The 243,793-nt window shown below is 47.5% G+C and overlaps 7 protein-coding genes across 15 annotated transcripts; 4 read left to right on the forward strand and 3 right to left on the reverse strand.

Moving 5' to 3' along the window:
- Positions 1-36,319: 36,319 nt before the first annotated feature.
- On the forward strand, positions 36,320-107,982 carry DHPS (deoxyhypusine synthase). Of its 3 annotated transcripts, none has more exons than XM_040415054.1 (10): positions 36,320-36,365; positions 101,641-101,850; positions 102,471-102,584; positions 103,200-103,321; positions 103,399-103,495; positions 103,579-103,665; positions 104,016-104,121; positions 104,858-104,961; positions 105,885-106,010; positions 107,213-107,982. In XM_040415054.1, the coding sequence occupies exons 1-10, from the start codon at positions 36,345-36,347 to the stop codon at positions 107,309-107,311; spliced, it is 1,086 nt and encodes a 361-aa protein (XP_040270988.1). In that variant the 5' UTR covers positions 36,320-36,344; the 3' UTR covers positions 107,312-107,982. The 3 variants fall into 3 exon arrangements, with proteins under 3 accessions (XP_040270988.1, XP_040270990.1, XP_040270989.1); XM_040415056.1 differs by lacking the exon at positions 36,320-36,365 and adding an exon at positions 97,815-97,972; XM_040415055.1 differs by lacking the exon at positions 36,320-36,365 and adding an exon at positions 97,898-98,044.
- On the reverse strand, positions 107,942-130,128 carry WDR83 (WD repeat domain 83). 2 transcript variants are annotated; one of them, XM_040415057.1, is made up of 9 exons: positions 129,925-130,128; positions 129,158-129,278; positions 128,970-129,075; positions 127,648-127,696; positions 127,429-127,555; positions 126,831-126,898; positions 126,631-126,739; positions 126,063-126,177; positions 107,942-108,157 (listed from the first exon to the last, which is right to left on the reverse strand). In XM_040415057.1, exons 1-9 carry the CDS (start codon positions 130,025-130,027, stop codon positions 108,002-108,004), a joined length of 954 nt encoding a protein of 317 aa, XP_040270991.1. In that variant the 5' UTR covers positions 130,028-130,128; the 3' UTR covers positions 107,942-108,001. The 2 variants fall into 2 exon arrangements, with proteins under 2 accessions (XP_040270991.1, XP_040270992.1); XM_040415058.1 differs by lacking the exon at positions 107,942-108,157 and adding an exon at positions 109,038-109,319.
- Positions 130,129-130,339: 211 nt separating this feature from the next.
- WDR83OS (WD repeat domain 83 opposite strand) lies at positions 130,340-138,626 on the forward strand. The gene is made up of 4 exons (XM_040415059.1): positions 130,340-130,502; positions 137,466-137,571; positions 138,197-138,294; positions 138,436-138,626. The coding sequence occupies exons 1-4, from the start codon at positions 130,453-130,455 to the stop codon at positions 138,500-138,502; spliced, it is 321 nt and encodes a 106-aa protein (XP_040270993.1). The 5' UTR covers positions 130,340-130,452; the 3' UTR covers positions 138,503-138,626.
- Positions 138,627-141,340: 2,714 nt separating this feature from the next.
- MAN2B1 (mannosidase alpha class 2B member 1) lies at positions 141,341-165,783 on the forward strand. Its single transcript, XM_040415060.1, has 24 exons — positions 141,341-141,491; positions 144,254-144,356; positions 144,753-144,926; positions 144,999-145,192; positions 146,345-146,477; positions 146,842-146,987; positions 150,699-150,815; positions 150,892-150,974; positions 151,220-151,340; positions 151,701-151,779; positions 154,341-154,450; positions 154,762-154,869; positions 156,209-156,325; positions 156,598-156,786; positions 156,864-156,961; positions 157,198-157,315; positions 159,941-160,059; positions 160,140-160,241; positions 160,936-161,023; positions 161,161-161,241; positions 161,558-161,794; positions 162,493-162,642; positions 162,716-162,818; positions 165,636-165,783. The coding sequence occupies exons 1-24, from the start codon at positions 141,408-141,410 to the stop codon at positions 165,749-165,751; spliced, it is 2,970 nt and encodes a 989-aa protein (XP_040270994.1). The 5' UTR covers positions 141,341-141,407; the 3' UTR covers positions 165,752-165,783.
- A 162-nt stretch (positions 165,784-165,945) lies between these two features.
- On the reverse strand, positions 165,946-197,476 carry TRMT1 (tRNA methyltransferase 1). Of its 4 annotated transcripts, none has more exons than XM_040415063.1 (17): positions 197,416-197,476; positions 192,707-192,901; positions 192,506-192,561; positions 179,816-179,958; positions 178,243-178,430; positions 173,076-173,191; positions 172,890-173,002; positions 172,519-172,667; positions 172,344-172,427; positions 169,913-169,982; positions 169,698-169,832; positions 169,445-169,527; positions 169,267-169,375; positions 167,930-168,006; positions 167,725-167,844; positions 166,408-166,519; positions 165,946-166,083 (listed from the first exon to the last, which is right to left on the reverse strand). In XM_040415063.1, the coding sequence occupies exons 1-17, from the start codon at positions 197,418-197,420 to the stop codon at positions 165,979-165,981; spliced, it is 1,860 nt and encodes a 619-aa protein (XP_040270997.1). In that variant the 5' UTR covers positions 197,421-197,476; the 3' UTR covers positions 165,946-165,978. The 4 variants fall into 4 exon arrangements, with proteins under 4 accessions (XP_040270997.1, XP_040270995.1, XP_040270996.1 ...); XM_040415061.1 differs by having other exon boundaries at positions 192,707-192,930; positions 197,398-197,468; XM_040415062.1 differs by having other exon boundaries at positions 192,707-192,930; positions 197,416-197,445.
- Positions 195,453-233,959, reverse strand: STX10 (syntaxin 10). Of its 2 annotated transcripts, XR_005775688.1 has the most exons (9): positions 233,613-233,959; positions 232,108-232,277; positions 231,907-232,001; positions 229,443-229,505; positions 229,245-229,352; positions 226,944-227,050; positions 226,758-226,852; positions 225,952-226,107; positions 195,453-195,483 (listed from the first exon to the last, which is right to left on the reverse strand). XR_005775688.1 is itself a non-coding variant. In XM_040415067.1 (8 exons), the coding sequence occupies exons 1-8, from the start codon at positions 233,645-233,647 to the stop codon at positions 226,028-226,030; spliced, it is 753 nt and encodes a 250-aa protein (XP_040271001.1). In that variant the 5' UTR covers positions 233,648-233,959; the 3' UTR covers positions 225,538-226,027. The 2 variants fall into 2 exon arrangements, 1 of the variants encoding a protein (XP_040271001.1); XM_040415067.1 differs by lacking the exon at positions 195,453-195,483 and having other exon boundaries at positions 225,538-226,107.
- On the forward strand, positions 210,443-218,885 carry NACC1 (nucleus accumbens associated 1). 2 transcript variants are annotated; one of them, XM_040415065.1, is made up of 7 exons: positions 210,443-211,021; positions 211,353-211,539; positions 214,337-215,240; positions 216,595-216,789; positions 217,357-217,462; positions 217,561-217,658; positions 218,596-218,885. In XM_040415065.1, the coding sequence occupies exons 3-7, from the start codon at positions 214,382-214,384 to the stop codon at positions 218,847-218,849; spliced, it is 1,512 nt and encodes a 503-aa protein (XP_040270999.1). In that variant the 5' UTR covers positions 210,443-211,021; positions 211,353-211,539; positions 214,337-214,381; the 3' UTR covers positions 218,850-218,885. The 2 variants fall into 2 exon arrangements, with proteins under 2 accessions (XP_040270999.1, XP_040271000.1); XM_040415066.1 differs by having other exon boundaries at positions 210,445-211,021; positions 216,616-216,789.
- Positions 233,960-243,793: the final 9,834 nt, after the last annotated feature.

A 243,793-nucleotide genomic window follows, 5' to 3' on the forward strand; every position in this document is an offset into this window, starting at 1 on the left:
CTCCAGTGCCGCCGCTATCTTTCCTTTATATATATATATATATATATATATATATATATATAAAAATGGAAAAAGGGCAGCACTCCACTGGATTAAAATAAAATAAACTTTATTTACCCATAGGCAACAGCGACGTTTCGGCTCATACACAGGAGCCTTCCTCAAGCAGTGTGCATACATCAAAACTCAACAGAGTTTTGATGTATGCACACTGCTTGAGGAAGGCTCCTGTGTATGAGCCGAAACGTCGCTGTTGCCTATGGGTAAATAATGTTTATTTTATTTTAATCCAGTGGAGTGCTGCCCTTTTTCCATTTTTTACATTTGTTGGATTGGCTTATATCCACATCTGGGCCTGTGCACCCTTTTCTTCCAGGTTCTTTGTGACGGTGCTGCCATTCCCTTTTTTTCTTTTTATATATATATATATATATATATATTAAAAATATAAAAAAATATATATATATATATAAAAAATAAGAAAGATTGCATATTTAACAAATATACTAAATTATCTGAGGTACCGTTTTGTTATATGGAATGATTATTGGAAATAATGATGAACTATTTGAGATCAACACTATATATGCACAGGATATTTTACATATAGATTAGTTATGTACATGCTTTTTTAAGACTGACACAAGCACATGACACTTTATTTAATAATATTAATAATATTAGATAGATGTATTTAAGATACACTACACTGGCACATGTCACTTTAACACTGTTATAACATTATTGCACTGAATGATATATCTTTAAACAAAACTTGATTATATATACACTATATCATATAGGGTACATATGCACATGACACTTTATGAAACTATATTGGATTGTTGTATCTACTAAATATGTATTTAATATTTTATCTATGCAATTGTAAATATGTACCTTTGAATTTTTTGTATACAAAAAGCAAGTAATAACCATATAAACTGTATGTTGATGTAGCGATATTATATGTGGCTGCTTATGGATGTTATCGGGGCGGTCAAAGTCTCTAATATGAAATATTTGTGAATTATATATGTTATCTCCACTATTGATATGTTATTATATGGTGGAGATGAATAATATATATATATCCAATCAAGAAGAGATAAAGTCTATATCTCCCCCTCCTCCCTTATATAGATAAGAAAACTTAGACCTAGACTTCTGTGCGCGTCATGGATTGCAGATGGGAGGACTTTCGCCGTCCCGTCAGGCGAGATCCTGGTGACGTCAGACGCCTTCTGCCCTCACCTCGATCGCGCAGACGGAAGGGCGGAAGCCCCATTACACTTCCCAATCTAGCCATCACATGCCGCGCCGGAGAGGAAGTCTACGTCAGTGGAGTCACATGACACAAAAGTGACTGCGCCATTGGTCAAGTACCATATTAAAAGACCTCAGGATTCATTAGAAAATTAGCCCCTCATGATGAAGCATTAAAAGCGAAACGTGCGTCGAGGAGCATGCCAAACGAAGCCAGTCCATACTTATACTGCACTGGATATAGGGTAAGAGAATGAGACTTTGATCGGCCTGACTACATACATAGTAGCATCGTTGATGCACTTTATAGGATGCCGGCTTCAATATAAGCATACTAATTATACCCTGCCTATGCCCCAACTGCATGTATCCTTGGAGTTAGGTAGCTACTAGCACAGCCAGAGCCAGCTTGGATATTCTATGCTGACCTGGCAGCTGATATATAGCTACTCCAAAGTAAGATAACTGGATGTATAGCGATTATCCACTGCTGCTACAGTGATTTACATGTGGACCGTCTTTGATGGCACTCTGAATGGTCTCTATATCTATGTATTAGTCCATGTCTTTTATGTCATTTAATAATAATAAAGAAACTATTTTAATGGATACTATATAGTACCGATCCTCATTTTGTTGATATATATTTAGGTGGTACATCCCTGTTGTGTAACAGGCTGTGTCGATCCAGTTGAATTATATGATAATAGTATGTAGCTACTCATAAATAGGAATGTTTCTGTCCAGTATTTCATGACTGCTTCACTCTAGCCACAGACTCATGTTGCTGAGGAAGGTCGTCTAAGACAGGAACGTCCCTATTCATGAGTGGCTACATACGATTATTATATGTAATATATATATAATTATCAGGTATCCTCTATTTTGATTGTTTGGCCTCAGAGGCCATAGACCTTACAGAGAAATTTCTTGGTGGGCCGATGCCCAGGGGGCCATCCGAGACCTCCTTGACCCTACCAGCTGAGTAAATAAGAATCTGATGCTCTCAGCCGCCATGGTCCGGTGACCACGGAGTTCAACTATATTGCTGTCCTCCAGATGGTAATAAAGTTGAATACTGCAGCAGGGGCGGCAGTATTTTGTGCTGTATTGCTGCCCCTTCCCCCACTTCTGAAGTCTAAGCCTACATGTGTTGCCCACCTTCTGTCAGTTTGGACCTGTCTGCAACATGGAGCCCCTTTAAGGTTTTTTTCCAGTCCACCCCTGTTTGGCCCTACAAGCCCTCCACCTGGCACCACCTAATACACAGAGTACAAGTGACATTGTGTACAATAATACCCCAAAAGAAGGACATCATACCCGGGACATTGGGTGATGATACAACACACAGAATGGAAACCATAATCTATATAACAGCATGAGCCAAATGACACTCGAAATCTACAACATAAATCATTGCTTCACTCACCAGACGTGACGTCTACTTGCAATATTTAACTCCTTTCCTCGTTGCCCCCATTGGACATTACAGAGAAGAGTTATAAGACGAGAGAACTACAACTCCCAGCATGTCCAGACTTCTATTATGTAATATCAGAGGACAATACAGGGAGGCGGTATAAGAGAAAATAACTACAACTTCCAAGATGTTCAGGATGTTATTATGTGATATCAGAGGACATTATAGGGAGGAGGTATGAGAGGAGAGAACTACAACTCCCAGCATGTCCAGGCTGCTATTATGTGATATCAGAGGGCATCGACATTACAGGGAGGAGGAATAAGAGGAGAGAACTACAACTCTCAGCATCTCTCTGGTTCTCACACTGAATCCATCTCTTTTCCACAATACAAAGCTCCTCCCCCTCATGTCACATGATGTCATCACAAGTCCTACCCCACCCCTTTCGCCCTTCAAGACTGAGCTCCCTTTCCTTTCTGCACCGATCACATGCTGGTGACATCATCACAGGTCCTTCACCACTACTTCTACATTGCTGAGCTCCATATCCTTCTACATTGATTACATGCTGGTGACATCATCACAGGTCCTTCACCACTACTTCTACACTGCTGAGCTCCATATCCTTCTGCATTGATCACATGCTGGTGACATCATCACAGGTCCTTCACTACTACTTCTACTTTCCACTACTGAGCTCTATCCCCTTTTGCACTGATTACATGAAGACATCACAGGTCCTTCACCAGCACTTCTACTCTCCACTGCTGAACGCTGCCGCCTCCTGACATCATCACAGGTCTTTAAGTTCCTGCTTCAGTTCTCTCTGTTATCATTAATTAGCATTAGCCACAGCCACCACTTTGGCCAGGTCATCCGCCCAAAATCCCAGAACAATGCCGCACTTGCTGGCATTAATTTATATAGAGATGTATTAATTGCCGCATCGACGGATCCGTTTTTCTGATCGGCGTATGCGCCAGGATATAGGAGGAGCTAGTTTCACTTTTGATCTTTGAAAAAAAAAAATTAAATACCAGATCAGTTATTCCAGATGATACCGGATGAGACGGATTCGGTATATCTAACGGATCCGGAAAACAAGGATATCCGTTTGCATACAGTTTGCCGGATCCGGCAGGCAGTTCCGGCAACAGAACTGCCTGCCGGATTTCAACAACGCTAGTGTAAAAGTACCCTTAGGTAACGTAAAACTAGGAAGGTAATAAACTAGCAGAGTAAGCAGCACTGAATACATCTCACAGTTTAGGGAGGCAGTCATCTCCAAAAAGCGTGTAGACCTCAACTAGTAACCCTTCACGTCCCAGAGCTTTTTCATTAAACATGGATTTAACCGCACACTGTAATTCCTGCAAAGTAAGAGGAGACTCTAGCAGACCCCTCTCCTCAGGGGACAGGGATTCAAGAAGAACATTGGCAAGATGGGTCTGTATGTCCAAATCTGCTTTAGATTTACACAAATAGGAATGGTATTGTGAAAGGAAACGTACAATGTCAGGGGCTGTGCAATGAGCTGGACCGGGGTATGCACTCTGACGCCAAATTATGCAATGGCTGGGTCAGGTGTAGGTGATAGTCTATAGTTTTGTTCGTGACGCCGATTGCAGCATGCGCAGGGTACAATCACAGGGCCCTTTAAGGTTGTTATAACTCACATACCAGGTTAGGAGTGCCAGAGTGGTGTAATGTCTCTGTATGGTAATAGTAATGGTGTCAACGGTGGGTACGGCTGGACTCCTGGATCCTGGCTCACTTGCAATAAATTGAGTGTGGTGCTAGTAGGAGTAATAGAGGAATTTGCAGCAGAAATTGAGATCCAGACCTTTGGTGAAGTTCAAACTTGTCTTTACTGATTGTAACTTTCATCCAAGCAAGATACAGCTCTAGTCTTAGGTTCCAGCAGGTATTGGCAATGGCTGGCAGGAATTTATCTTCTGCTCTATCAACCTGGAGCTTGCAGGAAAGGACGTCTGCTTTGTAGCTCTATACTGTGGCATGAATTTGTCTTCTGCACTTTCTATCTTCTGCTGTATGGGGACTGACTAGCTGAGGAGGAATGGCTTCTCCTAGGGTCTCTGGATTTTACTCACAGTTATCTTCACAGGGTATGCTTTCTTCCTGGAATTCTGGAGTTTGTCTGCATGCTTCATCCAGCCGAGGCTGCAGGGCTCAGGCTGGGGATTTGATCAATGTCTCAGCCGAGACAAGATCCTGGTTTGGTTCCCTATATCTGGGAGCTCCTAACATGCACACCCTACCCCTAGCCGGGGGTGGGCTACACTAACTCTAACTTCATCTCCACCATTGAGGCAGGATGTGGGCACAGCCCACTCTGCTCACAGAGGGGGGAGCTAAACTGGAATGAACTATTCCAGCCTAGATATGCTAAACTGAACCTAGCTCCTTGCCAGAACATTGAAATTACAACAATATACAGAGTGGGCCATTATATGGATACACCTTAATAAAATGGGAATGGTTGGTGATATTAACTTCCTGTTTGTGGCACATTAGTATATGTGAGGGGGGAAACTTTTCAAGATGGGTGGTGACCATGGCGGCCATTTTGAAGTCGGCCATTTTGAATCCAACTTTTGTTTTTTCAATAGGAAGAGGGTCATGTGACACATCAAACTTATTGGGAATTTCACAAGAAAAACAATGGTGTGCTTGGTTTTAACGTAACTTTATTCTTTCATGAGTTATTTACAAGTTTCTGACCACTTATAAAATGTGTTCAATGTGCTGCCCATTGTGTTGGATTGTCAATGCAACCCTCTTCTCCCACTCTTCACACACTGATAGCAACACCGCAGGAGAAATGCTAGCACAGGCTTTCAGTATCCGTAGTTTCAGGTGCTGCACATCTCGTATCTTCACAGCATAGACAATTGCCTTCAGATGACCCCAAAGATAAAAGTCTAAGGGGGTCAGATCGGGAGACCTTGGGGGCCATTCAACTGGCCCACGACGACCAATCCACTTTCCAGGAAACTGTTCATCTAGGAATGCTCGGACCTGACACCCATAATGTGGTGGTGCACCATCTTGCTGGAAAAACTCAGGGAACGTGCCAGCTTCAGTGCATAAAGAGGGAAACACATCATCATGTAGCAATTTCACATATCCAGTGGCCTTGAGGTTTCCATTGATGAAGAATGGCCCCACTATCTTTGCACCCCATATACCACACCATAACATCAATTTTTTTGTTCCGACAGTCTTGGAGGGATCTATCCAATGTGGGTCAGTGTCAGACCAATAGCGGTGGTTTTGTTTGTTAACTTCACTATTCACATAAAAGTTTGCCTCATCACTAAACAAAATCTTCTGCGTAAACTGAGGGTCCTGTTCCAATTTTTGTTTTGCCCATTCTGCAAATTCAGTGCGCCGATCTGGGTCATCCTCGTTGAGATGCTGCAGTAGCTGGAGTTTGTAAGGGTGCCATTTGTGAGTAGCTAATATCCGCCGAAGGGATGTTCGACTAATGCCACTCTCCAGTGACATGCGGAGAGTGCTACGCTGTGGGCTCTTGCTGAATGAAGCTAGGACAGCCACTGATGTGTCTTCATTAGAGACAGATTTCATGCGTCCACATTTTGGCAAATCCAACACTGAAACAGTTTCACGAAACTCAGCAAGCAGTTTGCTAACTGTAGCATGGGAGATGGGTGGTCTCGTAGGGTGTCTTGCATTGAAATCTGCTGCAATGACCCGGTTACTGCGTTCACTAGACATCAACACAATTTCTATCCGCTCCTCACTTGTTAACCTCGGCGACATGTCAATGGCTGTAAACAAAGAGAAACTTGTAAATAACTCATGAAAGAATAAAGTTACGTTAAAACCAAGCACACCATTGTTTTTCTTATGAAATTCCCAATAAGTTTAATGTGTCAAATGACCCTCTTCCTATTGAAAAAACAAAAGTTGGATTCAAAATGGCCAACTTCAAAATGGCCGCCATGGTCACCACCCATCTTGAAAAGTTTCCCCCCTCACATATACTAATGTACCACAAACAGGAAGTTAATATCACCAACCATTCCCATTTTATTAAGGTGTATCCATATAAATGGCCCACCCTGTACATTTAACAAGGTTTATAATGCACAGTTGTGAGGATATAATGTAAAATTACATTAGATGACAATGTAAAGGCTCTTAACAGATTGTAGCGGGGTAAAAAAGTTTAGTAACACAACTCTGGGGTGTTACAGCTGCAGTAACCAATTGGACCCTTGTTGCGTTTTAAAGGGGTTTTCCCAGATTTTTTTACCGATGATTTATCCTCAGGATAGGTCATCAGTATCTGATCGGTCGGTGTCCGACACCCAGAACCCCTACTTATCAGCTGTTTGAGAAGGCACCAGCGCTCCTGTGAGCTCACCAAGCACAGCGCCGTACTTTGTATAGTGGCTGTGCTTGGTATAACAGCTCAGCCACATTCACTTCTATGAGGCTGAGCTGCCATACCAAGCACAGCCGCTATACAACGTACAGCGATGTGCTTAGTATCAGAATCTCGGAAAACTCCTTTAAGGCTCAATTCAGCAGATGATTGTCAGAAAGGAAACATTCCTTCCTGGTAAACGCCTGTTCTTCAGTGAATTAGACTGCTGCATTTACATGTAGTGATCCCCTCCACAGTATGGAGAGGAGCGATTGCTAAATCACAAGCAGCAGAGCGTGATTAGACGGCACTAGACGACAATGCGACAAATCACACTCCTCAAAATGTCCCACATTGGTTGGAAGAGCATGACCAAGACTTCCAAGTACTACCCTAATTCCACAGACTTGAACCCAACTGACCACCTGTGGGACTACCTCGATTGTCCTGTTCTCTCTATGGATCCTCCCCCACGCTGGGGATGCACTGCAGCCAGCATGGCTTCAGATACCTGTGACCACCTACCAGGACCTTATGGAGTCACCCCCAGCCTGTCTAGCTGCTGTCCGCCCTGCACACAGCGGTTACTCTGGGTATTAGAATAACGTGCTTCGACTGTATATATTACCGCAGTATACATTCCACTGAGGTGCCCAGATTTTATCTTGAGCTCCAATTTTACAGTCAAAGTAATACTTGTAAGCAAGACGCACTCGCTTTGTTAGATTCTTGCGCTGATCATAAGTAGTGTATAAGCCACATATGTAGCAGAAATTGTCTGGATCGTTAACACATTTGCATTTATCCATCTTAAGTTTCAGAACTGATAGCACAGTAACAGATCACTTTATCAAAATCTGTCCAGCTTGCCCTATATACTTACTGCTGACATCAGCCTGAGTGCGTCCGAACAGGTCTGGACATGTCCATTGGAATATCTCCAATATAATGCATTAATATTACAACTGAATAGGCTTTGCATGTACAACTTAAAATCTAGACGTGTCAGGAAAATTCTGAGTTCAAATTTGGAATCGGCGCGCTCATTTTAGTAGAAATCACATGTTTTTCTCTCAGTAGCAAAATCACTGTTGCGCAGTGTAATAGAAAATTTAATGAATTACATTTAAAGAGAAGAAATGAGATAGAAATCTGCAGCTTCGGAGAAACCAGAGTCCGATGACTGCAGGGAATATAACCCCCCCCCCCCCCAGCCCTTCAAGAGAGTACAAAGCACCTCTTCGAAAAGGGGGGGGGGGCAGTAATAGACCCCCAGCAAAACAGTATGCAATATACAAAGATACAGCTTGTGCGGCCATAGCAATAAAACACAGCCTCATGCGAAGTAAGTACAATATGAGAGCCGTCCTCGACAGTGCTGGGAGCTGCGCCGTTATATCACAGGCAAAATATAATGGCTCAACCAGAACCGAGATCGCTAAACGGAAATATTGGGGGAGATTTATCAAACTGGTGTAAAGTAGAACTGGCTTAGTTGCCCATAGCAACCAAGCGGATTCCACCTTTGTGTGGACTGCACCGTTAAATGATTTCACCACTGTGCACCCCCAGCCGTCCATACACATGGGATAGCCGTCAGCCATTTGCCTCCTTCCCCTTCTTTGTTCTGAATGGGCTGTGAGTGGAGCTCGCCGCTGCCTCTGGTGGCAGCTTATCTTCCCTGACAAAATCTAGATCAGTCATGTTGAAATCCGACTCTTCTCTCCGCATGCGCATGCTCCGTCAGTACATACTGTGATAGTGAAGCCCACAGTATGGAATGTCCAGCGCAGGCGCAGGAATGGCGACAGAGTGAACCTGCAGAACACGATGGTGACGTCAAGGAAGATAGGAAGAATGGTTTGGCGGAAAGGTGGAGGAGCTAGAAGCGGCGGGCTTGGCCACTTTCACAGTTCCAACCAGCCTGGCTGAGCACTTTTGGGGATCATTTATCAAACTGGTGTAAAGTAGAACTGGCTTAGTTGCCCATAGGAACCAATCAGATTCCTCCTTTCATTTTCATTAGGGGCTGTGAAACAATGAAAGGTGGAATCTGATTGGTTGCTATGGGCAACTAAGCCAGTTCTACTTTACACCAGTTTGATAAATGTAGATTCAGATTTGTTTTCTGGGGCATAGCGTCAAGGTGCGGCATATAAAGGTATGTTATATATGTGTACTACAGTTGGGGCATAAGGGAAAGACTCCCTTTAAGCTCAAACGGTACCATCAGGAGGCCAAACCAGAGGAATCAATCCATAGCATCCACACCTCCTCAAACTTAAGCATTGCTCCCCTCTCCCTTTCCAAATTAACTTGTCAATTGACCTTCCATATAAATTACTTTCTGCCATTGCTGGGCCATGAGGTTCAAGGCCACTGCCAATTTATAGACCCTCAACATATGCCAGCACACATATAAAAGGAGTCAAATCAAGGGGGACAGAAAACACAGAACTGATAACATTCACTACAGAACCCCGAAAGCTTAATGAGGTTGTCCCACGAAAAATATTCTACATTTTTCACACCAGCCCCTGGATCTGATTACTTTTGTAATCGCATGTAATTAAAAATGTAGCATAGCCACTGAGCTATTTACTGAAACCTATCTGTAAAGCGCCACCTGCTGTTTGCCTTTTTTGCTAATTTCTCTGTCCTGATCACTGAGACGGACGCACATGCTCAGTTCCATCCTTCAACTGCCACCGGCTGCAGCAGAAAGGGCACACCCCTGAGAAAGTGCACACCCCCTGAGCTACCAGCTTGAAATAAGTCTAGCAGAGAAATTGGAGCAAGGGACCCACCTCCACTTCCCCTCTGCTCCTTGCTGCAGAGAGGATAATCCCCCAATACTGAGTCTGATATGGATTGTATGGCCATCTTCACATCGGCGCTCCTTCAGGGAGGCAGGGCTCACGGATTTCATTAGTGGCTGCAGAGAAAACCTCTCATGCCATGAAGGTGGAGACACTACAGGCTTCTACAATGTGACACGATAATGAAATCCACAGCTCGTGATAACCCCCCCCCCCCCCCCCCATATAATCACCACTACGACAGACTGCACACAGTGTGCTGTGGTAATAGCAGGGCTGATGCTAGGATCTAGATCAGAGGATGGGCCCCAAGGCATGTGCCTTGCCCTGACCCCAGGAAAAATATTAAAGACAGCTCAGCTGTGAAAAAATGTTTTGAACATGATGGACTGTAAGGACGGTCCCTTTATATTCGCTTATTTTGAAACCTGTACCCGTAGATATATTTGCCCTGCTCCCAAAAATGTGCCCCATTGTGAACACTAATGTAAATATAATACTGTCATAAAGTCATATAATAATATTTCCTCTCTACAAGGACCACATTGTACCTCCCTACCATCACAAAATGAATTAGAGACATTCCGTTTTTCTTTTCTATGTAGTCCAGACCCCCATGACAACTTCATCAAAAAGTCTCTGCAGAGTTCACTGGCCACTTAGTGCATCACACAATAATAGTGACTACTTAGTGCCCCCTTAGTAGTAGTGCATCCTTTGTGTTCCTTGCTACAGTATTAGTCCCCTCTTTTGTGCCCCACACAGTAATAATGACCCCTACACCATTGTGGTCCCCTTTGCAGGTCCCGTACACAGTAATGGTGCCCACTATGCACCCTTCACACAGTAACAGTGCCACCTGCGTGCGCCCTACATAATAAGGGTGCCTCCTGTGTTCCCCCTACATAGTATTGGTGCCCACTGTGTGCCCTCCCAAATAGTAATGGTGCCCCTGTATGCCCTTCAAATAGTAAAGGTGCCTCCTATCACAAATAAATGATGCTCCCTTAGTTCCCCCTGCAGTAATAGTGCCCTCATATACGCTTCTTTATTCTGGTGGTGGACAGGCATAGGGGAAGGAGGAGGTGCTGGATGCTAGAGCACTCTAAATTGGGAAGTGGCCGAAGTATGGTTATCCCCTTGCTATCCAAGTGGCATGGACAGGATTTTTAAGTAAGTTGAGACATCATCACACTGCCTGTGCAAAAGTCCCAGACCAACGTCTCATAGGCCTCTGCCATAAAGTGAATAGCTCTTGGCACTGCAATAGTATTCAATTGGATCTGTGTCCTAAAGATGAAGATACTGGTAAAATTGGCAGTCACCTGGGGCACTGGGCTAAATATCTGGGACTTGTGCCCTGGATGGCCAGTGCTAGCGATGTCCCAGTATTATAGTCACATCTTACCAATGCCATATGATGCCACCATGATTGTGATTGCAAGATCATAGTAGTAATAGGGGGTCACAACGACGATGATGAGGATCTGTGATTCTGGGCCCACTAGGTTTGGTCATGTTGAAGTCTACCTGTGCTTTCTGCAGTTCATGCACAGTCCATGCTGTGAGAATGAGTCTCACAGTATAGAATGTAATGTGCAGGGGCTGGTTTAGGAGCCTGTGGCTATGTGGGCAAACATGTTTGGTGGCATACCTTTCCTAAGAGGCGGAATTCGCCCCCAGCTACGTGTATGCCTATGGCCAACAATTTTTCTGTTGGGCAACATTTTTCATGTATCCTAAGTTGCAAGAATTAGAGTAGAGTTATAATCTATTGGCGGGGTTATATTGACGACCTTCTGTTCATTTGGCGAGGTTCTCTGAAAGAGTTCATGTCATATGAACAATAATGATTGGAATATAGTTTTGACTCAGTCAGGAGTGGACTGGGAACTTAAAGAGGCCCTGGAACACTTAAGTGGCCCCATGTAGTAGGTAAGTACAAATTGACAGAAGGTGGGGCAACTCAAGTAGATGGCGCCAATGCAAGTTGGCAGGGTCAGTAATACCACAGCTCAAAATACCATTCCAGCAGAACCATATGCCATAGTGCAGCACAATATACTGCCCTAAAAGATGTCCTTCTGTGGTGGCCATCAATAGCTGCCATTTTCTGTCTTCCTCCTCCAGTTCTCTCCGATTAAGATATGGAGCAGGGGGTTTAGGAGGGGAGATGCGGGTCACAGCAGTTGAATTTAGGAGGACATGTGTGGTCGCTGAGAGCTCATTATGTACATGGATGATGGCAGAGACAAGGGCTTGGGTGGCCCCCTGGACATTGTCCCATCAGAAAATTTACCTGCAAGGTCTATGGTTTCCAATTCTTTGCCTAGACTCATAGCTTTGTATATTCAGGCTTGTTCTTGGTTTCAAAAAGGTCTATGGCCATTCTGCTCCTGGACTCAGTGTATTAGTAAAACCTTGATGAATTTTCTTGACCTTACAAGTTTTGTAAATGAGGGTTCTAGTTGTTCTAAAACATATCTTAAGCCCACACATACCAATTCTTATATTGATACTACCAGCTGTCATTATTATAGCTAGATTGAAAAAAATGTCCTGAGAGGACAGGTCCAGCATTTGATAAGGGACGGTTCCCTTCAACAAGATCATTATTCACAAAGGGAAGTTTTAAAAGATAGGTTTGAGGAGAGAAAATTGTGACAGGGAGAAAGTTCAAACGATCATTGAGGAATAGGGCCATACAATCCATATCAGACCCAATACTGAGTCTGATATGGATTGTATGGCCATCTTCACATCGGCGCTCCTTCAGGGAGGCAGGGCTCACGGATTTCATTAGTGGCTGCAGAGAGAACCTCTCATGCCATGAAGGTGGAGACACTACAGGCTTCTACAATGTGACACGATAATGAAATCCACAGCTCGTGATAACCCCCCCCCCCCCCCCATATAATCACCACTACGACAGACTGCACACAGTGTGCTGTGGTAATAGCAGGGCTGATGCTAGGATCTAGATCAGAGGATGGGCCCCAAGGCATGTGCCTTGCCCTGACCCCAGGAAAAATATTAAAGACAGCTCAGCTGTGAAAAAATGTTTTGAACATGATGGACTGTAAGGACGGTCCCTTTATATTCGCTTATTTTGAAACCTGTACCCGTAGATATATTTGCCCTGCTCCCAAAAATGTGCCCCATTGTGAACACTAATGTAAATATAATACTGTCATAAAGTCATATAATAATATTTCCTCTCTACAAGGACCACATTGTACCTCCCTACCATCACAAAATGAATTAGAGACATTCCGTTTTTCTTTTCTATGTAGTCCAGACCCCCATGACAACTTCATCAAAAAGTCTCTGCAGAGTTCACTGGCCACTTAGTGCATCACACAATAATAGTGACTACTTAGTGCCCCCTTAGTAGTAGTGCATCCTTTGTGTTCCTTGCTACAGTATTAGTCCCCTCTTTTGTGCCCCACACAGTAATAATGACCCCTACACCATTGTGGTCCCCTTTGCAGGTCCCGTACACAGTAATGGTGCCCACTATGCACCCTTCACACAGTAACAGTGCCACCTGCGTGCGCCCTACATAATAAGGGTGCCTCCTGTGTTCCCCCTACATAGTATTGGTGCCCACTGTGTGCCCTCCCAAATAGTAATGGTGCCCCTGTATGCCCTTCAAATAGTAAAGGTGCCTCCTATCACAAATAAATGATGCTCCCTTAGTTCCCCCTGCAGTAATAGTGCCCTCATATACGCTTCTTTATTCTGGTGGTGGACAGGCATAGGGGAAGGAGGAGGTGCTGGATGCTAGAGCACTCTAAATTGGGAAGTGGCCGAAGTATGGTTATCCCCTTGCTATCCAAGTGGCATGGACAGGATTTTTAAGTAAGTTGAGACATCATCACACTGCCTGTGCAAAAGTCCCAGACCAACGTCTCATAGGCCTCTGCCATAAAGTGAATAGCTCTTGGCACTGCAATAGTATTCAATTGGATCTGTGTCCTAAAGATGAAGATACTGGTAAAATTGGCAGTCACCTGGGGCACTGGGCTAAATATCTGGGACTTGTGCCCTGGATGGCCAGTGCTAGCGATGTCCCAGTATTATAGTCACATCTTACCAATGCCATATGATGCCACCATGATTGTGATTGCAAGATCATAGTAGTAATAGGGGGTCACAACGACGATGATGAGGATCTGTGATTCTGGGCCCACTAGGTTTGGTCATGTTGAAGTCTACCTGTGCTTTCTGCAGTTCATGCACAGTCCATGCTGTGAGAATGAGTCTCACAGTATAGAATGTAATGTGCAGGGGCTGGTTTAGGAGCCTGTGGCTATGTGGGCAAACATGTTTGGTGGCATACCTTTCCTAAGAGGCGGAATTCGCCCCCAGCTACGTGTATGCCTATGGCCAACAATTTTTCTGTTGGGCAACATTTTTCATGTATCCTAAGTTGCAAGAATTAGAGTAGAGTTATAATCTATTGGCGGGGTTATATTGACGACCTTCTGTTCATTTGGCGAGGTTCTCTGAAAGAGTTCATGTCATATGAACAATAATGATTGGAATATAGTTTTGACTCAGTCAGGAGTGGACTGGGAACTTAAAGAGGCCCTGGAACACTTAAGTGGCCCCATGTAGTAGGTAAGTACAAATTGACAGAAGGTGGGGCAACTCAAGTAGATGGCGCCAATGCAAGTTGGCAGGGTCAGTAATACCACAGCTCAAAATACCATTCCAGCAGAACCATATGCCATAGTGCAGCACAATATACTGCCCTAAAAGATGTCCTTCTGTGGTGGCCATCAATAGCTGCCATTTTCTGTCTTCCTCCTCCAGTTCTCTCCGATTAAGATATGGAGCAGGGGGTTTAGGAGGGGAGATGCGGGTCACAGCAGTTGAATTTAGGAGGACATGTGTGGTCGCTGAGAGCTCATTATGTACATGGATGATGGCAGAGACAAGGGCTTGGGTGGCCCCCTGGACATTGTCCCATCAGAAAATTTACCTGCAAGGTCTATGGTTTCCAATTCTTTGCCTAGACTCATAGCTTTGTATATTCAGGCTTGTTCTTGGTTTCAAAAAGGTCTATGGCCATTCTGCTCCTGGACTCAGTGTATTAGTAAAACCTTGATGAATTTTCTTGACCTTACAAGTTTTGTAAATGAGGGTTCTAGTTGTTCTAAAACATATCTTAAGCCCACACATACCAATTCTTATATTGATACTACCAGCTGTCATTATTATAGCTAGATTGAAAAAAATGTCCTGAGAGGACAGGTCCAGCATTTGATAAGGGACGGTTCCCTTCAACAAGATCATTATTCACAAAGGGAAGTTTTAAAAGATAGGTTTGAGGAGAGAAAATTGTGACAGGGAGAAAGTTCAAACGATCATTGAGGAATAGGGCCATACAATCCATATCAGACCCAATACTGAGTCTGATATGGATTGTATGGCCATCTTCACATCGGCGCTCCTTCAGGGAGGCAGGGCTCACTGATTTTATTAGTGGCTGCAGAGAAAACCTCTCATGCCATGAAGGTGGAGACACTACAGGCTTCTACAATGTGACACGATAATGGAATGCTAGGATCTAGATCAAAGGATGGGCTCCAAGGCATGTGCCTTGCCCTGACCCCAGGAAAAATATTAAAGACAGCTCAGCTGTGAAAAAATGTTTTGAACATGATGGACTGTAAGGACTGTCCCTTTATAGTTAGTAAACATAGGGTACTAACAGGTCCACAGCCAATGATGGACCACATTACCACCCCTCAAAAAAAGCCAACTCAACATAAACATATACACGTAAAAGGAAAAAGCTGAGTCTAAAGGGCCTCAAATAAATATAGGTCTTTATTGATTATAATATGTTAAAACATCATCAGAAATAGATCAATATAGTGCGGCATACACCTGAGGGAAACTCATAGAAATACAATTATCACAAAGAGGGGGATAACACATCAGGCATGAATATACATCCCGGACCCTCATAAAGGGAAGTATAGGTAAGTATACAAGTGCTAGTGCATTGCCTCATAAAAGTATAGCATATATCACTCACATTCCCATTGATGGAAGAGTCACCTCTGGAGAAGCGCACACCCCGACGCGCGTTTCAGAAACACCTTCATCTGGGGGCACGATTCACCTTGAAAGTGCACTCATTTAAATTCCCAGCCCACCAATCAGACAACAGTAATTGTTTGCATATAAAATATCCTCACGTGTAAGATGTAAGTAACCATAGGCACCTGTGTGCAGCCGCTAAACAAATGAGACCGGGAGCGCCTGCCGAACACCCGATGGCCAGTCAGGTGATCGGCCGCGCAAGATGGCCTCTATGACGCACGGAGGGCACGTGATGGCCAGTCACGTGGCCCCCCACGTCATCATCAGATAGATGATCAACATGACGCGCGGCCCGGGACATGTGATGGCCAGCCATGTGACACCGCCGCGTCGTCGTCAGATGACCATCCGCACATTGCCACACCCTGTTGAGAAGCAGCGGGTACGTGGCAGACATCACGTGACCGCGTCACTCAAACATGATAGAATAACAACGATACATGAAGATAAGAGTAAAGTATAACCAACCATTAATATAAATTAAATCAAAAGACGAAAAACAATCAACCCGCAGTGGGTATATAGAGAATAAAGTTCAAATGCGTTTCAGAGAAACATATGACATGAAAAAAATTAAATAAAAAATAAATAAAAAATTAGAAATAAAAGTGCAAGTGCAGGTCAATAATGCTTAAAAACCAATATATTCATACAGGGAGTGCAGAATTATTAGGCAAGTTGTATTTTTGAGGATTAATTTTATTATTGAACAACAACCATGTTCTCAATGAACCCAAAAAACTCATTAATATCAAAGCTGAATATTTTTGGAAGTAGTTTTTAGTTTGTTTTTAGTTTTAGCTATTTTAGGGGGATATCTGTGTGTGCAGGTGACTATTACTGTGCATAATTATTAGGCAACTTAACAAAAAACAAATATATACCCATTTCAATTATTTATTTTTACCAGTGAAACCAATATAACATCTCAACATTCACAAATATACATTTCTGACATTCAAAAACAAAACAAAAACTAATCAGTGACCAATATAGCCACCTTTCTTTGCAAGGACACTCAAAAGCCTGCCATCCATGGATTCTGTCAGTGTTTTGATCTGTTCACCATCAACATTGCGTGCAGCAGCAACCACAGCCTCCCAGACACTGTTCAGAGAGGTGTACTGTTTTCCCTCCTTGTAAATCTCACATTTGATGATGGACCACAGGTTCTCAATGGGGTTCAGATCAGGTGAACAAGGAGGCCATGTCATTAGATTTTCTTCTTTTATACCCTTTCTTGCCAGCCACGCTGTGGAGTACTTGGACGCGTGTGATGGAGCATTGTCCTGCATGAAAATCATGTTTTTCTTGAAGGATGCAGACTTCTTCCTGTACCACTGCTTGAAGAAGGTGTCTTCCAGAAACTGGCAGTAGGACTGGGAGTTGAGCTTGACTCCATCCTCAACCCGAAAAGGCCCCACAAGCTCATCTTTGATGATACCAGCCCAAACCAGTACTCCACCTCCACCTTGCTGGCGTATGAGTCGGACTGGAGCTCTCTGCCCTTTACCAATCCAGCCACGGGCCCATCCATCTGGCCCATCAAGACTCACTCTCATTTCATCAGTCCATAAAACCTTAGAAAAATCAGTCTTGACGTTTCAGCTTGTGTGTCTTGTTCAGTAGTGGTCGTCTTTCAGCCTTTCTTACCTTGGCCATGTCTCTGAGTATTGCACACCTTGTGCTTTTGGGCACTCCAGTGATGTTGCAGCTCTGAAATATGGCCAAACTGGTGGCAAGCGGCATCTTGGCAGCTGCACGCTTGACTTTTCTCAGTTCATGGGCAGTTATTTTGCGCCATGGTTTTTCCACACGCTTCTTGCGACCCTGTTGACTATTTTGAATGAAACGCTTGATTGTTCGATGATCACGCTTCAGAAGCTTTGCAATTTTAAGAGTGCTGCATCCCTCTGCAAGATATCTCACTATTTCTGACTTTTCTGAGCCTGTCAAGTCCTTTTGACCCATTTTGCCAAAGGAAAGGAAGTTGCCTAATAATTATGCACACCTAATATAGGGTGTTGATGTCATTAGACCACACCCCTTCTCATTACAGAGATGCACATCACCTAATATGCTTAATTGGTAGTAGGCTTTCGAGCCTATACAGCTTGGAGTAAGACCACATGCATAAAGAGGATGATGTGGTCAAAATACTCATTTGCCTAATAATTCTGCACGCAGTGTAATTGACATAAAGTGATGTACAATAAGTGCAAAAATTTAAAAGACATGATTGAAAACAAAATATGAATTAATAGCAACTAAAATGTGCCATATAGGAAACAAAATCATCATTACATGATTATGTGAAAAAATTAAAATTAATTAAATAATTAGTGAAAAGGTGAATAAAACCACAATTCATAATGTGAACAAAAACATATAAAAAAGAGTGTACATAATTTATTTTATCTGTCAAAGTAGTCCATTTCATATATCGTCTCCTGGAGATCCATCAATCTCGATGCTGTAAATGGCGAACCACAGCATGCTGTCACGGCGGGCATGCACTCAGTATAACAGATAACGTGCCAACCAGGCTCTGGGCGAGAGACGGGGGAAGGGTCACCTCCTAGCAAATCCCTGACCTCTTTCCCTCTTCACTGCTCAGCCCACCTACAGACCTTAAAGGTAGGTATGAGGTGTCCCCGTGCCTGGGCTGACAAAACCCTGAATTCCCTGAGATGGTGAAGTGGGAAATAGGAGCAGCCTGCTCGCACAGAACCTGGATGGGAAGATGACACAAAACAACCAACTTGAAATAACACTTATCTTCCTGAGCTGGAGCAGACAGCCAACCTTCCTTCCTAGCTTCCAAGACCACAATGATGAGTATAATCCGCTCAGGACACTGGGCTGATGAGCTATTTAAACTAATGACTCCACCCAGTGCACCTGATGAGGGGCGGATCCAGCACGGCTCCAAAACAAACACTAAACTCGTGCTGCAATCCTGGCCGACCTCCGCACATCGTCAGAGTGGGGCATGACACATGCATAAATAGAGATAGTGAGCTGCAAAACATAGGCAAACATATGAGTGCACTTATAAAGCAATACGAAAAATAAAAAGATAAATTAAATACATATAAAATTATATTAAATTAAAGACTAAAAACATTTAGAGGAATGGGGCAAAGCTCAGAACATCATTTAATCCTTTTGGTTGCATTGTATCCAAGGTCCAAATCTATTTTGTTTCGCGTTGCGCCGATACTTTCATGATGCTACCCCTTCGCATGCCCAAATCTACCCAATCAATTCCACAAACTTTCAGAAGGGAAGAATTATCTGCATGACAAGTCTTGAAATGTTTGGGAATTGGTTTGAGGTCAACTAGATTGTCATTTTCCCTAGCCTTCACAATATCTCGAACGTGTTCTTTGACACGTACCTTCAATTCCCTCGTGGTTAAGCCAATATAGATTTTAGGGCACAGACAAGTCGCATAATATACTACAGCCTTTGTCATACATGAGATATTGTAAGTGATATGATATGTTATAGTTTGGGTAGAGTTAGTGAAATCAACAGCTTTTTCAATAGTTGGTCATGCAATGCATTTACCACATGGAGAGCAACCCCACTTAAGTCCTTTGTCCTTTTGTCATCTGAGGGGAATAGTAAGACTTGACCAGACTGTCCCTTAAGTTTTTTGACCTCCTAGCCACAACGGCTGGATAAGGAGTCAGAATTTTTTCTAATGTGGGATCTGTTTTCAGAATCGGCCAGACGGCCAATAGCGCTCCATCAATTTGCGCATAGTTTCCCATTTCAAATGATAATTGGTGATATAACTCGAAAATAGAACAAAGTTGTATGGACGAGCACTCTAACAGTTGGCACACATTTATTGAAAATATATAATAAGCTAGCAATATAAAATAGATAAAACAATAAAATACAAGTGTATGAATACAACCACTATGGGGTAATGGGTATTGGTGGATATTCGAAACAGTCCTTGAGATAAGAATGATAAAATTGGTATAGAGGCCTAGTGATGGCCTGAGTGTCTATAGGAGTCCAATATGCCCTAATCAAATAGCGATGATGCTTATATAGCTCCAACGGTTCTGGCAAGCTACCGCTATTCAGTGCATTCAGTGGTAGTCCTGTATCATACAAAAATACTCTAATGGAGATACACTTGCCGGCTTTTCAGCCGCTTACCTCCCCTTCGTATGCGGCTTCAGTCCTGCGGTTTGCTCAGACTGCGTACATGGGGCCCATAGGATGCGGCGTCTCCCGTTGTTAGATACAATAGCCGGGCTTGCCGACTATAATAGCGCTTACCTTTTCTTGTGAGTGGTGTACTTAGCTTTCACAGTGCGGGTAAAGCGCATAGATCACCCCTGTTGGTATACAGGGCCGGCGTCTCGCAGTGTTCTGTTTGTTGCCCGCGTTGAACGCTTGCGGGGTGACGGGATAGTGTTTGCTTGCGTCACTTCCTGTAGATACCGGTGGTAACGTATTCCTTGTATAGCGTCCGATAATTCCAGGCTGCGATATTCAGATGTTAAATATTGTCGATGTCAAAAGTCCTGTTTGCATGGCCATGCAATTGAAGAAGTGTCGACAGGTATATGGCGTGAAACCCAGACGCGTTTCGGGAGTTGTCACTCTCCCTTCCTCAGTGGTTGCGCCATACCTGTCTAAATACGCCTTATATACTTCTCTAGGTTATCCTCAAAGCCTGGATCGGACCTCCGGATTTGGTGATATAACTCGCCATAACTCCTGAATGCCTTTTGGGCTTAGGTTGGATGAAATTCTCACGCGTTGTATTTTTAGCTCTATTTTACGCCTTTTTTTTATAGATCTTTTACTATATCCCCTTTCAAGAAAACGTTTTCTGAGGATATCAGCTTGATATTCAAAATCATCATCCTTAGAGCAAATCCGCCTAATTCTAATGAACTGACTAGTCGGAACTCATGCAATTGTCTGTCTGGGATGAGATGATGTTGCATGTAACAGTGAATTTACAGATGTCTATTTAGGATAAACATCTGTATATAGGAGACCAGATTCATCACATTTGATCGTAACATCCAAGAAATCAATTTTCTTTGGATTGAAATTGCAAGTTAGATGGATGTTATATTCATTATCATTAAGATCCTTGATGAATTGCTGTAGTGTGTCAGACGTCCTATGCCAGATCAAAAAAATGTCGTCGATGTACCGAGCCCAAAAAAATTACGCGGCCCATCGACACATTCCAATCTGACATGAAAAGCTCCCTCTCCCACAGCCCCAGGAACAAATTAGCATACGAGGGCGCAAAAGCCGCCCCCATAGCTGTCCTCTGGAGCTGCAGGTAGAAGGAGCCATTGAAGGTGAAAAAATTGTGCGTCAACACAATTAAACAAGACATTTGGACATTCTACCATCATTGTCACTCATAGACAGAAAGTAAATGACTGCCTTAACACCATCTTGATGTCTGATATTGGTGGAAAGTGACTCAACGTCATATGTCACCAATATAATTTCTGAATCAAGATGGAGGCCATCTATCTTTTGTAGAAAGTCTGCAGTATCACGAATGTAAGAAGGCAAACATTCAACTAATGGTTTCAACTCTTATCATCCAAAAATTTGCAAACATTCTCAAAAGGCCCTCCACAACCTGATATTATAGGCCTACCTGGGGGTCTCGTTACATTCTTATGTATTTTAGGTAGTAGATACAGGGTTGGTATCGTTGGATTAGTTACAATTAATGTCTCCTGAAGTTGTTGAGAAAGAACTCCTTCTTCCATGAATCCCCTTAAAAGATCCAACGCAAATTACTATAGGAGGAGAGAGGGTTAAAAGTAAGTTTTTTGTAACAGGGCACATTTCTCAGCTGACGATAGGCCTCCATCTCATACATTTTCCGGGGCCAAATCACTACATTCCCCTTTTTGTCAGCTGGCTTGAAGACAACGTCTTTCAGAGACCGTAATTTCTTCAAGCTCCGACGTTGGTCAGGTGTTAAATGATCATATGTCTTGTTTTTTGACATCCTCAAAAATTCATTGGTGACCGATTTAACAAACAGATCTACTGCTGGACAGATTGATAGGGGTGGGAATTTTTTTAGATCGTTTCCTAAATATTGTTGGTACTTTACCTGTATCATCCTCACACTGTTCTTGTAACGAACTCTCCAAAACATCAAGTGCTTCCCTTTCTACCGGTGTGTTTAAAGTGTTGTCCCCATCAGGTTTATAAAACCATTTCTTAAAAATTAAGGATTGTCCAAAAAGATTAAGATCCTTCACAGCTGTAAAGACATCAAAAGGGGCACACGGTGAGAAAGTGAATCCCTTTTGTAATAAAGATATATATATATATATCTCAGACAATTGATGTTCGGATAAGTTAATTACCTTTAGATTGTTCGTGTCCTGGGATCCAGTTTTTCTCCCATCCTGTCTTTTTTTGTTGGGTTGACTCTTATGATCCCATCTCTTCTTATTTTTGTCTCTCCATCTCGTGACCACACCTGAATTCATCTGGTTCCCAGCATGACTACTAGTATCGCTTACTGCTGATAATGAAGAGATCGAGGACGTACGAGTTAATGTGTTCGTCTGCTGTGCATGTCTCCATCGAGATACTCTCTTCCAACTCTACATCATTCAAATCCCTATCAAACTTCTTAGTCTTCAATGTCTGTATCTCTTTTTCCCATATATCAAATTGAGATTCCAATTAGCAATTGAAGGAGTTCCATTCATCACTGGTCAATGCATTTTTCAACTGAACCTGTGTAGATTCAATATCCTTATCCAATGTTGTTAACATATTGGAATTCAGACCTACCAGTAATTCCATCAATTTCAAGGAACTATTAGTACAAATCTCCTCCCACTTCTCGATGAATATCTCATCTGAGATTGGAAAAGATGGGAAAACACCTGGATACGCAATAATTTTCTAAAAAGGCTCTATTCCACCATGTTTTCATTCTACGGTGGAACTGCAATTTTAATGTGTTCTGAAGTTCGCTCACATTCCTTTCGAATATCAAAATCATCTGATGAATTTGCATCTCTAAATACTTCTGCAAGGCGAGATTGCCAAGTACGTTCTCTTGCTTTTAAATCAATGGGGTCCGTAACCAAAGAATCAGTGGGATCCACAGTAATAGCAATAATTAGTAAACATAGGTTAATAACAGCAACATTAAATAAAGGCCCACAGCCAATGATGGACCACATTACCACCCCTCAAAAAAAGCCAACTCAACATAAACACTTAAACAAGAGTCTTTATTTATTATAATATGTTAAAACATCATCAGTCATAGAGACAGAAATACATCAATATAGTGCGGTATACATCTGAGGGAAACTCATAAATACAATTATCACAAGCTCATATAAATATCACAAAGATCTGTCTCTATTTCTGATGATGTTTTAACATATTATAATAACTAAAGAATATTTATTTGAGGCCCTTTAGACTGTCTTATTTTATTAGCTTATTTTGAAACCTGTACCGTAGATATATTCCCTGCTCCCAAAATGTGCCCCATTGTGAACAAATGTTATAATATGTTAAAGTCATATAATATATTTAATATAATTCCTCTCACAAGACCACCAATTGTAATAATCGCAAAATGAGATTCCGTTTTTTATTTGCTAATGTTTCTCCGAAATAAACAGGGTCTTATATTATTTTTTTCTCCGAAAAAAAGGGTTAGGGCTTACTATTGGGGTAGGGCTTATTTTGGCTCCATGAACATATTTTATATAGACACATGCCAATTACAGAACAGTCCCTGGAAAGTGTTTATATTAAATGACTATAACCCCCCCCTCATCCATAGGAATGCACCCATATACTGCAGTACATGGGTGCATTCCTATGGATGAGGGGGGTTATAGTTATATTTGCCACACATTTTTAATTATGGTACCGTATATTGCCCTGAGCTGTCCTTACCCAAGGGACCTAGGCAGAAATCTGTGGTACCAGGGAGAGATCCTCCTGCTGCCTCCTTCATGTAAGTAAGAACGTGCAGACTGGCGGCAGTACAGGGCATACAGAGAAGCCGCCAGCCCGCCCAACGTGAAAGTGAAGGGAAGCGCGGGTGTCACACCAGCTCTCTGAGAAGCTCTGAGACGTTCTTCTGTACCTTTTGCATGATGTTCTTTGTTTTTGGTTACTTTGTCATCTCTTTTCCTTCTCCCAGCTGTCATCTATTTACACTGATTGCCTCCCTTTATATTCCCTACTACTTTGCGGTTTTTACTTCCTGGATTGTGTTCACTGCTAGATGCTGCAACTGCTGGTTCCTCAGATAAGTCTTTTGCTTTATTTGTGTTTACGTGCTGGCTTGATTCTAGGTGACCCTGACTCCCTCCGTATTAAGTGCATTGAGCCGGTGGTCGTGTCCCCTCACTATTATAGGGTTTTCAGGTGTCACACAGTCTAGGTACGAGGGCATGCAATTATCTATCATAAAGCTCTTTGCATGGGCAGAGCAGTCAGGGAGAGCTCTAGGGGTTTTATAGGGCTCACCCATATGTTCCTTAGTTTGGGATCAAGTCAGTTGGATGTTTATTTAAAACTTCCAGTTTTCTGCAACACCATCCGTGACAGCGGGCTGCCGGCATAATTTAGCATTTAGTGAAGCCGCCAGCCCGCCCGTTAGGTGCTGCTTAGTGCCGCGATGTATGCGCGGGCTGGCGCTTCACTGAAGGTTAATTCACTGAAGCCTGCGCTGCCCGCCCGCCCACAATTTCATGGCAGCTCAGTAGCCATTAGTTAGCGCTCCTGAGCTGCTGCAGCCCGCACATTTCCCCCACCTTCCCTTTAAATAAAATAAAATACGGCTGTATCTAGGGCTTATTTTTGGAGTAGGGCTTATATTTTAAGCCTACTCCAAAAACCCTGCAAAATAGCGCTGAGGGTAATTACCCCTGCGTCTATGATTATGGGTTCCAAACTCAAATAGTGTAATGTGCACAGAGAAGGCTGATACACGCAATGGTTGTAATCATTAATCTGCTTTATTGTAACATTAGCACATAATCTTATACCATAATTAGGGGTCGGATCTCAAGTCTTATGAAAAATAGATTTTTTTCTGATTTTCCTCCTCTAAAACCTAGGAACATCTTATAATCTGGTGCGTCTTATAAAGCAAAAAATACGGAATCAGTATTGGACTTGAGGCACATAGTGTGACCACATATTTTATATTGGTCCATAAGTGATCTCCCAAGGGCCTGAAATTTTAGGCTATGTAGCTTGTCCAGTGGAACTGGGCGATTGGTAATTTGATCTCCCAAATTAATCTTAGTGAGGTATTAGGAAAATTTACTTTTTGTTTCCTGTAGTCCGTAGGTAGCGCAATTACACATCAGAAGAAGTCCCCTAAGAACAATTAGAAGTGACATGTTAATTAGAAATAATAATTAGCAGACCAGTTAAGGCTGATTTACACTGACCAATTGTTGGGCAGATTATCCGGGAAGAACATTCCTACGAATGCTTGTACCCGATAATTTCAGGTGAGTATTTGAGGTACATTTTCATTTTCACCACTTTCACTCATTTTCAAAACTGTTGGATTTAGACTCCGCTCTGCCAGGTAAAGATAATATGCTTTGTTGTTTAAAGCCCCTTTATAAATAGGCGAGATGACTGCAAGATTTTCTCATGTTGATGTAGTAAACCAGTCAGTAAATTGTCCGACTGAATCAGAACTTCATGCTGATGAAGATGAGGTCTGGAAGTGAATTAATACAAATCTAACTGCTTTTAGTTCTCTCATGTTGGAGATACAGGAGACTTCTGCCTGTTTCCGCCATGTTTTTGTACCCACATACGTCTACATGAGCACCCCAACCCCAGGAGGTGGGCATGCATGGTGAGGAGCGTCTGGGGGTTGGGGAATGAGGCTTGTGCCTCTCATCAGGTGTGTAGGGACTAGCCAACGACTGAAGATCTTGAATTGATGATGATGGAATCAGGAGGTCTTTCGGTTTTTTCTTCTAGGACCAATGTAAATTTGTTCAGGATGAAAGAATGTTGATTTGAATGGACCTCAAGATACTTGCATTGATGGAGGATATCACCGCCCCAGTACTCTCATAGCTGCTTGAACAGTTACTCTCTTATGAAACTATAGTTTTAACCTCTTGGTGATTTTAGTCAAATTTTCTACACTTGGGACGCGATATAGAGAGGGCCCTGGGGGGAGGCGCACGTTGCAAGGTGTGTCTTATAAAGCAAATACTAGTGAGCCACTCACTAGTATGCTGGAAAATTTATGTTGTTTTGAATTAACCTAATGTTTGGCCCATGATACTGCATTGATGGAGGATATCACCGCCTCAGTACTCTCATAGCTGCTTGAACAGTTACTCTCTTATGAAACTATAGTTTTACCTCTTTGGTGATTTTTTAGTCTCTTTTCTGATGAAAGTTTGATGGATAAGTGTTTTTAGATTTCGCCATGAAACTCCTGTACTGGAGTCTGTTGATATTTGTGGTTGATGATGAATCCATGGTCCTGTAGAAGATGGATAGTCATCTGAAGATCTGCTTTTAGCTGCTGCTGGGACAAGGATTTCACCAGCCAGCCATCTAGGTGTGGAACCACCAAGACTCCCTTCATCTTGAGAGCTGCTAGAAGTATGGTGACTCTTGTAAAGACTCTTGGGTCTAACGGAGGGCACTGTCCTGGTGGTTTTCATCTTTAACCCCTGTACAGGGAACTTGACTTTGCCACAGGAAAATAACTAGGCTCCTTCCTCCTGGAGGAAGCCTGGTGTAGTTGGCTGCTGACCCACAGTGGTCAGAGACACTGGTGCGAAGCACCAAGGAAACAGGCAAAAGACAGTCTGAATATAGTCCAAGATCTGGTCAAGCTGAGTATGTGCTAATCAGCATCGACAAGGAGCAGATCGATAGTCAGACAAGGTACGGTACACAGGCAGTCAGACAAGTGATCACACCTCTCTGGTTACTAGAGACTAGAAAACCTCAAAGCTCCAAGCTAAGGCAAGGGGTTGGGACAAGCAGCCCAGCTAAATTGGGAGGCCTGATCATCAATTTAATTAGCAGAAGGATTAACTCTTACAGTGCTGAAGAGAAGTTCACTGAGCACCAATCCAGAGTGGAGCGGCGGACCACATTCACCTGGGAAAGTGGGACCAAACGTTAGGGAAGTGAATTGAAGCTGTCAGATCTGGGAAAAATTGGGACACGCAGGTAAGGTGTGTGAGGTCTATAGTGGTCATATATATGGTCATATAATTTGCACAAAAGAGTCATAACAAAGCAGATGGTTTCCATAATTGAATATGTACTTGACTAAGAATTTGTTGAGAAAGGTAACATCTATTACTAGTTTTCATTTGCCCCGTGCTTGGGAACTGGGAAGATTCTGGAGTAAATGTCTGTGCCCAACTGGGATAGAGGAACCACTTCTAGGGTTGGTTTGTGGATGAATTCCTGTAGCGACTGAGGTATAATTAGATCTCTTGTAATATTGAGCAAAAAACGATCTGGAGGATACCTTATGAACTCTGGTGTCATAGGTCACTCGACTTTTGACTGCTATTCTTCCTTTTGAAATAGGTTCCCTCAGACTTTGGCCCGAATTTTGTCTATCTGAAAATCTGTTATTCCACCAGGATCATAGGAACCTTCTTCTTTGGCCTTGAAAGGATCTATATTGAGGTGTCTTCTTATATTCCAGAAACTTAACACCTTTACCTTCACTGAGGGATTCAAGAATTTTATCCAGTTGCGGGCCAAAAAATGAATCGGGCTGGAAACATTGCCTGGCCATGTTAACTTTTAAGCCTATAAAATTTATGTGGATACTTACCTATCGTGTGTTTGCCTAAATATTGAGTGACCCCCTATCCAAACTTTATAATTGCCTGGCCATTGTTTGATCCAGAGTGCCCTCTGGGCTGAGTAAGCTATAGCCATAGATCTTGAAGAAAACTTAAAGGCCCTTTACACGGGCCAAGAATCTGCCAGATAATGGTTAACAAGCATTTACAGGAGCGCTCATTAGTGATTATCTGACCGTATAAAGGTACCACTGATTATCCGATGAATGAGCGAAACACTCGTTCTTCGGGTAATTGGATGCTTTGTGTAGTCACCTAAATCGTTGTTTGCCAGAAGAACATCGTGCTGTCTAAACATGCTTTGCTGCCGGCGATTGCTGGGAAGAAACCCTCCTGACAATTGTCTGCTGAATTGTTTCGTCTAAAAGGATCTTTAGTCGTTTCTATAGGAGCATCAGAGGAAATCAGAGGCAGTTTTTAACAAAGGTATATTGGAAAGAATGGCTTCACTTGAAATCCCTTCTTACAAACAATGACCTAATTGACTAATCCAGATAAGAAGAGAGAGAGAGAGCAGATTATCAGGCTGAAGCAGAGGCCGAATATGATTTTTCAAGAAGGGACTCTACTTTCCTATCCATCATGTCTTTTAGGATAAATTGCCCTCTTTGAAAGCTTCACCGCTGCGTAATAAACTTTAAGCTCTCCATGGCTCAGAAAATGTTTTTTGGAGGCTGTCGCAGTCATGCTTGAGCCATTTATCATCGACCGGGTAACCAGGGAAGACTTAGTCCTTAGCACAAGAAAAGTAGAATAACTTTTCTTTTTTAACTTTACTCTGCATGTCTCTGCCTGACGGTTTCTTTAACCACTTTAAGCAAATTATGATGCTTATCTTTACAGAATAAAAATAATCTCAGTCATCAGAGTTTATAATAGTGTCTCCCTTTGATGGTGATGAAACATCCAACGAGGAAACTATCAATGGAGAAGAAGACCCATGAGCTTTCTTAGATATTTTAGGTCTAAAAGTAGACTTAGTCTTTTCATAAAAACCTCTATAGATAGAAACCCTTCAGGCTGACAGTGAGAACAGACATCCAATATGCAATCATTTGGTAAAGGATGCTGGCATTTCTGACAAAGTCTATGATTAGACTTGCTTTTTTTCTTTCAGGGGTTCACGTGGAAAAGCCATCTGCATGAGAGTAAACAGAATAACATGAGCTAGCAGCACTAACCAAATATACAGGCAGAAGAAGGGATAAAGGCTGTCCACAACCTCCCTACTTTCCCGATACATCCCCACACGCACTCTCCGATTCTCACAAGACCTCTGACCATCTGGCAGAGCGCACCAGTGGTTTGAACATGCGTTTATAACGTTTGTAGCCTGGTGTCTTCCTGTGATGCACCAGGAGTACAGTGCATGTGCCAAAACTGTCCACTGGCCAGCGCACCCATGCCCTACACACCGCTGAAGCTAGAACATATAAGTGAGACCCACATTAGAGCTTCAGGCAGCGGTCAGGCTAGAGTATCGCTTTATGTCAGACCCAGGGGCAGGCGTGTCTAAATTTTCAATCTACTCTGTATCACGCTCTGTGGTTTATCTTGAAGAATAAACATGTAAATTCCTTTCCATGAAGAATCGGCTCAAGAATATTCTTTAGTTGCATACAGAGTCTAACAGCCAGAGGGCCATGGATACCTTACACAGGTAGTCTGCAACGGCATGTTGCCATTCTGGAGGAGTCATACATTGTGCAGGATGTGACGGACATTGCAGATTGGTCACAGTGGTGCAATGAGACAGCTTTATATATTTGCCTGTTGCAATTTAAGAAGACTAATATCTAATTAACTTTTTGCCTCTAACGAACTCTGTGGACCCCATTGAAAAACTAACCACTAAGCCTGTTGTCTCCATAAGCTTGTTACCCCATGTGAGTCAAGTCAATTCTTTCTGCCATTATAGAGTCTGAAGCCATTTATATACCACTCAGGGTCAAAAAGATTCTGTCTCTAAGGTCTGACCCTCTTTCAAGCACTACCCCAATTCTACATCTTAAGTATTCAATTACACATAAGCTTTCACTTAAGGGAGGGTCCCTGGAGGCCACCATGATTGGTACTGCATCCAACACCTTTGTAGCCATAGCAATTTCCACCTGACCCAAGGGCACCCGAATTCACAACCATGCACTGCCTTAAAAAAACCTGGGGTCCTGACCCACCACCACGAGGCCCAATTCCAGAAGTACCTTGAACAGGTGGTATTCAATACCATTCCCTCCAACACATGCTTGCATTGTATTACCTCCAAATCTGTTGCCTCCAAGGACCCTTATCCAGCCATAATTGACCACAACTGTAACCTCACTCATGGTCATCCCTCCACATCTGAATGGCTGTGACAATGGCATTCAAATGTACTCCGTCACTCCTCAAAAAATTCTGCAGAACCCTTCTTTAACTCTGTATGGAAGACTACCACCTCGCCATTCAGTTGCACAAATCTCTTGACCTCTTTGTTAATCGTTATTCTAGTTCTATTTCTCTTCTCCACAAACTGTGGAGACTAGGAAAGAAGCCCACAAACTCAAAAATCCAATTTGATATCCCAAATCAGCTCCTCTCAAAATTCTCATTCCCAGATCATTGCCTCTGTGGTGGTATAGATAGCAAAATTATTTGTAGATATCAGAGTAGGAGAAAACCTCCCTGACATTCTTGTGGCTGGCCAAGAAATACATCATAAACCCTATCCTAGCAGCTGGGATGTCCTCAGATTCCCTAGCCCTGGTGCAGCCAATGGAAAGGTCAGGTAGAGGATACCATGACCTGCAGAATGGGTCAGGTATCAAAAACAATACAGATGAAAATTCATCAAGGAAATACTGGACCTAATCCATAACTTGGCCGTGTGCTGCTTATAATTGGAATTAGGCCATCCACCGTCACCACCTGTGTTAACGTCACCTCAATCAGGGTTCTGCAAGATGTGGTAATTAAAGAACACACTCCATACTGTCTCTAACTCCTCCATGTTTGATATGCACATGTGCGGAACATTATGACAGGTTGGATAAAAGTGGTATGAAATCCCTATGATGCACACAAGAAAATTTATCTTAGTTGACAGATTCTGAGCCAAGAACTGACCTCATAAAACTTGGTTGTAAAAGGCCATTAGCATACACTCTAGCCTGTCCCTGACATCAGAGGCAGGGGGACTAGTGGGGGCAATCTGCAGACCTTCTTAAGGTGTATATATTGCTGTAGCAGGTTGTCATTTCTTTGGGGGGCAACTCGTTTGATGAACTTTCCTGCTACCCCCAGACAACCGGACTTCTACCGTCTCGTAACATATTAAGTTCAGTTTCTTTGTTATTTTTTGCATTGCATTGATATGTACTTGTATTTTTACCTTTTGATAACTGTATTTTTTTGTACGCACTTTCCATTAAATATTAAAAATTAACTTTAATAAGAGCCTTCTAAATTATTTCTCGACCTCAGAAGAAGCATTACGTATATCTGAGTATTAACCCTGTGAATGCTAGAAACAGTATTGGGTTTGAGGGGGTAACTGTGAGTTACCTAGTATAAGGCGTCTTGTCTGATTAATATGACAAATGGTGGTGGCAGCTAAAATCCCTTAGATGTGGATGTCAGACAGCTAAAGGGGGAACATTTAGAGTAACCCTGTGGCTTAGAGTAGCAGGGTGGTAGATTGACATTAAAATCGGAGTGACCATTTAAAGGGGTTTTGCCATTACAGACAATAGGGGCATATTGCTAGGATATGCCCCCATTGTCTGATAGGTGCGAGTCCGTACACGGAGAACGGAGCGGGGAAAGTTGTGGAGGGCACACTGTGCATGAGCAGCCGCCCTCCATTCATTTCAATAGGGCCGCCGAAAATAGCAGAGCTTTGTCTCTGCTATTTCTGTCGGCCCAATAGAAATGAATGGGGGTGGGGGTCGCGCATGCGCGGTGCATTCCCATTCACGTGTATGGGAGCAGCGGGGAGCAACACTTGATGGTGGCTGGACCCCGGGAAACCTCCAGCCACAACTCTCCCTGCTCAGTTCTTGTTGTAGGTGCCCGAACCTATCAGACAATGCGGGCATATCATAGCGATATGCCCCCATTATCTGTGATCGGAATACCCCTTTAAGCTTCCATCCTGAGGTTGAGTCGTGATCCTGACAGTCCCCTGTATAAATTACTAAGAAATGCCGCACTACTGCTTTCATAGTATTTAACAAATATGAAAACCACGCAGGCCAACAAAAATAAAATCACCTAGACAGTGAAGCACCAAAGACCAGCTGACCTCCTGTTTCACTACCCACTCAAGAAATGTACTAAGCTCCTCGAACCCCCCCCCCCCCCCTCAGTAAACAACTATCCATATAGTACTGCTTCTGCCAATAGATACCTAACAGTCGGAAACTATCTGCATGTACTAGGAGCAAATTAAAAGCCGATTCAATGTCTGTCTTGGCCAGCAAGGTATCATTTCCAAACTTCCGAACCCAGGCAGCTGCCGCATCGAAAGACAGGCTTTTGGGTCAATCACGTCATTAACGCATAACCCTGCTGGGTTAGACAAGTGATTAATCATGAAGATATTTAAAAGGCTTCCTCTTGGGCACTAAGCCCAAAGGGGACACCTTCATGTGCAGCACGCCATCCCCCAGGGCTTCTGTTGCGTCCCAGGTGTAGTAGGAATGCCGAGTGGTGTAGTGCGGCCTAAATGTCTCTTTATGTGTCACGGTGCTCCTACCTGGATACTGCTACCCCAGGCTTTGGCTCTGAAGCAAAATAAAGGGGGAATAATTGAGGGACAAAGGAAAAAGAACTTGAGTCCAGACCTTGTGGTGAAATTCAATGGCAGCTTTACTTGAATAAATGTTCATCCAAACGATTGGCAGGCTTTGTCTTGGTTCCAGCAGGCTTTAGCATAAACTGGCAGGCAAACTCAACTTTGCTTTCTCTCTTTCTCTGCTGTACTGACAGGCTTGCTTAATAACTTTGTTTTCTTTATGCTGCACTAAACTCTGCTTAAGTCTGGTTTTTGTACTTTAGGTCTGTTCTGGTATCCTTGGATGGGGCGTCGTCAACTGTTATTCTACTCCTGACACTCAGCAAATAACTTATTTTCAGCCGAAGAACAATTTTTTTTGACTGCTACTTCTTTCAGGTCTTCTCGGTTCCAACATGGAGTCTAAACCAGAACAATCTAGAACTGCCACCCCTCCTTCTGGTAGCAAGCAGGACTGGCCCCTTCTGCCCAAAGGGATGGGGGAATGGAATGGTGAGTTCCATTCTATCTAAGTATAGCTCTGCCATTTGCACTTCCCCCTACTGGTGAACCAGGCATATTACATGTAAAAAACAGTTACATAGAAAGATTATCATTGCACAATGTAGAGTACCTGGACAGAAATACACAGATGACATTTAAGTTAGACCATTAAAGATAGTAGCTGGGTGTAGGAGTGGTAACACCACTGTGGGGTGTTACACATGACCTCCAAATAAAGGCTGTCAAAGGGGCCTGTCATCCTGCCCAATTCAGCCTCCCTGCGCAGTATGTCGGATACAAGATCCGGGCGTGCATAAGCAGACACCAATTTTTTTTCCTTCTCCCCTGCCACCACCAAGATGAAATATGAAACCCGTACCAGAAGCCCTCGCACAATAATACTGACTGGCTATTCGGGTATTTCTTGAGAAAGGGGGCCATCTCGTCTGCTCTCACTGGAGTCACCCCTTTTATGCAAAGATTTGTCTCCTTTTCCCCTACCTTTTTTAAAACACATCTAAAGGCTGTGGAAAACCCTTCAACCCAAGCACTCATGCCGGTATTTACATTCTGCACCAAACTTGCATAACCCCTCGTTATACTGCCACCTTGTGGTCCCATCGAAGTGAAGGTCTAATTGCCTTTCGCTGTCGATATTGTTTGTCATGTCACAACCCCGAAACGCCCCTGTATACCGGCTATGCCTCCCCAATTGAGTCTAGATAACTAAACTAGGCTGAACAGTTCTCTGGCGACTTCTCCCCAATAACTCTAGTCAAGATGGGGAAGGCCTGTAGCCAATTAGAGAAGGTCCGCTGAATAAAACTATACCTTCTTTTTTCCTCCTCTTCCTTTTTAGGCCTCTTGCACACAAACTTATTTTATTTCCGTTCAGTTTTTGCGGTCCGTATGCGGAACCAATCATTTCAATGGTTCCACAAAAAAATACGGAATGTACATCCGCGTGCATTCCATTTACGTATTTCCATTCCGCTAAGAGATAGAACATGTCCTATTATTGTCAGCATTATGGACAAGGATAGTACTGTTTTATTAGGGGCCAGATGTTCTGTTCCGCAAAAAACGGAATGCACACGCATGTCATCCATATTTTTTGCGGACCGCAAAATACAGAAAATTAAATATGGTCGTGTGCAAGAGGCCTTACTCTCATCTAGTTTTCGCCTATCTAAGTTAAACATCTCTGAAGGTAATAAAGAAAACAGTTTGACATATTTGTCTTTCCAGATTTTGCCTTTAAAGGAGTTGTCCGGGTTCAGAGCTGAACCTGGACTATCCCCATTTTCCCCCCGGCAGCCCCCCTGGCTTGAGCATAGGAGCAGTTCATGCTCCGATGCTCTCCTTTGCCCTGCGATGAATTGCGCAGGGCAAGGGCATTTTCTGTAGTTCCGGTGCCGAACCGGGCTCTCCATAGGGCTGCCAGGCAGAGGCTTCCACCCAGCAGTTAGCCCGGTGACGTCACCGGCACTGATGGGCGGGCTTTCGCGCTGCCCTAGCCTGTAAAACGGCTAGGGCATCGCTTAAGCCCGTCCATCAGAGCCAGTGACGTCACCGAACACACCGCTGGGCGGAAGCCTCTGCCCGGCAGTGTGTTATTGTAAATAAAAGACCCCTTGACCTGCACGATCCAGCGCAGGGCAAAGGAGAGCATCGGAGCATGAAATGCTCCAATGCTAACATCAGGGGGGCTGCCTGGGTGAAATTATGGTCATGTCCGGGTTCAGCTCTGAACCTGGACAACCCCTTTAACCTTTGGTTTAAGATGGACCCCTGACAGCCCTTTGAAACAAACCTAGACTTCCCCTGTTGTATCTGCCAGCCAAACATCCTTCAATGCCTTTCCCTCTATCTTCTGCTCCTCAGATGTACCCCTGGAACCAACATGTTCAACCCATGACGCCACAGGGCATGGCACCTCCCAACTCGCTAAACCTCCCACTAGCCTCATGTCAGCCCCGCCAACTACTCACGACAGGTTTACTGCACCCAGGTACCTGATCCACGTTACCTGCCTGCCACACTGCATTTGGGGATACTGGACCAGCTACCACCCCAACACATACATATTACTTTCCTGAAACACAACATCCAGTAACCATACCAACAATTCCCGAACTGACACCACTCCAACCCCACCCTGTACTAGGTTAGACCCTCCATAGCCCCCAGTTTCTTGAGAATGTTGTGCCAAAGCTCACCCATCTGGCTGGTTCCAGTGCAACAAACCCAGCAGCAGCTGGATAGTTAGACGTCCGTTCCCTGGAACCGTTGATTGTCCTCTTCCAAACTGAGGATGACGAATCCCTGCTGGAATTTGTTGTGCATAAAATGTCCAACTCCCATCCCAACTGGTCAGTCAAATCCTCCATGTTGGAAATTCTCCTTGCCCCAAATCTGCACTGCTGCCATCACTCAATGTCGATTGGGTAGGGCCTAAAACCTGTCTGTTGGGAAGGCCACCCGATACCAAAGAGATGGTTTGAGGCCCACTCCTGGTGCAGGACTCCAACCCACTGCGAACAGGTTGCCCCATAGAAGAATTTTCTATGCGCCTGGCCAACCTCACCCCAAGAAAAGAGTCAGCCGCCCTGGTCCCTTGGATGCTCCATTGACTCGCAGGTGAAGCCAGGTGTATGGTGCACCTCCTCCCCGCTCTTTCCAACCCTGGAAGCCACCAACGCCCCAGCCAGTGCAGATTCCCCGTCAGGTCTAAAATCAAGTGATAGGTTTCCTTTAAGACTACAGAAGTTGGTAGAAGCATTGAGGTACACATGTGATGACATGTATGACGGAATCTTTTTTACGAGAACATATCTGTGCTTTTTTTTTTTCAGAGTATGAGAATTTGGCTTTAGGTTACGTGAAGTGAGGTTGCCTGGGGACAATTGGCATGCTCTATATGTCTTATATGTGGTGTGTCTCGTGTTATTATCTGAGGTTTAGGGAAATGAGCTTAGCATGTGCGCTCCTTATGTTACTGAGAAAAGCATTGCTCTGCAGCTCTACTCACCGCCTGAGGAGGAGGTGGGGAGGTCTATGACTGGAGGGTGGAGGGATGACATGGGAGGGGGTTCATCTCAGAACTAAATGACCCACATCACTAGCCACAAACCAGACTCCACTGCCTGGAGAGGGACACCAGATGGCGGCTACACTGGAGAAGGTCTGTACCCACGAGAGGGGGGCAATAGATAACGGCTGTGCATGTATGTAATGTATAGATGAGGATCTCAGACAGTGTCACACATCATAGGCTTAGATACATGGTATCAGCACACAGTGTCACACATTGTAGGCTTAGATACATGCTATCAGCACACAGTGTCACACATTATAGGCTTAGATACATGCTATCAGCACACAGTGTCACACAATATAGGCTTAGATACATGGTATCAGCACACAGTATCACACATTATAGGCTTAGATACATGCTATCAGCACACAGTGTCACACTTTATAGGCTTAGATACATGCTATCAGCACACAGTGTCACACAATATAGGCTTAGATACATGCTATCAGCACACAGTGTCACATCATAGGCTTAGATACATGCTATCAGCACACAGTGTCACACATTATAGGCTTAGATACATGCTATCAGCACACAGTGTCACACAATATAGGCTTAGATACATGCTATCAGCACACAGTGTCACATCATAGGCTTAGATACATGCTATCAGCACACAGTGTCACACTTTATAGGCTTAGATACATGCTATCAGCACACAGTGTCACACAATATAGGCTTAGATACATGGTATCAGCACACAGTGTCACTCTTTATAGGCTTAGATATATGGTATCAGCACACAGTGTCACATCATAGGCTTAGATACATGCTATCAGCACACAGTGTCACACAATATAGGCTTAGATACATGCTATCAGCACAGTGTCACACTTTATAGGCTTAGATACATGCTATCAGCACACAGTGTCACACAATATAGGCTTAGATACATGCTATCAGCACACAGTGTCACACAATATAGGCTTAGATACATGCTATCAGCACACAGTGTCACTCTTTATAGGCTTAGATACATGCTATCAGCACACAGTGTCACATCATAGGCTTAGATACATGCTATCAGCACACAGTGTCACACATTATAGGCTTAGATACATGCTATCAGCACACAGTGTCACACAATATAGGCTTAGATACATGCTATCAGCACACAGTGTCACACTTTATAGGCTTAGATACATGCTATCAGCACACAGTGTCACACAATATAGGCTTAGATATATGCTATCAGCACACAGTGTCACACTTTATAGGCTTAGATACATGCTATCAGCACACAGTGTCACACAATATAGGCTTAGATACATGCTATCAGCACACAGTGTCACACTTTATAGGCTTAGATACATGCTATCAGCACACAGTGTCACACAATATAGGCTTAGATATATGCTATCAGCACAGTGTTACACATAGGCTTAGATACATGCTATTGCAACGCCCGCGCCCTAGGGGTGTTATGTGAGTGTAACAGTGGTGGTGTGCCGAGTGAGGGTAGTAGTACTCACAGTTCAGTTGTCCCCTGGGCTGGCCTGCAGTGGAGGGGAAGACAGCACTAAATCCTCTAGGACACTCTAGTAGGTCTCTTTCACACGGGCGTGTGCGCCCCGTGGTCGTGCTGCGGCCCGCACAATGTGTCCGCAATGCACGAGCACAGTCCGTGGGGCAGCCACAGCGGATCGCGGACCCATTCACTTTAATGGGTCCGCGATCCGGCCATTCCGCAAAAAGATAGGACATGTTCTATCTTTTTGCGGAACAGAAGTACGGGACGAAACCCCACGGAAGCACTCCGTAGTGCTTCCGTATGGTTCTGTTCCGTGCTTCCGTTCCGCATCTCAGGATTTGCGGACCCATTGAGGTGAATGGGTCCGCATCCGTGATGTGGAATGCCCACGGAATGGCACCCGTGTATTGCGGATCCGCAAATGCGGTCCGCAATACGGCAACGGGGCGCACACGCCCGTGTGAAAGAGGCCTTACAGGGAACACCAGCTAGATGTGGTTGAGGTGCCCTTGATGGTAATTGGTGTTTAAGGTGCTTTGGCGGCTGGGCCCCTGCGTTGTTTGTGACGCCAGCACCGTTGGGTGCAATTAGGAGATGGAGAAGAATGATGAGAGAGGCAGTAGTTGAACCAAACAGGAACTTTATTTGTAAATGTAGTCTTGCAATAAGTGTCGTCCAATAGCAGCACTTTGTCATACATCAAGAGGGTAAAGCTGCAAATTCCAATAACAGGCTCAGTGAGGTGGTGTATGCAGGTTCCAGCTCAACGGTGTATTAGTGATGATCTGACTTGTACTTGGTTCCTGATCTTGCTCTGGTTACTCAGCCTTTCAATAATAGTTTGGATCCTCTGTAAGTAAATATTCTGCAATATTCAGTACTTCAGTAATTGGGCACTCCCAAGGGTGTTCTCCCTTATGGCAGGCAAACTCTCTGCTGCATTCTTTGAAAAGGTTGCACAAGATACAGCAATTATTCCTTTAGTCCCTGGAAGGGTCCCTAGAAGGGGTATTACAGTAAAGGATCAATAAGTCCTAGTCCTGGACTACAAAGGTTGAAGTAGCTTCACTCCCCGGGCAAGGCCCAGGAGGACAGAGCCAAGTCTGGCTCCTCTCCTCCTAACTCCTAATCTCTCTCCTCTCCTTCTCTCACATCTCCCTCTAACTTCCTGTGTGCTGAGCTATATAAATGGTGTGAAAGGGACACCTAGAGGCGGATATGTGTAGTGCATTGAACCAGCCTGAAATGGGAATTTAGCAGCTGTGACAAAGGAAAGTACAATAAATAGTGCAAAATCACATAGGATGATGAATTTTGGAGTGTTCCCATCCACCTGCAGTGGGACACTACACTATCAGCACACAGTGTCACATCATAGGCTTAGATACATGCTATCAGCACACAGTGTCACACATCATAGGCTTAGATACATGCTATCAGCACACAGTGTCACACATTATAGGCTTAGATACATGCTATCAGCACACAGTGTCACACATAGGCTTAGATACATGCTATCAGCACACAGTGTCAGACATCATAGGCTTAGATACATGCTATCAGCACACAGTGTCACACATCATAGGCTTAGATACATGCTATCAGCACACAGTGTCACACATCATAGGCTTAGATACATGCTATCAGCACACAGTGTCACACATAGGCTTAGATACATGCTATCAGCACACAGTGTCACACATAGGCTTAGATACATGGTATCAGCACACAGTGTCACACATTATAGGCTTAGATACATGCTATCAGCACACAGTGTCACACATTATAGGCTTAGATACATGCTATCAGCACACAGTGTCACACATAGGCTTAGATACATGCTAGCAGCACACAGTGTCACACATAGGCTTAGATACATGCTATCAGCACACAGTGTCACACATAGGCTTAGATACATGCTATCAGCACACAGTGTCACACATAGGCTTAGGTACATGCTATCAGCACACAGTGTCACACATTATAGGCTTAGATACATGCTAGCAGCACACAGTGTCACACATAGGCTTAGGTACATGCTATCAGCACACAGTGTCACACATAGGCTTAGGTACATGCTATCAGCACACAGTGTCACACATTATAGGCTTAGATACATGCTATCAGCACACAGTGTCACACATTATAGGCTTAGATACATGCTATCAGCACACAGTGTCACACATAGGCTTAGATACATGCTAGCAGCACACAGTGTCACACATAGGCTTAGATACATGCTATCAGCACACAGTGTCACACATAGGCTTAGATACATGCTATCAGCACACAGTGTCACACATAGGCTTAGATACATGCTATCAGCACACAGTGTCACACATAGGCTTAGGTACATGCTATCAGCACACAGTGTCACACATTATAGGCTTAGATACATGCTAGCAGCACACAGTGTCACACATAGGCTTAGATACATGCTATCAGCACACAGTGTCACACATAGGCTTAGATACATGGTATCAGCACACAGTGTCACACATTATAGGCTTAGATACATGCTAGCAGCACACAGTGTCACACATAGGCTTAGATACATGCTATCAGCACACAGTGTCACAAATAGGCTTAGATACATGCTATCAGCACACAGTGTCACACATAGGCTTAGATACATGGTATCAGCACACAGTGTCACACATTATAGGCTTAGATACATGCTAGCAGCACACAGTGTCACACATAGGCTTAGATACATGCTATCAGCACACAGTGTCACACATAGGCTTAGGTACATGCTATCAGCACACAGTGTCACACATTATAGGCTTAGATACATGCTATCAGCACACAGTGTCAGACATCATAGGCTTAGATACATGCTATCAGCACACAGTGTCACACATAGGCTTAGATACATGCTATCAGCACACAGTGTCAGACATCATAGGCTTAGATACATGCTATCAGCACACAGTGTCACACATAGGCTTAGATACATGCTATCCTCACACAGTGTCACACATAGGCTTAGGGCTCATTCACACGACTGTGCAGTTTTTTGCGGTCCGCAAATTGCGGTTTCGCAAAAAAAGGATGCCGTCCGTGTGCTTTCCAGAATTTGCGGAACGGAACAGGAGGCCCATTATAAAAATGCCTATTCTTGTCCGCAAAACGGACAAGAATATCACATGCCTCATAATTTTTGCGGGGCCACGGAATGGAGCAACAGATGCGGACAGCACACGGAGTACAGTCTGCACCTTTTGCCGATCCAATGAACGGTTCCGTATACGGACCGCATGAGGAACGCTAAATACGGCCCGTATACGGAACGCAAAAAAAACGTTTGTGTGAACGAGCCCTTAGATACATGCTATCAGCACACAGTGTCACACATAGGCTTAACGTGCATTTACACACGAAAATAAGCAGCAGATTGTTGGGAAGGAAATGTTCCTTCCCCACAGTCGGCTGCTCGATCAGTGGAGGTGAAGCTCTGCATTTACATGCCGCGATCACCTCCACAGTATGAGGACGAGGGATCACTCGTCCTCATGCGGCTGCCTTGTTTCTGGGCCGAAGATCGATATTTAGACCGCACGACCTGCTGCCAAAGAACGATGATTGATGTGCCTGTACGAACGACTGGATCACCCGATGAACGAGCGTTTCGTTTGTTTACCGGGTGATTGGCTGCAGATTGTCGCAGGCACGGTAATTCCCAATAATCTGCCCAATGACTGCACAGTGTAAATCCACCTTTAGATACATTGTCGCACATTATAGGCTTAGATACATTGTATCAGTGCACAGTATCACACATAATAGACTTTTCTTGAAGGGATTGGGTTCCTGTTGATACGAAGGGTCGTTGCCGCTCAGTGTCCATCCTGCGGAGATGTTCTGCTGACACACAAGCATTTTTATGCCCATATAAAAGACTTGATCCCCCAACCGACAAGGGTTTTTTGGGTGCTCCGCGGGGACAGTTACACGAACGTCTGCACAATCCTTGCCCCGTTTAGCATTTCATGGTAATAGATTGTTTATCTGATCTAAAGGACGACCACATTCTGTCTGATCAGAATCTTATCTGTATGGCCGGCTTAAACGGATTGTCCTACAACTGATTGGTGGGGGTCCAACCGCTGTTGCCCCCACTGATCATGAGAACAGGGGCCCGAGTTCCGCCATTTCAATGCAGCATTGGTCACATACTGTATACTGTATCTGATGCCACCCATTCAACTCTGTAGGACTGCGGGAGATAGAGTTGAATGGGGTAACATGGGGCCCCGTTCTAAAGATCAGCAAGGGTTCAATAGCTGGGGCCCACACTGATCACGAGAATCAAGTATGAGATCAGATACTTTTACCCCGTCCTATAAGGGGATATGTGATTTTTGTGGGGCTACTACTTTAAAGGGTTTCATGGCAGAAATAAATTATACCCCCCCACCCCAGTTGTTGAGTCCTCTGCCCTCTGTACCAGTCTTTCAGTCAGTTCATGTTTATTGCACTTGTCTTTGCACCATGTACATAAACCCTTGGTTAAGTGCCAGTTCCAGGGTGCTGTACAGTATATGTGAAAAGTTTAGCTTAAAATTGCCCTGGATCCAGCAGGACAGTCCTGATTTTCAACCAGTGCTTTGCTGCACCGCTATGCCACTTTATCCCCATCGCCGCGCCATTCTGTGCCCAGTGTGAGCATGCGCTGCTTGGCACAGCTGCGCATGTGTGCTCTTCTGCTTGTCTGATAGAGGTGGTAGGGCAGAAGTCACTCCAGAAGGAAGCTAGCGGGCCTCAGGACTGGTGCAAGGAGTTTTTCCACCCTAGGCAAAAGCTAATTTTGCTGCCCCCCTTGACTCCGCCTATTGAACACTCCCTTTGACCCGCCCCTTTTTTGTCGCCCACCTATTTATACAGACTGTACCCTTCATTGTGGTAAGGCCACGTTTTCTCCCTCCAGCTACATACCATGTCATCCACAGTTCCCCACAAGTGTCACATCCACAGATCCCCACAAGTGTCACATCCACAGATCCCCACAAGTGTCACATCCACAGATCCCCACAAGTGTCACATCCACAGATCCCCACAAGTGTCACATCCACAGATCCCCACAAGTGTCACATCCACAGATCCCCACAAGTGTCACATCCACAGATCCCCACAAGTGTCACATCCACAGATCCCCACAAGTGTCACATCCACAGATCCCCACAAGTGTCACATCCACAGATCCCCTCCCCGCCCAGCGCCGCCTCCTAGCTAATTTATTCACTTCACTTGCCGCTTAGGCTAATGCAGAGAAGCGCCGTAATCTCGCACAGGCGCACTGGATACAGTAGTCTGCGCCTGTGCTGACTACTGGCAGAGGCATTGTCGAGCGAGGTGTGCTGGAAGACGGCGCATCATCCAACGTGAAGACGCGTCTTTCCATGCCTGATGTCAGATCAGATGAAAGTCCATAGGCGGCAAAATATGCTGCATTTACGAAAGAATTCTGCAGTAAAAATATCTGCTTAAAAAATTGACATGCTGTGGATTTTAAAATGCTGTGATCGGCTGTGGGGGATATGATATTTGGAGAGGTTGGGCTGGGGTGTCGACTGGACGTGTTTAGGAGTGTGGCCTAACTGGGAAAACTCGCCCTGCGGCCTCTTGCACACGACCGTGTGTATTTTGCTGTCTGCAAAAAATACGGATGATGTCCGTGTATATTCCGTATTTTGCGTAACGGAACAGCTGACCCCTAATAGAACAGTACTATCCTTGTCTGTAATGTGGACAAGAATAGGACATGTTCTATTTTTTTGCAGAACAGAGATACGGAAACGGAATACACACGGAGTAACTTTCGTTTTGTTTTTTTTGAGAACCCATTGAAATGAATAGTTCTGTATATGGTCCGCAAAAAAAAAAACGGAACGGACACAGAAAGAAAATACGTTCATGTGCAAGAGGCCTGCCAGTGAGTGCAGTACATGGCTGAGCCTGGGACTGTGGAGGTCCGATCCCCTGAACACTGCATGGTATGCACTTAGCCTTAGGTGAGGTAACCTAATGTGCAAACCTGTTGCCCTGATGGCAGGTATTTTTAAAGTTACTATTAATTCGGATGTATTATATTGATGCTGGACCTAAATATAACCAATACGTAATAAAATACAAAAACAAGTATAATAAACATGAACTAATTGAGGAACAGACTGGCACAGAGGCGAGAGGTGGATTAGGGCTCTTTCACACCTGCGTTATTGTCTTCCGGCATAGAGTTCCGTCGTCGGGGCTCTATGCCGGAAGAATCCTGATCAGGATTATCCTAATGCATTCTGAATGGAGAGAAATCTGTTCAGGATGCATCAGGATGTCTTCAGTTCCGGTACGGAACGTTTGTTGGCCGGAGAAAATACCGCAGCATGCTGCGCTTTTTGCTCCGGCCAAAAATCCGGAACACTTGCCGCAAGGCCGGATCCGGAATTATTGCCCATTGAAAGGCATTGATCCGGATCCGGCCTTAAGCTAAACGTCGTTTCGGCGCATTGCCGGAGCCGACATTTAGCTTTTTCAGAGTGGTTACCATGGCTGCCGGGACGCTAAAGTCCTGACAGCCATGGTAAGTGTAGCGGGGAGCAGTGTACTTACCGTCCGTGCGGCTCCCGGGGCGCTCCAGAGTGACGTCAGGGCGCCCCAAGCGCATGGATCACGTGATCGCATGGATCACGTCATCCATGCGCATGGGGCGCTCTGACGTCACTCTGGAGCGCCCCGGGAGCCGCACGGACTGTAAGTATACCGCTCCCCCGCTCCCCGCTCCTACTATGGCAACCAGGACTTTAATAGCGTCCTGGGTGCCATAGTAACACTGAAAGCATTTGGAAGACGGTTCCGTCTTCAAATGCTTTCAGTACACTTGCGTTTTTCCGGATCCGGCAGGCACCTCCGGCAACGGAAGTGCATGCCGGATCCCAACAACGCAAGTGTGAAAGAGGCCTTAACCAGGTAGCAGAGTAGAGGATGAATTGGAGGGGTACAAGAGAGCTAGATGGCCGCCCACAGAGCAGGATGTTACAGTAGTCTAGGTGGGAGAGGATGAGGGCAGGTACAAGAATTTTTTTTTAACTTGAGGATGAGGAAGGAGCAGATAAAAGAAATGTTTTTGAGTTGGTGGTGTGGTATGAAGGATAGGGTAGAATATTATCCCAAGGCAGTGGACTTGTGAGACTGGAGAAAACGTGGAGCCGTTATTCGTTAACATTAATTGATAGGTCTGGTAGGAGGTCTGACTGAGGTGGGGGAAAGATGAAGAAGTCAGTTGTATCCATGTTGAGTTTTAGAACATGGGAAGAGAAGGTTTTAGCTGATAGATACTTTGGAAGAGAAAAAGGAAGCAGCTGATAGACACTCTAGGAAAGAAGAAGGAAGATACAGTTGACAAACAGTCTGGAGGAGAAGAAGGAGGATACAGATGACAGACACTTTAGCGGAGAAGAAGGAGGATACGGTTGATCGATACTCTGGGGGAAAAGGAGAATAAAGCTTATAGACACTCTGGAGGAGAAGGAGAATACAGCAGATAGACACTCTGGAGAAGCAGAAGGAGAAGTAGCTCATAGACTCTCTGGAGGAAAAAAAAAAGAGGATACACCTGATAGACACTCTGGAGGAGAAGGAGGACATACAGGTGAAACTCGAAAAATTAGAATATCGTGCAAAAGTCCATTTATTTCAGTAATGCAAATTAAAAGGAATTGCAGCTTAAAATTAGAATTTTGTGAAAAGGTTCAATATTCTAGGCTCAAAGTGTCGCACTCTAGTCAGCTAATTAATCCATACCCCCTGAGCAAAGGGGACCTGAGATTGTGACTTTGGGGTTTCATAAGCTGTAAGCCATAATCATCCAAATTATAACAAATAAAGGCTTGAACTATCTCGCTTTGCATGTAATGAGTCTCATATGTTAGTTTCACCTTTTAAGTGGCATTACTGAAATAAATGAACTTTGCACGATATTCTAATTTTTCGAGTTTCATCTGTAGCTGATAGACACTCTGGAGGAGAAGGAGGAAGATACATCTGGTAGACACTGGAGAAGAAGGAGGATACAGCTGAAAAATACCAACACAGTGCACAAAGTAATCATAGGCGTGGGTTCAAATGATAGCAGAGGTATTCCTAGCAAACAAGATGCCCCTGAGCCCCAGTGCTTATTTCGCACAGATGTTTCCTCTGGAAGGTTCTCGTTTGAATCTATGCTATGCCTATGTATATCTGCTGTTATTTTGTGCATCGTGTTGGTATTCTCCCTTGGTGATATCTGTTTATTACACAGGCCCACTATGCCAAATTTGTATCAGTGGATTAAAAGAAAGAATAGATTGTTGGCTATTGGTTGATAGAATTGTATTATCTCTATATGATAAACTGGTAAAGACACCGATATTATATATGGCACATGGAAGGTGGTGGCTTTGTTCCGGATTCTGAATTAGGGCCGAGGAGCTTTATGTTAGGCCTTTGCACAGTGGCGGAACTACTGTTGTAGCAGCCATAGTGGCTACAGCGGGGCCCTCTAACGGCCCAGGCCTTGCTTGCCAGTGTACACGCACAGAGTAATGTTTACTGTGTGTGTCCTGGCAGGTGAGGCTCAGGCTTTATACCCTGGTCATACTCTCCCCAGTGATGCAGGGAGATTATTGCACCAGCTGGACTTAGTAGGAGAGAGCTGAGCAGAGGATCATTACCCTGGCCTGTGAGTGCTCCTACTCAGTCCCAACAGGCCTGATGATGTTGTTGCATGGCTCCTGCTGGGGAGAGCATGATGTGCTTCATTCATCGGGGGAAAGGGGCTAGGTGAGTATTATTATTTTTTTTATTAATGCTACAGGGAGAGCACTAATATAAGGGGGGAACCGAGTGGGCAGCACTACTGTAAAGGGGGGCACTAAGTGGGAGCACTACTGTAAGGAAGGCACTAAGGGGCATTCTACTGTGTTTGGTCACTAAGGGGGCATTATACTGTGTGGGGACACAAAGGGGCAAAACTACTGGGTGGAAGCACTTCAGGGGCATGATCACTGTGTGGGGCCACTAAGGGGGCATGACTGCTGTAAATGCCCACTTAGGGAGCATAACTATAGTGTGGAAGCACGAAGGGGGCATGCAGGTCACGACCCAGGTGGCATACTATGAAGTAAAGTCTTGACATCTCCTCCTGGGACTAGCCTTGAGAAGGGGGGGGGGGGTTTGCAGGGAAGTTGCTCTGGGGCTCACTCTTTTCTAGTTATGCCCCCGTCTCTCCATCAGATCCCCTCAGCATCTGACATTAAAACGTTGAGGGCTCCATGTGACTGATGTCATAGCATCAACACTGGAAACTAAATGGACTTGTGGCAGGACTGGTAAGTCTCTGCCACTTTGGCTTCCCTGGAAAATCTTGTATAGAAGATATACAAATGAGTAAATTCTGTCATATGCGCGAGACCTGAAATCTACACCAGCAGTTTCTTGGCATAAATTATAATACAAATCACAATAAAAATAGGAAGTACCTCAAAGTGGACTGAATGGACTCGGCCTTGTGGAATCGGTTAATACTAAACCCTGAAGAAAAAAACCCCCACAGAAAATCAAATACCATGAAAATAAACTGGCTCAACACAAATGGTTAGGTATGGCAATGTGATAAAATATATGGACCCATGCATCAAAATAGCAAATAGGAAGCCATATATAATCCATAGAGCAATAAACTGATGAGCAGCACAACACTATATATTAGAGTATACTGGTTTGGTGGCCCACCCCCCTTCTTTACTGTGGATAAGGGGCTCTGACCTTGTGGCTCACCCTGTCAACTGAATAGAATCCGGTTATTTGTAACTATTGTGAGGATTCGCTCTGGTAGGCAGGGTAAGCGGACGCAGAACAAAGGCAAAAAACCAGTTTGTAAAACAAAACTTCAGTGTTCATTCACACACAAGGCAAAAACAAAGCGACATTTTTCAGTCTTGGTGTTAATTCACACAAAGGAAAGTCCAAAGAACAAAACAATCACCTTGTTGGCCGTTTTATCCCCAGCGGTCCACAACAGGCTTTAGGGGGCCTGTTTCCCAGCGTGCGGCTCTCAGCCCTCCAGCACGGCACCTTGCCTCAGATCCCAAAACAGGGACACCTTGCTGCTGAGCCCAGCTGTCTTTTAAGGACAGCTAGGTGTTGTCAAAACCCGGACCGGCACTTAAAATCCAGTCCGGTGTTTGACCCCACCTGGCTGCAAATCAGCCCAGCAACACATACTGGGAGGAAAATACCTGTCCTCCCAGACCATACCCTTCACTGTCACATACCCCCCCCCCCCCTCCCCCTTGTTCAACCCTGAGGGGGTGAACACTCGCCAGACAATGTACTCGCAACAGGGCATCCGCGTTTCCCTGTAACTGGCCTGCCCTGTGTTCCACTGTAAATTGGGACAGGAACCATCTGGTGACTCGGGCATTTCTGTCCTTGGCCTGGCTCAACCACTTGAGAGGGGAGTGGTCGGTCACCAAGCGGAATTTTCTCCCCAACAAATAATAGCGGAGAGACTCGAGTGCCCACTTGATAGCCAGGCACTCTCTCTCCACTATACTGTACCTGGTCTCGGCCGGGATGAGCTTACGGCTGAGGAAAACAACTGGATGCTCCTCCCCGTTAACTTCCTGGGACAGTACAGCACCGAGGCCCACCTCGGAGGCATCTGTCTGTACTATAAATTCCCGCTTGAAGGCGGGCATCACAAAAATCGGGGACCCACACAGGGCCGACTCTAATGCGGAAAACACCTCTTCCACCTGATCATCCCAGCGAACCATCATGGACTTATGTCCCTTCAAAAGTCCTGTCAATGGCGCGGCTATTGTAGCAAAGTGGGGAACAAACCTCATGTAATAGCCCACCATGCCCAGGAACGACTTTACTTGCCTAGAGGTGACAGGTCGGGGCCAATTCCGTATCGCCTCTATTTTGTTTACTTAGGGTTTGATGACTCCGTGCCCAATGACATACCCAAGGTACTTAGTCTCTTCTAACCCTATCGCACATTTTTTGGGGTTATCGGTTAAGCCAGCCTTCCTAAGGGAGTCTACTACAGCCTGTACCTTAGGTAGGTGACTTTCCCAGTCGGTACTGTGAATAACGATATTGTCCAGGTCGAACTTGGAAACCTCATTAAGTTTGCGGAAGTCGTTACAGAATCGTAACGTCCCGTCCGGCATGGGTATTAAGACGAACGGACTGGCACATTAAATTTTTGACTCCTCGATGACGTCTAGCCGCACCTCCTCCGATATGGCTTGTCGCCGAGCCTCGGGTACCTGGTATGGCTTTAACCGGACTTTTGCCTGAGACTCAGTGACAATGTCATGTTGGATTACGGAAGTGCGTCCAGGGAGGTCTGAGAACACATCCGTGTTCCGACTAATGAACTCCCTGGCCTCCTGAGCCTGTTTAGAGGAGAGGCTGTCAGCAATTTTTACTGTGGCAACCGCTTCCCTTGCATCAGACACAGGGGCTGGAACCTCTTCCGCTAGAAAACCCAGCCGCGGGCTGTCTTCAGTAGAAGTTTCCCTATCTTTCCAAGGTTTTAGTAAATTAACACGGTAAAACTGCTCTGGCTTTCGCCGCCCTGACTGGTGTACCTTGTAATTTACCTCTCCAACTTTCTCGAGTACCTCGTATGACCCCTGCCACCTGGCCAGGAACTTACTGTCCAGGGTCGGTACCAGAACCAAACCTGATCACCCGGGGTAAAATTCCAAACCTGAGCCTGCCGATTATAGATCCTTAACCAGGGGTAACACGGTCTCCATCCGCTCTTGTATCTGAGTGACATACTCAATCACACTTTTATGCGGTGTGGGTTGTTGTTCCCACGCCTCTTTGGCTATGTCCAACAGACCACGCGGATGTCGGCCATACAGCAGTTCGAAGGGCGAGAACCCAGTAGAGGCCTGGGGCAGCTCTCGCACTGCGAAAACATGATAGGGCAGTAGAAGATCCCAATCCCTCCCATCTTTAGACACCACACGCTTTAACATGTTTTTCAAGGTTTGATGAAACCTCTCTACCAGGCCGTCCGTTTGCGGGTGATAGACGGACGTCCGTAACTGTTTGATCTGTAGTAGTTTACTGAGTTCCCTCATGACTTTTGACATAAAAGGGGTCCCCTGGTCGGTCAGAACCTCTTTAGGTAGGTCCATTCGGGAAAACATCTCCATTAATTCTTTGGCTATGAGTTTGGCGGAGGTATGTCGCAGCGGCACCGCCTCCGGGTACCGAGTGGCATAGTCCAGGACTACCAAGATGTGTTGGTGCCCTCTAGCAGACTTCGATACTGGGCCTATGAGATCCATAGCAATCCGCTCGAATGGAACCTCAATAATCGGGAGAGGGACCAGGGGACTACGGAAATGTGGCTGGGGGCTGGTTATCTGGCAGGTTGGGCAAGACTTGCAATACTCTTCTACCTCTCTGAACACACTGGGCCAGTAAAACCACTGTAGAATCCGGTCCTGCGTTTTCTGCTGGCCTAGGTGTCCCCCAAGAACATGTTGGTGGGCTAACTCCAACACGAGCTTGCGATACGCCTTGGGCGCCACCAACTGTTCAATATGCTCACCCTATAGTTGATTTACCTGGTACAGCATCTCCTGTTAAACCACAAAACGGGGGAACATAGACTTGGCCCCCGGTTGTTGCGGCTCACCCTTAACTACTACCAGATTTTCTCAGGCTTGAGAGAGTGGGGTCCTGGTGCTGTGCTGTACCAAAATTGTCTCCAGAGACGTTGTGGTCTGCCAAATCCGGACCCGGCGGAAAATCCTCCACGTCTCCCACCATTACATTCAGTGGGGTTGGCTCCCCCCCTTCCACCACAGTGGTGGCCACCCCTACTGCTGGCCCTTTGGCCTCAGGTTCCTAGGGTTCCGGTTTCCCCCCTGAGCAAGGCCATTCTATTGGTCTACTCCTGCCCCATGGGTATCGGTGACTCTCGCCTCAGGCCACAGTGACGGGAAACCGGGGTAGTCTCTCCCAATTATTAGTTCATAATGTAACTTTGTGGCGACGGCCACCTCATGAGTCCACCTGCCGGCCACCGTGGATAGAGACACCAAGGCAGTGGGATAGTCCTTTAAGTCTCCATGGATGCACACAACGCCAACTTTTCGGCTAGTATACTCGGTGGGCCGCACCAGGGCAGCTCTTACCAGGGACACCAGGCTCCCTGAGTCCAGCAGCACCACCGCCAAGGTATCTCCCACTTGCACCTGGCACAGGTGACTATTGTCTATTGTCTCGGGGGTACCGGTTGCACACAGCCTCCTGGCATACATTGAGGGGCGGTAGCCATAGTTAGTGTCCATGGGTTCCCCCTGATGGGGACAGTCGGCCCTTATGTGACCAGGCTCTTGACATCGCAGCTGGGTCTGTAGGGAGTATATCCCGAGCAGGTTTTGCTGGCCTTAGCCGCCTGGTCGAGGGTGGAGATTTCGGGGTTTAACCGCCCCCCCCCCCCCCAAAAAGAACCCCCCTGTAGATTTCTGGTGGCCTCATAGCGCTCCACCAGGTCGACCATCTCTAGGGCATTACCAGGGGACACCTGGCCGATCCAGTGCTGGAGAGGGTACGGCAAAGCCCTCCATAACACATCTGTCAACAGATGGTCCAGCATAGCAGTGGGAGTCAATACGTGAGGCTGCAGCTATTTTTGCAACGGGTGTAGCAGATCATAATACTGCGGTCTGGCGGGTTCAGCCGGGTTAAATTCCCATTGATGCACCCGCTGGGCCCAAACAAATACATTCACCCCCAGTCTTGCTAGAATCTCACCTTTTACGGTCAGGTAGTCGGCCGCTTGGTCAGGAACGGAGCGATGACCTCAGTCCATTGGTCTCGGGGTAACTTCTCCCGCACGGCCACCTTTTCAAACACCGCCAGATACATCTCGACGTCGTCCGATTGGGTCATCTTAGGGATCGCCGCACGGAAAGCTTTCCGGGCATCGTGGACGTTCTGGGATGCTCCTGACGCTTGTAATGCCATCACATGCTGTAATAGCAGGTGGTTGGTTTCCTGCTGCTTATTAGCTTCCCGCTGCTGCAAGTTAGCCTCCACAAGGGCTTTCACGACCGCCTCCATTTTGTCAGGGGACACGTGTCGTAACCTTGCCGGCTTGATATAAGACATGCACCCGTGCCTGGAAAAAAACTAAAACTTTTCGGCCTTCAGGCCAGCCTCACTGCGTGTGCCCACTCCAAGCCACCAATTGTGGGGATTCGCTCTGGTAGGCAGGGTAAGCGGACACAGAACAGAGGCAAAAAAACTGTTTGGAAAACAAAACTTCAGTGTTCATTCACACACAAGGCAAAAACAAAGCGACATTTTTCAGTCTTGGTGTTAGTTCACACAAAGGAAAGTCCAAAGAACCAAACAATCACCTTGTTAGCAGTTTTTCACCAGCGGTCCACAGCATGCTTTAGGGGGCCTGTTTCCCAGCGTGCGGCTCTCAGCCCTCCAGCACGGCACCATGCATCAGATCCCAAAACAGGGACACCATGCTGCTGAGCCCAGCTGTCTTTTAAGGACATCTAGGTGTTGTCAAACCGGACCGGCACTTAAAATCCAGTCCGGTGTTTGACCCCACCTGGCTGCAAATCAGCCCAGCAGCACACGCTGGGAGGAAAATACCTGTCCTCCCAGACCATACCCTTCACTGTGTCACACTATGGACAGGCACACTTCATTTGGAGAAATCCAGACAAATCTTGTTATGTCATTCAAACTCTCGTTTCCTAATAAATAAATTGTTCTAAAAATTATACTGAGTTGTAAATAATTAATTAAAATGAATTGCAATTCATTTTAATACTATGCTGAAACCTCAATATCTATTGTGCGGCGAGCTACTTATTTCCTCTCTCGTCATACACAATGATTATGGGGGTGATAAGAAAATAAAAATGAAGAATGAAAAAATAAAAATACTAATATATAATCATTATACAATATAAAATATATATAAAAAAAATAAACATAATATTTGTTATAAATTGATACTCATATGACTGTATGGTTCGCCTGTAGCACAATTAGGCTACTTTCACACTGGTGTTTTGGCTTTCCGTTTGTGAGATCCGTTCAGGGCTCTCACATTTGGTCCAAAACGGATCAGTTTTGCCCTAATGCATTCTGAATGGAAAAGGATCCGCTCAGAATGCATCAGTTTGCCTCCGATCAGTCTCCATTCCTCTCTGGAGGCTGCGTGGGAGCGTTTTGCTGTCCGCCTGACGAAGTGGAGCCAAACTGTTTTCTCTGACAGAATCTGACACAATAGAAATCGGATCTGTCTCCCATTGACTTTCAATGGAGTTCATGACGAATCCGTCTTGGCTATGTTACAGATAATACAAACGGATCCGTTCATGACAGATGCATGCGGTTGTATTATTGTAACGGATCTATTTTTGCAGATCCATGACGGATCTGCCCAAAACGCGAGTATGAAAGTAGCCTTATTTTGCGTTAGTTTACTGACTGACCTAGCCTGCAAACAGTTCCATGAGCATTTTGTATCACTGATTATAGCACCAGATGGCAGTTCCAATAGATACTTTATAGCAATTTGTAGTTTGCAATTAAACAGCTCATTCATCATCCGTTTGATGGTATTGAAGGATCTTTCTTCACTGTTCCAAGATCCTAAATATGTTATTTTCAATATTAATTTGTTGACTTTGTATATAGTTCGCTGACTCTGTATATAGTTCTCATGAATCCTTTGTATCATGGCCACTGAGGAAGTTGTCGGTAGGGCTCTGAAACACGTCTGGTACAAGAGTTACGGTATATTGAGTCCAGGACTCGCCAAAAACAACCCACTGCATCTGATGATTGGAAATATACTTTCTTGAAAGGCGAGATGTGGAGCGCTCTTAATATCCCTCGGAAAGTCTAATTCATCCTACCCCGCGGTACGCTGAGATCGTGTGAACTTGCGGGACGCCGAGATTCAACAATACAGTCGTGGCCAAAAGTTTTGAGAATGACACAAATATTAGTTTTCACAAAGTTTGCTGCTAAACTGCTTTTAGATCTTTGTTTCAGTTGTTTCTGTGATGTAGTGAAATATAATTACACGCACTTCATACGCTTCAAAGGCTTTTATCGACAATTACATGACATTTATGCAAAGAGTCAGTATTTGCAGTGTTGGCCCTTCTTTTTCAGGACCTCTGCAATCCGACTGGGCATGCTCTCAATCAACTTCTGGGCCAATTCCTGACTGATAGGAACCCATTCTTTCATAATCACTTCTTGGAGTTTGTCAGAATTAGTGGGTTTTTGTTTGCCCACCCGCCTCTTGAGGATTGACCACAAGTTCTCAATGGGATTAAGATCTGGGGAGTTTCCAGGCCATGGACCCAAAATGTCAATGTTTTGGTCCCCGAGCCACTTCGTTATCACTTTTGCCTTATGGCACGATGCTCCAACGTGCTGGAAAATGCATTGTTCTTCACCAAACTGTTGTTGGATTGTTGGAAGAAGTTGCTGTTGGAGGGTGTTTTGGTACCATTCTTTATTCATGGCTGTGTTTTTGGGCAAAATTGTGAGTGAGCCCACTCCCTTGGATGAGAAGCAACCCCACACATGAATGGTCTCAGGATGCTTTACTGTTGGCATGACACAGGACTGATGGTAGCGCTCACCTTTTCTTCTCCGGACAAGCCTTTTTCCAGATGCCCCAAACAATCGGAAAGAGGCTTCATCGGAGAATATGACTTTGCCCCAGTCCTCAGCAGTCCATTCACCATACTTTCTGCAGAAGATCAATCTGTCCCTGATGTCTTTTATGGAGAGAAGTGGCTTCTTTGCTGCCCTTCTTGACACCAGGCCATCTTCCAAAAGTCTTCGCCTCACTGTGCGTGCAGATGCACTCACACCTGCCTGCTGCCATTCCTGAGCAAGCTCTGCACTGGTGGCACTCCGATCCCGCAGCTGAATCCTCTTTAGGAGACGATCCTGGCGCTTGCTGGACTTTCTTGGACGCCCTGAAGCCTTCTTAACAAGAATTGAACCTCTTTCCTTGAAGTTCTTGATGATCCTATAAATTGTTGATTGAGGTGCAATCTTAGTAGCCACAATATCCTTGCCTGTGAAGCCATTTTTATGCAACGCAATGATGGCTGCACGCATTTCTTTGCAGGTCACCATGGTTAACAATGGAAGAACAATGATTTCAAGCATCACCCTCCTTTTAACATGTCAAGTCTGCCATTTTAACCCAATCAGCCTGACATCTCCAGCCTTGTGCTCGTCAACATTCTCACCTGAGTTAACAAGACGATTACTGAAATGATCTCAGTAGGTCCTTTAATGACAGCAATGAAATTCAGGGGAAAGGTTTTTTGGGGATTAAGTTAATTTTCATGGCAAAGAAGGACTATGCAATTCATCTGATCACTCTTCATAACATACTGGAGTATATGCAAATTGCTATTATAAAAACTTAAGCAGCAACTTTTCCAATTTCCAATATTTATGTAATTCTCAAAACTTTTGGCCACGACTGTACAAGCTGACTGCCCGTATTGGAAATAGCGGGAGCCGCTGCATCTGAGTGGAACGCTGCTTACTACCACACGGGAGGACACAGAGACTGACACAACACAATCTTTAAACAGTGAGTAAAGATCGCTCAGCACTATCAATCAGCTGTATATATAGACTGATACAAATTAATACAAAGGATTCGTGAGAACTATATACAGAGTCAGCGAACTATATACAAAGGCAGAAAATTAATATAGAAAATAACATATTTAGGATCTTGGAACAGTGAAGAAAGATCCGTCAATACCATCAAACGGATAGCGTCCTGATATACGAGTTCTATTTATGAATGAGCTGTTTAATTGCAAACTACAAATTGCTATAAAGTGCTATAAAGTATCTATTCGAACTGCCAGCTGGTGCTATAATCAGTGATACAAAATACTCATGGAACTGTTTGCAGGCTAGGTCAGTCAGTAAACTAACACAAAATAATTGTGCTACAAGGGAACTATACAGTCATATGTATAACAATTATATATTTGTATTTTTATTTTTTTATTCTTCATTTTTATTTTCTTATCACCCCCATAATCATTGTGTATGAAGAGAGAGGAAATAAGTAGGTCGCCGCACAATAGATAGTGAGGTTTCTGCATAGTATTATAATGAATTGCAATTCATTTTAATTAATTATTTATAAGTCAGTATAATTTTTAGAACTATTTGTTTATTCATAAACGAGAGTTTGAATGACATAACAAGATTTGTCTGGATTTCCCCAAATGAAGTGTGCCTGTCCATAGTTACAAAATAACTTCATATATTACTACAGTGCTTCCAACTATTCTTGTGTACACATAGAGTAGAGAATAAATAGGCTTACACAGGCTAAGTGCTAAAAATATTTACTAGGTGTGACTAAATATATTTATGATAAAACAAACAGCTTGTGTACAGTGTAAAAAAACAACCGCTAATGCTGCCTCCTGCTAACACGCTCCATATCAGCAGTTGGGGCCGAGGTGACAAAGCTTTTCCACATGTCGGCCATGCTACCTGTGATCACTGGGTAGGCTCCTGTCGGCTGTTTGGCGGGTGCAGTCTCATAGCCGACACTCTTGTCGACAGTTCTAGCGGTGCACATACACATAATCAACACCCAGTCCTGGTGGAATACAAGAGGGAGTCTTCTCACAGCCTTCATACTGATGTTCCAAAGGAGCTTGAAGATCTTTATTAATGCACAGAAATAGCCCCCCCTGAGATGCATTCCAGTGTGCAGTATGCATGTCTTGTGAGTTAACCACACTGGAAAGTGGCCTGGTGGTCATCTGACCTAGAACAATGACTTTGTATATGTTAACTAACTATCCCTAACTCACTACAAGGAATATAAAAGTTAATATAAGAATTAAAGGGGAAAGAACCAATCAGTACTTAATGAAAAATACCCTAATCCACTAATATTGTACGGAGGAGAACTAGTGTTTGCCACTCGTTTGGCTGAGCAGTGCTGTCTCTCTCTTCATTTGAAAACATTAATATTACGAAGAACTGTGGGGTAGTGTCAGCAAGTGCAACATATATTATACATCAAGGGGGTCATTTATTAAAACCGGCATTTTAGAAGCCAGTCATAATAACCCCATGCACTGGTGGTGGATTCGCCAAGGTTATGAAGAGGTGCCGGCCTCTACATAACTTTGCTGTATCCCGCGCCAGTCTAAATGTAACCCAGCTGTCGGCATCCGTTGCTCCATTCCGTGCCCCACAAAAAAAAAAAATAGAACATGTCCTATTCTTATCGATTTTGCATAGGCTTTTCTATTATGGGCAGCGCGTTCTGTTCCGCAAAGTGCAGAACGCACACGGATGGCATCCGCGTTTTGCAGACCTCAAAACCCGGCACAGTCGTGTGCATTTGACCTTAGGGTGTGTATTAGTTTAGGGGGTCTGGTCTATGGTCTTTATTCATTTTGGCCATACTTGCCAACCAAATTATAAACCCCAGCCCAGTCCTTATACAGACACTATCGCAGAATCACCCTGTGAACAGAGCCCAGGGCACAACCCTCTTGTATACAGATCCCAGACCTCAAACTAACCCTTTACAGACCAGGTATTTAGCTACTCAGGTGAGGAGCTAAATGTCCCCTCTCAACCATTTCCACATTTCCCTCCATCTCTGGTTCCCCGATGCTGCTCACCATTAGGAGGTTGTCTTCATCAACGCTCAGGAGCGATGTGATCAAGGTGAGCATGTAGGACACACATGAGATTAGAAGTTTGGTACATCCCCCTTTATTCTCCCAATAAATTACTCACTGGTAATTTACTGTAGTTTATGGCCGTTCTGTGCTTGCTGTCGTGAAAAGTACCTCTCCATACACCAACTGTATGCTGACCTTCATCTAACGTGAACAAGCCGATCTGCAGTGTAAGGGAGAGCAACACAGATGCTTGCCTGTGGTTGTTAGATAAAAGTACCTTCACCAGAACTGGTGAATGTTCTCTATATCCAGATACATTAGCAGGTGAAATGTGCTGGATAAAGAGAACACATAGTTGTTTGCTTACTCCACTGACGTAAATTATGTGGAAATCACATTTGGATATGATTACATACGTGGGAAGTTCCCAGCTTCTCCCTCGAAGACCACCCAGAGCTACATGGATGGATCGTTCAAGTTCAGTTCTTCACTCATGAGACATGTTTTAGATTTAGGTTACTCCATAGGAGTACTTGCCAACTAGTCTTGGAAGATTGAAAATACTTAAGGAGATCTTACAAATCTTCCTGGAGTCCTACATACTCATACGCGTGCCACCACAGAAGGCAGCACGAGGAGGACATTGTCAGTTGGCAGTCTTTGGAAGCGGAGGAGAATGGGATTGTCTGAACCCACAACACACACACACAAACAGATTGAATACCGTCTATAGCTGTCAAGCCTATGGGAGAAATTAGATCTGGCGTGTATAGTTTAATTTTGGCAGTGAGTGGGTTGAAAATGTTCTTTACAGGAAAGGTATGGCAGTATACAGTCGTGGCCAAAAGTTTTGAGAATTACATAAATATTGGAAATTGGAAAAGTTGCTGCTTAAGTTTTTATAATAGCAATTTGCATATACTCCAGAATGTTATGAAGAGTGATCAGATATATTGCATAGTCCTTCTTTGCCATGAAAATTAACTTAATTCAAAAAAAAACTTTCCACTGCATTTCATTGCTGTCATTAAAGGACCTGCTGAGATAATTTCAGTAATCGTCTTGTTAACTCAGGTGAGAATGTTGACGAGCACAAGGCTGGAGATCATTATGTCAGGCTGATTGGGTTAAAATGGCAGACTTGACATGTTCAAAGGAGGGTGATGCTTGAAATCATTGTTCTTCCATTGTTAACCATGGTGACCTGCAAAGAAACGCGTGCAGCCATCATTGCGTTGCATAAAAATGGCTTCACAGGCAAGGATATTGTGGCTACTAAGATTGCACCTCAATCAACAATTTATAGGATCATCAAGAACTTCAAGGAAAGAGGTTCAACTCTTGTTAAAAAGGCTTCAGGGCGTCCAAGAAAGTCCAGCAAGAGCCAGGATCGTCTCCTAAAGAGGATTCAGCTGCGGGATCGGAGTGCCACCAGTGCAGAGCTTGCTCAGGAATGGCAGCAGGCAGTTGTGAGCGCATCTGCACGCACAGTGAGGTGAAGACTTTTGGAAGATGGCCTGGTGTCAAGAAGGGCAGCAAAGAAGCCACTTCTCTAAAAAAAACACATCAGGGATAGATTGATCTTCTGCAGAAAGTATGGTGAATGGACTGCTGAGGACTGGGGCTAAGTCATATTCTCCGATGAAGCCTCTTTCCGATTGTTTGGGGCATCTGGAAAAAGGCTTGTCCGCAGAAGAAAAGGTGAGCGCTACCATCAGTCCTGTGTCATGCCAACAGTAAAGCATCCTGAGACCATTCATGTGTGGGGTTGCTTCTCATCCAAGGGAGTGGGCTCACTCACAATTTTGCCCCAAAACACAGCCATGAATAAAGAATGGCACCAAAACACCCTCCAACAGCAACTACTTCCAACAATCCAACAACAGTTTGGTGAAGAACAATGCATTTTCCAGCACGATGGAGCACCGTGCCATAAGGCAAAAGTGATAACTAAGTGGCTCGGGGACCAAAACGTTGACATTTTGGGTCCATGGCCTGGAAACTCCCCAGATCTTAATCCCATTGAGAACTTGTGGTCAATCCTCAAGAGGCGGGTGGACAAACAAAAACCCACTAATTCTGACAAACTCCAAGAAGTGATTATGAAAGAATGGGTTGCTATCAGTCAGGAATTGGCCCAGAAGTTAATTGAGAGCATGCCCAGTCGAATTGCAGAGGTCCTGAAAAAGAAGGGCCAACACTGCAAATACTGACTCTTTGCATAAATGTCATGTAATTGTCGATAAAAGCCTTTGAAACGTATGAAGTGCGTGTAATTATATTTCACTACATCACAGAAACAACTGAAACAAAGATCTAAAAGCAGTTTAGCAGCAAACTTTGTGAAAACTAATATTTGTGTCATTCTCAAAACTTTTGGCCACGACTGTACATTTAGTGGGGATTTCCTGGGCATAGAAATGTGACCACTCAGCCAATCACTAGTTGTAGAATGGATTCACACATAACCTTGGGCCATAAAGAAAACTGCCAAAAATTATTTTTGATGCAGAATTGCCGCTGACTTGCTGCAGATTTTACAATTTGTGTTGCATTATGCCACATGTGAATCCACCCTTCGGAGCCAATCTGCATCCCATTGTTGTCAGGGGGAGGCCGCGCTGCCATCCGCGCTGCTGTAGTTTATTGTGCAATGGCACCAAAAAAGGACGTAATCTTTCCTGACACGGTCATAATCCTAAATCAACACCTCCCACTGAAAATACCTACCTAGTGACTTATTGGTGTGGAATCCGCATTCACTACTACCACAGCAGGAGTAAATTAATACTACCATAGGTTGTATGAAGATTGAGGACCGACCACTAGTCTGAAGTTTTGAAATTACCTGATGCTTACAGCTAAGATATTGTACCAGAACCAAGCTTACTACATAGAGTACCAGAACCAAGCTTACTGCATAAATACAGTAATAGAACAAAGCTTAAAGCATAGATATGGTGACAGAACCGAACTTACTACATGGATATGGTGTCAGAACCAAGCTTACTGCATACAGTTGAAACCAGAAGTTTACATACACTATATAAAAAGACACATATGCATGTTTTTCTCAATATATGTGTCACACACACAGGGGGTGGGGTAGTGACCACTGAACTCCACCTTCACCCCTGTCCCTGCCTACTTGCCTTGCAAGTCCTAGCGACAAGGGACAACTGGTTGACAAACCCTTAGCTAGGATAGTGCAGGGAAGACAAACAACACATAAACAGAAAGGTCAAACAAGCCGCGTCAAAACCAAGAGAGCAGAACAGGTACCGGAGGAGCAAGCAGAGAATCGTCAGGACAAGCCGAAGTCTAAACCAGGAGAGCACGCCAAGAGCAGAGGATGAGACGGACGGGAAATCGGAAGACAAGCAGGAACAAACAAACCAGGTGAGTATCATGCAGGAAGGACCTTAATAACAGGCAATCTGTGGCCAGCAGTTTGCCTGTTTAAATAGGGTGCTAGTGGAGTCATGTGACGTGGCCAGCGTCACATGACTCCTGAGTTCCAATACAGCCCATACAGCCGAGCGCCGAGTGATCAGCTCGGCACTCAGCCCCAGTGTGGTTCCCACGGGAACGGATGACGCCAGGTGCGCAGATGACACGAGAGCACCTCGGCCGTCCCCGCCTCCTGGAACCACGCACAGAGCGCATCGTGACAGTACCCCCCCCTCCACGCGGGGCCACTGGACTCAAGGCCCCAGACGACAGCTTCTCAGGATGTTCCAAATGAAATATTTTGACAAGCCTAGTGGCGTGAACATCCTTAGCTGGTACCCAGGCCCATAGCCTTTCCAGTGTACCAAATACTGTAAAGAGTTGCGGACTCTCCTAACATCCAAAAATTTTGAAACCACAAATTCCTCTGAATTATTAACCAGTACTGGCGGCAGAGCAGGTTGTGAAGGAACAACAGGAGTAACATGTTTTTTCAGCAGAGATTTATGGAAGACATGTATGTGGAACGAATCAGGTAACCTTAATCTAAACGACACTGGATTGATTACCCCCGTAATCTCGTATGGACCGATAAAACAAGGTGTGAACTTTTTGGAGGCCACCTTAAGAGGCACATTCTTAGAGGACAGCCACACCTGAAAATCCATCCCCCTAGAACGTCTCTTATTAGCTTTGATTTTTTGATTATTTTGAGCCTTTTCTAGGTTCGACTGAACCCGGGCCCAAACTGTGCACAGTTCAGATGAGACCTTATCCGCCTCAAGGTTAGACGAGGAGACAGATGACCCAGAATGAAAACGAGGATGGAAACCGTAGTTACAAAATAATGGGGAGACACCAGCGGAGGAATTAACATGGTTGTTAATCGCAAATTCTGCCAAAGGAAAGTATTTAACCCACAACTGTTGATCACCAGAGACATATGACCTGAGAAATTGTTCCACAGACTGATTAAGTCGCTCCGTCTGCCCGTTACTCTCAGGATGATAGGCAGACGAGAAGGACAATGAGATTTGGCACCTCTGACAGAAGGCTCTCCAAAATCTCGACACAAACTGGACACCCCTATCAGACACAATGTTCTTGGGAATACCATGCAAATGTACAATTTGTTCTACAAATACAGAGGTCAGAGTCTTAGCATTAGGAAGTTTAGCAAGGGGAACAAAATGTACCATCTTACTGAATCTGTCGACCACTACCCAAACCACAGTCTTACCCTCAGCAGGTGGCAGATCTGTGATGAAGTCCATAGAAATATGGGACCAGGGTCTACTGGGAATGGGTAGAGGTCGCAGTTCACCAGCAGGACGAGTTCTAGGGGTTTTGGACTTGGCACACACCTCGCAGGCCAACACATAGTACTTGATATCCTTAAACAGGGTGGGCCACCAATAAGACCTGGATACCAACTCTTTAGTACACTAGGATGTCCACGGAGTCATGACACTCACCCAACAGCCGGAGACGGAATTGTTCAGGAACAAACAACTTATCTGTTGGTGTGAGTGCCGGGGCCAGATGTTGTTCTGCCTTAATAAGAGCCGTAAGGTCTTGGAATACGGCTGCTAAAAAGACACTAGCTGGCAATATGGTTTCAGGCGGTGCAACCGTAGGCAGAAACGCACAGAAACTCCGGGATAGGGCATCTGCCTTCACGTTCTTACTTCCTGGCCTGAAAGTGATGGAGAAATTAAAGCGTGTGAAAAACAATGCCCATCTGGCTTGACAGGGATTTTTGTGATCAGTAACAACGGTGACACAATGCTTAGCCCCCTCAAGAGAATGTCTCCACTCCTCAAATGCCCATTTCATGGCCAGCAATTCATAATTAGTAAATCCTAAAAAACTTTGTAAGGCCTTTAAGGATGATGGCCTTACCCAGTCCAAAATTGCCAATACCTTGCTGGGATCCATTTTAAAAGCATGAGGAGTGAGGACATACTCAAGATACAGAATCTCTTGTACCCCAAAAACATATTTCTCCTGTTTGGCCGCCAATAGGTTCTTCCTCAAAACATCTAACACTTGTTTCACATGACACACATGACTCTCAAAATCAGGGGAAAAAATCAAAGCATCATCAAGGTAAACAATTACAAATTTACCCAGGAATTCTCTAAAAATATAATTCATAAAGTTTTGAAACACAGCTGGTGCATTACAAGGTATTCGAAGTGTCCAGCTGGCGTATTGAAAGCTGTCTTCCACTCGTCTCCCTCCTTAATTCGAATCAAGTTATATGCCTCCTTCAGATCAATTTTAGAGAACCAGGAAGCCCCCATTATCTGATTAAACAAATCAAGAATTAATGGAAGGGAGTATTGATTCTTGATCTTAATCTTATTCAACTCCAGGTAGTCGATGAAAGGTCTGAGGCCTCCATGTTTCTTTTTGACAAAGAAAAATCCCGCAGAATGCTTGGATGTATAGGGAGAGGTATAAGCAGTAGAAAGAGTGAAGTGCTTATGCCGCTGTACAGAACACTGGTGAGACCTCACTTGGAGTATTGTGCGCAGTACTGGAGGCCATATCTCCAGAAGGATATAGATACTCTAGAGAGAGTTCAGAGAAGAGCTACTAAACTAGTACATGGATTGCAGGATAAAACTTACCAGGAAAGGTTAAAGGACCTTAATATGTATAGCTTGGAAGAAAGAAGAGACAGAGGGGATATGATAGAAACTTTTAAATACATAAAGGGAATCAACTCGGTAAAGGAAGAGAGCATATTTAAAAGAAGAAAAACTACCACAAGAGGACACAGTTTTAAATTAGAGGGGCAAAGGTTTAAAGGTAATATAAGGAAGTTTTACTTTACTGAGAGAGTAGTGGATGCATGGAATAGCCTTCCTGCAGAAGTGGTAGCTGCAAATACAGTGAAGGGGTTTAAGCATGCATGGGATAGGCATAAGGCCATCCTTCATATAAGATAGGGCCGGGGGCTATCCATAGTATTCAGTATATTGGGCAGACTAGATGGGCCAAATGGTTCTTATCTGCCGACACATTCTATGTTTCTATGTTTCTATGTTTCATAGGAGATACAGAAGGCCTAATGTGTCCCTTACTGAGACTCTCTTCAATATAATTTTCCATGGCCTTGCGTTCAGGTCTGGAAAGATTATAGATACGTCCCTTGGGATATCTGGCCCCCTCTACCAATTCAATGGTGCAATCATAAGGTCTATGGGGCGGTAGCAACTCGGGGTTCGAGGAAGAGAACACATCCATATATTTTTTTAAGAGTAAAGGCAATGTATTGGATTCTGCTGAGACCCCCGCTTGCACTACAGATAAGCACGAGTCGCATTCAACCCCCCATCTCACCAATTCCCCCTTGGTCCAGTCAATAATGGGGTTATGTAACTGGAGCCAAGGCATTCCCAGTACCACCTCTACTGGTAAGTTTTCTAGAACCAACAGAGAACACATTTCAGAGTGACACACCCCCACAGTCAAGGATATCTCAGGGGTAGAATACTTCACAGTACCACCCACCAGGGAGGTGGAATCGATAGCCATGATGTAGATGGGAGTGGGTAGTGTCAAAATCGGAATACCCAACTTTAATGCAAACCTCATATCAATAAAGTTGGCAGCAGAACCTGAGTCAATGAACACATTACCAGAACATTTGTTAATACCCATGGAGACAGTAATAGGTACTAATAACTTGTTCCTGACCACATTAGGAAATACCTGGTTCTTAAGCTCCCTTGTCTTGGTAGACTTACCGGAAGAAGGTTTCTTGGAGCATTGGTTTATCCAATGATCTGACTCGCCACAATAGAAACAAGCAAGCCCCTTGTCGGCGATGCTGATCTCTACGAGTCATCCCAACCTGCATGGGTTCCTCAGAAGAGAAATCGGCTCTACTCACAGGACAGACCTCTGGTTGGACCACCTCCTGGGAAAAAAGCAAACATTCCTGCCGTCTCTCCCTAACACGTCTGTCAAGTCGAACAGCGAGTGTCATAGTCTCCTCTAATGTCTCCGGAAGCTGGTAGTTCACTAACAGGTCTTTGAGCTTTTCAGGCTTTTTAGGGCTCGTTCATTCCAGCCAGAAGGAACACACCATCTCCTGAACTAGGTACAATACTCTTCGGCAGGTTGGTCTCCCTGTACCAAAGCCTTAAGAGCGGTCTCAGCTACCATGGCCCTGTCAGGTTCATCATACAAGGTACCTAGGGCCTGGAAGAACCCCTCGACAGAGCTGAGATAACCAGCGTCAGCAGGCAAGGAAAAAGCCTAATGCTGGGGATCTCCCTGGAGACTGGAGATTACAATGCCCACGCGCTGGCTCTCAGAACCGGATGACAAGGGGCGTAATCTGAAATAAAGTTTACAATTCTCTTTGAAAAAAAGAAACCTTTTACGGTCACCTGAAAATGGTTCTGGAAGCTTAATCTGAGGCTCCATGTGATGACTAGATACATGCGGAGTGGAGGCAATCTGTCCTGACTCATGTAACTGGAGCTTCTCCCTTAATTCCTGAACTATCTGAGTCAGATTAGAAACATGCTCCGTCAGGGTAACCAAAGGATTCATGATAACAGTGGTAATGTCGGCCTGTAATTCTGTCACACACACAGGGGGTGAGGTAGTGACCACTGAACTCCACCTTCACCCCTGTCCCTGCCTACTTGCCTCGCAAGTCCTAGCGACAAGGGACAACTGGTCGACAAACCCTTAGCTAGGATAGTGCAGGGAAGACAAACACATAAACAGAAAGGTCAAACAAGCCGTGTCAAAACCAAGAGAGCAGAACAGGTACCGGAGGAGCAAGCAGAGAATCGTCAGGACAAGCCGAAGTCTAAACCAGGAGAGCACGCCAAGACCAGATGATGAGACGGACGGGAAATCGGAAGACAAGCAGGAACAAACAAACCAGGTGAGTATCATGCAGGAAGGACCTTAATAACAGGCAATCTGTGGCAGGCAGTTTGCCTGTTTAATAGGGTGCTAGTGGAGTCATGTGACGTGGCCAGCGTCACATGACTCCTGAGTTCCAATACAGCCCATACAGCCGAGCGCCGAGTGATCAGCTTTGCACTCAGCCCCAGTGTGGTTCCCATGGGAATAGGCGATGCCGGGTGCGCAGATGACGCGAGAGCGCCTCTGCCGTCCCCGCCTCCTGGAACCACGCACAGAGCGCATCGTGACAATATGACATGAAATCAGAATAAACCTTTCCTATTTTTGGTCAATTAGGATTACCAGAATTATTATTATTTGCCAAATGACAGAATAATGAAAGAGGGGCTGTTTTAAGGCATTTTATTACATACACTAAGACTACTATGCCTTTAAACAATTCTGGACTGCCCATGATGATGTCATGTGTTTGGATATCTGGGTTAATTAGAGACACATCTGTGGATGTATTTAAATGCACCCCTGAAACACACTGCTTCTTTGTGTAGCATCATGGGAAAGTCTAAAGAAATCAGCCAAGATATCAGGAAGAGAACTGTGGACTTGCACAAGTCTGGCTCAACCTTGGGTGCAATTTCAAGATACCTGAAGGTGCCTCGTTCATCTATACAAACAATTATACACAAGTACAAACAAGATGGGAAAGTCCAGCCACCATACCGCTCAGGAAGGAGATGGGTTCTGTGTCCCAGAGATAAACATGCTGTGGTACGACATGTGCATATCAACCCAAGAACAAAAGCATCATTGGATGGTACTCCTACCCACCATATCCAGTGGATCTAGACAACCTGTGACCTAATCGGGGTGACTTGAAAATCTCCTGGAGCACCCATTCCATCTGCATCTACTGATTGGTGAGACCATTCCTTTTTTTTTTTTGTGTCGCAAATTAGGTACCATCCTATTGTTGTTTTGGCCCCAGTCGGGTCGCTGTCTATCAGTCTTTGTTGCATGTATTATTTCTTGTTTGTAACGTAGCTTTTAAATTGTTACTCATTAAATGTTAAGTTTTAGCTCCCTCTGTTCCCTTCTGGGAATAGTTTAGACTGGCTTTATACTTGGGAGTATCTTGTGAAGTATAACACATTATATGGTACATACTTTGCCATTTTGTTTGTTTCACATTTGGCAAATAATGATAATTATGGTAATCCTAATTGACCAAAAACAGGAAAGGTTTATTCTGATTTCATGTCAGATATTGAAAAAAACTTGCATATGTTTCTTTTATATAGTGTATGTAAACTTCTGGTTTCAACTGTAGATATGGTAACAGAACCAAGCTTACTACATAGATATGGTAACAGAACCAAGCTTACTACATAGATATGGTAACAGAACCAAGCTTACTACATAGATATGGTAACAGAACCAAGATTACTACATAGATATGGTAACAGAACCAAGATTACTAGATAGATATGGTAACAGAACCAAGCTTACTACATAGATATGGTAACAGAACCAAGCTTACTACATAGATACGGTGACAGAACCAAGATTACTACATAGATATGGTGACAGAACCAAGCTTACTACATAGATATGGTGACAGAACCGAGCTTACTACATAGATATGGTGACAGAACCAAGATTACTACATAGATATGGTGACAGAACCAAGCTTACTACATAGATATGGTGACAGAACCAAGCTTACTACACAGATATGGTAACAGAACCGAGCTTACTACATAGATATGGTGACAGAACCAAGCTTACTACATAGATATGGTGACAGAACCGAGCTTACTACATAGATATGGTAACAGAACCAAGCTTACTACATAGATACGGTGACAGAACCAAGCTTACTACATAGATATGGTAACAGAACCAAGCTTACTACATAGATATGGTAACAGAACCAAGCTTACTACATAGATACGGTGACAGAACCAAGCTTACTACATAGATATGGTAACAGAACCAAGCTTACTACATAGATATGGTAACAGAACCAAGATTACTACATAGATACGGTGACAGAACCAAGCTTACTACATAGATACGGTGACAGAACCAAGCTTACTACATAGATATGGTAACAGAACCAAGCTTACTACATAGCTATGGTGACAGAACCAAGTTTACTATTACTACACTGTCGGGGGGTAATAATTCAATTAAGAATTATTAATTATGGTCATAAAAATAATTAACCATAAAAAAATAAAATTTATAAAATTTGTCATAAATTCTTAAAATCATGACCTGGTGAATTGTAGACAACCTAATTGATACAATTCACATCTGAGTCCGACTATTTCCTCAGATAAATAAGTTATTTTTGACGTGAGATGACGTTAATGATAAAATGTAGTTCTGCATTATACAATAATACACAGGTATTATAAAAATATGCAGATTTATTGGTTACAAGGTTATAAACATACATAAGTACATAAAAACAATGATACATGCAAATGAATATATATAGCGTTAATATAAAGCATTACAAGCTTAACAATACATGTGAGTGGAAATAACTTGTCACATTATAACCAAGCTATTATTAGGTTAGGATATCAAAGTATGAACATAAGTTATATACATTACTTCTGTTCAGAGAAAACCTCATGATATCAAGATGGGCATGTCTAATCCTAGACATCGATATAGAATGCTAAATACATTCTGCCCCCCCCCCCCCTTAACCAACTACACATCACATAACTTCAGGCATGGGCAAATCCATTCAAGGATATAACTTAGAAGAGATAACTGTATCCTTCCGCCCCATCCTGGACTATTTTCACATATATAACTTTGGTAAGACTATTAAGACAAATAACAGGGATCTAGGATCTTAACTGGAAGGGACTTGAAATAAGTCTTTCCTGTGGGAATCCATCACTTAGCTTGGCAAAGAATGTTCTATCAATATCAATATATATATAAGCAATTATTTAATGCTTTGCTAGATTATGAGTCTAGATTCTTCTGCAGGTAGAATGAAGCCTCACAATATCCTAAGACTACATCTCAATATGGAGATGATCAATTAATTTAATTATTTATTTATTCGCCAATCTAGATGGTATAATTTCACCCACACTATCAAATTAGTCTTAATAAAATGAAATATCATTTTCTGTGTCTCTTACCAAGTCCTAGCAGGAATGTCACTCCTGCTCCTAGGAAAGCTGGGTGGTCCATCATAGCGCATCTCACCATGGCTTTCATCTTGATAGACCCCTCTAGAGAGCTCCACTTCTCTCTTTTCCTTTTTTAATCTCCAGCTCTCGCCTTTCCTCTTGCTCGCTCCTCCTGCTACTCCGCACATGAGTAATTATTCCCCCCCTTATCTAAGAATCATCCCCATTAGGTTAGGGATTCCCAATCAGGTAAGGTGGGTGTATTCGCATGCTAATAACATCATGACGTCATATCAAACTCCTAATATGGTATAAAACAAATAATGAAATAATATAATATTGTCCATCTGCCTCCAGATGGCACTGCGGTACTGTAGATGAACATCACAACTTTTAAGCATTAAAATTAAATATCTAATAATATGTTCACATGGACCTCGTTGACCTTTCCATATAAATCATTGAGGAAGGTCTTTTCCTGACACTTTTAATTACCTATATCCTGGACTTGTTGGAGTTGACTGTCTTCTCCTATCTTTTTTAAATATAGGTTGAGCGGCTTTGATGCTTGGCATCGGAACTTGTACATTTCACTTATCTACGTCCATGAATAACTATTATTTTGAAATCCAATTAACTTAAACGTATTTGTTTCTGTACCTTCAAAATGGTAAATACATGGTATAACATATATATAAATCGATACATTGTTACACATAGATAACACATTATATGAATTATTGATTAACATATGTTGTAAACTAAATATATCATGCAAAGATATATATAATATAATTATGAATATATAAATTGAATCTCATGCAGCAGGTGTGTGATACGGACATGGGTCCTTATCAAGTAACCTTGTTCCCTCCAGACAGACATGTTTTAGGGAGTTGACTTACTCCTTAACAGATGGTCTCATATCTTTAGTAATAATTTTTAAATACAATGTCAGTTTATGTTCACAGTTTTTTTTATATAGACTGAACTTGCCATGAACTCATCCTGGCTTTTTCAGCCACATAACAAAACTTTGGTTCAGGCTGATCTTATTCTTACAGGCAATGAGATGAGCATTCATTTTGATTATAATGTCATTAGATAATATTGTATACGTATGAAAATGCCCAACAACACAGATATGGTAACAGAATCAAGCTTACTACATATATATGGTAACAGAACCAAGCTTACTACATAGATACGGTGACAGAACCAAGCTTATTACATATATATGGTAACAGAACCAAGCTTACTACATAGATATGGTGACAGAACCAAGATTACTACATAGATATGGTAACAGAACCAAGCTTATTACATATATATGGTAACAGAACCAAGCTTACTACATATATATGGTAACAGAACCAAGCTTACTACATAGATACGGTGACAGAACCAAGATTACTACATAGATATGGTGACAGAACCGAGCTTACTACATAGATACGGTGACAGAACCAAGATTACTACATAGATATGGTGACAGAACCAAGATTACTACATAGATATGGTAACAGAACCAAGCTTACTACATATATATGGTAACAGAACCAAGCTTACTACATAGATATGGTGACAGAACCAAGATTACTACATAGATATGGTGACAGAACCAAGATTACTACATAGATATGGTAACAGAACCAAGATTACTACATAGATATGGTAACAGAACCAAGCTTACTACATATATATGGTGAACCAAGCTTACTAGATAGATATGGTAACAGAACCAAGCTTACTACATAGATATGGTAACAGAACCAAGCTTACTAGATAGATATGGTGACAGAACCAAGCTTACTACACAGATATGGTGACAGAACCAAGCTTACTACATAGATATGGTGACAGAACCGAGCTTACTACATAGATATGGTGACAGAACCAAGCTTAATACATAGATACGGTGACAGAACCAAGCTTACTACATAGATACGGTGACAGAACCAAGCTTACTACATAGATATGGTAACAGAACCAAGCTTACTACATAGATATGGTGACAGAACCGAGCTTACTACATAGATATGGTGACAGAACCGAGCTTACTACATAGATATGGTGACAGAACCAAGCTTACTACATAGATATGGTGACAGAACCAAGCTTACTACATAGATACGGTGACAGAACCAAGCTTACTACATAGATATGGTGACAGAACCAAGCTTACTACATAGATATGGTGACAGAACCGAGCTTACTACATAGATATAGTGACAGAACCGAGCTTACTACATAGATATGGTGACAGAACCGAGATTACTACATAGATATGGTGACAGAACCAAGCTTACTACATAGATATGGTAACAGAACCAAGATTACTACATAGATATGGTGACAGAACCAAGCTTACTACATAGATATGGTAACAGAACCAAGATTACTACACAGATATGGTGACAGAACCAAGCTTACTACATAGATATGGCGACAGAACCAAGCTTACTACATAGATATGGTGACAGAACCAAGCTTACTACATAGATATGGTAACAGAACCAAGATTACTACACAGATATGGTGACAGAACCAAGCTTAATACATAGATACGGTGACAGCACCAAGCTTACTACATAGATACGGTGACAGAACCAAGCTTATTACATAGATACGGTGACAGAACCAAGCTTACTACATAGATATGGTAACAGAACCAAGCTTACTACATAGATATGGTAACAGAACCGAGCTTACTACATAGATATGGTGACAGAACCAAGCTTACTACATAGATATGGTGACAGAACCAAGCTTACTACATAGATATGGTGACAGAACCAAGCTTACTACATAGATATGGTGACAGAACCAAGATTACTACATAGATATGGTGACAGAACCGAGATTACTACATAGATATGGTGACAGAACCAAGCTTACTACATAGATATGGTGACAGAACCAAGCTTACTATATGGGTATAGTGACTAAACTATAGAAAAAAATAAAAAGTTTTTACAATTGTGCTCTGTGCCGAATATAATTTTGATGCTTAACACCAAATCAATGTATTCTTTATGCTGTGTGTTGAAATACTTTTCCTGCTCCTACAAAAATATAGACTTGCTATGTCATCCTTGAAAGCTGCTGCAGACAGCCACGCCTTGCCAGTTCCATATGGTGGCAAGATAAGAAGGCTACATGCTCATTTTCTAACTAGACCAAAGACACCAAGATGGACAACAATCATTATAGCTACATTCACCCGACAGTGAAAAATAACAACCATTAAAAAATAATACTTCACACAGTGCCCTCAGTATTTATTATGTCCTCCTGCAGTACCCTCAGTATACATTATGTCCCGCCACAGTGCCCTCAGTGTATATTATGTTATCCCACAGTGCCCTCAGTATTTATTATGTCCTCCTGCAGTACCCTCAGTATACATTATGTCCCGCCACGGTGCCCTCAGTGTATATTATGTTATCCCACAGTGCCCTCAGTATTTATTATGTCCTCCTGCAGTACCCTCAGTATATATTATGTCCCGCCACGGTGCCCTCAGTGTATATTATGTTATCCCACAGTGCCCTCAGTATTTATTATGTCCTCCTGCAGTACCCTCAGTATACATTATGTCCCGCCACGGTGCCCTCAGTGTATATTATGCCCCCCCACGGTGCCCTCAGTATTTATTATGCCCCCCACGGTGCCCTCAGTATTTATTATGGCCTCCCTCAGTACCCTGTATAGTATGTCATCCCAAAGTGCCCTAAGTATATATTATGTCCTCTCACAGTGCCCTCAGTATATGCAGTTTTATGTCCCCTCACAGTGCCCAGTATATTATGTCCCTCCATAGTGTCCTCGTAGTTGCGCCAGTATCTATAATAGCCCCCATAAAGTATAATGGCCCCCTTAGTGCTATATATACACTCACCTAAAGAATTATTAGGAACACCATACTAATACGGTGTTGGACCCCCTTTTGCCTTCAGAACTGCCTTAATTTTACGTGGCATTGATTCAACAAGGTGCTGATAGCATTCTTTAGAAATGTTGCCCCATATTGATAGGATAGCATCTTGCAGTTGATGGAGATTTGAGGGATGCACATCCAGGGCACGAAGCTCCCGTTCCACCACATCCCAAAGATGCTCTATTGGGTTGAGATCTGGTGACTGTGGGGGCCATTTTAGTACAGTGAACTCATTGTCATGTTCAAGAAACCAATTTGAAATGATTCGAGCTTTGTGACATGGTGCATTATCCTGCTGGAAGTAGCCATCAGAGGATGGATACATGTTCTCATTCTGTTTACGCCAAATTCGGACTCTACCATTTGAATGGCTCAACAGAAATCGAGACTCATCAGACCAGGCAACATTTTTCCAGTCTTCCACAGTCCAATTTTGGTGAGCTCGTGCAAATTGTAGCCTCTTTTTCCTATTTGTAGTGGAGATGAGTGGTACCCGGTGGGGTCTTCTGCTGTTGTAGCCCATACACCTCAAGGTTGTGCGTGTTGTGGCTTCACAAATGCTTTGCTGCGTACCTCGGTTGTAACGAGTGGTTATTTCAGTCAACGTTGCTCTTCTATCAGCTTGAATCAGTCGGCCCATTCTCCTCTGACCTCTAGCATCCACAAGGCATTTTCGCCCACAGGACTGCCGCATACTGGATGTTTTTCCCTTTTCACACCATTCTTTGTAAACCCTAGAAATGGTTGTGCGTGAAAATCCCAGTAACTGAGCAGATTGTGAAATACTCAGACCGGCCCGTCTGGCACCAACAACCATGCCACGCTCAAAATTGCTTAAATCCCCTTTCTTTCCCATTCTGACATTCAGTTTGGAGTTCAGGAGATTGTCTTGACCAGGAGCACCCCCCTAAATGCATTGAAGCAACTGCCATGTGATTGGTTGACTAGATAATTGCATTAATGAGAAATAAAACAGGTGTTCCTAATAATTCTTTAGGTGAGTGTATATATATATATATATATATATATATATATATATATATATATATCCTGCTGCCTCTAGTAAGGAGAGAGTGCCCCTGCCTGTGCAAGTGGATAAGTTATGTTTTTTTATGTTAACCTCTGAATGGCCCTTTTTTTTTTTTTACAGCGTACCCATTTTTAAAGGGACACTGACAGGGCCAATAAGCATATTGAGGTATATATATGGCAGTACAGATCTTATAATGGGTATTACAATCATCTAAGTATCCCCCCTGTCCACATTATACATACAGTAAACTTAAGTTTTATAACCTGCTCCAACGGTCTTCAATCTGCCCAAGGGGCGGCGTTTCACCTCTCTTGCGCCCAGCCAGCCTCCCCCAACTGCCGCTTTGAAGCGCCGCCCAGCTCATGAATATTCAGTTTGCTGGGCGGCTTCTGCGGTCAATGCGCCTGCGCCGATGACGTCACATCTACACCCGGCGCAGGCGCATTGAGGATGAAGCGGCCGAGTGAGTGGCCGCCTCTCAGTGCGCCTGCGCCGATTGAAGATAGGTACGGCCGCGGCGCAGGCGCCAGATATTGAATGAAAACAGGCAGGGCCAGCGGAGTAAGATCCCGTTCCCTGGCCCTGTCAATCAACAAGCAGAGGGGGCGTCATTACCATCGGAGGATGCGGCTGCTACCAGCAAGTAGCCGCCCTACTTGCTGGTAGCAAGGTAATTTACATATTATAAAAATAGGGTTTTAGCTAATTCTACTGAACCAAAATTATTATTTTACTTATGTATGGATAAATCGCAGTGTAGGGGTTATTATTAAGCAAAAAAAAAAAAAAAAACGGTTTAGTGGGCTGACAGAAGCCCTTTAATTCCCTTAGGATACGGGGGTGTATGCCATCCGGTCCTGGCGATTTGTCTATTTTAATCTTTTTAAGTCGCTGTTGTACTTCTTCCTGGGTCAGACAGGACACTTTTAATGGGGATTTTACTTTTACATTCTGCATGTCATCTTAATACATCCGCCGCCGTTCGTGCCCAGCGCCGCCTTTCCGGACTTCTGCGCCGCCTCCTAATCCTCTGTGCCGCTTCTCGCTCTCCCTCCCTCCCCCCTCCTCCTGCTGTAAGATCTCGCGCGTGCGCACAGGCCTCTGCCTGATGCGCGCGCGGACTTCTCCATTTGGCTTCTTACAGCGAAGTGCGCATGCGCCGCCACTTCGCTCAACCCCTGTATGCGCGAGATCTTACAGCAGGAGGAGGGGGGAGGGAGGGAGAGCGAGAGGCGGCACAGAGGATTAGGAGGCGGCGCAGAAGTCCGGAAAGGCGGCGCTGGGCACGAACAGCGGCGGGTGCGGCCGGCACCTGGCATCGCTTCACATCCCCTTGGGCACCTTATTTGTTTGACTGACAGGTTAGTAATAGCTGTTTTTTAGCTAAATAAGCCCACAGATGACATTTATAAGCCCACATTAGGAATCGTGATGAGGCCCTGAACATCAGCATATGTTTAGCTGACAGGGTTGAAAACTGGTGACAGAATCCCTTTAAAGATATCCCATTTTGTGGCTGTATTTTTATTTTTGAGGACTTTGTCCCAGTTAGTTAGGACTATGGCCTCTCTTAGGCTACTTTCACACCTGCGTTTAGGTGCGGATCCGTCTGGTATCTGCACAGACGGATCCGCACCTATATGCAAACGCTTAGATCCGTTCAGAACGGATCCGTTTGCATTACCATGAACAAAAAAAAAATAATATTATATATTTTATTTTTTTTGTTCATGATAATGCAAACGGATCCGTTTTGACTTTACATTGAAAGTCAATGGGGGACGGATCCGTTTGAAAATTGAGCCATATTGTGTCAACTTCAAACGGATCCGTCCCCATTGACTTACATTGTAAGTCTGGACGGATCCGTTTGCCTCCGCACGGCCAGGCGGACACCCGAACGCTGCAAGCTGCGTTCAGGGGTCCGCCTGCTGAGCGGAGCGGAGGACAAACGGTGCCAGACTGATGCATTCTGAGCGGATCCGCATCCACTCAAAATGCATTAGGGCTGGACGGATCCGTTCGGGGCCGCTTGTGAGCCCCTTCAAACGGAACTCACAAGCGGAGCCCCGAACGCTAGTGTGAAAGTAGCCTTAGTTGGCTAAATTTTGCTTTTTTGAAGTTTGGTATTTTTGTTCCTCCCTGTAGAAATGCTCTTTTGAATGATAATTGTATAATTGGTTATTACTTTATGGTCACTATTTCCCAGGTGTCCCCCAACCTGCCCGTCTGTTGTTCTGTCAGGCCTATTGGTTAATACTAAGTCCAGTATGGCCGTCCCTCTAGTCGGGTCCTGAACCAGTTGGGAGAGGTAATTGTCTTTAGTTATAGCCAAGAACCTGTTTCCCTTATGAGATATACAAGTTTCAGTTTCCCGGTCTATATCTGGGTAGTTGAAGTCCCCCATAATAACCACCTCATTATGATTTGCCGCCTCGTCTATCTGTTTAGTAGTAGATTTTCTGTGGACTCTGGTATATTAGGTGGTTTATAGTAAACTCCTATTAGTAATTTATTGTTGTTTTTAGCTCCATGTATCTCTACCCACAGTGACCACATGTTCATGTCCCTCACTTATATCTTCTCGGACTGTGGGCTTTAGACAGGACTTTACATAAAGGCAGACCCCTCTCCGGTTTTGAAGATCCTTTCTAAACAGACTGTAACCTTGTACATTAACCGCCCAGTCATAGCTATCATCCAGCCATGTCTCAGTTATTCCCACTGTCATAGCTATCCTCCAGCCATGTCTCAGTTATTCCCACTGTCATAGCCATCATCCAGCCATGTCTCAGTTATTCCCACTGTCATAGCTATCATCCAGCCATGTCTCAGTTATTCCCACTGTCATAGCTATCATCCAGCCATGTCTCAGTTATTCCCACTGTCATAGCTATCATCCAGCCATGTCTCAGTTATTCCCACTGTCATAGCTATCATCCAGCCATGTCTCAGTTATTCCCACTGTCATAGCTATCATCCAGCCATGTCTCAGTTATTCCCACTGTCATAGCTATCATCCAGCCATGTCTCAGTTATTCCCACTACACCTGCGTTATTGTCTTCCGGCATAGAGTTCCGTCGTCGGGGCTCTATGCCGGAAGAATCCTGATCAGGATTATCCTAATGCATTCTGAATGGAGAGTAATCCGTTCAGGATGCATCAGGATGTCTTCAGTTCCGGTACGGAACGTTTGTTGGCCGGAGAAAATACCGCAGCATGCTGCGCTTTTTGCTCCGGCCAAAAATCCGGAACACTTGCCGCAAGGCCGGATCCGGAATTAATGCCCATTGGAAGGCATTGATCCGGATCCGGCCTTAAGCTAAACGTCGTTTCGGCGCATTGCCGGAGCCGACATTTAGCTTTTTCAGAGTGGTTACCATGGCTGCCGGGACGCTAAAGTCCTGACAGCCATGGTAAGTGTAGTGGGGAGCGGGGGAGCAGTGTACTTACCGTCCGTGCGGCTCCCCGGGCGCTCCAGAGTGACGTCAGGGCGCCCCAAGCGCATGGATCACGTGATCCATGTGATCACGTCATCCATGCGCATGGGGCGCTCTGACGTCATTCTGGAGCGCCCCGGGAGCCGCACGGACTGTAAGTATACCGCTCCCCAGCTCCCCGCTCCTACTATGGCAACCAGGACTTTAATAGCGTCCTGGGTGCCATAGTAACACTGAAAGCATTTGGAAGACGGTTCCGTCTTCAAATGCTTTCAGTACACTTGCGTTTTTCCGGATCCGGCAGGCACCTCCGGCAACGGAAGTGCATGCCGGATCCCAACAACGCAAGTGTGAAAGAGGCCTTAGCTATCATCCAGCCATGTCTCAGTTATTCCCACTGTCATAGCTATCATCCAGCCATGTCTCAGTTATTCCCACTGTCATAGCTATCATCCAGCCATGTCTCAGTTATTCCCACTGTCATAGCTATCATCCAGCCATGTCTCAGTTATTCCCACTGTCATAGCTATCATCCAGCCATGTCTCAGTTATTCCCACTGTCATAGCTATCATCCAGCCATGTCTCAGTTATTCCCACTGTCATAGCTATCCTCCAGCCATGTCTCAGTTATTCCCACTGTCATAGCTATCATCCAGCCATGTCTCAGTTATTCCCACTGTCATAGCTATCATCCAGACATGTCTCAGTTATTCCCACTATGTCATAGTCCTCCTCACACATCACTAATTCCAGTTCCCCAGTTTTATTAGTCAGGCTTCTGGCATTAGTATACATACATTTGAGAGTATACATACATTTGAACTGTTCTAGTCCCTCCTTCCATTCCTCCCCCAGTCCCACTACCTTGCCCCCGGTCTCTATCTGCACTATCTTCCCCTCCTATAATGTAATTACCCTCCCCCCCCAGTCCCTAGTTTAAACATTCCTCCGACCTTCTAGCCATCTTTCTCCCCAGCACAGCTGCCCCTTCCCCATTGAGGTGCAGCCCGTCCCTACGATAGAGCCTGTAGGTGATAGAGAAGTCGGCCCAGTTCTCCAGGAACCCAAACCCCTCCATCCTACACCAGTTCTGGAGCCACTTGTTAACCTCCCTAATCTTCCGCTGCCTTTCTTGTGTGGCCCGTGGTACAGGTAGTATTTCGGAAAATACTACCTTTGAGGTCCTTTCCCTAAGCTTTTGACCTAAATCCCTGAAATCATTTTTAAGGACTCTCCACCTTCCTCTAACTTTGTCATTGGTTCCGATATGGACCATGACCGCTGGATCGTCTTCAGCCCCTCCCAGTGATCTGTCAACCCGATCCGCGATGTGTCGAGCTCTAACGCCAGGAAGACAGCACACTGTTCGGCGATCACGGTCTTTGTGACAGATTTCCCTATCTGTTCCCCTAATAATGGAGTCTCCCACTACCAGCACCTGTCTGCCCTGCCCTGCTCTCCTGGCCCCCTGCTTACTGGAGCTGACATTCCCCTGACTGGCAGAGGAAGTGTCCGGCTGCGGCAGTGCCGTCCCTGGACTGACATCCCCCTCATCTGCCAAACGTGCAAACTTGTTGGGGTGTGTCAGATCAGGGCTAGCCTCCCTGGCACTCTTCCCTCTACCCCGCTTTCTGTTACCCAGCTACCTACCTCACTTTCCTTCTCGCTACCACCCTCCCCCCCATCTACCCCAAAGAGTACTTGCTCGGTGAGAAGCAAACTCTTTTGCAAATTGTCAACGCCTCTCAGTGTTGCAACTTGCCCGTTTAGAGACTCGATTTTCGATTCCAAATGGGTAATTTGCTCTCATCTTGAACAAACATATACACCCTCGAACGGCTGTTCCAGGACTGCATACATCATGCAAGATGTGCACGGGACTGCGCTGTCAATTGTGCAACACATACTAAATGGGGATTACACCACAAAAGCGAAAAATACAATATAATGTAGTAATAAGAAACTGGCTAATTGCAGTCCCCCACTGAATGAAGCTCACTACACCAGCCTGGTTTGTTTTTCCTCTGTATTGTGATTGTCCATATTGCCTCCTTTGCTTGCTTGATCCTATTTTTTGACAGCCGCTATTCAATGGCCGTTAAAAAAAAAACAGCCATGTGATTAGCCCCATAGACTTCAATTAGCTCTGAAAATGGACATGGACAGCATTACAAAAACAGCCGTCACACAGCTATTTTTCACTTTCCTGTGAATGCAGCCCATAAGAAGCCTGCAGTGTTATCTGATTTCAGCACTCACAAAGTGAAGCTAATCTATATTCTCTATGATGTAATCGTGCTTAACTGCTTCCTGACACGGTCATTTTTCACCTTCCTGATCAAGCCTATTTTTGATAACTTTGGATCGCTTTTACTTATTCATATGACTCTGACTTTGTTTTCTCATGACACATTGTACTTCACGTTAGTGGTAAATTTGGGTCGATATGTTTTACCATTATTTATTTTAAAAAATCCAAAATTTAGATAACATTTGGAAGAGTTTGCCATTTTTTAAACTTGAATCTCTGTGCTTTTAAGACAGATGATACTCCGTAAAATAGTTATTAACATTCATTATATGTCTACTTTCTGTTGGCATCATTTTGGAAATGTCAGTCTATGTTTTTAGGACATTACGCCTCTTAGAATTTTAGAAGCAATTTTTTAAATTTTGAAGACATTTTCCAAACTGAATTTTTTAAGGACCAATTCAGTTATGTAGCCACTTTGTGGGGCTTACATAATACAAACCACCCATAAATAGCCAATTTTAGAAACGATACCTATAATAAACTTACCTGTCCGGGCTCCAGCGGTGCGATCCTCAGCCTCGGCACTACTGCGTCTGTAGAGATGAGCTGCTGAGTAGTGTTGAGCGAACTTCTGTTTTAAGTTCGGCGTCTAAAGTTCGGCTTCCGGTTAGCGGAGAATCCCTATATGGATTCCGAATTCTGTTGTGGTCCGTGGTAGCGGAATCAATAATTGGTCATTATTGATTCCGCTACCACGGACCACAACGGAATCCATATCGGGATTCTCCGCTAACCGGAAGTCGAACTTTAGACGCCGAACTTAAAACAGAAGTTCGCTCAACACTACTGCTGAGCCACGCACCTGGTGAATATAAAACCCTTCAACTGGTTATGAAGATCTGGTCTATCATTCTGAAAAGTATTTGTTATTTCTCATGAAAAACATGTCTGCTGATGTCATCTTGGGATTACTCTGGTTAAGGGCGCATACTCCTGCCTTTCATTGGAGTAAAAAGAGGGCCTCAGTGCTCTAACCATTGCTTATCTATCAAACTCTCTGGTCTTGAACTAGAGGAAGGACCACTACCTGAGTTTATTAAAGGGCGTCTGTCACCTACTTGACACGTTTTAAACTGTCTGTAAAGCTGTGTGGGACACAAGTACATGACGCTAATGTTACCTTTGTTCCATTTCTGAGAGTCTCCAAAGTGCCAAAAATCTAATTTTAAAGATTTTAAACTCCTCCCCTGTGTATCCTCCGGCCAGCCCTGTATGTTTGTGACATCATTCATTTTCTGCAGCCGAAATCAGGCGCCTGCACAGTATACTGCACCAGTTAAGTAACCTCCAGGCCCGAAGGTGATGCGCACAGGCGCCAGGTTTCAGCTGCAGAAAATGAATGATGTCACAAGCATACAGGGCTGGCTGGAGGATACACAGGGGAGGAATTAGGCCCGAGTAAGGACGGGGGAACCTGGTCACTTGCAGCAAATGAGCCGCCCCTGGGCACTTGCGATGGCTCATTTGCATATCTTTTAAACTTGATTTTTGGCGATTTGGAGACTCTCACAAATGAAACAAAGGTAACATTAGCATCATGTACTTGTGTCCCACACAGCTTTATAATCAGTTTAAAACATGTCAAGTAGGTGACAGACGCCCTTTAAGCGCTTTCAGGATGTGTTTTTCAAAGAGGCCTCTGAAATCTTGTCCTCTCATGGCGAGTATGATTCCGCTTGTCTCTGGTGCTAAACTTCTTAAAGGCCAAATTTTTTATCTTTCTGGGCATGAAAGGCAGGGTATGAAAGATTATGTTCAGGATAGTCTGAAGAAAGGGCATATTCGACCATCCGTATCTCCTGTAGGTGCTGTATTCTTTTTTGTGAGTAAATAAAATGGTGGATTGATTATAGAGAACTTAATAAAATCACGGTCAGAAACCAGTACCCCCTTCCTCTCATTCCTGATCTGTTCAAATTGTTGGGGCTCAGTGATTCACTAAAATTGACCTTAGTGAAGCCTACAATTTAATTAGAATACAGGGGGGGGGGGGGTGAATGGAAAACGGCATTCAATATACTTGAAGGGCATTTTGAATACCTTGTGATGCCCTTTGGGCTGTGTAACGCCCCAGCTATGTTTCAAAATCTCGTAAAGAATATTTTCGAAGAGTTCCTGGGTCAGTTTGTCGTTGTGTTTTTTTCTCCTGACTGGTCTTCTCATGTTACACATATGAGGGACCATAAACTGTTTGCTAAGCTATATAAATGGGAATTTGGGAGCTTGCTAATGGCTGAGTAGGCAGCACGAGTTCTGGGCTCCCGAACACCTTCAACTTTACTTCGCCATACAGGGCATTGCCGCAAGTCTAATTAACATGAAAGGACGAAGCAGGAGACCCTCTTCCACACCTGCTCCTACAGAGCGGGATTCGAGAGCTATCTCTCGATTTTTCAAATCAACAAGCCAGCCGGCAGTGCCTGATGAAGCAGACGAGCGCACGAAGATGGCGGCGGTTGCATCTGGAGCGACGCTCCCTGCTCACACCCAGAATCAAGCGCTACGGCCACAGAAAAAGCAGCGCTCTCCTGGATCGCCGACCTCATATGCTGCTGTGTCGAGTCCTGGTTTGCCGTCCCCAGCATTATACAGCCATATGGAATGTTCCCCAAGCGCCTCTTCCCAGCATGGCAGCTCCATGGTAGAGACCCCCAGGTCTGCAAGGTCCTCCACGCCAGATGACCAAAACCTTGAATGGGATTGGAAGTTGCACCTCAAAGCTCTCCCCACTAAGTCTGAAATTGACACCCTATTCGTGAGGTCGGAAAACTCTCGCAAACAAGATATGGCGGCTTTACACCAAGAAATTAAACACGTGGGGCAGAGGGTGGAGGAGATAGAGAGCCTACAGGAGCAGATCCTCACAACTCTGGACTCACATCAAGTCCTCAATGATCATTCGGATCAAATACAGGACATATTGTCTCACCTAGAAGATATGGAAAATCGAAACCGGAGAAACAAAACCTCCGCATAAGGGGACTCCATGAAAATGTATTACCACATGACTTAGAGGCCTGGGCACAAGACTTTTTCAAAAAACTACTGAGCAGGCCGCATGAACAACCTATTGAGATTGATCGTATGCAAAGGGCCCTGGGTTCGAAGACGGGCGACCCATCACATCCAAGCGACGTTATATGCAGAATACATTTTTATAAAGACAAGGAAGCCATTCTTAAAGCTGCAAGAAATTCAGAGGCAATCCTTTTTGAAAGAAAGGAACTCCTCATTTTACCAGATCTTGCGAGACGCACCTTGATGCTACGCAAAGCGTTAAAACCCCTCCTCGTCATTCTTAAAGATAACGACATAACCTACAGATGGGGATTCCCTTTCCAATTGTTTGCTAAGAAGGGGGGAAAATCGGCCATTTTCAAATCTCTAGCAGACTTGCCAAGACTACTAAACACTTTCGATCTACCACCCCTGGAGCTTCCGGACTGTCCCAGAGCGAGACCAGTCTATGCCATACCGCTACCAGCTAGGTGGCAGACATCATCTTCCAAGCAGCGGAGATCTCCCAGATGACTGCAGACTATGATTGGCGGAGTATACAAATGACTGCATTTGTCATCTTCCTGGCTTTCTATCTTCCTTTTTTATTTCAATATATACACAGAAAGCTTTGTCCTGTTTTGTAGTTAAGGCTATAAGAGTATAGAATATGTGTTATTTTTGTTTAGAGTTAGCTGATTATCAGAGTTGGAGGCTAGTAGGGTTGCCTCTTGGCCCTTAGCTTCTCAAGTCCTCAATTAGGGAACACAGCACGTAGTGCTAACGGTGATTGAGGTCACTACTTAGAATTGCACTGAGCTGCTTGGTTCGGCTCTCTTTTCCCCTTCCTTTTCTTTTTCTACTTCCTTTTCCTTCATCTCGTCCCTCTCTCCTCTTTCCCTTTTCCCCCCACCTCATACAGGGCATTGCCGCAAGTCTAATCAGCATGAAAGGACGAAGCAGGAGACCCTCTTCCACACCTGCCCCTACAGAGCGGGATTCGAGAGCTATCTTATGGGAACAATGTCTTTGCCCTCTCTGTTCGGTATCTGTGTGTCACGGAACCATGAACCAGACGTACAACAAGGGATAAGTGAAAATAAGAAGGCTTTATTGAAAATAAAGCTGTAAAGCAAAAGTCCAAACGGATGGCGAAACCGAAGCAGAGTCTTTGCGAAGCCAGAGGTCAGGAACCAGAAGGGTAGTCAGACGAAGCCAGGATCAGGAACCAGCAGGGTAGTCAGACGAAGCCAGGATCAGGAACCAGCAGGGTAGTCGGACGAAACCAGGATCAGGAACCAGCAGGGTAGTCGGACGAAACCAGGATCAGGAACCAGAAGCAGCAGCAGTCTAGAAGCATGTGAACACAGGAGGACCAAGCAAGGAACTGAAGCCACAGACCTCCTATATATATGAGCTAGGCATCCAGCTCCTCCCAGTGGGAAGGAGGAGCCGCAGGGTGGGAGGCTACAAGAAACCCAGAAACCAAGATGGCCGCCAGCACATGTCAAACGAAGGAGAACAGCAAGAAGGTAAGACCATGACAGTACCTCCCCCTCAAGGGCCCCTCCTCCGCGGAGTAAAGAACGGTTTCTGAGGGAAGCGTGCGTGGAAGGCTCGGAGCAAGGCAGGAGCATGGACATCTGCGGAGGGAACCCAGGAACGCTCCTCTGGACCATAACCACGCCAATGGACCAAAAACTGCACCCGACCGCGGACCAGGCGTGAGTCCAGGATATTGCTCACCTCATACTCCTCACGATTACCCACTTGGACCGGACGAGGCCGAGGAACCGAGGAAGTGAAACGATTACACACCAGTGGCTTCAACAGGGAGACATGAAACACGTTGGAGATCCGCATGCCAGGAGGAAGCGCAAGGGCATAGGCTACCGGGTTTACCCTGCGAAACACTCGGAAGGGACCAACAAAGCGAGGCGCCAGCTTGGGAGTGGGCACTCGAAGGTTGAGGTTGCGGGTGGACAACCATACACGGTCTCCGACCTGGTAGGAAGGAGCAGGCGCTCGTCTGCGATCAGCCTGGAGTCTCTGGCGCTGCGCAGAGACCTCAAGGGACTTCTGGATCAGTACCCAAGAAGCACGTAGGACGGAAAGGTGATCCTCCACAGCCGGAATATCCTGGGGAGAGAATACCTCCGGTAACACGGCAGGTTGGAACCCATAATTGGCCATGAAGGGAGACGTCCCAGAGGAAGAGTTCACCGCCGTGTTCCTGGCAAACTCAGCCCAAGGCAGGAGGTCAACCCAATTGTCTTGGTGATCGGAGACATAGCAACGAAGGAATTGCTCCAAGGCCTGATTGGATCGTTCTGCGGCCCCATTGGACTGAGGGTGGTAGGCCGAGGAGAAGGAGAGATGAATCCCAAACTGGGAGCAAAAGGCGCGCCAGAACCTGGACACAAACTGACTCCCCCGATCCGACACAATCTCCTTGGGCAAACCGTGCAACCGGAAGACCTCCCTGGCAAAAATCGTGGCCAACTCTTGTGCAGAGGGTAACTTCTTGAGAGGAACACAGTGGCACATTTTGGAAAACCGATCCACAATCATGAGAATGACCGTATGGCCTCGGGATGCAGGGAGGTCCACAATGAAATCCATCCCCAGGTGTGACCATGGGCGCTCCCCGGTGGCTATGGGTTGTAGAAGGCCCAACGGAAGGTGCCGAGGGGACTTACTCTGGGCACAAACGGAGCATGCCGCTACATATGCGGCGATGTCGGAACGTAGGGAAGGCCACCAGAACAGACGTGAAACAGCCCAGGACAGCTGATTCTTTCCAGGATGCCCCGCGGTCTTGGAGTTATGGTAGGTTCGCAACAACCGAGTGCGCAACTCCTCAGGCACAAAACATCTGCCGTTGGGTCTCCCAGAGGGAGCACCAGATTGAGCCGCCAAAATCTGCTCACCCAGGGGAGAGGTCAGGCTGGTGCGAATGGCGGCCAAGATCTGATTCGGAGGTATGACCGAAGTCGGAATCGACTCCTCCCTGGACAGCTCGGAGTACTGCCGTGATAAGGCATCCGCCCTGATGTTCTTGGAACCGGGTAGGTAGGAGACCACGTAATTAAAACGTGACAAGAACAGAGCCCATCTGGCCTGACGTGGTGTCAATCTCTTGGCCTCAGAAAGGTAGGTCAGATTCTTGTGGTCCGTCAGGATGAGGACCGGAACCACCGAACCCTCGAGCAAGTGCCACCATTCTTTAAGGGCCTGCACGATGGCCAATAACTCCCTGTCACCAATCTGATAGTTGCACTCCGCGGAAGACAGTTTCCGGGAGTAAAACCCACAAGGAAGCAGAGGACCCTCTGGTGTTCTACGCTGAGACAGAAGGGCGCCTACTCCCGTCTCAGACGCGTCCACCTCGAGGACAAAGGGCAACCCAGGGTTGGGATGCGACAGAAACGGAGCCGACACAAAGGCGGACTTTAGAGCCTCAAAAGCTCGGATGGCCTCGAGCGGCCAGACCTGGGAATTACTGCCCTTCCTGGTCAGATCCGTGAGAGGCTTGGCTAGCATGGAAAAGTCCCTGATGAACTTCCGATAATAATTGGCGAAGCCCAAAAAGCGCTGCAGGGAACGAAGACCACTGGGCTGGGGCCACTGTAAGACAGCCGAAACCTTCTCAGGATCCATGGAGAACCCCTCAGCGGAAATGATGTAACCTAAGAAGGTTACCTGGGATCGGTGAAATTCGCATTTCTCAAGCTTACCGAACAGCTTGTTCTCTCGTAACCGTTGCAACACTCGTCTGACATCCAGAATGTGGGCCTCCATGGATTCAGAATATACCAAGATGTCATCCAAATAGACCACCACACACTGCTGCAACAGGTCACGGAAAACATCGTTGATGAATTCCTGAAAGACTGCGGGCGCATTGCACAACCCAAAGGGCATAACCAAGGATTCATAATGACCGGTCCTGGTGTTAAACGCGGTCTTCCACTCATCGCCCGCCTTGATCCTTACCAGGTTATATGCCGCCCTCAGGTCGAGTTTGGTAAAGACCGTGGCCCCTTTAAGGCGATCGAACAGCTCGGAAATCAAGGGTATCGGGTAAGCGTTCTTGATCGTGATGCGATTGAGACCCCTGTAATCGATGCAAGGCCTCAACTCACCGCCCTTCTTTTTCACAAAGAAAAATCCAGCCCCTGCCGGGGACGAGGATTTGCGAATGTGTCCGCGTGAAAGCGCCTCCCTCACGTACTCCTCCATGGCCTCATTCTCCGCTACCGACAGTGGATAGACTTTGCCACGAGGAGGAAAGGCACCAGATTGTAACTCTATGGCACAATCGTATGGGCGGTGCGGAGGTAGGGCAACCGCGCGCACCTTATCGAATACATCCCGGTACTCCTCGTATTCAGGAGGCAACAGAGAGTCCGAGGAAGTACACAGCAACTTGACAGACCCATGGATGCAACTAGCCCCACACTGCGGTGACCACGAGAGGATCTCGGCCGATCTCCAATCGAAAGTCGGATTATGCTTCCGGAGCCAGGGGTACCCCAAGACCACCGAGTAGTGTGGAGACGAAATAACCTGGAGGCAGACCGACTCTCTGTGAACGGCACCAATGGCTATCCCCACTGGAAGGGTCTCATGAGTCACGTGTGGCGGCAGAAGGGGTCTGCCGTCTATCGCCTTAAGAGCCAGTGGGGAACCTCGAGCCTGCAGAGGAATGGAATTGGCGGCAGCGAACACATTATCAATGAACAAACCACCAGCACCAGAGTCCACCAACGCCTGGGTCGTCACCGAGCCCCCGACCCAGGAGGGGACAACAGTGATCAGTGGTTTGTCAACACGGGAAACCGGGGACGAGGAGACTCCACCCAAGATCTGCCCCCGACAGGATCTCAGGTGCGAGCGTTTCCCGGACGGTTCGGACATGCCAACCGAAAATGCCCACCGAGACCACAGTACATGCATCGGCCCTCGCGTCTCCGGAGTACCCTCTCCCCCTCGGACAGGCGAGCAAACCCCAGCTGCATGGGTTCACCCCCAGACAAGTCATCCCCAGGAGGCGTGGGAGGAGAGGGAGGCACGGGTGGGACAACAAACGTAGGCGCCAATCTGTTAGAAAACCTCCGCAGGCTCTCCTTAAAGGAAGGTCTCTCCCTGAGTCTGGTGTCAATCAAAATCAGGAAAGAAATAAGAGACTCGAGCTCCACTGGTAGGTCCTTAGCTGCAACCTCATCCTTCAAGGCATCCGAGAGACCATGAGAGAAAGCAGCGACCAGAGCCTCATTATTCCAGCCCACCTCTGCTGCCAGGGTACGAAACTCAATGGCGTATTCAGCTACGGATCGTGAACCCTGTCTGATGGACATAAGGAGCTTCGCAGCAGAGGCAGCACGAGCCGGCACATCGAATACCTTCCGAAGAGAAGCAACAAAACCGGAAAACTCGGCAACCACCGGATTGTTGTTCTCCCATAAAGGGCTGGCCCAGGCCAAGGCCTTGTCCGAGAGCAGCGAGATCAAGAAGCCCACCTTTGATCTCTCAGTGGGAAAGGCATGTGGCAGCAACTCGAAATAAATGCCCACCTGGTTAAGGAAACCTCGGCACTGAGTTGGCTCTCCCCCAAAGCGCTGTGGAAGAGGGGCAGAACCGGTCATACCCCGAAACACCGCAGGTGCAACAACAGGTGTCGGGGTAGACTCTGGCGCAACAACCGGAGCGGCAGTAGGAGCGGGCCCAGGAGCGACAACCGACCCATCGGCAACGGGAGCGAAATGAGCCGTGCGTTCAAGCAGGGTTTGCAACGCCACAGCGAACCGACCCAACAGGTGATCCTGCTGATCAAGTCTGGCAACCAGCGTGGGTAGCGAGGATGGCCCTGTACCGTCAGAATTCATGGCTTGGTCCTAATGTCACGGAACCATGAACCAGACGTACAACAAGGGATAAGTGAAAATAAGAAGGCTTTATTGAAAATAAAGCTGTAAAGCAAAAGTCCAAACGGATGGCGAAACCGAAGCAGAGTCTTTGCGAAGCCAGAGGTCAGGAACCAGAAGGGTAGTCAGACGAAGCCAGGATCAGGAACCAGCAGGGTAGTCAGACGAAGCCAGGATCAGGAACCAGCAGGGTAGTCGGACGAAACCAGGATCAGGAACCAACAGGGTAGTCGGACGAAACCAGGATCAGGAACCAGAAGCAGCAGCAGTCTAGAAGCATGTGAACACAGGAGGACCAAGCAAGGAACTGAAGCCACAGACCTCCTATATATATGAGCTAGGCATCCAGCTCCTCCCAGTGGGAAGGAGGAGACGCAGGGTGGGAGGCTACAAGAAACCCAGAAACCAAGATGGCCGCCAGCACATGTCAAACGAAGGAGAACAGCAAGAAGGTAAGACCATGACACTGTGTCCTCCCTTATGTGTCCCCGCTTCCCAAGATATCCACGATTTGGATGGGAGCCATATATACTAAACATTATGGTCCGTCCATCTACCCGCCATGATAGCTCCCCTCTCATTCTGCACTTATAATGCCAAGGGTCTTAATAAACCAGAGAAGCGTAGCCAAATCTTGTATCGTTTCCACAAGAAAAGGGTCATGCTGACCATGTTTCAAGAAACTCATTTTAAAATGGCCTCTGTTCCCAAATGTGATAGTAGATATTATCCGGTGTGGTTCCACAGCCCCAATCCAACTAAAAAGGAGGTGGGGTATTAATTGCTTTTCACAAGGACTTCTACCCCATGGTCTTATCCTCAGACATCAGTCCTAGCGGCAGGTTTGTTTTTCTTAAGCTCTCAGTCGATAACTCTGTTGTAACATTTGCCAATGTTTATTTTCCTAACCAGGGACAAAAGACCTTTGGCTCCAAAGTCTTGAAAAGATTAGCCAACTTTGCAGACGGTTCCTCCATTGTCATGGGAGGCGACTTCAACATGGTAATGGATCCCTCCATAGACTCATGATCAGGTAGGTCCTCAGTCTCCCCAGGATCCTCACGCATGCTCAGGGCCGATCTCGCTACACTCAGACTGGTTGATCTGTGGCGGGTTCTACATCCAGGTGTCAGAGACTATAGCTACCATTCCTTGGCACACAATAGCTATGGGAGACTTGACTACCTATTTGTTTCCCATAAACACCTAGATTCGGACCCTAGATGCTCTTTGGACAACTTTCTATGGTCAGACCATGCACCGTTATACGGTCTATTATCCAGCTGCCCTTCAAGCCCGCGATCATACACCTGGAGACTGAATAACAATCTCTTAAATGATCTTGTGTGTGTAGAGGACAAACGAAAGACCATCTCAAACTTCATTAAAGACCACCAAGCTGATACTACTGCCCCACCTGTGAAATGGAAAGCTCTGAAATGCGTACTCAGAGGTTTATGCCTTTCTACCGAGATTTTCAGGAGGCTCGCCACGCGATTGATATGGGGGGGCTTGAGAGCTAGACTTAGCTATAGCCTACTAACGTGACCGAAAGCCGCTGGGGTGGCCGGTCTACCCAACTTTCCCTTATACTACAAGGCAGCAATCGCGAATTGTGTCCTTGACCTTCAGCATAATCGACATACAAAACTGTGGGTTGAGATAGAACATGAATTAGCGCCACATTTGGCTCTGGGTATTTTTTGGCTCCCACTGAAAACTCAGACTGACCTACCTGATTCCCCGTCTCCATTCCTTCTCTCTTTGGCGAAAATCTGGAGAGGATTCGCGTCAAAACATGGCCTAGTGGCAACACCAGGACCCCTCACTATTTTAGCAGGGCATCCTGACCTACCTCCAGGCCTCAAAGCCCTCCAAGGTTTTGGATCACAGACAACGTCCCCGATTAGGCTTAGAGATTTATTTAACACCAGTGGTTTCCACACACTCAATGAACTGTCCCATCTTATACCACACACTTCTGGCCGTTGGTTTCTTTATTTTCAATTGCATAACTTCGTCAAGTCTCTGATGCCTGGAATGCGGTTATGTACCTCCTTAACGGACTTTGAAAGATTATGTGTGGTGGGTTCGGCCCCAGATCATGCCATCTCTCTTATATATAACATGGTGGGTGACGGGAGATTTGAGGACAGGGATTCTGAGATACCATCAGCAGAATGAAAAAGAATTAGGGATCACTCTCTCACCAGCGCAGTGGAAGAAATCCCTTCTGCTTACACACAAATTATCAACCTCATGTAGATTACAAGAACATAATTACAAAATATTAACGAGGTGGTATAGGACTCCGGTAAAGCTCCATCAATTTTATCACCTTGTATCAGACACTTGTTGGCGATGCTCGACAGGAGCTGGCACAATGCTTCATATTTGGTGGGAATGCCCAGGAGTCGCTCCCTTGTGGAGAGAAGTTATCACCTTATACAATTCTCTTTACCGGTCTACTATACACCTCACACCCTCAATGGCACTGATATCGGTCTTTCAAGGAAAGACCCAGCAAATTAAAAAAGATACTCTAAGATTCTTTATTATGGCAATGAGGCAAATAATTCCCTGCAGCTGGAGATCGACTGAGAGTCTTCGGAAGGTGACTTGGGCAACTGCTCTTGATGTCTTAACTTGCATGGAGTAGGGGCTGAAGAAGGAGGCAACTCTCCCCAATTCTCGGTTTGGCTGACCAATGGCATTGCATTTTAACTTATTGGCTAAAGATCATTGCTTGAGACTAGCAGCTTGTGACTGCACGATCCAATCTCGGGCTCCCACAGTCAGCCGGGCATGCTGATTATTGCTGGCGCGGAATCGAGACGGCTGGTGCATGCGCAGCTACAACATTATGCCCGCCTGACTGCGGAAGCCCGAGATGGGATCGTGCAGTCACAAGCGGCGCACCGCGCAGGCGTCAGACTGGCACGATCCAAAGGAATGGTTAATATGTATATCATCGTCAGGAGGGGGCGGGGGAAAAGGCGTGCATTGCTTCACTTGAAGCAAGGAGGCCGCTGCCCCCTTGACTTCAAGACTGACTGCAAACAGAGCGCTCAGGGAGATTAAAAAAGCGTTTTTCTGAAGTATGGATTAACGAATTTCTGGCTCACACACATGATCAGTTACAGACTGGGGGCTGCTATAAGGTAATGCTGGCAGTTTTATATCACTTTTGGAGGTGACAGGTTCCCTTTAAGGCCCTTCAACGATTCCTCGGTTTTGCAAACTATTATAGAAAATGTATTACATTTTTTTCAGTTATTGCCAAGCCTTTGACTGACTTAACTAAGAAGAGGAGGATCTGCTCCATTGGTCCCTTGATGCTCTGTCAGCCTTTGAAACACCAAAAGAAAGGTTCATTCACGCACCTGTACTTATTCGGCTTGATGTCACCAAACCATTCATTGTCGAGGTGGATGCTTCTGAGATAGAGGTGGGTGCAGTACTATCTCAGGGGTCATCTTCCTTAAATAATCTTCAGCCATGTGCATTTTTCACGAGAAAATTTTTCTTTGCCGAGAGGAATTATGACATTGGCAATCGGGAACTGCTGGCTATCAAATGGGCCTTTGAGGAAAGGCGACATTTCTTAGAAGGGGCTTACCTTCAGATCATTGTAGTTACAGATCACAAGAACCTGATATATCTGGACACTGCTAAGCACTTGAATCCTAGACAAGCACGCTGTGCCTTGTTCTTCACCATCTTTCATTTTATTGATACTTATCGTCCTGGGTCGGGTAATCTGAAAGCAGATGCTTTATCACGTAGTTTTGGTACTTGTGATTTTATCAATATCGAACCTGGTAACATTCTTCCTCTAGGTATTGTCATTGCTGCCATGAATCCTGATCGTGCCTCTGAAATATGATGTTGTCAGGATTTGGCTCCCAGTAATCTCTCCTCTGGTAAATATTTCCTCAAAATCTTTGCCTTAACGTTTTGGAGGAATCTCATTGATCTGTAATTGTAGGTCATCCAGGAATTGCTGGGACTAAACATCTGGTCTCCAAAGCCTACTGGTGGTCTACTTGGTCATAAGATATGGTTGCCTTTGTCTCGGCATGTGATGTTTGTGTAAGGGCAAAGCTACCCAGGAGACGTCCTACGGGTCTACTTTTCCCCTTGCCCATTCCACAGAGACCTTGGACCCACAGCTCAATGGATTTCATTACTGTCCGTCCTTCCACCTGGGTGAAGATGGTCATTGATAGGTTCTCTAAAATATGTCACCTAATTCCTTTAAAGAAACTTTCTGATGCTAGAAAATTAGCTACCTTGTTTGTCGACTATATTCTCAAATTACATGGGATACCTGAGTCCATTGTCTCAGACAGAGGAATCCAGTTCTTCTCGAGATTCTGGAAAGAATGTAGTAAGAGACTGGGGATCAAATTTGTCTTCTCATGGGCGTTTCATCCTGGGACAAATGGACAAACTGAAAAGGTCAACCAAGTACTGGAGCAGTTTTTAAGATGCTTTGTCTGACTGTCAGAACAAGTGTAACAGGTTTTTGTCCCTAGCGGAGTTTGCCATCAACAACCATGTCAGATCCTCTAGTGCAGGGGTGTCAAACTCAAATTCATCGGGGGCCGCATCAGCAGTTTGGTCACCCTCAAAGGGCCGGTTGTATCTGTAGGACTATGTGTCCACTCTTTATTATCATAAATTATTGTCACTGCATTCAATTATTACTGTTTTTTGTAATAAAAAAAATATATATATTGTGTGGCACAGTGTGGGCTATATGTGTATAACAAACATATTTCACATGAAAACTTACAGTTACTTGGCTTGGCCCTTGGGGATCTCGGACGCCACTTCCACACTTTGGCCGGGGGCTCGGTGGAGCTGATGAGGTGTTTTATCCTAATGAGAAAGATTTCATAATAAGTATTTGGAGAAGGGGCAGAGGGATAGAGGAGCAGGGAGAGGCTGGTGCTGCTACTAGGGGGTCATACCATGGGGGAGTAATAAAGCCCACCATAATGCCCCCCAGTAGAAATAATTCTCCTTATAATGTGACAGTGCAAAAAATACCCCCTTGTAATGCCCCCATTTGAGCTAATGTCCTCATAGTGCCCCCATAATGTGCCAGTATAAAATACCCCTATATAGTGCCCCTAGTAAATGACCCCATAGTGCTCCACACCCTCCTTCCTCCTAGTGCCCCCCATAATGTACCAGTATAAAATGCTCCAGTAGATGCCCTCAGTGTCCCCCATAATTTGCAAGTATAAAATACCCCTTCTTAGTGTCCCCCGTAGATGACCCCATAGTACTCCTCTCCCCCCTTCCCCATAGTACCCACCATAATGTGTCCCAGTATAAAATTGTACTGTACAGAGAGCCCATATAAAATACCCCTTCTTTGTGGCCTCAGTAGATGCCCCTATAGTGCCCCCAATCATGTGCCAGTATTAACAGCCCCCCCCGTGCCAGTAATAATAGCCCCCTATGCCAGTAATAGCAGCCCCCAGTAATGTAATAACAGCCCCTCTGTGCAAGTAATAACAGTCCCCAGTAATAAGAGCCCCTCTGTGCCAGTAATAACAGCCCCCAGTAATAAGAGCCCCTCTGTGCCAGTAATAACAGCCCCCAGTAATAACAGTCCCCAGTAATAAGAGCCCCTCTGTGCCAGTAATAAAAGCCCCCTGTAATAAGAGCCCTTCTGTGTCAGTAATAACAGCTCCCAGTAATAACAGCCCCTCTGTGCCAGTAATAACAGCCCCCAGTAATAAGAGCCCATCTGTGTCAGTAATAACAGCCCCCAGTTATAACAGCCCCCAGTAATAAGAGCCCCTCTGTGCCAGTAATAAGAGCCCCCAGTAATAAGAGCCCATCTGTGTCAGTAATAACAGCCCCCAGTTATAACAGTCCCTAGTAATAAGAGCCCCTCTGTGCCAGTAATAACAGCCCCCAGTAATAAGAGCCCCTCTGTGTCAGTAATAACAGCCCCCAGTAATAACAGTCCCTAGTAATAAGAGCCCCTCTGTGCCAGTAATAACAGCCCCCAGTAATAAGAGCCAATCTGTGTCAGTAATAACAGCCCCCAGTTATAACAGCCCCCAGTAATAAGAGCCCCTCTGTGCCAGTAATAACAGCCCCCAGTAATAAGAGCCCATCTGTGTCAGTAATAACAGCCCCCAGTAATAAGAGCCAATCTGTGTCAGTAATAACAGCCCCCAGTTATAACAGCCCCCAGTAATAAGAGCCCCTCTGTGCCAGTAATAACAGCCCCCAGTAATAAGAGCCCATCTGTGTCAGTAATAACAGCCCCCAGTAATAAGAGCCCCTCTGTGCCAGTAATAACAGCCCCCAGTAATAAGAGCCCCTCTGTGTCAGTAATAAGAGCCCCCAGTAATAAGAGCCCCTCTGTGTCAGTAATAACAGCCCCCAGTAATAAGAGCCCCTCTGTGCCAGTAATAACAGCCCCCAGTAATAAGAGCCCCTCTGTGTCAGTAATAAGAGCCCCCTGTAATAACAGCCCCCAGTAATAAGAGCCCCTCTGTGCCAGTAATAACAGCCCCCAGTAATAAGAGCCCCTCTGTGTCAGTAATAAGAGCCCCTCTGTGCCAGTAATAACAGCCCCCAGTAATAAGAGCCCCTCTGTGCCAGTAATAACAGCCCCCAGTAATAACAGCCCCCAGTAATAAGAGCCCCTCTGTGCCAGTAATAACAGCCCCCAGTAATAAGAGCCCCTCTGTGCCAGTAATAACAGCCCCCAGTAATAAGAGCCCCTCTGTGTCAGTAATAACAGCCCCTCTGTGCCAGTAATAACAGCCCCCGCCAGTAATAACAGCCCCCCCTTTTCCAGTAATAACAGCCCCCGCCAGTAAAAGTATTGTACATAATAAAAAATAAAAAAAACACATACTTACCTCCATGTCAGTGATGCGATGCAGGCCTCTTCTGGCCTGTGTCCCACGCTGTATGGCTCAGGTAGCGCGATGACGTCATCGCGTCGCCTCCGCCGGCCTCTGATAGGCTGCAGGCACTAGGCCGGCAGCATATCAGAGGAAGGTAAAGGGACACGCCTCTCCCTCCCCTACCGCAGCATAGGCAGGCATCTGTATCGCTGTCCTGAGGACGGCGATACAGATGACTGGAGATGAGCGCTTCCACAATGGAAGCGCTCATCTCCCTGTACTCAGCCGCCGCCGCCAGCTCGCTCGTTGCGCGGGCCTTGTGTTTGACACCCGTGCTCTAGTGGCATCTCACCTTTTTACTGTAATTATGGTTTTAATCCATGTTTTTCATAAGTTTCTGAGTTAAGCTCTGTGAGATCTACGGTGGATGCTATAGTTGATGATATGTGCAAAGTTTGGGCCCAGGCTCGCAAGAGACTAGAAAAAGCTCAAAGCATCCGGTATAAACAAGCCAATAAAAAGCATTCTTTGGGTCCGAACTTTGTTTTGGGAGAACTTGTCTGGCTTTCTACAAAAAATTTACGTTTAAGGGTACCGTTCGGTAAACTTGCTCCTAAGTTTATTGGCCCATATAAGATCACACCTTTGATAAACCCGGTATCTTTCCGTCTTCAATTACCTTCTTCGTTCAGGGAATATATTGTGTTCCACAAATCTTTGCTCAAGAAGTACATTCCTCCTGTGATTCCTCCAACTAAACCTCCTGTAATTCAAGGTGATTTAGATAGAGTATGAGGTAGAGAAAATTCTTGACTCTCGGAGTCTCCAGGGTTCTCTTCAGAACCTTATTCATTAGAAGTGATACGGTGCTGAAGAAAGGACATGGATCGCTACTCTGGATCTTGACGCTCCTCGTTTAAAGAGGAAGTTTCATCTTGAGTTTCCATCGAAACCTGCTTCTTATGTTGAGGGTCCGGTGGCCCATCCTAAGGAAGGGGGGGGGGGGGGTAATGTAATAAACGTACCTATCCGGGCTCCAGCGGAGTGACCCTCAGCTTTGGCAGCTCCTCTGGGGGGTCTCCTCTTTTTCCGGGGGCCTCCAAGATGTTCCCGGGTAGTTGGCAAGTATGTTGGAAAGCTGCTGCCAGAATGATACTTAAAGGGGTTGTCCGGGCTTTTACTATTGATGGCCTATCCTCAGGATAGGTCATGAATCTGAAATCGGTGGGGGTCCGACACGCAGCGCCGATGACGTCTTCTCTTACGGTGACGTCATCGGCGCACTGAGGGAGTGCTGAGGAGCCGAGCCTCCTTATCTCAGAGCGCCTGCGCCGAATCAACACAGGCACGCGATTTTTGAAATGATGACAGGGCCAGCCGGAGGAGGAGAGCGCTCGCTGGCCCTGTCAATCAACAGAAGGAGGGGGCGGTTTTCTGCGGCTGCTACCAGCAAGTAGACGCCCTACTTACTGGTAGAAAGGTAATTAGCATATTATAAAAGTACGTTTTTTGCAAAATCTACTGAACGAAAATTATTAATAACATAATGTATGGGAATATGGCAGGATAGGGATTATAAGTACACAAAAAAAAAAAATCAGTTTAGTGGGGTGACAGAAGCCCTTTAAAAAACCTAAACTCATTAGTTAACACATTTTTGGAAAAGTGAAACTTGTAAAATACTAACCAATCAAGAAGCATGTTTTACTTTGAGGGGTTACACCCTTTGAACTGTGTATAAATAAAGGGTCCAGGACACTTTCATGTTGGGTTCCTGACAAGGTTTTGAACTATACTCAGACTTCTGTCATTTTCCTCCGTCAACGTCATTCACCTGAACACGAGGCAACGATCATCACGTGGCTGACCCTTCGCCTGCCACAACAGCTAGCACGCGTGGGTGAGTGACGCTCACTAATTGGTGCACCACCCTAGCAACCTACATAGAGGTTGGATAGTTGTAGCTGATAATCACACCTACCATATATCATTCTTCCGCCATGTTTGAAATGACAGACCAGTAACAGGGTAAGACATTGACAGAAATTGTCTATCGCCCCATGTGGTGTGCTGCTGGCATTGCACAGATACCAATAGGAGGGCAGCGTCAGGGTGGTGTGTGAATGTGATAAATCCACCCTTTGGTGGCAGAGTCATGTGCCAGTGTGTACCAGGCAGTGTGCCCCAGCAGCGGTGCAGTGTGTACCAGGCAGTAGCGGTGCAGTGTGGGCTCCTGAAAGGCACTGACAGACCGCGCCCGATTACCAGGCAACAGGCCGACTCTCCCGAGCCGGAAACTAGCATAAACCACGCCCTCCTTGTGGGCGCTGGCTGCCTGGCTTGTAGTGGGCGTGGTCAGCCGATCTCCTTGACGCAAAACGCCGAGACTGCGCTGTAGCGCCGCCGCCTACTGGTGACTAGATTGATCCAGGCGGCTTCCGTAGAGAAGAATGTGCGAGATGTGAGCCGGCTGTGTTTGATGGAGGTAGGTGTGATATGTGTGTAGCGGTGTGCAGTACATGTAATATGTATGTAGCTGTGTGCAATGCATGTAATATGTGTGCAATTCATGTAATATGTGTGTAATTGTGTGCAATACATGTAATATGTATGTAGCTGTGTGCAATACATGTAATTTGTGTGCAATACATGTAATATGTGTGTAATTGTGTGCAATACATGTAATATGTGTGTAATTGTGTGCAATACATGTAATATGTGTGTAATTGTGTACATGTAATATGTATGTAGCTGTGTGCAGTACGTGTAATGTGTGTGCAGTACGTGTAATGTGTGTGTGTGTAGCTGTGTGCAGTACGTGTAATGTGTGTGTAATTGTGTACATGTAATATGTATGTAGCTGTGTGCAATACATGTAATATGTGTGTAATTGTGTACATGTAATATGTATGTAGCTGTGTGCAGTACGTGTAATGTGTGTGCAGTACGTGTAATGTGTGTATGTAGCTGTGTGCAGTACGTGTAATGTGTGTGTAGCTGTGTGCAGTACGTGTAATGTGTGTGTGTAGCTGTGTGCAGTACATGTAATTTGTGTGCAATACATGTAATATGTGTGTAATTGTGTGCAATACATGTAATATGTGTGTAATTGTGTACATGTAATATGTATGTAGCTGTGTGCAGTACGTGTAATGTGTATGTAGCTGTGTGCAGTACGTGTAATGTGTGTGTAGCTGTGTGCAGTACGTGTAATGTGTGTGTAGCTGTGTGCAGTACGTGTAATGTGTGTGCAGTACGTGTAATGTGTGTAGATGTAGAGTTGTTGCGATACCAAATTTTTGATTCGGTTTCGATACCATGAAAAAGTATTGCGATACTCGATACCATTCGATACCACGCGAAAAAAATAAACAAAAAAAGCCACGTGCATTCCTCATTTTTAAAAATGGCGAATCGCGCAGTTTTTATTTTATTTTTTCTGTTCCGGCATTCACCACCTAGATTTTTTTTTTATATTTTAATAGTTTGGACTTTTCTGACGTGGCGATGTAATATGTTTATTTATATATTTTATATGTGAAATTGGGAAAAGGGGGGTGATTTATACTTCATATTTTAGTGTTTTTTTTTTTTTCACTTTTTATTTAATAACTATTTCCCCCCTTAGGGGCTAGAACCTGGGATCTTTCATCCCTTTTCCTATTCACCCTGATAGATCTCTATCAGGGTGAATAGGACTCCACACTGTCCCTGCTGCTCTGTGCTTTGTGCACACAGCATCAGGGATGTTACCATGGCAACCAGGGCTTCTGTAGCGTCCTGGCTGCCATGGTAACCGATCGGAGCCCCAGGCTTACACAGCTGGGGCTCCGATCAGAAGCTGCCACTGCACCACCAATGAGGGGGAGTGGAGAGGTCCCTGTGGCCACTGCCACCAATGATTTTAATACTGGAGGGTTGAGAGGGGCCGGCGCACTGTGCCACCAATGATTTTAATGGGATGGGGGGATTGAGGGGGGGGGGGGGGCACACTGCACCACCAATGATTTTACCCCTTTATACAGGAGGCGGGTACTAGCAGATCAGCGGCAGTTAACTGCCGCTGATCGCAGCTCCCTGTCAGGGGCAGGGTGCCGGCAATGCGATTCTGCTGCCGGCACCCGCCTCCTGTATGTGTTAAAGACTGACTACTGTATATGAGTCCAGACTTTCACTATCAGGCCACACAGAGCGGCGCCCAGCGATGTCTCAGCACTCACCATTTAGTCCTGGGCGCCGCTCCGTTCGCCCGCAGTGCCCCATTACTGTCTCCTCTCCTGCTCCACATGCTGCTGATTACTATCGGAGCGATGGGAGGAGACATCAGCGTCACTAGTGGGCGTTCCTTCTCCCTGGCTGTAGCGCTGTCCAATCGCAGCGCAGGGAAAAGGAACGCCCACTAGTGAAGCTGATGTCTCCTCCCATCGCTCCGATAGTAATCCTATCATTGGTGGCGCAGTGCGCCCGCCCCTCCTCCGCCCCTCTCTTCTCATTGCCGCCCCTCTCTTCTCATTGCCGCCCCTCCTCCGCCCCTCTCTTCTCATTGCCGCCCCTCTCTTCTCATTGCCGCCCCTCCTCCGCCCCTCTCTTCTCATTGGTGGCAGCGGCAGCAGCACAGGGGGAGGGAGGACAGCTTCCTTCTCCCCGTGCTGCTGAGAGAGAACATGAGCGCGCCGATAGCAGCGCGCTCATGTTCAGAGATACTAGACTGCGCAGAAGCGCAGCCCAGTATCGAAAAAACGGAAATCCCGGTATCGTATCGATACCGGGACAAAAGTATCGATTGGGTATCGAAATTTCGATACCCGCAACAACCCTATGTAGATGTGTGCAGTACGTGTAATGTGTGTGTAGCTGTGTGCAGTACGTGTAATGTGTGTGTAGCTGTGTGCAGTACGTGTAATGTGTGTGTAGCTGTGTGCAGTACGTGTAATGTGTGTGTAGCTGTGTGCAGTACGTGTAATGTGTGTGTAGCTGTGTGCAGTACGTGTAATGTGTGTGTAGCTGTGTGCAGTACGTGTAATGTGTGTGCAGTACGTGTAATGTGTGTGTGTAGCTGTGTGCAGTACGTGTAATGTGTGTGTGTGTAGCTGTGTGCAGTACGTGTAATGTGTGTGTGTGTAGCTGTGTGCAGTACGTGTAATGTGTGTGTAGCTGTGTGCAGTACGTGTAATGTGTGTGCAGTACGTGTAATGTGTGTGCAGTACGTGTAATGTGTGTGTGTAGCTGTGTGCAGTACGTGTAATGTGTGTGTAGCTGTGTGCAGTACGTGTAATGTGTATGTAGCTGTGTGCAGTACGTGTAATGTGTGTGTAGCTGTGTGCAGTACGTGTAATGTGTATGTAGCTGTGTGCAGTACGTGTAATGTGTGTGTGTGTAGCTGTGTGCAGTACGTGTAATGTGTGTGTAGCTGTGTGCAGTACGTGTAATGTGTGTGTAGCTGTGTGCAGTACGTGTAATGTGTGTGTAGCTGTGTGCAGTACGTGTAATGTGTGTGCAGTACGTGTAATGTGTGTGTGTGTAGCTGTGTGCAGTACGTGTAATGTGTGTGTGTGTAGCTGTGTGCAGTACGTGTAATGTGTGTGTAGCTGTGTGCAGTACGTGTAATGTGTGTGCAGTACGTGTAATGTGTGTGCAGTACGTGTAATGTGTGTGCAGTACGTGTAATGTGTGTGTGTAGCTGTGTGCAGTACGTGTAATGTGTGTGTAGCTGTGTGCAGTACGTGTAATGTGTATGTAGCTGTGTGCAGTACGTGTAATGTGTGTGTAGCTGTGTGCAGTACGTGTAATGTGTGTGTAGCTGTGTGCAGTACGTGTAATGTGTATGTAGCTGTGTGCAGTACGTGTAATGTGTGTGTGTGTAGCTGTGTGCAGTACGTGTAATGTGTATGTAATTGTGTGCAGTACGTGTAATGTGTGTGTATGTAGCCGGGGGGGCGGTACGTGCCTCTTTGCGGACACGTTACTTTACACGTGACGTTCAGCCATGTTTTTCACCATGTTGGCGGAGTCCATGGCGGGTACACCACCCCCGGATCGCCCCGTTATGTCATGACTTATGCGTCTTTCCCTGTATTTCAGGATCAGATTAAAAACATGGCAGATGGGCTGCCCAAAGATGCCAAGGAGGCAGTGCTGATGGCGAGCGATTCTCTACCGGAAGGAACGCCGCAGATCCGAGGATACGATTTCAACTGTGGGGTGAACTATGAGGCCTTGCTGCAGACTTACATCACAACAGGCTTTCAGGCCACGAGCTATGGGCAGGCGGTGCGGGAGGTCAACAACATGGTGAGAACGTGGACCGGACCGTGGGCGTCTGCCGGGATCACATGGGAAAAGCGTGAAAATGACGGCCTTTACATATACAGCATGGTTATTGCACAATCAGCCGCAACTCCTTCTTTTCCTTCTTGGTCCTCAGCCTCCCTGTAAACCAGTAGATATGACATCACATGACCACACACAATAGCATGTGATGTTACCGCCATTACATTGCTGGAGCACAGAGTTGAATATTTTCTCACTGTTTTGCTTGCTGTCATTGAATGGGGACATTGTCCTTTATATCCAGAGGCTGAAAACCTGTACAAACATTATACATATCCAGTCTAGACAATCCTCAGCCTGGTCATTTTACCTGCACTGATACACTGTAACAAACTGCCAGGACAGTTACAGTTCTTACACACAAAACAATTGCCACAAAACCTCAGCTGTGGCAGGTATCCGGTCGGTTCAGGTTTTTAGCCTCTAAATGTAAACCAGAATGTTTCCCTTCACCGACAGTAAGCAGAGATGTTAAAAATGCAGAGAAATTAAAACAGACATATGTTAGAAAGTTGGAGACTGGACGAGCCCTTTAAGAGAGGTTTTTAGATTTACACTTTGTATTATCTCTCTTTACACAGATTGACACCAAGCTGTCGTCCCCTGGCGGATGTACCGTCTTACTGGGGTACACGTCCAACCTGATCAGCTCGGGAGTACGGGAAACGATCCGATACCTGGCAGAGCACAAGATGGTGAGATCACAGAGGAGGTCTTTAGTCATGACCATGCCCACTATGCCACGTTACATGGGCCACAACCTCTAACAATTCTAATCTGTCTTATTAAAGGGGTTTTATGACTTTTTTTTTTTTTTTTTCATTTTTTTTTTTATACTGATGACTTTCGTGGGGGTCCGACACCCAGGACCCCCACCGATCAGCTGTTTGAGAAGGCACCGGCGCTCGCACTAACGCTGCAGCCTAGGCCATGTGATGTCACATTCATCGGTCACGTGGCCTAGGCGCAGCTCAGCCCCATAGAAGTGAATGAGGCTGAGTGCGATACCAAGCACAGCCACTATACAATGTACGGCGCTGTACTTGGTGAGCTGAGAGAATGCACCGGGGGGCTACTGCGAGCACCAGTACCTTCTCAAACAGCTGATTGGCGGGGGGGTTTCAGGTGTCGGACTCCCAGTGTTCAGATACTGATGATCTATGCAGAGGATAGGTCATCAGTTAAAAAATCTCGGGGAACCCCTTTAAGGAGAACCTTACATCTGACTGATGGAGGAGACCACTGGAACTCTACATGATGGACGCTATATAGATGCCGCCTTTATCCACTACTGACTCTTACCTCTTCAGGTGGATATCATTGTCACCACGGCTGGAGGTATAGAGGAGGACTTGATCAAGTGCCTCGCTCCTACTTACATTGGAGACTTCAGCCTCAAGGGGTCAGATCTGAGGCCACGGGGCATTAATAGGTGAGCAGAGATCACACGGGGGTCAGTGCCTGGGTGCCTCCTCCTGTTACTGATCTGGTGTCTCCTCTCGTGTGCAGGATCGGGAATCTCCTGGTTCCTAATAATAATTACTGTCTGTTTGAGGACTGGATAACGCCGATATTGGATCAAATGGTGCTGGAGCAAGACACTGAGGTGAGGACAAGATGGAGACCAGGGCGGGGTGTGATACTGGATGAGTGAGGTCACTCAACCACAGTTCTTCTTCTTCACTGCAGGGGACTAAGTGGACACCGTCTAAGATGATCGCTCGCCTAGGAAAGGAAATTAATCACCCCGATTCTGTATATTATTGGGCCCAGAAGGTAACGTGACAGAACAGCATGGTGCACAGAGGGCTATGTGACATGGAGTCTGCTCCTCCCACCCCAGGGTGACAGGAGGGAGGAGCTATGTGACATGGAGTCTGCTCCTCCCACCCCAGGGTGACAGGAGGGAGGAGCTATGTGACATGGAGTCTGCTCCTCCCACCACAATGTGACACAGGAGGGAGGAGCTATGTGACATGGACTCTGCCCCTCCCACCACAGGGTGACAGGAGGGAGGAGCTATGTGACATGGACTCTGCCCCTCCCACCGCAGGGTGACAGGAGGGAGGAGCTATGTTACGCGGCCGGGTCCTTTTATCTTACAGTCTGCTGGTTTCCTCTGACAGAACAATATTCCGGTATACAGCCCGGCGCTCACAGACGGATCCATCGGGGATATGCTGTACTTTCACTCCTACAAGAACCCGGGGCTGAGGCTGGACATCGTTGAAGGTGATGTTCCTGATACACTCTCATAGGAAACTCACTCCTAAGCAGTCTATGCATTCCCTTGTACCACCCTGCAGGGAGCCTGTGTTCCATCTATGGAGTAGTCTTGCCTCTCTCCCACTTGCAGCACCCTGGGGGTAGCCATACACCTTTCATTGTAATGGGATTTCTCTTATCTGTTGAACGTCTTGAAGGAATACAATACACCTTCAAGAGCTGCTGGCCGAAGGCTTGTTCAGCTGTCTCCCGACTCCCGCGTACCCATACATGCTCAGTTTGGCAGAGTATGTGATTTCAATGGCAGTCGGTATCTCCTGGGACATCGTGTTGGGGGAGCTCCTCACACACGTAAGGGTCCATTCACACGTCCGTAAGTGTTCTGCGGATCCGCAAAACACTGACACTGGCAATGTGCATTCCACAATTTGCGGACCGCACATCGCCGGCACTATAATAGAAAATGTCTAATCTTGTCCGCAATTGCGGACAAGAATAGGACATGTTCTATTTTTTTTGTGGAAACGGAAGCACGGATGCGGACAGCACATTCCGGCCCCATTGAAAATGAATTGGTGTGCACCCGTTCCGGAAAATTGCAGAACTGATGCGGACCCATTTTGCGGACGTGTGAATGGACCCTTAGCTTGTTGGCTGAGCCCATCAAAAACCGCGAGGACAACCTAATGTGTAGGAGGCACCGGGGCTAACTGCTGTCATTGTTCCTGTGTCTCCCCATCAGATATTCGGCGGCTGAATTCTTCTGTGGTGTTTGCTAAGAAGACGGGAATGATTATTCTGGGAGGAGGACTGGTGAAGCATCACATCTGCAATGCCAACCTCATGGTACGTGTAGACTGGGGCTGTAGCTATGAGGGAGACTGTGAGGCACTGGAGATGATCCTGTAATACCTGTGAGCTTGTCGGGGCGCTCAGGTGGCTTGTAATGTGGAATGCAGCTCCAGAAATCTTGTTCACTTATATAAAGGGAGTCTGTCACCTCCACATGGCCATATACAGCGCTTACATTGCCCTATAGCACACCTATACATGAATGTTATGGTACCTTTTGTCTTTGTCGTTAGACTTGCAGAAGCTGGAAAAACGAACTTTGATTGATATGCAAATGAGCACTGGCAAGTGCCCAGGGCGGCGTTCACTGTGTTGGTGCCCAGGCTGCCCTGCCTTTTTTCATTGTTCCCCCGCCCCTGCATATGCCCACCCTCCTATTCCCTCGCGTCATCCTAAGGTCCGGCCGAGATCCCGCAACTGTGCACTGCCTCGCTGGGCTGGAGCATGCGCAGTAGTTAAAGCGATGCCATGCCAACAATGGGCATCGCAGTGCGCATGCTCCGGCCCGGTGAGGCAGTGCACGGGATCTCAGCCGGACCTTAGGATGACGCAAGGGAATAGGAGGGCGGGCATAGGCAGAGGCTGGGGCGGGGGAACAATGAAAAAAAGGCAGGGCAGCCTGGGCACCAACACGGTGAACGCCACCCTGGGCACTTGCCAGTGCTCGTTTGCATATCAATCAAAGTTCGTTTTTCCAGCTTCTGCAAGTCTAAAGACAAAGGTACCATAACATTCATGTATAGGTGTTCTATAGGGCAATGTAACCGCTGTATATGGCCATGTGGAGGTGACAGACTCCCTTTATATCTACCGGTGGGTGTTTTTGCCAGTGTACTAGTCTGATCTGTAGTAGAGGACTCTACTGCCCCTTTGAGATCAACTCGCCATCATCCCTGACAAGTTTTCTCCTTTTGCAGAGGAATGGTGCAGATTATGCTGTTTACGTGAACACGGCGCAGGAATTTGATGGGTCGGATGCTGGAGCCAGACCAGATGAAGCCGTATCCTGGGGAAAGATCCGCATGGATGCTAATCCAGTTAAGGTGAGTGAAGGAGTGAACACAACTACTATAATACCGCCTCCTATGTACAAGAATATAACTACAATAAGGCCCCTTTCACACGAGCGAGTTTTCCGCGCGGATGCGTTGCGGGAGGTGAACGCATTGCACCCGCACTAAATCCGGACCCATTCATTTCTATGGGGCTGTTCACATGAGCGGTGATTTTGACGCATCACTTGTGCGTTGCGTGAAAATCGCAGCATGCTTCTCTTTGTGTGTTTTTTACGTAACGCAAGCCCCATAGAAATGAATGGGGTTGCGTGAAAATAGCAAGCATCCGCAAGCAAGAGCGGATGCGGTGCGATTTTCACGCACGGTTGCTAGGAGACGATCGGGATGGAGACCTGATGATGATTATTTTCCCTTATAACATGGTTATAAGGGAAAATAATAGCATTCTGAATACAGAATGCATAGTAAAACAGCGCTGGAGGGGTTAAAAAAATAAATAAAAAGTAATTTAACTCACCTTAGTCCATTTGATTGCGTAGCCCGGCATCTCCTTCTGTCCCCTTTACTGAACAGGACCTGTGGTGAGCATTAATTATAGGTCAAGGACCTTTGATGACATCACTCCGGTCATCACATGATCTTTTACCATGGTGAATCACCATGGTAAAAGATCATGTGACGTACCATGTGATGACCGGAATGACATCACCACAGGTCCTGTTGCTGCACAGAGATCAGATGAAGCCAGAAGGAGATGCCGGGCTGTGAACAAGTGGACTAAGGTGAGTTAAAAAAAATTTAACCCCTCCAGCGCTATTGTACTATGCATTCTGTATTCAGAATGCTATTATTTTCCCTTATAACCATATTATAAGGGAAAATAATACTATTTACAGAACACCGATCCCAAGCCCGAACTTCTGTGAAGAAGTTCGGGTACCAAACACGCGTGATTTTTCTCACGCGAGTGCAAAACGCATTACAATGTTTTGCACTCGCGCGGAAAAATCGCGGATGTTCCCGTAATGCACCCGCACATTTTCCCGCAACGCATGTGTGAAAGAGGCCTAATACCGCCTCCTATGTACAAGAATATAACTACTATAATGCCGCCCCCCCCCCCCCCCCCCCCCTCTGGCTGAGTTTATAGACATAACCCTGTATACAGATGTCACATGTGACGGTCCCTCCTCCTCACCAGTATACTGTATCTCCCGTTTCCTCCACAGGTATACGCAGACGCCAGCCTGGTTTTCCCGTTGCTTGTTGCTCAGACCTTTGCACAGAGAAAAGCTGAGTTCTCCAGCAGGGAGAAAGGGCAGGACTGAGGAGGACGTTTCCACTATGGTTGCACTCTGAATGCTGCGCTGTTGGCTTCCATCCTCTGCTTCTCCTCCACAGGAGTGTAATGGACATGATCCAGGCGTGTTACCTTGTGCAGACATACAGCGCTGTGTGCACATAGCTCAACACACCGTGCAGCTCTCCCGCTCTGGGTGACCAGAGTATCTTGGAGTTGGGCTCCTCTTAGAACGTGAAGAGCAGTCACCTCCGTCATACAGTAACTCTTCACCTTTAGCAGCCACTGTAAATTAAAGGGGTTTTGCCATTCAGCCAACTTTTCTCCTGGCAGGAGTACAGGAGGTAAGTGACTGATCACCGGGAGTCTGACTGCTGGGACCCCCGCTAATGCCAGAATAGGGGGTTCATACTCCTGCTCTGACTGGAGCTGAGTACAAGCTCTCGGCTATGTCTGGTACCCCCATAGAGCCGATTGTAGGGGGAGCATGGGTCCTGGTTCTCATGATTGGCTGTCGGACCACCCCACCGATCAGACACTTATCCCCTATACAAAGGTTGTCTTAATGGGACAACCCCTTTAAGTAATGTTATCTATTGAAGTTGTAGCTGTCTGCATGTATGTGGGGGAGGGGTATGGAAATAAGAGATTGTTATCAAACTGTAACTGTTTTTATTTTTTCTAAAATACAAAAAAAAAAATAGAAAAATATACAGTGTCATTGAGATCCACTGCCGGCGTCGTCCTCAGGGGGCTCCCCCCGCCAAACCTGGACTTCTCCCTCACTGGCGGTTAGGAGACATGGCTCAGTGGGATGATAGGACAGCGACTGTACGACACCTTTACTGACCGGGAGCTGGAGTGTAAGGGAACCCTGCAGGAGAGAGACCACAAGAAGTCACAAAATAGCAAGACCTGGTGCAAACACTGCTACTCTACGGTGAAGAACCTGGGGGCATAAAGCGGATGCCAGGGGTGAATCGTCCACCCTCCATTTACATACCTAGAGTGACCTAAGGTCTAAATCGGTGCCTCTCTCTCTCTCCACCATTCACCTATGTTATGGTTTCTGGTGGTAAAGTGCTACGGGTTAGTTTGCTTTCTGAGGAAGCTAGACCCAACCAGGCTTCCGTAGTCAGATGAGGGGAGAGATCGGCATCACGTATGAGCAGATCGATTAGTCTCATTAGCAGGACTTCTTCACCTGCCCCCCAATGGGTGCATTCGGCTTTGGGAGCATAGAATGCGCTTGCACCGATACCTGGAAGTCTAGTGGCACATGTGCAGTTGCTGCTCCTGAAGCACAATTTGAGCTATGGTGGAGCAGCTATGAGCATGTGAAGAGCTCCTGGTAATGAGACAAATCGATTTGCTCATCCCTGATCAGATCCTCTGGACAGGTCATCAGTATCTGATCGCTGGAGGTTGCACTGCAGACTTCTCTCTGCTCATCCAGCACAGCGCCGTACATTGTATAGTGGCTGTACTTGGTATTGCACTCAGACCCATTCAGTTCTATAGGACTGAGCTGTGCCTATGCAAAGTGACCAATGAATGTGACATCACTGGCCGAGACAAGGACGTGGCGCTATGGCGAGCTCCGCTGCCTTCTTGGACAGTTGATCGGCAGGGGTCCAGTATGTCAGAGCCCCACCTATCAGATACTGATGACCTATCCAGAGGAGATGAGTACAGCGCCAGGCCCCCACCGACTTAGTTATCGCCATCCTGTTTTAGATATGTTTTTGTGCCTCACTAGATGAGGAATGTGCTTTAGGGAAAATGGGGCACAGCAGGCAACAACGCGCTCCCACAACCGTGCCAGCATCCTGTGGCATCGTGAGCCAAGCAGTCCCATTGTGTCCACACCCTGTGGATGTACAGCAACTAGGTGCCCAGGGCGACATCTAGTGGCCATGTTGTTACACACCGCTCATGCTGTCATTACATATGGACACTACATACTTCGGGTGTGAGATCGCTGTCTTGTACCCATAGTGTTCGAGAAGGGTCCACAGGATTCAGGACTGGCGCATCTACGTAAAACACTGAAGCGTACCCCAGTTGTAAGTGGTTCTGTATATCCCATTTCTAAGTGATAATGTTTTAGGGTCTGCGTACCCTGATGTTGTTATGTAGTAATCAATAATAAAATTTAAAAAAAAACAACAACACTGAAGTGTAATACAGGTTACACATAGCTGCGAGGGCTGAGCGATGAATTGCATTACGATAAGTTTTTAAAAAATCATATTGAATTATTTTTTTCCCCCAGTCCCTGCTACTCTTGCGCAGGGACTGAAGAGACCCCACAGACTCTCGGTGGGCCGCCCTAATACAAAGATCCTCCTCCGTTGAGCAGGCAGAGGTAACATGGCAGACTCTTGCCAGTTAGCCCCATCTCTTGCGACTTTCACGCTGCTCCGTCCCGCCTCTAAGACCCCGCCTCCAACCAAGTCCCGTCATCCCTTTCAAGCACCCAGTGACGATCGGGTGGATAAGCAGACTTATAGGTCAGCAGCGGAGTCCATTATGCACTCCAGCCACGAGGAGGGTTTTCTTTGCACTTCCTCTCAGTACTGACTGATGCTATTAACTTCTCACAACCATCAGTCATCACTGAGGTGGAAAGTACTTCCCTTTCATGCATCTAAGGGCTCAGTCAGACGGTCGTATGCGGATCCGTTTTTTTATGTGTGTATTAGATGCAGACCTATTCACTTCTATGGGGCCCTTTTCTTCCATTCTACGGCTCCGCAAATAAAACGTCCTATACTTGTCAGTGAAAATCAGGACGTGGCCCCATTAAGTCTACGGGTCCGCAAAAATGCAATCTTTTTAAAAAAAAAAATTCCAGACATGCTGAACTGTGGCATTTTTGTGGACAGCATACAGCCGTCTTTATGATCTCTAAAGCTGAAGGATTTTATATCCAGATTATGCCTTTACCGCTGATAACCTGTGTTAATGGGCTCGAAATGTGAAAGTGACAAATTCTAACATCTGTGCTGCAGGCTGCGTTCACTGATCCCATTTACTGCAATGGAGCCCGAACTTTTGACCTCTTCCGTTCCATTTTTTTGTTCCGTATACAGAACCATTCATTTCAATGGATCCACAAAAAAAAAACAAGGTACTCCGTATGCCTTCCGTTTTTCCGTTCCGTTCAAAGATAGAACATGTCCTATTATTGTCCGCATAACGGACAAGGATAGTACTGTTCTATCAGGGGCCGGCTGTTCCATCCCACAAAAACGGAATGCACACGGACGTCATCCGTAAGTTTTGCCAATCCGTTTTTTGCGGACCACAAAATACTGAAAAAGCCATACGGTCGTGTGCAAGAAGCCTTACAGTCTCGTTCCCCTACCAATGGTCTCATGGGTCCTGCATCTAACTGAGGAGACGTCCATATGGGTGACACCTCAGATGGCTGGAACGGTTCCACTCGTAGTGACAATCGCTGGACACGTGAGGCCAGTGATAGGCAGCGGAGGAGACGAGAAGGGATTTTCAATTACCTTTCACATTGCAGCTCATGTGCACAGATCTTTACATGGCCCTGCTCTCTGTCAGATTTAAGCAAATAGCTTTGTCTAGTGTCACAAAAAAAAATGCAATTCATTCCGCAAAAAAATCTATAGAAAGAACACTAGATTAAAAAAAAAAAAATTGACAAAGGGGCGGAGCCTGACCGAGCTCGATGGCAGACGCTTGAAGAAAGCTCTCCCACCAGCAGACCCTCATCAAGCAGATATCTCCCCTCCCCCCCCCCCCCATCATGGTGAAAGCCAACAGCAGAGACAGGCACCGGGACACGAGCTGCACCCCGAGGGCACAGCGCTCACAGTCAGACATGGAGAAATACCTCCAGACCCTTGGCGCAGATGTCTGAGATGGCGCCACCACAGCAGGAAGAGGAGCAGCTCAGTGAGGCCTCGGATGCAGACAGTGCTCCAGAAACGGGCGAGTCCCTCGCCATCACCCGGGGCTTCTTACAAAAAGCTCTCACCCCGATCACATCGGATCTAGCTGACATTAAGGCGGATGTCCGCCATATTGGGGATAGGGTTGAAACCCTGGAAAACCCTCGTCACGCCCTAGTGGCCTCTGATATAGCAGTGAAAGATAACCTAGCGGCACACTCGGCCCGCTTCAATGAATCCGTGCTCCTATTAGAGCAGGGGTCTCCAAACTTTTCAACAGGAGGGCCACATTGAAGATTTTACAAGTATTCGGGGGCCGGAAAAAAAAATCAGTTATGTATTAAATTAAATGTATATATTTTACATGGATCGTTTTTGTAATCAGCATGATATGACTGAGAACAAAAGAGAAAAAACTTTAGCAAAACAACACAAAGACACCCGTGTCCCTATCAGCGGTGTCCCCATCAGCACAAAAATGTCCCCATCAGCACAGCAATGTCCCCATCAGCACAGCAATGTCCCCATCAGCACAGCAATGTCCCCATCAGCACAGCAATGTCCCCATCAGCACAGCAATGTCCCCATCAGCACAGCAATGTCAGCATCAGCACAACAATGTCCCCATCAGCACAGCAATGTCCCCATCAGCACAACAATGTCCCCATCAGCACAGCAATGTCCCCATCAGCACAACAATGTCCCCATCAGCACAGCAATGTCCCCATCAGCACAGCAATGTCAGCCTCAGCACAGCAATGTCAGCCTCAGCACAGCAATGTCAGCCTCAGCACAGCAATGTCAGCCTCAGCACAACAATGTCCCCATCAGCACAGCAATGTCCCCATCAGCACAGCAATGTCCCCATCAGCACAGCAATGTCCCCATCAGCACAGCAATGTCCCCATCAGCACAGCAATGTCAGCATCAGCACAGCAATGTCCCCATCAGCACAACAATGTCCCCATCAGCACAGCAATGTCCCCATCAACGATGTCCCCATCAGCACAGCAATGTCCCCATCAGCACAGCAATGTCCCCATCAGCACAGCAATGTCCCCATCAGCACAGCAATGTCCCCATCAGCACAACAATGTCCCCATCAGCACAGCAATGTCCCCATCAGCACAGCAATGTCAGCCTCAGCACAGCAATGTCAGCATCAGCACAACAATGTCCCCATCAGCACAGCAATGTCCCCATCAGCACAGCAATGTCAGCATCAGCACAGCAATGTCCCCATCAGCACAGCAATGTCCCCATCAGCACAACAATGTCCCCATCAGCACAGCAATGTCCCCATCAGCACAGCAATGTCCCCATCAGCACAGCAATGTCAGCATCAGCACAGCAATGTCCCCATCAGCACAGCAATGTCCCCATCAGCACAGCAATGTCCCCATCAGCACAGCAATGTCAGCATCAGCACAGCAATGTCAGCATCAGCACAGCAATGTCAGCATCAGCACAGCAATGTCAGCATCAGCACAGCAATGTCAGCATCAGCACAGCAATGTCAGCATCAGCACAGCAATGTCAGCATCAGCACAGCAATGTCCCCATCAGCCGTGTCACCCTTAAGCACAGCAATGTCCCCATCAACGATGTCCCCATCAGAACAGCAATGTCCCCATCAGAACAGCAATGTCCCCATCAGCGGAGTCCCCATTAGCAGCTGATAGGGGCCACCACTGATGGGGACACTGCTGTTGGGGACGCGGCTGATGGGGACACCATTGATGGGGACACCCGTGTCCCTATCAGCGGTGTCCCCATCAGAACAGCAATGGCCAAATCAGAACAGCAATGTCCCCATCAGAAAAGCAATATTCCCATAAAAAAAAAAATATTCCCATAAAAAAAACAATATTCCCATCAGAAAAACAATATTCCCATCATGGGGACACCCACTGATGGGGACGCTGCTGTTGGGGACATTGCTGTGCTGATGGGGACACCACTGATGGGGACGCTGCTGTTGGGGACATTGCTGTGCTGATGGGGACACCATTGATGGGGACACCCGTGTCCCTATCAGCGTTGTCCCCATCAGCACAGCAATGTCCCCATCAGCGGTGTCCCCATCAGCACAGCAATGTCCCCATCAGCGGTGTCACCATCAGCACAGCAATGTCCCCATCAGAACAGCAATGTCAGCATCAGCACAGCAATGTCCCCATTAATGATGTCCCCATCAGAACAGCAATGTCCCCATCAGCGGAGTCCCCATTAGCAGCTGATGGGGACACCACTGATGGGGACACTGCCTTTGGGGACGCGGTTGATGGGGACACCCGTGTCCCTATCAGTGGTGTCCCCATCAGAACAGCAATGTCCCCATCAGAATGGGGACGCTGATGGGGACATTGCTGTACTGATGGGGACACCATTGATGGGGACACCTTTGTCCCCATCAGCAGTGTGCCAATCAGCGGTGTCCTCAGCAATGTCCCCATCAGCACAGCAATGTTCACATCAGCAGTTTCCACATTAGCAGCGTCCCCATCATTGCTGATGGGGACGCCGCTGTGCTGATGTGGAAACCGATGATGGGTCACCGCTGATGGGGATACCCATGTCCCCATCAGCGGTGTCCCCAGCAATGTCCCATCAGAACAGCAATGTCCCCATCAGCAGTGTCCACCGCAACATCCCCATCAGCACAGCAATGTCCCTGTCAGCGGTGTCCCCAGCAGCATGTGTCCCCATCACCGCTGATGGGGACACCTCTGATGGGGACATTGCTGTGCTGATGGGGACATCGATTATGGGGTTACCGCTGATGGGGACATTGCTATCCTGATGGGGACACCATTGATGTGGACACCCATGTCCCCATCAGCAGTGTGCCAAACAGCGGTGTCCCCAGCAATGTCCCCATCAGAACAGAATTGTCCCCATCAGCAGTGTGCCCATCATCGCTGATGGGGACACCTCTGATGGGGACATTGCTGTGCTGATGGGGACACCATTGATGGGGACACCCGTGTCCTCATCAACGGTGTCCCCATCAGAACAGCAATGTCCCCATCAGCACAGCAAAGTCCCCATCAGCAGTGTCCCCAGCAGCACAGCAATATCCCCATCAGTATGTGTCCTCAGCAGCTTGTGTCCCCATCAGCGCAGCACAGCAATGTCAGCGTTCCCCATTGTGTCCCCATCAGCGTTGTGCAACACTTGCCTCCGCTGTAGCCGGCTTCTGCTCCTCTTCTTTTTTTTTTCTTCTTGGACTCCTGAGTCCCGACTCCCGCCCGCTGCTACACACGTGGATTTGTTATTTCAAACAGCGGGCGGGAAGAGGGGAGGTGCCGCACCTGTGACGTCACTGGTTGCCGGGACATCGGCGGTCCCAGCAGCCAATCAAAAAGCACAGCGTGACAGCATGGGCGGTTGTGCGGCTTTCGTTCCTGCAACCTGTCAGCTGCGGGCGGGCGCGGAATCGAACACACAACACAAGCGTGACAGCATGGGCGGTTGTGCGGATTTGGTTCCTGCAACCTGCCAGCTGCGGGCGGGCCGGATCGAACGCACAAGCGGGCCGGTTGTGGCCCGCGGGCCGGGGTTTGGAGACCCCTGTATTAGAGGACCAGGAAAAACGTCAGAATCCGTGGTATACCCGAGGCCTCTGATAAAGAAGACTATTAGGGGGAGAAGGAGCAGACGCCATTAATATTGAACGAGCTCATAGAGCTCTGCGCTCTAAACCACCACCCACGACCTAGGGACATCGTTTGTGGCCTCTTCTCATTCTGCGACACGGCAGACATATTAACCAAAGCAGGAGAGCTTGGGGAAACCCAAATTGATGGCTCAAATGTGCAAGATTTTCCAGATTTAGCACCATCCACGACTAAAGCCTCTTCCAGATGAGCTCGGAGCGGAGGGGATCCCATGTAGGTGGCTGTTCTCTTCTGGACGCCTCATCGTCCGTGGCAACAAAAGACTGACTGTTAGGGCACCGGAAGATCGCCCATCTGTTTGGGACTCTTCGTATATCACCAATGGAAATCCCTTCATGGATGCCACTGTCCGAAGGCCATTCTCTCCCTCAGCCCCTCATGGGAAGGAGCCAAGAAGCTGAAATCGCTGAAAGTCCGGAGGAATCCACCAAGGGACGTTGTATCCCGATTTCTTATTGTAACCCAATTGGGTTCTACCTGAGGTGCCGTTAGTTTTCTGCTGTTCACCTTATTTTTTCAGATATAATTTTTCAACTCTATATCCGTTATTACTCATGGATACATCCACATAGGGAGACTCCTTAAATGCTTCAGTTGCTGGGCTTTTAGGATAGGGGCCTGATCGATCAGGCTATTCATGAAATATCACCCCCCCCCCTTATCTGCTCCGTTCGCAGCCCATACTTCCTAAGCCGCACACTTTGTTCACATTACTATACAACACCACATTTATTTGGTTTTATACGGTTACCTGTATTATTCATTGTTATTGGTTAGTTCATGGGAATGAGGCCTACTGTATCTGATAACACCCATGTAACCTACTATGGCTAAGAGTTAACTCACCAGTTAAAGGGGTTGTCCAAGTTATATTTATTGATGACCTATCTGGGAGTCCGACACCCGGCACCGCCGCCGATCAGCTGTTTGAAGAGGAGGTGCGCGCCGTGCCAGCGCTCCCTCCGCTTCACTGTTTACCTTGCCTCTGCAGCGGTGAGCAGGTGTAATTACATCCAAGCCGTCCCATTCATTTCAATGGGACGGATAGCTATAGAGGCGGCTTGGATGTAATTACACCTGCTCACCACTGCAGAGGCGACGGCGAGAAGGTAAACAGTGAAGGGGAGGCAGCGCTGGCACGGCGCGCACCTCCTCTTCAAACAGCTGATCGGCGGGGGTGCCGAGTATCGGACCCCCGCCGATCTGATATTGATGACCTATCCTGAGTATAGGTCATCAATAAATATAACTTGGACAACCCCTTTAAGAGAAGTTGTGTTTTCCAAGTGTTGAGAAAGACCAAAGCTGACATTGTTCTGAAAATGGTACCACACGTGCCAAGATACCTCGGCCTCTAGGGGTGTCAGTATTGGCCTTCATAACAATGTTCTCTTTTCATTGTCAGACAGACTTAGGTTACTTTCACACTGGCGTTTTGGTTTCCGTTTGCGAGATCCGTTCAGGGCTCTCACATTTGGTCCAAAACGGATCAGTTTTGTCCTAATGCATTCTGAATGGAAAAGGATCCGCTCAGAATGCATCAGTTTACCTCCGTTCAGCCTCCGTTCCGCTCTGGAGGCTGCCTGCAGCGTTTTGGTGTCCGTCTGATGAAACTGAGCCAAACGGATCCGTTCTGACACACAATGTAAGTCAATGGGGATGGATCCGTTTTCCATGACACAATCTGGCACAATAGAAAACGGATCCGTCCTCCATTGACTTTCAATGGTGTTCAAGACGGATCCGTCTTGGCTGTGTTACAGATAATACAACCGTCTGCATCCGTTTGTATTATCTGAACGGATCCGTCATGCACCAAAGGCGAGTGTGAAAGTAGCCTTATCGATCCAGAAGGGAGATATCTCTTGCTTAAAGGCCAAATTGGCAGCAAGGAACTTCCCATATGTAACCTCTACGCCCCTAATAATAACACTGTGACATGGCTGAGAGGGACACTATGTATAATATCTCAATTTGCCTCAGGTCTTGTTATTTTTGGCGGAGACCTTAATCTTGCATTGAATCCTGTTGTGGATTCATCTGCTATCTCCTACAAAGCCTTGAGGGGGATCCACCGTCAATGACCAGATCGTCACCTGTGTGATGTCCGGCGCACCCTCAATGCAAACGTCAGAGATTACACCTTCTGTTCCAATGCCCACAAATCTTACCAAAGATTAGACTACTGTTTAATTAGCGGTGGATGTCTCCCTCTGGTGGTGAAAACTGACATACACTGTATCACAATATCGGACTATGCTCCCATTACATTTATTCTAGAATTCCCTGAAAGGACGCGGAAACTCAATCCCACTCTCTTAGACTCCTCTGATAGGGTACAAGCATTTTCTGAGAAACTACATAGGTATTTTGCAGAAAATGCGTCCCCTCAGACACAAAAGTCATCTATATGGGAAGCCCATAAAGCTGAGATCAGGGGCGAGTTCATAGCATTAGGTTGAAGAAACAACGCTCATCTCAAATTACTTCACTCCTCCAAAATATAGCCAAATTTGAGAAAACACACAAAGGATCTTTGGCGCTGCGAGACCACGGAGAACTCCCTTAAGGATTTACTGAATATTAGAGCAGCTAAAGATTATATGCGGGTGAAACAAACACTACGAACATGGCGAGAAAGGGAATAAGATTATGTCTCATTGTCGAACTTCAAGATTAACGTATAAACACATACTATAAAGACATTCCCTTTCAATGGCCCCTCACGCACATGTCCTACCTAGGAATTAACATGGCTCCCAAGACAGAGACCTTGTTCCAGCTAAACTATGCCCCTCTATTAACCCTTTCACTACCAGCACCGTACATGTACGGCGCTGCTCGCGCGTGCAGCAGGCGTCATGGCCGGCAAGTCTCTGCTGTTTCAAACAGCAGAGACCTGCGGCTAATTACAGCAACCGGCAATAATGCAGATCGCGGTAATTAAATGCTTTAAATGCTGTGATCAAGTGAGATCACGGCACCTGAATGCGTAAAAAAAAAAAAAAAAAAAGCCCCGTGCGGCCAATTGGGACTTCAGTACATGCGCAGAGTCTCTATGAAGAAATTCAGAGCATTAATGCTGCAATTCTTATTCTGGCCACCAGATGGCAGGCCAACGTAAGAAATGAGCAAAGAAATTGTGATTTTTTAAATCCCTTATAGGTGAAAAATAAAAATTTTAAAAACATAATTTATAAGGTCATTTATGAGCCTTAAAATGATAATTTTTTTTTTAAAGTTAAAATATATATATAAAAAAAAAAAAAAAAAAAATAGAAAAAAAAAGTTAAAATCCGTATAATAAAAATAAACTAAATAACAATAAATATAAACATCCTGGGTATCACCGCAACCAAAAACACCCATATTAAAATATAAAAAAAATTAAAAATCCAATACTGCGAATGGCGTAAAGGAAAAAAGGGTCAAAATGGTCGATTTGCCATTTTTCCATTGCTTCTCTTACCCCAAAAAATAAAATAAAATGTGATCCAAAAGTCATGCACACTCCAAAATGGTATCAATAAAAACTACAAATTGTCCCGCAAAAAATGAGCCCCTAAACAGCTCAGTAGACATAAGTATAAAAAAGTTATGGGGGTCAGAATATGGTGATGTAAAAAAAAAAAAAAAAAATCTCAAAGTTAAAAATTTATTTTTACACTATTTACACATAAAAAACCTATACACCTGGGGTATCGTTGTAATCGTACTGACCCAGAGAATGAAGGGCATGGGTCAGTTTTGCAGTAAACCAAATGCCGTGGGAACAAAACCCGTAAAACAGTGGAGGGATTGCGTTTTTTCCCCAATTCCACCCTATTTGGGCAAAGGGTTAAAAGAGATCACACAACTAAACAAAGGGTTAAAAGAGATCACACAACTAAACAATTTAGATATCCCGTTCATGCCTTGGATAGGGCGCAAAAACGTATAGAAAACCTTCATCATCCCCAAACTGCCCCGATACATGTCCCATCGAGCTTTTTGGCCTCAATCAGGAAACTCTTTTCCCGCCCACGATTATCTTATAAACGCCTGACTTTGCCTAGGAGTATGGGTGGCCTTGGTCTTCCAGAGCGATCCAACCACGCCTGCACATAGAATAGCTCGACCCTCACACTCACAAACTAGGTGTGAACATAGCTTCTCTCTAATCACTGGAAAACCCCAACCGGCCTTGGCAATTCACCCCCTATTTATACACATGGCAAAACCTGGCTAGCCCTTTACAACTACCCGATTCCCCTTCCTCTCTCACTCCTGCCAAATTACTTCACCTACTGCGGTTTGACTATAGAGATGACTTAGGCCCCTTTCACACGGGCGAGAATTCCGCGCGGGTGCAATGCGTGAGGTGAACACATTGCACCCGCACTGAATCCGGATCCATTCATTTCTATGGGGCTGTGCACACGAGCGGTGATTTTCACGCATCACTTGTGCATTGCGTGAGAATCGCAGCATGCTCTATATTCTGCGTTTTTCACGCAACGCAGGCCCCATAGAAGTGAATGGGGCTGCGTGAAAATCTTTTTCACGCATGGCTGCTAGGAAACGATCGGGATGGGGACCCAATCTTTATTATTTTCCCTTATAACATGGTGATGGATCATGTGATGAGCGCAGTGACGTCACCAAAGGTCCTTTTCCTCCCAGGTCATCAAAGAAGAAGAAGACGAGCCAAGCAGCGCGAACAAGTGGATGAGGGGAGTTTAATTATTTTTTATTTATTTTTTTAACCCCTCCAGCCCTATTGTACTATGCATTCTGTATTAAGAATGCTATTATGTAACCATGTTATAAGGGAAAATAATAAAATCTACAGAACACCTAACCCAAACCCGAACTTCTGTGAAGAAGTCTGGGTTCGGATCTGGGTACCAAACATGCCGATTTTTCTCACGCGCGTGCAAAACGCATTAAAACGCGCTTTGCACTCGCATGGAAAAATCGCACATTTTCCCGCGGCGCACCCGCATCCTATCCGGCCCTCACACGCGACGCCCATGTGAAAGAGGCCTTAGTGATTTTGTCCACATTAGGCAACGTCCTAATTAAAGATTTGCTAGCCCCCCCCTGAAAAAGATTAGGGATACTTGTTGCACTAAACCATGGTCCAAAAGCCACTATAGACACAGGTATGCACTCGCTTCCTAAAGGCCCAGAGGCCACGTAGGTCTCAATCCTGGTATGAGGCATTGTTAGATTCTTTAACCCAACACAAAGGACTCATTTCCTTAGGCTACTTTCACACTAGCGTTATTTTGTTCCAGCACTGCGTTCCGTCCTAGGGGCTCAATACCGGAAAAGAACTGATCAGTTTTATCCCCATGCATTCTGAATGGAGAGAAATCCGTTCAGGATGCATCAGGACGTCTTCAGTTCAGTCTTTTTGACTTTTCAGGACGGAGATATTACTGCAGCATGCTACGGTTTTATCTCCTTTCAAAATTCCGGAACATTAAATGAGTGTTCTGGCAAAACGGATCCGGCATTGCGGTCCGCGCATGCTCAGACCGCAAAAAATGTGAAAAAAATAAATGCTGCATCCGTTTTTACGGATGAGACCGGAGAGACGGATCCGGCACTTCAATGCATTTGTCATACGGATCAGGATCCTCATCCGTCTGACAAATGCCATCAGTTGGCATATGTTTTGACGGATCCGGCAGGCAGTTCTGGCGACGGAACTGCCTGCCGGAATCCTCTGCCGCAAGTGTGAAAGTAGCCTTACTCTACAAAAAGATTTTAGAAAACTATGCCACAATGAAGCCCACCTTCCTCAAACAGTGGGAGAAGGACTTGGGTATTTCCTTTTCAGAATCTAAGCGGATCCTTCAAAACTCTCATGGCATCTCAAAATGAAGAGAATTCATACAAAATAGTGACCAGATGGTGTCGCACCCCTGATATAATCCATAAGACTGCTGGAGATGTCACGGAGCCCAAAGTTCCATGCTCCACATATGGTGGGAATGTCCACGTATCTCTAACAGCGATTAATCAGATATGCTCCTCGTCCCATCTCTGGTCTTACTTAACCCCTTAGGGACGCATGACGTACCGGTACGTCATGTGTTGTTTTTCCGATCACTGCCGCCCGGCCGGCTGTGATCGGAACAAGGTGCCGGCTCAAATCATTGAGCAGGCACCTCGGCTAAATGCGCGGGGGGGGGTCCCGTGACCCCCCCATGTCCGCGATCGCAACAAACCGCAGGTCAATTCAGACCTGCGGTTTGTTGCGATTTCTGCAGTTTCTGATCCCCGCAGTCCCTGACCGCGGCAATCAGAAACTTTAGTGTGGCAAAAATATATATTTATCACCCCCCTGCACCTCTAAATGTATTTAGCCCGGTGGGAGGTGCAGGGGGGGGTTGCGGGAGGCGGGCGGTGCGGGAGGCGGGATCGAGATACCCCGCCCGCCTCCCATTGAATAATCGTTGGTGTACAGTGGGTATACCAGGGTGCCAGCACATTGCTGACACCCTGGTATAAACGGCTGACATCGGTGATGCGATGTCAGCCGTTTAACCCTTTCCATACAGCGGTCCGTACGGACCGCTGTATGGAAAAGGTTAACAGCTCAGGGAGCTCCCTCCCTCTCCGATCGGGGGGCTGCTGTGCCTTTGCCCCCCGCCAGCCCCGTCCTCACCCTTCCCCGTCTGCGAAGTTTTGGCAGACGGGGAAGGTTCCCATGGCAACAGGACGCCTTCTCAGGCGTCCTGCTGTCCATGGTGCTGAACAGATCTGTGCTGAAGTAAAATACAGTGCAGTACAATATATAGAGTACAGTACTGTATTATACAGACATCAGACCCACTGGTTCTTCAAGAAGAGTAAAAAAAAAGTGAAAAAAAGTAAAAATCAAAAAACACATTTATCACTGATTAAAAATGAAAAAAATAAAATTCCCTACACATGTTTGGTATCGCCGCGTCCGTAACGACCTGATCTATAAAACGGTCATGTTACTTTACCCGAATGGTGAACGCCATAAAAATAAAAAATAAAAAACTATGATGAAATAGAAATTTTGCCCACCTTACTTCCCAAAAAAAGGTAATAAAAGTGATCAAAAAAATGCATGTACGCCAAAATTGTAACAATCAAACCGTCATCTCATCCCCCAAAAAATGAGACCCTACTTAAGATAATCGCCCAAAAACTGAAAAAACTATGGCTCTTAGACTATGAGACACTAAAACATCATTTTTTTTGTTTCAAAAATGAAATCATTGTGTAGAACTTACATAAATTAAAGAAAAGTATACATATTAGGTATCGCCGCGTCCGTATCGACCGACTCTATAAAAATATCACATGACCTAACCCCTCAGATGACCACCGTAAAAAAAGCAATTTTTTGTCATCTTACGTCACAAAAAGTGTAATAGCAAGCGATCAAAAAGTCATATGCACCCCAAAATAGTGCAAATCAAACCGTCATCTCATCCTGCAAAAAATGAGACCCTACTTAAGATAATCGCCCAAAAACTGAAAAAACGATGGCTCTTAGACTATGGAGACACTAAAACTTTTTTTTTGTTTTAAAAATGAAATCATTGGGTAAAACTTACATAAATTAAAAGAATTGTATACATTTTAGGTATCGCCGCGTCCGTGACAACCTGCTCTATAAAATTACCACATGATCTAACCTGTCAGATGAATGTTGTAAATAACAGGAAAAAAAACTGTGCCAAAAAAGCTATCTCTTGTTACCTTGCCGCACAAAAAGTGTAATATAGAGCAACCAAAAATCATATGTACCCTAAACTAGTACCAACAAAACTGCCACCCTATCCCGTAGTTTCTAAAATGGGGCCATTTTTCTGGAGTTTCTACTCTAGGGGTGCATCAGGGAGGCTGCAAATGAGACATGGTGTCAAAAAAACCAGTCCAGCAAAATCTGCCTTCCAAAAACCGTATGGCATTCCTTTCCTTCTGCGCCCTGCCGTGCGCCCGTACAGCAGTTTACGACCACATATGGGGTGTTTCTGTAAACTACAGAATCAGGGCCATAAATAATGAGTTTTGTTTGGCTGTTAACACTTGCTTTGTAACTGGGAAAAAAATATTAAAATGGAAAATCTGCCAAAAAAGTGAAATTTTGAAATTGTATCTCTATTTTCCATCAAATCTTGTGCAACACCTAAAGGGTTAACAAAGTTTGTAAAATCAGTTTTGAATACCTTGAGGGGTGTAGTTTATAGAATGGGGTCATTTTTAGGCGGTTTCTATTATGTAAGCCTCGCAAAGTGACTTCAGACCTGAACTGGTCCCTAAAAATTGGGTTTTTGTAAATTTCTGAAAAATTTCAAGATTTGCTTCTAAACTTCTAAGCCTTGTCAGATTTGCAAAAAATGGCCAAGTCCTTAAGGTGAAATAGGGCTGAGTCCCTAAGGGGTTAAAGGGGTATTCCCATCTTAATGATCACTGTTAAATCTGTTAATGATTTAACAGTGATCATTTTTCTAAATATATTTAATTAACAAATTCCCACAAATTCCCACCCCTTAATAAACATATACTTTCCTGACTGTTGTCTTCCGTCTCTCCTGGTTACGGCCACTGCTCTTCTCAGGAATCGCGCCGGCCGCGCACAGTCCCGAAAGCGCATGCCGAGGCTGCGCATGCGCTATGGTGATTTCTTCCTGGCCAGTATAGCATACTTGCCAGGAAGAAGTCACCAGGGCGCATGCGCGGCCTCGCGTGCACGTTTAGTCCAGCGCGCGGCCCGGCCGGGAGAAGACTTCAATTAAGATGGAGCCCGCCCCCTGCCAAAACCAGGAAGTGGACAGCGCGCCGGGAGCAGATAAGTATGAAATAGCGTGTTGAGAATACCCCTTTAACAAGCCTGAGCACGACTGCCCACCTAAAAAATTACACCTCCCACCTCATAATGGCAGCAAAGTTATTAATACCCAAATTCTGGCTCGGTGAACAAACTCCCTCGATAAAGGACTGGTTTGGGAAAAGGCAGGAAATGTATAGAATGGAAGAACTTTGTCGTTGGGTAACCTTATCGCATGATAAACCCCTATCTGTGTGGTCACCTTGGTGGTACTCGTCTTACTCACACCGACTTCGTACTTGTCTGGCAGACAAGACTCAACATCAAACTCACTCTTAGGCCTCATGCACACGGCCGTCGTTTTGGTCCGCAGTTTTTTTGCGGCTCGGATGCGGACCCATTCAACTTCAATGGGGCCGCAAAAGATGCAGACATCACTCCCATGTGCTGTCCGCATCCGTTGCTCCGTTCCGTGGTCCGCAAAAAAAATATATAACCTGTCCTATTCTTGTCCGTTTTACGGACAAGGATAGGCAGTTACAGTCATGTGAAAAAATTAGGACACCCTTTGAAAGCATGTGGTTTTTTGTAACATTTTTAATAAATGGTTATTTCATCTCCGTTTCAACAATACAGAGAGATTAAAGTAATCCGACTAAACAAAGAAAACTGAAGAAAAGTCTTTTCAAGATCTTCTGTAAATGTCATTCTACAAAAATGCCTATTCTAACTGAGGAAAAAGATAGGACACCCTTGCCCCTAATAGCGAGTGTTACCTCCTTTGGCTGAAATAACTGCAGTGAGACGGTTCTTGTAGCCATCTACCAGTCTTCGACATCGGTCTGAGGAAATTTTACCCCACTCCTCAATGCAGAACTTTTTCAGCTGTGAGATGTTTGAGGGGTTTCTTGCACGTACAGCCCTTTTCAAGTCACCCCACAGCATCTCAATGGGATTCAAATCTGGACTTTGACTTGGCCATTCCAGGACTCTCCATTTCTTCTTTTTCAGCCAATCTTTGGTTGATTTACTAGTATGTTTTGGGTCATTGTCATGTTGCATGGTCCAGTTCCGCTTCAGCTTTAATTTTCTAACTGATGGTCTCACATGTTCTTCAAGCACCTTCTGATACACAGTAGAATTCATCGTGGATTCTATGATGGTGAGCTGACCAGGTCCTGCTGCAGCAAAGCAGCCCCAAACCATGACACTTCCACCTCCATGCTTCACAGTTGGTATGAGGTTCTTTTCTTGGAATGCTGTGTTTGGTTTACGCCAAACATGTCCTCTGCTGTTGTGTCCAAATAATTCAATTTTGGACTCATCTGTCCAAAGAACATTATTCCAGAAGTCCTGGTCTTTGTCAACTTTATCGCTGGCAAATGTCAGTCTGGCCTCGATGTTTCTCTTGGAAAGCAAAGGTTTCCTCCTTGCACACCTCCCATGCAAGTTAAACTTGTACAGTCTCTTTCTGATTGTAGAGGCATGTACTTCTACATCAACAGTAGCCAGAGCCTGCTGTAGTTCTCGAGATGACACTTTAGGGTTTTTGGATACCTCTTTTAGCATCTTGCGGTCTGCTCTTGGGGTGAACTTGCTGGGGCGACCAGTCCTGGGCATGTTGGCAGTTGTTTTGAAAGCCCTCCACTTGTAGACTATCTTCCGGACAGTGGAATGGCTGATTTCAAAATCTTTTGAGATCTTTTTAAATCCCTTCCCAGACTCATAGGCTGCTACAATCTTTTTTCTGAAGTCCTCTGACAGCTCTTTTGCTCTCACCATGGTGCTCACTCTCACTTCAACAGTCAGGAGCACACCAAACTAAATGTCTGAGGTTTAAATAGGGCAAGCCTCATTCAACATGCAGAGTAACGATCTACTAATTATGTGCACCTGGTGTGATATACCTGTGTGAGATCTGAGCCAATTTAAGAGGGAATACATGTGAGGGTGTCCTATCTTTTTCCTCAGTTAGAATAGGCATTTTTGTAGAATGACATTTACAGAAGATCTTGAAAAGACTTTTCTTCAGTTTTCTTTGTTTAGTCGGATTACTTTAATCTCTCTGTATTGTTGAAACGGAGATGAAATAACCATTTATTAAAAATGTTACAAAAAACCACATGCTTTCAAAGGGTGTCCTAATTTTTTCACATGACTGTATATCAATGGCTGTCTGTGCCGTTCCACAAATTGCGGAACGCACACGGATCCGCAATTTGCAGACCGCAAAACACACAACGTTCGTGTGCATGAGGCCTTACATTATTTTGCATACAGGATCACTCCTTAAACTAAAAATAATTTTTTTTTTTTTTTTTTAGCCCAGCCTTAGCTGCTCTATAAATGGAGCGGCCATAGGTAAGTCATCACCTCCACCAGGTCCCAGAAGCAGACGGTGCCGTCCTCGGAGCAGCTCACTACGTGGGTGTCCTTCTCGCTGAGACAGCTGTCCAGTTTATAGCTGGTGTTCTTGTGTCCGGAGTACCTGGTACAGAACAGAGGAAACTGTAATACCTGCTGCAGACCACCAGGTGGCGCAGAGACAGAAGTCATGAAGAGTACACAAGGCGATAGGATGCGGGAGCTGCATGATACACCAGGGTCTGACAGACAGATCATTGATGGTTTGGGCTCCATATTGGGGAGCAGAACTATGGTGGATCTACAGGAGTAGCCCAACTTGGGTACAGGCCTGCCTCTAATGACGTGTTAAAGGGGTATTCCGGTTACATAAAGTTAGGCGACAACCTTCCGCTCTGTCCATTAGAGTGGGCCTCCAAAAAGTGCGGGGCCCCCAGTGGTAGAACCCCCACCGATATAATCAGCCACAGGATAAGGGATAACTTTCTGTAAGCAGAATACCCCTTTAATGTGTGATAGGGAACAAAGTGTTAACAAGGCAGATGGACGTATCTTATAGGACGCCGGCGCGGCTTACTCTCCGAGCAGTTCTCCGGTGTCCTTGTCCAGGAGGCGAAGGCAGGAATCCAGCGATGAGGCCAAGAGACACTGACAGTCCCGACTGAAACTAACACACGTGATGGGACCTATGGGCACAGGAAGTCAATGCAGAATCGCCAACCCCCCCTCCCCCCCACCCCCACCCCCACCCAGGAAGGATAATGAAGGACCACTCACTGCCAACATAGTCTGCACACAGCTCCCCCACCCGCAGGTCATAGCGGCGCAGGCTCCCATCCACTGACCTAGAGCAAAGACAGGTCACTGTGAGCAGTGTGTGCCAAAGACTGCCACCAGGGGGCACAGGGAGTCAGCTCCTCCCATCACAGGATGACAGACAAGGGGGAGGAGCTAAGTGACATGGTGTATGCTCCTCCCACCGCAGGGGATGACATACAAGGGGGGAGGAGCTATGTGACATGGTGTATGCTCCTCCCACCACAGGGCGACAGACAAGGGGGAGAAGCTATGTGACATGGTGTATGCTCCTCCCACCACAGGGTGACAGACAAGGGGGAGGAGCTATGTGACATGGTGTATGCTCCTCCCACCACAGGGCGACAGACAAGGGGGGAGGAGCTATGTGACATGGTGTATGCTCCTCCCACCACAGGGCGACAGACAAGGGGGAGAAGCTATGTGACATGCAGTCTGCTCCTCCCACCACAGGGTGACACAGACAGGAGGGAGGGGCTATGTGACATGGTGTATGCTCCTCCCACCACAGGGCGACAGACAAGGGGGAGGAGCTATGTGAGGAGAATAGAAAACAGACCCGGCCAGGATCTCGTGGTCAGACACTTTGATGCTGGAGATGCCGTCCTTCGCTTCGTCCAGTATCTGTATGGCCTCTGGTCTGCGGGAGCGACCGTCCCAACACCTGATAGAGGAGTCTATAGAACCTGGCAGGACACAGAATAGTCCGGTCACGTCGGCTGTCACCCAGCTTTCCCAGAGACAGGTTCTGTAAATGTGACAGATGCGGAGACATTACCTGACACGACCACCGTGGACTCCTCATTGAACTCCACGCAATTCACCTTCTGCAGGGAGAGAACACAGGTCAGAGGGTCACCGCCCCACCGCACGTCTGGGCGCAGGCAGAAAACCAAAGCCGTTTTGGGAACTTATTTTATTTTTTAAATCTGCCTCATAAAATGTTAGTTTGTTGGCACAGGGTGATATTCTGAGAAGCAGGGCGACACTTTATGGCACAGGATCAGTGTTTGGTGGCACGGAATCACATTGTGAGAGTAACATTCTGTGGCGTCACTTTTTGTGGCCCAGGATGACTGTGTGAGACGGGCTGGCATCGTCGGGGCAGGGGATCATTTTTGTCAGACAGCGCTCTGGCACGGGTTCACTTTCTGTGAAAGAATGATATTCCGTGGCACTCAATCACTGATTATGAGAAGGGGGTGCCACGGGATAGCTTTGTGACACGGGATGCCATTTTGTGGCACAGGCTAAGTTTTGTCAGACGGGGCGACGCAGGGTGCCGCAGACAAACGTTCCGCCACTAAGGATGGCGTTTTATGATATGGATAATTTTTGTGAGACATCCTGTCTGGCAAAAAGTTGTCATTTTGTGGCACAAGAAAACTATTTGTGAGACAGGATGGCATTCTCTGGTGAGACAGGGTGGCAATAGTACCACTGAATAACCTTGTGAGACAGGATGACTTCTTGAGAGACAGGGTGGCATTTTGTGGCACAGGTAACTTTTTTTGAGACAATTTTAAGACACGAGAACTTTTTCTGAAACGGCAGGGCATTTATTTTGTGGCACGGGAAGACATTTTTGTGTCACACGGTTACATTTTGTCATTGTGGCAGAAATGCCATGAATCTGATTACAAGAGCTCACACTTATCTGGTGTCCTGTGACGATGCAGATCCAGGTAATGACAGGCTCTGTTCACATTCTGGTAAAGGGGTACTCCGACCTCAGACACTGATGGCATAGCGTGAGGAGGTTTCCTCAATGTCAGATAGGTGCGGGTTCCACCTCTGGGACCTGCTCCTATCTCCAGAAGTGAAGGAGAGGACACCGCCCAAGTGGGGGACACGTCCCAGCTGTAGCCAGTCATTGGCCGCAGTGGTGCCTGTCCCCCCCCCCCCCCTTTCCCGAGCGTGGTGAAGAGAACGGTGGACCGAAGGAGCCAGATCCGAGTGGTGGAAAGCAGGTAAGTGTGCTTCACTCCACAGGTCCGGCGGGGAGAATTTAAAAGCGTTAAAAAAGCTGGAATACCCCTCAAAGCAGCCGTCAGTCATTCGCAGAGCGCTAGTACATCAGTAATAGACAGGACCACTCACCCCTGCGTGTCCACGAAACTTCCTGACCACCTGACCCTGCGCCACGTCCCAGAGGATGACGGTTTTGTCTGAGCTGCAGGAGCAGATCTGGCTGTTGTCACACGACCTGTCACAGGCGGAAAGTGAGAAGCGGGTCATCATGGGCCACCAGCCTCTGTGTGTGCACCGAGGGCAGAGCCGCCATTTACCCTGCTGCATCCAGCACCTCGTAGCCGTGCCCGCTGTACGTCTTCAGCATGGTGCCCTTGTGTGGGTTCCAGAGCTTCAGAGACTTGTCACTGCCACATGTCATACAGTAGTGCCCGTCCGCTGACAACACAGAGCAAGGAGCATTACATCACAGGGAGTCAGCTCCTCCCACTATAGGGTGACACAGACAGGAGGGAGGGGCTATGTGACATGGAGTCTGCCCCTCCCACCACAGGGTGACACAGACAGGAGGGAGGAGCTATGTAACATGGTATGCTCCTCCCACCACAGGGTGACAAACTGGAGGGAGGAGCTATATGACATGGAGTCTGCTCCTCCCACCACAGGGTGACACAGACAGGAGGGAGGAGCTATGTGACATGGAGTCTGCCCCTCCCACCACAGGGTGACACAGAGAAGAGGGAGGAGCTATGTGACATGGTATGCTCCTCCCACCACAGGGTGACACAGACAGGAGGGAGGAGCTATGTAACATGGTATGCTCCTCCCACCACAGGGTGACAAACTGGAGGGAGGAGCTATATGACATGGAGTCTGCTCCTACCACCACAGGGTGACACAGACAGGAGGGAGGAGCCATGTGACATGGAGTCTGCTCCTCCCACCACAGGGTGACACAGACAGGAGGGAGGAGCCATGTGACATCGAGTCTGCTCCTCCCACCGCAGGGTGACACAGACAGGAGGGAGGAGCAATGTGACATGGAGTCTGCCCCTCCCACCGCAGGGTGACAGTGGGTACTCACCGTTGAAGCGCACGGCCCGCACAGCCCCCTGGTTACACGCCAGTCTGCGGTGCAGGTGTTGGGGGAGCTCCGGGGCCTTGGGTTTGGGGACTGGGAAGGACATGGCGGCCGGAGACTCTCTCCCTGCAATATAACAAGGGGTCACACGTGTATCACCGCCCGGCGCCGCAGTCACCCAGCTTCATTCAGGAGCACGGGGGGTCACGTGACCGTCATGACGGCCGCTCCGCCTCCTCACTGGGATGAACAGCTCTGCCGCCCCTGCTGGGACTTGTGGTCCGTCACCGCCCGGCCGCCCCTGCTGGGACTTGTGGTCCGTCACCGCCCGGCCGGTCTCACCTTCGCCCGGGGAAGCTCCGGCAGCTCCAGTCCGCGTAACACGTGAGGCCGGTGTAAACAACACCACGTGGTTACGTCCGCACTTCCGGGCTCACGTGGGCTCTGCACATCCGGTCTCTGCCGGAAGTTCTCTGATCAGCCGGGGGTTAGGGTTTAGTACACGGAGCCGACGGAGGACGGGGGGCAGACATGACGGGCAACAGCGCGAGCGACCCCCGGAGACCGGCCAAGGTGCAGAGGTGAGGGCCGTACATGCAGAGGGACGCGGGGGTCTCCCCTCACACATTTAACCCCTTGATCAGAGGGGATTGATAGTGAGTCACCCCGAGGACCTGGAGAAGACCCTGGGTGACGTCAGTGCAGAGGGTGACGTCAGTGCAGAGGGTGACGTCAGCTGAGACATATCGGGTAAGTGCGGCCCCCCTTGTGAGGGAGAGCCGCCCCCGCCATTCCAATGACCGTCTACTCGTCCTCATACAGACTCATTGGTCGCTGTTCACATGGCGCTATCTGCTGCCCAGAAACGGCGTCAGCATTGCCTTCACCCAATGATCAGTGGCGCCTTTAGGGCTCATACACACGAACGTATCTTTGTCCGTTTTTTTTTTTTTTAGGCCCATAGGTGGAATCATTTATTTCAAAAGGGCCGCAAAAAAAAAAACGGAAATGACTCCTTGTGCATTCCGTATCCGTATGTCCGCAAAACATGTCCTATTCTTGTCCGTTTTGTGGACAGGGACAGGCATTGTTACAATGGAGCCGCAAAAAATGGATGTAACGTGGAAATCACACGGATGTCATCCGTTTTTTTTTGCGGATCCGTCTTTTGCGGACCACAAAATACATACGGTCGTGTGCCTGAGCCCTTACACAGGGCAGATATCGGGAACAAAAACGTTGCGCTCATTGACCCACGTAAAGGCGTCTTTAGGTATCCGCGTGATCGTAATAACCTGGAAAACGAATACAACGGGTTATTCAGTGTGAACGGTAAAAATAAATGACGAGAATCACTTTTTTCGGTAGTCGCAGCACAACCGAAATGATACAGACCTCATACAGTCTTGTCAGTGAAAAGGTTAAAAAAAGAAAAGCAAAAAATTATAGCTGCTAAAATGTGGCGGTGCAAAAACAAAGTAGCTACTAGTCCTGGTTACAGGGGTTACTACGCGGGACTGCGCTGCTCGGTGGCGCGGCTCCCACGTGTCATGTATACCGGGCGGTGTGCGCTCTTCTGAGGCCGTGACTGTCGCCCTGGTGCCCGTATTCACAAGGGGTGTCCTAACAGCCGACACCCGCTCCGTCTCCGTGTCCTGAAGCCGTTCCTGCACAGCGCACGGCACAGGCTCCAGGTGAAGCCGCTGTTCATGTTGTCACCCCCTCCTCTTTAGGCCTCATGCACACGACCGTTGTTTTATTCTGTGTCCGTTGCGCCGTTTTTTGTGATTTTCTGCGGACCCATTGATTTTCAATGGGTCCGTTGAAAACTCGGCTAATGCACAGTTTTCCATCCGTGATCCGGGGTTCCAGTCCGTCAAAAAAATATAACCTGTCCTATTATTTTCGCGGAAAACGGTTCGCGGACCCATTCAAGTCAATGGGACTGCTAAAAAACACAGAGGCACACAAGATTGTCGTCCACTCGTCTGCGTCCGTTTTTTTTCTATCATTTGCATGGCAAACCTGTCTTAGACTTTTTTTTACTTTCCTTTATGTCTGGTGGTCCTCCAAAAATAAAGGAAGACACACGGAAACGGAACCCCGTTTTGCGGACCGCTAAAAAATACTGTGTCGTGTGCATGAGGCCTTAAATGGGCGATCCAGCTTTGAAACAGTTTTCGTCAGTCTCCTCACTGGGCTGATTCTGGCTCGCCACTGGAGCCAATGAGTGACTGCGGCAGAGAGGCGTCTCCCCCCCCCCCCAGTGGGCAGAGAGGCGTTCCCCCCCCCCCCCCAGTGGGCAGAGAGGCGTCCCCCCCCCCCCAGTGGGCAGAGAGGCGTCCCCCCCCCCCCCCAGTGGGCAGAGAGGCGTCCCCCCCCCCCCCCCAGTGGGCAGAGAGGCGTCCCCCCCCCCCCCCCAGTGGGCAGAGAGGCGTCCCCCCCCCCCCCCAGTGGGCAGAGAGGCGTCCCCCCCCCCCAGTGGGCAGAGAGGCGTCCCCCCCCCCAGTGGGCAGAGAGGCGTCCCCCCCCCCAGTGGGCAGAGAGGCGTCCCCCCCCCCCCAGTGGGCAGAGAGGCGTCCCCCCCCCCAGTGGGCAGAGAGGCGTCCCCCCCCCCAGTGGGCAGAGAGGCGTCCCCCCCCCCCCAGTGGGCAGAGAGGCGTCCCCCCCCCCCCCCCAGTGGGCAGAGAGGCGTCCCCCCCCCCCCCCAGTGGGCAGAGAGGCGTCCCCCCCCCCCCCCCCCAGTGGGCAGAGAGGCGTCGTCCCGTCCCGTCCCCAGTGGGCAGAGAGGAGTGACTGCGGCAGAGAGGCCAATGAGAGGCCCCAGTGGGCAGAGAGGAGTCGTCCCGTCCCCAGTGGGCAGAGAGGAGTCGTCCCGTCCCCCCCCCCCAGTGGGCAGAGAGGAGTCGTCCCCCCCCCCCCCCAGTGGGCAGAGAGGAGTCGTCCCGTCCCCCCCCCCAGTGGGCAGAGAGGAGTCGTCCCGTCCCCCCCCCCAGTGGGCAGAGAGGAGTCGTCCCGTCCCCCCCCCCCAGTGGGCAGAGAGGAGTCGTCCCGTCCCCCCCCCCAGTGGGCAGAGAGGAGTCGTCCCGTCCCGTCCCCAGTGGGCAGAGAGGAGTCGTCCCGTCCCGTCCCCAGTGGGCAGAGAGGAGTGACTGCGGCAGAGAGGCCAATGAGAGGCCCCAGTGGGCAGAGAGGAGTCGTCCCGTCCCCAGTGGGCAGAGAGGAGTCGTCCCGTCCCGTCCCCAGTGGGCAGAGAGGAGTGACTGCGGCAGAGAGGCCAATGAGAGGCCCCAGTGGGCAGAGAGGAGTCGTCCCGTCCCCAGTGGGCAGAGAGGAGTCGTCCCGTCCCCCCCCCAGTGGGCAGAGAGGAGTCGTCCCGTCCCCCCCCCAGTGGGCAGAGAGGAGTCGTCCCCCCCCCCCCCCCAGTGGGCAGAGAGGAGTCGTCCCGTCCCCCCCCCAGTGGGCAGAGAGGAGTCGTCCCGTCCCCCCCCCAGTGGGCAGAGAGGAGTCGTCCCGTCCCCCCCCCAGTGGGCAGAGAGGAGTCGTCCCCCCCCCCCCAGGGGGCAGAGAGGAGTCGTCCCGTCCCCCCCCCAGTGGGCAGAGAGGAGTCGTCCCGTCCCCCCCCCAGTGGGCAGAGAGGAGTCGTCCCGTCCCCCCCCCCGGGGGCAGAGAGGAGTCGTCCCGTCCCCCCCCCCAGTGGGCAGAGAGGAGTCGTCCCGTCCCCCCCCCAGTGGGCAGAGAGGAGTCGTCCCGTCCCCCCCCCAGTGGGCAGAGAGGAGTCGTCCCGTCCCCCCCCCCGTGGGCAGAGAGGAGTCGTCCCGCCCCCCCCCCAGTGGGCAGAGAGGAGTCGTCCCGTCCCCCCCCCAGTGGGCAGAGAGGAGTCGTCCCGTCCCCCCCCCCAGTGGGCAGAGAGGAGTCGTCCCGTCCCCCCCCCCAGTGGGCAGAGAGGAGTCGTCCCGTCCCCCCCCCAGTGGGCAGAGAGGAGTCGTCCCGTCCCCCCCCCAGTGGGCAGAGAGGAGTCGTCCCGTCCCGTCCCCCAGTGGGCAGAGAGGAGTCGTCCCGTCCCGTCCCCAGTGGGCAGAGAGGAGTCGTCCCGTCCCGTCCCCAGTGGGCAGAGAGGAGTCGTCCCGTCCCGTCCCCAGTGGGCAGAGAGGAGTCGTCCCGTCCCGTCCCCAGTGGGCAGAGAGGAGTCGTCCCGTCCCGTCCCCAGTGGGCAGAGAGGAGTCGTCCCGTCCCGTCCCCAGTGGGCAGAGAGGAGTCGTCCCGTCCCGTCCCCAGTGGGCAGAGAGGAGTCGTCCCGTCCCGTCCCCAGTGGGCAGAGAGGAGTCGTCCCGTCCCGTCCCCAGTGGGCAGAGAGGAGTCGTCCCGTCCCGTCCCCAGTGGGCAGAGAGGAGTCGTCCCGTCCCGTCCCCAGTGGGCAGAGAGGAGTCGTCCCGTCCCGTCCCCAGTGGGCAGAGAGGAGTCGTCCCGTCCCCAGTGGGCAGAGAGGAGTCGTCCCGTCCCGTCCCCAGTGGGCAGAGAGGAGTCGTCCCGTCCCGTCCCCAGTGGGCAGAGAGGAGTCGTCCCGTCCCGTCCCCAGTGGGCAGAGAGGAGTCGTCCCGTCCCGTCCCCAGTGGGCAGAGAGGAGTCGTCCCGTCCCGTCCCCAGTGGGCAGAGAGGAGTCGTCCCGTCCCGTCCCCAGTGGGCAGAGAGGAGTCGTCCCGTCCCGTCCCCAGTGGGCAGAGAGGAGTCGTCCCGTCCCGTCCCCAGTGGGCAGAGAGGAGTCGTCCCGTCCCGTCCCCAGTGGGCAGAGAGGAGTCGTCCCGTCCCGTCCCCAGTGGGCAGAGAGGAGTCGTCCCGTCCCCAGTGGGCAGAGAGGAGTCGTCCCGTCCCCAGTGGGCAGAGAGGAGTCGTCCCGTCCCGTCCCCAGTGGGCAGAGAGGAGTCGCCCCGTCCCGTCCCCAGTGGGCAGAGAGGAGTCGTCCCGTCCCCAGTGGGCAGAGAGGAGTCGTCCCGTCCCGTCCCCAGTGGGCAGAGAGGAGTCGTCCCGTCCCGTCCCCAGTGGGCAGAGAGGAGTCGTCCCGTCCCCAGTGGGCAGAGAGGAGTCGTCCCGTCCCCAGTGGGCAGAGAGGAGTCGTCCCGTCCCCAGTGGGCAGAGAGGAGTCGTCCCGTCCCCAGTGGGCAGAGAGGAGTCGTCCCGTCCCCAGTGGGCAGAGAGGAGTCGTCCCGTCCCCAGTGGGCAGAGAGGAGTCGTCCCGTCCCCAGTGGGCAGAGAGGAGTGACTGCGGCAGAGAGGCCAATGAGAGGCCCCAGTGGGCAGAGAGGAGTCGTCCCCCCCCCCTCCCCCCCAGTGGGCAGAGAGGAGTCGTCGTCCCCCCCCAGTGGGCAGAGAGGAGTCGTCCCGTCCCCCCCCCCCCCCAGTGGGCAGAGAGGAGTCGTCCCGTCCCGTCCCCCCCCAGTGGGCAGAGAGGAGTCGTCCCGTCCCCCCCCCCCCCAGTGGGCAGAGAGGAGTCGTCCCGTCCCCCCCCCCCCCCAGTGGGCAGAGAGGAGTCGTCCCCCCCCCCCCCCCCCCCCAGTGGGCAGAGAGGAGTCGTCCCGTCCCCCCCCCCCCCAGTGGGCAGAGAGGAGTCGTCGTCCCCCCCCCCCCCCAGTGGGCAGAGAGGAGTCGTCCCGTCCCCCCCCCCCAGTGGGCAGAGAGGAGTCGTCCCGTCCCCCCCCCCAGTGGGCAGAGAGGAGTCGTCCCGTCCCCCCCCCAGTGGGCAGAGAGGAGTCGTCGCCCCCCCCCCCCCCCAGTGGGCAGAGAGGAGTCGTCCCGTCCCCCGTCCCCAGTGGGCAGAGAGGAGTCGTCGTCCCCTCCCCCCCCCCCCCCCCAGTGGGCAGAGAGGAGTCGTCCCGTCCCGTCCCCAGTGGGCAGAGAGGAGTCGTCCCGTCCCCAGTGGGCAGAGAGGAGTCGTCCCGTCCCGTCCCCAGTGGGCAGAGAGGAGTCGTCCCGTCCCCAGTGGGCAGAGAGGAGTCGTCCCGTCCCGTCCCCAGTGGGCAGAGAGGAGTGACTGCGGCAGAGAGGCCAATGAGAGGCCCCAGTGGGCAGAGAGGAGTCGTCCCCCCCCCCCCCCCCCCAGTGGGCAGAGAGGAGTCGTCCCGTCCCCCCCCCCCAGTGGGCAGAGAGGAGTCGTCCCCCCCCAGTGGGCAGAGAGGAGTCGTCCCCCCCCAGTGGGCAGAGAGGAGTCGTCGTCCCCCCCCCCCCAGTGGGCAGAGAGGAGTCGTCCCGTCCCCAGTGGGCAGAGAGGAGTCGTCCCGTCCCCAGTGGGCAGAGAGGAGTCGTCCCGTCCCCAGTGGGCAGAGAGGAGTGACTGCGGCAGAGAGGCCAATGAGAGGCCCCAGTGGGCAGAGAGGAGTCGTCCCGTCCCCAGTGGGCAGAGAGGAGTCGTCCCGTCCCCAGTGGGCAGAGAGGAGTGACTGCGGCAGAGAGGCCAATGAGAGGCCCCAGTGGGCAGAGAGGAGTCGTCCCGTCCCCAGTGGGCAGAGAGGAGTCGTCCCGTCCCCCCCCCAGTGGGCAGAGAGGAGTCGTCCCCCCCCCCCCCCCCAGTGGGCAGTGGCGCGTCGTCGTCGTCGTCCCCCCCCCCAGTGGGCAGTGGCGCGTCGTCCCGCCCCCCCCCCCCCCAGTGGGCAGTGGCGCGTCGTCCCGCCCCCCCCCCCCCCCCAGTGGGCAGTGGTGCGTCCCCCGTCCCCCCAGTGGGCAGTGGTGCGTCCCCCGTCCCCCCAGTGGGCAGTGGTGCGTCCCCCGTCCCCCCAGTGGGCAGTGGCGCGTCCCCCGTCCCCCCAGTGGGCAGTGGCGTGTCCCCCAGGCGGCAGTGACCTGGTGAAAATGGATAAATCTGTGCCTCCAATCTCCTGTGTAACGGAGACACTTAATCCAGCAGTGAGCGGTGACTCTGCTATTCCAGGAATAGTGCGGATCTGTGAGGTTCAAGGCCTCGTGTAGCAGAGCTCATGGCGTTTCATATCCTGTGTGACTCATCGGCCGGATTACCTGTGCTTCTGCCATTTGCAGCTTTTCAAGGACATTTTTAGACTGAAAATCAGAGCTGCGATATAATCTGACGTCCTCCTTAAAGGGACGGTAAAGCCCATCACCCGTCTGCCGTGCAGTCAAACAGTCTGTGCTCCCTGTTATTGGCCGCCTCATGCTGGGGAGAGGATCACTGTGGTTTTACTGAATGCCATGGCAGAAGTCGTGATCACGGGGTTAGGTCACATATATACGGGGGGGAGAACCTCTTGAGATGTTTTGATACCATTGGCTCCCCATGTAGGGTTAGTGTCCCTTTAAGTGTCCGCCATGTGATCCTGCATCTTCTATTATGAATACCCTATTGGAAGGCTAAGAAGACCCCCATGCAGTGATTTAGGCTACTTCCTCATGGCTCTTGTAGTTCCCTTCTTTTCCACTAGGTGGCAGAGATATCACAATGGGCTGCTCCAATCTAACCATTGGCTCTTGACACCAGAAAGGCAATGGGGGGCATTACATGACTAACGACCTCCGTGTCCGTCTTCTTTATCCAGGTATAAGCCTCCTACCTCGGAGAATTCGCCCACCCTGGATGACCCCACCCCGGATTACATGAACCTCCTGGGAATGATCTTCAGCATGTGCGGTCTGATGCTCAAGGTGAGAACCCGTCCGATGACGTCTATACAGAAGGGAGAGCCGATCTGCATTTGTATGGAAACTACAACTCTCACCGGGTGCTGGCACTGGGGCCTGCTTGGAGTTGTAGTTTTGCAGCAGCCGGAGTCCATTGATGTACTGTATGTCACTGCTATGGCCGGCGATACATAGATTGTGTCTCCTCTGCACCACTGAGCGCAAATGCTAATTAAAACAGAAAATTAAGAATAATCACTCCCATCCTCCTCTTGGTATCGCAGTTACAGGCTGATAATTGCACGTTGGCGTTGCTATAACGTTTCCTGGCATGAACCAGTAGGTAGAACTGGTTAACCCAGTCTTTTCTGGAGTGAGTGGTAATGATTAAAGGGGAAGCGTCATGCAGAGACGTCCCTCCCGTTCGATGGGTGCTCATTGGAGCAACCCTTGCATCTGATTGGACAGAAGGGATCACATGGCCCACTCCGTGACTACTTCCTTTGATCGTGTTTTTGGGGGTGGCACCTGTTTGCCTCAGGGTACGCGGCTGTGTGGATGATGAGAGTTGTTGTTCCACGAGGGCAGGGCGGGTTCACTATACGGGGGTCGTGCGAAGTCTATAACCGCCATGTCCTGTGTCTTGCAGCTGAAGTGGTGCGCCTGGATCGCCGTCTACTGCTCGTTTATCAGCTTCGCCAACTCTCGCAGCTCTGAAGACACCAAGCAGATGATGAGCAGCTTCATGTGAGTCCACACTGCGCCGGGGTGGTCGCCAGCGCGCCCCCCCCCCCCCCCGTGAAGGCAGCCACGCTGTCCACCACGGTAACACACCGCTTTCCCAGACTCCACCTGTCCCCCCTAGTAATCCGCTCTCTGTTCTTGCAGGTTATCGATCTCGGCCGTCGTCATGTCCTACCTACAGAACCCGCAGCCCATGTCTCCTCCATGGTGACCCCGCAGCCCATGTCTCCTCCGTGGTGACCCCGCAGCCCATGTCTCCTCCGTGGTGACCCCGCTCTGCACATAGGAAGGTGTTTGCCGTGTCTCATTACAAGAAATAAAGGATTTTACTTTGTGATCTGACTCTTACTTTACATCCAGTCCTGCCCCTAGACCTGGCGGCTGTCTTCCTCCCCCTGGTGGTGGGGACTGGAAGTGCTGCACTTGTAGGCATTGGTAGTGACAGGAGTGTGACTAACGGGGTCAGGTCCCTGGAGGATGTTTCCCCCCTCAATTAGTCATTTAAAAGCCCAGCATGTAGGGAGAGTGTGTGTGCACAGTGAGGTCAGGACCCCCCGCATCCCGTCCTGTCGGACATTTATGGCACGTCCTGCCTCTAATGGGACATATTCAGTGCAGCAGCCACTTCTGACCACCATTACAGATACTATAGGGGGTCATTCCAGCGGTGAAAGGTATGTAAATCTGCACTACCTGCCTCACTTGCTGTCAGTGTGCACTGCAGTTCTAGAATTCTATCCAGAAAAATGATTTCAGAACGTGTTTGATGTAACGCTGGGGGTTCTGTGCTTGACTGAGATCTGACTGGACCTCGGGAGATCAGCTATAGGATCCACGTTATGGCTCCCGAAGTCTTTGACGGCTCCGAGTGGCAGATCTGCCCGGTTCTGTCGAGTTCTCCCATTCTGCTGCCTAAGCTGAGTGAGCGCCCCACGAGCGAGGATGGTGACCCTTTTAGCAGGTTTTGTTATGGAGGGAACTGTACTATTCATCCATATGCAAATGAGCAGTTAAGTGCACCAAGGGCGGGCCCAAGCCACTCTGTGCACCCCTGCTCCTCCTGCTCCCTCTCCATGATTGATAGGGCCTGCCATCACTGGTATAATGCTCTTCTTTATCCTGCCGTGGGTGCCCCGCCATCCTATCATGGTAGGGTGAGCAGCTGCCAGAGGAAGCCAGCGCCCACCGTATAGATGCCACGGTAGCTCTTGACTCCATGCACACAGGTCGTTTTTTTATTTATTTTTTTCATGTAGATTTCTTTGTGTTTCCGTTAAATTTTCTGCAGATCTCGCCTCGGCATTGAAAACTGTAAAATCCGCAGAAAAGAAAATCGCCAGGCAGGTCAATGTAGATGAGACTTGTGTCATCCCATTCACCGCCAGTTGCAGGCAGGTGTTCGGGGGGGGGGGGGCGCTCCATACACTCTCCTTCTGTCCATCTAACCCAGGCATCCTCAAACTGCAAAACTACAACTCCCAGCATGCCCGAACAGCCTACAGCAGGGCATTTAAGGGACTTGTAGTTTTACAACAGCTGGAGGGCCGCAGTTTGTGGATGCCTGATCTAAGGCCCCATTCGCATTTCCGTGTTTATGCGGACAGCACCTGTACCCATGTCCACACATCAGGAGACATACACCACTTTCGCCCATGATGCGGACAAAACATGCCCCCTTAAAGTGTATAGGTCCATGGGAAAACACGGATGGCGTCTGTGTCGCTTCCGTTTTTCACTGATGGAAGAAGCTCTGGAAATACATTTTCAGCCTAGCAGTGTCCGTGTAACATGGGTGATACATGGAGGGCAAAACACGTACACACGGATCCTCAACGAATGAAACTGGTTTTTTTTTACGGACGTCAAATGAACACTGAAATGTGAATGAGGCCTAAAGGTGCAGCCGATCCCCTGATGAGCAGTCAACTAAATTAGGCCTGGTTCACACCCGCATGGAGACCCGGCAGGCTGCTGGATCCTCTACTTCACCGCCGGCGATAATGTGATCGCTGGGTATCGGACGGACACATTTTTTTTTTTACCGGATCTCCTTTCGTAGCCTTATCGTATCTGGACAGCAGCTCGTACTGCGGCCTAAAAACCGTGCAGCTGTATGAGGACGAGGGACAGCAGCAGCAGCCATTGCTTGTACTGTGGAGGAGATCAATGTGTTTCTACTGCCGGGAAGGAACACTTCCAGATAATCTCCTCCAGCCGTGTACACTTTTCAGTTTGCCATTTGCTGCAGCGATATCTGTTGATGTATACAGTATAGTTCTGTTCCTCCTGGTGCATGAATATAAATCCAGGACTAAACAGAGTTGAAGGTGTAATTAGGGTCTGTGGAAAGTGGGGTGATGTACTGACAGTGCTCCAGGCACAGGAGTGATGGCGGCCATTAGTATCTACCCGGGCAGATATACAGGATGAGGCCTCATGCACACAACCGTATGTATTTTGCGGTCTTCCAAAAACGGATCCGTAAAAAATACGGATGACGTCCGTGTGCATTCCGTATTTTGCGGAACGGAACAGATGGCCCTTAAGGGCCCATTCACACGTCCGTATGTGTTTTGCCGATCCGCAAAACACGGACACCGGCAATGTGCATTTTGCGGACCGCACATCGCCGGCACTCTCATAGAAAATGCCTTTTCTTGTCCACAATTGCGGACAGGAATAGGACATGTTCTGTTTTTTTTTGTTAAACGGAAGTGCGGATCCGGACAGCACATTCCGGCCCCATTGAAAATAAATGTGTCCGCACCTGTTCCACAGACATACGGAAACGGAACTTCCGTTTTTTTTTGCGGACCCGTTGAAATGAATGGTTCCATATATGGTCCGCAGAAGAACCGGAACGGACACTGAAAGAAAATACGTTTGTGTGAATGAGGCAACGCTAACAACTACTGTCTTTCACAAAGGGCCGCTCGTGTCTGCCCTCTGGTGGTAGATCAAGTGTACTGCTGCAGTTGGACACAAACCAAATCACGTGACCGTGGACTTGCACTCTATTCGGTTTCAGACGGCATCGGGGCGTGGCCGTAGTGACAGGTCACATGACAGTGTGTAAATTCCCGCAGCGGTGATAGTGGGGCAGTATCACTTTCGGGATGGAGAGCCGCGGGTGTCGGGGACTGCTGCTCGTGGTGCTGCTGCTGGGATGTGTGCGCCGCGGTGCCGGCTGTGGACCGGAGGCGAGTGCGGCTTCTCCTCACCACTTTCTGAGTTACCTTACCGGTTCATAACTAGAGCGGGGAGCAAACTCACCGAAGAAGCCCGGTATCCGGATAATGTAGGAGGGGGGTAGTGTACTGGAGGGGGGAGGAGAAGGGTGCAGTGTACTGGGGAGAGGGGTGCAGTGTACTGGAGGAGAGGGGTGCAGTGTACTGGAGGAGAGGGGTGCAGTGTACTGGAGGAGAGGGGTGCAGTGTACTGGAGGAGAGGGGTGCAGTGTACTGGAGGAGAGGGGTGCAGTGTACTGGAGGAGAGGGGTGCAGTGTACTGGAGGAGAGGGGTGCAGTGTACTGGAGGAGAGGGGTGCAGTGTACTGGAGGAGAGGGGTGCAGTGTACTGGAGGAGAGGGGTGCAGTGTACTGGAGGAGAGGGGTGCAGTGTACTGGAGGAGAGGGGTGCAGTGTACTGGAGGGAGGGGGGTAGTGTACTGGAGGGGGGAGGAGAAGGGTGCAGTGTACTGGAGGAGGGGGGGAGAGGGGGGCAGTGTACTGGAGGGGGGGGGGGGGGTAGTGTACTGGAGAGGGGGGTAGTGTACTGGAGAGGGGGGTAGTGTACTGGAGAGGGGGGTAGTGTACTGGAGAGGGGAGGAGAAGGGTGCAGTGTACTGGAGGAGGGGGGGAGAGGGGGGCAGTGTACTGGAGGGGGGGGAAGTGTACTGGAGAGGGGAGGAGAAGGGTGCAGTGTACTGGGGGGGGGGAAGTGTACTGGAGAGGGGAGGAGAAGGGTGCAGTGTACTGGAGGAGGGGGGGAGAGGGGGGTAGTGTACTGGAGGGGGGGGGGGTAGTGTACTGGAGGGGGGGGGGGGTAGTGTACTGGAGGAGGGGGGGGTAGTGTACTGGAGGAGGGGGGGGGTAGTGTACTGGAGGGGGGGGGGTAGTGTACTGGAGGAGGGGGGGGGTAGTGTACTGGAGGAGGGGGGCAGAGGGGTGCAGTGTACTGGAGGGGGGGGGGGAAGTGTACTGGAGAGGGGAGGAGAAGGGTGCAGTGTACTGGAGGGGGGAGAGAGGGGGGTAGTGTACTGGAGAGGGGGGTAGTGTACTGGAGGAGGGGGGCAGAGGGGTGCAGTGTACTGGAGGAGGGGGGGAGAGGGGTGCAGTGTACTGGAGGAGGGGGGGAGAGGGGGGCAGTGTACTGGAGGAGGGGGGAGAGGGGGGCAGTGTACTGGAGGGGGGGGGGGAGAAGGGTGCAGTGTACTGGAGGAGGGGGGTAGTGTACTGGAGGGGGGAGGAGGGGGGTAGTGTACTGGAGGGGGGAGGAGGGGGGTAGTGTACTGGAGGGGGGAGGAGGGGGGTAGTGTACTGGAGGGGGGAGGAGGGGGGTAGTGTACTGGAGGGGGGAGGAGGGGGGTAGTGTACTGGAGGGGGGAGGAGGGGGGTAGTGTACTGGAGGGGGGAGGAGGGGGGTAGTGTACTGGAGGGGGGAGGAGGGGGGTAGTGTACTGGAGGGGGGAGGAGGGGGGTAGTGTACTGGAGGGGGGAGGAGGGGGGTAGTGTACTGGAGGGGGGAGGAGGGGGGTAGTGTACTGGAGGGGGGAGGAGGGGGGTAGTGTACTGGAGGGGGGAGGAGGGGGGTAGTGTACTGGAGGGGGGAGGAGGGGGGTAGTGTACTGGAGGGGGGAGGAGGGGGGTAGTGTACTGGAGGGGGGAGGAGGGGGGTAGTGTACTGGAGGGGGGGGGAGGGGGGTAGTGTACTGGAGGGGGGAGGAGGGGGGTAGTGTACTGGAGGGGGGAGGAGGGGGGTAGTGTACTGGAGGGGGGAGGAGGGGGGTAGTGTACTGGAGGGGGGAGGAGGGGGGTAGTGTACTGGAGGGGGGAGGAGGGGGGTAGTGTACTGGAGGGGGGGGGGGAGAGAAGGGTGCAGTGTACTGGAGGGGGGGGGGGAGAGAAGGGTGCAGTGTACTGGAGGGGGGGGGGAGAGAAGGGTGCAGTGTACTGGAGGGGGGGGGGGAGAGAAGGGTGCAGTGTACTGGAGGGGGGGGGGAGAGAAGGGTGCAGTGTACTGGAGGGGGGGGAGAGAAGGGTGCAGTGTACTGGAGGGGGGGGGAGAGAAGGGTGCAGTGTACTGGAGGGGGGGGGGAGAGAAGGGTGCAGTGTACTGGAGGGGGGGGGGAGAGAAGGGTGCAGTGTACTGGAGGGGGGGAAGGGTGCAGTGTACTGGAGGGGGGGGGAAGGGTGCAGTGTACTGGAGGAGGGGGGGAGAAGGGCAGTGTACTGGAGGAGGGGGGGAGAAGGGCAGTGTACTGGAGAGGGGTGCAGTGTACTGGAGGGGACAGGAGAGGGGTGCAGTGTACTGGAGGGGGGGGGGAGAAGGGCAGTGTACTGGAGAGGGGTGCAGTGTACTGGAGGGGGGAGGAGAGGGGTGCAGTGTACTGGAGGGGGGAGGAGAGGGGTGCAGTGTACTGGAGAGGGGTGCAGTGTACTGGAGGGGGGAGGAGAGAGGTGCAGTGTACTGGAGGGGGGCAGTGTACTACAGTAGGATTAGAGGGGGTTGCAGTGTACTTGAAGAGAGCTCACTTGCAGTGTGCTGGTGGTTCATACAGCGGTTGCAGTGTCCTTAGCAGGAGAGATGCTGGAGCAGTGCAGTGTACACAGTGGAGGTGCAGTAATGTGGATGTAGGGATCCAGTGGTCGATCTAGATCCTGGTTCGGGGGATGTGGACCATACAGCTGGTCAGAGATGGTTCCGGTTTTGGCTGCACTCTGATCTCTGACTCTTCCTGCAGACCTGCCCTGTGGCCCCCGAGGGCTTCCTCAATGTGCACCTCATCCCTCACACACACAATGATGTCGGCTGGCTGAAGACGGTGGATCAGTATTACTATGGAGGTGAGAAGCTTCCTCTGACAACCCCCGCCCAGTGGCCTCAACGGCAGCTCTTGTCCGGTGTCGCACTTGGCCTTAAAGTATATCGCAAGATCAGACATTACAAGACGCAGGAAGTGTGCGAACCAGAATTATCTGCTGGAGGGAAGTCTCGCTTCTTATCATCACTTCCCCTAAAACTATACAGAAATGCTTAGAGGGGTTCAAGCCATAGACCAAACCCTTCCCAAGACCAGGAGCCGAGTGTCAGCCAATAAACTCACAGGAGTTGTCAGACAGTTTTCCCGAGGTGGGGGGTGCATATGGCAGATTTACCACTTATCACCTATGTGTCAGCTATTAGACTGCCATGTTGTCTGTATGACAGCTGTCACCTCTGCCACGTGTTCTATATTGCAGGACGTAACAACATTCAGCATGCTGGGGTGCAGTACATTCTGGATTCGGTTGTCCAGCAGCTACTTGCAGACCCCAGGAGGCGTTTTATCTACGTGGAGAGCTCGTTTTTCTGGCGCTGGTGGCAGATGCAGAAGGAATCTGTACAGAGAGACGTGATTCAGCTCCTACAGGAAGGTGAGCACCAGAGGGCGCTGTACGTTGCCCAGTGCCCACTGAAGATATTGACCATCTAATTCTACATCTCAGGTCGCTTAGAGTTTATTAACGGAGGTTGGACAATGAACGATGAAGCAGCCGCACATTACAGTCCGATTATTGACCAGATGACACTTGGCTTGCAGTTCTTACAGTCTACATTTGGTGAATGCGGTAGACCCCGAGTGGCTTGGCACATTGATCCCTTTGGGCATTCCAGAGAACAAGCATTACTCTTTGCTCAGGTGCATGTACAAGTTTTTATAATACTGCTCCTATGTACAAGAATATAACTACTATAATACTGCCTCCTATGTACAAGAATATAACTACTATAATACTGCTCCTATGTACAGGAATATAACTACTATAATACTGCTCCTATGTACAAGAATATAACTACTATAATACTGCTCCTATGTACAAGAATATAACTACTATAATACTGCCTCCTATGTACAAGAATATAACTACTATAATACTGCTCCTATGTACAAGAATATAACTACTATAATACTGCTCCTATGTACAAGAATATAACTACTATAATACTGCTCCTATGTACAGGAATATAACTACTATAATACTGCTCCTATGTACAGGAATATAACTACTATAATACTGCTCCTATGTACAGGAATATAACTACTATAATACTGCTCCTATATACAAGAATATAACTACTATAATACTGCTCCTATATACAAGAATATAACTACTATAATACTGCTCCTATGTACAAGAATATAACTACTATAATACTACCTCCTATGTACCAGAATATAACTACTATAATACTGCCTCCTATGTACAAGAATATAACTACTATAATACTGCCTCCTATGTACAGGAATATAACTACTATAATACTGCTCCTATGTACAAGAATATAACTACTATAATACTGCCTCCTATGTACAAGAATATAACTACTATAATACTGCTCCTATGTACAAGAATATAACTACTATAATACTGCTCCTATGTACAAGAATATAACTACTATAATACTGCTCCTATGTACAAGAATATAACTACTATAATACTGCCCCTATGTACAAGAATATAACTACTATAATACTGCCTCCTATGTACAAGAATATAACTACTATAATACTGCCTCCTATGTACAAGAATATAACTACTATAATACTGCTCCTATGTACAAGAATATAACTACTATAATACTGTTCCTATGTACAAGAATATAACTACTATAATACTGCCTCCTATGTACAAGAATATAACTACTATAATACTGCTCCTATGTACAAGGATATAACTACTATAATACTGCCTCCCATGTACAGTTATATAAGTACTATAACACAGCCCCTTGCTATGCTGCGGGTGTAGTGTTAGCGCTGCGTTGATCACCTCCCCTCGCTGTCTGGCAGATGGGGTACGATGGATTGTTCTTTGGACGGTTGGATTATCAGGACAAATCGAATCGAATGACAACCAAACAGATGGAGATGATTTGGAGGGGCAGCGATGACCTGGCGGCCCCCACTGCCGACCTCTTCACTGGTCAGTCAGACTATGGACTTTTCCTAAGGTCACACAGAGATACTTATCATTACGCAGATAAGCAGAGTGACGGTTTTATGTTGTAGATTACATAGAGCTGCAGTTCACTGGTTGTCATGAAGCCACAATGTGTGCACTTACAAGCGGTCCTCTACAGGCACATATTCCTGCAGGTTCACATGTACACACGTATGAGACTTCCATACAAAGTGACAAATCACTGAAGCAGCCCCAGAGAGTTCAGTGACCGTTCTAGCACTGCTACATCTCAGTGTTATCATAGCTGTATGACTGGCAGGACATGCCGGCTGTATGTGTGTCAGGTAATGGTCACGTCACCAGATAATATTGGTATTCTTACTAGGTGTCCTGCCCAATGGATACAACCCTCCTGATGGCTTCTGCTGGGATCAGCTCTGTACGGATGCCCCGATTATGGATGATGCACGGCTGGAGGACAACAATGTCGACTTTATCTTACAATTGTTTCTGAAGACTGTCGAAAAACAGGTATTAAATTATACACAGTGCGCTGTGCTGGAGGAGATGTGTGTACTGTACCTGTACTGTGTATACCTGTCATGGTGTAGTAGTAGTATCAGGAGGAGATGTGTGTACTGTACCTGTGCTGTGTATACCTGTCATGGTGTAGTAGTGTGAGGAGGAGATGTGTGTACTGTACCTGTACTGTGTATACCTGTCATGGTGTAGTAGTAGTGTGAGGAGGAGATGTGTGTACTGTACCTGTACTGTGTATACCTGTCATGGTGTAGTAGTAGTGTGAGGAGGAGATGTGTGTACTGTACCTGTACTGTGTATACCTGTCATGGTGTAGTAGTATCAGGAGGAGATGTGTGTACTGTACCTGTACTGTGTATACCTGTCATGGTGTAGTAGTAGTAGTGTGAGGAGGAGATGTGTGTACTGTACCTGTACTGTGTATACCTGTCATGGTGTAGTAGTATCAGGAGGAGATGTGTGTACTGTACCTGTACTGTGTATACCTGTCCTGGTGTAGTAGTAGTGTGAGGAGGAGATGTGTGTACTGTACCTGTGCTATGTATACCTGTCATGGTGTAGTAGTAGTAGTAGTAGTAGTAGTAGTAGTAGTAGTAGTAGTAGTAGATGTGTGTACTGTACCTGTACTGTGTATACCTGTCATGGTGTAGTAGTAGTAGTATCAGGAGGAGATGTGTGTACTGTACCTGTACTGTGTATACCTGTCATGGTGTAGTAGTATCAGGAGGAGATGTGTGTACTGTACCTGTACTGTGTATACCTGTCATGGTGTAGTAGTAGTAGTATCAGGAGGAGATGTGTGTACTGTACCTGTACTGTGTATACCTGTCATGGTGTAGTAGTAGTAGTATCAGGAGGAGATGTGTGTACTGTACCTGTACTGTGTATACCTGTCATGGTGTAGTAGTAGTAGTATCAGGAGGAGATGTGTGTACTGTACCTGTACTGTGTATACCTGTCATGGTGTAGTAGTATCAGGAGGAGATGTGTGTACTGTACCTGTACTGTGTATACCTGTCATGGTGTAGTAGTAGTAGTATCAGGAGGAGATGTGTGTACTGTACCTGTACTGTGTATACCTGTCATGGTGTAGTAGTAGTAGTATCAGGAGGAGATGTGTGTACTGTACCTGTACTGTGTATACCTGTCATGGTGTAGTAGTAGTATCAGGAGGAGATGTGTGTACTGTACCTGTACTGTGTATACCTGTCATGGTGTAGTAGTAGTGTGAGGAGGAGATGTGTGTACTGTACCTGTACTGTGTATACCTGTCATGGTGTAGTAGTAGTAGTATCAGGAGGAGATGTGTGTACTGTACCTGTACTGTGTATACCTGTCATGGTGTAGTAGTAGTAGTATCAGGAGGAGATGTGTGTACTGTACCTGTGCTGTGTATACCTGTCATGGTGTAGTAGTAGTGTGAGGAGGAGATGTGTGTACTGTACCTGTGCTGTGTATACCTGTCATGGTGTAGTAGTAGTAGTATCAGGAGGAGATGTGTGTACTGTACCTGTACTGTGTATACCTGTCATGGTGTAGTAGTAGTATCAGGAGGAGATGTGTGTACTGTACCTGTACTGTGTATACCTGTCATGGTGTAGTAGTAGTGTGAGGAGGAGATGTGTGTACTGTACCTGTACTGTGTATACCTGTCATGGTGTAGTAGTAGTGTGAGGAGGAGATGTGTGTACTGTACCTGTACTGTGTATACCTGTCATGGTGTAGTAGTAGTAGTATCAGGAGGAGATGTGTGTACTGTACCTGTACTGTGTATACCTGTCATGGTGTAGTAGTAGTAGTATCAGGAGGAGATGTGTGTACTGTACCTGTGCTGTGTATACCTGTCATGGTGTAGTAGTAGTGTGAGGAGGAGATGTGTGTACTGTACCTGTGCTGTGTATACCTGTCATGGTGTAGTAGTAGTAGTATCAGGAGGAGATGTGTGTACTGTACCTGTACTGTGTATACCTGTCATGGTGTAGTAGTAGTATCAGGAGGAGATGTGTGTACTGTACCTGTACTGTGTATACCTGTCATGGTGTAGTAGTAGTGTGAGGAGGAGATGTGTGTACTGTACCTGTACTGTGTATACCTGTCATGGTGTAGTAGTAGTGTGAGGAGGAGATGTGTGTACTGTACCTGTACTGTGTATACCTGTCATGGTGTAGTAGTAGTAGTATCAGGAGGAGATGTGTGTACTGTACTGTGTATACCTGTCATGGTGTAGTAGTAGTAGTAGTATCAGGAGGAGATGTGTGTACTGTACCTGTACTGTGTATACCTGTCATGGTGTAGTAGTAGTATCAGGAGGAGATGTGTGTACTGTACCTGTACTGTGTATACCTGTCATGGTGTAGTAGTAGTATCAGGAGGAGATGTGTGTACTGTACCTGTACTGTATATACCTGTCATGGTGTAGTAGTAGTATCAGGAGGAGATGTCTGCACTGTACCTGTACTGTGTATACCTGTCATGGTGTAGTAGTATCAGGAGGAGATGTGTGTACTGTACCTGTACTGTGTATACCTGTCATGGTGTAGTAGTATCAGGAGGAGATGTGTGTACTGTACTGTGTATACCTGTCATGGTGTAGTAGTAGTGTGAGGAGGTGATGTGTGTGCTGTACCTGTACTGTGTATACCTGTCATGGTGTAGTAGTATCAGGAGGAGATGTGTGTGCTGTACCTGTACTGTGTATACCTGTCATGGTGTAGTAGTATCAGGAGGAGATGTGTGTACTGTACCTGTGCTGTGTATACCTGTCATGGTGTAGTAGTAGTGTGAGGAGGAGATGTGTGTGCTGTACCTGTGCTGTGTATACCTGTCATGGTGTAGTAGTAATGTGAGGAGGAGATGTGTGTGCTGTACCTGTACTGTGTATACCTGTCATGGTGTAGTAGTAGTATCAGGAGGAGATGTGTGTACTGTACTGTGTATACCTGTCATGGTGTAGTAGTATCAGGAGGAGATGTCTGCACTGTACCTGTACTGTGTATACCTGTCATGGTGTAGTAGTATCAGGAGGAGATGTGTGTACTGTACCTGTACTGTGTATACCTGTCATGGTGTAGTAGTATCAGGAGGAGATGTGTGTACTGTACTGTGTATACCTGTCATGGTGTAGTAGTAGTGTGAGGAGGTGATGTGTGTGCTGTACCTGTACTGTGTATACCTGTCATGGTGTAGTAGTATCAGGAGGAGATGTGTGTACTGTACCTGTGCTGTGTATACCTGTCATGGTGTAGTAGTAGTGTGAGGAGGAGATGTGTGTGCTGTACCTGTGCTGTGTATACCTGTCATGGTGTAGTAGTAATGTGAGGAGGAGATGTGTGTGCTGTACCTGTACTGTGTATACCTGTCATGGTGTAGTAGTAGTATCAGGAGGAGATGTGTGTACTGTACTGTGTATACCTGTCATGGTGTAGTAGTATCAGGAGGAGATGTGTGTACTGTACCTGTACTGTGTATACCTGTCATGGTGTAGTAGTGGTGTGAGGAGAAGATGTGTGTACTGTACCTGTGCTGTGTATACCTGTCATGGTGTAGTAGTATCAGGAGGAGATGTGTGTACTGTACCTGTACTGTGTATACCTGTCATGGTGTAGTAATGTGAGGAGGTGATGTGTGTACTGTACCTGTACTGTGTATACCTGTCCTGGTGTAGTGTGTGTTTTAGGAATAACCTTTCATATCCCCCTGCAGGCTAGCGAGTATCGCTCCAATCACATTGTTATGACTATGGGGTCTGATTTCCAGTATGAGAACGCCATCCCATGGTTTAAGAACATGGACAAGCTTATTGACTTGGTCAATGCTCAGGTGATGATGTGACCCCTGGTGTCTCGCAGGGTGGTCTGGGCGTCTTCACTCATTTGTCTGATTTCTTCTTCTCTAGCAAATGAATGGAAGCAAAGTGAACGTGGTCTACTCTACTCCAAGCTGCTACCTGACGGCATTAAACCGAGCCAACCTGAGCTGGTGAGCACAGGACCGGCGTAGAGACCCTCTATGTAGTGTATGGGGGCGCCCAATATCAGCAAGAACTGCCCCATGAAGATGGTGCATCCAGGGGCAGCAATCCTTATCCAAAATCGCCTTCGAGGAAAAAGATATTAGGGCTTTTTTATACAGAGCTTTCCTTGGAGAAATGCCTCGATTTCCTGCTAAGACACTTCCTAATGGTCTCCTTATTGTCGTACTCCTTCTCCATCTCTGTATCTCAGGCCAGTAAAGATGGACGATTTCTTTCCGTATGCGGATGGTGCTCACATGTTCTGGACGGGATACTTCACCAGCCGAGCAGCTTTCAAGCGCTACGAGAGGCTCAGCAACAACTTCCTGCAGGTGACATAGGACTTATGTACCCTACATAGAGTAACGGAGACGGTCAGCTAGAGACGAGTGAATTTCAGGTTATGAAATCCGTTCACGCTTCGTTTACTGGTAAAAGCAGAATTGCGTTATGGACTTCCCTGCAAAATGGAAACGGAACGGATCCGTTTTGCAGCCCATGGACTTCTATTAGGACAGCATGAATAACAGAATGCCTCTAAAGACATTCCGTCATAGAATTACGTTATGCTCCGTGGTAACGGAATCCATATTGCAATTCACCTTTTACCAGTAAAAGAAGCGTGAACGAATTTCAAAATATGAAATTCGCTCATCTCTACTGTCAACCATGATAATGTCTGTCATTATTAGGTCTGCAACCAGCTTGAGGCCTTAACTGGACCAGCAGCAACACACGGACCATATGGGACCAGCAGCAGCTTAACCCTACGTGAGTGTCCTGTCACCTCATCTGCCTCCTGATCCTCTTATTACAGTAAGGCTACTTTCACACTAGAGTTCGGGTGTCCGCTCGTGCGCACCGTTTGAAGGGTCTCACAAGCGGTCCCGAACGCAGCCGTCCAGCCCTAATGCATTCTCAGTGGAGGCGGATCCACTCAGAATGCATCCGCCTGCCAGCGTTCAGCCTCCGCTCCGCTCAGTGAGTGGACACCTGAACGCTGCAAGCAGCGTTCGGGTGTCCGCCTGGCCGTGCGGAGGCGAGCGGATCCGTCCAGACTTACAATGGAAGTCAATGGGGACGGATCCGCTTGAAGATGACACCATATGGCTCAATCTTCAAGCGGATCCGTCCCCCATTGACTTTCAATGTAAAGTCTGAACGGATCCGCTCAGGCTACTTCCTGACTTAGAAAATTTTCTAAGTTATAATGCAGACGGATCCGTTCTGAACGCTAGTGTGAAAGTAGCCTAACCCGGCTCCTGATCCTCTTATTACCCCTGGAGCATCATATTACAGTAACCCGGCTCCTGATCCTCCTATTACCCTGTAACATCTTATTACAGTAACCCGGCTCCTGATCCTCCTATTACCCTGTAACATCTTATTACAGTAACCCGGCTCCTGATCCTCTTATTACCCTGTAACATATTATTACAGTAACCTGGCTCCTGATCCTCTTATTACCCTGTAACATCCTATTACAGTAACCCGGCTCCTGATCCTCTTATTACCCTGTAACATCTTATTACAGTAACCGGCTCCTGATCCTCTTATTACCCTGTAACATCTTATTACAATAACCCGGCTCCTGATCCTCTTATTACCCCTGTAACATCTTATTACAGTAACCCGGCTCCTGATCTTCTTATTACCCCTGTAATATCTTATTACAGTAACCCGTCTCCTGATCCTCTTATTACCCCTGTAACATCTTATTACAGTAACCCGGCTCCTGATCCTCTTATTACCCCTGTAATATCTTATTACAGTAACCCGGCTCCTGATCCTCTTATTACCCCTGTAACATCTTATTACAGTATCCCGGCTCCTGATCCTCTTATTACCCTGTAACATCTTATTACAGTAACACGGCTCCTGATCCTCTTATTACCCCTGTAACATCTTATTACAGTAACCCGGCTCCTGATCCTCTTATTACCCTGTAACATCTTATTACAGTAACACGGCTCCTGATCCTCTTATTACCCCTGTAACATCTTATTACAGTAACCCGGCTCCTGATCCTCTTATTACCCTGTAACATCTTATTACAGTAACCCGGCTCCTGATCCTCTTATTACCCCTGTAACATCTTATTACCCTGTAACATCTTATTACAGTAACCCGGCTCCTGATCCTCCTATTACCCTGTAACATCTTATTACAGTAACCCGGCTCCTGATCCTCTTATTACCCCTGTAACATCTTATTACAGTAACCCGGCTCCTGATCCTCTTATTACCCCTGTAACATCTTATTACAGTAACCTGGCTCCTGATCCTCTTATTACCCTGTAACATCTTATTACAGTAACCCGGCTCCTGATCCTCTTATTACCCATGTAATATCTTATTACAGTAACCTGGCTCCTGATCCTCTTATTACCCTGTAACATCTTATTACAGTAACCCGGCTCCTGATCCTCTTATTACCCTGTAACATCCTATTACAGTAACCCGGCTCCTGATCCTCTTATTACCCTGTAACATCTTATTACAGTAACCCGGCTCCTGATCCTCTTATTACCCTGTAACATCTTATTACAGTAAGGCCCAGTTCACACATCAGTTATTTCCATCAGTTTTTGTGAGCCAAATCCAGGAGTGGAGGCGACACAGACATAAGGTATAATGAAAGATCTGCTCCTGTTCTGAGATAACGTTTTGCGAATACAAAAGGGGGGACATGGTGTCAGTGAACACCCACCCCCTTTTGGTATGTGCAAAGTTATATGGAAATGAATGGGTTAAGTTAATTACTTACCTGTATAGTGCTGGACTGAACTTGACCTCGAGGACACTGTAGGATCGTGATTGGTCTGTGGGTAACGGTCAGCACGAGTCACCTGTAATAAAAGAAAAATTCAGTTACTTACAGCGCATTCTGGAGCTGACAGCAAAGAATCCCCCATCCCTCCCCCCCTTTTTTCTTTATCGTCACGGTGTTTACACGGGGTAATAGTCGCTCTTTGAGCGGACTAGTTTGGGTCTTAGACAAGGTATTGGATTTAATTGGTTATTATAATTCAAACAATTTGGATTGTCTAAGAATATGAAACGTAAAAACACCGTGGCCTTTATATACCAAAACAATTTATTGTATTAAAATAAAATATATTATTATTTTAAATTACAATTGACTAAGTCTTTTTTTGTGTGTTTCAATTTGGTTAGTGGTGGAATATGACACCATGTGTTTTTGACCAGCACCCGTTTTGGCTCACAATAACTGATGGAAATAACTGACGTGTGAACAAGGCCTTACCCGGCTCCTGATCCTTTTATAACCCTGTAACATCTGGTGTTTATTACTTGTGAACTGTATTTCAGGGCGCGCTATGGGGGTAGCACAGCACCATGATGCCGTCACTGGAACAGCAAAGCAGCATGTGAATGACGACTACACCTTGCGGCTGTATAAAGGCTGGGAGACATGCCAGGTATCCTCACCCAGTTCTTAAACTCTGGAAGAATGTGAAATTTCAAGTGGATCTAAGTGAAGATTTGTAACTTTACATGGAGTGGACTTTCTCACGTAATTCTGATTGTTTTAAAGGTGTTTTTGAGCTGAAATGCTCACCTATTCAGCGGCCATGTTGTATTAAAATACTTCTTAATGGTCCAGCTTGTATGATGTCCGTTATGGAGGTTGGCACCACAATACACACAAAGGGACATACATTATGGGTAGATTTATTTTGTAATAGTATCCTGCCCTGTGCCCTCTCACTATGTCTGTTGTATCCTGCAGGTTGTGATCAGTAACGCTCTCTCCAGTCTGACTGGGACCAAGGAAAGTTTCACATTTTGCAATCTGCTGAACATCAGTGTTTGCCCGACCACTGAAGCCGCTAAAAGTGTGAGTCCATCACCCCCTTCACTGCTGCCATACAGGTCTCCTTCCTACTGCGTCATTCACTTTCTATGTAGACAGTGACTCCACCAGCAGAATAGCGAGTGCAGCTCTGGAGTATAATACAGGATGTAACTCAGGATCAGTAATGTATGTACACAGTGACTGCACCAGCAGAATAGTGAGTGCAGCTCTGGAGTATAATACAGGATGTAACTCAGGATCAGTACAGGATAAGTAATGTATGTACACAGTGACACCACCAGCAGAATAGTGAGTGCAGCTCTGGAGTATAATACAGGATGTAACTCAGGATCAGTACAGGATAAGTAATGTATGTACACAGTGACTCCACCAGCAGAATAGTGAGTGCAGCTCTGGAGTATAATACAGGATGTAACTCAGGATCAGTACAGGATAAATAATGTAATGTATGTACACAGTGACTGCACCAGCAGAATAGTGAGTGCAGCTCTGGAGTATAATACAGGATGTAACTCAGGATCAGTACAGGATAAGTAATGTATGTACACAGTGACTCCACCAGCAGAATAGTGAGTGCAGCTCTGGAGTATAATACAGGATGTAACTCAGGATCAGTACAGGATAAGTAATGTATGTACACAGTGACTCCACCAGCAGAATAGTGAGTGCAGCTCTGGAGTATAATACAGGATGTAACTCAGGATCAGTACAGGATAAGTAATGTATGTATACAGTGACTTCACCAGGAGAATAGTGAGTGCAGCTCTGGAGTATAAGACAGGATGTAACTCAGGATCAGTACAGGATAAGTAATGTATGTGCACAGTGACTGCACCAGCAGAATAGTGAGTGCAGCTCTGGAGTATAATACAAGATGGAACTCAGGATCAGTGCAGGATTAGGGCCCATTCACACGTCCGTAATTTGGGTCCGCATTCGTTCCGCAATTTGCGGACCCATTCACTTTCAATGGGGCTGGAACGGATGCAGATCCACTTTTCCTGCATCCGCATTTTCGGGATCCGCAATTTCGTTCCTGGAAAAAATAGAACATGTCCTATTCTTGTCCGCAATTGTGGACCAGAAAAGGCATTTTCTATTATAGTGTCTGTGATGTGCGGATCCGCAAATTGCAGATCGCACATCGCAGGTGTCCGTTTTTTGCGGATCCGCAAAACACTTACGGACGTGTGAATGGACCCGAAGTAATCTCAAGTATTTACAAAGTGGTTCAACCTTTTATGTAAATCCATCTATTTCTTTTATATCTTTATTATAGTCCTCTATTCTGCAGGTGTCACTGTTCTAATACTTTCCTTTAATGATTCTTGACTATTTCTGATGTATCATTTGACTACAGTTTAATGTGTTCCTGTATAACCCCCTGGGACGTGCGGCCACGTGGTACATTCGGCTTCCAGTCAATGGCGTGGCCTACTCAGTAAGAGGCCCCTCCGGGGACACGGTGACCAGTGAGGTGAGATGTGAGCTTCTCCTCTGTGCTGCTTGGGTTTTCTAAATAAGGGGGGGGGGGGGATTTCTTTTTTTGTGGGGTGCAGCAAACCAGTGGGGGGTTTGATTAGTGCACTGTAAGTAGACCTTAGTGAATTGCAAAATTGAAAGCATTTCCATTGAGAATTTTATTTTTTTTTACTTGCAGAGGTGCATTTTATATGGTGCTTTCATTACCTCGTCCCATTATTTTAATTGCCACCATTTCAGCCAAGCTGGTTCCTGTGCTTCTTCTAGGTGACTCCAGTGTCTAAATTCACTAAGGACATCCGCAGAGAGCGGGGAAATGCCGAGCGGGAGCTCATGTTCCAGGCCCAGGTTCCTCCGTTGGGTTTCAGTAAGTTCACTGTTCAGAAAACGTCCACCCAGGAGAGATTCTTCATCAGGACGAAGAAGAGAACAAGTCCAACAAAGATGGAGAATAAGGTGCGATATAACGTTATTACAGCTCCGTCTCCTGATGTTTGAGTCCCAGATCCGCTGACTCTTTCCTCTGTCTCCAGTATTACAGAGTGGAATTTGACCCAGAGACTGGATTGATCTCAGGCATTTATAATCTGCAGAAGGGGATCTCTTTACCTTTAACACAGAGCTTTTACTGGTGAGAATACTTCCCTTGCTGTCAGTGAATGGAATGCAGTCTTTATCGAGTGATCTACAATCTATTGCACGGCCTGCGATCATAAGAGTACAGGGTCTCCAACCTGTGGAACAACTACAACTTCCAGAGAGCCACAGGTTGGAGACCACTACTGCACATTTATAATTCCAGTTGCTATGGGCCAGTAAGACCGTTTTATATGTAATTAGAGGATTACTAAACTTATTCTCCTGCAGGTATAACGCCAGTATTGGTAATGCTGACAGCGCGCAGGCCTCCGGAGCATATATCTTCAGACCCAACCAATCAAACCCTGTGCCTGTGACGCAGAATGTCCGCAGTTACCTGGTACAGGTAGGAAATTTAGTTTCGGTGGGGGAGGGGTGATTTGACCAGGATTATTATAATTTTATTTTTTTACCACCACAAACACTGGACATCTCAGACTAAGGCCTCATGCACACGACCGTTTTTTTTTTTTACGGTCCGCAAAAACTGGGTCCGTAGGTCCGTGATCGTTTTTTCGTCCGTGGGTCTTCCTTGATTTTTGGAGGATCCACTGACATGAAAAAAAAGTCGTTTTGGTGTCCGCCAGGCCGTGCGGAGCCAAACGGATCCGTCCTGAATTACAATGCAAGTCAATGGGGACGGATCCGTTTGACGTTGACACAATATGGTGCAATTGCAAACGGATCCGCCCCCATTGACTTTCAATGTAAAGTCAGGAGTCCCTTTTATACCATCGGATCGGAGTTTTCTCCAATCCGATGGTATATTTTAACTTGAAGCGTCCCCATCACCATGGGAACGCCTCTATGTTAGAATATACTGTCGGATGAGTTAGATCGTGAAACTCAAATCCGACAGTATATTCTAACACAGAGGCGTTCCCATGGTGATGGGGACGCTTCAGGTTAGAATATACTAAAACAACTGTGTACATGACTGCCCCCTGCTGCCTGGCAGGTGCTGCCAGGCAGCAGGGGGCAGACCCCTCTGTTTTTAACTCATTGGTGGCCAGTTGCCCCCCCCCCCCCCTCTCCCTCCCCTGTAGTTAACTCTTTGTTGTCCAGTGCGGCCGGCCCCCCCTCCCTCCCCTGTAGTTAACTCGTTGGTGGCAAGTGGGCCCTCCCTCCCCCTCCTAATTAAAATCTCCCCCCCTATCATTGGTGGCAGCGGAGAGTACCGATCGGAGTCCCAGTTTAATCGCTGGGGCTCCGATCGGTAACCATGGCAACCAGGACGCTACTGCAGTCCCGGTTGCCATGGTTACTTAGCAATTTGTAGAAGCATTATACTTACCTGCGAGCTGCGATGTCTGTGTCCGGCCGGGAGCTCCTCCTACTGGTAAGTGACAGGTCTGTGCGGTGCATTGCTTAATGATCTGTCACTTACCAGTAGGAGGAGCGCCCGGTTGCCATGGTTACCAATCTGAGTCCCAGTGATTAAACTGGGACTCCGATCGGTACTCTCCGCTGCCACCAATAATAGGGGGGTAGATTTTAATTAGGAGGGGGAGGGAGGGCCCACTGGCCACCAACGAGTTAACTACAGGGGAGGGAGGGGGGGGCCGGCCGCACTGGACAACAAAGAGTTAACTACAGGGGAGGGAGGGGGGGGGCCCACTGGCCACCAATGTGTTAACTACAGGGGGGGGGGGCCTGCCCCCTGCTGCCTGGCAGCACCTGCCAGGCAGCAGGGGGCAGTCATGTACACAGTTCTTTTAGTATATTCTAACCTGAAGCTGAAAAAGCTTTTATGCAGACGGATCCGTCTGCATGAAAGTAACCTACGGCCACAGATGCCAATCTTGTGTGCATCCGTGTTCTTTCACGGACCCATTGACTTGAATGGGTCCGTGAACCGTTGTCCGTCAAAAAAATAGGACAGGTCATATTTTTTTGACGGACAGGATACACGGATCACGGTCTCGGCTGCAAAACGGTGCATTTTCCGATTTTTCCACGGACCCATTTAAAGTCAAAGGGTCCGCGAAAAAAAAACGGCACAACGGCCACGGATGCACATAACGGTCGTGTGCATGAGGCTTAAGGGATCATGCACATGAACATATTTTATTGTCCACAAAAAAACAGAAATGACTCGGATGTGCATTGAGTATCAGTATGACCGCAAGTCTGTTCCGCAAAAAAAATAAAAAATAAATAGAACATGTCCTATTGTCCGTTTTGTGGACAAGGACAGGCATTGTTACAGTGGATCTGCCCAAAAAAAAACTGATGTAACATGGACGTCCTCCTTTTTTTATTTTTTTTTGCGGACCGTGTGCGTGAGCCCTAAAGAGGTTGTCCAGCGTTGAAGCGGACAACCCCTGGCGTCCTCCTCTGTCCCCCCTTAACATAAAAATACCCATTCACCTACCTGCAGGCCTCAGTATATGGTGGCAGTGTACCATTCAAGCCGCTGTGAACATTGAGGCCTGTGATTGGCTGCAGCGGTCATAGAGCCAGGCCGCTTCCTGGTCCTCTGGGGAACGGAAGCGGCCAGGAAAGGTAAAGCGCTGGGACTGCAGACAGGTGAGTGGGATATGGTCATGAAACACAGAGTGAGACAGATTTACCAATCCTATAGATGGCGTGTCCTTAGCCCGGCGGTCTAGACTTGCAGCAGATTTATCACAGGGGCTCGGGCCGGATGGACATTTTTGTATTTGTCGGCTTACTTTCAGATGGACTTTTACACCAAATCTGTGGCAAAATGTTGAAGCTAAATGTCTTGTGAAGCCACGCCCCTTCAGGTGAAGCCACACCCCCTTCTCAGGCTAGGCGCAAATAATTTCTCTAAACCTGGCGGAGCTAAATTATACCACATTTTGCTGCAATTTACCCCAGTAAATGTGGATCATAGTATAGTAGGTGGCAGAATCTTTCATTCTGCAATGAACAGGATACACAGTGTATACAGAAAACTGTATTGCATGGTGTGAATGGTGTCAGTAAGTTGTCCTTGTGTGCGCAGAACTCCCTGGTGCAGGAGGTGTACCAGAACTTCTCCTCCTGGTGCTCCCAAGTGGTCCGACTGTACTCTGACCAGCCGTACGTGGAGCTGGAGTGGACATTGGGACCTATTCCTGTGGGGTGAGTGTACGTCACCCGGGAGGGGGTGTCTCCGGGGCAAACCCCGATATCGGTCTACCGATGGTGTCTTGTTGTTTCAGGGATCACCTTGGAAAGGAAGTGATCAGTCGCTTTGACTCCAAGCTGCAGACAAATGGGCTGTTTTATACGGATGCAAATGGAAGACAAGTCTTACAGAGGAGGTGAGTACTGCACATGGTGTTTTGTGCTTCATAGCTCCTCCCTCTAGTGGGTGGAGCAAACTGTCACATAGCTCCTCCTTCCTGTCACCCTGTAGTGGGCGGAGCAAACTCATGTCACACAGCTCCTCCTTCCGGTGTCCTGTAATGGGTGGAGCAAACTCCATGTTACATAGCTCCTCCTTGTGTTACCCTGTAGTAGGAGGAGCAGATCCCATGTCACATAGCTCCTCCCTCCTGTCTGTCACCCTGTGGTGGGAGGGGCAGACTCCATGTCACATAGCTCCTCCTCCTGTCTGTGTCACCCTGTGGTGGGAGGGGCAGACTCCATGTCACATAGCTCCTCCCTCCTGTCTGTCACCCTGTGGTGGGAGGGGCAGACTCCATGTCACATAGCTCCTCCTCCTGTCTGTGTCACCCTGTGGTGGGAGGGGCAGACTCCATGTCACATAGCTCCTCCCTCCTGTCTGTGTCACCCTGTGGTGGGAGGGGCAGACTCCATGTCACATAGCTCCTCCTCCTGTCTGTGTCACCCTGTGGTGGGAGGGGCAGACTCCATGTCACATAGCTCCTCCCTCCTGTCTGTGTCACCCTGTGGTGGGAGGGGCAGACTCCATGTCACATAGCTCCTCCTCCTGTCTGTGTCACCCTGTGGTGGGAGGGGCAGACTCCGTGTCACATAGCTTTTTCCTTACAGGAGAGACTTTCGGGAGACCTGGTCGCTGGTGCAGACAGAACCAGTAGCTGGAAACTATTACCCAGTGAACAGCCGGATCTATATTAAGGTAAGTGATGTTTAGATCTGCAGTAGGATAACCCTCAGCATCCTATTGTGAGGATGGAGCTACTGTGGCGGTGTCGTGCACACGGATACCATTGACGTCGCTCCCATCTACTGCAGAGGTGTCTGTCTGTCTTGCAGGACAAGAATATGCAGCTGACTGTATTAACAGACCGATCACAAGGCGGATCCAGCCTGACCGATGGATCGCTGGAGCTGATGGTGAGTGACCATAAAAACAAATCCCCAGAGGTCTCCATTCAAGGCCAAACCTAAACTCTGACACCTATTACCAAAGAGCATTGCATCATGGGAGCTCAGACGACCAGTTCGTAGTCCCAGCACAGCTGTACAGTCACCTGTCTGACGACAGGGCGGAGCCAGTCTGCTGTCTGTTTCCAAGGGCGACCGGCAGGAGGCTGACAGTACCTCTGTACATGACTGGAGGAGCCCACATCAAATCAAAGCTCAAATTTGGTCCAGAAACCATAAAGTAAAGCAGTTTCTGAGTCCCTTCTCTGTATGTAATCCTTTCTAGGTCCAGAGGCGGCTCCTGTATGATGACGCCCGAGGGGTGGCGGAGCCGCTGCTCGAGTGTGGACAATACAGCGAGGGGATTGTAGTTAGGGGGAGACACCTGGTGCTGTTGGACACCCCACAAGATGCTGCAGATCTTCATCGGACTCTGGCCCTACAGGAGTACATGTCCCCCCAGATTATCCTTTCTTCTGGAGATGGGGTGCCCTATAGCTCAAAGCAGGACCCAATCAACCAGGTAGGTGAAGCCAGTATAGACTGTGGGTGTACGACGCTGATGGGAGCCCATGTCCAGCTCATAGGGGAAGTTACTCAGCTTTTCCGGTGTCAGAGGGGGTGATTTGGGATCAGTAACTAACATTACAATGTGTGTCTATGCTAAAAACGTTCCAGCTATGCGTGCTAAATGTAATGCATGAGGGCTCGGACCAGCGCTATTTCCATAAGTGAGACAGACGTTAGTCACACAGGGGCCCTGGTGCCAAAAGACCCTCCACGACACAGGTCAGCAACTTCCTAACTACAACCTCTATCATGCTCCATTCAGTTCTCTGGGCGTCCTGAGAGCAGGTGTTGTGCATGTTGGGAGTTGTAGTTTCAGAACAACTGTGGCTCATGTGTTGTAGCAAATGCAATGGTCTTTTATGTTAAGGGGTATTCCGGGTTGATACAATTATCTACTGACTATTAGATTGTGGGGGTCCTACTGCTGGGACTGCATGTCGCTCAGAGCACAGGTTGAGCATAAGCATTGCTTTTCCATTCAACTCTATGGGAGTCCGAGGGACAGCGCCCCACTATTTCCAGTACTCCCATAGAGATGAATGGAATGGAGGTTCACATGGCCAGCCTGCTACTCCATTCCTTTGAGTGGTAGAACCCCCCCCCCCCCCCACATCTAGAATATACCTTTTTAATATTTTACTTTTCCTAAAGTTCTCAGCCCTTCGGGCCCCGCTGCCCGGCAACGTCCACCTCCTCACGCTCGCTCTGCATGAACCAACGAAGCTTCTCCTCCGCTTGGAGCATCCGTTCCAGGGCCGTGAGAGCAGTAACTACTCCCAACCAGTCACAGTCAATCTCCAGGTGAGGCCTCGGTCCCACACATTAGGGTAGTATGGGACCTGCTCCTGATCCACACTCGCTTCCTATTATACAGGAGCTGTTCTCCACCCTCTCCTTGTCCGAGGTGGAAGAAATGACGCTGTCGGCAAATCTGCCAAAGAGTAAGATGAATCGCATGCCCTGGAGAGCGGAGGGAGGTGAGTGACTGGATAATACAAGATGACCTACTCCTATTACCCCTTCCCCACACTCTGGAAAGGACAGTACCTGTCTGCGGCCTCCTGCATTGTGGGAGACACCACATATTGTATGTAAATGTACACTGCTCATGATGCAAGAGATACCAGCTAGGCTTAGGGACAATTTTTTGGAATTATTACTACATTTCTGGGGTACATCATGTGTATAAAACATCTACTCCAATGTAAGTTAAGGGGGTTTTATCACTTCAAGTGGCATTTACCACGCAGAGAAAGTTAAAACAAGGCACTTTGGTAATGTATTATTACCCATATTGCTTCCTTGGTTGGCTGGATTCATGTTTCCATGGTTACAACCACCCTGCAATCCCAAACACTATGGGAAAATTCAGGATTACACTTACCGGTAATTGTTTTTTCCATGCACCCTGGAGAGACCACCTCCATCCAGAACATTCTCCTCCCCCCCCCCCCCAAATGTTTTAATCTACGAGTGGGGTAAGTATATTCACTGTGAGGGGGCCCCACCCATGGGGCACATTTTTATAGTATTGGATGACCCCTTTAGTTCAGTTTAGGGATTGTATCACCTGAGGAGTGCGAAGAAGAGGGGCATCGAGAGTAAACAATGAACCCTGTCACCCTTTCAGAATCTGCCATTGAAGCATCCTGGAATGAAATGGGGACCAATTCACCGTTGGGACTGTGGAGATCCGTTTTTTTGCGTTCCGTATACGGAACCATTCATTTCAATGGTTCTGAAAAAAAACAAAAACGAAAAGTACTCTGTATGCGTTCCGTTGAAAGATAGAACATGTCCTATTATTGCCTGCAAATCACGTTCCGTTGCTCCATTCAAGTCAATGGGACGCAAAAAAAAACGGAACACATACATCTATTGAATATATCCATCCATCTATCGTATATGCCATATGGAAAAACGTAATAGATCCGTGAAAAACGGACTGAAAAAGTCTAACAGTCGTGTGAAAGAAGCCTAAGATGGACATTCCTTGTCTGATAGTCTTGTTGCTTTAAGGAAACGGACTGAGTATTTCCTCCCTCAGGTGAAGTGCTTGGTCCTGAGGAAGGACACACTGCTGCTGTACTGAGGCCAGGATTAATCCCAGGAACACACCTTTGGGTAGGGTCACAATGCTGACATAACATTTTGAACCAGGAAGGAGTTAGTTTTTTCTTGCACATAGATTTAGCTGTGACATTCCTAGGGCCCTCTTTGGTATTCTAAAAAAAATGAATAAGCCCCATTAGACTCAAATAGAAGAAATAAAGGTGGGGATTGAACCCCCCTCACCCCACCAGGACTACCGGTCTGCCATCATGACCTGGACCTCAGGGCGCTGACTACCCTCCTCCATACAAGGAGAGGGAAGTTTCCATTAGGGGCACACACACACTCACACTCACACTGGGATCCTTCTGGCAGCACCCTGAATGGACATTTAGGGCTTTAAATACCCTGCCGGCAATCCCATGCGGCTGAAAAAAAACCAAAGGCACAATCGCCCCTCCACTCCTGGAACACATTCCAAATACTGGAAGTTACGAGCCAAGTAACTTCCGGTTTCGCTCACAGCCACCCAAGGAAGCACTCTCCCTGCCCCCCACCTGAGAAAAGCATGGGCAGAGAGAAAAGGCCCCAGACCTCAACACCGCAAGGAGGATCCGGCGTGTCAGCACAACCTCAGTCATGCTGGGACTGCCCAGGACCCAGTGGAGTGTCCCAGACTTTACATATGGTGGTTACCTGGTGCAGCATATGTAGACATCACAACGGGCTCCTGCAGCCTAACATACAGCTCTCCACAGTATGTCCTATCCATAGGACAGGAACTGGTGCTACAGGGGCAGAGCCCCTCCTTAAAGCTGTCCACGGAGGTTCCTGTTTCCTGTCCTGGAATCAGGCACATAGGCTGGTGCTTTTTTTTTTATAGTATGCAAGCACGGCCACGCTGATGGACTGCAGGGTGGTCATAACCCCTGGATATGAGCAATAGGTGATGGAAAAATTAATCCAGCCAGCAGAGGAAGCAACATGGACAATCACAATACATTAACTTTCTGTACATAATAAATGCCATTTGCTGAAGTGACAAAACCCCTTTAAGTGAAGTTATTCCCTATCCACAAGATAAGGGATAATAAGTAGATCGTGGGGGTCCCACCAATCGTGACAACAGGTACCTCATGGAGTCCCACCAAATGAACAGAGCTAGTGGTCAGGCATGCGTGCAGCCACTCCATTCATTTCTATGGCAGCTCCGGAGATAGCAAGGTACATCTGTCATCTATATCTGGAACTCCCATAGAAATAAATGGAGGGCACCACGGGGTACAAGGTCCCTGTTCTCATGATGGGTTGGCATTGCCCCCACTGATCTAGTTATTCTGTGAATAAATTCACATAACTAGAATACCCCCTTTAATAATTGAAAGATACATTTCCCATAGGGCTTGATGTTCCACAGCAATGCAAATTATAGTTCTCCAGCCCTTGTAAAACTACGTGCCCCAACATGCCCTGACAGCCACATGCCTGCAGTTGGAAGCTTCAGACCGCCCTACCTGTCCACGTTCCCTTAGTGTGCGAGGTATGACATTGGCCCAGCGGGGATGGAGTATGTACGGACCAGTCTTTACAGGGGTTTTATATCTACACCCCCTATGAGTCTCCATGATTATAGACTACAGCCAGTCATGTGTTACTTTCTTCTGTCGCAATGGAGCATTAGTTGCAGAAGCATCCCTAAGCCTATTCTATTATATTACAATCTGTTTGATTCTTCTTTGCAGCTTCAGCTCCTTCAGGAGACCATTCTTTCTTCCTGGACCCCACAGCGATCACACTGAACCCCATGGAGATCCGCACTTTCCTTGCTACAGTCCAGTACAGAAAGTACACAAACTAGGATAGCTGATCACACCTCAAGGGGGCAGGAAGCCTCCTCCACCCTATGCCTTCATGACCGTGTACTGTACTCTGTGTGACAGGGCTCAAATAAACAATTCTTCACCGAAAAAAAAAAAAATCTGGTTTAATTTACCCTCCGGGGAAACGTTAAAAAAAAACAGAAATGTCCGTCCACCGTCCTAGAATTAGAGCCGTGCAGCAGCTGAATATAAAAGCACAGCGCCCTCAAGAGGCCGTAGTATTGTCTGACTGAGGGGTGTCCTCCGACTCCATTTCAGAGGCCTCAAGGGAATGAGAGTAACGGCAGCTGTCGCCCATGTCACATGAACCCTGGAGAAGATAAAGGATGGGTGGGGTAAGCAGAAGGAGAAACCAAACACAAGCAAGTTTATTTTAGACAGGGTGTAAATAGTTAAAACCTTCAATCAATTTAAAAAAACATATGGAGAAAAGGGGAACAATTAGGAAAACAAAGGGACCCACTAATATCAATGTAACGTCTCCGGTAAGTTGAGTCATCAGAACAGCGCCATCCAGAGGCCACAGATTACTGCGGGTTCCTCTACCTGGTGGGGTGGTTGCTGGTTCAGACATGGGGGCGGTCTGAAGCAGTAACCTACCTATAACCAGTACTCCCAGCACAAGGCCACTCACCTGCTTGTATTTCTTGCATGCGAACTGTTTGAAGCTTGCATCTTCGCTGGTGTTTTTTCTCTTGTTCTGATGTTGTTTCCTCCTTTCTTCCAGAGACGTTGATATTCCTCCCCTGAAGGAGACACAGTATCAAACTGTAGAGACGCAGCCCGCAAACTCTACCATGACAAACTACAACTCTCATTATCCTTAGGGCTCATACACGTGAACGTATTTTCTTTCAGTGTCCGTTCCGCTGTATGCGGAACCATTCACTTCAACGGGTCCGCAAAAAAAAAACAACTGAAGTTACTCCATGTGCATAACGTATGTCCGTATTTACGTTCCGCAAAAAAATAGAACATGTCCTATTATTGTCCACATTACGGACAAGGATAGGACTGTTCTATTAGGGGCCGGCTGTTCCGTTCCGCAAAATACGGAATACACACGGACGTCATCCGTATTTTTTGCAGACTGCAAAATACATACAGTCGTGTGCATGAGGCCTGAGAGTAACAGCCACAGGGTTTTCACCACTGTATGACAGATTCACCTGTCCAATCAGCCCCTCAGATTACACCCCTTCTTCTAATAACACCTACGTTTCAAATACAGCTCCAGAAATTAAATGCCTATAAGCTATAGAGACTGGCGGAGGGTACCAAGCTAAAACTACTAGTAAGACTACCATCTGTCGTCTTCTCGGCTCACGTCCAGAGATGCCTTTTAGTATACTACTGGCTGCCACACTGAGCTGGTAGGATGCACTGGTTTTCTCTACATCAAGAGGAATGCATGTAACAAACACTTCGAGGAATTCTGAACGCAGCTCTGGCTGTGACTGGAGACGGCAAGGTTGCTGGATAGGTCACCTAATTAGGTGCCATGGGGCAGGAAGTGGTTAATTCACCATTATTTGGGCTACTTTCACACTCGCGTTTTGTGCGGATCCATTCAGATAATACAACCGTTCAGAACGGATCCATCTTGAACACCATTGAAAGTCAATGGAGGACGGATCCGTTTTCTATTGTGCCAAATTGTGTCAGTGAAAACGGATCCGTCCCCATTGACTTCCATTGTGTGTCAGGACGGATCCGTTTGGCTCAGTTTCATCAGATGGACAAGCAGCGTTTTGGTTTTGGTGTCCGTCTCCAGAGCGGAATGGAGACTGAACTGATGCAATCTGAGCGGATCCTTATCCATTCAGAATGCATTAGGGCAAAACTGATCCGTTTTGGACCAAATGTGAGAGCCCTGAATGGATCTCAAAAACGGAAAGCCAAAACACCAGTGTGAAAATAGCCTAAGACAGGTAACGGACTATATAATTACCCAGCTTTGGCTCGGGCTTTAGGTCCCCAGTAGGCCTCTGGATTTTCCTGAAATCTTTTCAAGCCCAACTTCCGTGAGTTTGGATTTGCATCTTGTCTGATTTCAAAATTAGCCTGAATCCTGCAAAGAAAAGAGCAAAATTACCACGGAGAGACTTGACGGCCGTCTGGTTACAATAGACGGACACATTACATCACACACCGACCTGGGCTCTGCACCGAGGATGTGATAGGCCGGGCAGGTCTCCGACAGTTTCTCTCTTTTCACCGGGTTCAGTTTCTCCTGTTGGGGGACAGAAGCTATGTCTAATACACAGAAATCCTTTACTCCAGCACTTCATGGTTCAGAAATCCTGCCGGATTCATATCAAGTTACCTGATCATATGGCAGTTATATCGTTTCTATAGCAGGAAGGGGGGAGCACTGGTGACACTGGCAATACCATGGACGCTATGCAAAACAAGAGCGGCACTCCAGTGCATAGCATCCATGGGAGATTGATCCGGGACACGAGCACCGCGCCACTGAATCAACGGAGTGCCGACTGCACCATTGGTGGATATAATTGGCAATACCAGTCATGGCTATCACTCAGCTTTCCCAGAAACAAGATAAAACTATAGAATTTACAACACAAGACCAGCAATAAATCGGGACCCACCCGAGTGAAGATCTAACAAGTTTTCTAACTTTTTTTTTTATCATGTTTTATCACGCACATATGGACAGGGTCCTTAAAGGGGTTCTCCACTCTTGCTATATTGATAATCTATCTGCAGAATAGGTCATCAATATCAGATTGACGGGGGTCCGACCGACTTATTTAATAAATAAATAAAAAAACACAGATGGCATACGGATGTCATCCATGTTTTTTTTTTTTGCGGACCGCAAAACACATACGGTTGTGTGCATGTAGCCTAATGGTGGTGCCGGAAACCGGGCCCCCGTCGATCTGAGAATTATGTCCTATCCTGCAGACAGGTCATCAATATATGACCAGGGGTTTTCCAGGCTGCTTATATAGTTGACCTATCCTCAGGGTAGGTCATCAGTATCTGACCTCTGAGCTGTTCCCTGCTGCCTCTATAACAGGAAGCTCTGTTCGCGGTGTCGTGGCCGTGCCAAGTGACTGCAGCTCAGCTCCTATACACTTCAGTGCGGCACGGCCACGACACTGAACGGAGCTGTGCTAGTTCCAGAGATTGCAGGGAACAGCTGATTGGTGGGGGCGCAGAATGTCAGACCCTCAGCAATCGCATATTCATGACCTATCCTAAGGCAATGCCATCAACCCTTTAATCTTCACTTCATAACGGAGCTCTGTTAACACTAGGTGCAATGCGCCACTGCCTCTCCCCCGTGCAGCATGTCACAGATGCATCAGGCCCTGCTGGGGGATATGGCTTAGGCAAGGTGCCTCCGTTAGGGCGAAACTCCGTTCAAATGAATGTATTCAGTTACCATTGAACTCAATTGGAAGCTGTAAAATCTCTATGCCTTGAGCTCCCCCTAGTGGTGACTTCAGAAAACATCACTCACCCAGCATCTCATTATGTCCCAGATGATGGAGGGGGGAGCGTCCGTTTTTATGGCGTTCTGGCAGGCATGTGACAGGGAGACCTTGTACCCAGCATGCAGCAGGGCAGACCTAGGAAGAAGAGGGTTATGTCCCGGGTGTAAATGTAAAGGAAGGGGTGCCTGAAGTACAAGGACTCACCGGAACTGGAGCAGAGAGGGTGTGTTACAGCGGACGGTGCTGCTCAGGTTGTCCATGGTGTAATATAAGGGGATATTCAACTCCTGCAAACAAGAATAAAATTCTAATTCATACAGACATGGTTATGAGAGAGGGGGGGGACCTGTCACTCAGCTTTCCCAGGTTCCTGAAAGGCAAAAATTCAACTATATCTATCTAACAACATGACATGCGTAAGGCTGGCAGATGAAGCCACAAGGGGGCGCTCCGTCACCTCAGTCACCACGCTCAGCATTCCCTCTATCCTGTCGGAGGTGTTGAAGCGTTTTGGACATCTCTCCGAGGCGACCAGAACTTTCTGTACGAAGGTCACATCGTGCAGGGGCTCAGCCCAGATGGGTCCTCCAACCTACAACACGAGCACACCGTTACATGGTGCGTACACCGGACCAACGGCCAAAATGTGAAGGGGGGGGGCAGTGGCTCTACCTGATGCTTCTGCTGACAGAACTCACAGCTGGTTCCTATGGGGGGTCCTGTCCCGGCAGAGTACTTCATACTGTTCAAAGAAAGATTGCATCCATTAACCACTTCCTGACATGGCAACTTTCCATTTCTGCATTTTCATTTTTCACTCCCTGCCTTCCTGGAGCCATTTTTTTTATTTTTCTATGTTTTTTTGAAGGACAAAGTTGTGCTTTCTAATGGCACCATTTACTACTGCAGAGTCCAGCAACCTTCGGCACTCCAGCGGTGGTGAATCTACGACTCCTAGCATGCACACTTACTGGATTACAGCCAGGGTTAACAACTGGCCAGAAATTCCTGGACAGCACCTAAAAATAGGCAACTTTTTTCCAGTGTCCATGATTTTTTAGATATTTTTTTTTTTTTTTTTGAGGCTTGTGGTACTTGACTAGATTACTTTGGTGGTAATTATTTTACAGCTCACAGTAAGTGCTGGTGTTATCAGTATGTTGAGCTATACACATGGGTTACCATATTTTTCACCCCATAAGACGCACTTTTTCTCCCCCCAAAATGGGGGGAAAATGTCTTAAGGGGGCGAATGCTGTCAGTTTTACATCGCAAACTGCGATGTACGAGCGATCGGGGAGGGGCTGGGGGCCGGCAATAGCGGCGGGGCGGTGCAGTCAGTGTACTATAGCCCCGCTGGTATACTAATATAAAAGGCCTTATTCAATAATAGTTATTAAACATGCCAGGCAGGCCGGGCGGGCGGCATCGTAACTCCCTGATGTCACGTGCCTGCGCCGCCTACTTTATGAATGAAGCAGGTGGCGCAGGCAAGTGACGTCAGTGAGTGACGCGCCGGCCGCCCGGCCTGCCTGCATTCTACTGAAGCAGTTAGGATGTACGGTACTATTAGGAGTGAGGGGGCATGTTTAATAACTATTAATTGAATAAGACATTTTATATTAGTATACTGGAGCGGCGGGGGGGGGGGGGGGGGGGGGGGTCTGTGGATGACATTTTTATGGGGGACATCTGTGGATGGCACAGTTATGGGCTTGGGGGGGGGGTCTGTGGATGGCACTGTTGTGGGGGGGGGGGTCTGTGGATGGCACATATATAACAGTGCCATCCACAGATCCCCCCCCCTGTAGCAGTCCCATCCACAGATTCCCCCCCCCCCCTGTAACAGTGCCAGCCACAGATCCCCCCCATAACAGTGTCCGTCATCCACAGATCCCCCCCCATAACAGTGTCCTTCACAGATCCCCAGTAATAGTGCCATCCACAGACCACCATTAGTTTCAAACCCACCAGAAGCACACCTTTTGGTTAAAAATATCTTTTTTCTTATTTTCTTCCCCAAAAACCTAGGTGCGTCTTATGGGCCGGTGCGTCTTATAGGGCGAAAAATACGGTACTTATCTTTTACATTCATTATGGTTTTCTAATTTGTAAAAAAAAAAAAAAGTCACTATCCGTGATTTTAAGAAAAGTTGACAAACAAAATAACTTTAATAAAAAAAATTTTTTTGTCTTTTCATTGCCATATTCTGACCCCCTTATATAGTTAGAGCTGTGCGAGGACTCTCCACCACTTTTGTGGTACAATCTGTAGTTTTTATTGACACTATTTTGGAGCGTGTGACTTTTTAATCACTTTTTATAAAAAATTTATTTTGGGAAGGCAAGAGATGAAAAATATTGAAATCAGCTATTTTGTTGAACTTTTCCATTACGGCGTTCACCGTACAGAATAAATACATTTATATTTTAATAGCACGGGCGATTTGGAACACTGCAGCGCACATTAATATTTATTTATTTTATTTTTTAATATGGGGGGAAAAAAAAAAAAAGGTGATTCGAATATATATCTATTTTACTTATTTTATTTTATTTTTTTAAATCCCCCTAGGGGACAGTAACATGCAATCCTTAGATGGCTTCTTAAATAAATGCAGTCCATGGGAGATTCAATACATTCCTATGGAACACTGCTAACTGCAGATCTCCATAGGAATAGACTGTGGTAGGCCTAATAGCCTCCAGGTCACCACCACCAACAAATGGCTTCACCGATCTCCACATAGGGACGCCTTTCAGGCCCCGGGAGCGCAATGCTCCTGGGGAAAGCTGCCTCAGAACTGACCACAGCATCTGAGAGGTTAGATGTCTGCAATTGGTGGCATTGCCGATCGCAGACATTAGGCTCAGGGTGTCTTCCTAAGACAGCAGAACCATAGAGCCTGCTCCACCCGTGAGCAGGTGCATTCTTTAAAGACTCAACCAGCACCATACATGTATGGCGCTGGTCGCAAATGGGTTAACTAGAGCGTCAATGTCTTCACAAGCTTCTACGCTTTAAGTATTTAGTGGCACCCTAACCACTGTCTTCCTTCAAGAGGTTTTCTGTAAAACAGTAACTAGCATGGATGCAACTTACTTGTTTCCATGAGCAACAGCTCTCCCCATACGCTGCAGATGGTACGTTCCACAGCCCACACAATTGTACACCATGGCTCGCTTACTACGAAGATAAATAGGGGGGGGGGGGGGGGATTTGTGGTTATCCATATTAATACTAGATGCATTTGTAGGGTCTCTGTACCAGCACTTACCTGGCGGACATTTTCACCTTGGCTTGTCCGGTGAAGACTCTCACAAATACGCGGATGTAGAAGTCGGCGGAAATGCTGAGCAGCGGAACTATATAACGCTGGTAACAATTGGCGCGCAGATCTATGCTGTGTAAGAGAATACGCAGAGCCTGTGGAAGGCAGAATCACAGGAAGATCGCGATGGGACTGCACAGTGTGGCCAGCAATTATAAGAGGTGCAAAATTTGGTTTATTACACTCGACCCCATATGGTGCGCCACCTAGTGGCAATAAACCTTTAGTCATGAAAAAAAAAAACTTATGCAACCCTCTTCCCTTTGCAAAGAACCAAAATGTTAGGGATGAAACTTCTGCCCTACAACAGCGCTCACCATTTCATGGCAGAATCTGGACTTCAGGGACATGGAGCCATATTTCCCGTAACACGTCTCTCCGCTGTTTCCTGCCAGCACGGCCATGTCAGTGCAAGTAACACAGAGCAGCCCTGCAGAGGAGACAGGTTCAGCCGTTGTATTCACAAGGCCGCGCGCCACAGCTCAGCCAACACCGCCACCTACCTCCGTCACCGACGCTCTGCACCGCAGCATCCAGGAACATGGCAGGGCTCCCATAGGGATCCAGATCTATAACATCAAAGCGATCATGTTTTCCCATCCTGTTATACATCAGCATCCTGTAGGCACAAACAGGGAGATTACACCTTTTGGTCACACACTTCCAGGATCTAAAACCTCAATCATTTCTCCTTTACATCCAGAGTTCTTGAAGAAAATGGCAAGGAATTCTTGGGTGAAATCCTACATTTCTGACTGCTGGCAGCCGCCACTAGAGGGAGCAGTCGAGCCTCAAGGGGTTTTCCGAGACTTTATACTGCTGACCTATCCTCACCAGGTCATCGTTATTTGATCGGTGGTGGCCAACACCCAGGACTCCTGTTGATCAGCCATTTAGGAAGGCACCAGTGCTCGCAGTAGTGCCGCAGCCTTCTCGCAGCTCCGTACACAATATAGCAGCTGTGCTTAGGCCATGTGACTGATGAACGTGATGTCACGTGGCCTTGGCAAAGCTGCAGGAAGGCCAAGGTGCTACTTGGGAGCGCCAGTCGCCGGGGGTGTCCGGTGTTGGACCCTCACCGATCAAATACTGATGACCTGTTTAAAGGATAGGTCATCAGTAGTTAAAGCATTTAGCTTTGAGCTCCCCCTAGTGGTGGCTGCAGGCAGACAATTTTATGTAGTTTTCATGCAGCACACCTTAAAGCTGTTTACAAAGCCAACCTTATGACATCTCCATTGTTTCCAATAAACAGTCATTATATATAATTGCAGAGGTGATGAGTCAGTGACATAGCGTGTTAGCGACAGGCTGCATTCATGTGAATATTAATCATGACATTATTTACGTATGAGGCAAGAAGAGCTCGGATGTGCCTGGCTCCACCCGTGAGATGAAGTGAAGGTCTCCACAGCTTCCTCTATACACTGGTGTATGCAGTGCAGGTACGTAACCTCTGGCTGTCACTGCACCCATCATGGGTCATGCACGAGGGTGTAAGGGTCCATTCACACGACCATAAATGTTTTGCAGCCCTCAAATTGCTGTCCTCAAACCGGCCAAATGTGGAACGCACACGGCCAGCCCTATGATAGAAATGCCTATTTTTGCGGGGCCAGGGAACGGAACTACGGATGCGGACAGCAAAACTCGTGAGAAGATATTTAGTGAGCTAACTAAGGAGTTAAAAACACTGTGCCCCATGAGAGATGCTATAAATGATGGGTCAGTAAGGTGTATAGGTAGGCGGGAGCGCACGGACACCGCTCTACCACACGCCGCCGTCCCCACTGTATTAGACACCATACTTTGCTGTGCCTGATGTCTACTAGACCCCATACCTGGGGTGTAAGCACCAATGTGAAACCAGCCTTATGGCAGTGAGTGTTTTACATCAAGCACACAGATTGCAGCATAACTCAATGGAGTACAGCAAATGAAAAACTAAATTCCGCCCCCCAACATGTTTCGCCAGCTACTCTGGCTTCATCCGGGGTATCGGGCAGACTTGCGTAACTAACGCTGGTAAGAGAATTTATCTGCTGCTCTCTCACTTCCTGCGAGAGAAAGCGCCAATCCAAAGGGGGTATGTATCTAACTAGTTACTTGTAGGTGTTGTTATTATGACAGGTTGGTAGCGTCGCTCTTGAGGAGGAGGAGGTCCTGTGTGACCAGGTGCGCAGTAGTGATCACCGCAAGCACTTACCCTCCGTACGTACCCATTACCTTCTAGTGCGCATGCACTGGGACTTAGAAAAGAGAGCCAGCTGCGCAGTGGTGATCGCCGCAAACACTTACCCTCTATTCGCGCCCACTGGTTCCCACTGCGCATGCGCTGGGACTTAGACAAAAAAACGGGCTAGGAATGACATTGCGGCTGCTCCTATACTTAGTTCATATTTGCCGCCAGCTCGTATGCGCATGCGCGTGCTGTTAGATGGCCATTGCGCATGTGGGAGAACTTAACAGCAAAACAGCCCATTATCTTCCACTGCTCATGCGCTGAAACTTAGCCAGAAAAAGCCCGGCTGTGGATGACACTGCGGCTGCGCCTATACTTAGTATTCATGAGAGTTTGTATGCGCACGCGCGTGCCGTTTAGTGGCCATTGCGCATGTGGGAGAACTTAGCAACATAAATGCCCATTACCTTCTACTGCGCATGCGTTGGAACTTCAAAGTGAGACTCTACCAGAGAGTCATACTGTGGCTAAATTATTCTAGTATACAGACCTCCTATGAAAGACCCTTAGGACTACATCATTTCTCTCTCTCATCATATTGTGATGGTCGTTATACAGATCTAATGTTTTACCGTATTAGTTTTGCATTTATAATGCTATACTTGCGATAGCTTGTGGCTTAAAGCCAGCATTAATATATCACATGCTTGACGTCTTTATAGCTTATGACTGTGATCAGCATTAATATGAAAGGGTGTTAACCTCTTTTGCTTCTGTACGTATGGACAGCAGCTACATCTACCCCACGGGTAGGTGCCTACTGTATAGGACCTCAACCAAGTGGTTTTTGGTGGATCCGTACTATGAAAGCTGTGCACTAGAAAGTCTCTTAGATCTTTACCCCTGTATTGGCACATTTGATGCACAACACCGTAGGGTGTTTCAAATCCTACAAAAGCACTGGCATGTTTTAAGCACGGACAATGACCTTAGGGAGGTTGTATCATCCGAGCCTATGATTACGTATCGGAGGGGTAAAAATCTAAGAGACTTTCTAGTGCACAGCTTTCTACGGATCCACCAAAAACCACTTGGTTGAAGTCCAATACAGTAGGCACCTACCCGTGGGGTAGATGTAGCTTCTGTCCATACGTACAGAAGCAAAAGAGGTTTACAAATCCCCTGGATGACAGAAAATATGAGATCAGAGAATTTATTAACACTCAAACAATGGGCATTGTCTATATTGCACTTTGTCCGTGTTCCAAATTGTATGTGGGAAAAACATCAAGAATTTCAACGACGAATTTGCCAACATATAAGCAGTATTAATACCAAGTCGGATACAACAATATCAAGGCATGTTAGAGCTTTCCATAATGGCGATCCGAAATCCCTAAAATTCTAGGGTGTGTGCAAAAAAACCTGAGGGGATCTAGATAGAATTCTCCTACAAGAAGAGACGAGGTGGATTTACCGCCTTAATAGCCTCAGCCCCAATGGCCTTAATGAAGGCTTTACCTATTCATCATGTCTCTAAGATGAAGAGCGCACAATATACGTTGAAGAAATAAATAGAATATATTGTGAGCACATCCAAACGCTGGTTCATTGATCTACTATCAGTAATGTTATGGTGGGCATTAAACCCGATAGAGGTGTTCCCAGATGGGGTTAACACCCTTTCATATTAATGCTGATCAGTCATAAGCTATAAAGACGTCAAGCATGTGATATATTAATGCTGGCTTTAAGCCACAAGCTATCGCAAGTATAACATTATAAATGCAAAACTAATAGGGTAAAACATTAGATCTGTATAACTACAATCACAATATGATGAGAGAGAGAAATGATGTAGTCCTAAGGGTCTTTCATAGGAGGTCTGTAAACTAGAATAATTTAGCCGCAGTATTACTCTCTGGTGGAGTCTCACTTTGAAGTTCCAACGCATGCGCAGTAGAAGGTAATGGGCATTTATGTTGCTAAGTTCTCCCACATGCGCAATGGCCACTAAACGGCACGCGCGTGCGCATACAAACTCTCATGAATACTAAGTATAGGCGCAGCCGCAGTGTCATCCACAGCCGGGCTTTTTCTGGCTAAGTTTCAGCGCATGAGCAGTGGAAGATAATGGGCTGTTTTGCTGTTAAGTTCTCCCACATGCGCAATGGCCATCTAACGGCACGCGCATACGAGCTGGCGGCAAATATGAACTAAGTATAGGAGCAGCCGCAATGTCATTCCTAGACCGTTTTTTTGTCTAAGTCCCAGCGCATGCGCAGTGGGAACCAGTGAGCGCGAATAGAGGGTAAGTGTTTGTGGCGATCACCACTGTGCAGCTGGCTCTCTTTTCTAAGTCCCAGTGCATGCGCACTAGAAGGTAATGGGTACGTACGGAGGGTAAGTGCTTGCGGTGATTACTACTGCGCACCTGGCCACACAGGACCTCCTCCTCCTCAAGAGCGACGCTACCAACCTGTCATAACAACACCTACAATTAACTAGTTAGATACATACCCCCTTCGGATTGGTGCTTTCTCTTGCAGGAAGTGAGAGAGCAGCCGATAAATTCTCTTACCAGCGTTAGTTACGCAAGTCTGCCCGATACCCCGGATGGAGCCAGAGTAGCTGGTGAAACATGTTGGGGGGCGGAATTTAGGTTTTCATTTGCTGTACTCCATTGAGTTATGCTGCAATCTGTGTGCTTGATGTAAAACACTCACTGCCATAAGGCTGGTTTCACATTGGTGCTTACACCCCAGGTATGGGGTCTAGTAGACATCAGGCACAGCAAAGTATGGTGTCTAATACAGCGGGGACGGCGGCGTGTGGTAGAGCGGTGTCCGTGCACTCCCGCCTACCTATACACCTTACTGACCCATCATTCATAGCATCTCTCATGGGGCACAGTGTTTGTAACTCCTTAGTTAGCTCACTAAATATCTTCTCACGAGTTTTAAAGATTAATAAGTAAAAGTTATGTTTTATTAGTCTGGGACACGTGAGGGGTTAATAGCCGGTTAGATATTAGTGGTTGTCTGCATCTTTTGAGGCCCCATTGAAATGAATGGGTCCGCAAAATTGTGGACCCAGAAATACGGTCGTGTGAATGGACCCTAAATGTAGGAGCACCCTGGCGTCTGCACCCTACAAGATAAAAGCTTAGTGCATACTGTATCAGAAAGCTGCAAATGCAATCTAGAGAGCGTCTGTAAAGTAAAATATTAACCCCTTAGGGAATCTTCACACAAAAAAGGTATTTTCAAAAACTTATTTTGCCACAAATGTGTGCCCCGTGATTTTTTATTTATTTTTTTCCACCGCATGAAAAAGTGGCATGTCATGATGCGGTTTTTAGTGCGGAAACTGTGGCGAGACGCAAATGAGCTCTGCTGTGTGTGGTGTTATTGCAGCTCGGCCTCATTCATTTCAATGGTGTTTGTGGGATTCAGATTGCGGGCTTGGTATACCCTACTGTCACCCACCTGGCATCACTGTAGCTGGCAGTCACTAGGTGCTCCACGCCGTTGAACTGTATGTTTCTTTTGATCAGCTCCACAGCACTGGCAGAAAAGTCGTTGGCCACGATGGTCTGCAGCCCTGGAACCTCACGGGCAAAACGGATGGAACGAAGGCCAGAAGCTGCCAGACCCTCCAGAACACGCAGACCCTCCTGACGTAAAGAGAGAGATGGCCGGAGAAATAGTCCACAGATTAGGTTCAGGGGGCGAAGAGGAAAAAGAAAAATAAACAATACTGAATTAAAAGGAGATTATTCATCAGCAATGGCACCTGGGGGGGGCAGCTCCAATGGGCATTAGGGGCTCCGGCCTAGTCGTGCATCCCCCCACCCTGACTTGCTTATTCAAAAAGCTTGGAAAGCTGGCTGACAACCCCTGGGAAAGCTGTAAGGGTAGCCATATTCATTTGGTTGTCACCCTTCCCTGATGCTGTACACATCTACACTTTTTGTGGTAGTGCTTTTTATTTTCTCAGTCCAATGAGGGGACTTGAACATGCAATCTTCTGATCGCTGATATAATATACTGCCATACCCAGACAGACACCCTCTTTGGACCTAAAAAGGTGTACAAACAGGGCAGACCCAGGGGCCTTAGTCAGTCCAGGCTGCTCTGAATGTCCATCGGCACCCCACAGTGGCATTGCTGATGAGGGTGTCACACACAGTTACAAACCCCTTAGATGCCAGTGACTACTGACTGTGGCATCTAAGGGGGTTAAACAGCCAGCTTCAGAGTTCTGTCTGATCACGGCTGACACCATTGTGGGTGAAGTGCACTGCCAGCCTGCTGCACCATACATTTACAGCGCAGTGAGTGAACCGTCAGCGCTCCTGTTATGTCTCTCTTAGTTAAAGGGGGTTTTCCCGAGATTTTGATACTGATGACCTATCCTCAGGAAAGGTCATCAGTATCCGATTGGTGGGGTCCGACACCCAAGAGCCCCACTGATCAGCTAAGGCTAGTTTCACACTAGCGGCAAGAAACTCAGGCAGGTGAACAGCCTGTCGGATCTGTCCTGCCGCTAGTGCACGCGTGCCCCCGGACTACCGCTCTGGCCCCATTGACTATAATGGGGGCGGGATTGATTACCGGCGGCAGCGCATGCCGAGAGGTGGCCGGACTTAAAGTACGACATGTTATGGGGAGTGCAATACCAAGCACAGCTGCTATACAACGTACGGCGCTCACCGCTTGGTGAGCTGCAAGAAGGCCACGGCGCTCACAGGAGCGATGATCGATGAGGCTCCTGGGTGTCAGACCTCTGATCAGAAAAGATTGTCAGACCTCCGTAATTCCTACCGGAAATCTATGAATAAATGGACTATAGGTAGTTATCAGTTGGGGTGTGTCCCTACACAGCTTGACACTGCCCATTCAGCGCCGTGTAGGGACACGTCCCCATGAAAAGAGGAAGGATTGTACTCTTTGGTCAATTTATTCATACACATCCTGTTGGAATGGTACAAAAGTATTCTAAGAAAAGATGCTCCTGAATTATTTCACTAGCAATGCTGTACAAGCAGCGGTCACTGACCGGACAGGCCTCTCCGACAGTCACCGTGCGTCTCTCTGCCGCAGCGGGCGTATCCACAGGGGCAGATATTCCGCAGTCCTCGCCGTTGTCTGACAGATCCACCACCACCTTCTGCTGCTGTTCCCTTTCTCCTGGCACCACAACTGCAGAGGACAAGAAGATACAGGTAAGTAAGGGACACTCACCTAACCAGTCCACAAGGAGCCATGTCTGACCAAACGTGCACATTGGGATGCGACACCTCCTGTATGTGGAGGGTATCATAGTCTTCTTCAGGGTCCTTCTTCCCCTGGATCACATGTAAAGGGGTTCTCCGATTTCTACAATCCCTACTTTTTAGAATAAGCAGATAATAGAGTGTCCCCCTGCTTGGGACCCCCAGCGATCGATCAGCTGTAACCTGTGAGAAAACCCGTGCGGTCGTCACTGGGGAAATGAAGGATAACATTGATGGTCCGTCTGTATGTAACTGCCCTCCACTCTGATGAGGAGATAACGATCCTGAACAGAGGACCCCCCTATAATAACTTAGAATATGCTAACAGTGTATATAAAAATGGACGATCCCTTAAAATTATTTACTGTAACAGAGACGGCCTTGCTACCACTAGGAGGCGACACTAGATATGAAAAGGGCTGTCTCCGCCCAGGTGGGCTATACCCTCTCCACAGACCCTACTAGGCTAATCAGTTTTAGTCTAGTGTCCGTAGGAGGCAGACACGACCTGCTCTTCCCCTGCAGGTCTTGCTGCTACTTTTTTTTTGCTTTTTTCTTAATTTTTTCTCTTCACTTTACAGATGCAGGTTTTATCCTGCAGCAGGGGGTCTTCACTTTAGTAGCATCCCCTACTCGCCGGTCACCCAGTCCCCCATTACTGCATCCGCAGTGGAGTACCGGTAATCCCACTCTTATGCGAATTTACCAAAGCGGTGACCCTGCTGCGCCCAAAGACACCAGATGGTGAGTAGTTAGGGACTCCTTTCCTCCCATCTATCCGTACTCCATCAGGGTCCTCTCTCCCCTGGCCGTCCTTCCCTTCCTCAGCCTCCTAATTACTCTAGTCCCCGGCTTGTGTCTGGACTTGGTCACGCTAGTTCCCGCCTTTTTCCTGGCATCCAGGATCTCTGTGTGGCTCATTTTCTCTCTATATGGGGGTCGCTATGACCCCCCCCTCAGGGCATTGCTTCCTCCCCAGGTCCCACAGTGTCCACCTGCTTAGGGTGCTTCATTTTCGGCTGCGGCATCTACTTTAGTCCCCAGCTCCGGCTGGGACAAGGCCGCATCTGTCGCTTTGATCCCCTTTCCGTGCCTACCCTTTTTTGTAGCCTTTTGAAGCTTTTTTCCACTTCCCAGGACCCTGCAGCATCAGTCCGTCAGGGGTGCCTCATTTTCGGCTACACCATCTACTCTAGCCCCCAGCTTCTGCCGGGACTAGGCCAAACTCTTTCCCGCCATTTTTTTCTGGCTTCCTGTTTTTATTCTAGGGTTGTTGCCTCCCTCATTGCCTTCTAGAGGTCTCTGTACGGATGTCCTTCTTCCCAGAGGGTGCTTTCCCCATCTTCACAGTGCCCCCCGCCCGCATGTAGCGTTGTTGGGGGGAGGGGGGGTATTATCTTGGGCCCCTGTTCGGTGGTTCATGTTGTGGCAGGTCCCCCTTCCCTCCATCCCTCCTCCTGGGTTGCATCTACTCCTGCGGTGGCTGGGGGTAGCTGTGCTATTGGCATGCATGCGGTGACTGGATCCTGGGCTCAGTTGGGTTTCCCTAAACTCTGTTCAGGGGTCACCTTCTCCCCATGTGGGTCCCTCACCTCCACCGTAGCCTGCGCCCATTCTCAGCTATGATGATATTATGGCGCTCTTCCCTGCCCTCCCCCAGGAGTCCTTTGCCCCCCGATATGGATCGAGGCAGGAAGCAGAGTCCAATAGCGGCCTAGGGTCTCCCCTCATAGGTCCCGTTCATCCCCTGCATCCTGGTGTTTAGCACACCGGACCACCTATGTGGTGTCCTAGGTACATATGCCTTCCTCTTCACAGGGGGGTACTTGTACCACTGCCAAATGCTGTATCAGGCAGACTTTCCTGGTTTCAATGTATTTCCTTTTCAGCTGGAGTAATTTCACTATTACCAGGGACTATATTCAACACTCCCTCCTAGTCGGAGAGTGTTCCAGGGCACCGTATTACTTCTCCAGTCGCTGTAGCCAATACACCATCCTGGGGCTAGTGTGCACCACGCAACATATTACTCCCTTATTAAGCGGAGTACCTGTACCATCTTCAGATGCTATAGCCATTTCACCTGTCTGGTTCTAATGCACCCCATGCACCATATTACTCCATTATTGGGTGGAGTACCTGTACCATCTCCAGAGGCTGTAGCCATCACACCTGTCTGGTTCTAGTGTGCACCATGCAGTCATATCACTCCTTTATCAAGCGGAGTACCTATACCATTTCCAGATGCTGTAGCCATGTCTCCACTCTCATTATAGTGTGCACCATGCAGCCAGATTAGTCCTATTCTCAGGAGGAGTATTTGTAGTATCTCCAAGTGCTGTGCCCCATACGGCTCCTGCATTGCCCTTTCCTGGCTCTAATGTGTGCTAGGCAATCATGTGGCCCCTCTTCATGCAGAGTGATGGTGCCATCCCTAGACGCTGTATTCATTACTCTTTTCTGGTTCTAGGATGCATCTGGCACCCCATTACAGTCGTCCTCGGCGGTGTACTTGTACTATCTCAAGGCGCTGTATCCGACAAACCATCCTGGTTGTAGTATGTACCTGTTAACCATATGTTCTCCCCCCTTCTTAGGCGGAGTAGAGTTGCAATTGTTAGATCCAGTATATGGCTGGCCTGTTCAGATCTGACACCCGGTGCAGTACCTCCTGAACCAGGCCCTCTGAGTGCACCAAGTCTTCTCATTGCCCCTGTACTAGGCATGGTTTTTACTTTATTGCTTGACGCACTACTTAACAGGACTTCTCAGTCCTGTTATGCACCACACAACCACACTCCCTCCGCCATGGGCAGGTTGTTGGCCATCATGCTAGGTTTGTTCTTTGTCAACCCTATAAAGTACTACTGTATTCTGCACAGCCGCGTTACCCCATTTCAAAGATGGAGTACTCGCGTTGTTGTTATTGCATCTCTGTTTTGTTTTCACAGAGTTACATGGCCCAGTCCTGGCAGAGTACCTGGATCACCACTGGATGCTCTATCCTACAGGGATATGCAGCATTGTGAGCACCTACTTGGTGGGTGGAATTTTCCGCTGCTCGCTCTGGTATCGGACATCTGGTCCCGTAGTTCTTCCATGGTCCGGGCGTTCTTGGTACTCCCTTATGTTCTCTGATTAGTTGTGCTACATGACAGAAGTGCCGTTCGGTTGGGCCTTGCTGTTGTCTGCACCTGTCAGTTTCTTCCCCCTTCCTTGGGGGTTTCATTGTGCTCTGCTGGTAGCTGGTTTCTACATGTCAGTGTAGTCTCTCCCGGCTTCCCCTGGCGAATTCCACATCCTTTTCTGACATATGGATGTCTGGCGATTCTTTTACAAAATCCAGGGTGCTGTACTTGCCCCTTCCAGGGCAGTGTAAGGGCAGTCCGCAAAACACGGATCCGCAAAAACTACGGACGACACCCATGTGCATTCCTTCATAGAACAGTGCTATCCTTGTCCGTAATGCGAACAATATTAGGACATGTTCTATTATTTTGCGGAACGGAAATATTGAAACGGAATGCACACGGAGTAACTTCCGTTTTTTTTGCCGACCTGTTGAAGTGAATGCTTCCGCATACGGTCCTAAAAAACAAAAACAAAAAACACGGAACGGACACGGAAAAAATAAATACGTTTGTGTGCAAAAGGCCTTATACAGTATTCTAGTCACTACACTTAGGATGGTTGATGTTCTTTTTCCCTACGGTGGCTATTATTGTCCTCATGTGGTCCAGTTCTGTGGACCCTACTAGAACCTCTGACTGGGTAATCCTGCTGGGAGTCCCTGCCCCAATGGTTCTTAGACCATCTAGATGGCCGGTTCCCGCTGGGGAAGCTACTCACGGCATCTCTGACCGCACATGCTCTGTATGACAGCGGTTTCTTTAGGCCCGGTTTGGTTCTTTTCCCTCCTGGGTCCCCCATAGGCTTGTTTCCCTCTTGAGATTCTAACCTCTCTTCCAGTCTCCCAGGTTCAGGTCCTGGTACCTGGGAGTTTGCTGCTCCGGTTTGCAAGTTACATTCATATTGCCCACTTCTGGGATGGAGCTTTCCCTCGATTGAGAATTGTTCCTCCTTAGGCTGTTTGGAGTCCTCTCTCTTCTACTCCAATATCTTTCAGACGAGTGTGTCTCCACTTGTATCACCAAGGCCTGCGACTGGTTCCTTTTTTTCCCCTGAGACTTCACGTGGCCGGGGATTTCTCTGGTCTTACATTTCACAGTGATCTTTTGTTCCAGTTTTTCTGAGGCTCGATTCTTGCCTCCTTTGTACAGGACGCATGTCTTTATGTTCCCTTCTCCTGGCCATTACAGAGGACCCCCTCCTCCCCAGAGGTTGGCTGCTTTCTCAGGATGGGGTTTCTTTGGCAGGATGGGGTTTCCACCTTCTCATAGGGCAGGGATGGCCAACCTGCGGCTCTCCAGCTGTTGCAAAACTACAATTCCCACCATGCCCTGTGGTAGGCCGATAGCTGTAAGCAGTCTTTGCATGCTGGGAGTTGTAGTTTTGCAACAGCTGGAGAGCCACAGGTTGGCCATTCCTGTCATAGGGTGTTTCTGTTTTCCAACCTGCCATGCAGTGGAAGAAGGCTTGCTCCCTTCCCATGGTGAGTCTTTGCTATTCTTTCTCTCAATTGTTCAGCCTCCAGTGCTTTCTTGTTTCCTCTCTACCCTGACCTTCACATGGTGTTTGCCACGGACAGGCCATGTTTTTGGTCTGAGACAATTTAGAGTTTTTTCCTCTTACTGGTCGGGTTCCCTTGCTTCCAGGCCTTATGGAATCACCTTCCTTTTGCCGAGGGGTGGTCCACAGGGTCTTCCTTTAGCTTGTCTCCAGGAAGTTTTTTTCCTTGGTTCAGGACTGCTCCTGTCCTTTTCCCAGGCATTTTCTCTCCTGCCTGGTCCCCCCATGGTCTAATTTTTCTTGTTGGGTCTGTCCTCTTCTAGATCCTCCTCCTGGAGCATCCTTCTATATGCAGAGCACTAGGTCATTACCAACAGATGCCTTCCAGTTGTGCTGCTCTTCTGTTTCTTCAGGGGGAGCCCTGGTTCTTCCAGATCCTTCCTCTGGCTCTCTCGTGCGCACTTGTTCAACTCTCTGTTCTTGCGCAGGACATCTAGCCCTGCTCCCTATTCTCTAGCTTCTTTATTTTTCCCACCTTGGGTGAAGCTGGGCGTTTCCCTTGGTTGTTGGGTCACATGGTTCTCCAGCACCTGTGCACCCAACTTTTTGCATGAGATTTCCTTCCCACCCTCGAGGACTGCTTTGGGATGTCCCATGGTGCTGTGTTCCCCAATGACATTAAGAAGAATATTGGATTTTTGTACTTACCATAAAATATGTTTCTCGTTCAATTCATTGGGGGACACAGATCCCACCCTTTGTTTTGATTTCTCTTTCTGTCACCGGGCTGCGGTTCTCTTTTCCTTTCCCGGTCCAGGACATGTTGGTTCTTTGCTTTTGTTTCTCTCTCCTACTGCTATTGGTACAAACTGATTAGCCTAGTGTCTGTGGAGAAGGTATAGCCCACCTGGGCAGAGCCAGCCTTTTTTCATATCTAGTGTCGCCTCCTAGTGGTAGCTGGGCATATACCCATGGTGCTGTGTCCCCCCAATGAATTGAACGAGAAACGGATTTTACGGTAAGTACAAAAATCAAATTTTATCTTCCATAATGACACGGGATTCAAGGAAGAGTATCATAGCAAATGTGGCTGTGGGTGGGCTATGCCAGTCACAGTGATCTTCTTATCACTGGTCATGGACACATGTGAGAAGACGCCATTGGTAAAAAGTGTGATCTTAGACTCAAACCCCTTTGGTACTGCTCGGAGATTTCTGTTACCAGAGATTTGACAATGCCCTAAGCACCGTGTCAAAGAGAGGCATAACATATCAGATCTCTATATATCTATATACACACACACATGCACAGACTTCCACACACACATACAGTACTCACTGAAGGGGACACTTTAGAGTATGTTGTTTTTGTGTTTTTTTTTAACTAAAAGCTCACAAAAGTGCCTAATAAAGTGGATTACAAAATATTCCTAAAATCACTTTCCTGCAGCATAACCACCTCAGCCCCCCTAGCTTAAACCCCCTTAATGACCAGACCACTTTTTACACTTCTGACCTACACTACTTTCACGGTTTATTGCTCGGTCATACAACTTACCACCCAAATTAATTTTACCTCCTTTTCTTCTCACTAATAGAGCTTTCATTTGGTGGTATTTCATTGCTGCTGACATTTTTACTTTTTTTGATATTAATCGAAATTTACCTAAATTTTTTGCAGAAAAATGACAATTTTTCACTTACGGTTGTAAAATTTTTCAAATAAAACTACATTTCTATATAAATTTTTCTCTAAATTTATTGTTCTACATGTCTTTGATAAAAAAAAAGATGCAATAAGTGTATATTTATTGGTTTGGGTAAAAGTTATAGCGTTTACAAACTATGGTACAAAAATGTGAATTTCCGCTTTTTGAAGCAGCTCTGACTTTCTGAGCACCTGTCATGTTTCCTGAGGTTCTACAATGCCCAGACAGTAGAAACACCCCACAAATGACCCCATTTCGGAAAGTAGACACCCTAAGGTATTCGCTGATGGGCATAGGGAGTTCATAGAACTTTTTATTTTTTGTCACAAGTTAGCGGAAAATGATGATTTTTTTATTTATTTTTTTCTTACAAAGTCTCATATTCCACTAACTTGTGACAAAAAATAAAAAGTTCCATGAACTCACTATGCCCATCATGAAATACCTTGTGGTGTCTTCTTTCCAAAATGGGGTCACTTGTGGGGTAGTTATACTGCCCTGGCATTTTAGGGGCCCTAATGTGTGAGAAGTAGTTTGAAAACAAAATGTGTAAAAAATGCCCTGTGAAATCCGAAAGGTGCTCTTTGGAATGTGGGCCCATTTGTCCACCTAGGCTGTAAAAAAGTGCCACACATGTGGTATCTCCGTATTCAGGAGAAGTAGGGCAATGTGTTTTGGGGTGTCTTTTTACATATACCCATGCTGGGTGAGAGAAATATCTCTCTAAAAGACAACTTTTCCCATTTTTTTATACAAAGTTGTCATTTGAGAGAGATATTTCTCTCACCCAGCATGGGTATATGTAAAATGACACCCCAAAACACATTGCCCAACTTCTCCCGAGTACGGCGATACCACATGTGTGACACTTGTTTGCAGCCTAGATGCGCAAAGGGGCCCAGATTCCATTTAGGAGGGCATTTTTAGACATTTGGATTCCAGACTTCTTCTCACGCTTTAGGGCCCCTAAAATGCCAGGGCAGTATAAATACCCCACATGTGACCCCATTTTGGAAAGAAGACACCCCAAGGTATTCCGTGAGGGGCATGGCGAGTTCATAGAAGTTTTTTTTTTTTTGGCACAAGTTAGCGGAAATTGTTTTTTTTAATTAATTTTTTTCACAAAGTCTCCCTTTCCGCTAACTTGTGACAAAAAGTTCAATCTTTCATGGACTCAATATGCCTCTCAGCGAATACCTTGGGGTGTCTTCTTTCCGAAATAGGGTCACATGTGGGGTATTTATACTGCCCTGGCATTTTAGGGGCCCTAAAGCGTGAGAAGAAGTCTGGAATATAAATGTCTAAAAATTTTTACGCATTTGGATTCCGTGAGGGGTATGGTGAGTTCATGTGAGATTTTATTTTTTGTCACAAGTTAGTGGAATATGAGACTTTGTAAGAAAAAAAAAAAAATCAATTTCCGCTAACTTGTGCCAAAAAAAATATAAAAAAATCTTCTATGAACTCGCCATGCCCCTTTAAAAGTGATCTTTTTATAGCGCCGCAGTGATTTTACGGTGTTTTTGCAGTGATCAGAAAAAAAATAACATTTCTGTCACTGCTGTGGGGTGGACTGAACGCAAGTGTGCGCACAAAATCAGGCCTGATCGGGCGAACACTGCGTTTTTTGTAGAGCCTATAGAACATGTCCTTTTCTTGTCCGCAATTGCGGACAAGAAAAGGCATTTTCTATATAGTTCTGGCAATGTGCGGATCCGCAAAATGCGGAATGCACATTGCCGGTGTCAGTGTTTTGCGGATCCGCGGTGTCAGTGTTTTGCGGATCCGCGGTGTCAGTGTTTTGCGGATCCGCGGTGTCAGTGTTTTGCGGATCCGCGGTGTCAGTGTTTTGCGGATCCGCGGTGTCAGTGTTTTGCGGATCCGCAAAACACATACGGACGTCTGAATGGAGCCTTACAGGGGGTGATTAATGACAGGGGGGTGATCAGGGGTTAATACGGGGTTAATAAGTGACAGGGGGGGGGTGTAGTGTAGTGTAGTGGTGTTTGGTGCTACTTATTACAGAGCTGCCTGTGTCCTCTGGTGGTCGATCCAAGCAAAAGGGACCACCAGAGGACCAGGTAGCAGGTATATTAGACGCTGTTATCAAAACACCGTCTAATATACCCTTCAGGGGTTAAAAAAAAAATCTCATCTACAGCCTGGCAGGCTGCAGATCCACTCGTTTACCTTCAGTTCCTGTGTGCGCGCGTTCACAGGAAATCTCGCCTCTCGCGAGATGACGCCCGGCGCGTCCAGGAGGAATAACAGGGCCGCCGCCAGGACGCAATCCTGCGTACGGCGGTCCTGAGCTGGATTTAAAAAAAAATTATAAAAAATCATTGAAATGATGGTTACACTTTAATGGAGTTTATGAAGCCAAATGTCAGGAGTGGATCCTAATAGGAGGGAAAATCGGAATTAGACTTACTTACCGGTAATTCTGTTTCCATGAGATCACCATGACGACCACAAGTAGATTGACCCCCTGACCTCTTTAGGGGCAGGAACAAATAAAGGTTAAAACGTCCCCTTCCTCCACCATACACCATTGCTTTCCAAAATTATCAGAGTGAAAGTGGAGACAGTCTATAGTATTCTTATTATCTGATTAGCAGGTATTGACTCCAACCCGTACTCAAAAGGAAAAATAAATTGGGGAGGGAATAACGGGCCGTCATGGTGATCTCATGGAAACAGAATCACCGGTAAGTCTAATTCCTATTTTCCATATCACCACCATGACGGCCACATGGAGATATCCAAAATTATAATATCAAGGGGGGGGGGGGGGCTACTCACTGCCTGAAGGACTTTACGTCCAAACGACAGGTCAGCAGTATTAGAAAAATCTAGGCGGTAATGCTTTATAAAAAGGTATGTACACTGGACCAGGTTGCCGCCCTACAAATGTCTTCCAGGGAGGCACCTGCTCTTTCCGCCTGAGAAGAGGACATAGCCCTAGTTGAATGCGCTTTTAAGTTAGCTGGACAAGAAACTCCCTGAGCGGTATAATTTATAACAGTGGGAAATTGTGCACTTAAGGGTACTTTCACACTAGCGTTAGGCCCCTTTCACACGGGCGAGTTTTCCACGCGGGTGCAATGCGTGAGGTGAACGCATTGCACCCGCACTGAATCCGGACCCATTCATTTCTATGGGGCTGTGCACATGAGCGGTGATTTTCACGCATCACTTGTGCGTTGTGTGAAAATCGCAGCATGCTCTATTTTGTGCGTTTTTCATGCAATGCAGGCCCCATAGAAGTGAATGGGGCTGCGTGAAAATCGCAAGCATCCGCAAGCAAGTGCGGATGCGGTGCGATTTTCACGCACGGTTGCTAGGAGATGACATGGTTATAAGGGAAAATAATAGCATTCTTAATACAGAATGCATAGTACAATAGGGCTGGAGGGGTTAAAAAAAATTAATAAAATTTAACTCACCTTAATCCACTTGATTGCGCAGCCCGGCTTCTCTTCTGTCTTCTTTCTTCAGGACCTGGGTAAAGGACCTGTGATGACGTCACTGCACTCATCACATGGTCCGTCACATGATCCATCACCATGGTAAAAGATCATGTGATGAGCGCAGTGACATCACCACAGGTCCTTTACCCAGCTCCCTAATTGAGATCGCCTGTATCTCACTCAGCCTCCTAGCAGAGTAGAGTTGTTGCGATACCAAATTTTTGATTCGATTTCGATACCATAAAAAAGTATTGCGATACTCGATACCATGCGAAAAAATAAACAAAAAAAGCCACGTGCATTCCGCATTTTTAAAAAATGGCGAATCACGCAGTTTTATTATTATTTTTTAAATATTTTAATAGTTTGGACTTTTTTGACGTGGCGATATGTTTATTTATTGTTTATATATTTTATATGTGAAATTGGGAAAGGGGGTGATTTATACTTAATAATTTGGTGTGTTTTTTTACACTTTTTATTTAATAACTATTTCCCCCCTTAGGGGCTAGAACCTGGGAACTTTTCATCCCTTGTCCTATTCATCCTAATAGAGCTCTATCAGGGTGAATAGAACTTCACACTCTCCCTGCTGCCCTGTACTCTGTGCACACAGCATTAGGGATGTTACCATGGCAGCCAGGGCTTCAGTAGTGTCCTGGCTGCCATGGCAACTGATCGGAGCCCCAGGATTACACTGCTGGGGCTTTGATCAGAAGCTGCCACCCTGGGGCCACTGCCACCAATGATTTTAATACTGGGGGGGTTGAGGGGGGAGGGCGCAGAGGCGGGTACTGGCAGCAGATCAGCGGCAGTTAACCCCTCAGGTGCCACACCTGAGGGTTAACTGCCGCTGATCGCTGCTCCCCGTCAGAGGCAGGGTGCCGGCAATGCGATTCTGCTGCCGGCACCCGCCTCCTGTATTATGCGTTAAAGACCACCTTATATGGGTCCGGACTTAGTTAAGTATTAGGCTACACAGAGCGGCGCCCAGTGATGTCCCAGCACTTACTATTAGTCCTGGGCGCCGCTCCGTTCGCCCACTGTGCCCCATTACTGTCTCCTCTTCTGCTCCATATGCTAATTACTATTGGAGCAATGGGGAGGAGACATCAGCTTCTCTAGTGGGCGTTCCTTCTCCCTGGCTGTAGCTCTGTCCAATCGCAGCGCAGGGAGAAGGAACGCCCACTAGAGAAGCTGATGTCTCCTCCCCATTGCTCCGATAGTAATTAGCATATGGAGCAGGAGACTGTAACTGGGGCACAGGCGCACAGCGGGCGAACGGAGCGGCGCCCAGGAATAACAGTAAGTGCTGGGACATCTCTGGGCGCCGCTCTTTGTAGGAAAAGTCCTATCATTGGTGGCGCAGTGCCCCCGCCCCTCCTCCACCCCTCTCTCCGTACATTGGTGGCAGCAGCAGCACAGGGGGGAGGGAGAGACTGCTTCCTTCTCCCCTGTGTTGCTGAGGGAACATGAGTGCGCTGACAGCAGCGCGCTCATGTTTGGAGATACTAGACTGCGCAGCAGCGCAGCCCAGTATCCAAAAAATGGAAATCCCGGTATCGTATCCAAATTTTGATACCAGCAACAACCCTATAGCAGATGTTATCGCAATCAGAAACACTGTCTTAAAAGAAATTTGAGCGGACAATCTTCCAGAGGTTCAAACGGACTCATGGTTAGGCCGTTTAAAACGGTATTAAGGTTCCAGGAAGGAACTCGTGATTTTAGTGTGGGTCTCAGTCTTGCTTCTGCCCTCATGAATCTTCTGATCCACCTGTGGCTTGCTAAGTCCGACCTCTGGGATAAAGTAGCCTTGACCGCCTCCTGGATCATGGAACGGAACTCGTCCCTTAGAGAGACCCGTTCCTCCTGGACAATGTTAGAGATACAATCCCTGCAGATCTTTTTAGGGTAACCGTCCGGTAATTTTTTGAAACAGGAGATACACTTTGCGGGTTTTTTTTGTTTCTTCTGTGCCTCTTTCTTAGTCAGATAAGTGCCAGGAACACTTCCCCACCGGGAGTTCCACGTTCCATATAAAAATAAGAAAATCCTCTTCCTTCATCTTCCTGACGAACAGGGAGACCTTTCTCTGCCCAAGCCTCTGTAGGGACAGGAAACACTGGTGTATGGTGGAGGAAGGGGGCGTTTTAACCTCTCGGTTCCTGCCCCTACAGAGGTCAGGGGTCAATCTCCTTGTGGCCATCATGGTGATGATATGGAAATTTTAATCCACTCCGAGCCTGGCTTCCACATTAGGTGTATCGTCCAGTGGTATACACATACACAGACAGTAAGGAAGTCACATTGGTGCTAACTGTCCGTTTTGGGGCGGCAGCACCTTTGTCACATGATCCAATTACCATGTCTGACCATCAGCGGATGCTGGATCATCTTCATCTTTCCTGTACTGCATTGATCTTCTACCTGTGGCTCTCCAGAGGTTACAAAACTAGAATTCCCAACATGCCCCGTAGCCTGTCTGTCCTAAAAGCCTCTACAGCTATTGAAAAACTACAACTCCCAACATACCAGCAGCCTGCATACTATAAAAATCTCTCCAGTAATTGCAAAACTCCCAGCATGCTCTGACAGTCAAGGGCTCTCAGGAGATGTAGTTTTGCAAAGTCTGGAGACACAGGGGGAGTAATCCACATACTCACTGTCAATTCCTTTCTCTGCCAGCTGCATACGAGCGAACTCTGTGATGACGGCACAACTGCGGAGAAAACAGAAGACTGTAATGTAGACGCCCGGCCTTCACATATTATGGTATATACATCATCACTCTGCCCCTATCAAGCAGCATTCCCTCTTAAATTGTAAGCTCTGCAAACAAGAATCCCTTCCATGCGTCTGCTTACGTCAGGTCTCTGTTGAACTCCTGCACCGGGTTATAAAACACTTGGTTGGCGCTGGGATAGAGGACCTTGGCTTTGCCCTCTGTGATAACAGTCTCGTCCTGGGTGGGTGCAGCCTCCTCCATCATGAACGGAGTGGAAACCCTTGTTCGATTTGTAATCTTGAAGAAGGAAGTCAAACGGGGAAGAGAATGGAGCCTAGGAACAATGGCAAACATAAGACGTACCTGGAGGAAAATAAGAGGAGTAGTATTGCTTTCTACTAATGGCCGATAATTCAGAAAATTTGATAATCTGGCATATGTCATGTATAGGGGTTTTCAGAGCTTAGGGAGAAAAAAAACAAAAACACCCTCCTCTTTCCAGGACCAGCGCCACTTTTTTTTTACCCAAAGCCGCTCTGTCCCCATTTACTATACTGGGGGCAGAGTTCCGGCGAGGCACGGCAGCGCACAGCGAGAGGCTGCCGGAATAAATGTCGGACATGTCGTAGTTTTATTCCGGCAGCCTCTCGCTGTGCCTCGCCGGAACTCCGCCCCCAGTATAGTCAATGGGGACATAGCGGCAGTCCGGAGGCACACGGTCACTAGCGGCAGGACGGATCCATCAGGCTGTTCACCCGACGGAACAGCCTGCCGGAGGTCTGTGCTGCTAGTGTGAAAGTAGCCTTATCCATGCACGTCCAACGACCCTGAAACTACTTTACTTATCTGTTACCGGGAAAGAATTTACAGCATAAGGTTTGTTTTTTTAAAGGGGTTTTCAGGGATAGCTATCCTCCTAACTCCCCAGACCCTCACCGATCAGCTGTTTTTTTTTTAAACTCGCTTTATTGAAAAGTAACAAGCAAGAAATGCAATAAAACAGTCACATTCAAGTACAATCAATTACACATCACAATGCCTAGGTGTAATACAGCAATAAAGGTTGTCCTATTTAAGTCATTGATGGTCAAGACGTATCAGTAGTGCACTTAGCAGTAAGCATCCATACCAAAAACGATGACACATGGTTAATTCTCTACAGTGAACATTGATCCGGATAGCCGCAGCAGGTAACAGAACGTGATGAGACAATTAGGTTATAGAGTGCAGATGATCTGCCGTGGCAGTCAGAGGAGAGTCGCACCAGGGTCCCCATATCTTTTGGTGCTTCTGTGAGCATCCTCTACGGGAATACATAATCTTCTCAAAGGGAATTATTTTATTAACAAGGGTCTTCCATTGAGTGATCGTGGGTGGCCTGTCCGCCATCCACCTAAGAGCAATAGCTTTCCTGGCTAAAAACAGGACCTCCCTAATGAAGGTGAGTGTGTAGCGTGGTCTCGAATCCTCGTCTAAAATTCCCAAGACGCAAATCTTCGGGCAAACCGCCAAAGTATCTGGGATCAGGGAAGAAATGAGCTCCACTACCCCCCTCCAGAATGATTGAATGTAACTACAGTCCCACATCAGGTGCCAAAAATCCGCGCCCAACTGAGCACATCTGTGGCATCCGGTGTGTGATCTTCTACCCATTTTATATAGCCTAGTAGGGGTGAGGTAACACCTATGCAGAATAAATAACTGAATCAATCTGTTAGTAAGGGACGGGGATACAGTTATCGGAGCTTCAAGGGCCTCACTCCACTCACCATCTGTCAATGTGGGTATATTCCCTCTCCATTTACATTCTGCACTCAGTGGAGAAGCTGAAATTTTAAGGTTGAGCAGATGTGTATATAAGGCGGATATCAGTCCCCTCGGTCCTTGTGTTCTGAAGACCCCAATGAGCGGATATTGAGATACTTGTCTTTTAAGATCTCTAATCTGGGCCTGAAGGGCGTGTCTCAACTGCAAATACCTAAAGAAGTGTGGCCTTAAGACACCCGCCTTGGTCTGTAACTGAGTAAAAGAGAACAGAATGCCATTCTCATAAAGATCTTTCAAATAGCAAACACCGTACCCTCTCCATATCCTCTCTCCTTCACAGTGTAACAAATGTGGAAATAATGGGTTGTTCCATAGTTGTATATCATCTGGTAAGTCACTGTATTGCTGCATCTTTGCAGCCCTCCACACCTGATGCGCCAGCTTGTGAATCAGTACGGGTGGACCTGTTAGAGATAACGGGCCCTCCAAAACCGGCCACAGGGTGGAGAGATGCAAATACTCCTGCAAGTAATATTCTGAGTTAGGAAGCACATCCTGGGTCACCCATGGCACCAAATAGCGCAACTGGCCGGCAAGGAAATACAAGAATAGATCCGGCAGGGCTGCCCCGCCCTCGTCCCAGCTCCTCTGTAAGGATTTCACGGCCAATTTACGTCTGTTCTTACCCCATATAAATGTTGCCATGAGAGAGTGAAGTTTATCGAAGAATTTGCGTGGTATGGGTACACACGCATGTTCCAATAGGTACAAAGCTTTGGGCTGAAGTATCATTTTGATTAGGTTTACGCGTCCCATGATAGACAACGGTAGGGTATTCCAAGACTTAAATTTATCTATGAAATATGACACCAAGGGGCTCGTGTTTAGGTCATGTGAGGTGGCAGGGTCTTTAGTGATGTTGACTCCTAAGTATTTGAATTTGTCAACTACCATTAGATTCTGATATACCGATGGCCACTCTGCGGCCCATAGCGGCATTATGGCCGATTTTGCCCAACTTATGCATAGACCAGAGAAGACCCCAAACTGCTCAATCAATGTGATTGCTCGGGGCAAGGTAACCTCCACTGAGTCCATGTACAAAATGAGGTCATCAGCATATAGGCCCAGTCTGTCCTCCCTATTTCCCATAGCTATGCCTTTAAAAACACTATCCTGCCTGATTCGTAATGCCAAATGCTCGATAGCTACCGCAAACAAAAGAGGCGACAAGGGACATCCCTGCCTGGTCCCCCTGTATAGTGCAAACGTTGACGATAGAGAGCCATTGATCAGAATATTCGCGGATGGGGATTTATAAATGATATTGACCCACCTAATGAAACTAGGACCAAAACCAAAACATCCAAGGACGTGTTTCAGATAAGGCCACTCTACAGAGTCGAACGCCTTGGCTGTGTCAAGCGCAGCCAACGCCCACAGTCTCCTGTCCGCGCAACCCAGCTGAGCAATAACCTGCGCCCTACGTATGTTGCTGGAGGTAGATCTACCAGGGATAAACCCAGATTGATTCTCATGTATAATGGACGATATTACTCTGTTCAATCTGTTTGCCAGAATTTTTGTGAGGATTTTGTAGTCTAGATTTAATAACGATATAGGGCGGTACGACCCACACTCTGTAGGGTCTTTGTCAGGTTTTAACAAGACTACAATAGAGGACCGATCAGCTGTTTGAAGAGGCCACCTCATGGTCGTCGATTGCTGCAGCCTCTTCCTCGGCCGGGATTGTCACGTTCATTGGTCACATGGCCTATGTGCAGATTAGTCCCATTCAAGCAAATGGGCTTGAGCTGCAATACCAAGTTCAACCACTACACAAGGGATGGCGCTGTGCTTGGTCAGCTGCAACAAGGCCGCAGAGCTCACTGGAGCACTGTGGCCTCTTTAAACAGCTAATCAGCGGCAGTGTTGCTGGGTGACAGCCCCCCATTGTTTAGACACAGATGCCCTATAAGAGGATAGGCCATCTATATTGTACTCCCAAAAACCAGATTGAAAGCTGAATTCTGATAATTACCAGGGTCAAAACTCACGGCGAACCTGCTGCAAACCCCACGTGTGTTACATGCAGATTCGGTGCGGATTTCATTCTCTGGGGGGGGGGGGAATTTATGTAGGTTTTGATCGCTGCTGGTCTGAGCGCTGGGACCTCCACCGATCGCTAGAACAAGATGAGAGAAGCAGGCAGAGGACAGAAGTGAGATCAGACCACAGCCCTGAACCCGTCTCCTGCAGCGAGGAGGGAGAGAGCGACGCCGAGACCCCCACCCATCTCTCTGGGAAATCTCAAAGGCTTTCCTAAAGCACAGGGCACTTTACTTCTCGTCTACTTTGCCGCTCCTGTAAACGTTGCAGGTACTGCCCTGTACACACCACATGTGAACACACCCTTCAAGGGGGAACCTGCAGAATTTTCAGTTTTGCTTTGGGTGTAGACAGAGAAGAACAGGTCTTTCTATGTAGAATATAACCGCTGATCACATGACTTTGTCACATACACAGCGAGACAGATCTCTAAACGTGCGCAGCTGGACCGTTGTACAATACAAGCACTTACGCCTCATGTGTCACCGCTATCTCCTCATAGATTGTAAGCTCTTGGGAGCAGGGCCCTCACTGCTACCGTCTGAATTGTTGACTTTTCAATCTGTAATGTCCCTCTGAATTGTAACGCTCTGCGGGCGCTATATAAAGTATATTTTGTCACCCTAAAGCAGCATACAGACCGGTCAGTGCAGGCTCAGGAACCAATGCCTATACCGGAGCACAGCCTGACAGGTTGTGTATGGTGTCCTATACCGGCCATTCGTTGCCATGGATACAGGAGATATATATATATATATAAATATATATATATATATATATATATATATATATAGTCACTCATCAACCTGTGGCTGATGCCAAACTACCATACCCAGCCAGGTGTAGCCATCATCAGCACCAAGCACACAATGCTCCCCGGTAACCCTTCACGTCACCCCACTAATAACGCTGCCAACATAACAACAACCCGCACTGTCACCCCCCTAAAATTACCTCTCAGTCACTACCTACAGCATGTACACAAGGGCGCCGCCATCTTGCTGCGCGGATGCCTGGGCGTCACGTGATGCCTTCCAATCAATCAGCGTGCAGTTCGACGGAGCTCGAAGGGGATCAAACTTATGTCCTGTGCGTTTTATTGGAGTCTTCCCTGTATCCGCCTGGGACTACAAGTACCAGCGTTCAAGAGGCTGACATCACGAGACCCTGTTACACAATGTCATTTATATCCGGGGACATAGCAGACCGTCAGATTTATGCCTGTACATGATTTGCAGTGGAGATGACACTGGCCCATGACGGATTAGCGGGCTTTCCGGACCACTGGATGGCAGATTATTAGAACTTCACTGTACATATATAGCCCTGACTATGTCATTCCTTTACCATTTGTTTAACCCCTTCCTGTCACAGCCATTTTTTTTATTTTCACCTTATAAGAGCCATCATTTTTCTGTTTTTCCGTTGTTTCGTGGGACGAGCTGTATTTTGTAATGCGCCATATAATACTATATTCAGACACCCACGGCGGAGCTGTGTGAGGGCCTTTTTTTTAAAAGGGTGAGCAGTTTTTTTTAATTGTTACTATTCTAGGTTATATACAACTTTTTTTTTTTATTATTCCATTTTTTGGGGAGGCAAAGTTACCAAAATACAGAGATTCTGACCATGTGAATTACTTGTTGATATTTTAATAGTTTGACCTATTTCAGATGTTACCAATTATGCTTATTTTTTTATAAGCTATACATCGAATAAAAAAATTTTTTTTTTGATTATTTAAAATAGATTTTTAACACTTTTTTTCACTCCCACTTGAGGACCTGAAGACGCTGCAGTGTAGTGTGTCTGCCCCGTCATCCTGTGACCCCTTTTCTGTACAATACTGTTTATAATGACAGGTTCCCTTTAATAATGCATATAATGCACAAATAATATAAAAAAAAACCTCCTGTGCCCACATACAGTGTACTAATACCAATGCCCATATCATGTAAACAGTACAGTGCCAACACAACATGCCATATTGTGAGCCAACTAAGTTATGAATGAGTTTGGCATAGACCAGTCCAGGGAATATGGTACCTGCAGGCCCTCTAAGACAGGCATGCCCAACCTGCGGCCTTCCAGCTGTTGCAAAACTACAACTCTCATCATTCCCGGACAGCCTACAGCTATCATCCTACAGAAGGGCATGGTGGGAGTTGTAGTTTTACAACAGCTGGAGGGCCGCAGGTTGAGCATCCCTGCTCTAAGGCCTCTTTCACACGGGTGTCACGGATATTGTCCGGGTGCGTCGCGGCAAACCCGCGCGAGTAGGCACGCAATTTCAGTCAGTTTTGTCTGCGATTGCGTTCCGATGTTCAGTTTTTTCCGCGCGAGTGCAATGCGCTTTGAATGTGGTACCCAGACCCGAACCCAAAAGGACCTTCTATCTTCATTCAGCAGGACCCGCGCTGACGTCACCACGTGGTGAGCGCGATGACGTCATCAAAGGTCCTTTTGAAGGTCCTGCAGGAAGAAGAAAGAAGACGATGCCGGCTGCGTGATCAAGTGGATGAGGTGAGTTTATTTTTTTTATTTTTTAACCCCTTAATAGACATTTTAGTAAGCATTCTGTATTAAAGAATGCTATTATTTTCCCTTATAACCATGTTAGAAGGGAAAATAATAAAATCTACAGAACACCTAACTTCAGTGAAAAAGTCCGGGTTCGGGTCTGGGTACCCCATTCAGCTTTTTATCACGCGCGTGCAAAACGCATTGCACTCGCGCGGAAAAAACTGAACAACGGAACGCAATCGCAGACAAAACTGACTGAAATTGCATGCCTACTCGCGCGGGTTTGCCGCAATGCACCCGAACAAAATCCGTGACGCCCGTGAGAAAGAGGCCGTAACCTAATAACAATGCCGTGATATAAAATACACCGCCACATAATAAACCGTACGGTGTTCCAATAACAGTTCCCACATTATAACCTTCACACAGTAGCCATGTACTAAGTAATACACTCTGCAATATCCACATAATAAGCAGGGCCATAAACAGATCTCATAGGGCCCCATAGCAAAACCTAGTATGGGCCCCCTCAGATTTCCCAGTGCACGTGTATCAAACACTCCCAGGCAGCGCATCTTACATCTGTGGCCAGTCTTCTGAATAGGCATGGGCACCGCTTGACTCTTCTCTTGTCTCTCTGGCGCCCTGGACCCACCGGCCTTCCCCTCATGCCCTTCAGCAGGCCTGCCTGCCAGAATCACCGCTGTCCCGCTCTTCTGCAGCCTGCTTCCTGGCTCTTAGAGGGCCAGGGTGCAGACACCCTAATTTACACTACCCGATGGCTGGTCACCTTTGGATACTTTAGGCACCTTGCTTTATGGGAAGCTGCCTGAGCAATAGGTTGATAGTTTTCTACTTCCTGCAAAGATGTGCTGTATCTGTATGTCTGCCTGTGTACTGACTTTCTGCCTGATTACTGGATTCCGACCCTCGGATACCCGACCTCCGCATTGACCCTTTTGCTGCCTGACCCGACCTCCGTATTGCCATTTTGCTGCCTACCCTGACCTTGGACCGGATTACTTGTACTCTGCCTGCCCTGACTTCAGCTTGTCCCTGTCTACAATTTTGTCTGATCCCTCGGTGCTCCTCACCAGTATCTCTGACCCCCGTGGGTCAACTGTCAACCACACAGAGACTACGCCAGGAGATGGTGGCCTGGTAATTCCCCTGCAGCAAAGTCCAGATCCCTGTATAAGATTTAACCCCTTAAGGACTCAGCCCTATTTCACCTTAAGGACGTGGCCATTTTTTGCAAATCTGACCAGTGTCACTTTAAGTGCTGATAACTTCGAACGCTTTGACTTATCCAGGCCGTTCTGAGATTGTTTTTTCGTCACATATTGTACTTCATGACACTGGTAAAATGAAGTAAAAAAAAAAAAAAATTATTTATAAAAAAAATACCAAATTTACCAAAATCTTTTCAATTTCTCTACTTCTATAATACATAGTAATACCTCCAAAAATTGTTATTACTTTACATTCCCCATATGTCTACTTCATGTTTGGATCATTTTGGGAATGATATTTTTTTTGGGGGGGATGTTGCTAGGCTTAGAAGTTTAGAAGCAAATCTTGAAATTTTTCAGAAATTTTCAAAAACCAAATTTTTAGGGACCAGTTCAGGTCTGAAGTCACTTTGTGAGGCTTACATAATAGAAACCACCCAAAAATGACCCCATTCTATAAACTACACCCCTCAAGGTATTCAAAACTGATTTTACAAACTTTGTTAACCCTTTAGGTGTTCCACAAGAATTAGTGGAAAATAGAGATACAATTTCAAAATGTCACTTTTTTGGCAGATTTTCCATTTTAATAATTTTTTTCCTGTTACAAAGCAAGGGTTAACAGCCAAACCAAACTCAATATTTATGGCCCTGATTCTGTAGTTTACAGAAACACCCCATATGTGGTCGTAAACCGCTGTACGGTCACACGGCAGGGCGCAGAAGGAAAGTAATGCCATACGGTTTTTGGAAGGCAGGTTTTGCTGGACTGTTTTTTTTGACACCATGTCCCATTTGAAGCCCCCCTGATGCACCCCTAGAGTAGAAACTCCAAAAAAGTGACCTCATTTTAGAAACTACGGGATAGGGTGGCAGTTTTGTTGGTACTAGTTTAAGGTACATATGATTTTTGGTTGCTCTATATTACACTTTTTGTGAGGCAAGGTAACAAGAAATAGCTGTTTTGGCACCGTTTTTATTTTTTGTTATTTACAACATTCATCTGACAGGTTAGATCATGTGGTATTTTTATAGACCAGGTTGTCACGGACGCGGCGATACCGAATATGTATACTTTTTTTTATTTATGTAAGTTTTACACAATGATTTTATTTTTGAAGCAAAAAAAAATCATGTTTTAGCGTTGCCATAGTCTGAGAGCAATAATTTTTTCAGGTTTTGGGCGATTACCTTGGGTAGGGTATGATTTTTGCGGGATGAGTTGACGGTTTTATTGGCACTATTTTGGGATGCGTGTGACTTTTTGATCGCTTGCTATTACACTTTTTGTGCTGCAAGGTGACAAAAAATTGTTTATTTAGCACAATTTTAATTTTTTCATTTTTACGGTGTTCATCTGAGGGGTTAGGTCAGGTGATATTTTTATAGAGCCGGTCAATACGGGCACGGCGATACCTAATATGTATACTTTTTTTTATTTATGTAAGTTTTACACAATAACAGCTTTTTTAAAACAAAAAAAATGATGTTTTAGTGTCTCCATATTCTGAGCCATAGTTTTTTTTATTTTTTTGGCGATTGTCTCAGGTAGGGGCTCATTTTTTGCGGGATGAGGTGACGGTTAGATTGGTACTATTTTGGTGGGCAAACGCCTTTTTGATCGCTTGCTGTTGTACTTTTTGTGATGTAAGGTGACAAAAAAATGGTTTATTTAGCACAGTTTTTATTTTTTATTTTTTGAGGAGTTAGGTCATGTGATATGTTTATAGAACCGGTCGATACGGACACGGCGATACCTAATATGAATACTTCCCCCCCCCCCCCTATTTTTTACCAATTTTTTACCAATTTTTTTTTTACTTTATTTGGGGAAAATGACGTTTTTGTTTATTTTTACTTGAAACTTTTAATTTTTTGGGGGGGAACTTTATTTTTTCAACTTTTGTTTCACTTTATTTTTTGTCCCACTTTGGGACTTGAACTTTTGGGGGTCTAATCCTTTACAATGCATTCCAGTACTTCTGTATTGGAATGCATTGGCTGTGAGAGTAATACTGTGTGTATTACTCATACAGTTTCCGGGGCCTGTGAGATCCAGGGGGCTGGATCTCACAGGCACATCACAGGAAGGCAGCGGCGATGCCTCAGGAAGGCATCGTGCTGCCTTCCATGCCATCGGGTCCCCCCCACAACAGCATGGGGACCCGATGGCACCGCTGCTCGCCGGATAAGGTAAAACCGCAAACCGCAGGTCTGAATTGACCTGCGGTTTGCGGCGATTGCCGATGCGGGGGGGTCACATGACCCCCCCGGTGTTGTGACAGGTTGCCCGCTGAATTATTTCAGCGGCCATCCTGTTGCGATTAACCCCCGCCGCGCCGCAATGCCGTTTTAAAGTTAGGACGTACCGGTACGTCCTGGGTCCTTAAGGACTCGGCAAACATGGCGTACCGGTACGTCCTAAGTCCCTAAGGGGTTAAAGGGTGAATACTAGGCAAACGCCAGGGTAACACCCTAAGGATTAGCCCAAAGTGAAATCTGGTGGTTAACACAGCGGTTCCACACCCACTGTCCGTAACAACGTGGAACATAAAGCACAAATCCCCATATTCCTGACAAATGTATGTTTTTTTTTTATTAAGCGGAAGAATTTGTAATAAATAAAAATTCCACTTTATCCGACTTGTCTGTCATAAAAAGTGGAACAGCTGCTTCTTTCTGAAGCAATAAAACACAATTTCTCAATACATTTACGGACAACTGGCATAAAGATATTAATAAATATCCCCATACAGCAATATGTCTGCTGCTTCCCTCAGTGTATTATAAAACCCAGAGGCCCAGAGCAGACCTCCGGAACGTCATGCAAACAGGACACAGGCAGATTCAGACCAGGGACCAACAGAGTACTTTATTACACATGAAATAAAAAAACATGACAGTAATAGTGGTAGCACTACCACAGAACCAAGTGCACCGGCAGACCAGAGGCAAAACCCAGAGGGAGAAGAGCCAGTGAGCCCCGTTCTTCACAGAGCCCCAGGTGGTGGGGGTGAACTTGGCCGAGGGCTCACTGGTCGCACCTCCAGGAAGGTCCCGGTACACTTGGCTTCTACCTGCAGGAAACTACAGACAACAGGAGTAGAACCCAAATAAACACGGCACTTGGAAGAGGCAAGAAGACGAACGGGATCCAGCACACAAGCAGATGCCTGGACCCCATGTGGAATGGAAGCATGGTGGTGACAGACAGAGCTGCACACAGACTAGATGTCCTCCCTCCGGAGAACCCAGGGGCCCTCAAGAAGGCAGGACAACACAGGAACAGAAGCAGTAAGGCACTGCAGGCAAGACATGGAACAGGCAGCATCGGAAGCAGTAGGCACTGCCAGGCTAGACATAGGACAGGATCTGAAGCAGTAGGCACTGCCAGGCTGGACATAGGACAGGATCTGAAGCAGTAGGCACTGCCAGGCTGGACATAGGACAGGATCTGAAGCAGTAGGCACTGCCAGGCTGGACATAGGACAGGATCTGAAGCAGTAGGCACTGCCAGGCTGGACATAGGACAGGATCTGAAGCAGTAGGCACTGCCAGGCTGGACATAGGACAGGATCTGAAGCAGTAGGCACTGCCAGGCTGGACATAGGACAGGATCTGAAGCAGTAGGCACTGCCAGGCTGGACATAGGACAGGATCTGAAGCAGTAGGCACTGCCAGGCTGGACATAGGACAGGATCTGAAGCAGTAGGCACTGCCAGGCTGGACATAGGACAGGATCTGAAGCAGTAGGCACTGCCAGGCTGGACATAAGACAGGATCTGAAGCAGTAGGCACTGCCAGGCTGGACATAGGACAGGATCTGAAGCAGTAGGCACTGCCAGGCTGGACATAGGACAGGATCTGAAGCGGTAGGCACTGCCAGGCTGGACATAGGACAGGATCTGAAGCGGTAGGCACTGCCAAGCTATCAGACGCAGTTAGAGCACTGCTAGGCTAGACAAAAAAACGCACATAAGTCTTCTTCTAATTGGAACTAAACTACCCAGATGAAGGGCGGAACGTCACTTATTCAGTACCACCATTTCAATATCAGTGTACCCTGGTTATGGCTCCATTTGTGTTTGCAGTCCCCTCCTTGTATGTGTGTGATCAGTCCTTAAAACAAAAAAGGGGAAGAACTCTAGATATTGGTATCAGAGGTATGAGAAGGTTGTGGACTTGCTCTACAGTAATCCTTAGAGGGGTTATCCGGTGATTAGTATTGATGATCTATCTTCTGTATAGGTCATCAGTATAAGATCAGTGGGGGTATAACCCCCCACCGATCAGCTGTTAGAGGTGGCCGGGCTCTCCGTGGCCTCTTCCTGGCCTATGTGATAGGACCATACATCAGTCACAAGGCTGATTGCAGCTCAGCCCCATTCAAGTCAATGGGGCTGAACTGCAATACCAAGCAGAGCTGCTGTACTATGTACGGTGCTGTGCTCGGAAAGCTGCCAGGAGCCGGCTGCGCTCACCAGAGCTCCGGTGGGCATGGCGGCTCCCTGAAGAGGTACCAGGACTCTGACCCCTGTCCACGTGATAATGATGACCTATTCTGAGGATAGGTCATCATTAGCAATTCCTGGACAGCCTCTTCAATGTCTTTTCAGTCCCAAAGATCTGTGAGACATGTATAAACAGTACACAGGCCACAAATCCCAGGGTTACCACACCAACCCCATGCTTAAGGTCATCCCACCACCCACCTGCCAGGACCCGCCTCCAAAATCTTAAATAGTGTGGTAGGGTCATCTCTGAAGAGAAACCCAGCAAGGAGAAGGGAGCACCACAGTCTGAATAAAAAGTCTAGTACATACTGCTAGGGCTTCCCACCAGAACTAGAGAAGCCATGTATGTGGGCTTCCGGGCGGTCAGGACAGCGGGAGCGTGCTGCCAAACAACAAAACAAAGGGAAACCAAACCAACTAATAGAACAGTGGCCAGTGTCGTTTCAGTCTCCTCTTCCCAACCTACTTCAGAGTGATATCGAAGGGCTCAGATAACCCTGTCAGGTCTTAAGGCACCTTCCCTCTGCGGGTGCAAGGACCAAAGAACGATAAGACAGGACAATGAATATCAGGACCTTTAGATGAGGGCTCAGGAGATAAAAATTCCCAATAGGCTATCCTGGCACCATGTGGTTAGGAAGAAATATGAGTACAGCTTAGAACGGGTTTCTTGGAGAAGCAATGTAATACATAGTCACATTGCTATGACCAGCAGCTAATATCCAGAGTAACCGCCATGTGGAGCACGGACAGCAACTAGACGGGCTGGGAGTGACTCCATAAGGTCCGGTTGTTCCAGGTATCTGGAGCCATGCTGACCCACAGCTGCTGGAAGGTGCATGGGAAAGGCTCCATATAGCAAACACAACGATTGAGGTGGTCCCACAGATGCTCAATTGGGTTCAAATCTGTGGAATTAGGGGTCCAGGGTAGTTCTTCCAACCAATGTCAGATATTTCTAGCCGTGTGACATGTCGCATTGCCTTGCTGGAAGATCCCATCTGCCCCACGGGAGACAATCAGTATGCACGTGATCTTCAAGGATGGATTCATACCCAAATCTGTTGAGAGTGCCTTCCACATGGATGAGTGACCCCAGAGAATGCCACCAAAACATTCCCCAGACCTTAACGCTGCCACCACCAGCTTCTGTTCTTCCAGCAGTGGTTGCTGGGTGTTTCTTCTCTGATGTTCCTCTCCTGACACGCCAACGCCCATCCTTACTCACAATTGTGCCATGACAGCGCATGAACAGTTCACAAACTTCATGAGCTACACGCTGCCGATGATGCCCAGAATGAGCAGGAATTTAAATGTAAAAATTACAAGATTTACTGAATCTTTTTCCATAAAAGTATATATCAACCCACTCAGCTCCTCCTGATTTATAACATGGTACTTGTAGCTTACATTGCATTTTCATGGTGACAGGTTCCCTTTAATGTCAAGAAGGGAAGGAGCTAGAGTGCACGGGGTGGAGTTGTTCAAGAGTGCGTATTTTGGGCCAAGCATGCCAGGTTATCATTATCAGAGGATTGGACTTGGCCTCTTCTGGCAGGGAGAAGTATGGTAAATATTAGGGATAAATGACTGATCCAGGGCTGCGTCAGAGGGACATGCAGTAGACTGAGATCAATCAGTTGTGTATCCAGATTCAGACAGATAATTACATCTGATATTAGGGACATTAAGACCCCTATTTAATCTAGGTTGATGCACGATGTGGAAGGGGATTTTCACTCTGCCCTCTCCAGGGGCATAATAAATAACCATGGGGCCCCATAGCAAAACTTGGGATGGGCTTCCTTTCACTATGATCACTGTAAAGGAACCCATATAATACAGATGAGCCCTTATGCAGCTTACTCCCGAACCCACAGACGAAAATCCGAAATAAGGCGAATAGAAGATCCCAGTCCCCCAAACATGCGCCGAGACTCCATGAAGGGGTAAAATCAGTGTGTTTTATTAGCAGTTGAGTCATCCCTTTTATGCCCTGCTCCCATGCAAGGGAGACACCCACAACAAATATGCATTAACCCATAACACAAAGGTTACAACCCACATAGAATCCTCCCCTCTGCCCGTGATATAATCATAGTACACCATGGTGAACATAATCAACACAGGCAGGACAATACACACAGAGAGACAATGGAACAGACCTCACTTACTCAACGTATACAATGTCCCACCCTTTACAATACACATAGACGTTTAACATCCCAACATGGCACGAATTAGTAAAAGTAAGCAGAAACCTCCCTTTCTCCACAATCGCCTTCAGCAGAAAGCTCAGACCATGACTAGCTTCTAATTATTTCGTTTTTCCAGATCCGGGATGGTTAAGGTTAGGAGCAGAGATGAGCGAATTTCAATATTTTGAAATTCGTTCAAGCTTCGTTTGGTGGTAAAAGCAGAATTGCGTTATGGATTCCGTTACCACAGACCATAACGCATTTCTATGACGGAATGCCTTTAGAGGCATTCCGTTATTCATTCCGTCATAATAGAAGTCTATGAGCTGCAAAACGGATTTGTCCCGTTTCCGTTATGTAGGGGAGTCCTCTAATGAATAACGGAAACGGGACTGATCTGTTATGCAGCCCATAGACTTCTATTATGACGGAATGAAGAACGGAATGCCTCTAAAGGCATTCCGTCATAGAATTGCGTTATGTCCGTGGTAACGGAATCCGTAACGCAACTCTGCTTTTACTACTAAACGAAGCGTGAACGAATTTCATAACCTGAAACTCGCTCATCTCTAGTTAGGAGGTATGATAACAGGAAATACAGTGCCTTGAAAAAGTAATCATACTCCTTGAACTTTTCCACATTTTTCACATCAATACTTTGTAGGACCCCCTTTCACTGCAATTCCAGCTGCAGTCTGTTGGGGAGGTCTCTTCCAGCTTTGTACATCTAGAGGCTGACATTTTTGCCCATTCTTTGTACAATAGCTCGCGCTCAGTCAGATTGGATGGAGAACGTCTGTGAGCAGCAATTCTCAAGTCTTGTCCCAGATTCTCAATGGGATTTAGGTCTGGACTGTGACTGGGCCGTTCTAACACAGGAAGATGCTTTCATCTAAACCCTTCCATTGTAGCTCTGGCTGGATGTTTAGGGTCGTTGTCCTGCAGGAAGGTGAACCTCCGCCCCAGTCAAGTCTTCTGCAGCCTCTACCAGGTTTTCCTCCAGGATTGCCCCTTATTTAGCTCCATCCATCTTCCCTTCAACTCTGACAGCTTCCCCGTCCCTGCTGAAGAACAGCTTCCCCGCAGCATGATGGCGCCACCACCATGTTTCACGGTGGGGATGGTGTGTTCAGGGTGATGTTCAGTGTTTTCCACCACACTTAGTGTTTTGCATTTAGGGCAAAATTTGCAACATTGGTGTCACACCGGTTACAGGTTTTAGAAGGTCTGAAAGATTATCTGCACATTAGTGATCTGACAGCCTCTTTTGGTTTCCCTTTGTCTGTGTGTTGCTTGTATGTCCACACCTCCTGTTCAGGTGTGGATCATGTGACCTTTACCACCCCCTATTTAGTCAGACTTTACCCATCACTCCTTGCTCTGGATAGCTTCATTTGGTTTTTGGAAGAGCTGGAGTGTGGTTCATGGTGAAGTCCTGTTCATCCATCAGCCTCAGAAGTTAAGTGTTCCGTTTGTTGTATTTTGTATCCCCCCCCCCCACCTTTGTTGTTTACTAGGCCTCAGCGAGACGCTGGTTCCTTCACCTGGGAAGGAGCGGGTAGTCTCTGCCCTGTCATTACCATTAGGGCATCCGAGGGCCACCAGGGTTTTCTAGGTTCCTGTGTATGGGCATCTCTACCATCGAGAGGTGCCCATACGGATAGGAGTTAGGGCCAGGAACAGGGTTTTATAGGTGGTGACCCTTTTCCTTCCCTAGCAGTGAGGCCTAGTGTCTTTTCCCTTCCTTCTTGTTGTCTTTTGGTGTTCTCCCCTACTACATCCGTGACATTTGGTCTCATCTGACCAGAGCACCTTCTTCAACATGTTTGCCGTGTCCCGTACATGGCTTGTGGCAAACAGAACTTCTTATGGCTTGCTATCAGTAATGTCTTTCTTCTTGCCACTCTTCCATAAAGGTCAGATTTGTGGAGTACACAACTAATAGTTCTCCTGTGGACAGATTCTCCCACCTGAGCTGCGGATCTCTGCAGCTCCTCCACAGTGACCATGGGCCTCTTGGCTGCTTCTCTAATTATTTCTCTCCTTGCCTGGGCTGTCAGTTTAGGTAGACGGCCATGTCTTGGTAGGTTTGCAGTTGTGCCATACTCCTTCCATTTTCAGATGATGGATTGAACAGTGCTCCGTGAGATGTTCAGAGCTTGGGATATTTTTTGTAACCTAACCCTGTTTTACACTTCTCCACAACTTTATTACTGACCTGTCTGGTGTGTTCCTTGGTATTCATGATGATGTTTGATCACTAATGTTCTCTAACAAACCTCGGAGGCCTTCACAGAACAGCTAGTTATACTGAGAACACATTACACACAGTGGAATCTATTTACTAATTAGGTGATTTCTGAAGGCAATTGGTCGCACTGGATTTTATTTAGGGGTATCAGAGTACAAGGGGCTGAATACAAATGCAAAACACAAATTTTTTTAGATTTTTATTTATTAAAAATTTCCAAAACCATGTATCATTTTCTTTTCACGTCACACATACTTTCTACTTTGTGTTGGTCTATCACATACAATTCCGATATAATACATTTAAATTTGTGGGTATAACATGAAAAAGTTCAATGGGTATGAATATTCTTTCAAAGTACTGTACATACAACATCCATACAGTAACCAAGTAATAAAACATGCAGGGCATACGACATATGACCTATGCCACAAGTAAGAACAGCGGGAGACTGTCTGAAATATGCACTGCAGCCCCAGCCTCACACTGCAGCCCCAAGGCATTGGCCCATCTCCCACCTCTGGGGCCTGCACCAATCTCTAAAATGGAGCTTGCAAAGTGAAGGAGAGTGGACTGTGTATGTGTGGCCAAATGAATGGAGTGGTGGCCGTGCTTGCACGGTGCCCTTCCCATCCCATATCTTAGAGATATGCCACCAATGTATCAGATGGGCCAATGGACCAACCCCTTTTAAGCCTATTGGTTACAGTCTCTGAAGAGGCACAGTAGCTTGGTGGTTTCTGCTGTCCTGGATAACTGGCACTAGTACAGAACATGCAGGAACTACACAGTCTGTAACTGCAGTCTGGAGAACAGAGCACTACACCATTAACCCTCCAGGGGTCAGTTTGCACCCAAGATGGCTGACGGCTCTTGTCCGAACACTTTGGGGCTGCTATGGTACTAAGGGATGCTACCACTTACCCCAGCATGTCCTATCATGGGGGCGTTACCATTGCACCTAGAGGCCCTGCTCTCTCTATCCACTTTGATTGACAGGTCCAGGCAGTGAAAACATCATCACACCTGGCCCTATCAATCAAAGTAGAGGGGTAGCGGCAGTTGCAGAGAGAGCAGAGCCTCTAGGTGCAAAGGTGACGCCCCCATCGCTCTTAGAGGCTCATTTGCATATAATAAACCTTAACCTGAAGGGGGCTTGCAGAAACCCATGAGCTTGCTGCCTAATTCGGGTGAATGGAACTGATTTTCAGTCAACTAAATCTGCAGAGTGTGAAAACGCCCTTAAATGATGTCGAGGTTAATTACTAGGATTTATTTTTATTGATTACATCTCATTTTATCTGAAATGCTGCTGTCGATACATAATGTCCACAAATCTTATTTTAGAAATGATTTCCTTCTCAGCCACTGGCCGCGGCAGGACGAAGGAGGGCTAACACGCTAGGTTTCCACGTCTCCTGGGGGTCCGCAGTGCTGTCTGAATCCATGGCTCGGCAATCGACTTCTCACTCCTTTGTTTGCATTTTCCTTTCTGTCTATTCTTGGAAGCTCGATGCTCTACTTGTCTCCCCTGGGTGTCTGCTCTATGAATCTGCAATCCTTTAGCTGTCCTGCCCTATCTCGCCCGTTGTCTGCTCCATCGCTCGGCAATCCTCTCCTTCCGCCCTCTGGGAACGTCGTCTGCTCGATCGGCTCGGCGGTCTTTCTTTTCCCTCCAGTGGAGGTCCTGAGCTGGCCCCGCTCGGCACTCCACTATGCCCCCTGGGCAGTCTGTCTGGTCGATGGTATCGGCGATCGTTCTCTCTCCCCTGCCTATGTAACCCATAGTCTGGGGCTCCGCGCCGCCGTCTGATGAGCTCCTCTTCGTCCGCTGCTTGTGCTAACGTGACCGGCGCCGTGGTACGTTTCGCTTTCAACACCGATCTGTCATTTTGCTGACTGGTGCTGCCTACCGGACTCGTCCGTTCTGCCCGTAGCTGTTTGCTTCTTCGCCCATCTTGTTCCGAGCGCTTCATCCGCGTCCATTTCTTCTCACGGTCCGTCCTAGCTGTCCGTTTGTGCCACTCTTCCCCCTCTCGAGACACGTTTTTATTCACCGTTTGTGTCTGCGCTCTGCCTCATTCATATAGTCGCTCGATTTATCTTCCCTTGCTCTTCGTCTCCCCTCCCCACTGTCTGGCTCGTGTTTATCGGCCCTCTGCTAATAATGCCTGTCTATCTCTTCCCATAGTCTGGCTCGTTGTGATCGGCGCTCGTCGTCTCTTCCTTGTGGCTGTGGTGTGATCGGCGCTCGCTAGCTCTCCCCTTACTGGCGATGAATGGCCGCTGCTGTTCCCGGAGCCGCTGAGACCCGAGCACCGGAAGCGGGAACCGGGGGGAAGCGGACCGCGGTGAGAGCAGGAGGACCGACCACCTGGGTATGTGACCACCTGTTATGTTGTGTGTTCTCGGGGATGATCCAGTGCCGCCATCTTTATTTATCCCATTCCCAGAGGAGTCTCCCACTATAAACAGTAGAGAACTCCCCACTGGATGGCGGCAGGGGTGGGATATGCGGGTTACATCCTGTAGGGGGCGCCATACACAGAGCAGATGGTCTCTCTGCTAGATGGGACCCCTCCCCCCAACTCTCTGCATGTAATCTCCCTATAAAGTGTCTGACCCCCCCATCACATAGAGTATGGAGGGGCCCGGCATAGTTATCATGGGGTCCCTACTAAAGTAATATAATATCCCCCAGTACTGGACCCCTCCCCCCAACTCTCTGCATGTAACCGCTCTATAAAGTGTCTGATCCTCCCCCCATCACATCACATAGAGTATGGAGCGGAGTTATCATAGGGGCCCTGCTAAGGTAATATAATGTCCTCCAGCATCCCCCCATATGCCCAGTACCGGACCCCTCCCGTACGTTGCCAGACTAATAGTCTCTGTACTGTACCCTATAGGGCTCCCCTCCCCCGACTGGAGCTGCATTAGAGAACTGTAAGGCAGGTTGTGTTAGGCCGACCCCTGTGGCTTCTTAGAGAGGAGTGCTGCCATAGTCCCTGAAGGGGTTGGACCTGCAAACAATAAGAATAGGGGTCCCCTAATCCGCCGAGTCTTAGGATTGATGAGGATCCCGGCAGGCGGACCCCCAGGGACGATGTATTTGTTTGATATCATGAGCGTAGGGAATGAATGTTGTTTTTAAAGGGTCAAACGGCTTTGAAGAAAAACTAAAACAGCGGCAGATGTTAAAGAAGTAAATAAAACAAAACACCCCCACTACTTACCTCTCTAATCCCCCTCCCCAGTCTTTGTTTACAAGCAGCCGTCACATGACCACTGCAGCCAGTCTGTGACCTCTGCAGCCACGCCCCTCATGGTGGCAGCAGTACGGTGTGCGGCCTGTGAAGGTCCTGACTGGCTGCAGTGGTCGTGTGTCGGCTGCTTGTAAACAGAGAGGGGAGCGGTGATGTTTCTTATTTTACACCTTATATCTGCTGCTGGGTTATCTGGCATCTGTCAGCAGTTTTGTCCCTCTGACTCCGGCTGACCTGTTACATGGGCGCTCGGCAGCTGAAGACATCTGTGTTGGTCCCATGTTCATATGTGTCCGCATTACTGAGAACAATAAGGTTTTAATATATGCAAATGAGTTACCGTTACACCTAGAGGCTCTGCTCTCTCTGCAACTGCTGTGCTCTCTGTACTTTGATTGACAGGGCCAGACAGGAGTGATCACATTTACACTGCCTGCTCCTGTCAATCAAAGTGCAGAGAGAGAGCAGAGCCTCTAGGAGTAATGGTAACACCCCCGTTGCTCTTATGGTACAAGTAATGTATGGGAGAGAGAAGTCACCCACTGGAAATCAAACATACCAACTTTGTAATATACTTTATACTTCGGTGGCTCACTATTTTCAAGATCTCTGCTTGCTGTTAGTGTAATGGACGCCTCCCATCTTTACTTCCAAAGCAGGAAAGTTCCTCCTGATCCCAAGAGACTATAACCTGATCAGGACATGCCCTGGGAGGAATGTAGCGCCCCCTCCACGGGAGGCAATGTACGCCTTATATTGTGATCCTTCTCGCCTTAAAGGGAACCTGCCATCCACCTTATGGTGACCTCACTGAGGGCAGCATAAATTAGTGACAGAAATGCTGATGTCAGCCGTGTGTCACTCAGGAGCTAAAGGTAAGTGGTCGCTGAGAACCAGCATCATAACCATTGCAGCCCAGGCCTGGAGAAGAGTCAGATCTACCTGAGAAGAGTCCTGGTTATTATAATCTCCTGCTCTCGCCCATCTGCTGATGGTTGGCAGTTCTCTCCTAGAGAGAAAGGGAGAAAACTCGGTAGAAGACGGTCAGTCATCAGCAGGAGAGCAGGACTTCATGGATAACCAGGACTCTTCTCAGGAGGCCGGGACTCTTCTCCAGGCCCAGTCTGCAATGATTGTGATGTTGTTCTCGGCGACCACTTATTTTATAGCTTATAAATGACCGACCGCTGAAATCATCTCACCTGTCTCTATGTTATTCTGCCGTTAGTATGGGCTCCATAAAGGTGATGGCAGGTTCCCTTTAAAGGGGTTGTCTCATCTGACATATCAGATAGGTGCAGGTGTCGCCTGTCTCCAGAACGTGCCCCTTTAAAAGTGAAAGACAGTGCACTGCGCATGCGCGACTTGCACTCCATTAATTTCTACGGGAGATCCAAACATAGCTGGGCGAGCTCACTTGGCTATTTTCAGTGGTCCGATAGCGATGAATGGAGAGTGCACTGCGCAAGCGAGGCCAGCGCTCCGTTCACTTCTATTGGATTGCTGGGGGTGCGCTTGGCTATTTTCGGCAGGCTGACTGCGCATGTGTGATGCGCCCTTCTGCACTTTCAGGGACTCGTTCTGGAGATGGAGGAGGCGAGAGCCGCACCTATCTGACATTGGTGACCTGTCCTAGAGGAGACAACCTATTACGTCTAAAGCTGGTTGAAAGCCCCTGTAGTCCTGCATGCTGGGCTTGGCTGAGCATGCATGTGTTTCCACAAGGCAGAGAGGAGTGTTGAACGTGTTGAAATCCAGTGGTGTGTTCCCAGGCATCTGGTGTTGGAGGCCCTCACCCCGACCTCTCTGGCTCTGGAGGACATGCAGATCTGGGATAATGTCAGGATTGTATACCTCATGGTTTTAGATGACATCTTTGTCACATTTCTCCGTTTCTTTCCCCCCGCAGCCTCTACATCCTCCATCTCTCACTTTCTCCCCCTGATCTGTCGTCATGTCTCAGACTCTACAAATGGAGATCCCCAACTTTGGGAACAGTATCCTGGAGTGCCTGAACGAGCAGCGCCTCCAGGGCCTGTACTGCGATGTCTCCGTCGTGGTCCGCGGACACCAGTTCAAAGCCCACCGGGCCGTCCTGGCGGCGAGCAGCTCTTACTTCAGAGACCTCTTCCACAACAGCAAGAACCCGGTGGTGGAGCTGCCCGGTTCGGTCCAACCTCAGTCCTTCCAGCAGATCCTCAGCTTCTGTTACACCGGGCGGCTCAGCATGAACGTCGGAGACCAGTTCCTTCTCATGTACACGGCCGGCTTCCTGCAGATCCAGGAGATCATGGAGAAGGGGACAGAGTTCTTCCTGAAGGTCAGCTCGCCCAGCTGTGACTCCCAAGGTTTGCACCCTGAAGAAGCTCCAAGCTCCGAACCTCCCAGCCCGGCCGCGGCCGCAGCAGTCGCGGCAGCCGCCTCGGCCGTGGCTTCACTATCGTCCTCATCATCTTACTCCACCTCCCGGGCACCACGGGTGAAAACGGAGAGCCAAGAGTCTGATTCAGTGCAGTGCACTCCAGTAGCGAAGAGACTGTGGGATGGGGGGCAGAAGGAGGCCGGAGGGGCAAATAGAAAGGTGCCCCGCTTTTCTCAAGCAGCGTCTGGTGGGTCATCGGGTGCTGTGGCCCCACAAGGGTCAGAGAGGACGAGCCCAGGAACGTCCAGCGCGTACACAAGTGACAGCCCGGGATCTTATCACAATGAGGAGGACGAGGAAGAGGAGGCCGGAGAGGACGGCACAGAGGAGCAATACAGGCAGATCTGCAATATGTATACAATGTACAGCATGATGAACGTCAACCAAACCGGTGAGATCCAGCGTGGTGCGTCATGTCCTACTCCAGTCACTTCCAGAGCTGCATTTGCAATTCTGTTTGTTACTGTTTGGAATCTATCCGCTGGGAGAAAGTTCTGAAAAGAATGCATTGACTAAGTCTCCCCTACTGCTCTGTGCAGATACTGAATCAGCAGGGGGTGAAGGACGCATAAGGGGCTTTCCAGCTTTGTGCACTTTCTTTAACTTTGAAGCCCAGCCTCCTCTCCGTTCCGGGTCCCTGGCCCCCTTCTGTGGTTTTCCAGTCCCCATCATGTAAACTTTCGCCTGTCCACCCAGACACGTACAGCCGGCTACGCTTGAAATGTAAAGGAAGTGCACAAGGCTGGACAACCCCTTTAATGTGAACACAGTTAAGCAAAGAAAGGTTACTTAAAGGGTATGTCCACCTGTGAACACAGATTATCCGCTGAGCTGCTGTATTGTAGGAGGTGGGGGCAGTTAGTTTTTTATACATAAAATGACTGTAGAGGACCTGGTGTAAAGACAACACATCCCAGAATGTAGGAAATACTGTGAGATTTCAGCTCTGAAGCCTGCAGAATTGTATCTGCAGCTTTACAGTATAATATAGACTGCAACTTAGGGTCAGTACAGGATGAGTAATGTATGTACACAGTGACTCCACCAGCAGAATAGTGAGTGCAGCTCTGGAGTATAATACAGGATGTAACTCAGGATCAGTACAGGATAAGTAATGTATGTACACAGTGACTGCACCAGCAGAATAGTGAGTGCAGCTCTGGAGTATAATACAGGATGTAGCTCAGGATCAGTACAGGATAAGTAATGTATGTACACAGTGACTCCTCCAGCAGAATAGTGAGTGCAGCTCTGGAGTATAATACAGGATGTAACTCAGGATCAGTACAGGATAAGTAATGTATGTACACAGTGACTCCTCCAGCAGAATAGTGAGTGTAGCTCTGGAGTATAATACAGGATGTAACTGAGGATCAGTACAGGATAAGTAATGTATGTACACAGTGACTGCACCAGCAGAATAGTGAGTGCAGCTCTGGAGTATAATACTGGATGTAATTCAGGATCAGTACAGGATAAGTAATGTAAAGTACACAGTGACTGCACCAGCAGAATAGTGAGTGCAGCTCTGGAGTATAATACAGGATGTAACTCGGGATCCATACAGGGTAAGTAATATAATGTGATTACATAGCGCCATCAGGTAAACAAGGAACGTGGGTTTCTGTTCTATAAGTGGCCCTGGTGGCAGATGTCACTGTGCTGGTGGCTCATCTATCGTGGTTGATGTATGACACTTCTCCCCAGCTGTGTAATATAACGTGTGCCTGTCCTCCTGTCAATAGAATATTCTTTGAATCCTTCAGCTGAGAAGGTGGAAGCTCTGCCGGACCCCGTCTTTTCAGACTCCAGGAACCGCGTGCGTGTCAAGCAGGACCTGGCTACCCTCCCAGCGGAGCTCATCAGTCAGATCGGCAACCGCTGTCACCCAAAACTGTATGAAGAAGGAGACCCGGCTGAGAAGATAGAACTTGTGACAGGTAATCTCACAGCTCCTTTCGTAAACACTTTGCTCTCCATGGCGGTTGAGATGTTCACACTTAACACTGATGAAAATGGCCGTTTTGTTCTGTCCCTTCCACCAATACATATTGACAGGGTCTATTTGACCTGACCTCGTGGCTCATCGCTGAGTAGGCCTGATCTGTGTACCGATCCTCTGATCTATTAGCAACTGTGCTTATGGGTGTCCTGGACAAGGGTGTGAGTGCTCCTACTAGCCGTGCCAAGTGTTAGGGTGGTGACATATGATGTGGTGGAGCCTGCCCCTGAATCATTACATGGCGAGTAAGTAACGGAGCCCACGGTGGTAAGGCCTCCAGCGCTCTGGCCAGAACTTAGCCTGAAGGCTTAGCTTTGGATTTTGGGACCTGTGGACTTTTCCCAATGTACAGTGCAGCAGACGAGCTTCCTATGTACGAGTGTTCGCTCTCTGATACATCAAAGGTATAAAAAAGGGGTAAGAGTGAGGCGTACAGCGTCGGTATCCTCAGTCCTTCATGTCTGTCCTCCCCCTCATTACTGACCTTCTTTTTCCTACATCTTAGGAACCAACGTGTTCATCACCCGCGCTCAGCTCATGAACTGTCACATCAGCGCCGGGACACGCCACAAGGTTCTGCTGCGCAGGTTGCTGGCGTCTTTCTTTGACAGGTGAGAGGTGGGAAGGGTTAATGAAGAAGGGACACATTCCTCCTCAAAACTGGTATCGTAAATGACTCGCCTTCTCTCGTTCCCCTCCGTTACTCCAGGAACACTCTAGCAAACAGCTGTGGCACTGGAATCCGCTCCTCCACCAATGACCCGAGCAGGAAGCCTCTGGACAGCCGGGTCCTGCACGCCGTAAAATGTAAGCGCCGTCACATTTGTTATATTTTTTTACGTGCCATTTATGTGTTTGTTCACCCGCTCACATACACAGCCGAGTCACGTTACTCCGAGCACCAGCTAATACCCAGAGTATCCGCCGTGTGCAGAAGCTAGACAGGCTGGGGGGTGACTCCATAAGGTCCTGGTAGGTGGTCACAGGTATCTGAAGCCATGCTGACTGCAGAGCATCCCCAGCGTGGGGGAGGATCCATAGAGAGAACACGACCATCGAGGTAGTCCCACAGGTGGTCAGTTGGGTTCAAGTCTGGGGAATTAGGGTAGTACTTGCAAGTCTTGGTCACGCTCTTCCAACCAATGTCGGCCATTTCTAGCCGTGTGACATGTCGCATTGTCTTGCTGGGAGATCCCATCCGCCCCAGGGAAGACAATCGGCATGTAGGGGTGTATGTGATCAGCAAGAAAGGAGTCATACCCCAATCGGTTGAGAGTGACCTCCACGTGGATGAGTGACCCACAGAATCCCACGATAACTCTGCCACCACCAGCTTGTGGTCTACCAGTGATGGTTGCAGAGGTTTCTCTCCTGACACACCAACATTCGTCCATTTAATGAAGCAGAAAATGAGACTCGTCGGTGAAGACAACCCTTTACCAATCGGCGGAGTTCCAATTCCGATACTGCCGCGTAAATTGAAGCCTTTTCTGCTTATGCTTATACGCAGTAGGGTTCACTGACACACGTCTGGTCAATTTGGTGCTGAGCTGCTCCACTGTAGCGCGTCGGTCCGCCCTCGCACCCGACATTCGCCTGCGCAGTTTCCATGTCACTTATCCACTCACCGTACACTTTCACCACAGATCACAGACTGCGCAGTATCAGAAATACCGCCACCCTTGACCTAAAAGCCAATAATGCAAATCTATGACCCCTCTTCTTTTTTTTCTCCCGTACATAGTCTACTGTCAGAATTTCGCCCCGAACTTCAAGGAAAGCGAGATGAACGCCATCGCAGCGGACATGTGTACGAATGCCCGACGCGTGGTGCGCAAGAGCTGGATCCCAAAACTGAAGCTGCTGATGGCCGAAGGAGACGCCTACACGTCCTTTATCAACGACACCGGCAAAATGGAGCCTGACCTGATAGGCGGAGGCACCCCCGCGGATCATAGTGCGGGCTTCGATGGCGAGCCGGGAGAGGGAATGCCTTGATGGTCTTGCACGAACCTCCCCCCCCCCCACCCCCTCCCCTTTCCAAAAGTTAAAAAAAAAAAAGTAACTAACTCTCCCCCCCTCTGTCTGTAGTGAGGAGGGGAGGGAGGACGGACAACATGGCACTCAGGAGATGGGCCGCAGTAGGTGGTGCTAAGTATGACTGTACGCTGCTGCACGACCTCGGGCGCGGTGCGGAGGACGCCGGTATCACTATACACTGCTGCATGAGATACTCGGTATCCACGTCTCCATTATCAGTATGCAGTTACACTACGCCGTGTCATTATATAGCGCCTCCATTATCGGTGTATAGAGATACTCGCCATCGTCATCCAACTGGAACAGACGTTCCACTCGCTGGGGGTGGGGGAAGGGTGACTTGTAAATATTCTGCAGTCGGGGTAGAAGCTCCATAATCTCACTGGCCCGCTGAGGTCCCAGCTCCTGGGAGAAAGAGACTTTTTTTTTTTTTTTATTATTATTAACTTTTTGACATTTTTAAATGCACCCTTCCCCCGCATCAGCTTCTGGATTGGAGGGAGCGCTACCTACAGCCGAGTGTAATAAGTTATAATGCTCTAGATCATCAGTCTCCGGCTGTTACGTAACTAACTACAACTCTCAGCATGTTGAGAAATTGCAGTTTAGCCAAGGCCGGAGAAAATGGCAGATAGGAGGTCAATGCTTTAGATCATTGCGGGAAGGGGGGGGGGGGGGAGGGGGAGGGGGTTCATGGTCTTGTTGCCCAACCAATCGCAACGCAGCTTTAATTTTTCAAGGGCACTATCAGAAATGAAAGCTGCGCTGTGATTGGTGGCGGCGGGCAACCGTTTTCTCTTTTAGACAGTTTTCCTAAATCTGCCCCATAGCAACCAATCAGATTCTGTGTTACTTCGGTTAAAAAATAATAATAATAATAATAACAATCTGATTGGCTGTCGCAGACGACTTTATTTGCACAGCTGCTAATTGCACATTTTATAGACTGTGTTCACATTTTCGGCCATGAATCCAGACCTAGCGGCACCGCCGACAGTAACCCATTGGGATCCGTCGGGCGCGGATTGTTTCCTAGAACGGAACAAAGAGGCGATAAAACTGGCGCGGATGTGAACGCAGCCTTATTTTTTATTGTCCCGTTTCTGTTTTGTCATGTATGTCGGGGTTTCACCATTTTTTTAGAGGGGGGGTTCCCTTAGATGTTATGAACTTTGCATGGTATTAGAAGTTTGCCTTTACGGAGGGCGACCACTTTGTTGATCGGACAGTAGGGCTGTTCTGCTTTCTCACTAAGTATAGGGTATATCGATTCCCCCCCCATCCCCCCCCCATATTGACTTACGAGGTGGGGGGTCGTAGTAATACAATAATACAATCATTGATTTCGATGGTCGCCTTGTGCCGATCATTATAATTGCCACCCATTTATCCCCTGATTGGTCTGGAAGGACAAGCACACTAAGGCTATCCGGATGGAGTCAGAAGATTGCCCCCTGGTGGTAGTTTCTCACATTACCCAAGTTTTTTTTTTTTTTTTTAATCACCTCGCATTAAATGGCTCCTTAAAGTGACAGTAGCACAAGGCAGATTTCTAGACTTATCGATGTCACTGTATTGGGCGACTCGCACTAATTGGCATGTATGTAAAGCGGCGCACATACATGTAGGCAGGCACGACTGTTGTGGTATTTGACTATGTCAGCGGTGGTCACTCGGAGCAGACATAGAGTAAGGCGCTTCCATTCATGCCAGGCTGGGGCGCTGTGCCCTTCACAATGACCCGCTCTCCCATAACTCATCATAGTGTAGCCACGATGACTTATAATTGCAAAGCACAGAGTTACCATTAACTATTTTATTTTTTACCTGAAGGGTGTGTACATGATTATGTATGGGTTTCCAGGAGGGGGTGCGGATTATGATCCATTTTTAACAACCCTTTGCTGAGTAACGTCTAACCTGTCATTTAAGGTCTTAGGGAATAACCGGTTACTGTTATTTCCATTATTGGGAATCTGTTACTACGCTGATCCTGCTGACACCATTCTCCCTATTACTGTGCATAGAGACTGGTGTCAGCGGTTGAAGGGGGGGGGGGGGCAGCAGAGCATGGGTATCAGGACTGCGCGACTCCAGCACTGCTGCTCTTAAAATGGTGAGAAACTAGCTTATGTGTACATATGAGAGAGGCAGTGCTTGTATCTGCGGGCCTGTTACCCCCCCCTATGCAACCCCTATCATGGGGAGGGGGGCCCCTGCATTACTCTGGCAGCCGCTGCAAGAAAAATGCAAAATTGGTGGGACCTGGGGGGATCAGGGGTTGTTTTTGAGGAGCTAGTTTTTTGTTTTGTTTTTTTTAAGTCCTTTCCCTGTGACCACTAACCTAGTGTGTGGAGGACCTACCCCAATTCATGTCAGTCCTGCTAATCACATACACTAAAATCCCCCTCTAACCCATGTTCCTCGCTGGGGATTAAGAAATCCTGGAGGCCTATGGGAGAGCTGGTGTGTTGTTGCACAGTGCCCCCTGCTGGGCGTGTGATTTACGTGTTTATTTTGTACATATATGTATAGCTCAATCCTGTAGGAGGATGGTAAAGCCTGTAGTTTCTAGGTTCTGTTCAGAGGACGAAACTGGGATAGAGAGGGAACTTATACGGTACCAGTGACGTGAGGCTAATACGGATAACACTGTAGTTCTGCATTAAGGCTAATACACTGATCTTAGCGGGTAAACCAGCTCCAGCTTATTCTTGGCAACGCGAAAACCTCTCATGACCCCATACGTTCTCCTTCTCCTCTTGATAGTTATGTATAACCCATATACCATGCGTGTTCATACTACCGAATACCGTCTGTATGGGGTGGTAAGGGTATTTTACCCATCCTCAATATGCAGTGACGGATGAATCGAGTACAAGGGCTGCCGACATGTGCATAATATCAGTGTACATATATATGTGTGTATATATACATAGCGACCCCTCTCTTCCCACGTAAAGGCTCTCTGGTAGTAGGGCTCTGCCGGGCTGTCATGGGATGTAAATATTTCAAGTAATATTTTTGCAGGCAATAGGGGGTGGGAATGGAGAGAATGAAAGAAGCAGCCCTCGAAAAAAATTATCCGTAGCGTTTACCTGTATATACTGAGCTGCGTCAAGGTGGCACAATGTATATACCCCTTTTTTATTTTTAGGTAGAATTCTTTTTTTTTTTCATATTTGTAGGAAAGTATTCAGACACCACATTCTCACCATAGTTATTTTTTAAAAAAAAGGGAGATTTCACGTATTTTAAATTCATATTTTATAGGCTTATTCCTGAGAGCATCCGGTAAGTGTAGTACTAGCTTTCGACCACTAGATGGTGCAATTTAGGTTAAGATCTCTAGTGCACCACCTATGGTCTGCTGGAAAGTACTACACATTCCCCATAGACGGAACCTATAAAATATCGTTTTGATGAAGGATAAATGTGATTCTTCCCTTGTTAGCTGGCAATATTAACGGCATGTTCACAGACAGACTGGCAAACTTCCCAATGATACACTAGCCGAGAGGAGGGCTGCACAATTTTCACTGTTTTATTTCCCTGCCCCCTGGGCCGGTGTGACTTTTATTTTTAGTAAAATTTAATTTTTTAACTGTAGAAAATTTAAAATAAAAAAAATTCAGATTTCCTTCTGCCATAAACCTCTCACTAAATGCACACTTGATTGTGAATTGCAGATGCTTGACCGACCGTTCCCCACGCCTTTAGGTGGGGGAATTTTTTCGCATTTTTTTTTGTTTTCCACCCCAAATCACTTACAATACATCTCCCCTTCCTTCTGCTCTCTTTAAGTGCCAAGATATCGCTGTGTGTTCCCTTAACTGTGAGACAGGAGCATTGCACATTATGGAAAAAAAATAAAAAAAATCTGAAAACATATTAATAAACATTTTTAACAAACAGGGAAATTATGTCTGCTCGTCCATTATTTAATGAGGCCGCTAGGCTGGATCTGTCCAGCGGCAGCAATTATGAGACTGAGCTCCTGTTAGGAGTTGTAGTCTCTCAACAGCTGGAGGGCCACGTGACCTGCACATAGGACAGGACTTCCTATAGTAATGTCCATAAAAAGCTTGACTGCCCCACTGCTACCCCTTACTGGGTTTGGAAAAATCAGATTTCAGATGGGGTGTATATTAGGGATATGTACCCCCTCTTAGGGTACGTTCACATTTGTGGCGTCCCGAATCCGGCAGAGAACAGCCCGGCTAGATTTCTCCAGATCAGGCATAGCCGGATGGTGCCACACACCACCGGACCCCATAGACTATAATGGGATTCAGCCACTGTAACAGTTTCTGTCCGGCCAAGAGCTAGCACTCATGCCGGAAAGTGGTCGGATCCCTGCAGGACTCGGTGGCGGGAGGCACTGTCCGACTATGCCGGATCCGGGATGCCACAGATGAATGTACCCTTACAGCCTTTTACCCCACATAATGCAGAGACATTTTATGCATTTGTATCATCAGTACAAAAATCAGAACAGGCTAGGGACACCTTTGCACTGGTTTTTTATTTAAATTTAGGCAACTTTTATAGTCATTATAAAATGTTCTACCATTTTGCTGTTGCAGAGTTTGTGCTCCTTCACATAGCTGGCAATGCTGTTGCTTCTGACAGAGCCAGACACACTGTCCTCGTCTCCATCCAGGGCAGGCCGGGAGGTGTAGAGGGGTATGCAACCAAATCTTCAGGGAGGGCAGATGACACAAGCCAGTCCGAAGGGGAGAGATCACATTAGAGAGAAAACTCAGGGCAGACCTTACAGGGTGATGGCGGGTCCACACCTCAGCATCGGTGTCAGAGGAGATCCTACATGAGCTGTAGAAGCAAAAAAATCAGTCCAGGAATAGAGCTGTGCTGATACACGAGGGCTAGAGAAGACAGCAGCATCCTGGACACACATGCTGATACATAAGGGCTAGAGAAGACGGCAGCATCCTGGACACACATGCTGATACATGAGGGCTAGAGAAGACGGCAGCATCCTGGACACACATGCTGATACATGAGGGCTAGAGAAGACGGCAGCATCCTGGACACACATGCTGATACATGAGGGCTAGAGAAGACGGCAGCATCCTGGACACACATGCTGATACATGAGGGCTAGAGAAGACGGCAGCATCCTGGACACACATGCTGATACATGAGGGCTAGAGAAGACAGCAGCATCCTGGACACACATGCTGATACATGAGGGCTAGAGAAGACAGCAGCATCCTGGACACACATGCTGATACATGAGGGCTAGAGAAGACAGCAGCATCCTGGACACACATGCCGATACATGAGGGCTAGAGAAGACAGCAGCATCCTGGACACACATGCCGATACATGAGGGCTAGAGAAGACAGCAGCATCCTGGACACACATGCCGATACACGAGGGCTAGAGAAGACAGCAGCATCCTGGACACACATGCCGATACATGAGGGCTAGAGAAGACAGCAGCATCCTGGACACACATGCCGATACATGAGGGCTAGAGAAGACAGCAGCATCCTGGACACACATGCCGATACATGAGGGCTAGAGAAGACAGCAGCATCCTGGACACACATGCTGATACATGAGGGCTAGAGAAGACAGCAGCATCCTGGACACACAGATCCAGCAGATATTACTGAGAGGGACCTGTCCCTGGGAGAAAAGTCTGAAACTAGGAGCAGGTTGTAAAGTGAGTATCATGGGGTTTGACAATCAGTGAAGTAGTAGGCAGACGTGTAGTGCAACTGTTTTAACACAAAGTGACCACATACTTGTAAAAATCATCATGTCAAAGATGTCCAATGCCTTTAGGGTGCAATTGCACTCTAATGTGAAAAAAAAAAAACAAGTTACGCCTCTTCTGGGGTCCAAATTTGAGTGCAGCAGATTAGTGAAGTGGGACTCCTTCAACAGTCCCAATAAAATCGCACAGCTCACCACTACATCAGGGAATAGCAGGAAGGTGTTTGTCATATACCACATTCATGCAGAGATAGATCTCAACGTGCAGACACATCCTTCTGCTATCCCTTGTAGTGAAATTTCGTGGAGTAAGGCCTTCTTTGGGCAGTGTAAACAGAGGTGATTGACCGCACATCGAGGACATCTATGACAAACACCTACCTGCTATTTCCTGATGTAGTTGTGAGCTGTAGATTTTTTTTTTTATAAGTATTCCTGCCGTTAACCCCAACATCACACTGCACACATAGGAAGCTGAGCTGTAAGGAGCTGTTTGCAGGATCTTCACGTGGTAGTAATCTGGAGGCAACATTGATAATTGGGGACTTTCCTTCCATGGACCAGAGGTGGCCGTGTGTAGCCATACCTTATAGCACATGCATTATTACCATTCCGCTAAATGTATGGATGATCCTGGGGCTGTGCCGTTCACTCGCTTTCCCCACCTGTCACCAAAATCGTGAGCAAGGTGTCTACAGCATCCATCAATACAGAAATTCTTCTCTCTTTACATATCGCACGACCGTATGAACGAGTCCGCATCCGTTTTTGCGGAACGGGTGCGGACCCATTCATTTCAAACGATGTGTCCATCCCGCGGCCCCGCAAAAAATACGTCCTTATCTTGCCCAGAATTGCAGACAAGAATAGGCATTTTCTATAATGGCAGGCGGCAAATTGCGGAACGCACACAGCCGGTATCCGCGTTTTTGCAGATCCGCAGAACACACCGGTCGTCTGAATGTAGCCTAACCTGCAACTTTTCGAGCCATGCAGGGGTCTTTCTACAAGGCTGTGTAGTTCTGGGTCTAACTTCCATCAAACAGAGGGCTGATCGGCGGTTGATCCGGGGTGTCCGACCGCTGCGGATTAGCTAGTGATGGCCGATCCTGAAGTTAGATCCGGCTCCTTGATTACAGGACAGCAGTCAGAGACCTTTATCTGTCGCCCCAAAGTCGAGTTTTTAACTTAATATATGACATAACCAAACACACAAAACAATTTGTCAAAAATTGATTTAAAAAACTGTATTAAGCACAGTACAGATCAGCAGTGAGGGGCAAACGCTTGGCACCTGACAGAGGGGCACATTCTGTCCTCATTTGTAACTTGCAGTCTCCATGTATACAGCGCCGGCCTGCTCGGATCACTCTCGTCCTGGGGTCCTTTCATTATGGCAATGTGAGCAGCAGTATCAGTACAATAAAGAGAACAACCACCAGGGCGGCGATGGCACACCACTGACGCCGATCTGAGGAAGAGAGAGATTCCTGCCATTATTCAGGAGGACATCCCACACGGGCTAGAAGAAATAACGTGGATTGTAAAAGGTGCAGCCGCTGCTCCACTGGATCGCACTGGGTGCCCAGTAATGTGAGGAGACCCGTCATGCATCCTAGTCCGGTACGGACATTGGTGGAGCGACGCCTGCCCCATAATCAAGTTCTGACGGGGGGGAAAGGAGTCCAAAAATGAACCTTCCCTCTGAATGTCCAGATGTTTAAACCCACCTGTGGCACTGGAATGACTCCAAGCTGTCCTTTAACACTGGCGTGTATGATGTTTAAAGGGGTTCTCCGGGCTTTTTCTATTAATGACCTATCCTCAGGACCGGCGGGAACCCCCGCCGATCAGCTGTATGAGGAGACAACGCGCGTAGTGCGCACATGCAGTCTCCCTTCCTGTCTGCTGCTCCATAGACATACAGTAGCGGGCAGGAAGAGAGATGGCACGAGCGCACTGTCACCTTGTGCCAGGTGTCGGACCCCCGCCGATCTGATATTGATGACCTATCCTGAGGACAGGTCATCAATAGAAAAAGCCCGGAGAACCCCTTTATGGCCCTATCAGGCTATATACAATAATTAAAAGCAGCCATCCCCCCCGGCCCTGGATTCTTACCGCTGGTCATATGCGACACTTTGGCCATCCTCTTGAGGACTGTGTCCATGCGACTATGGGTATTATCCATCTCGTAGGAAAACTGATCAAGCATCCTGAGTATGAGAGGCGACAAATGTATAATACGCACAGCACACGCACATACACATACACGGACCTATAGACGGAGTGTACCCAGGGACTCACACAGCCTGCTCGTCCAATTCATCGCCAATCTTCCCAGACATATTCTTCAGAACCCGGATACTGCCCGATACCAACTCCAGATTCGCGTCCTGGTCATTTATAATCAACTGGAGAAGCAATAGAGACAGGTCTATTCAGTCAGCAGGTGGCGCTCTGTTCACATCAATGTGCCTGGAAGGGTTCCTGATGCCACCACAGTGGGAGAACCTATAGCTCTACCTGTAAGGTGCAACCCGTCCGACATCTATAGTCATTGCCAGGCTCCTTCATTGTAAGGCGGGTAGGGCACCATACCTCCCAACTTTTGAAAAGAAGGAAAAGGGACTGTATGTGCGGCGCACGAAGCACATCCCGACCAATTTTTACCACACTAGGCCACGCCTCTAACTCCGCCCAAAACATAACTAAACACCTAATCCCACCCAGTGCCCTAAATGCCACCACACAGTAGTTATGCCAGCATTGTGCCTCCTTCACAGTTATATGCCCGGCTGTGGCCCCCCCTCACAGTAATATGCCCGGCTGTGGCCCCCCCCTCACAGTAATATGCCCGGCTGTGGCCCCCCCCTCACAGTAATATGCCCGGCTGTGGCCCCCCCCTCACAGTAATATGCCCGGCTGTGGCCCCCCCCCTCACAGTAATATGCCCGGCTGTGGCCCCCCCCCCCTCACAGTAATATGCCCGGCTGTGGCCCCCCCCGCTCACAGTAATATGCCCGGCTGTGGCCCCCCCCGCTCACAGTAATATGCCCGGCTGTGGCCCCCCCCCGCTCACAGTAATATGCCCGGCTGTGGCCCCCCCCCCTCACAGTAATATGCCCGGCTGTGGCCCCCCCCCTCACAGTAATATGCCCGGCTGTGGCCCCCCCTCACAGTAATATGCCCGGCTGTGGCCCCCCCCCTCACAGTAATATGCCCGGCTGTGGCCCCCCCTCACAGTAATATGCCCGGCTGTGGCCCCCCCCCTCACAGTAATATGCCCGGCTGTGGCCCCCCCCTCACAGTAATATGCCCGGCTGTGGCCCCCCCTCACAGTAATATGCCCGGCTGTGGCCCCCCCTCACAGTAATATGCCCGGCTGTGGCCCCCCCTCACAGTAATATGCCCGGCTGTGGCCCCCCCTCACAGTAATATGCCCGGCTGTGGCCCCTTCACAGGCAGGAGGTTGAAACTTCTAGGATTTATTTTATCTTTATTCTCGTTTGACACTTGACCCCATCTGATCAGGACCTGCATAGTTTGGTTATTAAGGGGCACTCAGTCAGGGCACAGAAAAATGGCACGCTGCCCACACCGCTCCGCCTGCAGAGGGGAGACTTACATAAGATACACATACCACAGGAGTCAGAATGAGGGGGGTTTTCTGCTCCCCGATTAAAGGGAACCTGTCACCTCAAAAACGCATATAAAACCGCCAGCATTACCTCATAGTAGCCCCCAGTCTGTTCACAATCATATGTTTGATCCGGGAGCAATCAGCGCTATCCTGCCAGTCATCTCGAAGTCCAGGTAAGCGCGCCCCCTAACAGTCCCCTCTCTCGTTAGATTGACAGCCTGCAGTGCAGCCGGGATCGCATGAGTCTCGCGCATGCGCGATGTGCTCCTTGGTTAAGTGCGATCCTGTCCCCGGCCGCCGCCGTTAGCCGGGTTTCAGCGGCGCACTGCGCATGTGCAAGAGTTATGCGATTCCGGCCGCACTGCAGGCTGTCAATCTAACGAGAGAGGGGACGGTTAGGGGGCGCGCTTACCTGGACTTCGAGCTGACTGGCAAGATGGCGCTTAAAACATTGTTTTTTGAACCCATGGAGCATCAGATTACCGGATCAAACATAGGATTATGAACAGACTGGGGGCTACTTTGAGGTAATGCTGGCGGTTTTATATGCGTTTTTCAGGGGACGTTCAGTCTGCCTAGGACATCGAATAAATCCATGGGCGGACTGGGAACGTAAAGTGGCCCCATGTTGTAGGTGTGTGTCCAACACAGGTAGAATACAGCCCCAGCAGAACCAAACTGCACAGCGCAACGCAAAATACTGCCTCCTGAGGACAGCGATACAGTTGAGTTCACGCGGGTTCCTGCGGCCGTTGGCCAGGTGCATAAGTACCTAACGCTCCTAGCATTAATTAATATACTCAGCCGGCAGCCGTGAGGAGGCCTCTGGTGGCCCCCTGGGCATCGGTCCCCCGGGAAAATTCCCTTTAGGCTCTATGGCCAGTCCGCCTCTGCGTAGATCCCCCTCTACAAGCTCTAGCACTGGATACATCGCTGGCCCCTATAGATGACAATGGAGGGAGGACCTGTTGCTGTGCTTGTTGCTCTTCAATGTAGCGGGAGTTTCCCGAGATGATCTCATCGTCCAACCGTGAGAAGCGATCGGAGGTCAGGGGGTGAGAGATGCCCAACGCCTGAGAGTGGAGAGACCAGAGGTGACGAGTGCAGAACATACACTATGACTCACCGTGGAAGTGATGACGTCACCGGGGGGTTCCTCTTACCTCTCTGTTCTTTCGGTCTGTGAAGTTCTGAGCTCTGGGACTGGAGATGTGATCCCTCATTTCCTAAAAATACACACGTTACGTACAGGGGGACAGAGAGACAGACCTGGAGATGCCACAACTGTGCCCACTGCTTCTAGTCAGACATAGTTAAAGGTTTTTTTGGGCCAAAAATGAAAGTAAAACTTGGGGTTGTTAAAAAAGAAAAAGTCCTGAGGCAGATCTGAAAGTGATGACATGCTATTCCCACTCACATGACGGCTGCAGCCACCACTGGCCTCTGCAAACGTGAGCAAGAACTGCATGTGACTGCCAAGGACCAACATTCGTGCCGTTCTCGCACACGTGACCGCTAAGGCCGGGAACAGCGCATCATCACTTCCAGTCCGGCAAGCAACAGAGCCGCAGTGCTGAATCAGCAGGACCTTTATATGCGAGCGACTCACTGCCCTACCCCCCTCCTGCTTAATTTTTTAAAGGGGTATTCCCGCCTTAAGGGTCCATTCACACATCCGTAGAATGGATCCGCATCCGTTCCGCAATTCTGCGGAACGGGTGCGGACCCATTCATTCTCAATGGTGATGGAAAGGATGCGGACAGCACACATTGTGCTGTCCGCATCCGCATTTCCGGTCCAGGGCTCCCAAAAAAAAATAGAACATGTCCTATTTCTTGTCCGCAATAGTAGCTTCTAGGTGCAACGGGGGCGTTGCTGTTGCACCTAGACCTCTATACAACTGCAGCGCCCTCTCCACTTTGATTGACAGGGCCAGGCAGTAAAAGCATCATCTGTCAATTAAAGTGCAGAGAATGAGGAAACTGCAGAGAGAGCAGAGCCGCTAAGGGCTCATGCACACGACCGTTGTTTTGCGGTCCGTTTTTCACTGATCCGTTGTTCCGTATCTGAGGGTTTTTTTTCTCTGATTTAAGTCCTCTTCCATTCCGTTATTGCACAAAACATATCTGTATGGTTTCCGTATTTGATTTAATCGTTTTTTTGCGGATCATATACAGAAGCAGTAACTTATTAATCACCAAACACGTGAGCAATACGGGCTGGGCAAAGCATTTCTACAGTATGGATCCGCAAAATACGGATGTGTTCCGTATTTTTTGCAGACCCATTAACTTGAATGAGACCTCGGACTGCGATTTGCGAATAATAGGACATGCACTAATTTTTTGCGGAACGGCCCTGCGGACAAACGGAAACGGAATGCACACAGAGTACCTTCTGTATTTTCTACAGCCCCATTGAAGTAAATGGTTCTGCGAACAGAAGCGGAAAGAAAATACATTCGTGTGCATGAGCCCCAAGTGTAATGGCAACGCCCCCGTTGCACCTAGAAGCTCATTTGCATATATTAAAACATCATTATTCTTAGTAATGCGGACACATAGGAACATGGGACCAACACAGACGCCTTCAGCTGCCAAGCGCACATGTAACAGGTCAGCCAGTGTCAGAGGTACAAACCTTCTGACAGATGACCTTTAATACGGCTGGAATACCCCTTAAAAAAAATTAAGCAGGAGGTGGGTGGGACAGTAAAAAAAAAATAAAGAGTCATATAAAGGTCCTGCTGATTCCGCACTGCAGCTCCTGTACTTGTCAGACCGGAAGTGATGCTGTGCTGTTCCCTCAGGTCACCGCTGCGGTCAGTCACATGTGCAAGAACGGTATGAGTGTTGGCCCTTGGCAGTCAAATGCCCACATGGTCGCTGAGGCCAGTGGTTGGCTGCAGCAGTCATGTATGTGGGAACAGCGCGTCATCACTTCAGATGCCCTTTAGAAAGATTTCCTATGATCTGCAAATGGTCTAAATATAAAAGAGCTTATACTGACCTCACCGATGACATTCCAAAGGGACCCCGCTAGAATCCACTCCCCGCAGATGTCATGACACAGCAGGAAATGGCTGGGAATGCTGTTCAGCCAATCACTGGCTGCAGCAATGACCCGCCTCAGCCTGTGATTGGCTGAGCGGCATTCCCTGCTGTGTCGTGACGAGAGCAGGAAGTGAATCACAGCGGTAACCTGGGTACTGTAGTAATAGCAGTGGATTGTCAAGGTGAGTACCTCCTTTATTTGCAGCCCATAGGAATAATTTTTTTATGGCTGGAAAAAGGTCACTACTAATAGAGCTGCCATGACTGCTCCTCCAAGGAGTCGCCTCCCAACTTTTTCACAATCCTGAAAGGCAAATCAGTGAGATGAAGTCATACATCCCGGTACCCACAACATTAGCCAGGAAAGCTGGGTGACAACTCTAGTGGGGCCCGAACTAATGTGATCCTGGAGATATCCTATAATAAATGAAATATCCTGATAACAGGGACCCCGCCAGGGTGATTTGCCCAAAAAAAAAAAAAAGGGTAGCGGTCAACCCCTTTAATGAATGGACTGGGCTACAGACGCAGGAGGTAATATCGGAGAGCCGATACACAATGCTTAGATGTCACCTTTAAGGAACTCCGCGTCTTCTCCACAAAGTCTCGCCTCTCGGTCAGTTCGACCTCCGATATCTTAAACTTCTTCTGGTTTGATTCGACGATGCCCAAGAAAGGAGTGAAGGAAACAACAGAATACGATTCAGACAGGGAGTGTTGGGAAATGGGGAGCACTGGGGTGACAAGGAGAAGGCCTCCGCCGTGTTAGGATACTGATCGTCTCCTCCAAGTCCTCCAGGTCCCATTCGATGCTTCTCAGGGAATTCCGAAGTTCGTTGGTTGTCCAATCGAATTCTTCCGCACTGGTCACGTGACTCTCCTGCAGGAGTTCGCACCATCGCTGGTATAGACCCCGGCTGGTGTTGAGGGCCTTCTGCACCTCCCTGAGGAATACACATGGTGGGGGGGGGGGGGGGAGAAGAAAGAAGTGAGGAGCTGCTCCGAAATATGGTGATCGCGACAATAGAAGAAAGAGATGATCACTAGTGTTGAGCGAACTTGTGGTTTAAGTTCGGCGTCTAAAGTTCGGCTTATCGAAGAATCCCGATATGGATTCCCAATTCCGTTGTGGTCCGTGGTAGCGGAATCAATAATGCGATTCTTCGATAACCCGAATCCGAACTTTAGACGCCAAACACTAATGATCACCTGACTGCACTGGGTAACAGGGTGTTAGGAAATGCTGGGAGTTGTAGTACTGCAACAGCTGGAGAGCCAGTGCTGTAACCAATGGTAGTGGGGACCTTACGTTTATAGGGGCGATTGGCACCCCCATAATATTTCCTGCCCTAAAGGCTAATATTTTTGCATACAGGAAGCCCGTCCCATTCTGTGCCCCCTATATAAATCATGTTTCATGTCCTCACCATTTTCCAAATGTCTGCTTGCTGCCAGTGAATGGGAACGGCATAAAGTCACACATTTTTTAAGTGTTTTATTCTACCTTTGTGACGTCAAAAGGTCGCGTATTATAGCATACACCATATATGAGACTTTTAAATGTTTACCGCTGGATGGAGATAACTGGAATAACCCTTTAATGGCCATGTGACACCTGCAATATGACATCCGGGCCCCCCGCCGATCAGCTGGTGCTCCTGTGAGCTCGCCAAGCACAGCGCTGTACATCGTATAGTGGCTGTGCTTGGTATTGCAGCTGAGCGCCATTCACTTCTATGGGCCTGAGCTGTGCCTGGCCAATGAATGCGACGTCCCAGCGAGAAGGCCGTGGTGCTACTGCCTTCTATAGCAGATTGGCGGGGGTCTCGGACCCCCATCGATCAGATACTGATGACCTATCCAGTAGTAAAATCTTGGAAAACCCCTTTAACTTTGTCTACATGACGCTATTTGCTGAAGTGAGACAACCCCATCAATGACGTTGAATTCAGTTATGGATTCCGCTACTACGGACTGTAAGTTATGGTCCGAGGTAGCGGAATCCATGATGGAATTCTTAGATAACCCAAACTTGTGTTTCAAGTTCGCTTAACGCCAGTCATCACCTTCTGGAAAGGTAATCCGCCATCCAACACACTGAGTGCGGTACCTGAGGTGGGGGCGGAGCATGACAAAGACTCTCTTCCAGTGTCATGCTCCTCCCCCTCAGGTCCCACCCAAGGCATCACACAGTTTTTTACCCAGTGCCAAACTTTAGTGCCCCCCTTCCAAAAAAGGACAAACGGAGTCGCCACAGACCACGTGACGTGGACACTCACCCCCGGACCACGGAAAACGGATCCTCCACAGACATGGCGGGCGACCTCTTCTCAGCTCTCGTGCCGCTTGGTCTCTACACTAAATGCTAGGACTTTACTATCTAGACATGGAGCATGGCCGCCCATTAAACGCGCCCTCCCTAATATATCTGCATGCACAGGCAACAAGGGGTTAAAATAGCTTCAGAACGGTAAGTCTCTTACTTAGTAACCTTTGGGGCAGCTTAGACATATGATGTAAACAGTGCCCCTCCCCCCAGCCCTGTGTATGACAGCTCAGGCACAGCACTGCTCTGGGGTCCCTCTGCCTTCTCCCTCTCCTGTCGCTCAGAAACTCTCCCCGGCTCGTCTCACTTGTCAACCTTCCTTCTTCCCACCCACAGACTCCACTTTCCACGTGTTTCCGGCTCTGCCCGCTGAGGATCACGGGAGTTGTAGTATCCCGCAGTCACCAAGCAGTCAGCTGCCCCGCCCACTAAGCTCCGCCTATGCCTACCTCGCGTAGGCTTTCCCGCCCTCTATACTCATGCCACGCCCACTATACTCAGGCCCCGCCCTATATACCCAGTCCAGAGATGACGAGTGCAGAACATACACTATGACTCACCGTGGAAGTGATGACGTCACGGGGGGTTCCTCTTACCTCTCTGTTCTTTCGGTCTGTGAAGTTCTGAGATCTGGGACTCATTTCCGAAAAATACACAGGGGGGCAGAGAGACAGACCTGGAGATGCCAGGACAGTGCCCACTGCTTCTAGTCAGACATACTAAAGGTTTTTAGTTTTTTTTTGCCAAAAATGAAAGTAAAACAGAGGCGGGCGGCCTGGGGTTGTTTAAAAAAAAAAAAAAAAAAAGTCACGAGGCAGATCTGAAAGGGTAAAGGTTAATACTATACTCCGTAAGGACCTCCTGACGTCACAATATCACGTGACATCCCTAGGTCAAGGCTGACTGCAGAGAGGGAGAAAATCAGGGATGGAGGCTCAGAGAGTCTGCTGGTGAGGGGGATGTGACCACTGGGGGGGCTGCTGTATGAGATTATATACTGGGGGGGCTGCTGTGTGAGATTATATACTGGGGGGCTGCTGTGTGAGATTATATACTGGGGGGCTGCTGTGTGAGATTATATACTGGGGGGGCTGCTGTGTGAGATTATATACTGGGGGGGGGCTGCTGTGTGAGATTATATACTGGGGGGCTGCTGTGTGAGATTATATACTGGGGGGCTGCTGTGTGAGATTATATATTGGGGGGGCTGCTGTGTGAGATTATATACTGGGGGGCTGCTGTGTGAGATTATATACTGGGGGGGCTGCTGTGTGAGATTATATACTGGGTTGCTGCTGTGTGAGATTATATACTGGGGGGCTGCTGCGTGAGATTATATACTGGGGGGCTGCTGCGTGAGATTATATACTGGGGGGCTGCTGCGTGAGATTATATACTGGGGGGCTGCTGCGTGAGATTATATACTGGGGGGCTGCTGTGTGAGATTATATACTGGGGGGCTGCTGTGTGAGATTATATACTGGGGGGCTGCTGCGTGAGATTATATACTGGGGGGCTGCTGTGTGAGATTATATACTGGGGGGGCTGCTGTGTGAGATTATATACTGGGGGTCTGCTGTGTGAGATTATATACTGGGGGGGCTGCTGTGTGAGATTATATACTGGGGGGCTGCTGTGTGAGATTATATACTGGGGGGGCTGCTGTGTGAGATTATATACTGGGGGGCTGCTGTGTGAGATTATATACTGGGGGGGCTGCTGTGTGAGATTATATACTGGGGGGCTGCTGTGTGAGATTATATACTGGGGGGCTGCTGTGTGAGATTATATACTGGGGGGCTGCTGTGTGAGATTATATACTGGGGGGCTGCTGTGTGAGATTATATACTGGACGGGGGCTGCTGTGTGAGATTATATACTGGGGGGCTGCTGTGTGAGATTATATACTGGGGGGGCTGCTGTGTGAGATTATATACTGGGGGGGCTGCTGTGTGAGATTATATACTGGGGGGCTGCTGTGTGAGATTATATACTGGGGGGGCTGCTGTGTGAGATTATATACTGGGGGGGCTGCTGTGTGAGATTATATACTGGGGGGGCTGCTGTGTGAGATTATATACTGGGGGGGCTGCTGTGTGAGATTATATACTGGGGGGGCTGCTGTGTGAGATTATATACTGAGGGGGCTGCTGCGTGAGATTATATACTGGGGGGCTGCTGCGTGAGATTATATACTGGGGGCTGCTGCGTGAGATTATATACTGGGGGGCTGCTGTGTGAGATTATATACTGGGGGGCTGCTGCTGTGTGAGGTTATATACTGGGGGGCTGCTGTGTGAGATTATATACTGGGGGGACGGCTGTGTGAGAATTTATACTGGGGGGCGGCTGCTGTGTGAGATTATATACTGGGGGGCTGCTGTGTGAGATTATATACTGGGGGGCGGCTGCTGTGTGAGATTATATACTGGGGGCTGCTGTGTGAGATTATATACTGGGGGGCTGCTGTGTGAGATTATATACTGGGGGGCTGCTGTGTGAGATTATATACTGGGGGCTGCTGTGTGAGATTATATACTGGGGGGGGCGGCTGTGTGAGATTATATACTGGGGGGGCGGCTGTGTGACATTATATACTGGGGGGCTGCTGTGTGAGATTATATACTGGGGGGGCGGCTGTGTGAGATTATATACTGGGGGGCTGCTGTGTGAGATTATATACTGGGGGGCTGCTGTGTGAGATTATATACTGGGGGGCTGCAGTGTGAGATTATATACTGGGGGGGCCGGGGGGGCCTGTGTGAGATTATATACTGGGGGGGGCTGTGTGAGATTATATACTGGGGGGGGCTGTGTGAGATTATATACTGGGGGGGCGGCTGTGTGAGATTATATACTGGGGGGGCCGGGGGGGCCTGTGTGAGATTATATACTGGGGGGGGCTGTGTGAGATTATATACTGGGGGGGCGGCTGTGTGAGATTATATACTGGGGGGGGCTGTGTGAGATTATATACTGGGGGGCTGCTGTGTGACATTATATACTGGGGGGGCGGCTGTGCGAGATTATATACTGGGGGGGCGGCTGTGCGAGATTATATACTGGGGGGGGCGGCTGTGTGGGATTATATACTGGGGGGGCTGCTGTGTGGGATTATATACTGGGGGGGCTGCTGTGTGAGATTATATACTGGGGGGGCGGCTGTGTGAGATTATATACTGGGGGGGCGGCTGTGTGAGATTATATACTGGGGGGGCGGCTGTGTGAGATTATATACTGGGGGGCTGCTGTGCGAGATTATATACTGGGGGGGCGGCTGTGCGAGATTATATACTGGGGGGGCGGCTGTGTGGGATTATATACTGGGGGGGCGGCTGTGTGGGACGCTTACCCATAAAAAACTAACTACACAGATCGGATGCAAAGAACTACAGCATTTTATTAATATACAAATGAGTCTCAGCATACAGTGTGACTGGAGGAGGAGTACACACCAGTACATCATATATAGTTACTGGAGGAGGAGTACACACCAGTACATCATATATAGTTACTGGGACGTGACTGGAGGAGGAGTACACACCAGTACATCATATATAGTGACTGGAGGAGGAGTACACACCAGTACATCATATATAGTTACTGGGACGTGACTGGAGGAGGAGTACACACCAGTACATCATATATAGTTACTGGGACGTGACTGGAGGAGGAGTACACACCAGTACATCATATATAGTTACTGGGACGTGACTGGAGGAGGAGTACACACCAGTACATCATATATAGTTACTGGGACGTGACTGGAGGAGGAGTACACACCAGTACATCATATATAGTTACTGGGACGTGACTGGAGGAGGAGTACACACCAGTACATCATATATAGTTACTGGGACGTGACTGGAGGAGGAGTACACACCAGTACATCATATATAGTTACTGGGACGTGACTGGAGGAGGAGTACACACCAGTACATCATATATAGTTACTGGGACGTGACTGGAGGCAGGGGCGTGCTAGGGTCTCAAAAGATCCGGGGCCCAATCCTCTAAGTCGACCAATATTCATCCATTTACTGTACTTAGAAATTATAATTCCTCAGCCGCTCTGCCATACAGTCCCATGTAAGTAACATTATTTCCCTCCCTCTGCCATAGAGTCCCATGTAAATACCATCACACCATCTCTCCAGCCCCCTCCAATATTCAGTCCCATGTAAGGAACATCTCTCTCTATCTACAGCCCCCTCCAAAATACAGTGTCCCATGTAAATAACATCACACCATCTCTCCTGCCTCTTCCAATATACAGTCCCATGTAAATAACATCACTCCCTCCCTCAGCCACCTTCAACATTCAGTCCCATGTAAATAATATGACTCCCTCCCACAGCCGCCTTCAACATATAGGGTAATGGCTAAATACTATACCTGGCAAGGACCTACTGACGTTACAACATCACGTGGCACTCCCAGATCACGTGGATCAGAAACAGGAGAGCCGCGCGCTTTTTCCAAGAGTGTGAAGGTTTTTTCACATGGATCATGGAACTCGCGAGTGTCAGCAGCGCGGGGAGGGAACTAAAAACCCTGCAGCGCAGTAGAAGTACGCGCAGCCTACTAATGTAGTAACTTATTTAGTACTGAGGGACTGTACACTGAGATGTGGGGCCGCTGTGTGATGCTCCTGGTTAGGAAAATGGCGCGCTGTGTATCACACGTGCGCTTTTTTGTGTGATTTTATACTGTGAATGTGCTTTGAGGGATTGTACACTGAGATAGTAGTGGGGGGGTTATGGGTGAGGGGGGTATCTGGTTGTATGGGGGGCTGTGTTCTAAGGTGTCTGGATTGTATATAGGGGGTTGTGTAGTAGGGTGATGTCTGTAGGTTGTATGTGAAGGGGGCTGTGAGGGATTGTGCACTAGGATGGTAGGGGGTGGTTGTGGATTCTGACGGAGGGGGTGTGACGAATACCACGCCTCGTTCCCGCTTGACGTCACCTACGTCGAGCTCACGAGACGCTAAATGGTCACTTGTTACCAAAGCGTGACGTTACGCCCTCCAGAGGAGCAGGTAAGGTCAGCTTGGTACAGTTTACACACACACCTCCTGTCCACACGGGTACAGAGAGGCAACAAGCTGAGAGAGCCTTTCCACTGCCGCAGTGAAAACAGCGCTGTCTCCGCCCGGGTATCTGCCACCAACTTCTCGTTTGATATAAGCCCGGTCCGCTAACGGGATTATATAGGGTGAGAAACCAACCCGCGGTAGCTTATAACTAGGCCGAAACATGGACGTGGGGATTCGTGATCGAGATACAAGATAGCACAAGATTAAATTATATGTTTAATCACCTTAAGGGCACACTGGATATAACACAATATACACAGAGAATATATACAGTGATCTGAGGTTACAGATACAGGTTATATGGGTACAACAGGGTTAGGCAGAGCAAAAGTCAGTTGCCGGGTAGTTGCAAGTTCTATGATGGTGGAATCGTCCTTAGCTGCAGTCACGGTGATGTCAGCGGTTTCCAGGTCTCTCCAAACACATTTGCACGATGTGATCCCCTTTCAGAGAAAGACGCCGTCCGCTGGCTTGCATGGGCTTATCACCTGTAGCCGGCTGCTCCCCTCTCTGCCTATGGGTAGGGTCCGCCCCTCCTACTCTGGTGCTGGCAGCAAATGACCCATAAAACCCCTTAGGGCTCATAGCCCCAAACCAGAATGTCGCAGGAAGATGGTTCTGGGCCCAATTGATCCACCTGAGTTCCAGCTACAACTAGAGTCCAAGCATGATACCGTTATTTGGTTTCTGTGGGGAGATATGTATATCTCCCCTGCCGGGCATCCTAGCCTCTAACAAAGACCATGGGCACGTTCATCGTGGCCACCGGGACACAAATATGTAGCTGGTTTGCGCCTGCGATGGCCGGGCGATTCATAATTCCTTATGAAATGTAGGTGCCAACATGTCTGGGAGGTATCATTGATCCTGGCAAGGGCTGATACCTACTGCTGGGGGTTTTCCTGCAGGATCTGTGCTGTCTGACTGGAGGTGTGAAATGTAATCAAATGTGGCCTGCGAGGAGTTTTCTGCTATCTGGCTGCGGCTTTGAAGCAGGGCCCCCCTGTGGAGCTTGATCTCCTCTGACATCTTTCAGCAAATGGTGGGTGTGAGGACATGGCTGACAGTAAATATTAATCCATATTCCTGACACCTCCCCCCTTTAGAGGGCACCAGGGGGCAGTACATTCCTGTGTTCCCCCGTGCACCCATCCGCACCCTCTCCTTACGGGATAGCCCATCGGCATTCCCGTGGTTCTTGTGGCGAATGGTCAAGTGATACTGCTGAAGAGCTAGGCTCCAGCGTAGCAGCCTCCCATTCGTCCCGGATACAGTGTTTAACCAGCTGAGGTGGTTGTGGTCGGTCTCCACAGTGAAGTATAAATACGGCTGCAACCGATGCAGTGCCCAGACAATGGCCAGGCACTCCTTCTCCATTGTGGAGTACGCCACCTTCCTCGGCAGGAGCTTCCGACTCAGGTACAGAATGGGGTGTTCCTGGCCCGTAGTGTCGACCTGGCTGAGTACGGCACCGAGGCCAAAATCACTGGCGTCGGTCTGTACTATAAACGGCCGCGTGAAGTCGGCTGCCTGTAGTACAGGGAAGCTTGAGAGGGCGGCCTTCTTGCAGTTGTTTGTCCAATCGACTGCGGAGGGCAGCTTCTTCTTGGTGAGGTCCGTCAAAGGCTTCGCCAGGCTACTATAGTGGGGGACGAACCTCCTATAGGGCCCGGCGGTGCCCAGGATGGACATCACCTGTTTCTTGGTCCTGGGGGTGGGCCAGGATGCGATAGCATCCACTTTCCTGGGCTCTGGCTTCAGGGTCCCCCCGCCTACCCGGTGCCCCAGGTAGTGGACCTCGCTCGTGCCCAGATGGCACTTTTCTGGCTTGATGGTCAAGCCTGCCTGGTGGATCCTCCCATGTGGGACTGAAGACGACAATGTCATCCAGGTACGCGGCCGCGTACTCTTCAATTCTCTTAAGCAGCGTGTTGACCATCCGCTGAAAAGTGGCAGGGGCATTCTTCATGCCGAACGGCATCACGGGGAACTCATACAATCTAAAGGGGGTAATAAAGGCAGGGGAATCTGCCAGTAACCCCGGCTCAGATCCATGATGGTCAGGTACTGGGCCCCGGCCAACTGATAGAGCAGGTCATCGATGCGTGGCATAGGGTACGCGCCGGTGACCGAGACAGCGTTGAGTCCACTGTAGTTCACGCAGAACCGAGTGGTCCATTCCTTCTTTGGGACGAGGACCACAGGTGAGGCCCAAGCGCTGTTGGATGACCCCCAGCTTCAGCATCTCATCAATCTCCTGGCGCATGTGCTGCTGCACTTCCAAGGAAACCCGATATGCAGGGGGTTTCCTCCTCCCCCTCTTCAGGGAGGTTGCATACAGGGAGGGCACATTCCTCCCTCTCATGATATGCCTTCATCATTTTCACGTGGAAGGCCTTCTGCCTTCCTCGGGCGTGGTCCAGGGTGACCAGGTACGTCACGGCATTGAGGCGCGGATGCACGAGGTATGGGCCTTCCCAGGCCGCCTGAAGCTTGTCCTAAGGTACGGGAACCAGTACCCCTACCTTTTGACCCACCTGGTAGGTCCTCTTGCAAGCGTTCTGGTCGTACCATCGCTTCTGGTCGGCATGGGCCCGCTCCATACTATCGTGCACCAGCTGCGACAAGGCCTGCATCTTGTCCCGGAAGCGCATGACATACTCGACGACCGACACTCCAGGGGTGGCTACATCTCCCTCCCAGGCCTCTTTCACCAGAGCCAGGGGCCCCCGCACACTTTGCCTATACAGGAGCTCGAAGGAGGAGAACCCCGTGGAGGCCTGTGGGACCTCTCGGTAGGCAAACAGTAGATGTGGGAGGTACCACTCCCAGTCATGCCTGTGGGAATCAACCAACATCTTAACTCCTTAAGGACACAGCCTTAAGGAGTGTCCTTAAGTCTTAAGTGTCCAGTCAGGAGCGGTTTGATTTGCTGGAGGTCCACATTGATTTAATTATCTGCGTTGGAGTCAGGGTGGACCCCCCTGAGTGAGGTTATGATGTTTTAAGGGTCTCAGTGATCTCCCTGACCCCTACATTGACCTTCCTGACCCCCACATTAAGGGACACGCCATACCTACCGCTTCTTGTTAACTGGAACTGTGAGTACTCGGTTGATCCGATTCCACTGACGACACGTGAATATCTGAGTGTATGTATTGGAATCCACCCAGTAACTTTCATAACTCAAGAAAAAAACATAGTAACCGGAGAAACATCTTCAACATTCATAGTTGAACGAGCACATCGTATCCCTATTAGAAAACCACCATTAGGGTTCGCTCCAAGGCCTTTGTTAATCAAGATGTTAACCTCAAAAGATCGGGATGGCATCCTTAGACGGAAGAGAGAGATACAAACGGTAAAATACAATGACTATTAGGCCTCATGCACACAACAGTGTTTTTTCACTGTCAGTGATTTGGCTTCAGTGGTCCGTGTCCGATTTTGCTTCAGTTGTGTTTCCTTGTGTCTTCATTTTTTTTTTGTCTGACAGGGGGAAAAAAAGGAAGGTTAATGAAAAGTGTAATTTTATTGCACCAAGGTCTTGTAGAAAAAAAAAAATGGACGCGGATACGGATGACATACCAGTTGTGCATCTGTTTTTTTTGACGGACCCATTGACTTGAATGGGTCCGTCCTCCGTTTTCCACTGACAAGAATAGGACAGGTTATATTTTTTGGACGGACTGGAATCACGGATCACGGACGCGGAGAAAAAAGGGAGGACTATAATTTTTTTTTCACAGCTCCATAGAAATGAATGGGACCACCGCTAAACTGTGAAAAATGACGGAACGGACGCTGATGCATGCAACGGTCGTGTGCATGAGGCCTGATATTGAGATATACTCTGATTTCTCTAAAATCATGCAGGATAAAAGAAGAGAATATAAAGACGTTAAGAAGAGATTGATACAAGCTAAAATAAAATACTCCATGATGTATCCAGTGAAACTACGCGTTATCTATAAGGACACTGTTCAATTATTTTCCAATCCAACCGACGCATCAGAATGGATGGACTCTAAGGGGATTTAATAGGATATACGTTGAGATGCGTTGACAAAGGGAGAGCTAGGGGGGCTGACGGTGTGGGGGGAGGCTTAAGGTTAGAGACCTATGAATTATGAAAGTCACGGCATCTCTGACCATTCTCCGGTTATGGTATTAATTGACTGTTTGAAGAAAATGAATATAAATAGGAGCTTTAAGCCTAATCCCCACTGGATAGCATTAATGGGTGATACAGATCTGATTAACACTGAGATTGAACACTTTTGGACCAGTAACACCAACTCTACACATATCCACATGGTCTGGGACTCGCTAAAGGCCTATTTACGAGGCTTTTATGCCTATCAAATTAAGAAACAAAAGAATATTTTTGCGCAAACACAAAAAAACTTACAGGGAAAGATCACTCAGTTACAGTACAACTAGAGATCATTCAGGTAAACACCTCAGAAAAACAACAACAACAACAACTAGAAAACGCTAGAGATGAATATAAACAATATCTATATAAAAAAGCCCAAAATAAAATGTTTTTTATAGGTCAGAGAAACTTTAGCGAGTCCGGAAGACCAAGTAGACTACTATCTACATTAATAAAAAATCAAAGAGGGAGTAACAAAATCAAGAGTATTAAGACCGGTTCAGGGAGGGTTCTGCGGGACCCTGATGATATCTTAGGGGAATTTACCACATACTTCTCCGGGTTATATCAGGCAGGGCCTGTAGACCTTGGAGAGAAAATGGATCAATATCTTAATAACATTGCGATCCCTGAACTTGATAAACAAGATACTGAATGTTGAATAGACCGATTCAACTGACAGAGTTACAATCCACGTTGAGATCCATTTGTCATGCCCTGCTCAGGCTATGTGCGGAGGTCTGCCAGGTTAGCAGCACGTGTGTAGCCTTTTGTTTTGGAGTTGAGCTATATCAGTCTCCCTTCAGGTGCACTGGGTGGGGTCGTTGGTTTGAGTTTAAATTACACCCACTCCCAGTGTCCTGTGCGGGTTATAGCTTCT

The sequence above is a fragment of the Bufo bufo genome, chromosome 1 (assembly GCF_905171765.1).
Source record: "Bufo bufo chromosome 1, aBufBuf1.1, whole genome shotgun sequence".
In the NCBI taxonomy this organism is placed as follows: domain Eukaryota; kingdom Metazoa; phylum Chordata; class Amphibia; order Anura; family Bufonidae; genus Bufo; species Bufo bufo.

Excerpts from the sequence above, each read along its gene's own strand:
- DHPS (XM_040415054.1), top strand. The coding sequence starts at position 36,345 with ATGGCGGCTACACTGGAGAAG. Across the intron at positions 36,366-101,640 it reads TGGCGGCTACACTGGAGAAG|GATCAGATTAAAAACATGGC; the intron begins GTCTGTACCCAC and ends CCTGTATTTCAG. Across the intron at positions 101,851-102,470 it reads TGCGGGAGGTCAACAACATG|ATTGACACCAAGCTGTCGTC; the intron begins GTGAGAACGTGG and ends CTCTTTACACAG.
- WDR83 (XM_040415057.1), bottom strand. The coding sequence starts at position 130,027 with ATGTCCTTCCCAGTCCCCAAACCCAAGGCCCCGGAGCTCCCCCAACAC. Across the intron at positions 129,076-129,157 it reads GAGGTGCTGGATGCAGCAGG|GTCGTGTGACAACAGCCAGA; the intron begins GTAAATGGCGGC and ends CGCCTGTGACAG. Across the intron at positions 108,158-126,062 it reads GCTTCTGGGACCTGGTGGAG|GGTTCCCTTACACTCCAGCT; the intron begins GTGATGACTTAC and ends TCTCTCCTGCAG.
- WDR83OS (XM_040415059.1), top strand. The coding sequence starts at position 130,453 with ATGACGGGCAACAGCGCGAGCGACCCCCGGAGACCGGCCAAGGTGCAG. Across the intron at positions 137,572-138,196 it reads TGTGCGGTCTGATGCTCAAG|CTGAAGTGGTGCGCCTGGAT; the intron begins GTGAGAACCCGT and ends TGTGTCTTGCAG. Across the intron at positions 138,295-138,435 it reads CAGATGATGAGCAGCTTCAT|GTTATCGATCTCGGCCGTCG; the intron begins GTGAGTCCACAC and ends CTGTTCTTGCAG.
- MAN2B1 (XM_040415060.1), top strand. The coding sequence starts at position 141,408 with ATGGAGAGCCGCGGGTGTCGGGGACTGCTGCTCGTGGTGCTGCTGCTG. Across the intron at positions 145,193-146,344 it reads AAGCATTACTCTTTGCTCAG|ATGGGGTACGATGGATTGTT; the intron begins GTGCATGTACAA and ends GCTGTCTGGCAG. Across the intron at positions 160,060-160,139 it reads TTGGGACCTATTCCTGTGGG|GGATCACCTTGGAAAGGAAG; the intron begins GTGAGTGTACGT and ends TTGTTGTTTCAG.
- TRMT1 (XM_040415061.1), bottom strand. The coding sequence starts at position 192,921 with ATGTTTGCCATTGTTCCTAGGCTCCATTCTCTTCCCCGTTTGACTTCC. Across the intron at positions 169,833-169,912 it reads TCTGTCAGCAGAAGCATCAG|GTTGGAGGACCCATCTGGGC; the intron begins GTAGAGCCACTG and ends CTCGTGTTGTAG. Across the intron at positions 166,520-167,724 it reads AAAGCCCGAGCCAAAGCTGG|GGGAGGAATATCAACGTCTC; the intron begins GTAATTATATAG and ends TGTCTCCTTCAG.
- NACC1 (XM_040415065.1), top strand. The coding sequence starts at position 214,382 with ATGTCTCAGACTCTACAAATGGAGATCCCCAACTTTGGGAACAGTATC. Across the intron at positions 216,790-217,356 it reads GAAGATAGAACTTGTGACAG|GAACCAACGTGTTCATCACC; the intron begins GTAATCTCACAG and ends CCTACATCTTAG. Across the intron at positions 217,659-218,595 it reads GGTCCTGCACGCCGTAAAAT|TCTACTGTCAGAATTTCGCC; the intron begins GTAAGCGCCGTC and ends TCCCGTACATAG.
- STX10 (XM_040415067.1), bottom strand. The coding sequence starts at position 233,647 with ATGTCTGTGGAGGATCCGTTTTCCGTGGTCCGGGG. Across the intron at positions 232,278-233,612 it reads CCGTTTTCCGTGGTCCGGGG|GGAGGTGCAGAAGGCCCTCA; the intron begins GTGAGTGTCCAC and ends TGTATTCCTCAG. Across the intron at positions 226,853-226,943 it reads GAATTGGACGAGCAGGCTGT|GATGCTTGATCAGTTTTCCT; the intron begins GTGAGTCCCTGG and ends TCTCATACTCAG.